Consider the following 209,807-nt stretch of genomic DNA (forward strand, 5'->3'; position numbering starts at 1 on the left):
CTTCACGATCCTGGTATGGTTGAAACGAGATTTTTGGTCGCTGTACAGCGACTGGTGTATTATCGCGCGTACCTTCAAGGCTCCGAGCATGCTGTGATAGCGTCACGTAGGTGGAAGATGTTTCGACAGCGGGTGTAGGGCGTAAGCCGTGTAACTTCAATTTTAATTGTAAAATACTTTCTTCCGTTGCGTGGCGCTGTTCGATTTCAGCTTCTATATTGTCTGTTCGCGATTCTATTTCGTTTTGAATATTGTCGAATTTTTTCTCATAGTTTTCAAGGCTTGTCAGCCGTTGACATATTTCGAAATCTGATGTAACGTGTAAGTGTTGTAATTGTTGGTCTAATTTTGTAAGTTGACCACGTACCGATGCCCGTAGGCGCGTAAAGCGTTCTAGTTCCTCCGTCATCGTCGCCAGTTTTGTGTATTCATTCTTCTATATAAATAATAACATACTTAATGTTTACAATATTTTAATTGAATGACAAGTGTGACAATTCTGACATGACATACAATACTTTCTCTACCGGCCGTAGAGGTTTCATAGTACGAAATAGGTAACATAACGAAATTGGTATAACAGTCGTGACCTTGAATATTGTGTCTCGGTGATGAAAAATTATCGAGTTTTCAGTATAAAGATTATAAACATTGGTTATCAAATAGTTAACCTAACGATTAAAGTGTTTTTTTAGGTTATTAGTACTAGATATATCTAAATAAACGCCCAATTCCTCGGGCCAAACCTATTCATCACTCGATTATTTGAAATAAAATGCCAAATCAATAAGTAAAAACAATCAAATTTACGATTAAACTATTGTAAACTGTTTAGTACTTACCCAGGCACATTATATTTAAATCCGTATACAATTTTGTATAGAAATACACACATAAAAACACAATTTGTTTAACATCAAATTTTTAGCAAAGGCCCTGTTGCCTGGCGCTTTTAAAATAAGGATTTTCTAATAATATTTATATTACAGGTAATTATTTTTGATGCGACAATTAATTATTGTGTTTTCCGCTATCTATTGTTAAAGTTTTTGTAGCTTAGGTGCGCGCGCAAACGTTTAATTTTCCCGCCAAATACGCAATGACCATTCGTGGTCGACTCCCGGCGCCATGGCACTTGCGGACATTTCAAATCGGCCGGGAGTCGACCGCTCAGCACTCGGGGACTTTTGAAATCGGCCGGGAGTCGACCGCTCAGCACTCCAGTGTTTAATACAAACACGAAAGTCGCCGAGCAACTTTGTCGCCCGTGGGCGCGCACCCTTAAACAGTGTGATGGTAGGAAATGTAATGCAAGAGCTAGTAGTGAATTAAAATACAGTGAAGTTTTATTAAATTAATACTTTAATTAAACGAATATTTACTTAAGGGTTATCTTTTTATACAAATAAAATATCCAAGGCCTGTAATAATGGCAGCACTTTAAATTAATGTTGCCATTCATTAGAAAATGTCGGTGAACGGAGCTCCGCTACCACCGCTTCCTGTGCGTTTTGTTATTTCACTTGTACACCAAGAATAAGTTTCGCAAAAATCCGTTTTATAAATTGCTAACTTACTATATAGCATATTTTTACAAACAGAAGTTAATTTTTTAAGTATTTGTTTTCATTATTATATTGAAATGTGTTAAAAGCGATAAGTTTTTATCTTAGAAATTGTTTGTAGGTTTTGTTTCACAGTCCTGTGGCTGTTAGGATGATTTGGTTATGCGTATGTAGCTTGCTTCGATATTAAAATGGCGGATGTCTCAAGTAATGACCGCAAAATAAAGCTTACTAAAAACGGAAAAGTTGTAAAACGGCGATCTCGGAACCCAGAAGGTAAGTACAAAGATAACACATTTAGTAAATGTACTATCTTATTAGCAGTATCGTGATTAACTTAAATATGACTTTATTTGATTTTTCCTTTGCGAAATGGTCTAATTTTGCCTCTTATTACTTTCTTGACACGTAAGACCAAGACTTACAATAGTTTCTCTTAAAGTTTTTGGAGCTAATGTTTTAGATATACCGATCAATCATTATTTTTCAATATGTAACTGATTTGGATATCGCGTACAAAGACTAACAAAGACGCCATCCCATGTACGTACAACTGTCGATGTCGGATATACATAATATGATACATTGTATATTTATTTATGAACACGGGTTGCTCCTTTATTGAAACATGCTATATTGTTAATGCAATACTTCGTTTTCAGAATGGCACAAACAAAAACAAAAACGTCTCCGTATAGCTGGGCTCGAGTACATAAATGCAAATGGCAAGATAGTTCCTCCAAAGCAGCCTGGCCCCGACTGCAATTGCCGCCGTAAATGTTTCCAGAAAGTGCCTGAAGATATCAGATTGAGAACATTCCACGGTTTTTATTCCATGAAAACACATGATGAGCAAAATGCTTACTTGTTTGGCCTCATGCGCCAAGTGGATGTTAAGCGCAAGAGAGTCAAGGCTAGCAGCAGGCGTACTTGCACCTTCGAATATTTCATCCGCGTTAAGGGACGTGAGACCCAGGTCTGCCAGACTGCTTTTAAAAATATTCATGCTATTACCGAACGAAAAGTTCGAGTACTGTGCAAGAAAATGGATGATGGAGTTATGTTTCCTAGTGACAACCGCGGGAAAAACAGCCATCGTCGCTCTGGAGAAGTACGGCTACCAAATACAGTCATTGAGCAAATTAAAAATCACATTTACTCCATTGTTCATACCCACCGTCTCAAGGACTTCATAAGGCTGGATAAAATAGCAGGTTTGGAGATCAATATCTCCAAGATGTGGAAAGATTACATTAAGACATATGATCCAGAAAACATAACAGCCACCATGCCCAAGTCTAAAAGAGGCTCTGAAATTGCTCTGCCAAATGAAATGCCCACACAACCTCCACAACCACCTGTCACTCAAGAACCATTTGCCCCACTTACTTATCCAGGCAGTGGACATCTTGTCAACTTGGCAGAAAACTATTTCCAGAATCAGTATCAGTCGGCAGCACTGGCCTCTACTGGCACTCAAACAAACTTCTATCAGACCCAAAATGGAGCCCAGAGTATGGGCATTCTACTTCACTCCTCTGCTGCAGCACGCCCTGCCCCACCAACAACTGCTTACATTGTGCTACAGACAAAACCAGAGCCATCATCATCTCAGAATCCTGCTATTGCTTACAATCAACAAAATCCAGGTCAAGAGAGGGAGGAACCAGCAAAAGAGAAAAAAGTAAAGAAAGAGAGAAGGAGGGGTCCCCTGGTAAAGCAGTGGAGATACACTAACATCTTCCACTATGAGATTAATGGAGCAGCTCTAGCAGCAATTAAAACAAGATTGGGCATGTACTATGCTGAGAGTGATGCTGCAAGGAAAAAGGCCAAGCAGGGTCGTCCTGTAGAAGGTCCATCTACTGCCCAGACACCAGTTGAACAAATACGGCCTACTCACACTGTTACTATTTACACCTAAAAATTATTGCTGAGTCTACTGCTATAGGTGACAACTTGTGCATGTTTAGCAGGACTAACAAACAGCAGAATTTAAAGATGATAAACATGACATGCTGTCACATCTGTTAGAGTAACTAGGATTAGCCTGATATATTTAAGACATAATTATGAAAATAATGACTTGAAGTTGTTATCTATTAATATTTGGATAATGGTTTGCCTTAACATATAAAATTCCTACAAGGCAAATAGTAAGTTTAATTTGATTTTTTCTGAGTAGTTACCTACTGCTAGATGACAGTCAGCTTTCGACTTTGTTTACTGTATGGATTTAGTGACTACTGAGAAAAACTTATAAGTATGTAAAATTGCAGCTAACAGATATTTGCTTGTAAGCTTTTTTTATTACTACTAGACACCTGCATTATTGAACTAGGAACCAAGCTATCTGTGTCATTTAGATTACATAATTTTATTTGTACTTGTAGTGCAATTTCGCATTTCATAAATCAAGATCATGTATCTATCTATGGCACATAAAGTTGAGTCCCAGGAATTTACTAATTCATGATTATACTGCCCTAGGCTAAGTATCGAACTACATTATTATAGGAAATAATCTCAGTAATACTAATAATCATGTGCATCTGTGCAACGTATCTTATGCAATTAAATATATGATATTATTTATAAACACTTTGTTTCATTTTTCCCTTTTGTAAGTAGAATGGTGCACCCATACTGACTGTTATAAAACATTGTGTGGCAGGGACAGCGCGATGGCATTGACATTACGCTATCCTTGTCAGTGTTATCATCTCAGTGTGGGAGCACCATTAGAATGTGAATTTAACCCTTACATGCATGGTGATGTATATGCATCATATATTTTTGACTCTGACAAAATTCAAATTTGAATAAATCATTGTCAACGTCATGCATTTAAGTATGGAGATTGGGTTAACATATCATTGTCACGCAGCAGAGGCACAGATTAATAATAAGTTACTAAGCAGAGGTCTATGGAACTTCCCATATAATAAAATTTAACAATCGCTTTAACGGTGACAGAAGTTTGGTGCAACCGACCCTGTCTTTTGTTTTCAACGCCAACAACACCTAAAAGGAAAGAACCATAGGAGTTAGAGGACGTTGTCCTAGCTTGGCATTTAGTAAGGTCACTCGTTCGCTACTATTGCCCGGAACCTTCGTGTTGTTTATGTTATGACAAAACATTCCTAGGGAAAGGGACGTCTATGCAAAGATCCTTTTCTCAAACATGCAATAAAATATCGCTTTTTTGAGCGGAACAACTCGAGAGGCCTGAAAAGGGATTGCATACGACTTTTTCGTTTCGACAACATTATCATTTATACAGCTGGCTGGTTTGACAAAAAGCAGGTTTTGTTTTTAATGGTTGGTTAATTTCTTTAGAGCATTATTTTATTTCATTGCATGTTTAGAAAAACATTAATTAATATGCCTCGGCGTGAAAACGGATTCTCGGCCTTGTAAACCCACTTGGCCGGAAATCCTCCTTTTCCGGACCTCTGATGTAATGTTTAGCTATCCTAAAAGTTGACTGTCTTCACGCTCGACCGTTTGGAACTTGAGATATGAAGAAAAATTGCGTCAAACTCTCTAGTCAAAGGTCTGCGTCTCCTGCCATAGGAAATTTACTTGTATCTTTATTACGAGTAAGCCAACACAAACAACAAAATAGGATTATTCAATCAGTTTTCGAAAGTGGCAGATACTTTTCTAAGTTTTAATGCATTTGTTTTGATCGGTGCTATTACTGATGACTGTACCTCAGAATACAATTCAGTAAGTTCCAGAACAGTTCAAAATACAGAGGTTTCAACTATTCCAAATCGGCTAGTACAAGACAGGTAACTAATTGGAAAGAGAAGTCAGTCGCTTGTGCTCGACACGTTCTTGAATAATAAAAACAAATTCGTTTTTTATGGAATTTTATTGTATACTTAAATTACGCCGACAAGACGCAAGCGCCTCCAACCTCCTTGATCTTCTTTTCTGCCGTTTTCGAGAAGAACTTAGCCTTGACGATCACGGGCTGCTTGGGGAGCTTGCCTTTGCCGAGGAGCTTGTAGTAACCCTGTGACAAAAAAATTGAAAATGTTAGTTACTTCATTGAATAAAAGCTGCCTGCATGTGGATATAGAGATAGGGTCACTGACAAACCCTAGCAAAGTTGCGATGCCTGTATCCAGAGTAAAATGTGCAAGAGTATGTTGTATGTATAAACCACAGAGAACCTCCTATAGAGTAGCAGTCTTGTATATTTTGTTCGCGATACGAGTCACCAGTGCCAGGGGTGCGAGGAGCGGGCGGGGAATGTGTTAAGCGCGTTGTGATTGGCCGTTTCAAGGACGGCGGGCAGTCGCGCCAGATGAAAGGGACTGTCCCTTTACTGACGCGTAAGTGGCCAATGTAAGTTGACCTATGCCGGCTCTGAATAAATTATAAATATGACTTTTATGTGGAATGTAATGACGTCTGTTTTTAAATTTGAGCTTCTTGTTACCTTTCCACACCATTTCACACTACAGGTGGACATCTTTAAGACATCAAAATACCCTTTTTCAATTTTTTTACTGCGAAAAACACGCGCTGCTTTCGGGTCTGTTACTTGGTCGCTACTGATCGGGCACGGCGAGCGCCTGCGCTTATATCAGTGCAAATACTAGGAAGGCTGGCGACCGCGAGTCGTCTTGTAATGGATGTCTATAGGGGTTGGTCTGTGGTATAAACTCAGCATTCCATAACATACATCATAGCTAATTTAGGGTAAGTTCAGATCACAGATGTTCAACGCCCGTTAACAACTAAGCTGCATATAGCGTAATTCTGAAAGTCGTCTAATTACGAAAGTCGCACAAAAATCACCATTATATCCATCATATCAAGATTCTCCTTTCGGAATTATCGGAGCATTTAGGTCATTGGGAATTACCCTAATGCACCTTAAATAAGTTTATACTCAGGCCATACACATGCTAACGCGCGTGTCATCTGAACGCAAGGCATACACGACGCAACAGTGAGGGCAGTCACGATTTATAGCTGCTCCTCACATTTAGCTAACATACCAATTTGTTGAACTAAGCTATTTTTGTACAAAAAACCAACACCCAAAACAGTCTTGTTATTGTTTGTTTAGTATTTGCCTTTCTTAATTTAGAAGTGCCATAAAATTATATGATTAATATGAAGAGTCACACTAATTTCCATGCCACTTGTATGCAGTGTACACCCCTGCAAGCCTTAACTTAATGTATCAGTTATGTTATTTATTACAGGCATTATTATTGACAGGCTAGGAATAAGAAATATCATGATAATCTAACCACAAAATTAAAATTTTGAAAAAAAAACCCTCGACTGCAGCATAATGAAACGATCTTCATGAAACATGGCTAAGAACACTCCCGACTAACTCAGCTTTCAGACAAAAAAAAACAAATCTAAATCGGTTCATCCGTTCGGGAGCTACGATGCCACAGACAGACAGACACGTCAAACTTATAACACCCCGTTGTTTTTGCGTCGGGGGTTAAAACAAAGGAAATTTATACTCCTTTACACTCCAAATTTCATATCTGCTTGATAAGCAATATTATTATTATTATATATATATTATATAATTATTAATTGATTAATAATCAATTAACTTGTAGAAATAATTGAACTTTAATCTGTAAACAACTCAAATATAGCAGTTTTATGATATTATTGATGAATTATATTTTATCAAACAGCCTGTTTACTTTGTTTAAACAAAAGTTTGATTGGAGGGTTGGTAAGGTAACAGAAGTTTGCAAAAGGATGTCCAATTTAACAAGTCCTGGTTATGGCTATAGCCCCATTTGCCATCTGAATGTAAACATCCAGTTTTAGCAGTAAAGCCATCATCAAACCTCGCCCAAATATAAAATATTCTTGATGTACTTACAGCTTTGACAATGTTGATGACGGGCACTTTGCCGTCAGTGGCATTGGCGTACTTTAGTCGTGACTGCTCTGACACCAGGGTCCACAGCTTGTCCAGGTTAAGGACAGGGCAGAAGATCTTGTTCCGTCTAAGATGGTAGTTTCTCATGCCCAACTGGAAATAGAAATAAGTTTTTTAGAACAACCACAAGCCAAGATTATTTTATTTTAAGTGTTTTTATAAAACCACACAGACATTTAATTATGCAGAGTTTATTATAATCAATATTTTTAAATTAATTTTTCCTACTAAGACTTTTCAATTACAAAATAATGAACCCAAAATACTAGAATGATGGTCCAATTGCTTCAATGTCAATATAACTGCATAACAATACAATAATTATTAGGTACAGTCAACCAATTGGACATAGTTCTACAGTGGGTTCCTATTGGTTGACTGTACTTGATATTTTACATTTTTCAAAATATACTAGTTCTGATCCCTGCTTGATAGAGGACATAGAGGTGTAGGAGGATCTTTATACATTAATTGTGTGAGTTCTTACTTCTTAGATTTACATAAAATATATGCAAATAAAAAATGAAGTTGCTTGTGTACCCCCTAAAATTATCATAGCTTAAATAGGTTGAACACAGAAGACAAAACCAACAATTCACAAAAGCTACTTCCGTTAACAATATTAACATGCAAATTTGATGGTTAGAAACTAACTAACTACGCTACCCCTCAACCCGGGGCGCTACGGAAGACCAGCGCTGTGGTACTCATATCATAGCATATGCTGAGTGGCGTCCTTTTGTTGCCACTACACAGGCGCCAATGTTTCTTCCACAATCCCTGTTTATTTTTTTTTTGTTCTACTGATGCACCATCTATTTTTGCGTTTATCTTTGTGTAACTGGTTTTAGGTGTAATCAGTATCTAGTACCTTAAATGTTTAGAGAGTAAGTTGTTCTTGTAACGTAGGTTAAGGCGCCATATGTAGAATGGTTTATACAATAAATGATTTTTATCTTTATCTTTTTTTATCTTTATCTAACTATTGTGGCTCAATGATCCAAAGTGAATCTTGGCCTCCGAAACGAGAGATCGCCACCTGTCCCGATCCTGCGCAGCCTCTTGCCAGTCTCTGACTTGAAGCCGACGCAGATCCTCCACCACACTGTCCTCCCAGCGGTACCTGGGTCGACCCGCCGGGCGGCCACCAGCCGGTCGACCCAAGAACGCTCTCTTGACAGCCCGATCGTCTCCCATTCTGAGTAAGTGACCGAACCAGCGAAGTCTGTGGGCTTTCGTTTCGCCGATGATATTGGGTTCGGCCACTAACTCCTCGATCTCAGCATTTTTCCGGACCCTCCAGGTGCCATCGTCTCTCTGAATAGGTCCCAGGATCTTGCGAAAAATCTTTCTCTCCGCTACCAGGAGCTGACTTTCTTCTTTCAGTGTTAGTGACCAGGCCTCACAGCCATACATAAGGATAGGCCGTATGACGGTTTTATATAAGATAAGATAAGATAATCATTTATTTGTTTGCTACAATACACACCAAAGTTAAACAATTAAAACAACAATAAACACTAAAAAGTACTAACACTACAGAAAAAACAACAATAGCATAGATTAAAATATGGGTGGGTTTGCTGTGTGCGTTGCAGCAAAAACAAAAGGGTCCTGGCTCAGTTATATGCTCCACTCTTTCGGGCGAAGCAACTGGTAATTCTGCTAGAACCCAGGTCACTAACAGATCGTTGTACAAAAAAAAAATGTAAAAATATAAATTGCTAAAATTATATATCCGTAGCTTGGTATGTTTGCTGAGAAGCCTGGACACTAATACTTTATGAAGGGCTGCACTACACCGCAAGGAGTTTTGGATACGTATTTGGATTTCCTCCTCTCTGGTGTTAGTGTCAGTTACAGTGCATCCAAGGTACCGAAACTTGTCGACTCTATGATAGACGGTACCTCCTACATGAAGACTATCTCGCCGGATGCGTGTGTTCTTGTAGCGTTTCATGTGTAGGTATTCTGTCTTTTCCTGGTTGATCCTGAGACCTAATCTAGACGCCTCTTGTTCCAGGACACAGGCTGCCTCCGCTACTTGTTCACGGCTTTCCCCTAATAAAGCTAGGTCATCTGCGTACCCTACCACCTTGTGCTTACCGTTCAGCTCTACCCCAATATTCAAAGTCAGAACCTTCCGAACAACATGTTCTAGGGCTAGATTGAAGAGCACAGGTGATAGGGCATCCCCTTGCTTTAGGCCGGTCATAACCGTGAACTCTTCCGACAGTTCATTCCCTACTCTAACTCGCATTCTGCTTTCCCTGGTTGCAGCGGTGATTATGGCTACCAGTTTTTTGGGGATGTTAAAGTTGATCAGAATGGAGTATAGAGTACCTCTATCGATACTGTCGTAGGCCTTTGTGAAGTCCACAAACAATGAGTGCATGCTTTGTGCGTACTCCCATTTCTTCTGCATGAGTTGCTTGAGCAAGAAGATCTGATCCGTCGTGCTGCGGTTTCTTCGGAAACCACATTGATAGTCCCCTAGGATTCTTTCAGCGTGTGGCTCCAGCCTCTTTAGCAGCACGTTGGATAGAATTTTGTACGCCGTTGTAAGTAAAGCAATTCCTCGGTAATTTGCGCACTTCTTTTTTGAGCCTTTCTTGTGGACAGGACAGATAACACCCATGTTCCATTCTTGTGGCTGTTCCTCGAGCTCCCATATTTTTAGCAGAAGCTCGTAGATTTTCGATTGGACAGTGCCACCGCAGTTCTTCCAAATCTCGGATGGTAGCCCATCAATGCCGGGAGCTTTATTGTTTTTTAGACGCTTTATAGTAATTTGATGGTTAGGTATAACATAAAAAATAATCCAGAAATACTCCTCGCCGAGAATACTATTCGCCTGTATATTAACAAATTACCTAGTTGATATTAGGAAATATTTTACCTTGCCGAAGTATCCGGGGTGGTACTTGTCCATATTGATTCTGTGGTGGTGCTCACCACCGGCATTACCGCGACCTCCAGGGTGCTTGCGGTGTTTGCCTAGAATGGAGAAATTTTAACATATTACTCGTAGGGGTACCAGAAACAAACTAGTAAAGAAACGGCATTTTGAGGTTATCTTAGTGAAATATCTAAAGAATAACGAGTAGTAATTGTTAAATTAGAAGAATAACTCACCAATACGACCATGGCCATGGCTCACGTGTCCTCTCAACTTCCTAGTCTTCTTTTTGGAGGTGGCCTGCAGAATAAATCGTAGGTTATGGTAAACATCACTATAGAACCAAAATAATAATTACAACACCAAAAGATTCAGCTTATACACGAAATGCACTATGAAAAGAATGTACTTTTAACACGATTTCATTGATTTATTTGGATAAAACGTTCTGAAATAAACACCAACCATATTTTCGGCTTCAACGTCAAATTCACAAAAGAAAAAGAACGAAAGATGTTCCGATTTGACATATGTCAAATTTTGGAGTTGCCAGAATAAAAATATATATATTAATATTGGTAACAGACTATCGTGCCAGACAAGACTATAACAGTAACTTTAACATTTAAGCTAGGAACACACTACGCGGACGTCCGTCGTAAATCGACCGCGGACGGGAATCTGGACAATGGAAATACACATAACCGTGCAAACTATCGGTCGACGGACGCGGACGTGGCCTTGAGCGCACGGACGCTCGGGAGGACGCACGGACGGGAGCTTTGAAGTTTTGAAGCTCGGAACACACTACGCGGACGTCCGTCGTAAAACGACCGCGACCGCGACCTATCAGTGTGCACGGACAAAACATCCAGAGAGCCAGATTTCGATCGGACGTCCGTGCGCTCAAGGCCACGTCCGCGTCCGTCGACCGATAGTTTGCACGGTTATGTGTATTTCCATTGTCCAGATTCCCGTCCGCGGTCGATTTACGACGGACGTCCGCGTAGTGTGTTCCTAGCTTCAGTAGTTTGTGCCATAGACCGAGCGACGGAGACAAAACAGTTTTGTCTCCCGTCTGTGGGGGCCCTTATGGTATCATGCAATGATTGCAATGCTACCAGGTCAAAAAGAAGTATTTCTATTTGAGTCGTCGCAGCTGGTAACTCGATTCAGTACGTTTCCAGAAAATGGCTCGGGTTGTGTGTCGAAGTGAAGTCTGACACGTATTTTCCTAAAATTCGTAGATGATTTGATAAAAACTTATTATGATTTTGTTATAGTTACGTTCTTGTGTATGATATTCTAACAAATCACCAAAAATGGAGTTCCGGGAGACTTTGCTGGCTGCTCAACGAAATCAACAACAAAAGTCATCTGTGAGTTAATTTCTCAGTTTCTTGAATACATATATTGCTGCGCCCTATTTAAATAAAGTACGAATACGTAAAGTTATAATTATTGTTTAGCTGCTGCAATGCCGTATTGGTTACTATTTTGGATCATGGCTTTTTTACTTTTCTTGTTGTTAATTACCATCATTGACAGATAAATATAAGTTCAAGTACTTTGTTTTTAGCGCAACACATACTACAAAGCGGGATTCGACCCTCCTAAAAAAGAACAACGGCAAAAGGACAAGTTGTCGGAGAATATATTAAAGTTTTTAGCTAAGAAAGATGAAGAAGAAAGGCAGAAACAACTGGAAGCTCAGAAGAAGAAGGAGGAGCTGCTTGCCATGCGCGACCCTAAGGCTTTGCGGAAGATCCAAAAGACTCTGAAGGTCATCAAGTCTGCTAACAAGTCTGCAATAGAGGATGCAGTGGACCACAACAACACAGCAGTCACCAGGGAGGGCCCAGATCAGCCGGACCAGGACGACTATGGATATGAATCTCAGGAGGCTGCTGCATTCTATGGAAAATTGATGCAGAAATATAGCAAGATACCTGATGAACCCAAATTTCCTGTGGGCAGTAAGTTGAATTACATGTTGTAATTAATTATAGAGTAAACCAACTACTGCAAATTATTTATCATATCTTTTTATATAGACAGATAATGCTAATATGTCAAAATCATGATTCACTTTGGAAAACTGGGAAAACATCACTGTTTCATAACATGGGTCCTTCCCCAGTGCTGCCTTGTTAATAAATTTACTCATACCATTATTATAAGGACTGTATCGTTAATTATAGGGACACAACAAACCTCGTCTAAATGTTGACATGTGCATAATTTTGTATTATTATGGTCCGAGAGTATGATCTGAAGGTATTGGTAAGTACTATTTGATATAAGAAGGTCTGATATTTTTTTTATTTTAGGGACTTTATGGTACTTTCATTAAGGTCTAGCAAATACATTTCGGACAACCCCTAATCTGGCTTAATTTGAGAATATCTCAAAGACTTTTTGTACGATTTCGACAAACAAAGGTTAATATGCTGCCAAAATATATTTTTTAAGAGTCCTCTTCATGGTTGTTCAATTGGGTACTTGCAGAATAAATGCGGTGAATTTATATTATTTAAAAAAACGCATTTTTGAGCAACGTTCCGGTTTGCCGTAAATTTTTGATACAAGCAGAATGAGAGAAATAGATAAAAAAAATTAGGCATAGGCCAATGTCTAATAGACATTCATGGTGTTTGAACAGTGCCTAAACCAGATCGATATAAACAGTGTATGATAGTTAAATTCGACATCAAAGTAGGAGTTAGCGTAAGCACCATGCCACATTCTCTAAATGGCCGCCATACACAGATCATGAACTTTATTTTTTTTAAATAACAGTGGCTAGACTATGTCTAGATATTCTGCTTTGTGGATCATGTGTCGTTGAGGTTCGCACTGTACAATTTTTTTTCGCAATTGTGTCGTCTTGTACGCACTTTGTGAATTTTCTAGTAGCATTTGTCCGAAATCGTAAATGGTACTTGGGAGGATTAAGTCAATGCTGTCTAAACCACATGCTTTACGTCGAGTTTCTAGGACAAAATGCGTACCTTATTATGTGCCTTATTAAGCCCATGTCTTGTTATAAGAAAAAAATATAATAGCAAATAAATACGGCTACTCAAAGTTGTCTCCATATTTAACGATACAGTCTTTATTATGTATGACAATCCCTTATTATTTTAAGAATAAGTTCACTGGTTATTTTTACATTAAAATCTGAGCAACAAGGGCCAAACTGCAAGTACTTACTTTCTAGTCCAATGCATATGTTTATTTTGTAAACTTAAAACTAAACACTACTCAGGGGACTAAATATTGTGACTCAATCTTATATACAATAAAATGAAAAATGTTGTAGAAACATAATAATGTTTTATTCTTTCAGAGAAGAGTGTAAAAACAGACTTGAAAGGCACCATGGAACGAGTGAAAAATGCCCTGGCACATGAAGATGACCCTGTCCCCCACAAAAGAAGGCGTAGGACAGAAAATGGAGGTGTGTTTTTTCTGTAGAGATTGAGACGTGTTAATTAAAGTTTAATGTTTATGGTGGTATAAACAAAATAAAAGCTGCCTTTATTTACTGAAGCTTTTTTACAATTCATACATATGTATACTGTTTTACTTATGACCTATTTGTCTTTGTGTGTTGTGTTGTTGTGTGTATAAATGGTGGTATAAATAGAAATACAAAATACAGATAATTCATCATCAAATTATTTATTCAGCAAATAGGCCACAGGGGAACTTTACATGTCACAACATGTTTCAACATAATTAATGAATCTATGGTTGTACTCACGTTATTATATTGCTACTGCTGCAACATGTTTTGGGCCAATTTTAACGTCTCAAAAATTTTTTGGTACATGTTTACAGTCAGAAAACAGTTTGCTTAGCTCCTTTTCATAACTACCTTCCCAAATTTTCCTTTTTTTTTTCAGAAAGAGAATCAAGTCCTCCTCAAAAGTATGAGCCCGAGAAACGGAAAGATGATAAACCTGAGAAGCCTAAGTTCCGAAAACCAGCACCGCCACCTATGGACTTTAACCAGCTATTAAAGCTAGCCGAGGAGAAAAAAGCGCCCCAATCGAAGTGCCCAGGTATAAAAAACCGGCCAAGAGCGTGTCGGGCCACGCTCAGTGTAGGGTTCCGTAGTTTTCCGTGCTTTTCTCAAAAACTACTAAACCTATCAAGTTCAAAACAATTTTCCTAGAAAGTCTTTATAAAGTTCTACTTTTGTGATTTTTTTCATAATTTTTAAACATATGGTTCAAAAGTTAGAGGGGGGACACACTTTTTTTCCCTTTAGGAGCGATTATTTCCGAAAATATTAATATTATCAAAAAACGATCTGAGTAAACCCTTATTCATTTTTAAATACCTATCCAACAATATATCACACGTTGGGGTTGAAATGAAAAAAAATATCAGGCCCCACTTTACGTGTAGGGGGGGTACCCTAATAAAACATTTTTTTCCATTTTTTATTTTTGCACTTTGTTGGCGTGATTGATGTACATATTGGTACCAAATTTCAGCTTTCTAGTGCTAACGGTTACTGAGATTATCCGCGGACGGACGGACGGACAGACAGACATGGCGAAACTATAAGGGTTCCTAGTTGACTACGGAACCCTGAAAATGGGTATTGTCATAAGCACATTAACATGATTTTAAAAACAATATTATACTTTTCCACTCTCTATTCCGGTCTGTCACCATATTTGTCATTTCAACTATATAAGTCAGTGTGAAAGTGATGTATGACGCGACAGGTAATAAAAAGGTAGCCAAATTACTTGCAATAAGAGAGACTGCATACAGATGTATTGTACAGTCAACCAATTGGAACAGGCCACTGTAGAACTATGTCATAGTGACGTTATAAATAAGATTGTAAGAAATCCCTTACTGATTGTCATTTTGACATGGTTGTAGAGTGGCCTAGGGTTCCAATTGGTTGACTATACAACAATCTTGTAATTTTCATGTTTTAACAGTTAGTGTTTTTTAATTCACATTTTCCTTGGAACTAGGCTCTAGAAATCAAACGCATGGTAACTTATAACATATATATTGCCTATATTTACCAAATCGTAGATCAATCGATCTAGCTTTAGGTAAATTAAAATCAACAGCAGAGTTGTGGGTTGTTGCAGGCCGGTGGCCGCCAAGCCGGAGTCGGAGCCGGAGCGGCTGATGACCAAGAAGCAGCGGCGCGAGTACGAGGAGGAGCTCGCGCGCCGCCAGCGCCGCCAGGAGCGCCTCGACGCCGAGAAGAACCCGAGGAAACGTGAGTAGAGATGTGCCGCGGAGAATGTTCTCGCTCTCGGAAATTCCTTCTCCTGAGAATTTCCGCACTTTCTCGGGAATGTTCTCCTAGACGAGAAAGTGCGAGAAAGTTCAATTTTTTTGTTAACATTAAAAAAAATACTAATAGCCTACTTTCTCATGAAATAAACAGGTACCATTATTATTTAAGTGCATGGAGAACACTTTTTCTTAAACAAATACCTATTTAAAGTTACAGTCTATGTATTTTTGATCGTATTGATGCAACGTGCAACTCGTTCAAGATATTTACCATGTTTTCAACAACACTTTAGACAGTAATTAACATTCTTATCTTGCACGTGCAAAGCTAGGTAGCTTAAAGCTAGGTAGATGGTGCAGGTGCACCATCGGGGTGTTTTAGAAATTTTTATAACAATGTAACCCTTTGACCACACGTGTGTTTTTGCGGAATAGATAAGGATAACCACCCACTTCAGCAATTTCCCCACTCTATTTATCTCATAAAAATTAGTTTACTAATTGTTTACTCAGTGTCGTCAAAGCTAATACACCGAGTAGTTGAAGTTTCGCGACAGTGATGTTACATATTCAAAATGAAGAAAAGTAAAGTTTTTGAATATTTCAGAACTATAACGGACGATGGCCGTGTTAAATTTGTGTGTTTGTTTTGCGATGCAATGTATACTTGCAAAAATGCGATGAGATTCGTGCGAACTGTAGCAAATGTCCAGTCGATGTTAAACGAGATTTTGAAAAAAAGGAAGATAAAGAAACGTACCAAAACAACCACCCAGGATTCTCAGGAGGTCCCGAAAAATGTATAGAAGAGAACTGTGTTAACAATGACAGTGCTGAAACTATACTTCGTGCTAAAATTATTGTAGTACTATTTATTTGAACTGTTGATTTTGTTAAATATATATGACATTATAGCCCACTCCGTGCCTATCCATGGATGTCGTAAAAGGCGACTAAAGGTGTGAAACGACAGTCATCTAAGTCAACTAAGGATTCCCAAGGAGGTAGTGATGGGTAGGACATCAAATTAAAATGAGTTTGTATGAGTACCTCATTTTCAAAAATGAGGTGTTACAATGTCTTACTTCAAATGAGGTGAGGTACTGGTATATAAAATTTTGCTATCGGCGATTTGATAGACTCAATCGGGCAACAAATTCTAGTATGTATACTATGTAATAACATCCTTTATACCTATTAAATTTTATTTGCAACTAAATGTTAAGAAGAGAACTTGAACAACAGAAGACTGAAATATTATTTAAGAATTCCAATTGCTGTAATATGAAACTACATAAAAAGCAAATTGACTTGATGGTTCTATGAAACTTTTGTTCTATTTTAGCTGTTGATTATTGTTATTTATCGTATGTTAATATTCTTGATATCATTTTATAATGGTTTCATTTATAATTTACAGTTTAATAATAATATATTTCAATTGAAACTGTAACCTTAAAAACTGCATGTTTTTAACAAACGTGAGTTCATATTGTTTTCTAATTACATACCACTTTTACGTAAAAATAACCAACTTACCGCTGTGGATATTCTAACAGCAATATATAGTAAATTAAATGAACACCAACATTCTCGACGCCGTTCATACTTTTGCTATATTTTTGCACGTAAAAGACACTAAGGCAGAGCCACAAGCATATTAAATCATGTATAAAATGTCACCATTATTATATTTTGGTGTATTTATTAGTAATATCACTGTATGACACAAATAAATTAGCCATAGCCATTGAACTTTGGAAACAACAAACAACTGTCACAACACAAGTAACACAACTGACAACTTCAACTGTCTATGAAATGCGTTTCGTTTCACGACTCACGTTTATTATTTGATAATGTTGTCAAAATGTGTACATATTAATAAACATGTTATTAACTGCATATAATATATACTCCGTGTAATAAATGGATATACATTTTTTTGTGGATAATATTAGCCCATATTGTTGTCTTAAGGAAGGCTATAACTATAACGTAAAAACAAAATAGAAATGTCTCTTCTTTATCCGTTGAACATGCTGCAATGCGATATGATGTTAAATATTATCCACCTAAAAATATTTTCAAACTTTTAACTTAGACGAAACAACCAACGAAAATTTAACTGATATATAGAAATAAGTAAAAACTGCAAAAATAAAATAAATATTTGTCACTAATAAAAAGGTGCGAAATTCAAATTTTGTGAGACGCTAACTCTTCGTTCGTACAAAGTTCATATCTGTGGCATTTAAATATATAACAACTACACCTATAATACCTACATACGAATCTAAATAAAAGTACATAAAATAATTTTAAATAATATTTCGGTCATTAATCCTGTACTGTTGTCAAGCGAACTTCATAAATGCACATTTTGAGTTACTCGTCCTTGGTATTCAAAACGCTTCGAAAATAAATATGTCACGACCAGTATAAGAGAGCTCCCTTATTACAAATGACAACAGTCATACAAATCTGTTGGTCCGATAGGTCACGTTAAACTGGTCAAGTCGGTAGCTCAAGTAATAGCATCGAAACTATCGAATGAGAGCGTTGCGGAATTTGCGCGCCAATTTGAAGAGATGCTTGGATCACAACGACGTAATATGTATGAAAGCTTGCGGCGCTTAAGACTGTTTTATTTCGAGTCACGTGTAACGTATTTTGTCGAGGCAAATTTGAAGCAGCTCGTGTCTGTCTCATTCACTCTTACGGTAAACCTAACTAACTGTTTCACTTTGAAAGGATTTTAGAAGTAATGTTGGTAATGTGATGTGACATTGTCGCGGTGAGGCCTTCCGGTACAAAGCGATTTCCGGTACAAATGTATCGGTGGACCTTTTGTCTCGGCAATAAAGTTTGTAGTTCGGTGACATAGACGATGAGCCGCTTCATTTTGAAGTGTCGACTCTCGCGAGGGAGTTTGAGGACCGCGAGGCGCTCGTGTGACAGATGAGTTTTTGAATGATTTGAAGTTTGTGAATGATTTGTGTGGCATGAGGTGTTTGTGTTGCGAGACTTGCGCGCGAGGTTATGAGTAAAATGAGGTGAGGTGAGTTGAGGTGTGATGTAATACATTTTTTCCGTGTGAAGTGCTGCGACAAATCACCAATATGAGTGGTACAAATGAGGTGCCTCATGAGTGAGGAACTCAACACTACAAGGAGGGTTGACGTCAGGCGGGCGGCCGGTTGTAAAAACTAAATGCCAAAACCTTTTGCAGTATGACTATCGGACTTAATGATATGAGCGACAGGGCTAGGGCGTACCCCGCAGGCGACGCGCAGGGGCAGCACCCGGCTCCTGTGGGAAGTGGACTAGGGTTGTCGCATTTAACGGTGCGGATGCGACGTAAGAAGCTAGCCCGGAGAGAGAGGCATGTCAGAGTGAGGTTTGCTAGTTGGAACTTAGGTACGATGACTGGAAGAGCGAGAGAGTTAGTGGACGTTTTGAAAAGGCGAGGAGTGAATGTAGCGTGTCTGCAAGAAACGAAATGGAAGGGAAATAGAGCAAGAGAGATTGGTGAGGGATATAAGTTTTACTATTGTGGCAGTGACGGAAAGCGGAATGGGGTGGGAATTGTGCTGGATTGTGAAATGAAAGAACGAGTGACGGAAGTGAATAGAATAAATGATAGAATGATTGTTGTAAAATTGATGATTGAGAATAAGCCTGTGAATATTGTGAGTGTGTATGCTCCGCAGGCAGGTTGTGATGAGAGTGTGAAAGAGAGGTTTTGGGAGGAATTTGATAGTATGATAATGGGAATACCAGATAGTGAAGAGATTTATATTGGTGGTGATTTTAATGGACATGTAGGAAGAGTGAATGATGGGTACGAAAGAGTACACGGTGGGTGGGGGTATGGAATGCGGAACAGCGAGGGGGAAACCCTTCTACAAGCGGCAGTTGCATTTGATCTGGCTGTACTAAACACGTGGTTCCAAAAACGTGACCAACATCTTATCACTTATAAAAGTGGTAACCACGCTACACAGATTGATTATTTCCTGATAAGACGGAACAGAATCAACTGTGTCAAAAACTGCAAAGTGCTGCCAGGCGAAGATTTGGTGTCCCAGCACCGAATTCTGCTAGCTGACGTTAGTATTGCTGTTCGCCCCAACAAGAACAAGGTTTGTCCCCCGCCCAAAATAAAGTGGCATCTATTGCAAAAGAATGAGTATGCTAGTGAATTTAGGGAGCAAGTAGTGACCAAAATGTTAGAGATGGGTGAAATGGAAGGAATGAGTGCGAATGAATGTTGGTTAGTAATGGCTGGCTATATTAGAAGTGTGGCAAAGAATGTATTTGGGGAAACAAAAGGGAAGCGTATGATAGATAAAGAAGTATGGTGGTGGAATGAAAGTGTTCAAGAAGTGTTAAGAGAAAAGAAAAAGGCGTTTAAAGAATGGCAGATGGTTGAGGATGAGAATGAAACATTAAAAGAAAGTAAGAAAGAGGTGTATAAAGAGTGTAAGAAAAGAGCCAAGAGGACAGTTGCAATTTGTAGGGCGGAGGCGCAGGACAATCTGTACCGGTCTTTGGAAAGACCTGAAGGTCAGAAACGACTTTACCAAATTGCAAGGGCTCGAGAAAGGAATGGAAGAGATATTTCGCATGTTAAATGTATAAAAGATGATTCTGGGAAGATTCTGACTGATGATGAAAGCATAAAAGAACGATGGAAGAAATATTTTGAAAAGTTGATGAATGAAGAAAATGAATGGAATGGTGTGCTTGAAAATCCACCATTGAATCTGGGCCTTGTTAGGGAGATTAGTGTGGAAGAAGTGAAAATGGCTGTAAGAAATATGAAGAATGGAAAAGCCGTGGGCCCGGATGGAATACCAGTTGTAGTATGGAAGTTGTTGAGTGCGGATGGATGGAAATGGCTGAGTGTATTCTTCGGTAAGTTGTTGCATGAGGAACGCATACCTGACGAGTGGTGCAGTAGTACGCTGGTACCAATATTTAAAAACAAAGGAGACGTCCAAAATTGCAATAATTATCGAGGAATAAAGCTCATGTCACATACCATGAAGGTCTGGGAGAGGATAATAGAGAGAAGAATGAGAGAAGAGTGTGAAATAACGCAAAATCAATTCGGATTTATGCCCGGTCGAGGTACGACAGATGCCATTTTCGCCTTACGCCAACTGTGCGAAAAGTACAGGCGCGCACATAAAAATCTGCACATGGTTTTTGTCGACCTGGAAAAGGCTTACGATCGGGTTCCCCGTGAGGTTTTGTGGTGGGCCTTGAAAGAGAAAGGTATGCCTGGGAAGTATGTAGAGCTAATCCGTGCTATGTACAGATCGTCTTGTACGCGTGTTCGATCCGCTGCTGGAACTACTGACAGCATCGGTGTGGCTGTGGGTTTGCACCAGGGCTCGGCATTGAGCCCATACCTCTTCGTGCTTATAATGGATGCTCTGACGTCGGACATGCAGGAAGAGGCACCCTGGTGCATGCTCTTTGCCGACGACATCGTGCTTGTCGGAGAAGAGGGACTCGAGGTACAAGGCAGGTTAGCGAAGTGGCAACAGAGGCTGGAAAATGTTGGCTTGAAGATCAGTAGATCCAAAACAGAGTATCTTTACTGTGACTTCGGCGGTCTTTCCGCCCCTGTTGCCATGACACTAAATGGCGAAATATTGCCTACCTGCTCGGATTTCAAGTACCTGGGTTCCCTCATTCAGGGAGATGGCGAGATCGACAGAGCAGTTCAGCACAGGATTAATGCAGGATGGATGAAATGGCGACAGGTTACAGGCACAACCTGTGATCCCCGAATGCCTCTCAGGCTGAAGGGGAAAATTTATAAATCAGTTATCCGACCTGTCGTCCTGTATGGAAGTGAGTGCTGGGCCACCAAGACGAATGATGAGAGAAGACTGCATGTGAATGAAATGAGAATGTTGCGATGGATGTGTGGTGTGACAAGACTGGATAGGATTCGGAATGAGTATATAAGTGTCTGAGTACCCACAGCACAAGCCTTCTTGAGCTTACCGTGGGCCTCAGTCAATCTGTGTAAGAATGTCCTATAATATTTATTTATTTATTTATTTATTTTATTTATAAGAGGAAGCCTGAAAGTAGCGCCAGTGACAGAGAAATTGAGAGGAAGTAGATTAGCATGGTATGGGCATGTAATGCGGAGGGATGAAAGCAATGTTATAAAACGAGTGGTAAATATGAAAGTGGATGGATACAATGGTAGTGGAAGGCCTAAGAAAAGATGGATGGAATGTGTGAACAACGATATGAGAGTGAAAGGTATTAGTATGGAAATGACGGCTGATAGAGAGAAATGGAGGAAGATGATCTGCTGCGCCGACCCCAAATAATGGGAAAAGGGCAAGGGAATGATGAGTTGATTTTTGTGTTATATAATTGTATTTTCCTGTGTTTATTCACTTTTTATTTTATTGTTGATTTTTTGAATACTAACTTTGATTGTTTTGTATACCTTCTGTACTTTTTGATGATTAAATTATTAAAAAATATGTATATTGAAAGTTATTTTATTAGTATAAAACACCTTCCCCCACCTTGTTATCGTATAGTATAGTTATAAAAAGTAGGGGAGAATGTTCCCGGGAATATTCTCGTAGACAAGCGGAATTTGATATGGTAACGCTCAGACTATTACTTCAAGACAAAGTTACTTTACTGCAACAAATAATACTATATATAGGCGATAATCATTTATGCAAGAAAAGTCACAAAATGTACTTAGTCAATGTGCATTCTAAATAAAACGGATGAAAGAATATGCGAGCAAGTTCTCGAGAACCGTCTCTTGAGAACGTTCTCAAGAACATGCTTGGAAATTTCCCAAGATAGTAGAAAATTTTACCCTTAGAATATGTTGTTCCCTTTGAAATGTGTGTCAATATATTTTAAAGCCATATAAGAAGAAATACAAATAAACAAATATCAAAATATGTGCAAAATGTATGTACTTTCTCGGATATTCTCGTTGCGGAGAAAGTTCCCGAGAATGTTCTCGCTATATTCTCCCGTTCACGAATGTTCTCGAGAACGGCCCATCTCTAAACGTGAGTGTGCCTGTACTTTTAACAATTCTATGTCCCATATTGCAAAATGTACTATCATACATTTTAAGTGTGTTGTATAACAATTTTTTAACTAAGTTGCTTCCGCAATAATTTTGCTGAAAACTCTTGTATCAATGATGGAAGGGTGGCTTCCCTGCTTTATGCGTACGCGTTCCGGCCAAAAATGTACCAAAGACATTATGTACTCCGTATAGATAGACAGATAAAGTCTAAGAAAAAAAACGTACCTCAGTACCATACAGAAAAAGGCACGGTGGCCTAGATGGCGTTACACCTTTGGGGTACGCTCGGCTAGATGGCGCTACTATTAATATTTGACATTTTAACACATATCATGCTATGAATATGGGCCAAATTGTCAAAACTAAGATGCAAAAGTTTTGAGCCTGTGTCAAGAGATGGCAGTCTATGTAGTATATGTACTGTGATTAGGATTACACATTTTACATTGACAGTTAACTCTCTATAATACTCGATCCTCTTTGATTACTACTTAATATATTATGAACATGAACATTTTATTAAGGAGTTTTATTTTAATTTTAGCTCAAAGAGAAGAAAGGGACAGGCCTGCTGAAAGAGAAAAGAAACCGGAGTCTAGCGGATTTGGACGAATTCCTAAAATCGGCGAGAAATCATCTGCTAACCAGTCCTCTAGTTCCAGCACTAGTTCTCACAAAAATGACAGCTCTAAAACATACGAGCGGAGCAAAGACAAACCATCCAGTGACCGGGACAGGGCAGACAAGCTGCAGAGAGAAAAAGAGAGGGTGAGGCAAAACAGGGACAGGTTGGACAGAGAAAGGGAGCGACAAGACAGAGACAAGATGGATAGAGAAAGGGAGCGACAAGACAGAGACAAGATGTATAGAGAAAGGGAGCGACAAGACAGAGACAAGATGGATAGAGAAAGGGAGCGACAAGACAGAGACAAGATGGATAGAGAAAGGGAGCGACAAGACAGAGACAAGATGGATAGAGAAAGGGAGCGACAAGACAGAGACAAGATGGATAGAGAAAAGGAGCGACTAGACCGGGAAAGGCTGGACAGATTGAAGGCGGAACGAGAAAGGATAGACAGGGAAATGGAAAGACTAAATAGAGATAGGGACAGATTAGAAAAAACAAAGATGAAATTAGAATCTAGTAAACCGTACGACAAACCTAGCAAAGACGTAGACAGAAGTAAATTAGGCTCCAAGGACCAAAACTCCCGGCAGGAAGTCAAGAAGAGTATAGATTTAAAAAGCCAGAATACCTACAGGATAGATAAAAACTCGAACGACAAGAAATTCACTATACCTAACAGAAACGGCGAGAGCAAGTATATGAACGGGCACAGTTCGCAAAGCAAATTGCCGCAGAAGAGCAGAGATGATGCGAGGATGACCGAGAGAGATAGAGCTATAGCCAAGCAGAAGGAAGAGAACGGCAAGCGGCTACCGGAGAGTAAGCCCGCGAGGAGGCCGGACGACAGGGGGGTCGGCAAGGCGGCGGCGGCGAGTAAGCCCCAGATCTCCAACTCGTTCGACTTCGACAAGCACGTGAGCTCGCTCGGCAAGGACAAGCTCGCCAAGCGGCCCGACGCTCGCCTCGACGCGAAGAGGAAGCTGGAAGAAATGAGGAAGAAACAGAAACGTAAGTATCTTAAATAGAGAATGGAATACTAGCGATAACATTTCGTTATTTTGAACAGCTGACTGAGGGCCGCCATCTTGCCGAGCAAACGGCTCGGGCGAGGCGTGAGGCAAACATGCGCGTACGAGCATGGACGTTTTCCGGGCTAGGCAATCGCCTCGTGAGGCTGCTCGGTCAGTATATGTATAATTTGCACCCAGCTAATGTATAATCCATACTAATAATTATAAATGGGAAAGTGTGTGTGTCTGTTTGTTTTTCCGTCTTTCACGGCAAAACGGAGCGACGACATGACGTGATTTTTTTAAGTGAAGATAGTTGAAGCGATGGAGAGTGACATAGGCAACTTTTTGTCTCTTTCTAACGCCTCGAAGCCGCGGTCAAAAGCTAGTCTGATATAAAAAGTAAAAAAAGTTAAAATATTTATTTACCAAAAAGAAACCAAATAACATTAACAGTGTCAGTGACTCCCACACTAGGCTGAGCCTGTATCGTGTAAGTCGTATAACTGGCCTGTTTATTTCCCAAAGTTTTAAATAAATGAATGTCTGCGTGTTTGTGCAGGGCGCGCCATCGATTCGGAGTCGGAGTACGACTCTGAGATGGATGACTTCATCGACGACGGCGACGAGAACCTCGACTACTCCACGCACATTAAGGAGATCTTCGGATACGACAAGTCCAAGTTGGTTGCAGGAATACTTATTACTAACTATTTATTATTTTTAAATGTCTACATTTATTTAGCACATTTGAGAAGACTCGCCAAGGGGTTTGATTACATCGTGGTACAGTCCACCAATTGGAACCCTAGGCCACTCTACAACCATGTCAAAATGGCAATCAGTAAGATATTTCTTACAATTTGATTTAATAACGTTACTATGACATAGTTCTACAGTGGCCTAGATTTCTAATTGGTTGACGAACTAATAGGTATTGTTAAGTGTACAGATGTAGTGCGAAAAGGGTTTCCTTCGGAAACGTTCGTATTTGTCATGCTAGTTCAGTCAATGTCAGTACATCTTGTACTGAGACTGACTGAAATAGCATGACACGTTCGTACGTTTCCGTAACAATTCGAAAGCAAATCTTTTCGCACTACATCTGTACATGTATGTTTGTAACCTCAATAATCCGCAATGTAGCTAAATCGCACGCGAATTGACGCGTCTAAATGCGCCTTTATTGTAATGTTGTGTAGGTATCGGGACATGGACGACGACGACGACCCGATGATGGAGTCCAGCTTCGCGCGCCAGCAGCGCGAGGAATACATCAGCAAAAAGATCGGTGAGTCACATTCCCGGTAGATCGACCGCGGCCTATTGGTCTGTCGCGAGCGAATATAGCCTAGTTTCTTATACTTAAAATAAAATATTTTATGCAGTGCACGAAATAAAGCACCACATGATTAGAAGAAAAATATGGACAGTAGTTGTGTTTAAACATCATTTCTATTTAATAAGTCAAAGAGAAAGATATAAAGTAAATGATTTGACCGTGACGTCACTCCTCAGTATTTCATAGTAATTCTATATTAGCAAATCGTTTTGACAGTTCTTAAAAAGGAGCTGATTTGACCAGTAGGAAAGTAGCCTATTGAGTGGAGTGGACCCTGAAACTACTAGAAAAGTAGACTAGTGCTACCAACTACTAAATATTATCTGGGTCCACACTACGAGGCCCAGGCACATCTACGTTGAACAATTGCCGCGAGAGCATATTGCCTCGCGATACATCGCGAGTACACCTCGAGACACACATATCGAGGTACACCTTGATATGTGTGGACTCAGCTAATGATGTGTAACGGTACTGGTAACTATTCGGTTGCTGCTGACTCCTAGCGGTAGCCAATTAGCCATGCCTTTCGAACTTTGAGCTCTGTCCAATCGGCTTTTGGTATACCTGAACAGGGATTTTGTGAGAGAACCTTCTGTATGTAGTACTATTACGTATTCTGTGTCAGAACTATATTGGATATAATTTTTTGGTACAATTATTAATTTGTTCAGATTTTTACCGACTCTTGTACTGCTATTTAAAATCAATCGCTCTACGTCACATTTTAATGATGACCAATGACCATGTCTCCAGGCATAATGGAGGACCTCGAGGACATGCGCATGGAGGCGATGGAGAAGAAGAAAGCCGCCAAGAAGAAACGCCGCATCAGCGACGACTGACCCCCCTCCCCCTCCCCCTCGCCGCGCCACAGGACACACCCGCCCCGCTTCAACAACAATTTTGAACTAAATAATATATGAACACAATAGAACTATTATTATTAATATTAGGTCTTGCACACCAGTTTGCAGAAAATATTTTAATTTGGCCCCTTTTTCTATTGACATGTAAGAGTTTCCGAGTCGCGTCTCGTCGCTTTGAATTCTTTCGGTTCGTTTTAATTTAAATTAATAATTGAACAAATATATTTTTGTCGTATTTAAATAATACGTGATGTCAAACTAAATTATTGTGCCAAACAACAATCAAACAAAGCCATCAGAAATCTTGTCGTCCCGCTAGGCTAGAGGGTGCCCTTACGAACAAAAAGTCCCTGTTTCCATTGGTTCTCTGATGTTGACACAGCACTTCCATATTCTGCTTTTTTCTTATCATCTTATTATGAAGTACAGCAGTAGGAGATATGGAAGCCTCAACTCTAATTTGTACACAGCATATGTTTAACATATTATATAGTGTGAAAAAGCCGGTTCAGGGTGGGGTAGGAATACATCATCATCATCATCATATCAGTCGAAAGACGTCCACTGCTGGACATAGGCCTCCCCCAAAGGTCGCAGGAGTCCGCTGGATGCGGGTGGCGCAGGACAGGTCATTGTGGCAATCTTTGGGGTAGGAATACGAACATAAATAATACTAATAAGTATTTTCACAATTTATTGTTTTGTAATATTATGTTTTTGTTACCTATAAAATCACAACAAATTGCGGACAATTTTTTTTTTGTGTCTGTAATCCTGTATGACACGAGTGTGAATAATTAAAATATACATATAATATGCATTATTTAGATGTAGTTAGTACATTTTGTACAATATGAATATGGCGAATAAATTAAATCAATGGTTTTAGTTTACTTAAGTTTAGTTGTGGTTGTATTTATTAGCATTGTAAAAAGCTGGCGTGCGTGTGATAACGTTACGCAGCCTAAGTGAACTATGCTGAAATAATCAACACTTTTTTAACACTATGAATTGATTTTCTGGTCATGTTTAACACAAACAGCTCAGTAAAAAGGGTTACTTAACAATCTCGATTCCAGTTACTTTTTTAAAATTATATGTGTTCCCAGTATTTGAACTTTTCGATTCATATCATAATCTGTTTGAAATTAAAGGAGAGGCTATTTGTGTTGAAAAAAGTTTCATTTATCTAATATGATATGTAATATCGATGCACATTCACATACACACATATACATCCCAAAAATACAATAGGTATTTGTTTTAAACGGGGACAAAGTTGATGTTTAACCGCACGTGCGAGGGTTCCAGTGCACGTAGGTAAATTGTATAACAAAATTTGTTTAACCTACGTTCTTATTCAAGCTCGTAAGTCTCATAAGACTCAATTTTATCCTTCTTTGATACGTCTGATATTGTACTTGTCCATTGTGTCTATTTTGACAAAGATCTTAGCCAAGTGGAATACCACACTTAGGCTTTCTTCGTAGTATCATGGATTTAGACCCTGTGTACTCACTCTCCTAGGATCTCGCAACCACAACAGCTCTTTATTTCCAAATGTATTTTATTAAGTCTTAACTGTTGTCTAATTAAGTATAGTAAATTGTAAAACTTGTACAGTTGTATAGCTTCATGACAAGTGAGAAAAAAGAGAAAAAAATATATTATTAAATTTCTATATATTCAGCAAGTTACCTAAAGTGTTTCAGTTTTATCCTTTTCCCAAGTGTACATATGTTGATAGTTACAATGCAATTTAGGCCTCACTAGTAGATTGTGATGTCACAAAGGAGCAACATTACATATTTACGGCGAGGGCGTATAATGAATCCTGAACGAAGCGAATGATTCTTTGATAGAACACGTAAAATTCTTGCGTTTTGTACACATATTTAAAGTTACGGGTTAAAATTAAAAGCGATTAATTAACATTATTTTGAGTTGTTTTTACCTTTATTTATTTGTTTTTTGTAACTGAAACTATTGAGCTATAGGTACAGCCCGACAAAAAAAAAAATATCTTGGATGCGACGTCGTGTGGGTCGTGTGCAAATCAAAGACCTTTACAGGGGACAGCGGCATCATATTTTTTGCCATAATAAATTAAACCTTATCACTAAGACAGAAAGGTGATCGTACCAGACTAGCGAAAACGGTCCACATGAGAGGGCTTTGTTTGGGCTGGTGTCCCTCTCGCACGTGTGGCCAGTGATAATGAGGTTACCATAGTAGTAGTATTTTTATCTGTATATTACCTGAATTTATAACTTCTTATATTATTTTAGGGTTATATTCAAACTAGGGTTTCGATATATTTACAGAATTGGCAAATAATTATAATGTAATTATTTTGATGGCAATAAATCAATGATTTGTGTAATTAAAAATACCTTCAATTGGGTATTAGTAGATTTGGTAGTAACTTTGAAAATTGACTGGTATTCCCAATGTATGACAGTGATGACGTCATTGAATAATGTTGACATTGGCAGTAAGTGCGAGAGGGACACCAGCCCAAACAATGCCCTCTCATGTGGACACACTTTTTGACCTAACTACTCATTCTGGTTTAACTGTAATTCTGTGGTGCAAATTTGGTCGCGTTGCAGCGGATGGATCTATTTAGCCCTCTGCTGTCATGTGTCCCAAAGATAAAGCTAGGAACACACTACGCGGACGTCCGTCGTAAATCGACCGCGGACGGGAATCTGGACAATGGAAATACACATAACCGTGCAAACTATCGGTCGACGGACGCGGACGTGGCCTTGAGCGCACGGACGTCCGATCGAAATCTGGCTCTCTGGATGTTTTGTTCCGTGCACACTGATAGGTCGCGGTCGCGGTCGTTTTACGACGGACGTCCGCGTAGTATGTTCCTAGCTTAATAGAATGTGTGTCTATGATGTGTCCCATATGCGCCTTTTGTCAGTGTACTGTCAGTGCCTGTCCTGTCACTCCTGTCCTGTCAGTACTCAGTTTGCTGAATACGGTGACACACTATATTCAACTATTTTATATTTCTCTGATATTCTATTATTAGTGAATTTTGTAATAAAAGTGCAGTTAATTTTTGTAAAAATTAGACGACATATTTTACTTAAAGTTTTAAGTGCTTGCAATAGCATTTTTAAGGTAGTATAATAAAGACCTTGAATTCGGAATTATAATTTTGTTACAAGATTGAAATTGTTTTTGTGAGTAAAAAACCTTTCTTAGATGATCATCAATCCGTCACTTCGTCAAATAGATATTAAGTAGTAAATAGTGTCTCCCTAAGCAGTATCTAGTATTTGTTTTAAAATGGTATTGTAAAATTCATTTGTTTTCATGATTCAACATAGCTCATAGTAATGCCTCAATTAGATCTCACAAATATCAGAAAATATTATTTAAAAAAATTCTCCAGTGACCACTTCCAAGTACTATAGAAAATCTATCTCCCCCAGGCTTTGGAGTGGAAAATAATTAAATATAGTAGACATATAATATTTTACATTTTCTTACTTGGTGATAAGATAATCATTAACACCAAAATGATATCATACAGGCCCTAGTATTAAGTACCCTAGGGCCTGTATGATATCATTTTGGTGTAGAATGGATTTGTTTTGTGTATTATAATGGAGTGATTTGATATAAGCACAAAAATAATCCTGAATAATTTTAAATATTAAATGTCCATTATTGTATAAAAAATAGTATCAACAAGCTTATTTATCATATAGACATCTATGCCAAATTTTAGATCTAGTCATAATGCCTACCTACCTGCTAATTGCCAAGTTTAATTAGTTATTAAGTTTTGTAATTATTAACTCTAATTAATAACTACATACAGAACAAGCAGCTGTAATTTTCACACTTGAGCACAAGTCAATTATTGTTTATTAAACTTTATCATGAATCTAAGTTACACACAAAACTATTGAAAAAGGCAAAATATTGAAATTTGTATCAAAAACAAATATTTTTTTGACTTGAAATTTTGTAGAATGTGTTTTGTCCCTCCCAACTGCTATTTTTTTTTTTGCTGTAATGCAGAATTCCATTCCATCAGTAAAATCTATAGACCTGAAATTACTGGTGATAGCTAAGTAGTTAATAAAAAACATATTTGAACTTTGACTGAATTAAATTTACTATTGAGCACCATAATGAATTAAATATTAAGTAAATAATAGCAATAGTGTTTTTTTTTACTTACAGTTGTCAAACATGAAGCTACTAGATATATCTGACATAGCCGAGTTGACACGGTCAAATGTACATATTGGCAACAAACCTCTGCTGATTGAGAAGATCAACAAACTTATCAGCGGTGGGCATAAGAAGCTGCAAATTGTGACGGACTTTGACCACACTCTCACTCGCCACAAGATGGACGATGGATCTGTTGTGCTCACCAGCTTTGGTAACTTTTTATTTACTATTTGTATAGTTTTCATAACAAGAGCAAGCTACTCATTTATAGTTTTCACAAACCAATAGAGTGTAGCTCAGATCATCTAGGAGGATTTACTCTGTACATAGCACACACCCATGAGTAAAAATCCCCTGACACCTTGAGTTACTGCCAACACATTGCTGGTGGCTGGTGCATCAGGGAGTCAAGCCTTGGCGATTATCAGAGGATAACCAGACTGGATGATGGATGGAGGATTTCTCTGACAGAGACATATGTAATAACGTAATTTATATGTAAGTTTGACGTCTAATGTAAATTTATGTACATAATTCCAGGTATGTTTCGGGAATGCCCGTCCATTCCCCAGTACTATAAAGATGAAGATACAAGGCTGTCGGGCATCTATAAACCTATCGAAGCCGACCCCCACATGAAGGTTGAAGAGAAGATTAAGCATATGGTTAATTGGTATCATGCGGCTCATGACATACTCAAGTAAGTTAATGTGTCGTATCATAGACAAAATAATATTATAAATATTTTTGGACTGTCTGTACACTGTACGTGTACACTACTTATATAATATAAAACAGTAAAACTGTATAACCCCATACGAAAAATATTACAAAAAATATACAAATGAAGTCGAAGTTTTGCCCCTAGGATACACAAGTGCGAAAAAGAGACAAGAAGTCGTTCTTTCGACATCTGACTTACGATTAAACGAGTAGTAAAATAATTATTTTACGTAATTCTGTTTCAGAGGAGTCAAGTTGCCGCGAGATGAACTTATCGAAAGCGGGAATAAGATGAGAAATTGCTTTAGGTGGGTTACTTTATTTTTTATTATAAATGTACCTATTTTATTTCATAATTTCTCCACTTTCTCAGGTATGTAAGTAGGAGTAAGTTTTTACTGTTGAATTGAAATTATGTGAAATCGAATGCCACGAAGAAAACTTAAAATTTTAAATTGGTTGAGGAATGCAGGAACAGGTTTCAAATTAAAGTAAATTAACTGCTATGTGTTATCAGTAGGTATTTTTGTGTATTTATTTATGATAAGAAGTCCCTCACCTTGGAAAGTAACTGCTCTAAATAATTTGCTACCTACTAAACTGCTTGCGCAAGAAATGTACCTTGGCGTCTCACCTTGAAGGCATTGGTCAGGCAGTCTTGGCATTGCCAAGTTTCTCTCTACAAAACTCCTCAATACAGAAAACAATACAGTACATAGGTATTACACAGCAACAAAAAAAGCTACCGAAGCTGCCCAAGACCGTACCTAGTAAATGTAAATGAAATAAAATAAATGTTTATTCAAACCTAAAACTAAATTATAACTTCTGCCAAACCAGAGTATGGTTTGTTGGCAGACGAGGCTCCTAATACATTAGGTTCCATATCTAAATTATTTACTATTAGCAATGGCAAGCAAGACAATACAGCACTTTATTATCCTAAGGCCTGATTAGGGGCCCATTTAGACGATACTACAACTCGCATACGAGTTTTATTACATTGCGGTATTTGGTGGCTGTGCAGTGTGCAAAACTGTATGTAACCTCAACAGCCCGCAATGTAACTAAAATCGCATGCGAGTTCGCACGCTGTCTAAATCAGGCTTTAGACGGCGTGCGAACTGCGAAGCGGCCCTAAATGTATTAAGATAAAAAAAGTTTATTGCCACAAACTAGAAATCTTAAACTATACTACACATCTAAACAATTCATTATTACTGTAAATGGAGAAATATGATTCGAGATGGGGTGTAGACCTCAGCAGGGGGTAACATGGTTTAAAGAAGAAGAAGATTCACACACGTATATTTGACCGTGTTTCAGGCTGGGAGTGAAGGACATGCTGGCGTGGAGCTCGGAGCGCGGGGTGCCGGTGCTGGTGTTCTCGGCCGGGCTCGGCGAGAGCGTGGTGGCCGCGCTGCAGGCCTCGCAGCTGCTGCTACCCAATGTCAAGGTACTTATACTTTGAGGCCTGACACATTAGCATTTGCGAGGGGGGTGAAAGCGGTGAGCGTACTCCATACGCGGATCCAGCCTGGGCCTTTACCACGTGACCCCCCTTGGGCACGAAGCTGGATCCGCGCTTGGCGTACTCCTCCTGCAGGTCTCGAATCTGCGACCTTTTGGACCACCGGTGCATTCACTCTGGCCGACTGACTGTCAGGAAGTTGCCCAGAGCGATTAGATCGGTGTTCCAAAAGGTCGCAGGTTCGAGTCCTGGCAGAAAGGTGAATATAATAATAATAATATACGGACTAGTAAAGATTTATTTATTTATTTATTCTTTATTGCACATAAAAAAATAAGTACAAATGGTGGACATAATGCCTTAAGGCATTCTCTACCAGTCAACCACTGGGTTAAAAAGAAACATTTGGTACGTGCAGGCATCGTGACAGAAAACAATAATCAGATATCACTTTCTATTCCACTATTTACAAATTAAAACTATTATCATTAAATACTATAATGAGGGGATGAACTTACACATATACTCTATAAGATATACTTACATAAACAGCTACTTATATACATAATACCTACATGTACCTACAACGAAACGTTAATTAAAGATCTAGATGATACACACTCGATCATGTACTGCGGAGCCATCGCGGCGTGCCGTGTTGCTCGAGTCAAGTTTCCGGACGCTGACCGTGCACCTAGGACCGTCGGAGGTGTCCCTGCATGGCAAGTACAGTCTTTGCCTTTGGCTAGTCTGTGGTCAAGATTAAGCCCATTTATAATAAAAAAAAAATAAAAAAAAAGTACGGATCGAGTGTCGTATCAACTCGTTTAGGACTCTCATTGCAAAGCTGATCTGCTTCAGAGGGGGTAATAATCGCCCCCGAGTAATGCGCTTTGTGAACCAGGCGTTCGCGGGGACGGACATCAGGCCCCGCGACTATTTGGCCAATGTCACAGAGCGCATCGACTTCCTGAAGCAGAAAGTCTATGCATGGTCAAGCCGTATTCGCCGCTACAGAAAGCGTGTGGACCGATTTCAGCAGAATCGTCTTTTTCAAAGCGACCAAAGGAAAGTATACCGAAGGTGGGAGGAAACCGACCCTCGTGTGTCTGACGTGCGGCTGCCGGATGCTACTGCCATGTCTGATTTCTGGCGTAGCATCTGGTCGGTGCCCGTCGAACACACGGAGGGTGAGTGGATGACCGTTGTCGAACGCGAGTGCGAGAACATAGAACCTATGGGGGCTATCACCATCAGCCCCGACGACGTAAGTTGTGCTATCCGTACGGCCCAGAACTGGAAAAGTCCTGGACCGGACGGATTACACAACTTCTGGCTAAAATGGTTTCGATGCTCGCATTCGCGGTTGGCAACGCAATTTCAACAAGCCCTCGATCTTGGTTCTCTCCCACCTTCCCTAACACCTGTTACTTTCATGCTCTATAAGTCCGGTAGTACCACGGAAGCAAAAAACTACAGACCCATTACGTGCTTGCCTACACTCTACAAGCTCCTTACATCCATTTTGAGAGCAAAAATTAACGCGCATATTGTCGCTAACAACATTCTGGCTCCCGCTCAAAATGGATGTAGGGTTGGGTCCCGTGGTACTAAAGAGCTCCTCCTCATAGACATGACCATCTGCCAACAAGTTCGGCGGAACAAGGGGGCCATCTCGGCCGCTTGGATTGACTATAAGAAGGCCTATGATTCGGTGCCTCATTCATGGCTGAGAAGGGTATTGGAGCTGTATAAACTTGATGCAGCTTTAATATCCTTCCTGGCTGCATGTATGAGGCAGTGGACCACAGTCCTTCATCAACCAGGAGGCAGGGATGACCCGTGGCCCGCAGGACTTCATAAGGATTGAGCGAGGAATATTCCAGGGTGACAGTTTGAGTCCATTATGGTTCTGCCTGGCTCTGAATCCCCTCAGCACGCTGCTGAAGGATTCTGGGCTAGGTTGCTGGCTTCGGAGAGAGTGTGAAGTCATCTCTCACCTTCTGTACATGGACGATCTCAAACTATTTGCACCGAACACCCAAGAACTGATGGTGCTATTGAAAACCACAGAAGTTTTCAGTACCGCCATCAGAATGGAGTTTGGTGTCGATAAGTGTGCGGTTATGCATGTACAGCGGGGGGAGGTTGTAAATTCAGAAAATTTACAACTTTCTGAGACGATGTCGTTCAGATCTATCTCTGAATCAGAAACCTATAAGTACCTTGGTATGTCACAGTCGTTGGGTATTGAGGATGTTGGCATTAGACGGTCGGTGAAGGAGCGCTTTTTCAGTCGGCTCACAAAAGTCCTTAACAGTCTTTTGTCAGGAGGCAACAAAGTGCGCGCCTTTAACGCCTGGGTAATGCCTCTACTCACATACTCCTTTGGCATACTACGGTGGACCCAGACTGAGCTGGACGCCCTGGATCGGAGGGTCCGCTCACTGCTTACCACACACCGTATGTTACACCCGCGCTCGTCTGTTATGAGATTGTACATCCCACGGAAGTGCGGAGGTCGAGGCTTCCTAAACGCCAAAGATCTCCACAACCGTGAGGTGTACAATCTCAGGAATTACTTCCTTAACAACGAGTGTGGGATGCATCGTGATGTGGTGGCAGTGGACGGAAACCTCACGCCGCTCTCCTTGGCGAAACAGAACTGGCGCAAACCTGTGGTATTAAGAGCGCTTTCAAAAAATCTGCTTGCTCGCATTTCGACGCCGGCGGCGCTGGCGTGCGCCTGTGTGCAGACGCACACTATAACCAGAAGCATAACGATTGTAGCCTGCGGTACAGACATAGCGTGCGATCCTCTTCGAACCAACCTTACGTGCGGCTAGAGCGAAAGGGATAGCATTCATGGTCGGTACCGCCACGCCGTCAGTAGCGTTGCGGACTAACCATTATTGATACTTGCGTAAAAACACCACCATATATATTACATATTTGTATACATGATTTCGTGCATAAATACTTGACCTTTTAGTTTAATTATTAAACTTATTACAGTTTTTTCTATTAAAACGTGTGTAGCCTTAGAAGAAATAAATTAAAAAACTTTTATAATATAATAAATTGTGTATATAATATTGTCTTCTGTCACCGCGATAGTTACTCATGAAATAAATTTATGGAATCAGATTATATCGCGTATAATGAATATAATCCGTTTTCTTAGTTTTATTTCATTTTGTATATGATATGTTTTCTAGGTTCTTACTTCTTTTCGGTGAAGGAAAACATCGTGAGGAAACCGGACTAATTCCAATAAGGTCTAGTTTACTCTTTGGGTTGAAAGGTCAGATGGCAGTCGCTTTCGTAAAAACTAGTGCCTACGCCAAATCTTGGGATTAGTTGTCAAAGCGGACCGCAGGCTCCCATGAGCCGTGGCAAATGCCGGGAAACGCAGAGGATGATGATGTTTTCTAGGTACCTACATATATATAATGGAACTAAGATCGGTTTTCTTTAATTTTAAGTAGTTTTTTTTATATTTAAAATGTGTTTTTAGGGTTTCGTAGTCAACTAGGAACCCTTATAGTTTCGCCATGTCTGTCTGTCTGTCCCTCCGTCCGTCCGTCCCGCGGATAATCTCAGTGACCGTTAGAACTAGAGAGCTGAAATTTGGTACCAATATGTATATCAGTCACGCCGACAAAGTGCAAAAATAAAAAGTGGAAAAAATGTTTTATTAGGGTACCCCCCCCCCCCTACACGTAAAGTAGGGAGTGATTTTTTTTTCATTTTAACCCTAACGTGTTATTTATTGTTGGATAGGTATTTAAAAATGAATTACTGAAATCGTTTTTTGATAATATTAATATTTTCGGGAATAATCGCTCCTAAAGGAAAAAAAAGTGTGTCCCCTCTAACTTTTTAACCATATATTTAAAAAATCACAAAAGTAGAACTTTATAAACTTTCTAGGAAAACTGTTTTGAACTTGATAGGTTCTGTAGTTTTTGAAAAATATGGAAAACTACGGAACCCTACACTGAGCGTGGCCCGACACGCTCTCGGCCGGTTTTTAAATATTATGTTGTTTTAATTGCATGGAGCACAGGAAGGTCCACATCTATGTATTAGTTTTTTGTAAGGAAATACAACTCTACGCTACGCCTACCTGCTTTAATTGACTGTTGACACACTGAGACAGTGGATGCGCCAGAGTATAAAAGAGTGATTACCATCTCTTGTCAAAGATCTTGTTGAGACGAATCAAACGAACCCAAACACGAAGTGGTTTCAAGACCTGGTCGTGGAATACTTTTGACTACCTTCCAGCTTCATCATCAGATCCTGGGTACCATCTCTTGTCAAAGATCTTGTTGAGACGAATCAAACGAGCCCAAACACAGAAGAGTTTCAAGACCTGGTTGTTGAATACTCTTGACTACCTTCCGGCTTCACCATCAGATCCTGGGTACCATCAAGAGATGGACAAGAGTCAAAGATCTTGTTGAGACGAACCAAACGAGCCCAAACACGGAGTGGTTTAAGACCTGGTTGATGAATTCTCTTGACTACCTTCCAGCTTCATCATCAGATCCTGGGTACCATCTCTTGCCAAAGATCTTGTTGAGACGAACCAAACGAGCCCAAGCACGGAGTGGTTTCAAGACCTGGTTGATGAATTCTGTTGACTACCTCCCGGCTTCATCATCAGATCCTGGGTACCTGATGGTACCCAGGATTGAAGGAGGAGGAAGAGGTGATCCTCTTGTCAAAGATCTTGTTGAGGCAAATCAAACGAGCCCAAACACGAAATGGTTTCAAGACCTGGTTGATGAGAACTCATGACTACCTTCCGGCTTCATCATCAGATCCTGGGTACCATCACCTCTTGTCAAAGATCTTGTTGAGGCAAATCAAACGAGCCCAAACACGAAATGGTTTCAAGACCTGGTTGATGAGAACTCATGACTACCATCTGACTTCATCATCAGCTCCTGAGTACCATCTATTGTCAAAGATTTTGTTGAGACGAGTCAGTAACCTAAAATGATATTCAATAATAAATAATACTTACTAAAAATATTAGTCAAGTTAATTAGTTAGTTACCAAAGTCGTCAACCCAAGGATCAAAGTTTTCGGTCGCAGTATACATGCAACAGTACAGCCAAACACGCACACAAGTGCTGTTTTGGACACGGCGGGTGCCGCACACAATGACAAAATAACTTCGCGATCGTGGAGCCGCGTGCGGAGCAGATTGGCAAACGTCCTGCCTCTAGAAGCTCTGCCGCGGTACTGACATCGCAAGCGCGCGTAACCGGTAATAAGGAGGCATTTTTAAAAAATCGTCAAAAATATTAAATTGCAATTAATAGAAAACTTTTGCATAAAATCTGTTTAAGTAAGCGTTGCAGATTATTTTTATATTAAAACTACTTCAAAAACACGTAAATTTTCGAAGAAATTGACACTTATTCTGAGGTGATTTCTGAAACAAATTGGATTCATCATATCCTCATTTACTCTATTCTAAAGCCTTATAACAAAGAAGTAGTCTCAGAAGATTGTAATACAGGATATACATAATACAAATTTACCACTTGAAGCATTCAAAACTATCCAAATTTTACAAATTAGACGGACTAAGTCAGCACTTTTCGCGGGTTTTCCTAAACATGCACCAGAAAAAAAATCATAATTAATTAAGTGAGTTAGTTTTTAAAAATCCAGTCTCACAACATGTAAGTTAAGAAGATGTCCTAATCGAATCCTGAACTTAATAAGTCTTTTAGATGACGGAAAGTGTAGCATTTTGCCGACTAAAACTATCAATTTTACATTATTACGACGTTTTCGTTGAATGCCCTCTTAAGTACTGCGGACCGCAAGGCGGTATGGGAGAGCAAGCAGCTACACGGGCGGTTCTACAAGGCCCTCACGGGACCCGATGTAGATCTGCTCGCATCGGTGAACTGGTTACGATTCGGGGACCTCTTCGGAGAAACCGAGGGTTTTGCCTGTGCAATTGCGGACGAAGTTATGATGACGAACAACTACCGGAAATATATCCTGAGGGACGGTACGGTCGACATTTGTCGGGCATGCCGCCGTCCCGGAGAGTCACTCAGGCATATCATCTCCGGTTGTTCTCATCTAATAGCTAACGGTGAGTACATAATCTCGTAGTCAGGATCATTCACCAGCAACTTGCTCTTCAATACGGCCTTGTGGACTGCGAAGTACCGTACTACAAGTACTTACCTGCGCCAGTTCTCGAAAATGGTCGTGCCACGCTCTATTGGGATCGATCTATTATCACTGACAGGACTATTGTAGCCAATAAGCCTGACATTGTCATAATAGACCGATCGCAACGCCGGGCCGTGCTCGTCGACATCACCATCCCCCATGATGAGAATCTCGTGAAAGCCGAGAAGGACAAGTCCAGTAAGTACCTAGACTTGGCTTACGAGATAACCACCATGTGGGATGTTGATTCGACGATCATTGTCCCGATAGTCGTTTCAGCGAACGGTCTCATAGCGAAGAGTCTCGACCAACATCTCGAGAGACTCTCGCTAGGTGGTTGGATCAAAGGTCAGATGCAGAAGGCGGTGATCTTGGACACGGCGCGGATAGTCCGACGGTTCCTCTCTCTGCAGCCCTAACCACCGGCAGCTTGGGCCCTGCCTCGCTGCTGGCGGCATCCTAGGTTAGGTTTTTTATAATGTGTTTATATATTTTGTATTGTTTTGTATGTAGTTTTGTATTTTACTTTTATAATCATATTATAAAAAAGCCTAGCCTAAGAATTGAAATGAATAAAGAGAATAATAATAAAGTGCGGACAGGGATAATCGCTGGTTTGTGTCACATTACATTTAGATTAAACTTTTCTAAGGGGCCTCTGCGCTGTTGGCTTCGGCCCCACGTATGCCTTACAAAGGTCCGGGACCCCATGGTCCCGAGATATGTAAAGAACAAACATAATAATAATAAATAAATATTGGGGACACCTTACACAGATCAACTTAACCCCAAACTAAGCAAAGCTTGTACTATGGGTGCTAAGCGATGATATACATACTTAAATAGATAAATACATACTTATATACATAGAAAACATCCATGACTCAGGAACAAATATATGTGCTCATCACACAAATAAATGCCCTTACCGGGATTCGAGGTCCTGTCCCCAGGGGAAGGTCACGTGGTCTATTTGTATGGCCAACTTAGGCTCCAGGGGGGGGTCATGACCCCCATGACCCCCCCTGGATCCGCGCATGTCCTTTCTTTTCGTAGCTTTTAGTTTTTACCAAGTCCTTTCTTCGCAGGTGGTCTCAAATTTCCTGTCGACAGACGAGAACGACGCCATAATCGGCATAAAGGGCGAAGTGATCCACACGTACAACAAGAACGAGGCCGCGATCAAGGGCACGGAGTACTACGAGCTGGTGAAGGAGCGGGACAACGTCGTGCTCATGGGGGACAACATCGGCGACGCCGGCATGGCCGAGGGCATGGACCACTGCGACACGGTCATCAAGGTGAGCTCATCTACAGGGGTTATATGTGGGTGAAACAACTTTTTCTTGGTCTTCAACTTGGTCTCATCGGAAGATCAGCGCTGGAAGTCACCAGCAACACGCTGAGATGAGGCCATTTCGTGGTACTTCATTCCTTTCTGTCTTGTTGGTATTATCATAATACACATAATGTGTATTTGTGAGTGTGCACGGGAAAACGTCCTACTTTGTCGATTGCTATAAAGCCGCTTTGTCAGTTTATTCATATAAAGATACAAGTAAATCTCGCCTTAATGGTAACCGACAAAGTGGGACGTTTTACTAAACACACTCACATTTTGTCTTGCCTGTGTTCGCGAATAAATGTTTATGGGTGAATCAACTTTTTCTTGTCTGTTATTGCCATGGTTACGATCTCCTGAGTCACGCTGGTTTTATGCAAATATATGCTACTTAAACTATGAAAACATGCATTTTTCTGGTGTTAACAAGCCTTTTTCTTAATTTGCCACCTACAAACATGGACTGCATGCATGCTTGCATAATTTCAGTAGCATAATTTTTCATAAAACTAGAGTGACTCGGGGGACCGTAACCATGGCAATAACAGACAAGAAAAAGTTGATTCACCCTTATTCTATTCTTGTCTGTTATTGCCATGGTTACGGTCCCCCGAGTCACGCTGGTTTTATGCAAAATTATGGTACTTAAACTATGCAACTGTGACTCAGGACACCGTAACCATGGCAATAATAGACAAGAAAAACTTGATTCACCCATATATTCATTTTGGCGTTGGTTTTAGGGACAACCGGTATATTACCTACTTGCACAAACTATCTAGTGGCCCAGTGCTGAGCAAAAGTCTCCCCTGTTTTACGCCACTCGTCGCGGCTTTGTGCATCCTCCCGCCAGCCGCCACAAAAAGTGTTCAGGTCTTTCCGCCCCCTCTTTTTTGCTCGGGTAAGCGGAGGTTGGCCTAAAATAAGATAAAAAACTATATAGGAACTATACAGGAAGGAGGGTTCGCCTGGATTTATAGCCTCGGTTGCGCCTATACTAGAATTTGATTACGTTTTACGGCATTCGAAGTTTAATTACGACGATGATTAACCCTTCGTATGTGTTTGATAAGGATCCTAACATAAGGCGTTGGACTTTAAAAATGTATATCAAAGTTAATTATTTTATGAAAATCTTTTGACAGACACAGACGACGGGTTAACTCGCCTAAAAGCGTATCAGTATATTCAGTATAACCAGAGAAACTTGTTCCAGGTCGGGTTCCTGGGCCACGGCACCGACAACCTGCCCAACTACCTCAAGCACTTCGACGTGGTGCTCGTCGACGAGCACTCCGTCGATCTAGTCAACGCCATTCTGAAACACCTGCTGTGATTTTGTTATGACGATGATGAGGGACTAGGGAATGTAAGGGTCCATTTATCTCGCGTGCGAGTTTCGATACTTTGTGGTATTTGCTTGGTGTGCTGTGTGCGGTGTGTAACCTCAACACTCCGCGATGTACCATCGGCAACACTGTTAGCTGTACATTTGTAATCCTTATTACACGGACATAAAGTCTACCGATGGTTAGTTAAGGGTGTTGCTGTTAGTAACATGTAACCTCAACACTCCGCGATGTACCATCGGCAATCGGCAACACTTAGCTGTACATTTGTAATCCTTATTACAAGGACATAAAGTCTACCGATGGTTAGTTAAGGGTGTTGCTGTTATGTTAGTAACATGTAACCTCAACACTCCGCGATGTACCATCGGCAACACTGTTAGCTGTACATTTGTAATCCTTATTACAAGGACATAAAGTCTACCGATGGTTAGTTAAGGGTGTTGCTGTTAGTAACTAAAATCGCTAGTTCGCGCGACGTGTAAATGGGCCCTGATGCTGTATTTTTTAAACACAGTTTTTGATTAAGGCAGCAGACTTCTATTGTTCAAAGAACTCAAGCGAGTTCCCTAGTCGAAGTAGATAATTGTTGCATATTTTATTGTCCATTCATTTTTGGCGTTATTCCCGTGTGTTCTCTATTTGTTATTTTGACATTAATTACCATTGTATTAGAACAAACGGGATTAATCTTTATTTTGTTTTTGTTAAAAATATGTAAGAGATATTTTATTATCAATTTTTGTGTACAAATGTTGTTCCTCATTATATTAGAAACATTTCGTTTTAATTTATATAATAATAATATACACTATGATTGAATGTGCAGTAGGGTCATGTACTTAGAACATGCCTATACTCAAACTCATGTTAAGATGCATACTACCTAATATTTTCATAGTGCACTGCACTAAAGATAAAATCGCTTTTTTGTGATACTTGGATAACCGATTAGAAATATTTCACTCAGCATAAGTGTGTTTGGTATATATTTTATTACAATAATAACATCATATGTAACACACAATGCGCAACAATGCAGCCAAGACTCAAATTGTGAGCATAAATACTACGAAATATCTTAAGTCTATGTACGAAACACTTTTTTTCGAATCTGCCGGATTTACTTATTGAATAGAGACCAAAAGATGGGGCCGGTGTTTCCTCTGTTCTATAATATGAAGAATACTGAACGTAATTAACTAATTATTGATTGTTACATTCACCTGCCATAACCGTCCTAATAATTTGGCGTTTTGGACTGCATCAACATTGTAGGTATTTGTTTCACCAAACACACTCCTATACACAGAATGGAGAAATGTATTGACTTATTTTTCTGATCAAATTGTCGATATTTTATGGTATTATTAAAAAAAAAATAGTGTAAGTTTTTGAAAAGTGTACAAAATTTTTTGTATGAATTTATGCAAGACGATTCTAGGACAAAAAGTTTAGAACCTGTTCCGTTATTCCTACGAGTAAAATATAGTTTGATCAATGGCTACAACCCGACAAAAAGTGGGCCACTGAGCTTACGGCATAGTCACAAAATAAGATTGATATTTTTTTTATGATTAGTATCAGTTGATTAGGCTTGTTTTTAGGGATCCAAATAATTTCCATGTATTATTTTAGTATTCAGTGTATTCACATTGTTGTTATGAAGTTCACACTCCTCTCTCACTTTTCTGTGCGCTGTACCAATTTGATTCTTACGAGTAGATACCCTACTAACTATAGAATCTCATCGCTTTTTCTACTTACATGAAATAACTAAACCATACCTAATAACGACGGATCACAACATCAACTTCATATAAAGGTATTTGCCCACTAGACCGTAAAATACCGCGGATCGCTCCGCGCGGTCGGTCCACGTGACACTAACACCAGCCTAACATAGTAGACCTAAGAATCAAATTGGTTGACTGTACCGTTATTATTGCTCATAGTTCTGAAGTTGTAGTATCGATTTATCTTTTCACATACGATGCTAGTTTGTGGCTTTCATTGAATAATTTCTCTTTTATTATATTGAAAATGTCTCCTGTATGTGCCGTTCAATTCCCAAAGGGTCCTTATGCTTTTAGCCTCCAGGGGTTCCCCGTGTACAATTTTTTGTAGATTCAAAAATTTATTTTTAACTTTTATTGAATAACAAAAGGTTCCAAATTAAAAAACAAAACTAATGTTTCGTGTACTCACGAGGGTAGATAAATGAGGGTAATTTCATCTAAAATTCCCACAGAAAATAAAGCATAAGGACCATGCATGGAATACCACATAATAATTGTTCAGACATTGACTTGAAAAGTCCAATAGTTTTGTAATTAGCCAAAAGTCGCACATGTAGGTTATTATATATTGAAATTTATCTAGTGATAATAGTAGAAAAAAAATTGATAAGACGTCTCGAGATTATAGAGATAATATGAAACGATGAATAAAACAACTGGTATATTAAATAATTTGTTATTTTTATTTTAAAAAACAACACATCAATATGTATTTCCAAGTCATCGTGGCGGCTCCGCCATGCGTGGCGCCATCTGGTTTAATTTAGACCGTTATCACAAAAACATAAATGCATTTTAAATACAAGAACTAATATCGTCAAGTTAAAAACTATTAGATAAATTAAGCCCTAAAGGTATAAAAAGACTGCAACTGTTTGAAAGCTGTTAGCGTGCGGCAGTCCGGATGCAGTCCGTCTGTACGGTCACCGGCATAAATAAGTGAGGACTTATTTATGACGGTGACTGTACTGACCTAAAAGACCAGAGCACACCGGATGCGTGTGCGTAAACGTGAGCGTTGTAGTTTTCAGATCCTCATAACGATGCATTCGAACATGTAGGGATTCCACGAATGAATATTCGTGATGCCGCCTCCTACTATAGAAGGGGAATTAACAAGACACGATCACGAATGTTCGTCGATCTCTGTATGTGTGGACGCAGCATAAGAGGTTGCACATCGCACTCTTCATGAGTGTGCGAATCCCAACCTCAACATAGCCGTTGTGCTCTGGCTTTAAATTAACTGTCAGAGTAACAGTGACATGTCGGAAATTAATGGTAATTGTTTGAGAAGAAACATCTGCACCCTATGTATTGTAGGGTACTCTTGACTCTAGACACAAAATATTAAATATGTTTGATGAATCTCCAATTCAAGTTAAAAAAATAATGCTTGTTAATACTATATTTCGTTGACAATGGACTAGTTATACATAATAATTTAACATAAAATCAAAACTTAAAAGTAGTACATAAGTATAAATTTAAATGTTTCGGTCTGGCGTTTCAAATGCACATAAGTCTAGTTTAGAGAAATAAAAATAAACTCATTCTCAATGATCTTTAGTATACGTGGTTTTCTTTTGATTGAATATATTTTCTTCTACTGTACGGTAGCTACAGTATGAGAACAGAAGTAACTTGAAAGCATTACATTTGTCATCTTAAACCATATCTTAGCCATCATTTATTCGGCACCGAATCAGGCTACACTTAAAACGCGCGTGTCAATACAACGTTTATTTATTGCAATCATTTTCTAATAAACTCATTGTGTCTTGAACGTTAACACCAACTCGTTACCTCAAAGGCGCGCCTTATTTGTACTCTTATTACAAACAATCTCATTCCGATCCATATGGCAAGAAACTCAAAAGTTTATGAGAAATTTCGCATCTCACAAAATGACTGGAAAATACATGATTTATTTCTAATACCTATTAGTAATTTAACTGAACAAATTAAAAGCTCTAGATAAACAACAGTCTTAGTACATACAAGTTATTTACACAAAGTTTCTTTTTATATAAAAATATCCTACTGTACACAATATAACAATAACTATTATTGTAGAAATATAAATTGTCTCTATGTACACAACTAGAAACAGTATTAAAAATAGTCAAATCTTCTAGGAATCATTTATGTTTAGAATAGTCGACTCATGTCGGTCGGGAAATACGAGCTCGGAACGTAGACGGGGCAAAGTGCGGTACCAGTTGGAATGTTTATACGTCCCTCGTATATTAATCAGATACGTCCAGAGTGTATTTCCCGCCACATCAGGGTGCTTAGCCAAGGCGACAATCGTTTGCGCTGCAATACCGAAACGGTTTATGTCTCTCTGTCAGAGTTCGCGACAGAGAGCAAACGGCTGACACGTTGGCTACGCACCCAAGTTCGCTAGATAGATTGCAGCACCATCGAGTTTCAGACGCGCTGCTAGAAATGTTCTACCTGAACAAATCCCCCACGCGAGGGGCGCGTAACCGTTGCTTAACCCTTTGAGTCTCAGCGACATCATATGATGTCAGTGTTACAGAAGATAAGTTTCAAATGCTTGGGACTCTAAGGGTTAACTTAGTGATGATTTAGATTCTAAATTTAGAATATATAGCCCTACACTGCATAGTTAAAGTTTAATTTTGCGTGTGAGCGAATTCAAAGTTTGACTACATGCAAATTAAATAATGTGATAATGACCCGGTTGCAGATATCTCTTACGCAAAACGTCTTGAAGATTAAGGAACGTTTTGCAAAAGCAAGACAATTTTGGGTATAAGTAAAAGCAATATAGCGATTTACAACTCGGACAACGAGCGCGATTCGATATTGGAAGGAATATTTTACTACTGTTACTGCTGTAGGGCCTGTAGGCAACATTTCTCTTTTTACACACTAAAATTATAAAATAGAGAATTCCAATACTTGAACTTTCCAAATCTTTAGGAAATGTTCATATAAATCTGAAATTATAAGCTTTAACCATTTTAATTGCCTTAACGGTCACTAAGCCCTCCTATGACACAAATATCAAGCAAAAGTTCATAAGACCCAATAAGGGGACAGTCTGGGGCAAGACAGCGTCTCCGCTAGAATCGAGAGGAAGCCAAGCATCACACACAGGCTACGGAACACGGCCGTAGTCGCATTAAATATCTAATTATGAACACAAATATAGCCACGGGTAACTTTCGCGAGCGGGTTAGCCTCTGGATTTGATATTAACCCTTTAACCGCCGAACTCATATCCAATATACAGCTGTCTGCTGAAGACGATAAATCTTCGTATAACTTCATATTACCGACGGCGACACGAGCAAGCTCGATGAGAAATTCTAAGCAGTTAAAAGGTTGAATGTTGTTCATTAAAATACTATAAGAAAAATAGTTCAAATTTGTATTGATCAATAAAATCTTGCGAAAATTACCCGTCGATATGCTAACGCATCACTTACACCGATCACTTATCTCTCAAGACTACTTTCAAGAGTTACGGAAAGGGGCGACATAGCTACTTACAAACTAGTAATATACTTGGTCAAGCGTATGCAAAATTGCACAATACAACTAATAATAGGTACGAGGATTTCATCATTTATTATAAAAGATGACCAGATACGAATGGTATGAACTAAATGATTTTTAATGCTTCTAGAATATTTATAAATAACAAGATTAAGAAATAATTAAGAGATATCTTAGATAAATCATCAAAAGTACATTTTCAGGTTAAGAAGTGTTGGTATAGATTTTAAGTTAGTTTTTATTTGACGGGACTTGAAAGGATAAATAATCCACCTTCAATCTCATGTGACCATTTTCGGGATGTCTATTTCCGGTATCTAACTCATTGAAATAATTGTTGCGCTAATGAACATAGTTCCTAATATATTTTTCTACTGGTTTTTAGTTCCTAGGAAGATGCTACGGCTCAATGTCGTTATATATCTTAGATGGGATAGATCAAGTATTTCTATCAATATGTTTTTGCGAGCTTGTTTTATTTAACCAAAATACCAAAATAAGGTGCTGTACAGTGTCATATTCTTTATCTTGGAGACTTTGTTCTTCTCCGTCGCATTTGATTTCAAATAGGTAATTTTAATTTTAATACTGAAAAATATCTATATTTAATTACTTAAGCTTAGTAATCAATCGGCAAAAATGATATATACGATCGTAAAGAAAAAAAAAAGTTAACTTCAGCGATATAATTTACATTAGAAACAAGTCTGAAAGTGTGTATACGTACGTCAACAGTTAACGTTGAGAGAGATTCACTACGCCAGCTATCAGCATAAAACGCACTCCACAGAGCCTCAAAGGTCTGCCCAATCCCAATGACTATGAACGCTCAAAGCTATGAAAATTGGTCAGTTTGACTATTGTCAGAATTGTTTCAGTTCACATTATTATAATAATAATAATTCATTATTACCTAGATAAAGAGAACTTAAAGTATTGTATTAGTATCAAAACTATTTGGAATTGTAAGGCTCGTTCAACAAACTACTTCATGTTCGACTTACACTACTCTGATGTTATGCTAAAACTTAGACGCGATGCGACATAGTATTCACATAAAAAGTTTGTGTCATTTTTATGCCTTGCTATTTATTTGTTGTATTTAACATGTAGCATGAATCATTAGTTAGAATGCGACACATTGGTCCCGACATAATAAATACGAAAGCACTATTAGTCTATAAAACTCAGCACGCCGACCCGACTTGGCATCTTATTATAGAAAACGTTTCATCGGCTGCACTCATTTAGTGTAAAAGGTCCAGAACTTTTAAGTTTAGTTCAAGAACACTTACTAAAGTAAAGACGCTAAAACCGAAAAACGTCGACACTGACTCGCCATTTCCTATCTCTATCGCACGCGCATAATTACGTAGCTCTCCTGCTTGCACAGGGGCACTAGTCGCCAGCATCAAGGGTGGGATTGTAATATTTTTACGTGAGTAAAATAAAGATCGTGAAATGATCGTGATTAGCGTTCTCGCTTTATATACTTACTTAATAATTATAAAATCATTACTTATCGGGAAAGGAACTCACAAAATGATCTCAAAAGTTATTACGAATGAGATTCATTCAGGTTGGAATTAATAGTTTTCTGTCGTACATGCATGAGATAAGAGATTCTACTCTAATAAGATAACATGGAGCGTCAGCCGATGCAACGTTTCGTGGTCGTGCCTCGTGGGAGCGGCCGGTACTCTACTTATAGTTAAGACAGATCACAGCCTCGGTGCGGAGCTCGCGCGCGCGTCACGTGATGGCCGCCACGTCCGCCGCCGTCTTCTGCAGGCCCTCCTCGTCCGTCGACCTGCGGGGAACAAAAAACACGCTGTGGAATAATAAACAAAAAATAGGAATGTATAATTTTAAAACCGATGCCAAACACTGGCAAATATCTCTCTACGCGTTCGTCTCTTCTAGCGTGTGAATGTATCATTATATGGTGGCTTATAGCGGTATCGTGTCGGGTCGTTACGAGTTGCGCACCTTGTGGTAGCCATCCTGTGACACACGTATGGTCAATCGGTCACACCTCGGACAATGGCGATTAAATATATGAAAGAGGCGCGTCGTTAGGCACACAGACAAAGGTCGTGTAGGTGAACGCGTACCATGCTTCTATGAGTGGGACATGACAGGTCGACTGGTCGCGTTTTTGTCAGGCGGTAACTGTGAGGTAACCGAGAGCGGACGGGCGGCACTTTTAGCGGGGAGCGGGAATGGGCATACTGTACGACAGTACTCTTTATTCTAGTGTGGTTCGGTGTTACCTGTAGACGTGCGCCTCTGCGCGCGCGGTGTCGCAGTGGTAGTGCGCGGCGTAGGGCAGGCGCGCGCGGCCGCGGCGCCGCGCCAGCACCGCGCGCCCCAGCACGTTGGGCCGCCACGAGTTGCGCACCGCGTGGTACGCCATCCTGCGACAAAATACGACGCATGTGTAATGGCCCCTGTACACACATGGCCAACAGTTCCACCAGCCCCCTTGGCCATGTGTGTAGAGGGCTACTTGGCCGTAAGTTGGCAGTTGGCGCTTGCGCTTGCCGGCCAACCGATTGGTGTCGGTTTTTTGTCCACACATCAAAGGATCTTGGCGCCAATGGCCAACTGCGTTTACACGTTGGCGCTTCATTCAGTTGGTCGTCAGCCGTCAGAGAGGACGGTAGTGAAATATTTACGAAAATAATAAGTTTATCTATGTCAATAATAGTGTAGATTTTAGGAAATGTTTAATGTATTTCCTAAAAAAGATAAATGTTCTTATCATAATATTAAAAAAATTGTTAATATTTCAAATAATTTAATTTTACTACGGGGTTATTATTTTTTAATCAAATTTTTCTGTCAATGTCTATGATCTAGAATTTCCTAGACTTTTCCATTCCACGTCCATCTTTCATGAAGAGCCAATGCCAAGTGATTGGTTCGCCAATGTGTAAACAGCGGCTCTTATCTTGGCCAAGGGGTTTCACAAAGGGCTGGTGGAACCGTTGGCCATATGTGTACAGCGGCCATAAGACATGTGTGAAATAGAAGTATGCAAGTGAACAAAACTTGGACTACATTAACTTTGAGAGGGAGCAGTTATCCGTCCCCTTTCTTCTTAGTATAATAATGTGAGCACTGACCTCGGCACTAGCGCAGCGACGGTGGCCACGACCACGACCAGCCAGTAGGTGGGGTCGGCGATGGCGTGGTGCAGCACGTGGTACGCCATCGGCATGCCCAGGATGGAGAACGGGATGGAGTTGTAGATGAGCGTGCCCACGAAGAACGCGCCCAGCGAGCCCAGTAGCGCGATCGCGTGGATCACCGTCTGTTGTAAAATATACAGGTGCCGTAGCCGAATGGCATTTCGACGCGAAACGATAACGAAACGCCGCGAAAGGTAGTCTGGCTCTGTCTCGCCAATACGCAAGAGCGATAGAGATAGATATCTACGAGCGTTTGTTTCGTGAGCGTTTGTGCCATTCGGCTAAGTACCCAGGTTATACAATTTGTATTAGGTACGTCGGTGGGAAAAAGCATACGGCCCGTAATGGGAAGTGACAACGGGAGAGTTATACGTTGACCATAAAAGTTGTAAGGGGTTTCAAACATCGAGATATAATCTTTTCGAAGTTTTAAACAGTTTGGCTAAAAAGAGAAAAGAGTAGAAATTAACAAGTGGCGACATCGTAGTGTCCCGTTTTCTCACACATATTACATATTGATTTGAAAGGGACGACACTACGACGTTTCCCCTTTTTTAATTTATACTCTTTTTAGCCAGACTGTACCCGAAGACAATATTCTGCTTAAATTCAAATTTTTAGAATTCCGCTGGAAAGTTTTGAGTTTTATAATAAAAACTATAGGCACAGTGTTGGCCATAAACGCCACATAGTGATTGGTTCACAAACAAAAACTGTGCTTACGGCTTGGTGACGGTCCCTAGTCTCAGAAACTTAGTTATTTAAAACAACGCCTGTCTTATACTTTCTAAAAAAAATGTGTAAACTACAACGTCAAAAAATAATCAAACTTCTGAGACTAAGATTGCAGCAGTCGGACAACACATTCTAAAACACTTCAATTCCACACTTTGTTACCACTTACAAGTTTACGATAGAAAAGCTGCATGTAAATAGGTGATAATTTAGTGTGTGTAACATCTAAAAACCGGCCAAGAGCGTGTCGGGCCACGCTCAGTGTAGGGTTCCGTAGTTTTCCGTATTTTTCTCAAAAACTACTGAACCTATCAAGTTCAAAACAATTTTCCTAGAAAGTCTTTATAAAGTTCTACTTTTGTGATTTTTTCATATTTTTTAAACATATGGTTCAAAAGTTAGAGGGGGGGGACGCACTTTTTTTTCCTTTAGGAGCGATTATTTCCGAAAATATTAATAGTATCAAAAAACGATCTTAGTAAACCCTTATTCATTTTTAAATACCTATCCAACAACATATCACACGTTGGGGTTGGAATGAAAAAAAAATATCAGCCCCCACTTTACATGTAGGGGGGGTACCCTAATAAAACATTTTTTTCAATTTTTTATTTTTGCACTTTGTTGGCGTGATTGATATACATATTGGTACCAAATTTCAGCTTTCTAGTGCTAACGGTTACTGAGATTATCCGCGGACGGACGGACGGACGGACGGACGGACGGACGGACGGACGGACAGACAGACATGGCGAAATTATAAGGGTTCCTAGTTGACTACGGAACCCTAAAAATGCACAGGTCCAGTACCTTGTCTTTAAGGTCCTGAATATGTAGGTACGTTGTTTCTGATAAAGTTATAATCATGCTACAATAGAGTGACAAACGTAAAACCAAATATGTAATAATGTCAATAAATATGCATTATTGTTATTTAATAATTCTTTAAACCTTTGTGAAACAAAAAATCTTCAGATCGTGCTCAGTTTTGCGGCGGTCACCTGTCGAGAATGCTTCGCCGATAACGATCGCAAGGAATAGGATTGCAGAGGTTCGCACTTACCCAGCTCCTAGTCTCAATAGCGTCATAAGCGAGCAAGATGACGGGTATAAAACTCCCGTGAGACTCATACATATTTAAACATATTTTAAGCGGGTTACTCACGTATTAAGTCGATATAGCGTTCGACATGTTTCGGTCCAATTTCGACCTTTCTCAAGAGTAGCGACCTCTCGACATGTAAAGGCGGGGTCGCTACTCTTGAGAAAGGTCCTCGAAATTGGACCGAAACATGTCGAACGCTATATCGACTTAATACGTGAGTAACCCGCTTAAAATATTTTTAAAGTTAACGGGTGTTTATAATATAACTTTCAGACATAGGGGAATAAGTAAGGGAAGAGTTGTAACTCCATACATCAGTAAATGCAAGTTATTTGTAGTGACATGTAACGTCATCCACGCGTCAACTAGCGTAAATTATCGGTACTGCTACTAGTCAATAGATGTCGCGACTAACAAAAAGTCTAATGCTCAACAATTTTTAGCTAATATTACAATAGTATTAATCAGTACTCTGTTTTCAATTCTTTCTGCTTGAAATATAAGTTGTAAACTGTTTTTATATTACCTTTTTGGCAGACGCAACACTGTTGGCACCGTGTCGAGTAGTGGTACTGCTAATTTACGCTAGTTGACGCGTGATTGACGCTAGATGTCACTACAAATAACTTGCATTTACTGATATATGGAGTTACAACTCTTCCCTTAGGTACTTATTCTTCTATGCTTTCAGACGAATTCTCTCTCAACATCCGCGTGCCTCATATCCAAGAGTAAACGTGGACTCACCCAGCTCCTAGTCTCGATAGCGACGTAGGCCAGCATGATGACGAGGCAGCCGGTCATGTTGCAGACGCCGAAGGCCCACAGGTCGACGGTGGAGTCCCAGTAGGCGCCGACGGCCGTGAAGAAGATGGCGACGCTGATGTAGAGCGACTCGGCGAGCACGAGCCAGTAGGAGTGCGCCTGGTAGGCCAGCCCGCGCCGCGCCGCGCTGTACAGCCCGGGCCGCTCCGACAGCAGCGCGGCCGGCGCCACGCGGTCGTACGCGCCTGGCGACACCCGCATACTCCAATCAATGCACCGAATATAAATATCTATCTACAATTTTGTACATTTATTAAAATATTTAAATAAATATGTATGTCGACGGCTCCTGCTGAAGTCATCATTAAATAAATAGACCTAAAAATCTTTAAAGGAATGATTGCGATACTTTCGATTCAAATCTAACTGACGATTCTTCACAGGGTGCCAGCTTACTTTGACTGTCATCGATGTCATCACATTATTCACATTGTGATATGAACAATGTCAAAGATGAATGTTGTCAGATGAAGAGGGAGAGGTACTTAAATCTACACAACGATGAATGGATTGTGTGAAAGAGGATATTAGAAAAAAAAAGTGAGTGTTGAGATGACGAAAGATAGAAGCGAATGGAAGACAAACTGATGAAAAAAAACCTTCTTGAAGGACAAACTTGTGAAGTAACACATGTGTGAAGCAGGAACTCACCGATGACGAGAGGCGGGAAGGCCGTGAACACGAGGTTGTAGGTCATCATGTGCAGCTGGTCTATCATCACCGCCGACGAGAACCCGCAGTACAGCTGGTACCAGAACACCAGGAACACGAACGTCTGGAAAACAACAACACATTTGGCGTATTTTATTTTAAGGTCATTTTACCAAATTATGAATGTACACACTTGTGCGGTATTACGTCAGCCGCTCGCGGCACACTGTCCGTGGAGACATCTTTGAGCTAGAGTTAGTAGCCTCATTTCGTTTTTCGATCATATAGTCGGCCATTTCACTCACAGCATTTTTGAGGAAGAAGTAGAGTATCATCCTTGCGAGCCGGTCGTAGCACCAGTGGCCGTGCACCAGCAACAGCCGCTCCACGAACTTGAACCGCGACAGCGCGAAATCCGACGCCATCACGGCTTGCCTGCCTTCTTGCCCGGACAGCCCTGGGAGGATTTTATTACAAATTAATTTACATTTTTATTGCAAGAAATAAAATAGCAAAAATAGTAACTAGGAATAAACGTTAGGCAACTTATTAGTCCATGGGCCAGCTGGTCCAATTTTGCCAAACGGTATAATTTGGGGGTACTAAGTTTCCTTTTTACAGCAGTTAGGTAGGCTTATAGGGATGTTAAAAAACCATGATTGCCATCTCAAAATGGTAGCTAAACAAAATGGCCGCTAATCCAAGATGGCGGATATTGAGTTTTAGAAAATCGACCATAACTCCAGAAGTATTGGACCGATTTCATTTTTATTTTTTTTAAACGAAAGCTCTTTTTGTGTACTCAAATACTTGTCATATTAATTGTTTCGGTAAATTCAACCATTAGTTAGTAATTAACGAAAAATATTAAAAAAATATCTTTTTTTCTTAGACTTTTTGTCAAAAATCATGTTTCTACAAAATATCTTGCATATTCTAATAAATATTTAAATGCAGAAAAATAGTTCCATTAATCACCTTTAATTTGATGTATAAAAGATACAGATTTAATTTAAAAAAAAACACGTGGAGGCTTAAATTTAATTCTGACTTCGTTGAAATTCACCGTTGTGCATACTACAGTACTAAAAGCTTCAGGTCAAAGTTTTAGATTGCTAATACGCTGTTTTTAGTATAATTCTGCAATTGTACTTACAATTAAGAGAAGAACTGAACATGATAGTATCCGACATCCATTAGCTTTAATAATATAATATGTCATAGGTAAACTACAGTTTTAGATATTTAATTATTTGAATAAAATTTTCTTATTGATGCAGGGCCAACCAACCGAGATAATACAAAATAAATAAACTAGACACAGTGAGTATGAGATTCTATCTCAACACATTAACCTTTTGACCGCCATGGACGGATATAGCTGTCGCTGGAAATGATTCCTGAGGACGCCAACGATGACCATCAGTTTTGCCAATGTAATTGGGACCCATGCGAGCCTTTTTAACGCCTAATTTTGCTCAAATAATCGCGATCCACGTCTGGTGCCCGGGCCACGACTTGTCATATCTTTTTCACTGCAGAAACTCTGATCCGTGTTCGAGAAAACTTATATTTAGTTAAAATAATCCTTGCATACACGAGGTGAAGAACACACCCCAAATGACAAATAGTCTTGAGATATGCACTATAATGCATTAATGAGGCATATCTATGAAGTATCCGACTACTAAACGACCTGATATAGGTACCTACCGAATAAACCTTAATTTACGCACAAAAATATAGTACTTATCACCGCTAATGTAGATTGTAGAGCCAATATCACTAATAATCACCTTCAAGACAATCACAGGTAACAGATTAATTTTCTCCTAATTTTTCGAACTTTTATAGCAGGTTTTCTTGAGCTAGGCTTCCACGACTTACGTGCCCGGGCCCGGCCCAAGCCCATTTTAGAGTAGCAATCCGACCTCTATAACTCTGATCCGTCGCCACATCATCTCGTTTCGTTTCCATCGTAGAACGACATACCGAACGTGTTGTGCTCTATATGCAACTTTTAGCCTCTTCATTTGTACATTGCTAGTGTCCAACGTCTCGCAAGCTTATGTCACGGTGTGAAGTACACACTGATCAAACATGTTGGTCTTCAGTGTCTGGTATTCTGGCCCTTAATACGTCCTTCAGCCTACAAAAGACATCCAAGTCCTCTGTGTGATCTCCGCCGGCAGCAAGGCCGATCCAAGTCTCTGTATTGTGTTATAGTTCGACACAACTCGACGTTTTGTGTCTATTTTGCGTGATGTAGGGGATTTAGCTAGTCCTACTAGCTCATCTCCTCGAGAAATCCTATTAAACTTTTAATGTTGAGTAAGAGAACCTCGGAGAAGTCTCTCGGGGATCCGAGATGATTTTTCCTGTATGGAGCCACACTGCTAACTGCAGCACCAGGTGAGAGGCTGTCTGCTCTATTTTCACGCACCCTCGTCACAGGGGAATGTTCATAGCATATTTTATGAAAATATGTTTGTTAAATTGTGGCGTAGGCGAGAGGCTGGCAACCTGTCACTGCAATGCCACAGTTTCGTTTTCTTTCAACCCCTTATTTGCCAAGAGTGGCACTGAAGCTTTAGTAGTTTCATGTGCTCTGCCTACCCCTTTATGGGATACAGGCGTGACTGTATGTATGTATGTATGTATGTTTGTTAAATAGTCTACCACCTGTTCTTACATTGGTTACCATTCTCAGGCGGACTTTCCCTAGTTGAAGGAGCGTCTTTGTGAGTTTTCCATTGATGTTAGGCTTGGCTTGTTTGACCGCAGCATTTGATCTGGGTTTGCCAGTGTGTTGTGTGTAGTTTCCCATTGAGCATACCTTGCTGAAGGGCATCGGAAGAATCGGCAGTCGACCCCTGCCTGGCCAGCTCGTCGGTCGCATCATAACCTCGAGATCCTCTGTGTCCTTTGGTCCATTGAAGGATAATTTTGTTATTATGACTTACCTCCGTTAGTCGTTTATGGCATTCCTTAACCCAAGCTTTATTTGTTGTACAGGATAACTTGTCCTGAAAATTGGAGCTTGGGATAAGCCTGTCCTTGCCATAACTTTCAATTTGTACATATATGTTTAACTGGTTTAACTTAACTATTTTAACCCAACACTCACCGACGGCATACAGTTCCTCCAGCATCTGTTGGGGAACATGTGCTTCTTTGAAGATGCCGATGTTACCCGCAATCCGCATATCGGAGATAATTGAGACATACATTTGTACATCCATCATCCCTATTGAGGCTTTTATAAATGCCTTCCTGTTAAAAAACTTGTCCAGATTGCAAAACCTCGGAGTCCTTCTCTATTAATTGAGATTCGTCGATACGGCTGCTAAATTTTCTTCTAATTCAATGTCAGTTTGCATAGAAATATTCGCATTTTGGTACACCTTTTATGAAAATTCAACTAACGTTAGTAGGTAATTAAAACGTTTCTTATTAACGTCTTCTAACGTTTTCCCTTCGGTAATTACCAACAATAGATGTTAGCATTATTTGGCTCTACTTTAAGCGGTGATAAATGTCTCAAAGTTTGTCCATCCGGTATTTCGTTGTCGTCGTTTCGTTTACGTCTTCGTTGTTTAGTAATCGGTAAAATATAGGTAAGGAAAATCTATTAATGCTGTACTAAAGAACATTTCCAAAGTTTGCCCGACTTCTGGGGGTGCTCTGCTTTAACCCGCTCGTGCGTAGGTTTTTTTTTTCAAATCGAGTCCTTGAATGCCAAACGAAGAAGAATTCGCCAATATATGAGCGAAATTAGGCATTACGGGGTCCCAATTTCATTGCATTTGGCGTCCGTATCGTTGGCGTCCTTGACAAGAATTTCCGGTGACCACCGTGGCCGTCCGTGACGGTCAAAAGGTTAATGGTTCTATCTTGATACTTTCGACACAAAATGTTAGTCATAAATATCTAGTATACTTAATAAATACTTAATTTACATCATCGAGGTGTGTTGCACATATGATATCTAAACAAATTTTATCCTAGTACTATCGAATATCTACAAATTCATGGATACTCTCATGTCCAGAACTATTATTCTAATTTTACAATTGTTAAAATAAACTAAAAACGGCATATTCGTACTCTACAACATCTACCTGAAGCTTTTAGTACTGTATGCGCAACGATGAATTTCAACGAAGGCAGAATTAAATTTAAGCCTGTATGGTTTTTTTTAAATTAAATCTGTATCTTTTATAGATCAAATTAAAGGTGATTAATGGCACTATTTTTCTGCATTTAAATATTTATTATAATGTGCAAGGTATTTTGTAGAAACATGATTTTTGACAAAAAGTTTTAGAAAAAAAAAATTTTTTTACAATTTTCGTTAATTTCTAACTAATGGTTGAATTTACCGAAACAATGAATATGACAAGTATATGAGTACACAAAAAGAGCTTTCGTTTAAAAAAAATAAAAATGAAATCGGACCAATACTTCTGGAGTTATGGTCGATTTTCTAAAACTCAATATCCGCCATCTTGGATTGGCGGCCATTTTGTTTAGCTACCATTTTGAGATGGCAATCATGGTTTTTTAACATCCCTATAAGCCTACCTAACTGCTGTAAAAAGGAAACTTAGTACCCCCAAATTATACCGAATTCTTCACTGGCCCATGGACTATATGGATCAGTGTCAGATGTCTTCGCTATATCAATTGTTTTCCAGGCGTCAGTCCAGAAATCGGACAGTTCATTTCCGGAATGAACCTTTTATGTTCTTAGAATGACGCCCAGTTGTCCGATTTCTGGACATCATAAATATAGTTTCAGCAAGAGACTTTCATAATACTTATTATATTAAACGAAACCAGACCGAGAAAAAGCGAAAACGAGAATTTCGATACAAAAATAGATTCGTAAGTCGTTAAAAAAGTTTTGTTCTTACCAACACCGACGTCCGCGGTCTGTATCATGGACACATCGTTAGCTCCGTCCCCGATCGCGAGCGTCGTCACTCCGAGCTCTTCTTTCACCGCCTGTAAAGGAACAGCAAATTAATACAACTACAGGAATAAGTGTAAAACATAATCAACGGAGCTCTCTACCGGTGGTGCTAGCGGTGATGGTTCCCGTGTAGTTGGGTCTTAAAGCCCTTTTTTTTTCGTTTATACATTAACCCTACCTTCACGATGTACGCCTTCTGCAGCGGCGTGGCGCGGCAGCACAGCACGGCGGAGCAGCGCCGCGCGAGCGACAGGAACGGCGCCACGAGCCCCGAGCGCCGGTCCAGGATGTAGGTCAGCGTGCGCCCGTCCACCACCAGCGCGCGCCCGCCGGGGCCCAGCGGGGCGCTCAGGTACGCCTTGATCGTGGACTCGGCTTGCTCCTGTCAAACGAGGAACGTTTTCAAACTCTTCTGTACCGCAGCTATTACCGACCTACACGAGGCGATAAACAACCGAGTGACTATAATCGATCGACCCGTATCGAAAGCCGATTTAATGCTTTATGGCATTATGTAACAGTAAGAGAAAAGTAGAAATACTGTCTGGGTATCGAGTTCTTTTCGTCTTGTCAAGTCTACCCACTCGTAGTCACTCCTTGTCACCTACCGACTGCGCCACTTATGAGCACATACATTAAGTAAAAGGCTGTATATGAAAAGTGATTTCCTATGATCCGGCTTACCTTATCCCTCGACATGAGATGTAGCAGCCTGTCTCTCTGCGAGAAGAGCGCCGCCGAGTAGGCGATGTTGATGGCGGTCTCGGGCTTGTCGCCCGTGAGCACCCACACCACGATTCCCGCGTCCAACAAGGCCCGCACGGTGCGGGGCACGTCCTCTTGCAAGCGGTCTTCAACGCCAGTGGCTCCGACCAGGGTTAGGGCGCTTTCGAGGCGGGTTAGCGATTCGCGAATGCGCTTATCGCGACCTGAAAATGAACGGAGATATAAATAAATATACATATAAAACGGATCAGACAATAAATATACGCGAGAGTAGCGCGGCCACCTGAGACAAACATATCTTATCCAATCTATGGAGCGCGATTGTGCGAGGCGAGCCGCTGCTCCCACTGCGCGGAATTCATAACGCGCTTGGCTATGACGAGGATGCGGAACCCTGCGCGGGAGTATTCTCAAACATACCTTCACCAATCGCCGTGGCACGGTTGTGCGAGGCGAGCCACTCCTCCCACTGCGCAACGTTCATGACGCGCTTGGCTATGACGAGCATGCGGAGCCCTGCGCGGGAGTAGTCTCAAACATACTAGCGCATGTGGTCAAACACGGGCGACTAAAATAAATTCTTCTTCCCCAATTTCTGAGGCGCGGGTGTGCAAGGCAAGCCACTTCTCCCACTGCGCAGAGTTCATAACGCACTTGACCATGACGAGCATGCGGAGCCCTGCGCGGGAGTAGACGTAGAGCAACGCGCATATGTGGTCAAACACGGCCGCCTAAACTAAACTCACCTTCCCCAATTTCTGAGGCGCGTGTGTGCGAGGCGAGCCACTCCTCCCACTGCGCGACGTTCATAACGCGCTTGGCCATGACGAGCGTGCGGAGCCCTGCGCGGGAGTAATCGGAGAGAAGTGCGCGCGTGCGCTCCAGAGCGGCCGCCTCGGGCGAGCCGGCGCGCGCCGGTGTTAGCGCGCTCAGCACCGTGCTGTCCGCTCCTTTCACGTACAACACCACCTGGAGGATTTGGTTTGATGACATCAGACTTTGTGATGATGAATAGGAGATATCATATTTCAGTGTAAGGGCCAGTTGTACCAACGAGCCTTGACAAAAAGCTGTCATCGAAATCGGCTAGACTAGCAAGAATAAAGCATACCTATGAGATATTTGTTTCATTCACATTTATAACATAGTTAGGTTAGGTTAGGTTAGGTGACTGACCTGTCCCTGGGGGTCGCGCAGCGCGACGCTCATGCACTTGCGCGTGGCGTCGAACTGCTGCACGCGCAGCACGCGCAGGCGCGCCAGCTCGCCGCGCACGCCCACCTCCACCTCGTGCGGCGCGCGCGCGCGCAGCTCGTAGCCGTACGCCAGCGCCGCCTCCGCCAGCGCCAGCTCGTCCGGACTCTCCGCTTCGAAACGCACCGTCTGGGACGGTAAAAAAAACTTCAATTATTTTATTGGGTGCTGCATACTACATGTACCGGAAATGCCACAAACGGTGGATCCGCGAGGAGATACGTGGACACGCATTGAGAAGGTCAATTTTTCGCCGAGCGCCCAAATCAGAAAACGAAGTTTAATTCAGATTTGAACATTTAGAAACAAACATTATTTTCATAAAACAATACAGCCAGAATATAGTGCAGTGAAAAGTGTTGTGTTGTGCGCGATATGATCGTCTGTACCGAATGTACTCGTATGTACATACCGCACCGGACTGTGAGTAACATGAGACTTAATTGATTTATAATTAGTGTTGTTTAGGTATTGTTAAGGCGAATGATATTCTAATTTTAATAATGTTTTAGTATGGCAGAAGAGGCTTTAATTGAACAATTAACTGCTATAAGAAAATATTTGATTACAAAACCGCCTTCAAAAAAAGCATGTTACAAAACACGGAGAAACTAAAACGCCAAAAATAATAAACCTTCGAATTCAGATTTCTTATCGGATTGCAATAATCTAAACATCCAAATTATAAACAAATCAATTATTTTTGTAGTCGGTACCAGACCTGTTCGTCGCCTTGCTATTTCCTGTTTGCCCCACCCAACCATACGCAGGCTGGCCCCGACTCCAAAAATAATTGATTTGTTTATAATTTGGATGTTTAGATTATTGCAATCCGATAAGAAATCTGAATTCGAAGGTTTATTATTTTTGGCTTTTTAGTTTCTCCGTGTTTTGTAACACGCTGTTTTTGAAGGCGGTTTTATTTTTTGTTAAAAAGTTAATTTATTTGTTGATTTTTAGTGGTTCCTAGTGATATTATATGTATCAGTCCGAATATATGTACAGTAGTGAAAGAATTATCCTTTAACTCCTAACCGTTGAGGAGTTGACCTTCCATCATCAGCTCAGCCACATAAAATTATTACCATCAGGCGTAAATACTGGTGTACCTTTGAAAAATACACTAAGAACATTACATGTGCCTATAACATTTGAAGAGTTCCCTCGATTTCTCCAAGATCCCATCATCAGACCCCGACTTGGTGCCAATGGGACCATCTCGGGGTTATACCCGTTCGATCAAAAAAAAATTTTGAAAATCGGTCCACGATCCTCGGAGATATCGAGTAACATACATACCAAAAAAAAAAAAACATTCAGTCGAATTGAGAACCTCCTCCTTTTTTGAAGTCGGTTAAAAATCGGTCCTAAGAGAAGGGAAGGACCAGTTGTTAAAAATAAATTAATCGAGGCACAAACTGTACTTTCTGATTATACTAGTTTTTTGGATAGCTTAGAAGAAATAAAAGATAGCATAACGCAAGATGATCTTATAACTATAAAAGAATTGTGTAGTCAATTTGACAAATTGTATGCGGAGATTATAGAATTGTGTAACGAAAATAACGGGTCCAATAATTCAATCGAAATGGAGAAGTTTAACTTAAAAACGGCTTAAAGTCTATTACCAGTTATGAAAGATGATATTAATGAGATACAAAATTTAATTGACGGTATTGAATATTATCAATCGCTTTTGGATAGTGAGTCGAAAACAAAATTGGTAACCTTCGTCTTGAAAAGTAGACTATCGCCTTCAGCTAAACTTAAGTTGCTACCACAGTATAGTAGTGTTGAAGCGTTACTCTCGGACATGAAAAATGAACTTTTACCGAAAAAATCTATGCCAAGTTTGCAAAAACAACTTTTGAATTTGAAACAAAATGAACTTTCTATTGATGATTATGGTAAACAATTAGCGGAAATGTTTGTCGATCTTACTTTGTGTCAGGCAGGCGACAATGTCGATAACTATAAGGTGCTACGACCCTTAAATGAACGTCAGGCCATTCAGAGCTTTGCGGATGGGCTGCGCAATCGCAGGCTTAGTACTATCATCGCTGCCAGAAATTTTACTACACTAAAAGATGCAGTTCAAGCTGCTATTGATTACGATCGCTCCACTCCAAGCGCGAGTACGTCAGGTGAAGAACTGTTGACCATTGCCCGTCACCATAATTATAATCCAAGGTATTTCAGAGGCCCATTATCCTCACACGCTAGAGGACACCGTGGTAGGTCACACTCTGCATCGACCCGCGGCCAACCATCGGGCATGTACGGGACCAGTAGTCGACAGCGAGGCACGGGACGAGGCTTCCACCCTGCGGCTACTAGAGGACCAACGAGGCCCTACCACCAGAACAGAGGTAGGTCCCAATTTTATTATAACAAAAATATTAGAAACAATGGGATACCTAACCAACAGCAAGTACATGGCATGACGGACTAATAGCGAGAATACATTTTTTCGTGACTAAAGAATACATTTTAATAAATAGTAATTAGAAACATAGTTATGTAGAATTATCTATAGGTAACAATAACGATATCTCTACGCAATTTTTAATAGACACGGGCTCTACTATATGCGCTATAAAATATAAGTATATACGTAACCAGAATATTCCAATCCATAACGATAATGTAGTAGTCAGCGGACTAGGTGGCAAAGTCCAACCTATCGGATATGTTTACTTAAACCTTAATTATGGAGAGCATAGCCTTAATCAAAAGTGTTATGTTTTTAATTCCTTGCCATGTACGGCTGGCGGTATCTTAGGACATGACTTTTTTAGAAAGTACACGTCTACTATAGACTACTATAATTACACTTTGACTTTAAGGAACCGCTTAGATTATAAAATAATACTACCGCTATTTATAGAGGATGACAACCGTTTGATGGTACCGGCTAGGTCGGAAACTATACGTTATATACGGACGAATATGGCAGAGGAATGTGTGGTGTGTGCGAACGAGATTCAACCCGGATTGTTTATGGCTAGTGCGTTAGTGAAACCTAACAATGGCAAGATACCTATTCGTTTGCTTAATACTACTGATAATGATTTGACTATTAACCATTTAAATCCAACTATTCACAGGGCAAGTGACTACGATGTGTGTATGTTTGGCGAAACGCACAAAAATGCAGAACGGGTTAAAAATATGTTTTCTCATTTGAAAATTAGTCACTTAAATAAAGAGGAACAAATTTCTATTGAAAAATTGTGTGCCAAATACTGTGATATTTTTTATTTACCAGGGGACAAGCTAACTACGACCAATATATACAAACATAAAATTACTTTGAAAAAGGATGTACAACCTGTGTATATCAAACCATATAGGCTACCGCACTCGCAACAAGGAGAAATACAAAAACAATTAGATAACATGTTAGAACAGGGTATTATAGAGCCGTGCAGAAGCGAGTGGTCAAGCCCAATATTATTAGTTCCTAAAAATCGGATAACAATGGAAACAAAAAATGGCGATTAGTAGTAGATTACCGTAAACTTAATAATTGTATAACAGACGATAAATTTCCCCTTCCCAACATCACAGAGATATTAGATTCGTTATCCGGTAGTATTTATTTCACTCATTTGGACTTAAATCAGGGATATTGTTGTTGTTGTATGTCCTAAGGCACCCCATAGGTGCATAGGGCCTCCACAAGATCCTTCCACGCCTTTCTATCTTGAGCCACCGCCTTGGCCTCGTTCCAGCTCAGTCCATATTCCCTCAGCTCGTTCTCAACGCTCCGCCTCCAGGTGTGTACGGGGCGTTTGCGGGCCCTCTTTCCTCCTTGAGGCCGCCACTCAAACGCGATACTGGCGCTGTTGGTAGCTCCTCTTCGAAGGGTATGACCGATCCATCTCCATTTCCGCTGAGCCACTTCCTGGGCGATCGGAGGTTGTCGGCACATACTCCACAGATTCTCATTCCTTATAGTTTTCGGCCAGAAGATACGGAGGATCGACCGGAGGGACTTATTGACAAACACTTGAAGTTTGTGCGTCAGCCCCTTTGTCACTCTCCATGTCTCACAGCCGAAGAGAAGCACGGTCTTGACAATAGATTCGAAGAGGGAGATTTTCACGCGGCGAGTAAGCACGTTTGAATCCCAAACAGGCTTGAGTTGAGCAAATGCAGCTTTTGCCTTCTTAATTCTGCTCTCGACGTCATCGTCTGCACCTCCCTGACACGACAGTGTACTGCCGAGGTACACAAACTTGGAGACTGATTCAAGGCGGTCGTTTTTGAGCAACAAAGGTTCCTTACAAGCTGATTGTACTCGCATATTGACAGTCTTCCGTCGGTTGATTCGCAGGCCCACGGCTTCAGCTTCCTCTTGAAGACTCTCAAGTTTCGCTTTTAGGTGGGCTAAAGATGGCGAAATCAGCACGATGTCATCGGCGTAATCAAGATCTTCCAGTACCTTTGTATGCCAGGAAATACCTCTTGGCGTTTTGACCACTCTTCTCATGACGGGGATATAAATCAGGGATATTACAACGTTGAATTAGAACCAGACAGTAGAAAATATACAGCTTTCGGTGGAGGTAGGTGGCAAATGACCAGAATGCCCCAAGGTTGTAAAACCAGTCCAAATTCATTATCTCGGATGATGACAATGGCCATGGCTGGATTAACTTATCAAAAATGCTTTGTTTACTTAGATGATCTCATAATTTTTGGCCGTAATTTAAATGAACACAACAAAAATTTACAGGATGTTTTTGAAAGACTTAGAAGCGTAAATTTAAAATTAAATCCGGAAAAATGCGACTTTTTGCGTAAAGATTTACTATATTTAGGACATGTCGTATCAGGTGACGGAGTGTTGCCAGATCCATCTAAAATAGAAATTATGAAAAATTATCCAGTTCCAAAAAGCAAAGACGAGGTGAAACGATTCGTGGCTTTCGCAAATTATTACCGAAAATTCATCCCCAATTTTGCTGAAAAAGCTTATTACTTAAACTTGTTATGTCGCAAAAATGTTAAGTTTCAATGGGATAATAATTGTCAAAAAGCATTCGATAGTCTTAAAGATTGCATGACGTCACCTCCAGTTTTACATTATCCTGATTTTTCGGAGAAAAATGAATTTCACGTACAAACAGATGCTTCCAAATTTTCAATAGGTGCAATTTTATCAAATTCAAATGGATTACCGGTAGCTTACGCCAGTAGAAGTTTAAATAAAGCGGAAATACAATACCCCACAGTGGAGAAGGAATTACTCGCTGTGGTTTGGGCAGTTAAGCATTTTAGACCGTATTTGTATGGTCGTAAATTTAAAATTTGTACGGATCATAAACCTCTTGTGTACTTATTTAATATGAAGGATCCCTCTAGTAGGTTATTGAAGTTCAGACTAGCATTGGAGGAGTACGATTACGTGGTTGAATATGTGAAAGGGAAGGACAATGTGGCTGCAGACGCGTTGTCCAGGATACGTATTACGTCAGAAGAGTTGAAAGAGATGAATGAACAGGTAATCAACGTGATAACTAGAGCTCAGAGAAGGAGGATGGATGCGGTATCTCCGGTTGATATGGTTTCTACTGACGACAGGTCTGATCAACCAAGAGTTGTAGCAACACATAACAAATTTAAAAATATTTTAAGCGGGTTACTCACGTATTAAGTCGATATAGCGTTCGACATGTTTCGGCTCAATTTCGAGAGCCTTTCTCAAGAGTAGCGACACCCCGCCTTTACATGTCGAGAGCGCGACGCATACTGCGGGCGCTTGCTCGGTGCGCGCGGCTGCTGAGGACAGGCGCAGGGGGGGTCGGCGGCGCGGGCGACGTCACCGTGGCGAGATCGGAGCTACCCACTATGTTACTTTTGTCAAAAGCAGGATTGCACACAACACTTATTACGTCACTTGTTAAGGGTGCGTTTACACTGGGGACCGACGTAGTGCCTAGAACTGTTTTCCAACTCGGTGGCACCGACCAACCACTGTCACGATTGAAATTAGGATGACGACTAATTTCTATAGCTTCCCGTATTTTCCGCTGAACGAAGAACTTTTCTCGCGCCAGTACGGTTACCCTATCAAATCTTACATAGTGCGTCGTGTCCGAATCCAATACGTGTTCTGTCACCGCAGAGCTGTGGGTGTCCCGGCCCTTCATACTACGTATGTGTTCAGAAAGCCTTGTCGAGGTGTTCCGGCCGGTCTCTCCAATGTATGACTTCCCACAGGAACACGGGATCCTGTACACCCCGGGAACATTTAAGGGCTCCTTGTCTTTTGGCGAACGCATCCATTTCCTGAGCTGCGTGTGAGGACGGAAAATCGTCTTGATGCTATATCTTCGGCGTAACAAGTGTCCGATCTTATCCGTCACTCCCTTCCACAGCTCTGCGGTGACAGAACACGTATTGGATTCGGACACGACGCACTATGTAAGATTTGATAGGGTAACCGTACTGGCGCGAGAAAAGTTCTTCGTTCAGCGGAAAATACGGGAAGCTATAGAAATTAGTCGTCATCCTAATTTCAATCGTGACAATGGTTGGTCGGTGCCACCGAGTTGGAAAACAGTTCTAGGCACTACGTCGGTCCCCAGTGTAAACGCACCCTTAACAAGTGACGTAATAAGTGTTGTGTGCAATCCTGCTTTTGACAAAAGTAATATAGTGGGTAGCTCCGATCTCGCCACGGTGACGTCGCCCGCGCCGCCGACCCCCCCTGCGCCTGTCCTCAGCAGCCGCGCGCACCGAGCAAGCGCCCGCAGTATGCGTCGCGCTCTCGACATGTAAAGGCGGGGTGTCGCTACTCTTGAGAAAGGCTCTCGAAATTGAGCCGAAACATGTCGAACGCTATATCGACTTAATACGTGAGTAACCCGCTTAAAATATTTTTAAATATGTATGAGTCTCACGGGAGTTTTATAGTTAAAACACATAACAAACCGAAAGATTCCGTTGAATTGAGATTTTTAGATATAAAAAGTATAGACAAGTTAAAAAGAAAGAAACTAATAAATCGCGAGAGTAAAACATTAAGTTACAGTAAAGAAAACAAGACTATTTATATAAAACAAGTATCTCCATCACAACTGACGCGAGCCGCTTTTGTAAGAGAACTTTGTGACTTTTGTAAGGAAATTAATGTAGATGAGATTTATTTTATTAAAAATGAAAACAATGACATATTTGTCAAAAAGTTAGTAAGTGAAATAAAAAATATGGTAAACTAGTCCGGACCACGACTAACTATATTGAATAAAGTGAAACGAATAAACGACAAGGACGATAAAAGAGTCATACTCAATGATTTTCACCTTTTACCCACGAGTGGCCACGCGGGTGCTAGGAGAATGTATAATAACATCAAAAAGTACTATTACTGGCCTGGACTTCAAAGCGATATAAAGCAGTTCATAAGTAAGTGTGAAAAATGCCAGCGCCAAAAATATACGGTTCACATAAAAGAACCTATGGTAGTGACTACAACAGCGCATACCGCGTTTGAAAAAAATATAGATCTAGATATAGTGGGCCCTCTAGATAAGGATAGTTATAATAATTCATATATTCTTACGATACAATGCGAATTATCTAAATATGTTTGTGCGTATCCCCTTGTCTCTAAAACTTCCACAGCAGTTGCCAAATGTTTTGTAAACAATTTCATTCTTCAACATGGCATACCGAACACCATAGCAACCGACAGAGGCACCGAATTTATTTCCGCAACGATGAAAGAGGTATGTAAAATATTAAAGATTAATAAAATTAACTCTACAGCTTATCATCACCAATCAATTGGATCTTTAGAAAATTCCCACAAACACTTAGGTGCGTTTTTACGCATACAGACCGATAATCACCCCGAAGCTTGGAGCGAATGGCTTCCATTTTGGAGTTTCGCTTACAACACATCAGTACAAACAAAGAAACAAAGTTCACCCCTTTCGAATTGGTCTACGGTAAAAAGTGTAATTTACCATCTAACTTAGTTACATCCATAGACCCATTGTATAACTACGACGATTATCCGAAAGAATTAAAGTATCGATTACAAGTTACACAGCAGGAGGCACGTGACAATTTACTATCAAGTAAATTACAACGTAAACTCAGGTACGACTCCTATATAAACCCAATCATTTATAAACCTAACGATCAAATTTTAATAAAAAATGAAACTGGTAATAAACTCCAAAGCTTATATTCAGGACCATATGTTGTATTAAAAGATATCTCACCCAATGTAAAAATAATGAAAAATGGTAAAATTTATGTAATTCACAAAAACAGGACGAAACTTTTTAAACCATGAAACCCATGATACATTGTTAATATATTATAATATGTACTTACTTACTGTCTGTTAATTTGTTTACTGTGGTTCATACAGAACATACTCGTAAATGTATTAGTAATTAGATATCAGTAATCAGAGCTATGATGTCTGCATTATTGTAAACATACAACTCTAACTAAACATATGCATTCCTATGCACTTAGTTATAGATTAAAAATATATACATGATTGTTGAATTAATTACTGATAAGTTCGAAAAAAAAAATACTTGTACATTTTTTTTTTCTCTTTTCCTCCGTGGGAGATGTAGTGTATAGATGCTTATATTATGATTCATGTAACTCTCTATATATTCCGTAGGTTAAGGCTCATATTCCAGTATTAAATCATACTTCAAAGAGACAAGTTGTTTCCATCAACCAACCTCCTTACACCGTCAATGCCCATAATGTTAGGTAATTGACCCAGGAGAATTGCTATTTCAAGAGGGAGGCACATGTACTGTCCATATTTAAATAACCAAATCAAATCATGCTCTCGTTTCAGTCTAGGTCAGCCCATAGCAGAGTCACAGTATAAACAGTAATAACTCTTCTAACAAACTTCACTCCGCGCGGTGTGTCGAAAACTACTCTCCATATGCACCGAATACATGCGAAACTGGTAAGTATTGGGCTGGACAGTCGGGGCCGCGTTCGCGCGCTGTGTTGACGTGTTGAGTTCGGGAGAAAATGACGTCAGCACCGAAGACATATTTTCGTTACTGTAGTGCTTATGGGTGTATGGAGAACAGTTCTCAAAATGCGGAAATGTCAGAATGTTCTTTAGAATTCCTAGACACCCAGAAAAGTAAGTGGTTGTTATATTTTTGCAGTGTTAGGTACATTTTATTGCTTACGTAAATGGCGTAAAAGTGAGATTTAAAGCTAGAATGACACATTTAAATCAATAAGGATTTATCTGTAACGACATTTAGGTAGATGCTGCGATCTATCTAGCTCGAAAGTTTGGTACCTACTTAAATATTGTGCAAACATCTATTCAAACATTTTATGTAAATACGATTTCGTCAGTATTTAAGAAACAAACACGTACTTGAATCTTTATTAGAAAATTACTTTTGTGTTATGATAAAAAGGTAGAAAGAGCGTTGGTACTAGCATAGCGCCATACACAGTTACTACGAGTAGGACAGTAGCACAGGTACAACCCTGCGTGACCTTGCGCAGTAGTAACGACCGCGTCGCCGCTGCCGGAGATTAACTACTGATTTATCCTTATACTGTGGCAGAGTTGAACACGTCATAAGACATTCGATTTTGTCAGCGGCGCGAATCTGTTGCACGTGCATGCAACTATTAGTTCAACACCTACATATAAATTCATACACCGGTTTCGCGGGGGCAAATCTGTACTGACGTTTAATAGTGCGAGGACACATTAAACTAATTTTATTATTTGATATCGATAAAAATGTCGCACAACCGTTGTGTAATTTCAAGAATTTGAATAAAGAAGAAAACTGCGTACACAAAAATAAACTTTTTGAGGAATTAACTTTCTTTAATATTTAATATAATTTTCATAATATACAATCAAATTTTTTTCCACATTTTCGTGACATATGAATTTTACATTTCTTGCAAAAGTAAGTCGTACCTTTATCATCTATATCTGAATGGTCAGGTTTCCAGGAAGATGAATGATCTTTTTTCTTGCGTGGCATTTTTAGCCGCCTTAACAAACAAAAAGGTAGATTTAATTGATCGGAATGCAAAATAATATTGTTGTAGGTACTAGATGAATTATTCAACGATTCAATGGTTGTCAAAAGTGACTCGACACAGTCAATGTCAGATATCGGTTGTTTATAGTTGCGATAAGTATAAATGAAAGAGGTTTGCACATAGTTAAACGTATTCAAACTTAGCCATTAGTTTAGTTATGATAATGATGGTTAAAAATTTATTTTTATGGATGTCGATAAACTAAGTCGATATTTAATGAATCACTAGCACTGGTACATTTTTGCCCCCGCGAAACCGGTGTTTGCATATAATACATATTTATTATATATTTGTGTTTTGTAAAACTTATCGAGTGACCGACATAATTTGATATATTTAAGAACCTGTTGGTCGGCGTTGGTGCTGGGCTGCGCACGAAGGGCACGCGGGCCACTCGCACCAGCTTGAAGCGACTCCGTGAGCCGCGTGTACCTACCTATACCATGTTCGTGCAACTTGTCTAAACAGATAGAGTAACACAAGCACCTGTTGGTCGGCGTTGATGCTAGGCTCGCTGGCGCTGTCATCTCCGCGCACGAAGGGCAGGCGCACCACTCGCGCCAGCTTGAAGCGACTCCGTTAACCGCGCGTACCAATACCATGTTCGTGTCACTTGTCAAACAGTTATAGTAATACAAGCACCTGTTGGTCCGCGTTGGTGCTAGGCTCGCTGGCGCTGTCATCTCCGCGCACGAAGGGCAGGCGCGCCAGCTTCAAGCGCAGCGGCGATGTCGTGGACGGCGGCGGCGACGGCGTGGTCGAACGAGATTCGGTGAGCCGCGCGTATCTGTGACACGTAAATACTTAATGTAATTATAATCATTTCAATTACCAATTATAATAAAAAGGGACCCTTAATGTCGACAAAACAATAAAAATGCGACGCCAAACAGTGTATTTAATATCGTCTAAAGTGCCGGACGGTCCCCTTTCATAAATAACGTTACACATAGACAACAAGACATAAACGGAGATGGACTTCACAATAAAGCGTAAACCTATACATACTAAAAAGCCTATGAAACACTCAGTGAATGTGTTTATGGGTATTTTATCATCGTTATTTAAGTAAAAGAAAATCATTGACATTTTTCCTGATTCTAACTTTTTTTTGCTAAGGATAAATTTAATTATCAACAATCATGGTCACAACATTAATGAAGATTATGTACCTATAATTAAGGTTAAAATATAAATTATTCTCAGCGGACCCCAGGCTCCCATGAACCGTGGCAAATGCCGGGATAATGCAAGGAGGATGATGATGATGACACATAAGAATTCTAATTTTAGAAACAACTCTGAAAGGTTGTGAACGATCACAATACTAGTAGATATAATAAATACGATTATTAAGAAACATTTAAAGATTCATTAAATAATCCTGCTCACGTCTCCTGAATCCTACTGTGTTTTTTTTTTTCTGTACAACAACTGAACAGAATAAAACGTAAGCACGTATTTTTAATGGCTAAATATATTGTTTGAATCACAAAATAAAACGAATCAATTAGAAACACGAAACGTCTAATGTCGAGTAAAGCAACATCTATGTGAAGTTGCAAGCATGAGGCCGACAACCCTTACAGCAAAAAGTTGCAAGCATGATGCCGAGAACCCTTACGGCAAAACATTTGCCGTCAGACAACTCATACATTTTTTTACTATCAACGTGTTGTGTTGTGATGTGATGTTACTTAAAATAAGTACCTATAGTCGGCAATTGAGATTCAAATTATCAGGCGCGTTAGTTTTTGATTTGACTTACCTATATAGGACTGCGAAATTTTACATGTGATCACTGATCACCCACAATACCCCAAAGGATATTGCCATTTCCTAACGAAAATGTCGACGAATAAGGTCAAATATATTCATCGCATCACAGTATAGTTAGGTATAAAAATATATGGCTAATCAATTGGCCAGTGGTCGGCTCAAGATTGTTACAAAATATTGGAGCACAATGTAGAAAGCGAGTAACAGGACGTGTTGTGCTATGGGTATGTATGGGAAAACACTATTTGTGGCCTTCCTGTATCAAATACCGGATTTGGTGGACGGGTAATCTTATGTACTTGTTATACATACCCAATGCCATTGTATAACTAAAAATTCCAATAAAATAACTAGTTGCTTTAACCTTAATTAATATTCTTAATTGAGGAAAACTAAGGACATTTGGTATATGATATGTACCAAAAACAAACAATTAATTTCAGCTCCGGATAATACTATTTTTATTTCTTGATATTAAAAAATACAGGTTTCTAATTGACAGGTTGATAATTTCGGGGCACTTCAATACGACAGAAAGAAGCATACTTTGGTATAAACATTGAGGTAGGTACATACTAGGTACATGGACCGTATGAGCAGTGTAAGCAATTAAACATTTTTAAGGCAATTTAGCATAATGTAACTATCAATTTAGGAACTGAAAAATAATGTCTTGAAGTAGGAATGACACTAAACAATGCTTATGCCAATTATTGAGATACCGGCAAGGGCGGCAAGTTTTCCTCTACAAGCCGTCCTCAGTTTATTTTGCTAATTGTGGCCCTTCCCTAGTCCCTGTAGCTCGTATGGAAAGTTAGGTATCTAATTCAATTTTTCAATAGTAATCGTGAACAAATAACGAGCAAGCGATTATCCATACTAATATTATAAATAGGAAAGCGACGAATTGACGTGATTTTTTAAGTGGAGATAGTTGAAGGGATGGAGCACAGTGACATAGGCTACTTTTAGTCACTTTCTAACGCGAGCGAAGCCACGGGCAAAAGCTAGTTCCATATAAATACTTACAGCACGTAGACGCAAGTGAGCGAAATGGGAAAGCCTACATTCTTCAAAAAGGAGTGTGTAGGGTTTTTAAACGGTAGGCAAAGCGCGTATTACCCGCTAGCTATATTGACACTGATGTGGTTAAAATAAATCTTTTAGACCAAACACCACAGAAAGCATTTGGTGATGTTATATGACTACAGTGTTTTGTTTTCTATAATGGGCCAGCTTACCTGGCCCTGAGCATGGCCACCCAGCGGGGCAATGTTGCCAGCTTTTTGGACACCATACGCCCTCGCTGCGATCTATGACAAGCATGTAATAGTTTGTTTAATAGTTATATTCATTAACATTAATGCCCAAGTGCATGTGCATAGGTGCAATATAAATTTTATAATCTGTCTTTAAAGTAAGAGATTAAAATCATATGTGTCTATATGATACTAAGCATGATACATGGCATACATGCAGCTTAGAAATAAACAATATTATAGTTAAGTGACTATAAAAACTATGAACAATGCAGTTCCGTTTCATTTATCTATTTCCATATATGGATATATATAGATAGATATTTCCATTATTAGTAACTCATAACTGCTTATGTTTGTAAATAATATTCAAAAAGTAAGGGTGCAATTGTGTTAGGTGATTGGTAAGTAAAAGCTCTTAAAAATAATATCAAACTTAAAGTAAAATCGTTGCATGTCAGTGATGAATAAAGAGGATTACGCCTTATTGGCACAACACAGGACAAAAAACAATGAGTGGTTCACGAAAAACAATTACTTGAATATTTATATCAGAACATTACTGTTCTTACAACCGTATAATCCCGTATTCGGTGCTGTTTTGAAAAACAAAAATGTATTCCATGAATAGGAAAGGTAACAGTTAGTTTTCTTACGTCGCCGACTAGCGTGCTCCAATCAGAATTTCAATCATGAATTCACTCACGCGAGCCACAGCCACTTCGTAATCCACGAGCGCTCTATTTATTACTCACACTCGCAACAGACAGCCGATGATCTTGAAGATCCGGCCTGATTTGATCGGACTATTAAATAATGTAAAATAGAGCTAGGTAATCATCGAATCGAATCTTGGAGCTTTGTAATAACGATGCGGTTTTACTCGTTTTATTTTGACTGGGTATTTTATTTTTACGACCCTTGAGACGAGGTACCATGGATTTTGGGGCAGCTAGAGAATTGAGGGTGTGGAAAAGCGTTGTTTAATGTGTATTATTCATTATCTTTGTGCATTTGACGCTAACAACTAAGTAGTTCTGAGGGATTGCCGACTCTCAGCGAACGGTCGTATGGGCTCAAGTCCCTATGTTTATGGGGATGGTATCTTGTCAGTAGACCGGGAGGTGAAATGAAGCGTGCGGCTTCAGGTCACTGGGAAAAGTACCGCGCACACGCATGGCCTCCACGTTCGGATACGGCCCTCCTTCTCTCGCCAATTGGGGGTTGCATCAATTTACTTGTCGGAGGAGCGAGGGGCGCTGCCAAGTCAAGGCGCGCGGGCTCCTAGCTCTAAGTCACTGGGCTGGAGCCGCTCAAGTGTATGGTATCCACGTCCGGCTATGACCTACCCTATCTCGCTATAGGACCTGCATCAACTCACTTGTCAGAGGAGCGAGCGGCGCCGTTGGGGCGCGCGGGCTCGGAGTCTCCGGGGCTGGAGCCGCTCATGTGCATGGCGTCCACGTGAGGCTGCGACACCACCACCGTGTTGCACACCGCTAGGATCAGCATGAACTCGCGCACCTGAAAAATACAAATTTGTCTATAGCGTCCTCATGCCATGGATCCAATCAGAATTAGTAATTGTATTAAACTGCGCATCAAGTGAATATAGTTTGGCAAGTGGAGTTTAAACAACGAAAAGTAGACTTTTAGTCTATGTCAACTCTAAGATAACTTCAGGGCTGCAAATAGCTGTCAATATGATTGTCTCCTATTAAAACATTCGACAGTCGTTGTGTATTATTTAACAAATTCACAGAAGGTAATCTGATAATGACTGAAATTTGAACAGTTGACTCGTGCCAAAAGTTATTTTGACATATTTAGTCACTGCTATAATTATTTCCATAGTAAAAATGAAATGAATTTCACCTTTTGAGTATGTTCATTTCCATTATTGTCGAGCAAATGTTGCAGCATCCTGGGGTTGGGCGAGATGTGCGTGACGGGCGTGACGATGGGCGGCAGCTCGAGCGACGGCTCGGCCGGCGGGCCCGGCGGGTGGTCGTAGTCCACGCCCGCCACCGCGCACCGCCGAAACAACATCTTGTTCTCCGTCAGCGTACCCGTCTTGTCACTGAACAGATAGTTGATTTGCCCCAACTCCTCTGTGATGTTTAACGCTCTACACTGTATGCGAGTGTTCGTCATCGGATCGTACATTTCCACGTCCTGGTGTATGTGGTAAACTTGCAACAGCTTCGTCATCTCTATCGTCACGTATAACGACACTGGTATCATAACTTGTAAGACGATAATGTACGTCCAAAATATTATCAGTCCTTCGTAGGCGGGTGAGTTTGTAGTGTTGATGAAATAAGGAAAGTTAGGGAGGCTGTAGTAGTTGTCGAGAAAGATCTTGCAGCCGACGGCGCCCGTACAGCAAAGGAATAATAGTACCAAGATGCACCAGATAACGTCGGTGTTCATTTTCTTTTCGAGCTTGGAGCACTTGTAGCGGGGGCCCCCGTTGTTGAGCATGGCCTTGGTCTCGTGGCCGGCGTACACGACGATGCCCTCCACGAAGTCGGTGTTCTTGAGCGTGCACTCGCGGAGCAGCAGGTGGTCGGAGTTGAGCGGCACGCGCTCCTTGTTCGGGTGTGAGATGGTTCCGGTGAACCGGTTGATCTTGGTTGACGGCCGCTCCACTTCTACTGTGCTTTTGAACTTCGATGGACGAAATGTTAAATGCTGAAACGAATAAAAAATATGTATGTAGATTGTAGGTATATTTTATTAGTTTTCACATTACTGCTGTCAAGTTATATGATCTTTTTAATGTTTATTTGTGTGTTTTTGAATAAAAGCCCGAAGACGTGAAGACCATTACCTATTACTGTATTATGTTGTTCGACTTATTCGGTACTACTTATTTTATAGGCACTATGAATAATTAGAATGCCAACAAAGTCATAAATCTGTAATTTGAGGACTTTGATAGATGTTCGGTTTCGTGAATTCCTATCCTAATATGTCATAGAGTCTATGGTTAGTAAGTCGGACGAAAAATACAACATCAACATACAATTCACGATGAAATATCACGTTGTGCCAAACAGTTAAGTAGGTACGCATTCATTCTGTGTGTGTCGTGCATGACACCTGTCGTTAATCTCGTTTTAATTGCATAGAACTTTAATAGTTCGTAATTCACGTTGATGCAACCCACAGGCGGCCATCATTTCCGATTTTTCTTTGTGTTGCTAATATCGGAGAAAGTGTTCCCACGCTTCATCTCTTTTGAACTTCACAGAGGGCATATAATGCCATCTGCATTGAAAGATGAAAATTATGTTTATATCTTTGTCTAACCTAGCTATGTCGGCTGTTTATTTTGAGCAGTTAGGCTAATGAGCCAGTTAAAATCAAGAAAAACAGTCATAATCACGTAATGAAAGCGACATGAATGTCAGCTTACAACGAGGCTAAACGTGGAAGCCCGGTGAGCTGGAACGGTGACACCGTTTGGAAGGTAACAAGTATCCGCTATGGACGCAGACCAAGTGGAGGAAATTATTAATGATCAAAGTAATGACGCCTCCAAATTTATAGGACATTATTTATATGTAATACACGCATGAAAACCACGTGCGGCCTTGACCGGATGTCGCTAGATGACAAAATTCGTCCTCCATTTTTTTGTGATTAAAATTCCGAATATATATCTCTCCCGGCCGTATCCGACCATGGTGACTGTCTTCAACTCCTTTGTTGATTACGTTGATGTGCTCGCATGTGGCTCACGTAGCCGATTTTATTTGCGAAAACCCGTGCACACGACGAGCATGACAGCACACCGTTAATATAATTATATGTTATGGCCGCAGGTGGGCGGGCCTTCAGCTCATCCCGTCGGATATCCAGTTCTAAAAGTCGACGGGACTCAAAGTCATTTGTTTTCTTAGCGACAAAAGATCTCCACACAGGGCGGTCGGCGGCTTGCTTCTCCCAGAGAAACGGGTCAATGTCACAGCTCTTCATGTGGCGTTTAAGCACATCTTTATACCTGAGGAGTTGCCCGCCATGCTTTCGCTTGCCCTCCTCTAGCTCCGAGTAAAAGATGCGCTTAGCCACCCGACCCTCAGCCATTCTTGAAACGTGGCCGCCCCAACGAAGTTGTCGTCGCATAATATAAACTTCGATCCCACCTACTTTGGCTCTCCGCAAAACTTCGGTGTTCCGTACACGATCGGACCAGCTGATCTTCAAGATTTTGCGAAGGCATTTAAGGTGGAATCGGTCTAATGCGCGGATGTGGCGACGATATACGGTCCACGTTTCAGAAGAATACAAGATATTAGGAAGCACAATCGCCATGTATATGGAGATCTTTGTCGCTAACGTTAAGTCATGTGAACGGAAGACCTTTGCATCCAGCTTACCAAATGCTGCAGCAGCGGCACCGATTCGGTTGTTTATTTCAGTGTCGAGGTCACACGTAGAAGTAACTGTGCTCCCCAGGTAACGGAACCTATCTACCTGTTTCAACACGTCCTCCCCAAGCCGGACAGTCAGTGTCTCGCGACCGCGGATGTCTAGTGACATAACTTCTGTCTTCTTAACACTGATTTTCAGTCCAAACTTGTTGCAGGACTCGTGAAAGTCAGTGACAAGTTCCTGCAGGTCACCAGGAGATTCCGCAATAAAGCACAAGTCATCCGCGTACATGATCTCTGTGATCACAGCGTACGAGACTTTAGTGCGAGCTTTGAATCTAGCCAAGTTAAAAAGACCAGCGTCAGTACGGAAACGGATGCGAATTCCATTCGACGAGCTCTGCCTCTGCAAGACTTCCGAATAGTATTTAGGTCAAATAGGGAACTTGGACGACGGACGACTCGCCACTTTCCTATATTAATCATTAATTCTTAAGATTAAGTGTGCTCAATGAATATTCAAAACGAATCCCATCCCATAAAGGGGCAGGCAGAGCACATGAAACTACTCAAGTTTTAATAATAAGGGGTTGAAAGAAAACGAAACTGTGACATTACAGTGACAGAGGTTGCCAGCCTCTCGTCTACGCCACAATTTAACACTTATCCCACAGTCGACTTCTACGACACCCACTGGAAGGAAGGGGGTGGTGAAATTCTTAACTCCTCACTACTCTGACTTATGATATGATATTTAACTCGCATGAAAGCAACGATTTCAATATTTATTTATAGTTGGAAATGAAATATACCTCAATTAATCGCGTTAATTAGTATATATCATCATCATCATCATCATCATCATCATCATCATCATCATCAGTTAATCGACCCGTTATTGACTTCATATAACCCACTACTTCTAGGCTCCTAACTCCTAACCTAAGAGACCTAAAATATACATGGAAGATTAAGATTACCATTTCTAAAAACCCGGGCGGTAACATCCTCTGCTTGAGGTTGGTCTCGCCGTCGAGGTTGCAGGTGTCGAGGTAGCAGATGCCCAGCGGGTTGGACGTGTGCAGCAGCACCATGTCCGCCGGCACCGCCTCGTTGTTGGACAGGTGCACCAGGTCGCCCACGCGCACGTCGCACCATTTCACTCGCACGTACCGGTCCACGTTCCTGCAGGAAAGAGATGGCTTGTTTATTTCATTCGGTCTCAATCACAATGAAAAACAGTCACATTATAGCGATCATAAAAATGACTAGATAATCTTATTACTTACTATGATAATTTAGCATTCATTGTTCTAATCTCTGTTAATACACACTTTGCTATTTGTATTACAATTAGAGAGGTAAAGGATATATACCTGGCGTGGTTAATCTTGGAGTTGAAGAGTAGGTATTTGAGTATTATTTCCTTATTAAATACCTAGTTCATTGAGGCCAGGGTGTTCATTGGAAACGACATTAATGGAGTAGATGCTGTTACTACACGGAAACTAACACTATTAAAGTACTTTTACATTCAAATTGATTCGAATTTTATGCATCAAACCAATTTGAAACAGTAGTATCTATACTCGTATATTGGGATTCAATCAATCAATCAATCAATCAATCAAAATATTCTTTATTCAAATAGGCTTACAATAAGCACTTTTAAATTGTCAACAGTGTACAATATTCATCTTATTCTAAATATCAGAGCAATTTATTGGTGCAATAAACAATATTGTTTTAAAACTACATTGATTTAATAAAATGATATCAATCTAAATTGTATAAAAAAATACTAGTATAAAAACTTCTAGAATAAATTCTAAATGTCAAAAAAATTGTGTAAAAATACATTGAATTATCAATATCATCATTAATAAGCTATATAATTAATGGTTTTCAGCAATACTTGTATCCCACAGTGTTTCATCATTCATGTAGTCTTGTGTGCTATAGTAGGCTTTAGAGATCAGTATACGCTTTACATAATGTTTAAATCGATTAAAAGACAGTTCAGTGATGGCATTAGGAAGTTTGTTATAAAATCTTACACAATTACCCATGAATGATTTTTTAATTTTATGGAGCCGAGTGAAGGGCACTGCAAGCTTATGCTTATTTCTAGTGTTTATATTATGTACATCACAGTTTTTCTTAAATTTACAAATGTTTTTATGTACATACATAATATTCTCATAAATATATTGACAATGCACTGTCATTATATTAATGTCCTTAAACTTATCTCTAAGTGAGTCTCTATGGTTCATTTTGTATATTGCTCGAATAGCCCTCTTCTGCAGAACAAATATGGTATTTATCTCTGAAGCACTGCCCCATAGTAAAATACCATATGACATAATGCTGTGAAAGTAACTAAAATAAACTAATCGAGCTGTTTCCACGTCTGTTAACTGACGGATCTTGCTCACTGCAAATGCTGCAGAGCTCAGTCTATTCGAGAGGGTAGCAATATGGGGACCCCACTGAAGTTTAGAATCTAAAGTTATGCCAAGAAAAACTGTACTATCTACCAGTTCCAATTCCTCATCCTTCACAACGACACTTGCTTGTTCATTTTTAGCATTACTCGTTACAAACTTAATACATTTAGTCTTTTTCTCATTTAACAATAAGTTATTAACACTAAACCAATTAACTACTTCGGAAATAGCATTGTTTACATTTTCACAAGTTTGTTGCTGACGTTTGACTTTGAAAATAAGGGAAGTATCATCTGCAAACAATACTATATCATGGTGGGTCTTTACAAGATATGGCAGGTCATTAATGTAGATAAGGAACAGGAAAGGCCCCAATATTGATCCCTGCGGTACACCCATAGAGACTAGTGACCCCGGTGAGCGCTGTCCATTCACGTCGACCCTTTGTATTCTATCGTGTAAGTAAGATTTGACTAAATTCAGTGCCGATCCTCTCACTCCATAGTAGTGCAATTTCCTGATCAGTGTTTCATGACAGACGCAATCGAAAGCCTTAGATAAATCACAGAAGATACCCAAGGCATCCAAGATACCCAAGATACGCAAGGATTGATTTGCGAAGACCGAGAATTCCAGGGATAATTTATATCGATAAGAATGCGGTTAAGATAGCATTTAGTGTTAAGGTGTCACAACAGTGCAATTATACATATTGCTTAGTCATAGTTATCTACAGTCAGCCATGAAGATTACAATGTGTTGTAATAATAGTTTTTCTCAGGGGACATACCCACAATCGTGATCGTGACTAGATATTTCTAGTGCATATTGATAACTTGGAGATATTAACGATGTACATAATAGTCATGTTGAATATATGAATTATATGAATATTGACAACTTGGTGGCTGTATGTGATATGTATTAAAGGAGTCAGGGTCGTGTTTTAAAATATTACAATTTATTATAAAATAAGTATGTACATACTTCCGTTTTATAATTAATATATTGTCCAAGTCTTTATCTATGTTCATAAAATATTTAGTTGGTAGGTATCTTCCATAGTTAAAATACAACGTGTTTCCGGTATCACTCAAAACCTCAGACACCCCAACTGATTTTTATTTTTTTAAACTCATCTAGAGTATTCATCTTTTAATCTGATGGTTACTTTTTTTAATTTAATTTTTAGATTTATGTACAGCTCTACTTGACTTTTAGCTCTACATTCAATAAAATAATTGCTAACTACCATCATAAACCATAAAACTATTTATTTGTGTACGTTACTGCAACGACATAAGGTTTACCAATAGACAGCTAAGATGTCACTGTAAAACACTTTAAAGCTTTGTCACAGTAAACTTCAAATTGGACAGGTAATCGCAGTAAGCAAATTTAAACCCAATATTCAAAATGACAAGGTTGTAATTAGGTACGAGTTCAATTTGTTATGACTTTTGATAAACATTAAGATTAAACTGACAAACAACCTCAAACTCGTAGCGGAAAAAATAATCGCCCAAGTAACCAGCCAGTATTAATACCCCTAAATACTGAAAAAGGTAAACAACCTCTAGCAATGCGATATACACAATGTTGTATTACGAGTGCAATAGAATAGGCACATAAAAAATAACTAATAATACAAATTTAAATAAAAATATTACCCCCATCAAGATATAGCCCAATCGATTCTACTCTCGATTCTGAACAAACTGTTTTCAGGTTTTTAGTGTTAAGTGAAACACGGTGTATAAAAAAAATCAATGACTAATTATAATTAACTACAGAGTTAGTGGACAGTCAGCTGGCGAGATGGCTGCCTGATAAAGTCCATCACGTCAGGCCGTTCTTTTCGCCTGAACAATGGCTGCTGAACATAGCTGGGCGCCGGCCTTCACCACTGGTGGTGCTCGTCATTTTTTCTTTAATATATGACATCTTATTTCGATTTTTACATACATACATACATACAATCACGCCTGTATCCCATAACGGGGTAGGCAGAACACATGAAACTACTAAAGCTTCAGTGCCACTCTTAGCAAATAATTCGATTCGATTTCGATTTTTAATCTATTTTATATTATTTATTACTGTCCGAAAAAAATACTACCATATTTTATTACGACATGAAAACCACAAAAAACATTTATAAAGTTTATTTTAACTTAATTAGGCAAAAACATCATTAGATTCATTAGCCATGTTAATCTATAGATTGTCTGCGCATGACGTAAATCGAATTGAGCACAAAATTTTCTGACATTTAAGTTATGAGGCATAAAGAGAGGATACGGTAGAGAAAATGCTAAAATGGAAAGGAGCCCCCCTTTCAACTTAGGAATTTTAGTTAAATATACAAGTGTTATTAACTAGATTAATCGAAAAAAAAATTCCATTCAGAAGTCCATTAAGAACAACTCAGTCAAAAGATATTTCAAAAAAATCTTTATAATCGAGGTTCCGCTCTCGACTCTTTCCTCCTTCAAACCAAAGAAAAGAGACTAACCTTCAAACATAATCAATCTGAACGAAATTTGAGAATCTGAATAACAATGAAATAATCTATGTCGGACAGTTTAGTTTTTTTGGTTAATTGTTACCAATCTTGAGTATCATACCTTTTTTTGCGCCACAATGAAAAAGGCCGTTTTTGGAAATTTATTGGCTCTAGAATCTTTAAAAAGCAGAATATCAAAAAAATCAAAACGGTCCGACACAGATAAAAATAATAACAATCTGTGTTTTCTCGCGTTAGAAAGAGAATTAATATTTTGAAAAAAAAACCCCGACTGCGACATAGTAGACCGATTTTCATGAAACATGGAAACTAAGAACGCTCCCGACTAACTCAGCTTTCAGACAAAAAAAACTAAATCTAAATCGGTTCATCCGTTCGGGAGCTACGATGCCACAGACAGACACACACACACACAGACAGACAAACAGACAGACAGACAGCCCATATAACCATAATCGGTCGCCGTTCCTACGCAAATCCTCCTATTTTGTGTACACACAGGTCTTCGGGTCTCAATGCTTAGTCGCAGTACGGTCGACGTTTAGTCGCGGCGACCCAAATGGGGACGATTGGTAACAGGCACAAATGGTCACAGAAGTGACAGAAGTGTGCACTACGAGTGCACACATTGTTACCGTTTAGCGACTACTTTCCCAAAATCATTCGTTCATTTCATTCTTTTCAAATGGCGACTGTCAGAGACGTCAAAGTAAAAAAGAAATAGAATCATTTGACATTAAAATGTAATGGCGTAAGAATTTGTTAAAGATAAAATATTGTTTGCATTTGTAATATAATGTGGGCTAATTACCATGGCCAATTAAATTGCTCGAGTGATTTCATAAAATAAGTCTAAATTTATCAACGCGCCATCAATTTACCTCAGTTTAACCAGTAATAATATTATTGACTACTCGGTGTTTGCGTGTTATGTATATTGATTGGTGAAGTTTTAGTGCTCCGGTGCATATACTATACTGAAATAATAAAAATAATGCCTAGAAAACCAATAAAGTTGTTAAAATATGGATTAAGACGGTAATATTCCATGTAAAAAACAGTCGCCAAACGGTCACCAAACGGTCGACAAACGGTCGCAAAATGGTCGCAGCGTACACGCGTGACCGAAAGCAGTGAATATTTATTATATTTTCAAAATGGCTTCATGTATTAATTTTTTCCAGGTATCCTCAAACTTTATAAACAATTAAATATGCCGTCGTACTCAGTTGCCCTCACTAAAGAAGATTAAAAAAAAATTGTAACGTGCGTACCGAGCTGCTGGGTTGTAAAGGATCGGGGATCATATTATTATGGTCTTCTATAGAGCAACTAGTATTTCACAATTGACACTTGTTGAAGTAGTCGTCATTAATATTACTATCAACATTAATTTCAGCGATCTGTACTTCTTAACACTTTCGCTACCAAGAACCCGACTGTCGGGCACACCGCTCGTAGAAGCGTAGCCGATTACATGGGGAAACCCGTATGTAGCGAAAATGTCGTAGCGCCGCGTAGAGCCCGGTTTCGAAAGTGTTAAGTCAAGATTTATGTATAGATAAGTGTCTACAAATTTGTAATGTTAAAGAGACATAAATAAAACGTAGTAGAGTAAATAATGTGTTTTTTTTGTAACCCAAACAAAATACTTGAAGTGTAATAACAGTAGATACGAGTGCGGAAAAGAGGAAAATCGATACGAGTAGCGATAAATTAATACACGAACGAAGGGAGTGTTTTACTTCGACACGAGTTGTGAATGTCCTTTTCGCACGTGTATCGTACGACGATTTTCAGTACCTAAATCTAAGCTAAGAGTTTCGACCAGACAAGAAATGAATCATTGCTTGATTTGCTCGCACTACTGCGTTAGAAAAAGCAGCATCTGTACTGAAAAAAAAAACTATCATTGCGCAACAGAAATTCTATTAATATCACAGTAAATACTCTATTTCATTTGATTCCTACTTTTATTGTGTAAAGCAACACTACACTTCATTTTTATCAATAAGAATTAAAAATTATATATTTAATACATTAAGTAACTATAAAGTGCTTATCTATTTGTATTATCATTCTGCACTTTTCTTAACTTTCCCACATTTCTATAAAATGTCGAAGAGTGCTTAAATGGTCGTCGTCGTTTATTATTATTTAATTCGCTTATATTTAAATGATTCAAAGCAACCAGTCCACAACTTCACAAGACAGTTTGAGAAACCTTCGTATTTCAGATTGTCATTTGCGGATACAGTGGTTTAGGAGCAGTTCGGTAATCAGACCTACACATGTGTGTACAAATTCTGTCAATGTCACTGTCAGAAACCGTTCTGACAGTGACAATGACAGCCACAAATTTGTCCACATGTTGTTACCGTTATGTGTGCAAACGTCGACTAATAAAGTGTCGTTAAAAGTCATTCTGACAGTGACATTGACAGCCACAAATTCGTACACATTTTGTTACCGTAACGAGTGCACACGACGACTACATTTTGTTATTGTATCAATACGGTCGCATTGTTTGCACGACGTTACCACGCGTTATGTCACATTTGACAGTTAGTTACTGATTTGAAGATTTTGCGACTGAAATGGTTGTATGGGAGACACGTTAAACTTATAACACCCAGTCGTTTTTGCGTCGGGGGTTAAAAAGTAGCCTATGTCACTACTTATTGTCACTCTCCATCCCTTCAACTATCTCCACTTAAAAAATCACGACAATTCTTCGCTCCGTTTTGCCGTGAAAGGCGGACAAACTAACATACACACACACTTTCCCATTTATAATATTGGTATGGATAATGAATATAGTATTGTGGACTTATTGGATAACATTTATCACTGTACTCTAGGTAATCTAGGTATAAATGACAATACTACATTACAATAACAATAGTCTAGATAGTAAATGTTCCTGTTACTATCGGTCGTAATCTTTATTGTAAAAGACATGTGGTTGATTCCGTCTTATGGACCGATTCCGTTTACGAGTATCTATTGGAACTATGTAGGTTACATTTTTAACCCTCGACGCAAAAACGACGGGGTGTTATAAGTTTGACGTGTCTGTCTGTCTGTGTGTGTGTCTGTCTGTGGCATCGTAGCTCCCGAACGGATGAACCGATTTAGATGTAGTTTTTTTTTGTTTGAAAGCTGAGTTAGTCGGGAGTGTTCTTAGCCATGTTTCATGAAAATCGGCCCACTAAATATGTCGCGGTCGAAGTGTTTTTCAAAATTTAAATTTTGTGGTTATTTATTCTTCTATGTTCTTCAACAAACTATTAGCGATTGCTTCTAGTTTCATTCAGGCATCAAAAGCACACGTGACTATTACCTGCAGTTAAAAACAAAAAAAAATAGTATACGCTCGTGGACTGAATAGCCGTAGTCCCTACGACTGAATTATCCATTGAACTTGAATTTATCCCTAAATCTATATCAAATATAAATGAGACTTATTTTAATTATCAGCCTGTAAGGAATGTCCCGGTAGCTTTTATTGTTTCAAATTCAATACTTGTAGTTCTGTGGGGATGAAGGCTAACAAAATATGTTTGTGAGCGGGGCTGCAGATTTCGCTGATTTGAATTTTAAAATCTCATATAAGTCTGATATAACTCATATTCCTCCCCGGATATTTTGAAGTATTTTAAATATAGCTATATATCCCTACAATTCATTTTACCTAATTATTTATTTCTTTTCTTGCACAGTAATTCTTTGTCTAAGTGCATGAAGTAATCGATATGGTCCTATTTAGGGCCGGCGTTAGCGTCTCGGTTTTCGTTTCATGGTAAACAAACGGCTCGACAAAGCAACAGGTGACGCAACGAGCCATTAAGATCGACCGACTTTAAGCCTTCTATTACAGAAGGATTCCGCACATCCACTAAACTTTTACATCTAGGCTAGGAAACTGACCAGCTCTATGTACCGATTAGATATTTCTGGTATGCTGTTTCCAACGAATTTCCCGTTAGATATGTTAAAAACTGTGCAGTACCTACGGTTTTCGTTATCAAGCGAGCAGAATTCAATTTGCTACTCAAGGTTAGCGCCATTAGCGGAAATTCTAACGTTTAAAAAATCAGCAGTCACCACTGTCGTCATTGGGTTTGGCCTGCGAAACGAAAGCGATCCTGTCCCGATCCTGATCCTGCGCAAGTTCCAGACAGTTACTTTCACGTGAAGCTGAAGCCGATTGATCGCTCGTCGTAACCAAGAACGCCCGCTTGACAGCCAGATAGTCTCCCATTCTCAGTAGGTAGTCAAACCAAGTACTCATTTTTTTTTTTTTGGGGTAAAAAACCTAAAATGTATCTGATATCTGTTTAATCTTACAAATTCTGGATATAAGAGGTACGCAGGCGCAGTCGGATATAAAAATAACTTATGAATACATGCAAGTCATGACAATTTGTATCATATTTAATCCTATAGCGAACATAAAGGGTTTGTTTAAAAAAATATATTCACAAAACTTTAATTATAAATCGATATAACCAACCATCGCACCGATCACACACAGGGTAAAACATGTCACCTAAAAACTACTCGTCATAACAAAGCATACTCATAAGAGAACGAGCCACAATGTAAGTAAATAATGGCCACACAACGGTGGGAACAACATTGACCCAGTCCGGCGTTAATAACAAAACGACTTTTAAGCAGTAACAACAATGAGTCCTTAAGTCTTTCACTCTTAGCCAGTGGTGGTAAGGTCCGCGATAACTGCGCCGCGGAACCTTAATAAACATCGTCGCAGACAATGGGCCGCGATCGCGACCCGTTCAGTACAACGAAAGTGATTTGAGAGCTGATAACCCACTCTTTGCTGTTTGCGTACTGGCTTTCTAACGTTTTCCTTCAATTCATTTCTAGCTGTGACGTCAGACGTTTTAGTCACGGCACTGTATCCTTTGTTGTGGTACTTGTGATACAGTGAAAAAGGGAGTGTCAAAAGTACCCATAGGTATGGGAACAAGAGAGAACGGGCTCAGCCAATCATGTGAAATTTATCTAAGGGTTCACGCGTCATGTGGTAAATGTATGTGTCAACACTCAACACTATGAGTATTAGCTACTTGTATTACTCATAACATATTTACCACTAAACACAGATCAATACAACAAGATGGCCCTTACAGGGCGACTCGCGGTCACCAAGCATACGACAAATCAGGTTTATAAAAGTTTGAACGCGTGCGACACCGATCAGTAGCGCCCAAGTATACGACCCGCTAACAGTGTCCGTGTCCGCTCGGGAAAAAATCTTAAATAATCAATTTTGGTTGCAAACAATGGTCTCTTACAGCACAAAGTGGTGTGGCAAGTCTTCTAACACTTCTACATGTAAAAAAGATGGAACAACATTCCACAGTTAAGTCAAATTAATTATTTTGTTGAATATTGTTTATTGTCCGCGGAGTTCATTTATACTGGTCAATATGGTTGTGCTGAGCGGCGCCGAGGCGCGTCCATCCCTCTTTACCGAGTTAACAATGTGATATGCTATCCCTTTCACTTAACGACTAGGCATGGGGCCATGTTAGTTTATGTCTGTTGCGGGAACTTCGTACTGCCGTTCGTACCATGTGCTACCATTTTATGAAATATAAAAGAAAGCAGATTTGTAATAGTGAATAATTATCTAGAATCTGTAGAGTCTGTAGTGGTATTTAGTTCATTGATTAGTTTAGAATATTTAGTTGGTTATTTAACTTAGTAAACGTAAGTAAAAATGCACAGTTTAGTTATTAGTTACTAGAATGATTTTTATTGAGATGCTATCACAATTATCATCCTCCTTGCGTTATCCCGGCATCGGCATTCGCCACGGCTCATGGGAGCCTGGGGTCCGCTTTGGAAACTACTACCAAGATTTGGCGTAGGCACTAGTTTTATGAAAGCGACTGCCATCTGACCTTCCAACCCGAAGGGTAACTAGGCCTTATTATAATTTAATTATAATATTATAATTTGTTGCAAAACAAATTCACCACAGTACTGGTACCGGTACCATTGTCTATAATAGACATGTCCCATTCCCATCCCTACTGCTAATCATAAAGGCGCGCCATTATTTGAAACGACCAATGGCAGCACCGTGCGCGCCCGCCTCACCCCGCAAGGATTGGTGATTTGCGTCTCGAACAATATCGCTTGCATTTGGCTTCTAGTGGGGTGTTCTGTGCCACTAAATAATGGAATAAGTTGCCCTGTAAATAATGCACATCCTTTTATCCTCTACCTGGTTTGTATGATCAGTAAAAATTCCGTGGTTTTTAAGATGACGTAGCGTGAACCTTTCTTTTTTTTTACAATTCGCTGGTAACTTGTGTTCCTTGTAGATCTGATTAGACTCTGATTTTTGCGTCAATAATATTTTGTCACTGTTCTATTATAGTGGGCATTGGTATTTTGATACCTACAGATCACGTCGGGCTTCCCCTGAGAGTCTAGTCGCTCAGTTCTATTTGCAGTTGGCGCTGCTAGGGTTTGCAATCCGGATATTCGAATATCCGAATTATTCGAATATCCGCCAATATTTTTATCCGAAAATATTCGAATAATCCAAGTGAAATTATCCGGATAAACGGATAATTTCTATAAACATTATTTTTTACTTATAAGTAATATATTTAATAGATAGACGTCACTGAAACCAATTTCGATCAATTCTTAATACGGACAATGTTATTGCTAACAAGTTAACACCTATTTATCTTCAAAATCAAACTAATATTTACAAAACAAAGAAAGCATTCGTGGACAAGAAGTAAGCAGAATGCCTCACCCCACGCACTCAGTTCTTATCAAATATTCGATTAATTGGATGATTTAAAAAAACAGAAAAACGTTCAAGTATTATTTTTTAATATGAAAACGTTACCCCAACCTACTTTCATTACTGCTAATAGCTAACCTGAAGTTATCTGTAAAACCGTACTTAATAAGGGAGATTTATACCTAGATTTCCTGGTCCCTTGTTTTTTTGAAATTGAAATTTAGCGCCTCACTCCGAATTTAGCTGTTATCAGTTCCATGGCAATTTAGTACGCCAGAATTCCCTCCACTTCACTTAGAAATATAAGGCATTTTCCTTTTAAGTCCTTAGTTACTTACATTCATACACAAAAATCGGTCTAATTACTACTTATACTTTGAAATCTTAGTCGATCTACTGATCAGCTTGGAAACTAAAACCCATCAAATTGCTGCCGAGCAATTTGAGGCGTTTTGGATTTGAATATTTAAATAAGTTCGCCTTTGTACCTCCTCCTTCTTCATTTTTTTAAATTTTATGTCTTGTATATTTTATGTTGGTGGTACAATACTTATTTATCGCCTCTCCCCTTCCATTGGTACTTTGGTACCAGCCACTGTGCAACTAAGGTCTAAAATGATCCACACCTGGATAGGAAGTGTCTTCGACTAATTGGTCTTCTCTTTTTTTGGTTATTCTGTTTTGAACGAGTACCTATGCTCAGTTGCTCATTCCTGTTCTAAGACCCTAACCAGGACGCTTTTGTTTAGAGCCTACGAAAAGAGTTTTCAACTTTTTATATTAAGTATCCGATCCGGTCCAAGATGGCATCTGGTACGGGCGTAGGCATTTATGCAAATGACTAGTGACTACAGTGGTAGTATCAGCATGGGCAATTATGCCACTGTCTTTTAAGCCGAGACATACGCAATAATTACCTGTGTACATAAGAATATAGTTAGACAAATCCAAGGAAAGAATATCTATATACTCAGCGACAGTCAGGCGGCACTCAAAGCCTTCACATCGCCCAGAGGTGACTCTTGACTGGTATTAAACGGCATCCAAGCTCTTAACAAGCTTGGAAGGCAAAACAAGATGCAACTGGTATGGATACCGGGGCACGAAGGCTTCATTGGCAATGAAAATGCTGATGAACTTGCCAAGGCCAGGTCTGAAGACAACGTCACAAGGAACCATTAAAACGGCTATGAAGGACCATACAAAGGCTAATCACCAAAAAGAGTGGGATGCCCTGGTAGGTCTGAAGCATTCAAAGCTCTTTATGCGGAGGGTAGAATCTGGATGGAGCAAAAAGCTAGGAAAGCTAGGCAAAAGACAACTCCAAATTATAACGGGGGTGTTCACATGCCATTACGGGATCAAAGGAATGTTGGCCAAGATGGGACACGCTGACTACACAGATTGTCGCATGTGCGGCGAAGAGGAAGAGACCGTCAGACATCTAATGTGTGAATGTCACGCCCTCGCCAGACAAAGAATGAAGAACTTTGGAGCAGGCTACCTAGTACCAAAGGACATCAGAGAGCTACCCATGAGCCTCATCATCCGATACGTGGAGATGGTCGAGAAGCTCCTGAATAGCTAAAGGATCTTAAGATCTAAGGGGGTAATTGCACAAAAGATCCCGATGGGTCGAAGTGTATCCGGAAGGGCCCCGCAGATTTAAGATGAGTATCCGATCCGATCGAGCGAAGGACCGACTCCTATACATTCTCGAAATCATTCAAGGCGCCATCTTTGATTTTTGCCTTTGACATCCTTCCTATATCCGATATCGGAACGGATAATATGACAACGCTGTATCGCCTATAACCATCATCATATCCAATGTTGTTGTCTCACCTTCCACTCTACACAAGCCATCCTCTCTACCATCCATTTCCAAGGTAAAGGTGTTGTCAGAAAAACTTCTCGTTATACGTAACACCTAACTAATCACTACTACTAACTGTCTTATATCGACAGCTCACTATCTGATTGCAAGATTCTAGTCATAGAACTAAAGATAGAGAGCTAGGTGTGTTTTAATTTCTACAGTTTGCTGATTTACGCAAAAAATAAATAAAAATGTAGGTAAATTTCGCATTATGGCGCTCATCTATCTCAGCCGTTATCAATTCCACGCTTTTACGCACCTGTAACATTAATTTTGTTCCATTTAATAAATTATCCGAAATTATCCGAATTATTCGAATATTCGAATAATAAAAATTGTATTATCCGAATTATTCGAATTTTAAAAATCCGTCGGATAATGCAAACTCTACCAACACATGTGACGTCACGAAGCTGCGTCTTGACGTTTGTAACTTACGCTCTTTCTGCTCGAAGTAGTAATAAGAAGGGATTTTCTCATTAAAATAGCAGTTTTTGGAAAAATAAAAAAATACGTGTATCTTTTAGTATTAAGTTCTTTCAAACCAAACAATAAAAAGTAGTACTCAAAAATATGAAATGTTGTCAATTTCGTCTGCCATAATATTCACTAAATCAATTAGTAAGTAGTTCAACAATTAGTAGTGGTGGTAACGTAACGTACAATTCGCTGTACGTAAATAAATGTCTTTGTGATAGATAATGTTTACACTGGCGACCGAGGCGTATGAAGAAATATTGGAAAGCGTGTCAAGAGTGGACGTGACCAATGGATGAGTAAAGAGACAAAACCTAGGCTCCTCGTGGCAAATCTGAGCTGATGCAATAGACGGTAATTATCCCACTGATCAATACAATACTACCGCAGAGGGTTGAGACAATCTAATTAAGATGAATACACACAGATACAAATATCTGGAGTAGAGTTTGTACAAAACAAGGTTAACTCGGTTAATGTCAACATTGTCAACGTAGGTCTTTCCCGGGAAAGCCCCGCCGGCGCCAATGTTCCAATAACTGTATTAAGTCACCCGTTGCCCCGTCGCACGGAAATTACCCTAATTTTTAGAAACTATAGAAATAGGGCATGCCGATTCCTGAACCCGATGACTGCCGTACTATTCTGTACCAATTTATTTTATGAATGTAGGCAATAAAGGTACATACACACAAAGGAGATATCTGAATGAAGCCTTCTATTATTTTCTTACCAGCAAGAGCGGATCCAATTTTGTCAGGATGACCCCCGTCATGTGGTCAATTTTTTTTTTCTCCATGAGTACTTTTGTTTAGTAATATTATTTAAAATCTTATTAGCCTGTTCTACCAACCATCGCAATTTATTTAGCATCAGAATATTTTTGAAGACGCAATCAGCCATGTACCTTGTAGATTGAATGACGGAATCGTTAAAGTTACTTGTTAGTTCGGCTTGGTAAACGCCATCAAGCCTATCTTAATCAGCTGTTACGTCACCACCATAAATACGTCCTTTAAACGTTACTTTGCGGCAATTTAAGGACAATAATGAAGTCAGCATTACTAAAAATTATCTATGACTATACTTCTAATGTAAAAATAGGTAAGGTACAGCGGGGCAAATCTCGACTGGGGGCAATTGTAACTAATGCATTTTTTCCATTATTACACTACCTCTATTATGTTGAGTTCTACATGTATCCACTGAACACGCCTACCATATATAACCGGTGGACACTATATTTAATAATAAAAACATTGCAAAACATGGAAGAAATGGACCAGTTACATTTGCCCCCAGTCGAGATTTGCCCCGCTGTACCTTATTTCAAATTCTAATTTAATTGAAGTTTTACGAGTGGTAGTCTGAAGGTGTAATCATGTAGTCGGCATCGTCCGTGATCGATGAATTCGATGATGCAAGCTGGTCATCAAACATTCGAGTAAACTGGAGGGTGGGGGGAGGGGCGTGACTCACGGCCCGTGTTAACCACTCGTGGAAAAGCACTAAAAGATTTACTGGCCTAATAAAGGAAAATTTTCGAACAGTCATTTTGAAAATTTACCAACAAAATAGGTACCCTGAATCGGATGATCGGTTATACTTAATATACAATATAATATATTATAATACTATAATACTTATTTATAAGTATTAAACCTAACTGTCAGTTTTATAAATAACATTAATTTACTTTTGTATTATAGCGAGGAAACTACAACGCAACAAAAGCGTTTATCACTGCTTCCAGTAGTTCCACAGACCGGTGGTAAATCATCTTTATTACTAGATTCACCTACTTTTATCAATTTTAAACCAGTTAATTTGACTTTATTCAAGGTCAAACTACTTTACCCACTAGTGGATAAAATGCGTTTTTACCCGCTGGTATTAAAGGACAAAACACGTGTTTCCGAGCTAGTGAGGGGAAAATACGTTACATACCATTATACCAGCGGCTCTGTGAACTGTAGCATGCAGACCTTCGCGATATGCTTAGTAAACTTAGATGTCTTAGATCTTCAAGCCATTATCACAGTCAAGTCTCATTGGTCTTAAGCGGCATAGGTATTATACAATATATTGGCGCTTATAAGTTATTTATGGCAATTTCTGAATTTTGGAAAATTTCTAAAAACTGACTCGACAAAAAAAAGAGTAATGCTATGCATGTCAGTGCCAAGAAGATAACATTGTGAGTTACTTTGGTGTCAGTCTAAACACTACTTAGTAGTAAAAACAAATGTTGTCCAAGTACCTATACATGACCAGTTTCTAAAGCAACTGAATTAAAATATTTTTAGGCAGATTACAGGCACGACTATTTACGCACTTCGAGTCACGTGAAGTGTATTAGGTACTCTTATTGCCAATGTGTATAACCACAATTTGCAACGCTACCAATTGAACTTATTACAATCTGATGATGTCGATACAAATACCGTTGGAAGGACGACGCACGCGGTCCGCACGGCGGCGAGCTAAGTGACGATGACGGGCAATTATTCCGCCAGTCTGTCGGTGTTTTACAGGTTGCACTTCGGGGAGTGCGCTCAAGAGCTACAGGAGCTTATTCCACCGTCCCCATTCTACCATCGGACTCTTAGACGCACGGTCGGTTTCCATCCTTACTTGGTAGATATTCCGCGAATTCGCACGAAGCGCTTTGCTTCTTCTTTTCTTATGCGCACTGCCAAGGAGTGGAATTCCTTGCCGGCGGCTATATTTCCGAGCTCATATAACCCGGCAACCTTCAAATCAAGAGTGAACAGACATCTTCTGGGCGAGCTCACTCCATCGTAAGCCACGACTTTGCGTTTGGCTAGTCTGTGGCCAAGAGTAAGCCCATCTATAATTTAAAAAAAAACTTGTGATAGCAATTCGTAACGTACTTCTAGATAGGTATACTATTTTCAAACGTTATGCCTGGATTTAATGTAATTGTGTAGGTTAAATGGCCTACTTAAACCACCACACCCAATTTGATTAATTAGTATGTCCTTACTGAAATGCCAACAAGTTGTCGATTTGCGCCTAAAGGTCACAGGATCTCTTCCTGACGTGTTAATTTAGGTTGAAATGAAAACGACTAACCGGCGTAGTTAAATAAAACATAAATACTAACGTAATCCTGCTATGGTTTATTCATATGGGCAAGGTGACCGGTGAACACAAGACCTGCCTTATGTTATGTTTGGGTTTTATACGGCCAAACATTCATTTTGGTCAATTTATGACAGAATGACGAAGTCGTAGATAAAGATAAATACAACGTAACTGGTGTTTTCCGTAAACAAAGAGTGCAACTGAATGGATGTAGCCGATGTAGGTATTCCGGTGCGTCTGGCCTGGCCTGGCGTCCATACAAGTAGGTATCGCTATATGGCGCTTCACTTTCTCCGATCGGGTATGTAGGTGAAGCGAGGCTAAATCTGTGGAAGTGTACCTATGTCATCGTTACGTGGCGGATCTCGCGGACTCACAGGCAATGTGAAGGTCGGGACATTCACTGGCCTCACTGCTCGACCCGCTGACAATGCGACCAGGTACTCGTTAATGTGATTTATCACGCGTGATGGCAAATACTGTGTGCTACTAAATTTACTAACTGCCGAGTGCCGGCTATTCCAATTATTGCAACGAAAAGACCGTAAAGAACTAAAATGGAGATCTTTAGTTTCATGTATAAAGTCCATGAGAGCATGAAATAATGTTCTTAGGTATCGGAAGATAAAATTATAGTCGAATAATGTACAACATCCCAACTAGCAAAAGTCGCGCTTACAACGATCTCAAGACTACATTTTTTTGGTTTTATATTGATTCTATATCATCGTATAATCCTGGATTTGCGCTGGGCACAATTATAAGCGTATTTATTTTAATATCGTTCTAATGTCACTTTTATTGCATACTGTTTGCTTTTACAGTAATCATGCCAAAACTAATTTAAGCCTCCTTAGGCTAATATCGCTTTCAGGTAAGTATTTTATAAGCCTGCATAGGCTTATTTTAGTCCAACGTTAGACTCTTATGAGCCTAAACAAGCTTATTTTGATTTTTGTACGACAACACGGTACGCTTGGTCTGTAGCGTGATAATATAAAAAAAATGTTGTGACAAAATAAACACTGAAGGTACGAATTACCATTTAGTAATACTTATAAACTTATAATAGCGTGTTTATTATCCTTGGTGCTTCTTCATATTGCGCAGTAAGTATTTGGAAAATATTATTTACTGTAAAATGGACCCTTATTTACACTTCAAATTTCATGCGCCCACTCAAATAATAGTATTTTGTATCCTCGTTAATTATTTTATTTCTATATTTGCAGTAAAAAGACGCCATTGTTATAGTTGCATTTTCTCAGTGCGCTATTAGACTATTATAAGATCATTTACATAATATTAGTATTCTTGAATACCAATGATACGGCCATGTTTAATTAATTTAGGGTTCCTTGCTTTACCTATATAAAACCTCATTTTCTTTATCTTGACCTGATTTTATATCACTTGACCCTATAAAAACAAATATACTTATTGTTTTTACTTTTTATTTAAATGGCAATGTTGGTGATGTGAAATGGTTGTATACTTACAATTGTGTTCCCAAAATCGATTTAAGGTCTAATCACTTTATATTGATCTCATCTATTGTTTATTTAAGTATGTTTATTCTATATCACGCTAATATCGAACTAAATTACTGCTATTGATCTCATAATAGCTTTAAATAAGGTCACAAAAAGATGCACTATTGTATTTTTATGTTATGCTGATATTAGTCTGAAGTTCTTACAAAAGCATTTATTAAGGCTATTATAACATCAAATGATCCAATATCGCTCTAATATCTTACTAAACTACTGCTATTGATCTTATAATAGTTTTGAATAAGATGAAAAAGGCATGTACTTATAGTGTTTTTATGTTATGCAGATATTAGCCTGACATTCTTACAAGAGCATTTATTAGGACCATTATAAAATCAAATAAACTTAGAGAAGGGGACTATAAGAACATTTACTCTCAAGAACAATGAATCTACGTGAATGTTATTGTAGAAGTAAGAGGCTTATAATAGTATTATAAAATGCGCTTATATACACATATGAGACTAAGTAATGAGACAGAGAGTTCTAGAGTGCGTACTAACTTGTCTAAGGCTAATATAAGAGCATAACATTTTCTAAAACAAATATTAGAGTGCTATAAGCCCACTACCCTTATAAAGTGCGCAATCCAAGACTATTTTGCTAGTTGGGATATCATTGAAAAGCTGCACTTTATGATCTCATCCAAGCTTGCGGCTATAGATCCATGTTATTTATATCTGTGGGTTAATGGGGAGATGTACCTATCATTTATAGTGCATCGATAAGCGTTCCGTGGCATTGGCAGTCTGTTGTCTTGTCTGTTTACTGATCTAAATTCAAATCAAAATTGTTATCAACTAATAACGCTACAACATAAAAACAAATTCAAGTAGACTTTATGCAATTTAGCTGCAAGTTTTTTGGAAGTCTAGCCGCAAATACGTGGGCGGTCGATCGAACCGAAGCTTATCAATAATTCCTGAATTGTCGACAAGTTACCGTGTTGCTTTGCAAGCGATGACATTGCTCGTCTATAGAAAATAAACATGGGAACCTTATGAAGCACTTTCAACATATGAAATGCTTTTGATGCTGTTGTGTTATTTTGCTAAATATTTTTGTTTAGCTTTCGGACACTACACTACAAATACTGTAATTATTAACGAAATCAGTTATAACAATAAAAGTATACACTTATTCAGGTAAACAATCAAGTATAGATCAATATCAGGTTTGAGCGTGGGTGGTGCATCATCAAACATGACGTTCTTCCGCCTACGTCGCGTTGCTTAGTCCACTCGGAGGACAATTAGGTACATTAAGAGCTAAGAGTATAAGATGGAAAAAGCAGTTCAGTATTCTATACATATTACTAAGTATACACTGCACGAATCTGTTACTAAATATTTCTCGTTCGGTCAAAGATCGATCCATTTGCAGCTATAATTACACTAGTGATGATAGACCGTTTACTAAAACGATTTAATTCACTAATCCACGGCGAACAATTGAGTAGGCTATCGCCACCGCTCCGATAGTGATTTAACGACAATTTGACGACTTACGTTAATTTACGAACCTATAGTAATTACAGTGGACTTTTTCGTATACATAGAGATTAGACTATTCGAGTAAATACACAAAATTGAAACACGCGTAGGTCATTATTGTCATTAACAATATTTATTTTTATGCAGTTAAATATTTAGCTACTGAAAATACAAATGTGTTTTAAATTTTTCAATAAGACCACGATTTCATATTAAAATAACGATTTTTTATTTTAGGATCGAGGTCGTTGTTTAAATTATAATTAAAATTTTAAAAAAACCGCCGACCGCGACATAGTGGGCCGATTTTCATGAAACATGGCTAAGAACACTCCCGACTAACTCAGCTTTCAGACAAAAAAAACTAAATTTAAATCGGTTCATCCGTTTGGGAGCTACGATGCCACAGACAGACACACACACAGACAGACAAACAGACAGACAGACAGACAGACAGACAGACGGACAGACAGACAGACAGACAGACACGTCAAACTTATAACACCCCTTCGTTTTTGCGTCGGGGGTTAAAAAATGGTCATTATCATTTCTCAAAAACCGGCCAAGAGCGTGTCGGGCCACGCTCAGTGTAGGGTTCCGTAGTTTTCCGTATTTTTCTCAAAAACTACTGAACCTATCAAGTTCAAAACAATTTTCCTAGAAAGTCTTTATAAAGTTCTACTAATGTGATTTTTTTCATATTTTTTAAACATATGGTTCAAAAGTTAGAGGGGGGGGGACGCACTTTTTTTTCCTTTAGGAGCGGTTATTTCCGAAAATATTAATATTATCAAAAAACGGTCTTAGTAAACCCTTATTCATTTTTAAATACCTATCCAACAATATATCACACGTTGGGGTTGGAATGAAAAAAAAAATCAGCCCCCACTTTACATGTAGGGGGGGTACCAAAATAAAACATTTTTTTTTCATTTTTTATTTTTGCACTTTGTTGGCGTGATTAATATACATATTGGTACCAAATTTCAGCTTTCTAGTGCTTACGGTTACTGAGATTATCCGCGGACGGACGGACGGACGGACGGACGGACGGACGGACGGACAGACAGACATGGCGAAACTATAAGGGTTCCTAGTTGACTACGGAACCCTAAAAATGGCTGTGACATAGGGACATCGCTAAACGACGGTGGCAAGCAATAATAGGGCCCGCCTAATGGTAAGTAGGAAATAAACGTAGCTTAGGGGCAGCTTAATTTAATTTAGTTATTATAATAAATTTTGGAAAAAAAAACTTAATCGTATATTTAGTTTATTTTTATATACAAAATATATACTATTAAAGTGGCTTACTCCCTCACGAAGGACTAAACGAAAACATGGGACATTATTTATTGGACTAACTACTATACGAACTTATTTTTTAACCGACTTCAAAAAAGGAGGAGGTTCTCAATTCGACTGAATGTTTTTTTTTTTATTTTTTTTTTGTATGTATGTTACTCGATATCTCCGAGAATCGTGGACCGATTTTCAAAATTTTTTTTTTGATCGAACCGGTATAACCCCGAGATGGTCCCATTGGCACCAAGTCAGGGTCTGATGATGGGATCCTGGAGAAATCGAGGGAACTCTTCAAATGTTATAGGCACATGTAATGTTTTTAGTCTATTTTTCAAAGGTACACCAGTATTTACGTCTGATGGTAATAATTTTATGTGGCTGAGCTGATGATGGAAGGTCAACTCCTCAATGGTTAGGAGTTAAAGGATAATTCTTTCACTACTGTACATGTATTCGGACTGATGCATATAATATCACTAGGAACCACTAAAAATCAACTGAGCTGATGATGGAAGGTCAACTCCTCAATGGTTAGGAGTTAAAGGATAATTCTTTCACTACTGTACATGTATTCGGACTGATACATATAATATCACTAGGAACCACTAAAAATCAACAAATAAATAAACTTTTTAACAAAAAATAAAACCGCCTTCAAAAATAAGCGCGTTACAAAACACGGAGAAACTAAAAGCCAAAAATAATAAACCTTTCAATTCAGATTTCTTATCGTATTGCAATAAGCTAAACATCCAAATTATAAACAAATCAATTATTTTTGGAGTCGGTACCAGCCTGTGTATGGTTGGGTGGGGCAAACAGGCAATAGCAAGGCGACGAACAGGTCTGGTACCGACTACAAAAATAATTGATTTGTTTATAATTTGGATGTTTAGCTTATTGCAATACGATAAGAAATCTGAATTGAAAGGTTTATTATTTTTGGCTTTTTAGTTTCTCCGTGTTTTGTAACGCGCTTATTTTTGAAGGCGGTTTTTTACAATTATGTACCTCGAAGTAAATTCGAATAATACGTGTATGCTCATATTATGCAATCATAAGGTTAAATATATAATAAATATGTGTGCCGTTCGCTGTACATTACATTTTTACCACTTGATTTCTACAAGCTGCTTATAATATTTAAAAAAAAAAACCGGCCAAGAGCGTGTCGGGCCACGCTCAGTGTACGGTTCCGTAGTTTTCCGTATTTTTCTCAAAAACTACTGAACCTATCAAGTTCAAAACAATTTTCCTAGAAAGTCTTTATAAAGTTCTACTTTTGTGATTTTTTTCATATTTTTTTAAACGTATAGTTCAAAAGTTAGAGGGGGGGACACTTTTTTTTCCTTTAGGAGCGATTATTTCCGAAAATATTAATATTATCAAAAAACGATTTTAGTAAACCCTTATTCATTTTTAAATACCTATCCAACAATATATCACACGTTGGGGTTGGAATGAAAAAAAAAATCAGTCCCCACTTTACATGTAGGGGGGGTACCCTAACAAAACATTTTTTTCCACTTTTTATTTTACCACTTTGTCGGCGTGATTGATATACATATTGGTACCAAATTTCAGCTTTCTAGTGCTAACGGTTACTGAGATTATCCGCGGACGGACGGACGGACGGACGGACGGACAGACAGGGTTCCTGGTTGACTACGGAACCTAATAAAATACATAACATTATTTGTCTTTTGCGGTGTTTGTACATAGCTACAGAGAGTAATTCCAATTTATATACCTCCCTATCTATTATTATAATGATTTATGAGCTTAAATAAGTGGCAGTTCGAAGCAATGTTCTATTACTTCTATTATATTGCCGTAGTAAACAAAATTTCCATTAGCCTGTTTGATTAGATGAGTGTTTTACAACAGTACAGTAAAGAGAGTAAACATGTCTTACCTAAACTATGAGTAAGCTTATGTATTGTATATAATACATACATAAATAAATCCTTTTGAAAAGCCACTCCTCAACTATGATTCTAATAACAATGGGAATTTATAAAAGCGCAGATTTGCTTACACACGTTTGTCATGAACTTCTAGCGAATAAATACATGAATACAATACTCGTACATTCCTTGTATACCAGATAGTAAAATAAAAAATTCAATTAGCCCTTTTGCTCTGCCCGGTCGTTCTGTTTTTATCAACATCATATCGTTATTTCGTTATATATAATTGTAGTCGTTTAATTGAACTGAATGAAGACAATGTAAAAAGTCTATGTCTTTATTAATTACAAAAACAGACATATTAAATCCCTGTTGGATTAAATACAATTGCCTTTTATGCCCCGTATGAAGGTTTACCGTCTCCTTTATAAACAACGCGTGCTTTATCGTCCGCTGTATTGTATGACTCTTTGGTTACCATGTCAAACCGGGCAGACATATTCGAATCGACCAAAGTCGTTCGTAGTATTTGATGTAAACACAGAGTCCCGTTAGTATGGCTTTCTTTTCGCTCGCGCGTGCGCGGCGGGAGAAATTAGCTTTGCGTGCGCTTGCACTACGACTACTACGAGTATAGGTCGAGTCGAGGAAGGTAAATAACGCATTCGTACACTCGGCTCACACAAGGTGTACGCAGTGGTGTAGTACCGTGAATACTCTCTCAGCACAGATTTAAAAGGATCAAAGAGGGGGAGTACGTCTTATGTCTTATAGAAATTTTAATATACATATAATGAAGCAGGACACTGTAATGACAAAGTTTCTTGATGTCTTATATAAAGTTTCATAAGTTTGCATGCTGGGTTAGCTTGATTACACTCCAAAAACAGCACTGGGCTTGTCGAATCGTCTTGATTTAAAATAATTACCCAAGCTTTCCAAGTTTCAAACGCGCAAATTATCCAAAAAAAGCTATGTGGGTGGACCTTAGGCAAACCTTGAACAAGTTCAAGTTATTTTGCTGATTTTATATCTAAACTTTATGTGTTTGAACTTGAAGCCGCGGGACACGCGCAGAGGCCGAACACTTCCGGAACCGCCTGAACCGATTCCGGTGAACAGATCAAGGTTGTGACTTCGTCGGCAGCGCAAAAGTGACACAAAGTTCACTGCATGAGAATATGTTACGAACATTCAAGGGCAAACATGCTAGTATCAAAACGCACACAGATTTCGAAATTGGAGAACTGACGATCATATTTAACTGAACGCTAGTACCTACGTAGTTATTGCGTGAAGTGACGAATTCCCACTATGAAATTTAATAGTAAGTTAAAATTATTAAAGATCAAAAATGAGAACATCAGCTCACCAGAAAAGTTTTTTTTAAGAATGTATATCCGAAGTAAGTATCATTTGACAATTTTAATTATATACTTATTTTATTGCAATATTGCCAAAAGTGCAACTCAGCAATTCCCGTCAACTTTGTACAATGCCACGTCAGCAAATTTTAATTGATCCTATTTTGTTACCAACATTTAGTAATATAATTCGACTTTCGTAAGATATAAATAATTAAGAAAATATAGATACTAGAGAACCTTAATGACGAAATAAAACTTAATAAAATCTCAATTCATCAACAAAATCTTGGTAACAAAATAGGAATTAATAAAAACAAATTTAACTTTTCCCTTAATTTTTGTACAAAGTTGACGGGAATTGCTGAACTAGCAGACTCCTATAGAATGTAACTGGGAAAACAATAAGTAAGACAACTTGATTAGCAATCATTGTGAACTGTTTTGCTTATAGTAATGTTATAAGCGAGACAGTTCACAATGAAGTTTAGTCTTCAGATCCATAGCATATTAATAAAAAATATATCTAGGCAACATCAATTGTTTTAGACTACCTAGTTCTGGAATTTCACTTAACAATAACATTATGAGTACGTCAAGGTTTCCAGGTTAGCGATCTTGAACGTTTCAACTCGGTGAGTCACTGATATTGGATGTGTAGTAAGGACGTTTCCGACCGATAAGCGGAGATAACGGTGTCATCCAATAGCACCCCGACCTCATCTGACGGATTTCACAATCATGAGGCTCGACAGTTGCGAGAAAATGCGATATTTGGTAAACAGCTAAAACTTAAAATGTTACCTTAGCGATTTCATCAAAAGGAAATTATGGCCCTTCCGAACCGCTCAAGTCGCTCATGTGTAAGAAGTAACACATGTATTCTTTACTCAGTTTTTTACTCAGTACCCAGTTGCAAAAAACCGGCCAAGAGCGTGTCGGGCCACGCTCAGTGTAGGGTTCCGTAGTTTTCCGTATTTTTCTCAAAAATGACTAAACCTATCAAGTTGAAAACAATTTTCCTAGAAAGTCTTCATAAAGTTCTACTGTTGTGATTTTTTCATATTTTTTAAACATATGGTTCATAACCGGCGTGAAGTTAGCAGCCAAAGTTAGCAGCCGCCGATAACCCGACCAAATTAAGAAGTAAATTTTTTTTTTCACAATTTGGTGCATAAAAGCTACTAATTTGTTCCAAATATGATATTTATGAAGTAAATATAAAAGAATACACTGAAAATCAGAAAATCATAACATTTGAGCTCGGCTGCTAACTTTTATTATCAGCGGCCAAACAAGTTATATTAACTCATATATTGTAACCTTAGGACTACCTTAAGGGGAAATAACGTGTAATCCGTAAGAAAGACTATACCTACGACAAAAACAAATCTTAAGTGATACCGATTTTCAAGGTGCCAGAAATTAACATAATCAATAAATACCTAGTATGAAACTTTTCCTCATTAAATAATTATCATCTCCATTTAATACGAATAAATAAACCTTTTCTAAATATAAACCGTATATCCAGTGAGTCACACTATACGACAAAATAAGCCTAAAATAGTACATGATTAGTAGTAGACAGAAAAATAAAATGAAAAGAAATAACGAGTTTTTGGAATGAATTCGGCTGCCAAGTGATAGCGTTCAAAGTAAACAAGGTACAGCACTACTAAAAACAGATTCAAATAGCCAGTTAGAAGTCAAATAAAACATATGTATATTATAATGTTGCGAAACCAATCATACACCTAGACCTAAAAATTAAAAGATTAATGAAATAAATTCGGCCACTGAGTGAAAGCGTAACTGAATGAGGTAGAGTTTCGGCATAAATGAACTATTCTAGACGCAAATCGTATATATTATTATTAGGACTATACGACAACAGAAAACCTGAAGTGAGACCAAATTTGTAGTAACCAGAAAATGTACATGAAAAACATTGAATTGAAACTATTCCAAATCCCCATTCAAAAATTATTATCTCCAAGTTAAACGGCAAAACTGAACATTTTTAGGCATGAAACATATAGCCTATTGGCCAAGCTACACGACACTACTAAGCCTGATGTGATACCGAATTTGTAGTAGCCACAAAATGTACATGAAAAACATGGAATTGAAACTATTCCAAATCGCCATTCAAAAATTATTATCTCCAAGCTAAACGGCAAAAGTGAACTTTTTAAGGCATGAAACATATAGCCTATTAACCAACCTATACGACACTACTAAGCCTGAAGTGATACCGAATTTGTAGTAGCCAGAAAATATACATGAAGGAAATGAAATTTAAACTATTCCAAATCCCCATTCAAAAATTATTATCTCCAAGTTAAACGGCAAAACTGAACTTTTTCAGGAATGTAACATATAGCCTATTAGCCAAGCATAACGACACTACTAAGCCTAACGTGATACCGAATTTGTAGTAGCCAGAAAATGTACATGAAGGAAATGTAATTGTCTCTATTCCAAATCCCCATTTAAAAATTATTATCTCCAAATTAAACGGCAAAAATGAACTTTTTCAGGAATGTAACATATAGCCTATTAGCCAAGCTACACGACACTACTAAGCCTTACGTGATACCGAATTTGTAGTAGCCAGAAAATGTACTTAAAGGAAATGGAATTGAAACTATTCCAAATCCCCATTAAAAAATTAGTATCTCTAAGTTAAACGGCAAAAGTGAACGTTTTTAGGCACGTAATATATAGCCTATTAGCCAAGCTACATGATACTATTAAGCCTTACTTGATACCGAATTTGTAGTAGCCAGAAAATGTACTTGAAGGAAATGGAATTGAAGCTAGTCCAAATCCCCATTCAAAAATTATTATCTCCAAGTCAAACGGCAAAAATGAACTTTTTCAGGCATGTGACATATAGCCTACTAGCCAAGCTACATGACACTACTAAGCCTTACGTGATACCGAATTTGTAGTAGCCAGAAAATGTACTTGAAGGAAATGGAATTGAAACTATTCCAAATCCCCATTCAAAAATTACTACCTCCAAGCTAAACGGCAAAAGAGAACATTTTAAGGCATGAAGCATATAGCATATTAGCCAAGCTATATGACACTACTAAGTCTGATGTGATACCGAATTTGTAGTAGCCAGAAAATGTACATGTAGGAAATGGAATTGAAACAATTCCAAATCCCCATTCAAAAATTATTATCTCCAAGTCAGACGGCAAAAATGAACTATTTCAGGCATGTAACATATAGCCTATTAGCCAAGCTACACGACACTACTAAGCCTTACGTGATACCGAATTTGTAGTAGCCAGAAAATATACATGAAGGAAATGGAATTGAAACTATTCCAAATCCCCATTCAAAAATTACTACCTCCAAGTTATTTAAACGGCAAAAGTGAACTTTTTTAGGCATGACTCCTCTAGCCTATTAGCTAAGCTACAATACAATACTAAGCCTGATGTGATACCGAATTTGTAGTAGCCAGAAAATGTACATGAAGGAAATGTAATTGACTCTATTCCAAATCCCCATTCAAAAATTATTATCTCCAAGTTAAACGGCAAAAATAAACTTTTTCAGGAATGGAACATATAGCCTATTAGCTAAGCTACACGACACTACTAAGCCTTACGTGATACCGAATTTGTAGTAGCCAGAATATGTACTTGAAGGAAATGGAATTGAAACTATTCCAAATCCCCATTAAAAAATTATTATCTCTAAGTTAAACGGCAAAAGTCAACGTTTTTAGGCACGTAATATAAAGCTTATTAGCCAAGCTACATGATACTATTAAGCCTTACTTGATACCGAATTTGTAGTAGCCAGAAAATGTACTTAAAGGAAATGGAATTGAAGCTATTCCAAATCCCCATTCAAAAATTATTATCTCCAAGTAAAACGGCAAAAATGAACTTTTTCAGGCATGTGAAATATAGCCAACTAGCCAAGCTACACGACACTACTAAGCCTTACGTGATACCAAATTTGTAGTAGCCAGAAAATGTACTTGAAGGAAATGGAATTGAAACTATTCCAAATCCCCATTCAAAAATTACTACCTCCAAGTTAAACGGCAAAAGTGAACATTTTTAGGCATGAAACATATAGCATATTAGCCAAGCTATATGACACTACTAAGTCTGATGTGATACCGAATTTGTAGTAGACAGAAAATGTACATGAAGGAAATGGAATTGAAACAATTCTTAATCCCCATTCAGAAATTATTATCTCGTAGTTAAACGGCAAAAATGAACTTTTTCAGCGATGTAACATATAGCCTATTAGCCAAGCTACACGACACTACTAAGCCTTACGTGATACCGAATTTGTAGTAGCCAGAAAATGTACTTGAAGGAAATGGAATTGAAGCTATTCCAAATCCCATTCAAAAATTATTATCTCCAAGTCAAACGGCAAAAATGAACTTTTTCAGGCATGTGACATATAGCCTACTAGCCAAGCTACACGACACTACTAAGCCTTACGTGATACCTAATTTGTAGTAGCCAGAAAATGTACTTGAAGGAAATGGAATTGAAACTATTCCAAATCCCCATTCAAAAATTACTACCTCCAAGTTAAACGGCAAAAGTGAACATTTTTAGGCATGAAACATATAGCATATTAGCCAAGCTATATGACACTACTAAGTCTGATGTGATACCCAATTTGTAGTAGCCAGAAAATGTGCATGAAGGAAATGGAATTGAAACAATTCCAAATCCCCATTCAAAAATTATTTTCTCCAAGTTAAACGGCAAAAATGAACTTTTTCAGGCATGTAACATATAGCCTATGAGCCAAGCTACACGACACTACTAAGCCTTACGTGATACCGAATTTGTAGTAGCCAGAAAATGTACTTAAAGGAAATGGAATTGAAACTATTCCAAATCCCCATTCAAAAATCATTATCTCCAAGTCAAACGGCAAAAATGAACTTTTTCAGGCATGTGACATATAGCCTATTAGCCAAGCTACACGACACTATTAAGCCTTACGTGATACCGAATTTGTAGTAGCCAGAAAATAAACATGAAGGAAATGGAATTGAAACAATTCCTAATCCCCATTCAAAAATTCTTATCGCCAGGTCACACGGCAAAAATAAACTTTTTCAGGCATGTAACATATAGCCTATTAGCCAAGCTACACGACACTACTAAGCCTTACGTGATACCGAATTTGTAGTAGCCAGAAAATGTACATGAAGGAAATGGAATTGAAACAATTCCTAATCCCCATTCAAAAATTATTATCTCCAATTCAAACGGCAAAAATGAACTTTTTCAGGCATTAGTCATATAGCCTATTAGCCAAGCTACACGACACTACTAAACCTGACGTGATACTGAATTTGTAGTAGCCAGAAAATGTACATGAAAGAAAATAGAATTGAAACTATTCCAAATCTCCATTTGGAATGAATTCGGCTGCTAAGTGATTGCGTTCAAAGTAAACAAGGTACAGCTGTACTAAAAACAGATTTAAATAGCCAGTTAGAAGCTTAATAAAACTTATAGTATAAAGTTGTGATAACGAATTTGTAGTAGCCACAAAATGTACATAAAAACATGGAATTGAAAACATTCCAAATCGCCATTCAAAAATTATTATCTCCAAGATAAACGGCAAAAGTGAACTTTTTTAGGCATGAAACATATAGCCTATTAGCCAAGCTATACGACACTGCTAAGTCTATTGTGATACCGAATTTGTAGTAGCCAGAAAATGTACATGAAGTAAATGAAATTGAAACGATTCCAAATCCCCATTCAAAAATTATTATCTCCAAGTTAAACGGAAAAACTGAACTTTTTCAGGCATGAAACATATAGCTTATTAGCCAAGCTATACGACCCTACTAAGCCCGTTGTGATACCGAATTTGTAGTAGCCATAAAATGTACATGAAGGAAATGGAATTGAAGCTATTCCAAATCCCCATTCAAAAATTACTACCTCCAAATTAAACGGCAAAAGTGAACTATTTTAGGAATGAAACCTCTAGCCTATTAGCTAAGCTACAATACAATACTAATCCTGATGTGATATCGAATTTGTAGTAGCCAGAAAATGTACTTGAAGGAAATGAAATTGAAAGTATTCCAAATCCCCATTCAAAAATTATTATCTCCAAGTCAAACGGCAAAAATGAATTTTTCAGGCATGTGACATATAGCCTATTAGCCAAGCTACACGACACTACTAAGCCTTACGTGATATCAAATTTGTAGTAGCCAGAAAATGTACTTGAAGGAAATGGAATTGAAACTATTCCAAATCCCCATTCAAAAATTACTACCTCCAAGTTAAACGGCAAAAGTGAACATTTTTAGGCATGAAACATATAGCATATTAGCCAAGCTATATGACACTACTAAGGCTGATGTGATACCCAATTTCTAGTAGCCAGAAAATGTGCATGAAGGAAATGGAATTGAAACAATTCCAAATCCCCATTCAAAAATTATTTTCTCCAAGTTAAACGGCAAAAATGAACTTTTTCAGCGATGTAACATATAGCCTATTAGCTAAGCTACACGACACTACTAAGCCTTACGTGATACCGAATTTGTAGTAGCCAGAAAATGTACTTGAAGGAAATGGAATTGAAGCTATTCCAAATCCCCATTCAAAAATTATTATCTCCAAGTCAAACGGCAAAAATGAACTTTTTCAGGCATGTGACATATAGCCTACTAGCCAAGCTACACGACACTACTAAGCCTTACGTGATACCTAATTTGTAGTAGCCAGAATATGTACTTGAAGGAAATGGAATTGAAACTATTCCAAATCCCCATTCAAAAATTACTACCTCCAAGTTAAACGGCAAAAGTGAACATTTTTAGGCATGAAACATATAGCATATTAGCCAAGCTATATGACACTACTAAGTCTGATGTGATACCCAATTTGTAGTAGCCAGAAAATGTGCATGAAGGAAATGGAATTGAAACTATTCCAAATCCCCATTCAAAAATCATTATCTCCAAGTCAAACGGCAAAAATGAACTTTTCAGGCATGTGACATATAGCCTATTAGCCAAGCTACACGACACTATTAAGCCTTACGTGATACCGAATTTGTAGTAGCCAGAAAATATACATGAAGGAAATGGAATTGAAACAATTCCTAATCCAAAAATTCTTATCGCCAGGTCACACGACAAAAATAAGCTTTTTCAGGCATGTAACATATAGCCTATTAGCCAAGCTACACGACACTACTAAGCCTTACGTGATACCGAATTTGTAGTAGCCAGAAAATGTACATGAAGGAAATGGAATTGAAACAATTCCTAATCCCCATTCAAAAATTATTATCTCCAATTCAAACGGCAGAAATGAACTTTTTCAGGCATTAGTCATATAGCCTATTAGCCAAGCTACACGATACTACTAAACCTGACGTGATACTGAATTTGTAGTAGCCAGAAAATGTACATGAAAGAAAATGGAATTGAAACTATTCCAAATCCCCATTTGGAATGAATTCGGCTGCTAAGTGATTGCGTTCAAAGTAAACAAGGTACAGCTGTACTAAAAACAGATTTAAATAGCCAGTTAGAAGCTTAATAAAACTTATAGTATAAAGTTGTGATAACGAATTTGTAGTAGCCACAAAATGTACATGAAAAACATGGAATTGAAACCATTCCAAATCGCCATTCAAAAATTATTATCTCCAAGATAAACGGCAAAAGTGAACTTTTTTAGGCATGAAACATATAGCCTATTAGCCAAGCTATTTAACACTACTAAGCCCGTTGTGATACCGAAATTTTAGTAGCCATAAAATGTTCATGAAGGAAATGGAATTGAAGCTATTCCAAATCCCCATTCAAAAATTACTACCTCCAAGTTAAACGGCAAAAGTGAACTATTTTAGGAATGAAACCTCTAGCCTATTAGCTAAGCTACAATACAATACTAAGCCTGATGTGATACCGAATTTGTAGTAGCCAGAAAATGTACTTGAAAGAAATGAAATTGAAACGATTCCAAATCCCCATTCAAAAATTATTATCTCCAAGTCAAACGGCAAAAATGAATTTTTTCAGGCATGTGACATATAGCCTATTAGCCAAGCTACACGACACTACTAAGCCTTACGTGATACCGAATTTGTAGTAGCCAGAATATGTACTTGAAGGAAATGGAATTGAAACTATTCCAAATCCCCATTCAAAAATTATTATCTCTACGTTAAACGGCAAAAGTGAACTTTTTTTGGAATGAAACCTCTAGCCTATTAGCTAAGCTACAATACAATACTAAGCCTGATGTGATACCGAATTTGTAGTAGCCAGAAAATGTACTTGAAAGAAATGAAATTGAAACGATTCCAAATCCCCATTCAAAAATCATTATCTCCAAGTCAAACGGCAAAAATGAACTTTTTCAGGCATGTGACATATAGCCTATTAGCCAAGCTACACGACACTATTAAGCCTTACGTGATACCGAATTTGTAGTAGCCAGAAAATATACATGAAGGAAATGGAATTGAAACAATTCCTAATCCCCATTCAAAAATTCTTATCGCCAGGTCACACGGCAAAAATAAACTTTTTCAGGCATGTAACATATAGCCTATTAGCCAAGCTACACGACACTACTAAGCCTTACGTGATACCGAATTTGTAGTAGCCAGAAAATGTACATGAAGGAAATGGAATTGAAACAATTCCTAATCCCCATTCAAAAATTATTATCTCCAATTCAAACGGCAAAAATGAACTTTATATTGATTTAAACTAACACGATCGAATAAAAATGAACTTTTTCAGGCATTAGTCATATAGCCTATTAGCCAAGCTACACGACACTACTAAACCTGACGTGATACTGAATTTGTAGTAGCCAGAAAATGTACATGAAAGAAAATGGAATTGAAACTATTCCAAATCCCCATTTGGAATGAATTCGGCTGCTAAGTGATTGCGTTCAAAGTAAACAAGGTACAGCTGTACTAAAAACAGATTTAAATAGCCAGTTGGAAGCTTAATAAAACGTATAGTATAAAGTTGTGACAACGAATTTGTAGTAGCCACAAAATGTACATGAAAAACATGGAATTGAAACCATTCCAAATCGCCATTCAAAAATTATTATCTCCAAGATAAACGGCAAAAGTGAACTTTTTTAGGCATGAAACATATAGCCTATTAGCCAAGCTATACGACACTGCTAAGTCTATTGTGATACCGAATTTGTAGTAGCCAGAAAATGTACATGAAGTAAATGAAATTGAAACGATTCCAAATCCCCATTCAAAAATTATTATCTCCAAGTTAAACGGAAAAACTGAACTTTTTCAGGCATGAAACATATAGCTTATTAGCCAAGCTATACGACACTACTAAGCCCGTTGTGATACCGAATTTGTAGTAGCCATAAAATGTACATGAAGGAAATGGAATTGAAGCTATTCCAAATCCCCATTCAAAAATTACTACCTCCAAGTTAAACGGCAAAAATGAACTATTTTAGGAATGAAACCTCTTGCCTATTAGCTAAGCTACAATACAATACTAAGCCTGATGTGATACCGAATTTGTAGTAGCCAGAAAATGTACTTGAAGGAAATGAAATGATTCCAAATCCCCATTCAAAAATTATTATCTCCAAGTCAAACGGCAAAAATGAATTTTTCAGGCATGTGACATATAGCTTATTAGCCAAGCTACACGACACTACTAAGCCTTACGTGATATCGAATTTGTAGTAGCCAGAATATGTACTTGAAGGAAATGGAATTGAAACTATTCCAAATCCCCATTCAAAAATTATTATCTCTAAGTTAAACGGCAAAAGTTAACTTTTTTAGGAATGAAACCTCTAGCCTATTAGCTAAGCTATTATACAATACTAAGCCTGATGTCATACCGAATTTGTAGTAGCCAGAAAATGTACTTAAAAGAAATGGAATTAAAGCTATTCCAAATCCCCATTCAAAAATTATTATCTCCAAGTCAAACGGCAAAAATGAATATTTTCAGGCATGCGACATATAGACTATTAGCCAAGATACACGACACTCCTAAGCCTTACGTGATACCGAATTTGTAGTAGCCAGAAAATGTACATGAAGGAAATGGAATTGACTCTATTCCAAATCCCCATTCAAAAATTATTATCTCCAAGTTAAACGGCAAAACTGAACTTTTTCAGGAATGTAACGTATAGCCTATTAGCCAAGCTATACGACACTACTAAGCCTTACGTGATACCGAATTTGTAGTAGCCAGAAAATATACATGAAGGAAATGGAATTGAAACAATTCCTAATCCCCATTCAAAAATTCTTATCGCCAGGTCACACGGCAAAAATAAACTTTTTCAGGCATGTAACATATAGCCTATTAGCCAAGCTACACGACACTACTAAGCCTTACGTGATACCGAATTTGTAGTAGCCAGAAAATGTACATGAAGGAAATGGAATTGAAACAATTCCTAATCCCCATTCAAAAATTATTATCTCCAAGTCAAACGGCAAAAATGAACTTTTTCAGGCATTAGTCATATAGCCTATTAGCCAAGCTACACGACATTACTAAACCTGACGTGATACTGAATTTGTAGTAGCCAGAAAATGTACATGAAAGAAAATGGAATTGAAACTATTCCAAATCCCCATTTGGAATGAATTCGGCTGCTAAGTGATTGCGTTCAAAGTAAACAAGGTACAGCTGTACTAAAAACAGATTTAAATAGCCAGTTACAAGCTTAATAAAAGTTATAGTATAAAGTTGTGATAACGAATTTGTAGTAGCCACAAAATGTACATGAAAAACATGGAATTGAAACCATTCCAAATCGCCATTAAAAAATTATTATCTCCTAGCTAAACGGCAACAGTGAACTTTTTAGGCATGAAACATATAGCCTATTAGCCAAGCTATACGACACTACTAAGCCTATTGTGATACCGAATTTGTAGTAGCCAGAAAATGTACATGAAGGAAATGAAATTGAAACGATTCCAAATCCCCATTCAAAAATTATTATCTCCAAGTTAAACGGCAAAACTGAACTTTTTCAGGCATGAAACATATAGCCTATTAGCCAAGCTATACGATACTACTAAGCCCGTTGTGATACCGAATTTGTAGTAGCCATAAAATGTACATGAAGGAAATGGAATTGAAGCTATTCCAAATCCCCATTCAAAAATTACTACCTCCAAGTTAAACGGCAAAAGTGAATTATTTTAGGAATGAAACCTCTAGCCTATTAGCTAAGCTACAATACAGTACTAAGCCTGATGTGATACCGAATTTGTAGTAGCCAGAAAATGTACATGAAGGAAATGTAATTGACTCTATTCCAAATCCCCATTCAAAAATTATTATCTCCAAGTTAAACGGCAAAAATAAACTTTTTCAGGAATGGAACATATAGCCTATTAGCTAAGCTACACGACACTACTAAGCCTTACGTGATACCGAATTTGAAGTAGCCAGAATATGTACTTGAAGGAAATGGAATTGAAACTATTCCAAATCCCCATTTAAAATTATTATCTCTAAGTTAAACGGCAAAAGTCAACGTTTTTAGGCACGTAATATAAAGCTTATTAGCCAAACTACATGATACTATTAAGCCTTACTTGATACCGAATTTGTAGTAGCCAGAAAATGTACTTAAAGGAAATGGAATTGAAGCTATTCCAAATCCCCATTCAAAAATTATTATCTCCAAGTAAAACGGCAAAAATGAACTTTTTCAGGCATGTGAAATATAGCTTACTAGCCAAGCTACACGACACTACTAAGCCTTACGTGATACCAAATTTGTAGTAGCCAGAAAATGTACTTGAAGGAAATGGAATTGAAACTATTCCAAATCCCCATTCAAAAATTACTACCTCCAAGTTAAACGGCAAAAGTGAACATTTTTAGGCATGAAACATATAGCATATTAGCCAAGCTATATGACACTACTAAGTCTGATGTGATACCGAATTTGTAGTAGACAGAAAATGTACATGAAGGAAATGGAATTGAAACAATTCTTAATCCCCATTCAGAAATTATTATCTCGAAGTTAAACGGCAAAAATGAACTTTTTCAGCGATGTAACATATAGCCTATTAGCCAAGCTACACGACACTACTAAGCCTTACGTGATACCTAGTTTGTAGTAGCCAGAAAATGTACTTGAAGGAAATGGAATTGAAACTATTCCAAATCCCCATTCAAAAATTACTACCTCCAAGTTAAAAGGCAAAAGTGAACATTTTTAGGCATGAAACATATAGCATATTAGCCAAGCTATATGACACTACTAAGTCTGATGTGATACCGAATTCGTAGTAGCCAGAAAATGTACTTAAAAGAAATGGAATTAAAGCTATTCCAAATCCCCATTCAAAAATTATTATCTCCAAGTCAAACGGCAAAAATGAATATTTTCAGGAATGTAACGTATAGCCTATTAGCCAAGCTACACGACACTACTAAGCCTTACGTGATACAGAATTTGTAGTAGCCAGAATATGTACTTGAAGGAAATGGAATTGAAACTATTCCAAATCCCCATTCAAAAATTACTACCTCCAAGTTAAACGGCAAAAGTGAACATTTTTAGGCATGAAACATATAGCATATTAGCCAAGCTATATGACACTACTAAGTCTGATGTGATACCCAATTTGTAGTAGCCAGAAAATGTGCATGAAGGAAATGGAATTGAAACAATTCCAAATCCCCATTCAAAAATTATTTTCTCTAAGTTAAACGGCAAAAATGAAATTTTTCAGGCATGTGACATATAGCCTATGAGCCAAGCTACACGACACTACTAAGCCTTACGTGATACCGAATTTGTAGTAGCCAGAAAATGTACTTAAAGGAAATGGAATTGAAACTATTCCAAATCCCCATTCAAAAATCATTATCTCCAAGTCAAACGGCAAAAATGAACTTTTTCAGGCATGTGACATATAGCCTATTAGCCAAGCTACACGACACTATTAAGCCTTACGTGATACCGAATTTGTAGTAGCCAGAAAATATACATGAAGGAAATGGAATTGAAACAATTCCTAATCCCCATTCAAAAATTCTTATCGCCAGGTCACACGGCAAAAATAAACTTTTTCAGGCATGTAACATATAGCCTAGTAGCCAAGCTACACGACACTACTAAGCCTTACGTGATACCGAATTTGTAGTAGCCAGAAAATGTACATGAAGGAAATGGAATTGAAACAATTCCTAATCCCCATTCAAAAATTATTATCTCCAATTCAAACGGCAAAAATGAACTTTATATTGATTTAAACTAACACGATCGAATAAAAATGAACTTTTTCAGGCATTAGTCATATAGCCTATTAGCCAAGCTACACGACACTACTAAACCTGACGTGATACTGAATTTGTAGTAGCCAGAAAATGTACATGAAAGAAAATGGAATTGAAACTATTCCAAATCCCCATTTGGAATGAATTCGGCTGCTAAGTGATTGCGTTCAAAGTAAACAAGGTACAGCTGTACTAAAAACAGATTTAAATAGCCAGTTGGAAGCTTAATAAAACGTATAGTATAAAGTTGTGATAACGAATTTGTAGTAGCCACAAAATGTACATGAAAAACATGGAATTGAAACCATTCCAAATCGCCATTCAAAAATTATTATCTCCAAGATAAACGGCAAAAGTGAACTTTTTTAGGCATGAAACATATAGCCTATTAGCCAAGCTATACGACACTGCTAAGTCTTACGTGATACCGAATTTGTAGTAGCCAGAATATGTACTTGAAGGAAATGGAATTGAAACTATTCCAAATCCCCATTCAAAAATTATTATCTCTACGTTAAACGGCAAAAGTGAACTTTTTTAGGAATGAAACCTCTAGCCTATTAGATAAGCTACAATACAGTACTAAGCCTGATGTGATACCGAATTTGTAGTAGCCAGAAAATGTACTTAAAAGAAATGGAATTAAAGCTATTCCAAATCCCCATTCAAAAATTACTACCTCCAAGTTAAACGGCAAAAGTGAACATTTTTAGGCATGAAACATATAGCATATTAGCCAAGCTATATGACACTACTAAGTCTGATGTGATACCCAGTTTGTAGTAGCCAGAAAATGTGCATGAAGGAAATGGAATTGAAACAATTCCAAATCCCCATTCAAAAATTATTTTCTCTAAGTTAAACGGCAAAAATGAAATTTTTCAGGCATGTGACATATAGCCTATGAGCCAAGCTACACGACACTACTAAGCCTTACGTGATACCGAATTTGTAGTAGCCAGAAAATGTACTTAAAGGAAATGGAATTGAAACTATTCCAAATCCCCATTCAAAAATCATTATCTCCAAGTCAAACGGAAAAAGTGAACTTTTTTAGTAATGAAACCTCTAGCCTATTAGCTAAGCTACAATACAATACTAAGCCTGATGTGATACCGAATTTGTAGTAGCCAGAAAATGTACTTAAAAAAATGGAATTAAAGCTATTCCAAATCCCCATTCAAAAATTATTATCTCCAAGTCAAACGGCAAAAATGAATATTTTTAGGCATGTGACATAATGCCTATTAGCCAAGATACACGACACTACTAAGCCTTACGTGATACCGAATTTGTAGTAGCCAGAAAATGTACATGAAGGAAATGGAATTGACTCTATTCCAAATCCCCATTCAAAAATTATTATCTCCAAGTTAAACGGCAAAACTGAACTTTTTCAGGAATGTAACATATAGCCTATTAGCCAAGCTACACGACACTACTAAGCCTTACGTGATACCGAATTTGTAGTAGCCAGAATATGTACTTGAAGGAAATGGAATTGAAACTATTCCAAATCCCCATTCAAAAATTACTACCTCCAAGTTAAACGGCAAAAGTGAACATTTTTAGGCATAAAACATATAGCATATTAGCCAAGCTATATGACACTACTAACTCTGATGTGATACCCAATTTGTAGTAGCCAGAAAATGTGCATGAAGGAAATGGAATTGTAACAATTCCAAATCCCCATTCAAAAATTATTTTCTCCAAGTTAAACGGCAAAAATGAACTTTTTCAGGCATGTAACATATAGCCTATGAGCCAAGATACACGACACTACTAAGCCTTACGTGATACCGAATTTGTAGTAGCCAGAAAATGTACTTAAAGGAAATGGAATTGAAACTATTCCAAATCCCCATTCAAAAATCATTATCTCCAAGTCAAACGGCAAAAATGAACTTTTTCAGGCATGTGACATATAGCCTATTAGCCAAGCTACACGACACTATTAAGCCTTACGTGATACCGAATTTGTAGTAGCCAGAAAATATACATGAAGGAAATGGAATTGAAACAATTCCTAATCCCCATTCAAAAATTCTTATCGCCAGGTCACACGGCAAAAATAAACTTTTTCAGGCATGTAACATATAGCCTATTAGCCAAGCTACACGACACTACTAAGCCTTACGTGATACCGAATTTGTAGTAGCCAGAAAATGTACATGAAGGAAATGGAATTGAAACAATTCCTAATCCCCATTCAAAAATTATTATCTCCAATTCAAACGGCAAAAATGAACTTTATATTGATTTAAACTAACACGATCGAATAAAAATGAACTTTTTCAGGCATTAGTCATATAGCCTATTAGCCAAGCTACACGACACTACTAAACCTGACGTGATACTGAATTTGTAGTAGCCAGAAAATGTACATGAAAGAAAATGGAATTGAAACTATTCCAAATCCCCATTTGGAATGAATTCGGCTGCTAAGTGATTGCGTTCAAAGTAAACAAGGTACAGCTGTACTAAAAACAGATTTAAATAGCCAGTTGGAAGCTTAATAAAACGTATAGTATAAAGTTGTGACAACGAATTTGTAGTAGCCACAAAATGTACATGAAAAACATGGAATTGAAACCATTCCAAATCGCCATTCAAAAATTATTATCTCCAAGATAAACGGCAAAAGTGAACTTTTTTAGGCATGAAACATATAGCCTATTAGCCAAGCTATACGACACTGCTAAGTCTATTGTGATACCGAATTTGTAGTAGCCAGAAAATGTACATGAAGTAAATGAAATTGAAACGATTCCAAATCCCCATTCAAAAATTATTATCTCCAAGTTAAACGGAAAAACTGAACTTTTTCAGGCATGAAACATATAGCTTATTAGCCAAGCTATACGACACTACTAAGCCCGTTGTGATACCGAATTTGTAGTAGCCATAAAATGTACATGAAGGAAATGGAATTGAAGCTATTCCAAATCCCCATTCAAAAATTACTACCTCCAAGTTAAACGGCAAAAATGAACTATTTTAGGAATGAAACCTCTTGCCTATTAGCTAAGCTACAATACAATACTAAGCCTGATGTGATACCGAATTTGTAGTAGCCAGAAAATGTACTTGAAGGAAATGAAATGATTCCAAATCCCCATTCAAAAATTATTATCTCCAAGTCAAACGGCAAAAATGAATTTTTTCAGGCATGTGACATATAGCTTATTAGCCAAGCTACACGACACTACTAAGCCTTACGTGATATCGAATTTGTAGTAGCCAGAATATGTACTTGAAGGAAATGGAATTGAAACTATTCCAAATCCCCATTCAAAAATTATTATCTCTAAGTTAAACGGCAAAAGTTAACTTTTTTAGGAATGAAACCTCTAGCCTATTACCTAAGCTATTATACAATACTAAGCCTGATGTCATACCGAATTTGTAGTAGCCAGAAAATGTACTTAAAAGAAATGGAATTAAAGCTATTCCAAATCCCCATTCAAAAATTATTATCTCCAAGTCAAACGGCAAAAATGAATATTTTCAGGCATGCGACATATAGCCTATTAGCCAAGATACACGACACTCCTAAGCCTTACGTGATACCGAATTTGTAGTAGCCAGAAAATGTACATGAAGGAAATGGAATTGACTCTATTCCAAATCCCCATTCAAAAATTATTATCTCCAAGTTAAACGGCAAAACTGAACTTTTTCAGGAATGTAACGTATAGCCTATTAGCCAAGCTATACGACACTACTAAGCCTTACGTGATACCGAATTTGTAGTAGCCAGAAAATATACATGAAGGAAATGGAATTGAAACAATTCCTAATCCCCATTCAAAAATTCTTATCGCCAGGTCACACGGCAAAAATAAACTTTTTCAGGCATGTAACATATAGCCTATTAGCCAAGCTACACGACACTACTAAGCCTTACGTGATACCGAATTTGTAGTAGCCAGAAAATGTACATGAAGGAAATGGAATTGAAACAATTCCTAATCCCCATTCAAAAATTATTATCTCCAAGTCAAACGGCAAAAATGAACTTTTTCAGGCATTAGTCATATAGCCTATTAGCCAAGCTACACGACATTACTAAACCTGACGTGATACTGAATTTGTAGTAGCCAGAAAATGTACATGAAAGAAAATGGAATTGAAACTATTCCAAATCCCCATTTGGAATGAATTCGGCTGCTAAGTGATTGCGTTCAAAGTAAACAAGGTACAGCTGTACTAAAAACAGATTTAAATAGCCAGTTACAAGCTTAATAAAAGTTATAGTATAAAGTTGTGATAACGAATTTGTAGTAGCCACAAAATGTACATGAAAAACATGGAATTGAAACCATTCCAAATCGCCATTAAAAAATTATTATCTCCTAGCTAAACGGCAACAGTGAACTTTTTTAGGCATGAAACATATAGCCTATTAGCCAAGCTATACGACACTACTAAGCCTATTGTGATACCGAATTTGTAGTAGCCAGAAAATGTACATGAAGGAAATGAAATTGAAACGATTCCAAATCCCCATTCAAAAATTATTATCTCCAAGTTAAACGGCAAAACTGAACTTTTTCAGTCATGAAACATATAGCCTATTAGCCAAGCTATACGATACTACTAAGCCCGTTGTGATACCGAATTTGTAGTAGCCATAAAATGTACATGAAGGAAATGGAATTGAAGCTATTCCAAATCCCCATTCAAAAATTACTACCTCCAAGTTAAACGGCAAAAGTGAATTATTTTAGGAATGAAACCTCTAGCCTATTAGCTAAGCTACAATACAGTACTAAGCCTGATGTGATACCGAATTTGTAGTAGCCAGAAAATGTACATGAAGGAAATGTAATTGACTCTATTCCAAATCCCCATTCAAAAATTATTATCTCCAAGTTAAACGGCAAAAATAAACTTTTTCAGGAATGGAACATATAGCCTATTAGCTAAGCTACACGACACTACTAAGCCTTACGTGATACCGAATTTGAAGTAGCCAGAATATGTACTTGAAGGAAATGGAATTGAAACTATTCCAAATCCCCATTTAAAATTATTATCTCTAAGTTAAACGGCAAAAGTCAACGTTTTTAGGCACGTAATATAAAGCTTATTAGCCAAGCTACATGATACTATTAAGCCTTACTTGATACCGAATTTGTAGTAGCCAGAAAATGTACTTAAAGGAAATGGAATTGAAGCTATTCCAAATCCCCATTCAAAAATTATTATCTCCAAGTAAAACGGCAAAAATGAACTTTTTCAGGCATGTGAAATATAGCTTACTAGCCTAGCTACACGACACTACTAAGCCTTACGTGATACCAAATTTGTAGTAGCCAGAAAATGTACTTGAAGGAAATGGAATTGAAACTATTCCAAATCCCCATTCAAAAATTACTACCTCCAAGTTAAACGGCAAAAGTGAACATTTTTAGGCATGAAACATATAGCATATTAGCCAAGCTATATGACACTACTAAGTCTGATGTGATACCGAATTTGTAGTAGACAGAAAATGTACATGAAGGAAATGGAATTGAAACAATTCTTAATCCCCATTCAGAAATTATTATCTCGAAGTTAAACGGCAAAAATGAACTTTTTCAGCGATGTAACATATAGCCTATTAGCCAAGCTACACGACACTACTAAGCCTTACGTGATACCTAATTTGTAGTAGCCAGAAAATGTACTTGAAGGAAATGGAATTGAAACTATTCCAAATCCCCATTCAAAAATTACTACCTCCAAGTTAAAAGGCAAAAGTGAACATTTTTAGGCATGAAACATATAGCATATTAGCCAAGCTATATGACACTACTAAGTCTGATGTGATACCCAATTTGTAGTAGCCAGAAAATGTGCATGAAGGAAATGGAATTGAAACAATTCCAAATCCCCATTCAAAAATTATTTTCTCCAAGTTAAACGGCAAAAATGAACTTTTTCAGGCATGTAACATATAGCCTATGAGCCAAGCTACACGACACTACTAAGCCTTACGTGATACCGAATTTGTAGTAGCCAGAAAATGTACATGAAGGAAATGGAATTGAAACAATTCCTAATCCCCATTCAAAAATTATTATCTCCAATTCAAACGGCAGAAATGAACTTTTTCAGGCATTAGTCATATAGCCTATTAGCCAAGCTACACGACACTACTAAACCTGACGTGATACTGAATTTGTAGTAGCCAGAAAATGTACATGAAAGAAAATGGAATTGAAACTATTCCAAATCCCCATTTGGAATGAATTCGGCTGCTAAGTGATTGCGTTCAAAGTAAACAAGGTACAGCTGTACTAAAAACAGATTTAAATAGCCAGTTAGAAGCTTAATAAAACTTATAGTATAAAGTTGTGATAACGAATTTGTAGTAGCCACAAAATGTACATGAAAAACATGGAATTGAAACCATTCCAAATCGCCATTCAAAAATTATTATCTCCAAGATAAACGGCAAAAGTGAACTTTTTTAGGCATGAAACATATAGCCTATTAGCCAAGCTATACAACACTACTAAGCCCGTTGTGATACCGAATTTTTAGTAGCCATAAAATGTTCATGAAGGAAATGGAATTGAAGCTATTCCAAATCCCCATTCAAAAATTACTACCTCCAAGTTAAACGGCAAAAGTGAACTATTTTAGGAATGAAACCTCTAGCCTATTAGCTAAGCTACAATACAATACTAAGCCTGATGTGATACCGAATTTGTAGTAGCCAGAAAATGTACTTGAAAGAAATGAAATTGAAACGATTCCAAATCCCCATTCAAAAATTATTATCTCCAAGTCAAACGGCAAAAATGAATTTTTTCAGGCATGTGACATATAGCCTATTAGCCAAGCTACACGACACTACTAAGCCTTACGTGATACCGAATTTGTAGTAGCCCGAATATGTACTTGAAGGAAATGGAATTGAAACTATTCCAAATCCCCATTCAAAAATTATTATCTCTACGTTAAACGGCAAAAATGAACTTTTTCAGGCATTAGTCATATAGCCTATTAGCCAAGCTACACGACATTACTAAACCTGACGTGATACTGAATTTGTAGTAGCCAGAAAATGTACATGAAAGAAAATGGAATTGAAACTATTCCAAATCCCCATTTGGAATGAATTCGGCTGCTAAGTGATTGCGTTCAAAGTAAACAAGGTACAGCTGTACTAAAAACAGATTTAAATAGCCAGTTACAAGCTTAATAAAACTTATAGTATAAAGTTGTGATAACGAATTTGTAGTAGCCACAAAATGTACATGAAAAACATGGAATTGAAACCATTCCAAATCGCCATTAAAAAATTATTATCTCCAAGCTAAACGGCAAAAGTGAACTTTTTTAGGCATGAAACATATAGCCTATTAGCCAAGCTATATGACACTACTAAGTCTGATGTGATACCGAATTTGTAGTAGACAGAAAATGTACATGAAGGAAATGGAATTGAAACAATTCTTAATCCCCATTCAGAAATTATTATCTCGAAGTTAAACGGCAAAAATGAACTTTTTCAGCAATGTAACATATAGCCTATTAGCCAAGCTACACGACACTACTAAGCCTTACGTGATACCGAATTTGTAGTAGCCAGAAAATGTACTTGAAGTAAATGGAATTGAAGCTATTCCAAATCCCCATTCAAAAATTATTATCTCCAAGTCAAACGGCAAAAATGAACTTTTTCAGGCATGTGACATATAGCCTACTAGCCAACCTACACGACACTACTAAGCCTTACGTGATACCTAATTTGTAGTAGCCAGAAAATGTACTTGAAGGAAATGGAATTGAAACTATTCCAAATCCCCATTCAAAAATTACTACCTCCAAGTTAAACGGCAAAAGTGAACATTTTTAGGCATGAAACATATAGCATATTAGCCAAGCTATATGACACTACTAAGTCTGATGTGATACCCAATTTGTAGTAGCCAGAAAATGTGCATGAAGGAAATGGAATTGAAACAATTCCAAATCCCCATTCAAAAATTATTTTCTCCAAGTTAAACGGCAAAAATGAACTTTTTCAGGAATGAAACCTCTAGCTTATTAGCTAAGCTACAAAACAATACTAAGCCTGATGTGATACCGAATTTGTAGTAGCCAGAAAATGTACTTAAAAGAAATGGAATTGAAGCTATTCCAAATCTTCATTCAAAAGTTATTATCTCCAAGTTAAACGGCAAAAATGAATATTTTCAGGCATGTGACATATAGCCTATTAGCCAAGATACACGACACTACTAAGCCTTACGTGATACCGAATTTGTAGTAGCCAGAAAATGTACTTGAAGGAAATGGAATTGAAGCTATTCCAAATCCCCATTCAAAAATTATTATCTCCAAGACAAACGTCAAAAATGAACTTTTTCAGGCATGTGACATATAGCCTACTAGCCAAGCTACACGACACTACTAAACCTTACGTGATACCTAATTTGTAGTAGCCAGAAAATGTACTTGAAGGAAATGGAAATGAAACTATTCCAAATCCCCATTCAAAAATTACTACCTCCAAGTTAAACGGCAAAAGTGAACATTTTTAGGCATGAAACATATAGCATATTAGCCAAGCTATATGACACTATTACGTTTGATGTGATACCCAATTTGTAGTAGCCAGAAAATGTGCATGAAGTAAATGGAATTGAAACAATTCCAAATCCCCATTCAAAAATTATTTTCTCCAAGTTAAACGGCAAAAATGAACTTTTTCAGGAACGAAACCTCTAGCTTATTAGCTAAGCTACAATACAATACTAAGCGTGATGTGATACCGAATTTGTAGTAGCCAGAAAATGTACTTAAAAGAAATGGAATTGAAGCTATTCCAAATCTTCATTCAAAAATTATTATCTCCAAGTCAAACGGCAAAAATGAATATTTTCAGGCATGTGACATATAGCCTATTAGACAAGATACACGACACTACTAAGCCTTACGTGATACCGAATTTGTAGTAACCAGAAAATGTACATGAAGGAAATGGAATTGACTCTATTCCAAATCCCCATTCAAAAATTATTATCTCCAAGTTAAACGGCAAAACTGAACTTTTCCAGGAATGTAACGTATAGCCTTTTAGCCAAGCTACACGACACTACTAAGCCTTACGTGATACCGAATTTGTAGTAACCAGAAAATGTACATGAAAGAAATGGAATTGACTCTATTCCAAATCCCCATTCAAAATTTATTATCTCCAAATCAAACGTCAAAAATGAACTTTTTCAGCGATGTGACATATAGCCTACTAGCCAAGCTACACGACACTACTAAGCCTTACGTGATACCTAATTTGTAGTAGCCAGAAAATGTACTTAAAAGAATTCTGGCTACTACAAATTCGGTATCACGTAAGGCTTAGTAGTGTCGTGTAGCTTGGCTAATAAGCTATATGTCACAAGCCTGAAAAAATTCATTTTTGCCGTTTGACTTGGAGATAATAATTTTTGAATGGGGATTTGGAATCATTTCATTTCCTTCAAGTACATTTTCTGGCTACTACAAATTCGGTATCACATCAGGCTTAGTATTGTATTGTAGCTTAGCTAATAGGCAAGAGGTTTCATTCCTAAAATAGTTCACTTTTGCCGTTTAACTTGGAGGTAGTAATTTTTGAATGGGGATTTGGAATAGCTTCAATTCCATTTCCTTCATGTACATTTTATGGCTACTACAAATTCGGTATCACAACGGGCTTAGTAGTGTCGTATAGCTTGGCTAATAAGCTATATGTTTCATGCTTGAAAAAGTTCAGTTTTTCCGTTTAACTTGGAGATAATAATTTTTGAATGGGGATTTGGAATCGTTTCAATTTCATTTACTTCATGTACATTTTCTGGCTACTACAAATTCGGTATCACAATAGACTTAGCAGTGTCGTATAGCTTGGCTAATAGGCTATATGTTTCATGCCTAAAAAAGTTCACTTTTGCCGTTTATCTTGGAGATAATAATTTTTGAATGGCGATTTGGAATGGTTTCAATTCCATGTTTTTCATGTACATTTTGTGGCTACTACAAATTCGTTATCACAACTTTATACTATACGTTTTATTAAGCTTCCAACTGGCTATTTAAATCTGTTTTTAGTACAGCTGTACCTTGTTTACTTTGAACGCAATCACTTAGCAGCCAAATTCATTCCAAATGGGGATTTGGAATAGTTTCAATTCCATTTTCTTTCATGTACATTTTCTGGCTACTACAAATTCAGTATCACGTCAGGTTTAGTAGTGTCGTGTAGCTTGGCTAATAGGCTATATGACCAATTCCTGAAAAAGTTCATTTTTATTCGATCGTGTTAGTTTAAATCAATATAAAGTTCATTTTTGCCGTTTGAATTGGAGATAATAATTTTTGAATGGGGATTAGGAATTGTTTCAATTCCATTTCCTTCATGTACATTTTCTGGCTACTACAAATTCGGTATCACGTAAGGCTTAGTAGTGTCGTGTAGCTTGGCTAATAGGCTATATGTTACATGCCTGAAAAAGTTTATTTTTGCCGTGTGACCTGGCGATAAGAATTTTTGAATGGGGATTAGGAATTGTTTCAATACCATTTCCTTCATGTATATTTTCTGGCAACTACAAATTCGGTATCACGTAAGGCTTAATAGTGTCGTGTAGCTTGGCTAATAGGCTATATGTCACATGCCTGAAAAAGTTCATTTTTACCGTTTGACTTGGAGATAATGATTTTTGAATGGGGATTTGGAATAGTTTCAATTCCATTTCCTTTAAGTACATTTTCTGGCTACTACAAATTCGGTATCACGTAAGGCTTAGTAGTGTCGTGTAGCTTGGCTCATAGGCTATATGTTACATGCCTGAAAAAGTTCATTTTTGCCGTTTAACTTGGAGAAAATAATTTTTGAATGGGGATTTGGAATTGTTTCAATTCCCTTTCCTTCATGCACATTTTCTGGCTACTACAAATTGGGTATCACATCAGAGTTAGTAGTGTCATATAGCTTGGCTAATATGCTATATGTTTTATGCCTAAAAATGTTCACTTTTGCCGTTTAACTTGGAGGTAGTAATTTTTGAATGGGGATTTGGAATAGTTTCAATTCCATTTCCTTCAAGTACATATTCTGGCTACTACAAATTCGGTATCACGTAAGGCTTAGTAGTGTCGTGTAGCTTGGCTAATAGGCTATATGTTACATTCCTGAAAAAGTTCAGTTTTGCCGTTTAACTTGGAGATAATAATTTTTGAATGGGGATTTGGAATAGAGTCAATTCCATTTCCTTCATGTACATTTTCTGGCTACTAAAAATTCGGTATCACGTAAGGCTTAGTAGTGTCGTGTATCTTGGCTAATAGGCATTATGTCACATCCCTAAAAATATTCATTTTTGCCGTTTGACTTGGAGATAATAATTTTTGAATGGGGATTTGGAATAGCTTTAATTCCATTTCTTTTAAGTACATTTTCTGGCTACTACAAATTCGGTATCACATCAGGCTTAGTATTGTATTGTAGCTTAGCTAATAGGCTAGAGGTTTCATTACTAAAAAAGTTCACTTTTGCCGTTTGACTTGGAGATAATGATTTTTGAATGGGGATTTGGAATAGTTTCAATTCCATTTCCTTTAAGTACATTTTCTGGCTACTACAAATTCGGTATCACGTAAGGCTTAGTAGTGTCGTGTAGCTTGGCTCATAGGCTATATGTCACATGCCTGAAAAATTTCATTTTTGCCGTTTAACTTAGAGAAAATAATTTTTGAATGGGGATTTGGAATTGTTTCAATTCCATTTCCTTCATGCACATTTTCTGGCTACTACAAATTGGGTATCACATCAGACTTAGTAGTGTCATATAGCTTGGCTAATATGCTATATGTTTCATGCCTAAAAATGTTCACTTTTGCCGTTTAACTTGGAGGTAGTAATTTTTGAATGGGGATTTGGAATAGTTTCAATTCGATTTCCTTCAAGTACATATTCTGGCTACTACAAATTCTGTATCACGTAAGGCTTAGTAGTGTTGTGTAGCTTGGCTAATAGGCTATACGTTACATTCCTGAAAATATTCATTTTTGCCGTTTGACTTGGAGATAATAATTTTTGAATGGGGATTTGGAATAGCTTTAATTCCATTTCTTTTAAGTACATTTTCTGGCTACTACAAATTCGGTATCACATCAGGCTTAGTACTGTATTGTAGCTTAGCTAATAGGCTAGAGGTTTCATTCCTAAAAAAGTTCACTTTTGCCGTTTAACGTAGAGATAATAATTTTTGAATGGGGATTTGGAATAGTTTCAATTCCATTTCCTTCAAGTACATATTCTGGCTACTACAAATTCGGTATCACGTAAGGCTTAGTAGTGTCGTGTAGCTTGGCTAATAGGCTATATGTCACATGCCTGAAAAAATTCATTTTTGCCGTTTGACTTGGAGATAATAATTATTGAATGGGGATTTGGAATCGTTTCAATTTCATTTCTTTCAAGTACATTTTCTGGCTACTACAAATTCGGTATCACATCAGGCTTAGTATTGTATTGTAGGTTAGCTAATAGGCTAGAGGTTTCATTCCTAAAATAGTTCACTTTTGCCGTTTAACTTGGAGGTAGTAATTTTTGAATGGGGATTTGGAATAGCTTCAATTCCATTTCCTTCATGAACATTTTATGGCTACTAAAAATTCGGTATCACAACGGGCTTAGTAGTGTTGTATAGCTTGGCTAATAGGCTATATGTTTCATGCCTAAAAAACTTCACTTTTGCCGTTTATCTTGGAGATAATAATTTTTGAATGGCGATTTGGAATGGTTTCAATTCCATGTTTTTCATGTACATTTTGTGGCTACTACAAATTCGTTATCACAACTTTATACTATAAGTTTTATTAAGCTTCTAACTGGCTATTTAAATCTGTTTTTAGTACAGCTGTACCTTGTTTACTTTGAACGCAATCACTTAGCAGCCGAATTCATTCCAAATGGGGATTTGGAATAGTTTCAATTCCATTTTCTTTCATGTACATTTTCTGGCTACTACAAATTCAGTATCACGTCAGGTTTAGTAGTGTCGTGTAGCTTGGCTAATAGGCTATATGACTAATGCCTGAAAAAGTTCATTTCTGCCGTTTGAATTGCAGATAATAATTTTTGAATGGGGATTAGGAATTGTTTCAATTCCATTTCCTTCATGTACATTTTCTGGCTACTACAAATTCGGTATCACGTAAGGCTTAGTAGTGTCGTGTAGCTTGGCTAATAGGCTATATGTTACATGCCTGAAAAAGCTTATTTTTGTCGTGTGACCTGGCGATAAGAATTTTTGGATTAGGAATTGTTTCAATTTCATTTCCTTCATGTATATTTTCTGGCTACTACAAATTCGGTATCACGTAAGGCTTAATAGTGTCGTGTAGCTTGGCTAATAGGCTATATGTCACATGCCTGAAAAAGTTCATTTTTGCCGTTTGACTTGGAGATAATGATTTTTGAATGGGGATTTGGAATAGTTTCAATTCCATTTCCTTCATGCACATTTTCTGGCTACTACAAATTCGGTATCACGTAAGGCTTAGTAGTGTCGTGTAGCTTGGCTAATAGGCTATATGTTACATGCCTGAAAAAGCTTATTTTTGTCGTGTGACCTGGCGATAAGAATTTTTGGATTAGGAATTGTTTCAATTTCATTTCCTTCATGTATATTTTCTGGCTACTACAAATTCGGTATCACGTAAGGCTTAATAGTGTCGTGTAGCTTGGCTAATAGGCTATATGTCACATGCCTGAAAAAGTTCATTTTTGCCGTTTGACTTGGAGATAATGATTTTTGAATGGGGATTTGGAATAGTTTCAATTCCATTTCCTTCATGCACATTTTCTGGCTACTACAAATTCGGTATCACGTAAGGCTTAATAGTGTCGTGTAGCTTGGCTAATAGGCTATATGTCACATGCCTGAAAAAGTTCATTTTTGCCGTTTGACTTGGAGATAATGATTTTTGAATGGGGATTTGGAATAGTTTCAATTCCATTTCCTTCATGCACATTTTCTGGCTACTACAAATTGGGTATCACATCAGACTTAGTAGTGTCATATAGCTTGGCTAATATGCTATATGTTTCAAGCCTAAAAATGTTCACTTTTGCCGTTTAACTTGGAGGTAGTAATTTTTGAATGGGGATTTGGAATAGTTTGAATTCCATTTCCTTCAGGTACATATTCTGGCTACTACAAATTAGGTATCACGTAAGGCTTAGTAGTGTCGTGTAGCTTGGCTAGTAGGCTATATGTCACATGCCTGAAAAAGTTCATTTTTGCCGTTTGACTTGGAGATAATAATTTTTGAATGGGGATTTGGAATAGCTTCAATTCCATTTCCTTCAAGTACATTTTCTGGCTACTACAAATTCGGTATCACGTAAGGCTTAGTAGTGTCGTGTAGCTTAGCTAATAGGCTATATGTTACATCGCTGAAAAAGTTCATTTTTGCCGTTTAACTTGGAGAAAATAATTTTTGAATGGGGATTTGGAATTGTTTCAATTCCATTTACTTCATGCACATTTTCTGGCTACTACAAATTGGGTATCACATCAGCCTTAGTATTGTCATATAGCTTGGCTAATATGCTATATGTTTCATGCCTAAAAATGTTCACTTTTGCCGTTTAACTTGGAGGTAGTAATTTCTGAATGGGGTTTTGGAATAGTTTCAATTCCATTTCTTTCAAGTACATATTCTGGCTACTACAAATTCTGTATCACGTAAGGCTTAGTAGTGTCGTGTAGCTTGGCTAATAGGCTATACGTTACATTCCTGAAAATATTCATTTTTGCCGTTTGACTTGGAGATAATAATTTTTGAATGGGGATTTGGAATAGCTTTAATTCCATTTCTTTTAAGTACATTTCTGGCTACTACAAATTCGGTATCACATCAGGCTTAGTACTGTATTGTACATACACATACATACATACAATCACGCCTGTATCCCATAAAGGGGTAGGCAGAACACATGAAACTACTAAAGCTTCAGTGCCACTCTTGGAAAACAAAGGGGTTGAAAGAAAACGAAACTGAACGGAACTGTATTGTAGCTTAGCTAATAGGCTAGAGGTTTCATTCCTAAAAAAGTTCACTTTTGCCGTTTAACGTAGAGATAATAATTTTTGAATGGGGATTTGGAATAGTTTCAATTCCATTTCCTTCAAGTACATATTCTGGCTACTACAAATTCGGTATCACGTAAGACTTAGCAGTGTCGTATAGCTTGGCTAATAGGCTATATGTTTCATGCCTAAAAAAGTTCACTTTTGCCGTTTATCTTGGAGATAATAATTTTTGAATGGCGATTTGGAATGGTTTCAATTCCATGTTTTTCATGTACATTTTGTGGCTACTACAAATTCGTTATCACAACTTTATACTATACGTTTTATTAAGCTTCCAACTGGCTATTTAAATCTGTTTTTAGTACAGCTGTACCTTGTTTACTTTGAACGCAATCACTTAGCAGCCGAATTCATTCCAAATGGGGATTTGGAATAGTTTCAATTCCATTTTCTTTCATGTACATTTTCTGGCTACTACAAATTCAGTATCACGTCAGGTTTAGTAGTGTCGTGTAGCTTGGCTAATAGGCTATATGACTAATGCCTGAAAAAGTTCATTTTTATTCGATCGTGTTAGTTTAAATCAATATAAAGTTCATTTTTGCCGTTTGAATTGGAGATAATAATTTTTGAATGGGGATTAGGAATTGTTTCAATTCCATTTCCTTCATGTACATTTTCTGGCTACTACAAATTCGGTATCACGTAAGGCTTAGTAGTTTCGTGTAGCTTGGCTAATAGGCTATATGTTACATGCCTGAAAAAGTTTATTTTTGCCGTGTGACCTGGCGATAAGAATTTTTGAATGGGGATTAGGAATTGTTTCAATTCCATTTCCTTCATGTATATTTTCTGGCTACTACAAATTCGGTATCACGTAAGGCTTAATTGTGTCGTGTAGCTTGGCTAATAGGCTATATGTCACATGCCTGAAAAAGTTCATTTTTGCCGTTTGACTTGGAGATAATGATTTTTGAATGGGGATTTGGAATAGTTTCAATTCCATTTCCTTTAAGTACATTTTCTGGCTACTACAAATTCGGTATCACGTAAGGCTTAGTAGTGTCGTGTAGCTTGGCTCATAGGCTATATGGTACATGCCTGAAAAAGTTCATTTTTGCCGTTTAACTTGGAGAAAATAATTTTTGAATGGGGATTTGGAATTGTTTCAATTCCATTTCCTTCATGCACATTTTCTGGCTACTACAAATTGGGTATCACATCAGAGTTAGCAGTGTCATATAGCTTGGCTAATATGCTATATGTTTTATGCCTAAAAATGTTCACTTTTGCCGTTTAACTTGGAGGTAGTAATTTTTGAATGGGGATTTGGAATAGTTTCAATTCCATTTCCTTCAAGTACATATTCTGGCTACTACAAATTCGGTATCACGTAAGGCTTAGTAGTGTCGTGTAGCTTGGCTAATAGGCTATATGTTACATTCCTGAAAAAGTTCAGTTTTGCCGTTTAACTTGGAGATAATAATTTTTGAATGGGGATTTGGAATAGAGTCAATTCCATTTCCTTCATGTACATTTTCTGGCTACTACAAATTCGGTATCACGTAAGGCTTAGTAGTGTCGTGTATCTTAGCTAATAGGCATTATGTCACATGCCTAAAAATATTCATTTTTGCCGTTTGACTTGGAGATAATAATTTTTGAATGGGGATTTGGAATAGCTTTAATTCCATTTCTTTTAAGTACATTTTCTGGCTACTACAAATTCGGTATCACATCAGGCTTAGTATTGTATTGTAGCTTAGCTAATAGGCTAGAGGTTTCATTACTAAAAAAGTTCACTTTTGCCGTTTGACTTGGAGATAATGATTTTTGAATGGGGATTTGGAATAGTTTCAATTCCATTTCCTTTAAGTACATTTTCTGGCTACTACAAATTCGGTATCACGTAAGGCTTAGTAGTGTCGTGTAGCTTGGCTCATAGGCTATATGTCACATGCCTGAAAAATTTCATTTTTGCCGTTTAACTTAGAGAAAATAATTTTTGAATGGGGATTTGGAATTGTTTCAATTCCATTTCCTTCATGCACATTTTCTGGCTACTACAAATTGGGTATCACATCAGACTTAGTAGTGTCATATAGCTTGGCTAATATGCTATATGTTTCATGCCTAAAAATGTTCACTTTTGCCGTTTAACTTGGAGGTAGTAATTTTTGAATGGGGATTTGGAATAGTTTCAATTCCATTTCCTTCAAGTACATATTCTGGCTACTACAAATTCTGTATCACGTAAGGCTTAGTAGTGTCGTGTAGCTTTGCTAATAGGCTATACGTTACATTCCTGAAAATATTCATTTTTGCCGTTTGACTTGGAGATAATAATTTTTGAATGGGGATTTGGAATAGCTTTAATTCCATTTCTTTTAAGTACATTTTCTGGCTACTACAAATTCGGTATCACATCAGGCTTAGTACTGTATTGTAGCTTAGCTAATAGGCTAGAGGTTTCATTCCAAAAAAAGTTCACTTTTGCCGTTTAACGTAGAGATAATAATTTTTGAATGGGGATTTGGAATAGTTTCAATTCCATTTCCTTCAAGTACATATTCTGGCTACTACAAATTCGGTATCACGTAAGGCTTAGTAGTGTCGTGTAGCTTGGCTAATAGGCTATATGTCACATGCCTGAAAAAATTCATTTTTGCCGTTTGACTTGGAGATAATAATTTTTGAATGGGGATTTGGAATCGTTTCAATTTCATTTCTTTCAAGTACATTTTCTGGCTACTACAAATTCGGTATCACATCAGGCTTAGTATTGTATTGTAGCTTAGCTAATAGGCTAGAGGTTTCATTCCTAAAATAGTTCACTTTTGCCGTTTAACTTGGAGGTAGTAATTTTTGAATGGGGATTTGGAATAGCTTCAATTCAATTTCCTTCATGAACATTTTATGGCTACTAAAAATTCGGTATCACAACGGGCTTAGTAGTGTTAAATAGCTTGGCTAATAGGCTATATGTTTCATTCCTAAAAAAGTTCACTTTTACCGTTTATCTTGGAGATAATAATTTTTGAATGGCGATTTGGAATGGTTTCAATTCCATGTTTTTCATGTACATTTTGTGGCTACTACAAATTCGTTATCACAACTTTATACTATAAGTTTTATTAAGCTTCTAACTGGCTATTTAAATCTGTTTTTAGTACAGCTGTACCTTGTTTACTTTGAACGCAATCACTTAGCAGCCGAATTCATTCCAAATGGGGATTTGGAATAGTTTCAATTCCATTTTCTTTCATGTACATTTTCTGGCTACTACAAATTCAGTATCACGTCAGGTTTAGTAGTATCGTGTAGCTTGGCTAATAGGCTATATGACTAATGCCTGAAAAAGTTCATTTCTGCCGTTTGAATTGGAGATAATAATTTTTGAATGGGGATTAGGAATTGTTTCAATTCCATTTCCTTCATGTACATTTTCTGGCTACTACAAATTCGGTATCACGTAAGGCTTAGTAGTGTCGTGTAGCTTGGCTAATAGGCTATATGTTACATGCCTGAAAAAGCTTATTTTTGTCGTGTGACCTGGCGATAAGAATTTTTGGATTAGGAATTGTTTCAATTCCATTTCCTTCAAGTACATATTCTGGCTACTACAAATTAGGTATCACGTAAGGCTTAGTAGTGTCGTGTAGCTTGGCTAGTAGGCTATATGTCACATGCCTGAAAAAGTTCATTTTTGCCGTTTGACTTGGAGATAATAATTTTTGAATGGGGATTTGGAATAGCTTCAATTCCATTTCCTTCAAGTACATTTTCTGGCTACTACAAATTCGGTATCACGTAAGGCTTAGTAGTGTCGTGTAGCTTAGCTAATAGGCTATATGTTACATCGCTGAAAAAGTTCATTTTTGCCGTTTAACTTGGAGAAAATAATTTTTGAATGGGGATTTGGAATTGTTTCAATTCCATTTCCTTCATGCACATTTTCTGGCTACTACAAATTGGGTATCACATCAGCCTTAGTAGTGTCATATAGCTTGGCTAATATGCTATATGTTTCATGCCTAAAAATGTTCACTTTTGCCGTTTAACTTGGAGGTAGTAATTTTTGAATGGGGATTTGGAATAGTTTCAATTCCATTTCCTTCAAGTACATTTTCTGGCTACTACAAATTTGATATCACGTAAGGCTTAGTAGTGTCGTGTAGCTTGGCTAATAGGCTATATGTCACATGCCTGAAAAAATTCATTTTTGCCGTTTGACTTGGAGATAATAATTTTTGAATGGGGATTTGGAATACTTTCAATTTCATTTCCTTCAAGTACATTTTCTGGCTACTACAAATTCGATATCACATCAGGATTAGTATTGTATTGTAGCTTAGCTAATAGGCTAGAGGTTTCATTCCTAAAATAGTTCACTTTTGCCGTTTAATTTGGAGGTAGTAATTTTTGAATGGGGATTTGGAATAGCTTCAATTGCATTTCCTTCATGTACATTTTATGGCTACTACAAATTCGGTATCACAACGGGCTTAGTAGGGTCGTATAGCTTGGCTAATAAGCTATATGTTTCATGCCTGAAAAAGTTCAGTTTTTCCGTTTAACTTGGAGATAATAATTTTTGAATGGGGATTTGGAATCGTTTCAATTTCATTTACTTCATGTACATTTTCTGGCTACTACAAATTCGGTATCACAATAGACTTAGCAGTGTCGTATAGCTTGGCTAATAGGCTATATCGTCCCATTAATGCAAATACCGACTAAGTGACTTTTTGACGAAATCGAGTTTTTAGCACCTATAGAATAAGGTTTTCAAGGGCTACAATATGTTAAAACCCATGTATTGATACGACGCTGCATTCAAAAGATAGCTTTCGCATAAAGTTACTTAATGGTCAATTTGTTGCATTATAAACTGCCAGAATGTGATATGAATATTTAATATAAACTTTTATGCTTTATCCGCCAAGTAGAACCTTTTAATGGTGTATAGTGTTTTTTTGCATTTAAACATTTTGTTAAAGTAGCCATCTTATGTTCTACAAAAAAGTTTAATGTGTACATATTTGATTCTTGCAAATAAAACTATCAACAAAATTCTTTATTTTAAGTCAGGCTAAATACACCAAATGTCTTTAAGATGTTTTTCCAGAAGATGTTTGTTTACAAACATCAGCAATGTCATTCTACCAAAAAGTTGTATAGGGACTATAATTGGTTTTGCATGTGATGTGACGAAGGAAAGGATAACGGTCTATTACTGCAAATACCGACTATGTGTAAATAGGCGATTTTGAGATAATGCGGTTTTAAAGTTTGTAGGCACGTTTTATATAAAAACATGAAGAAATGTACGTTATGTGTATGGCATTTTAAAACCTATATTTTTTTGTTTACTACTTTGTCGTATATATATTCAGAATGTATTTAGTTGGCGATCAAATACGATTTAATGAAATAGTCGAATACCTACTTAGTTGGTTTTTCCTGTAGAAATAAATGTTTGCATATTTCTCTTCTTTATACATATAAACCATTGTTTGTCTTAAATTAAGCTTTGTTTTTCATATGATGTTCTCGTGATTAGCAAAAAGTACGTTGAGAACCTCCTCCTTTTTTTGAAATCGGTTAAAAATACAATAACACAAACGGTTTAAGCTGAAGGAATTTATACGAGTAGACTTCAGATGTCACAACTGTGTACTACTTCACCAACTGCAGTATTAACGCCGTGGCTTGCGTGGGCGACGGTCGCGCGATGGTCGCGTGACGGCGATGCGGTGCATATGAAATCAAACCTTATCGATATGGAAGTAGACGATGCGATGAGATGCGACGGCGACGGTCGCGAGACCGTCGCCCACGCAAGACACGGCGTAAGTGATTAAAACCACCCATGGTACTCTTTAGGTATGAAATCTCTGTCACAAAGGCTGCATAAAGCCTTGAGGACACTTAGGTGGAGTCGAGCAGCGTCGAATCGAGCCCTGCATACATTTACAATGAACGATGAATCCGATTCGACGCGTCGCTAATGGACGTAGTTTCATAAGAAATGCAGAAGGCGAATTAATGAGATTCGACTCGGCGAGCTTAGTGGGCACCAGGCTTAAGTCATGTTGAGATCTAGATTTAGCACAAGGCAAGGAAATCAACGCCACAAATTGAACTCCAGTTCAATAGAACCACCTCAAACCTCTTAACGTATCATACCATATTTCTATCTTAGTCTAAAGCTCGATAAACAACTAGCTATCTCTGCGTTCAAGAAAATGGACTTACGCAGACTTTTTGACAAAGGTATCATAATTAAATAGTACCATGAGTGCTTCCAATCACTTAATACCTAGTTAGTCTAGCATTGTCTGCCGTGTTACGGATGTGTTTGTATCGAATTCCACCAGCGATGAAGATTTTGTTTAATAACTTTTTATCACTCTTGCGCAGTAAGTGTGCAATCGCACGCAGGCGTATCAGAAGTAAAAGAAAAACTTTTGTTTAAAGTGTTTAAATTTGTATTTTGGACTACCATAAATACTTTTTTATCTTTTTATTGCAAGTGTGATGAAAAACAATGCGTGTAACTGGGGGCGTAAGAATATTGCAAACATGATTGCTTTAAATCGCCCCAGAAACCTATGTAGTTACCGTTACACATTACTTTTTCTTACTTATTACCTCATCTACGCCTACATTTTAGTGACTTTGGCGTAAATGATTACTACAAAACTTTAAATAAACTATTACTTCAGGTTATTGAGCGTACAAAAACTATTTACCTATATTAAATGTAAAAGTGTAGATAGTGAAATTTTGGACATAAATTATGGCGGACTTCAGATTGCCGAGACAGTGAACTAGTATGTAGTAAGTACCTATGCATATTATGTTATTACCCAAAAACGCATTAACCGATTTGTAAAATTCTTTTTGTTATTTCAAGAGAATGCTATTGCGTTACTTCTTATTAAATTTTACTGAAATCGGTTAAAGTATTTTGTGAAAAATCTCCTAAAACCGATTCAAGAGGATTTTTTTCAAAATTTTTTTTTTGAGAATAACCCTTCAAAACCTCAAATAAAGTATTACTAATGGTTAGTAATGTTAAAAAACTTTTTGTTACGAATGTACCACTTTAATTAACAATGATAAGTGAAGTTTTGTAACATAAAATTAGAGCAGCTATATTTCCTGCAGCTAAAACCGCCTATGTCATTGAGAATATTTAATAGATTTTGAAATAAGTTCAAAACTTTTGTATATTTTTTCTTTTTTTGCAAATCATAAGTAAAGTGTATGAAAAGCAAAGCTTAATCAAAGGGAAACACTGCTTTATATGTATTAATAAGAGAAATATACAAATTTTTATTTCTACAGGAAAAACCAACTAAGTTTGCTACTATTTTTTTTAAATCGTAGTTTTATCGGCAATCAAATACAGCCTGGATATTTTTTACGATTAAATATTAAACAAGACAATACGGGCTGTAGAATGCTGTATACAAATAGTAATTTTTTTCATGTTTTCATATGAAATCGTACCTTCAAACATTAAAATCGCATTATCTCAAAATCACTTTTTTGCACATAGTCGGTATTTGCAGTAATGGGACGATATGTTTCATGCCTAAAAAAGTTCACTTTTGCCGTTTATCTTGGAGATAATAATTTTTGAATGGCGATTTGGAATGGTTTCAATTCCATGTTTTTATGTACGTTTTGTGGCTACTACAAATTCGTTATCACAACTTTATACTATAATTCAAATTCAAAATATCTTTATTCATGTAGGCCTAGTTACAAGCTCTTATGAATAGTTCATTACATATATATTATGATCTTAATCTAACCTAATTATCAGAGCAATTTATTGTTGTAAATTATTGTTCATAATAATATTGAGTCTATAACATACAATTTCATATAAAAATAATCGTTAAACAAAAAATATATAATTAGGTATATGTATATATAAAAATACATGTCTAGAATATTTCTAGGAAAAATCCAATGTCCAAAAAAAATACAATATTAATTTCATCAACAATAATAATAATAATAAACGTAAAAATAAGAAACCATTTCGAATAACAATTAATCCCACGTTGTTTTATCATTCATGTAGTCTTGTGTTGTATAATAAGCTTTGGAAATGAGTACACGCTTTACATGATTCTTAAATTTATTAATTGACAAGTCAGTAATATGATTCGGAAGTTTATTATAGAATCGAACACAATTACCCATGAATGATTTTTTAATTTTACAGAGCCGTGTGAAGGGCACCGCGAGTTTATGTTTATTTCTAGTATTTATATTATGTACATCACAGTTTTTCTTAAAATTACAAATGTTTTTATGTACATACATAATATTCTCATAAATATATTGACAATGCACTGTCATTATATTAATGTCCTTAAATTTATCTCTAAGTGAGTCTCTATGGTTCATTTTATATATTGCTCGAATAGCCCTCTTCTGCAGAATAAATATGGTATTTATCTCTGAAGCACTGCCCCAAAGTAAAATACCATATGACATAATGCTGTGAAAGTAACTAAAATAAACTAATCGAGCTGTTTTCACGTCTGTTAACTGACGGATCTTGCTCACTGCAAAAGCTGCAGAACTAAGTCTATTCGAGAGGTTAACAATATGGGGACCCCACTGAAGTTTAGAATCTAAAGTTATACCAAGAAAAACTGTACTATCTACCAGTTCTAATTCCTCATCCTTCACAACGACACTTGTTTGCTCATTCCTTACGTTACTATTAGTGACAAACTTAATACATTTAGTCTTTTTTTCATTTAATAATAAATTATTAGCATTGAACCAGTTCACTACTTTAGAGATAGCATTGTTTACATCACTGTGAGCTTGTTGCTGTCGTTTGAGTTTGAAAATAAGTGAGGTGTCGTCTGCAAACAATACTATATCATGGTGGGTCTTTACAAGGAATGGCAAGTCATTTATGTAGATAAGGAACAGAAAAGGCCCCAATATTGATCCCTGTGGTACACCCATAGAGACCAATGACCCAGTTGATCTCTGTCCATTGACATCTACCCTTTGTATTCTACCATTTAAGTAGGACTTGAGTAAATCTAGTGCTGATCCTCTGACTCCATAATAATGTAGTTTCCTGATCAATGTTTCATGACAAACACAGTCGAAGGCCTTAGATAAATCACAAAAGATACCTAAAGCATCTTGTGACTCCTCCCAGGCATCGAAAATATGCTTAATTAGCTCAACACCAGCATCGGTTGTCGAGCGACCCCGTGTGAAGCCAAATTGCTTATTATGCATTAAATTATTAACGTTAAAATGTCGTACTAATTGAGAAAGAACTAATTTTTCAAATATTTTACTGAAAGTTGGCAGCACAGATATTGGTCTAAAGTTAGTGGGGTCAGAGTGGCTGCCGGATTTAAATAAAGGAGTTATTTTGCTATGTTTCATTAGATCAGGAAACTCGCCGCAGTCAACACTGTTGTTGAATATAACTGCTAAGTCAGGCGCTACAATCTCAACTAAGGATTTTACGGCATGGACGGAGACCCCCCAGAGGTCACTAGTTTTTTTGACATTAATTGATTTAAATGCCTTTAATATATCTGAGGTACAAACATGTTCAAAATAAAGGACTCTACAACACTCAGGAACGTTTTCCTCTAATAATGTGACGGCAGATAAGGGTGATGAATTTAAATCCTTAGTTGTGAATGCTGGTATCTCGGTGAAAAATTTTTCGAACTCTGTTGCTACTTCAAAATTGGAATCTATAATTTTGTTATCAATATTCAGTTTAATATCTTTTACTGCGTGTTTCGAGCGACCAGTTTCCACATTAATTACTTTCCACGTTGCTTTAATAATGTCAGAGCTATTTTTTATTTTATTACTAAGATAATTTCGCTTAGCGATATGACAATCTATCTTGAACTTCTTCGAATATTGCTTAACTATAAGTTTTATTAAGCTTCTAACTGGCTATTTAAATCTGTTTTTAGTACAGCTGTACCTTGTTTACTTTGAACGCAATCACTTAGCAGCCGAATTCATTCCAAATGGAGATTTGGAATAGTTTCAATTCTATTTTCTTTCATGTACATTTTCTGGCTACTACAAATTCAGTATCACGTCAGGTTTAGTAGTGTCGTGTAGCTTTGCTAATAGGCTATATGACTAATGCCTGAAAAAGTTCATTTTTGCCGTTTGAATTGGAGATAATAATTTTTGAATGGGGATTAGGAATTGTTTCAATTTCATTTCCTTCATGTACATTTTCTGGCTACTACAAATTCGGTATCACGTAAGGCTTAGTAGTGTCGTGTAGCTTGGCTAATAGGCTATATGTTACATGCCTGAAAAAGTTTATTTTTGCCGTGTGACCTGGCGATAAGAATTTTTGAATGGGGATTAGGAATTGTTTCAATTCCATTTCCTTCATGTATATTTTCTGGCTACTACAAATTCGGTATCACGTAAGGCTTAATAGTGTCGTGTAGCTTGGCTAATAGGCTATATGTCACATGCCTGAAAAAGTTCATTTTTGCCGTTTGACTTGGAGATAATGATTTTTGAATGGGGATTTGGAATAGTTTCAATTCCATTTCCTTTAAGTACATTTTCTGGCTACTACAAATTCGGTATCACGTAAGGCTTAGTAGTGTCGTGTAGCTTGGCTCATAGGCTATATGTTACATGCCTGAAAAAGTTCATTTTTGCCGTTTAACTTGGAGAAAATAATTTTTGAATGGGGATTTGGAATTGTTTCAATTCCATTTCCTTCATGCACATTTTCTGGCTACTACAAATTGGGTATCACATCAGACTTAGTAGTGTCATATAGCTTGGCTAATATGCTATATGTTTCATGCCTAAAAATGTTCACTTTTGCCGTTTAACTTGGAGGTAGTAATTTTTGAATGGGGATTTGGAATAGTTTCAATTCCATTTCCTTCAAGTACATTTTCTGGCTACTACAAATTAGGTATCACGTAAGGCTTAGTAGTGTCGTGTAGCTTGGCTAGTAGGCTATATGTCACATGCCTGAAAAAGTTCATTTTTGCCGTTTGACTTGGAGATAATAATTTTTGAATGGGGATTTGGAATAGCTTCAATTCCATTTCCTTCAAGTACATTTTCTGGCTACTACAAATTCGGTATCACGTAAGGCTTAGTAGTGTCGTGTAGCTTGGCTAATAGGCTATATGTTACATCGCTGAAAAAGTTCATTTTTGCCGTTTAACTACGAGATAATAATTTCTGAATGGGGATTAAGAATTGGTTCAATTCCATTTCCTTCATGTACATTTTCTGTCTACTACAAATTCGGTATCACATCAGACTTAGTAGTGTCATATAGCTTGGCTAATATGCTATATGTTTCATGCCTAAAAATGTTCACTTTTGCCGTTTAACTTGGAGGTAGTAATTTTTGAATGGGGATTTGGAATAGTTTCAATTCCATTTCCTTCAAGTACATTTTCTGGCTACTACAAATTTGGTATCACGTAAGGCTTAGTAGTGTCGTGTAGCTTGGCTAGTAGGCTATATTTCACATGCCTGAAAAAGTTCATTTTTGCCGTTTTACTTGGAGATAATAATTTTTGAATGGGGATTTGGAATAGCTTCAATTCCATTTCCTTTAAGTACATTTTCTGGCTACTACAAATTCGGTATCAAGTAAGGCTTAATAGTATCATGTAGCTTGGCTAATAAGCTTTATATTACGTGCCTAAAAACGTTGACTTTTGCCGTTTAACTTAGAGATAATAATTTTTTAATGGGGATTTGGAATAGTTTCAATTCCATTTCCTTCAAGTACATATTCTGGCTACTACAAATTCGGTATCACGTAAGGCTTAGTAGTGTCGTGTAGCTTAGCTAATAGGCTATATGTTCCATTCCTGAAAAAGTTTATTTTTGCCGTTTAACTTGGAGATAATAATTTTTGAATGGGGATTTGGAATAGAGTCAATTACATTTCCTTCATGTACATTTTCTGGCTACTACAAATTCGGTATCACATCAGGCTTAGTATTGTATTGTAGCTTAGCTAATAGGCTAGAGGAGTCATGCCTAAAAAAGTTCACTTTTGCCGTTTAAATAACTTGGAGGTAGTAATTTTTGAATGGGGATTTGGAATAGTTTCAATTCCATTTTCTTTCATGTACATTTTCTGGCTACTACAAATTCAGTATCACGTCAGGTTTAGTAGTATCGTGTAGCTTGGCTAATAGGCTATATGACTAATGCCTGAAAAAGTTCATTTCTGCCGTTTGAATTGGAGATAATAATTTTTGAATGGGGATTAGGAATTGTTTCAATTCCATTTCCTTCATGTACATTTTCTGGCTACTACAAATTCGGTATCACGTAAGGCTTAGTAGTGTCGTGTAGCTTGGCTAATAGGCTATATGTTACATGCCTGAAAAAGCTTATTTTTGTCGTGTGACCTGGCGATAAGAATTTTTGGATTAGGAATTGTTTCAATTCCATTTCCTTCATGTATATTTTCTGGCTGCTACAAATTCGGTATCACGTAAGGCTTAATAGTGTCGTGTAGCTTGGCTAATAGGCTATATGTCACATGCCTGAAAAAGTTCATTTTTGCCGTTTGACTTGGAGATAATGATTTTTGAATGGGGATTTGGAATAGTTTCAATTCCATTTCCTTCATGCACATTTTCTGGCTACTACAAATTGGGTATCACATCAGACTTAGTAGTGTCATATAGCTTGGCTAATATGCTATATGTTTCATGCCTAAAAATGTTCACTTTTGCCGTTTAACTTGGAGGTAGTAATTTTTGAATGGGGATTTGGAATAGTTTCAATTCAATTTCCTTCAAGTACATATTCTGGCTACTACAAATTAGGTATCACGTAAGGCTTAGTAGTATCGTGTAGCTTGGCTAGTAGGCTATATGTCACATGCCTGAAAAAGTTCATTTTTGCCGTTTGACTTGGAGATAATAATTTTTGAATGGGGATTTGGAATAGCTTCAATTCCATTTCCTTCAAGTACATTTTCTGGCTACTACAAATTCGGTATCACGTAAGGCTTAGTAGTGTCGTGTAGCTTAGCTAATAGGCTATATGTTACATCGCTGAAAAAGTTCATTTTTGCCGTTTAACTTGGAGAAAATAATTTTTGAATGGGGATTTGGAATTGTTTCAATTCCATTTCCTTCATGCACATTTTCTGGCTACTACAAATTGGGTATCACATCAGCCTTAGTAGTGTCATATAGCATGGCTAATATGCTATATGTTTCATGCCTAAAAATGTTCACTTTTGCCGTTTAACTTGGAGGTAGTAATTTTTGAATGGGGATTTGGAATAGTTTCAATTCCATTTCCTTCAAGTACATTTTCTGGCTACTACAAATTTGATATCACGTAAGGCTTAGTAGTGTCGTGTAGCTTGGCTAATAGGCTATATGTCACATGCCTGAAAAAATTCATTTTTGCCGTTTGACTTGGAGATAATAATTTTTGAATGGGGATTTGGAATACTTTCAATTTCATTTCCTTCAAGTACATTTTCTGGCTACTACAAATTCGATATCACATCAGGATTAGTATTGTATTGTAGCTTAGCTAATAGGCTAGAGGTTTCATTCCTAAAATAGTTCACTTTTGCCGTTTAATTTGGAGGTAGTAATTTTTGAATGGGGATTTGGAATAGCTTCAATTCCATTTCCTTCATGTACATTTTATGGCTACTACAAATTCGGTATCACAACGGGCTTAGTAGGGTCGTATAGCTTGGCTAATAAGCTATATGTTTGATGCCTGAAAAAGTTCAGTTTTTCCGTTTAACTTGGAGATAATAATTTTTGAATGGGGATTTGGAATCGTTTCAATTTCATTTACTTCATGTACATTTTCTGGCTACTACAAATTCGGTATCACAATAGACTTAGCAGTGTCGTATAGCTTGGCTAATAGGCTATATGTTTCATGCCTAAAAAAGTTCACTTTTGCCGTTTATCTTGGAGATAATAATTTTTGAATGGCGATTTGGAATGGTTTCAATTCCATGTTTTTATGTACATTTTGTGGCTACTACAAATTCGTTATCACAACTTTATACTATAAGTTTTATTAAGCTTCTAACTGGCTATTTAAATCTGTTTTTAGTACAGCTGTACCTTGTTTACTTTGAACGCAATCACTTAGCAGCCGAATTCATTCCAAATGGAGATTTGGAATAGTTTCAATTCTATTTTCTTTCATGTACATTTTCTGGCTACTACAAATTCAGTATCACGTCAGGTTTAGTAGTGTCGTGTAGCTTGGCTAATAGGCTATATGACTAATGCCTGAAAAAGTTCATTTTTGCCGTTTGAATTGGAGATAATAATTTTTGAATGGGGATTAGGAATTGTTTCAATTCCATTTCCTTCATGTACATTTTCTGGCTACTACAAATTCGGTATCACGTAAGGCTTAGTAGTGTCGTGTAGCTTGGCTAATAGGCTATATGTTACATGCCTGAAAAAGTTTATTTTTGCCGTGTGACCTGGCGATAAGAATTTTTGAATGGGGATTAGGAATTGTTTCAATTCCATTTCCTTCATGTATATTTTCTGGCTACTACAAATTCGGTATCACGTAATGCTTAATAGTGTCGTGTAGCTTGGCTAATAGGCTATATGTCACATGTCTGAAAAAGTTCATTTTTGCCGTTTGACTTGGAGATAATGATTTTTGAATGGGGATTTGGAATAGTTTCAATTCCATTTCCTTTAAGTACATTTTCTGGCTACTACAAATTCGGTATCACGTAAGGCTTAGTAGTGTCGTGTAGCTTGGCTCATAGGCTATATGTTACATGCCTGAAAAAGTTCATTTTTGCCGTTTAACTTGGAGAAAATTATTTTTGAATGGGGATTTGGAATTGTTTCAATTCCATTTCCTTCATGCACATTTTCTGGCTACTACAAATTGGGTATCACATCAGACTTAGTAGTGTCATATAGCTTGGCTAATATGCTATATGTTTCATGCCTAAAAATGTTCACTTTTGCCGTTTAACTTGGAGGTAGTAATTTTTGAATGGGGATTTGGAATAGTTTCAATTCCATTTCCTTCAAGTACATTTTCTGGCTACTACAAATTAGGTATCACGTAAGGCTTAGTAGTGTCGTGTAGCTTGGCTAGTAGGCTATATGTCACATGCCTGAAAAAGTTCATTTTTGCCGTTTGACTTGGAGATAATAATTTTTGAATGGGGATTTGGAATAGCTTCAATTCCATTTCCTTCAAGTACATTTTCTGGCTACTACAAATTCGGTATCACGTAAGGCTTAGTAGTGTCGTGTAGCTTGGCTAATAGGCTATATGTTACATCGCTGAAAAAGTTCATTTTTGCCGTTTAACTACGAGATAATAATTTCTGAATGGGGATTAAGAATTGTTTCAATTCCATTTCCTTCATGTACATTTTCTGTCTACTACAAATTCGGTATCACATCAGACTTAGTAGTGTCATATAGCTTGGCTAATATGCTATATGTTTCATGCCTAAAAATGTTCACTTTTGCCGTTTAACTTGGAGGTAGTAATTTTTGAATGGGGATTTGGAATAGTTTCAATTCCATTTCCTTCAAGTACATTTTCTGGCTACTACAAATTTGGTATCACGTAAGGCTTAGTAGTGTCGTGTAGCTTGGCTAGTTGGCTATATTTCACATGCCTGAAAAAGTTCATTTTTGCCGTTTTACTTGGAGATAATAATTTTTGAATGGGGATTTGGAATAGCTTCAATTCCATTTCCTTTAAGTACATTTTCTGGCTACTACAAATTCGGTATCAAGTAAGGCTTAATAGTATCATGTAGCTTGGCTAATAAGCTTTATATTACGTGCCTAAAAACGTTGACTTTTGCCGTTTAACTTAGAGATAATAATTTTTTAATGGGGATTTGGAATAGTTTCAATTCCATTTCCTTCAAGTACATATTCTGGCTACTACAAATTCGGTATCACGTAAGGCTTAGTAGTGTCGTGTAGCTTAGCTAATAGGCTATATGTTCCATTCCTGAAAAAGTTTATTTTTGCCGTTTAACTTGGAGATAATAATTTTTGAATGGGGATTTGGAATAGAGTCAATTACATTTCCTTCATGTACATTTTCTGGCTACTACAAATTCGATATCACATCAGGCTTAGTATTGTATTGTAGCTTAGCTAATAGGCTAGAGGAGTCATGCCTAAAAAAGTTCACTTTTGCCGTTTAAATAACTTGGAGGTAGTAATTTTTGAATGGGGATTTGGAATAGTTTCAATTCCATTTCCTTCATGTATATTTTCTGGCTACTACAAATTCGGTATCACGTAAGGCTTAGTAGTGTCGTGTAGCTTGGCTAATAGGCTATATGTTACATGCCTGAAATAGTTCATTTTTGCCGTCTGACTTGGAGATAATAATTTTTGAATGGGGATTTGGAATTGTTTCAATTCCATTTCCTACATGTACATTTTCTGGCTACTACAAATTCGGTATCACATCAGACTTAGTAGTGTCATATAGCTTGGCTAATATGCTATATGCTTCATGCCTTAAAATGTTCTCTTTTGCCGTTTAGCTTGGAGGTAGTAATTTTTGAATGGGGATTTGGAATAGTTTCAATTCCATTTCCTTCAAGTACATTTTCTGGCTACTACAAATTCGGTATCACGTAAGGCTTAGTAGTGTCGTGTAGCTTGGCTAGTAGGCTATATGTCACATGCCTGAAAAAGTTCATTTTTGCCGTTTGACTTGGAGATAATAATTTTTGAATGGGGATTTGGACTAGCTTCAATTCCATTTCCTTCAAGTACATTTTCTGGCTACTACAAATTCGGTATCAAGTAAGGCTTAATAGTATCATGTAGCTTGGCTAATAGGCTATATATTACGTGCCTAAAAACGTTCACTTTTGCCGTTTAACTTAGAGATACTAATTTTTTAATGGGGATTTGGAATAGTTTCAATTCCATTTCCTTTAAGTACATATTCTGGCTACTACAAATTCGGTATCACGTAAGGCTTAGTAGTGTCGTGTAGCTTGGCTAATAGGCTATATGTTACATTCCTGAAAAAGTTCATTTTTGCCGTTTAATTTGGAGATAATTATTTTTAAATGGGGATTTGGAATAGAGACAATTACATTTCCTTCATGTACATTTTCTGGCTACTACAAATTCGGTATCACGTTAGGCTTAGTAGTGTCGTTATGCTTGGCTAATAGGCTATATGTTACATTCCTAAAAAAGTTCAGTTTTGCCGTTTAACTTGGAGATAATAATTTTTGAATGGGGATTTGGAATAGTTTAAATTTCATTTCCTTCATGTATATTTTCTGGCTACTACAAATTCGGTATCACGTAAGGCTTAGTAGTGTCGTATAGGTTGGTTAATAGGCTATATGTTTCATGCCTTAAAAAGTTCACTTTTGCCGTTTAGCTTGGAGATAATAATTTTTGAATGGCGATTTGGAATAGTTTCAATTCCATGTTTTTCATGTACATTTTGTGGCTACTACAAATTCGGTATCACATCAGGCTTAGTAGTGTCGTGTAGCTTGGCCAATAGGCTATATGTTTCATGCCTAAAAATGTTCAGTTTTGCCGTTTAACTTGGAGATAATAATTTTTGAATGGGGATTTGGAATAGTTTCAATTCAATGTTTTTCATGTACATTTTCTGGTTACTACAAATTTGGTCTCACTTCAGGTTTTCTGTTGTCGTATAGTCCTAATAATAATATATACGATTTGCGTCTAGAATAGTTCATTTATGCCGAAACTCTACCTCATTCAGTTTACGCTTTCACTCAGTGGCCGAATTTATTTCATTAATCTTTTAATTTTTAGGTCTAGGTGTATGATTGGTTTCGCAACATTATAATATATGTTTTATTTGACTTCTAACTGGCTATTTGAATCTGTTTTTAGTAGTGCTGTACCTTGTTTACTTTGAACGCTATCACTTGGCAGCCGAATTCATTCCAAAAACTCGTTATTTCTTTTCATTTTATTTTTCTGTCTACTACTAATCATGTACTATTTTAGGCTTATTTTTGTCGTATAGTGTGACTCACTGGATATACGGTTTATATTTAGAAAAGGTTTATTTATTCGTATTAAATGGAGATGATAATTATTTAATGAGGAAAAGTTTCATACTAGGTATTTATTGATTATGTTAATTTCTGGCACCTTGAAAATCGGTATCACTTAAGATTTGTTTTTGTCGTAGGTATAGTCTTTCTTACGGATTACACGTTATTTCCCCTTAAGGTAGTCCTAAGGTTACAATATATGAGTTAATATAACTTGTTTGGCCGCTGATAATAAAAGTTAGCAGCCGAGCTCAAATGTTATGATTTTCTGATTTTCAGTGTATTCTTTTATATTTACTTCATAAATATCATATTTGGAACAAATTAGTAGCTTTTATGCACCAAATTGTGAAAAAAAAAATTTACTTCTTAATTTGGTCGGGTTATCGGCGGCTGCTAACTTTGGCTGCTAACTTCACGCCGGTTGGTTCATATGGTACATATGGTGGTTGGTTTATGGGGGGGGGGGGGACGCACTTTTTTTTTCTTTAGGAGCGATTATTTCCGAATATATTAATATTATCAAAAAACAATTTCAGTAAACCCTCATTCATTTTTAAATACCTATCCAACAATATATCACACGTTGGGGTTGGAATGAAAAAAAAAAATCAGTCCCCACTTCACATGTAAGGGGGGTACCCTAAGAAAACATTTTTTTTCACATTTTATTTTACCACTTTGTCAGCGTGATTGAGATACATATTGGTACCAAATTTCAGCTTTCTAGTGCTAACGGTCACTGAGATTATCTGCGGACGGACGGACGGACGGAAGGACGGACGGACGGACGGAAGGACGGACGGACGGACGGACAGACAGACATGGCGAAACTATAAGGGTTCCTAGTTGACTACGGAACCCTAAAAAGATCTCTGCAAAACACGAGGAGATTGTTCTAATTTAGATGCAAACGTCTATGCCAATTTATTGCACATTATTCAAGGTTTTTAACGGAGAGATAAGGTACTGAAATGCTATTAGGCTAATAGGCTAGTCCGGTTATCGGTATAGCTACGCCCAGTAACCTTTAGAATTTGAGACAGTTCAGTCTTATTTCAGTATGGTAGGTGTATTTTATCAGTAGGAAGTGAGAGGAGCGTGTCGAGCGATATCGCGGCCTCGAGGAGACAAGACAACGCGCATCGAGCAAAAAGCGGCCTGCCCAGCGAGACTCATTGTGTCAGCTGAGCCTAGACACCGGACGCGGCGCAACCTTCGTGTGCTTCAGGGATTTCAACTAGTTCTAGCTTTAAAACTTTATTCAATCAAAGGTCGGATCAGTATATTATAAACTTGGGTCTGATAACAATTTTAATTGATTAGGTATAGCGAATAATATCGCATCTCTCTCAGTTTGATATATGACAGTTAATTTAGTAATCAAACCATGATTGTCAAATTTGTAAATAACATTTGTGCTTATAATTATTAATAAGGTTATAAAAGGAACACAGTTCGATTTAGATGAGTGTATGTAAGTAATAGTCCTGAGGAAGTAGGACAGGTCAGGTTATATTAATCATAATATTCATCATCATCATTATACCATGCCAATGCCGACGAAGTCACCGCGGGTACCTGTATATATTATAATGGGCACATTGGAGACACGCTAAAAAAGCTGTTATCTGCATAATTGGTGACAAATTAAACATGAAACGTTTTGTGTCCTTGGATCGTTGCCATTTTAAAGTATAAGTATAATATGTATAATAAAATTATAGGTACGAGTTCGCGTTAATTATTTGTAGTGAGGCGCAAAACTACATTAAGTTTGATTATGACATGGTAGTACTAGTAGTACTACCCAATTTTTTTTTAAATATGTCAGTATGAGATGCGAATTGACGAATTCCTCTCTTACAATAACGGCGTTTACTTCCCAATCATAGCAAAAATGATAATAATCCATTAAGTAGTTGCACACGAAACCGTGAACGATTTCTGTTTCAGACAAAATTTTGTTAATTTCATCAAACCATATTTTTATCGTCTTTCGGGTTATTAATATACCATGATGCCAGAAAGTAAGCTCCCTCATACATAGCTTGTGCAATCAAATACACATCGTGATTCTAAATCGATAATGATCAGTAACGATACCCGAAACAGAATTTAATTACTCCGACAAGTGCCGCATGTCAAATGACAACTAACGGAGGATCGTGAGCATACACACAAGTTTACTGCAGAAACGTGCCCAGGGGTAAAGGTGATAATTATGTAGCTGCACTTATGATTGCTCAAACCATAGGGGTAATTTAATTACATATTATTTTTAGCTGTAAATATTTCAATATACCAGAATGTTCTAAGAACTTTTTAAATTTCAGCATACTCATTTTAGTAGAAGCTCATTCATTTGTTAGCTACAAGTAGTACAATACAGTGATTTGAAATGGCTGGGTTCAAATCATAATATGTCTTTATGGGATTGTTGCTCCCGCTGTCATTGGCTGTATGGCCTGTATGTAAGGGTATCCTCGGATCCGGAATCACCCGCATTGGAGTGGCGCCAGCAGTTTATCTACTCATGTCACGTAATGCATTTCAGGTTTTTCTATTCTGAAATAAACGCCAAATATTCAAGGTCGGATGACTCGCAGTAGTTTTATTTTTATTACGCATTTTACCCTTGAACGTGGAATCAGATAACGCGCAAAAATTGAATGTAAACGTATCTCCTCTAACTGCTACCAGCAAGGCTTTTGATACGTGTTTCTCTGACTAAATTGCTTTACTGTCACAGTTTTGAGAGTAGTAAAAAATATTCCCAAATCTAGTGATCAATTCTTAACACCACCTAGTTGCCATTCGCCTTATTGACGCCATTTTCTCCTCATATAACTTTACATCTTATAGATTATTGGGCTCCATCGCCGGGTCAACTGGTCTGTTAACCCGAATATGCGAGGTGCAATTGATTGAGTTCATTTATGTCTCCACGTCATTTAGTTTCAAGATCACGGTTGAGGTATGTTTATATTGTTATTTTAATTCATATTGGTGATATATCTTGCTTAAGGTATTATATACATCAGAGATGGCGGGGGGCGCCATAAGCCTTCAGTAATTGTGTCACATACTTGAAAATTTCGACCCTTGCTTTCGTGATCCGATGGCCGAGTGGTTTTACAGGCATCCGTCCGGTTAACAGAGTACGCTGGTTCGATTCCAGCTCGGAACACTTGGAGGCCGTGGTCACTTTTTCTTTGTATATGACATTTATTTAATGTTTAAGGTATAATAAATCAAACTAAGCGTCAATTACAAATAAGTTTGCAGCTAGTGTACCTAAGACGGTATCTCACAGATGAAAATATGCCTTGGAAAGTCCTTTATTAAGTGTATAAAAGGTGGAGAAATATAAATAAGATCACATTAACACGTACAAAAATGCAACTTTCGCAGCCCAAAAGTTGCGAATCATGCAGCTGTCAATTTCATGTCGATATTCCACCTCGGGATGGCATTGCGGAGTGATGGTATCGCACAGAGAACCTCCTATAGAGTAGAAATCTTGTAAATTTTGTTCGCGATACGAATCACCAGTGTTTGGGGTGCGAGGAGCGGGCGGGGAATGTGTTAAGCGCGCTGTGATTGGCCGTTTCAAGGACGGCGGGCAGTCGCGCCAGATGAAAAGGGACAGAAGTATGACTGTCCCTCTACTGACGCGTAAGTGGCCAATGTAAGTTGACCTATGCCGGCTCTGAATAAATTATAAATATGACTTATTTGTGGAATGTAATGCCGTCTGTTTTTAAATTTGAGCTTCTTGTTACCTTTCCACACCATTTCACACTACAGGTGGACATCTTTAAGGCATCAAAATACCCTTTTCCAATTTTTTAGTGCGAAAAACACGCGCTGCTTTCGGGTCTGTTACTTGGTCGATACTGATCGGGCACGGCGAGCGCCCGCGCTTATATCAGTGCAAATACTAGGAAGGCTGGCGACCGCGAGTCGTCTTGTAATGGATGTCTATAGGGGTTGGTCTGTGTGGTATCGGCAGCAGCCGACAGCTGTATCGGCACTAGTCAACTGCATCGACTACATCGATTGGCATTGACATGGCATTGACCGTGCACTGAGTTGCTGTACACTGTACGGTGAGGCCTGGATTTCGAGCAATTTATAATGTACATTGCCCGGCCGTTATAGTGTTCGCTGTTTGCTGAGATGGGACCACGGGACTTGACAGGGGCTAACGGCTGTTTGTGTGAGCCGCTATAAGCAAGATTAGAAAGATGGATATACATATAATTAGTATAAGTACCTGCAGGAATTGGCTTATTTGCAAATCTATTAAAGCGTAATCAGTTGCAAATAATTGACATGCACACTGCAGTTTACCTTGACCTTAGTCGGTCCTTAACACCTCTAATAAATCTTATAAATCTAAAGTATCCACTTTTTATGATGCAATTAGTAGGTGGTGTAGGTCGGGGTTCAGGCAGACTGAAAAGGAGATGGTGTGAAGACTTGGAAATTTTTTATCCGAACTGGTGGGAAAGACGGAAAGTGCGACTGAGTGGAAGACGAGAGGGGAGGCCTTTACCCAGCAGTGGGACACTAATGCAGGTTAATAAAAAAAATTGTACATATGTTTGTTAAAACGAAATAGTCAACATGAGCTGACAGACCTATTTTGTGAACTTATTCGCACTGATGGTATTATATAGACCGCGAGCGCTAAATTAGGGAGAATGGCGATGTGATTGTAGTGGTATTGAAATGAAGTTATATTGGTACCGATTGAATATTCGTTTCAAAACATGTTCCGAGTTCTCGGAATGGGTATGTTGTGCTCCCGAACACGAGTGCGGTCGGGCGTTCAGCACAGACACGGTAGTAGCTAAAGTTGGCTCCAAAATAAGGTATTATTATATACAACTAAATTGACAGGTCATGCATTATGCACAAATGTTACCACATTTCGCACAGTGCTGTTCATATCATATCGATAGTCTCAAAAAAGGTTGAATTAAGGTATATTGATAAATTAGCCGCGAGTGGCGCTGCTATTACGTTAGTTCAAACGTATAATAAATACAATAAGTAATTTAAATATTTTAATGAAATTTTATTAATTCGTTGGTAATTTTAGCAATAAAGACTCGCGGATAATGGACTATTTTATTGTAGAAAAACCACTATTCTTGTGACTATTATATGCCCAAATTGTTTAAATCCTCCTTTATAATTATCATATGGATTGTACTTCTTGTAATTGCATATTATTTGTCAAACTTATATTAATTTCGTTCGTTTAATCCTGAACGCAACTGTAGTAGCTACACTCGCTACGCCCGCCACGCCACCAAAGCGTTTACTACAAATGGGACCAATGATCGCTGCTAATGACTGTCTGCAACTTCCTCGAGTCTGTTCTGACACTTGTGACGTATTTTCTAGTTCTTATTTCTGTAGGCATTATATACCTACGTATCCAGACATCAATTATCTTAGGTGGAAAGGAACTTTCCTTACTGCCCATTAGCTGTAGCTGTAGGTAAACTGCAATATATTTTTCGAAATAATATATTTCCGCAAATAGGCAACTCATCATACCTACTTACATATTAAAATATCATATTTAACTAATAGGTACGACCGCGAAATCACTATTTCTGATGACGATAGGTCGAATTAATAAAGGAAGGCGTTCGCGCTTCGCGCCACAAGTGCCACCTTGCCGAAGCCGAACACTGATTTCATGAAGTAGCGGCGGTTTCCACTGAATCTACATTCTGTTTTTTTTTCAAGAGGAATAATGAATAGCGAAGTCGACTTGCTGCAGTGTCGGATAAAGTAAAATAAACCCTGTCAAAAATTGGTCATTTACACAGCATCATACAATTACACGTCTATGTTGAAAACATAAATTATGAAGCAAATCTGCTCCTAAGCACGCGTTTATATTTTTTGATAACCGGATTGATTTGGTGACTACTGGTATCACTTGTATGTATAAATTATGATGATGATCAGATAACCACTATAATTTCGCCGCAAATATAGCAGTTGCTTTTAACATTTTAGTTTAGTTAATTCAAAATACGTGTGATGTTTTGACAAGTGCTGAAAGTGTAAATAAATAAATAACTCTACACTAAACTAAAAGTAAAAAAAATATTTCTTGATTTGAAGCATTTAGCCTAGTGGATGTACCTACCTATATCAAAAATGTTTGTCATCTATTATGGGTTTCTAAGACTATAACCGGAGTGTCCGTCGGGTCCGCGACAGCTATTTCTGGTGTTGTGTGCGTTCGATCCAGCGCGAAGTGGACCACGCTCCAGTTACGTCAACGCCGCCGCCGCCGTAAAGTTACGGATACAGGTATTTCATGCTCTCGGTTACACCTATACTGGCGTCCATCTCACCTCTAATATGTTTATGTCATGAGTCATGAGCTTTATGACCGGGAAATGACATTCGTAACTGTAAACAACTTTCTATACGTAATTCACATATACTAAATGTGGTGTATTATTTATTTAAAGTTGTCTTGAAATAACATTTTTTAATTCTACAAGTATTAAACAACTGATGTTTAAAGCAAGAGTATATTCATGGGCATACATAAAAAAAAACAGTTTAGGTTAAGGAAGAACTCCTATTATATTTGTCTTCAACGTAAACGAGCGAGACGTTATAATATATAAATATGATATTTTTTAGCTATACGCTCGTTAACATGTGTTGTTTATACATACCTATGCATTGATGTATCTATGTAATTCTATACACATGCACTTATTTGTTGTGCGACTTCAAAACATGATGCGTGTTTAACAAACTCAAACGTAGATAAGCCTTTTTCGAGCGGCCTGGCCATAACCGTGGAAGATATTAAGAGAATGCGAAGTGATTAGCAGAAGTCAGCGAGTAACCAACAATTAGCGCTGTAAGCCAGCTTCCATTATCAATACGTACATAGTTTACATATGAATTACGCGGCATCACTTCATATAAGGAAATGGCAGCACTTCTCTAACAAACCTATTTGTGTTCTGGTCGAATATTTGCAATGTGTAATTCTTGTTTGTTTGATAGATCGTTAATGATTCAAGGACTTTATGGGGGCATTGTAAATCTACTTGTATAAATTTAGCAGTACTTATGCAGCAGTATCACCTCGATGTTCAAGGGCCTCAATATTCCAAAATATATCTTGAAATTAGTTGAAAATGAGGGATTTACGGATTTTTAAAAAATCAAAAGTGTAGTACTATAACTTTATAAAAAACCGGCCAAGAGCGTGTCGGGCCACGCTCAGTGTAGGGTTCCGTAGTTTTCCGTATTTTTCTCAAAAACTACTTAACCTATCAAGTTCAAAACAATTTTCCTAGAAAGTCTTTATAAAGTTCTACTTTTGTGATTTTTTTCATATTTTTTAAACATATGGTTCAAAAGTTAGAGGGGGGGGACGCACTTTTTTTAGGGTTCCGTAGTCAACTAGGAACCCTTATAGTTTCGCCATGTCTGTCTGTCCGTCCGTCCGTCCGTCCGCGGATAATCTCAGTAACCGTTAGCACTAGAAAGCTGAAATTTGGTACCAATATGTATATCAATCACGCCAACAAAGTGCAAAAATAAAAAAACCGGCCAAGAGCGTGTCGGGCCACGCTCAGTGTAGGGTTCCGTAGTTTTTCGTATTTTTCTCAAAAACTACTGAACCTATCAAGTTCAAAACAATTTTCCTAGAAAGTCTTTATAAAGTTCTACTTTTGTGATTTTTTTCATATTTTTTAAACATATGGTTCAAAAGTTAGAGGGGGGGACGCACTTTTTTTTCCTTTAGGAGCGATTATTTCCGAAAATATAAATATTATCAAAAAATGATCTTAGTAAACCCTTATTCATTTTTAAATACCTATCCAACAATATATCACACGTTGGGGTTGGAATGAAAAAAAATATCAGCCCCCACTTTACATGTAGGGGGGTACCCTAACAAAACATTTTTTTCCATTTTTTATTTTTGCACTTTGTTGGCGTGATTGATATACATATTGGTACCAAATTTCAGCTTTCTAGTGCTTACGGTTACTGAGATTATCCGCGGACGGACGGACGGACGGACGGACAGACAGACATGGCGAAACTATAAGGGTTCCTAGTTGACTACGGAACCCTAAAAATGGAAAAAAATGTTTTATTAGGGTACCCCCCCTACATGTAAAGTGGGGGCTGATATTTTTTTTCATTCCAACCCCAACGTGTGATATATTTTTGGATAGGTATTTAAAAATGAATAAGGGTTTACTAAGATCGTTTTTTGATAATATTAATATTTTCGGAAATAATCGCTCCTAAAGAAAAAAAAGTGCGTCCCCCCCCCCTAACTTTTGAACCATATGTTTAAAAAATATGAAAAAAATCACAAAAGTAGAACTTTATAAAGACTTTTTAGGAAAATTGTTTTGAACTTGACAGATTTAATAGTTTTTGAGAAAAATACGGAAAACTACGGAACCCTACCCTGAGCGTGGCCCGACACGCTCTTGGCCGGTTTTTCCTTTAGGGGCGATTATTTCCGATAATATTAATATTATCAAAAAACGATCTTAGTAAACCTTTATTCATTTTTAAATACCTATCCAACAATATATCACCCCCAACCCCAACGGGGTTGGAATAAAAAAAAATATCAGCCCCCACTTTACATGTAGGGGGGTACCCTAATAAAACATTTTTTTCCATTTTTTATTTTTGCACTTTGTTGGCGTGATTAATATACATGTTGGTACCAAATTTCAGCTTTCTAGTGCTAACGGTTACTGAGATTATCCGCGGACGGACGGACGGAAAGACGGACGGACGGACGGACGGACGGACGGACGGACGGACGGACGGACGGACGGACGGACGGACGGACGGACGGACGGACGGACGGACGGACGGACGGACAGACAGACATGGCGAAACTATAAGGGTTCCTAGTTGACTACGGAACCCTAAAAACGGTATGAGCAGGAGGCTGTTTGCAGCGAACACAACGAGACCAATTATTTAGTCGGTGGAACGTCGCGAGTTCGCGACGCGACGCTCGGAATTAAAGTTTTACATTGTTTGTGCCGCTGAAGAGTTCCCGGGAAAAGTGACGTCTGTTGAATAAATATATTCTAAATGCCAATGTCCTTCGAACGGTTTGCCGGCTTTGCCGCATAAGGTCGTTCCACCAAGGCCAATGTGAAACACGCAATTAGTAGTTTCATTAGTAGGGCTTCGGGCAAACGCCAATCACCTGCCGTTAACACTTGTATATTCTGCGAGTCACTTAGCTTTTATTCAAAAATCGATTTGGGATGAGAATGTTTTGATTGGAATTACTCATAGCTTACTCTAGGTGGTAAATACATGGTTTGTATTAAATTACAGGCCTTTTCGTCAAATGTTCCTACTGAAACTAAATGGACGGTATTACGGTTCTTGTATTCCTACGATTAATCTTACTGTCTTTCGATTAAAATATAAATTTTAATCATTGTTACTTTTAACGCGTATGTGTAGTTTACCAGGCACAAGAAATAATGCTTGATTTGATGTAAAGAGAGAAGCAATAAGTATGTGAGGTAAACGAAGGATGTTCGCTAAATCATTCTTTAACCACTTTGGGATCATAATCTTGTTCACCAAGTAAAAACTGGAGAAGCAATGCTATGCTAGCTATGTTAGCTCGCTCACTGTTACTGCCGTTACTCGACTAAATGCGATGCTGTGAACCTCGACATGTCGGAAGATCTTTTAAATAAGTTAGAGCGCTTGCAAAATGTTTGCATACGGTACATTTTCGGTCTGCGGAAGTACGACCATGTGTCTTACTACCGTCAAAAACTTAACTGGCTTCCTATCCGCCGCCGTAGGGATCTCCACGCTGTTTCTCTTCTCTTTAATACTCTTTTTACACCTTCTTCTCCTTTATACCTCTCTGAAAAATTTACTTTTCTGGCTGATGGCAGTGGCCACCGTCTGCGTTCTAGCTCGAATTTATCTCTTGCCATTCCCCTCACAAATCTCGTGGATACCACAAGTCTTTTGCTGTCCGTGCAGTGAAACTATGGAATGAACTGCCCGTCTCGTTTAGGCAGGCACAATCGGTCGCGTCGCTCAAGGAGAGGTTAAAGAAGCTATGGTTATCTGACTAATTTGCCTTGTTGCTTTGTATATATTTTGTGTTCCTTGTCAACTCTTTAGTGTATCTTTCACATTCCTTTTTAACCCCCGACGCAAAAACGACGGGGTGTTATAAGTTTGACGTGTCTGTCTGTCTGTCTGTCTGTCCGTCTGTCTGTCTGTTTGTCTGTCTGTGTGTGTGTCTATCTGTGGCATCGTAGCTCCCGAACGGATGAACCGATTTCGATTTAGTTTTTTTTATTTGAAAGCTGTGTTAGTCGGGAGTGTTCTTAGCCATGTTTCATGAAAATCGGTCCACTAGGTCGCGGTCGGGGGATTTTGTGTGATATAGTTAGGTTTATCCTATTACTGTATGTGTATTTATTTATTTATTAATTATTTATATAATATTTGCCCATTGTCTTTATGGTACCATGTTGTACAAATTGCGGAATTTGTTACCCTCTTCAAGTTTTCTCTCTCATTTACTCAAAGGCTAACTGGAAGAGATCCCTCAAAGGGATAAGTTCGCCTTTGTACTTCACATCTCAATGTATGCTTTTTTTTAATGTGTTTTTGTACAATAAAGAGTTACTACTACTACTAAAACTGGAGAAGCAATCGAACAGTTTGCACAAGTGTAATAGCAAGCAAGGCTGGCGTATTCCGCTAATCATGGGGCACCTAGGTATGTATTTTACATATGTTTGTAGTAAAATATAACATTGGATTTTTAAAGTCCAATTTAATACAACTTTTTGCAGTAAATATTATGGGATCAAGCCATGTGGGATCGCTGTCTTTTGACACTCATAAAACTGCGATTTGATTCCGGAAATAGGTTATTATTGCGTTGGTACAAAAGTAATGAGCAGTGATCGGTTTTTTGGATTCGACATGGGGTGAACGACCTCAATCATTATGTTAGTATGGATATGCCCCGGGAATCCGGGCTTAATGTGGTTAGAAAAGGCAAAAAAATATGTACAATGTCCACAATGCCAAATGGTTTTATTGCTCAACCAAAAATATAAAGCAACAACATTAACATTATAAGATGTAAGGTAATACTTTGTGGAGGTTCTAATATATTTTGCTTAATAGAGTGTAGAGATTAGGAAAAGAATAGAAGTTTTTGTCTCAACTGGTTGCCATGTAAGAGTAAAAAGTTCCTTAGAGATAATTTCGTCGTATCAATATTAACTTTTCTACTTGATATCCCGCGAGGGTGAATCCAAAAAACCGATCACTGGTAATGAGACACTTGGTTTACGTTTTATATTTTTTATTATTATTACAACACAAAAAGCTTAGTCGATGATGTAATCACCATTAGCATCTATGACTTCTTGCCAACGATCCGGCAAAGTTTGGATGCCTTTCGCCCAGAACTCTGACGGCTGTGCCTCGAAAAAGTTGTTCAACTCCACGTGTACATCATGGAAATCATTGAATTGTTTACCCCGCAATTTTTTTGAATTGTTTGCCTGTGTGGTGACGGGTTAAGAATTTCACCACCCCCTTTCTTCCTGTGGGTGTCGTAGAAGGCGACTGTGGGATATGGGTTAAATTGTGGCGTAGGCGAGAGGCTGGCAACCTGTCACTGCAATGTCACAGTTTCATTTTCTTTCAACCCCTTACTTGCCAAGAGTGGCACTGAAGCTTTAGTAGTTTCATGTGCTCTGCCTACCGCTTTATGGGATACAGGCGTGATTGTATATGATTGTATGTTTACCCCGCAAATGTCGTTTCAGGGCTCTAAACAAATGAAAGTCTGATGGTGCGAGGTCTGGAGAATAAGGTGGGTGGGGTATCGTCTCCCAGCCCAAGTTCTGCAGCTGTTGGCGAACGGTAGATGCGACATGAGGTCGAGCGTTATCATGTAGTAAAATTACAGTGGCTCGTCTTCGTCGTTTTTTCTTGATAGGAGAAGATAGTTCGGTGAGCTGTGTTGAATATTTGTTGGCGAGTGGCGTTTGTTGGCGTTTCATTGTGTAATAGTTCATGAGACAGCATGCCTTGCGAGTCCCAGAAACAACAAAGCAAAACTTTTAAGCGGTTCTTTTGACTCAGCTTCGGTTGAGTTGGCGGCGTTTCTTCTCGAGGCAGCCAAAAAGCACGACGTGTATCGTTCTCATAATAAATCCATAATTCATCTCCCGTAACCAGATCAGTCAAAAACTCTTTACGTCGGGGTCGCAGCAAAAGTGATTGACAGATGGCGACACGGACTGCACGACTGGCGTCGGTAAGGATGTGCGCCATCGAGCCAAAACTTTTCGATACCCAAGCTTATGCAGATGGTATTCCACAGCGTGGTGACTGCAGTTAAGTGCTTCCGCTAATTCACGAGTAGTAGCATCAGGATTCGACTGTAGTTCGCGGCGTAAATCGTCATCATTGAATGCAGATGGTCGCCCTGAGCGTGACTGACTTTCAAGACTCCTGGCTCCTGATTTAAAACGGTTAAACCATCTGGACACCGTGGCATGGCTTGTACTTCCAGCGCCCAATGCAGTGTTGATATTGTCAGCCGCAGCCCGCGCACTGTGGCCTAACAAGTACTCGTATAAGTAAAGTGTTCGAACTTGTCGCTCGTCCATTTTATTTCAATCTAACTAAACCAATCACGAGGGCGGCTTTATATCTCACATTAGAAGTACCTAGAATGTTCTACAACATACTAGAATATTATCGAAAACAATTAACTTAAGAAAGGAAATGTATAGAGTTTCGTAGAGTGTGTCATTACTTTTGTGCCAACCCAATATATTAGAATTGAGAAAAAAAAGTCAGATACATGACCGGACAACACGCCTTGCATTTCTTGGCCAAGTTTTATTGACTATGTAGATATGCAGTGTAGCTATGGCTGTGTAGATGTGTAGGTGTATTATCAAAGCTTATATGGAAACTAGTTGGACATCAGGGTAAATTATAGCTAAGAGTGCTGAGACCTTCGTTTTTCACCTAGACTAACGCAAAAGGCTACTTTTATGTTTTGTATTTCGATTAGGGTTACCAGATCGAGTTACCCCAATATCTGTACAAAAATTAATTTTCCAGGATCCTTTTTGGTAAAAGATTTTTCCAAGTCATATTTAAAACAATAACATGCATTAAAGACTAAGCTATAAGGTATTATCAACGGGTGCGCCAAAGTTCATATAAAATTGTTATATAGATTATTGGTAGCGTGAGCGTAGCGAGGAGGAGTGTGTTAGGTTGACCGTGAGCGAACCAGAAACGAATTTTTAATGTAAATTGTATATGTCACTGTAAAAGCTTCAAGCGCGCTTCTATAAATAGCACAAGTTTTTCATAGAACTTCCCCAAAACTTTTTAAATAATTTTATGATGAATGATTTTCTTAAACACAAATTATGAATGTTATTAAATATTTGTATACACCGTGTTTCCGGTATCACTCAAAACCTCAGACACCCCAACTGATTTTTATTTTTTTAAACGTATCTAGAATGTTCATTTTTTAATCTGATGATTATTATTTTTTTTAATTGAATTTTTAATTTTCTGTGCAGCTCTACTCGGCTTTTAACTCTACACTCAATAAAATAATTGCTAGCTACCATAATAAACCCTTAAACTGTTTAATTGTGTACATTACTGCAACGACACAAGGTTTACCAATAGACAGCTATGTCACTGTAAAGCACTTTAACCTGTGTCACAGTAAACTTCAAATTGGATAGGTGACGCAGTAAGCAAATTTAAACCTAACATTCAAAATGACAAGGTTGTAATTAGGTACGAGTTCAATTTGTTATGACTTATGATAAACTTTAAAATCAAACTGACGCACAACGTCTATCTCGGAGCGGAAAAAATAATCGTCCAAGTAACCAGCCAGTATTAATACCCTTAAACACTGAAAAAGGTATACAACCTCTAACAATATGATATGCACAATGTTGTATTGCGAATTTTTAGAATGGGCACGTAAACTATAACTAATAATACAAATTAAAACAAAAAATATTACCCCCATCAAGATATAGCTCAATCGATTCTACTCTCGATTCTGAACAAACAGTTTTCAGGTTTTTAGTGTTAAGTGAAACACGGTGTAGAATTTATGATTAAAAATTTTCGACTGAATGATTATTATGAACAGTGATAGTAGTACTATTTTGATAATAATGAAACAAAATTATGATAAGTAAAATTATGAGAAATGATCATTCGGAGCACAAATCGGTATAAACAATAATTTTATAACAAATCTAAATATATAAAAGAAGAAGCTGACTGACTGACTGACTGACTGACTGACTGACTGACATATCAACGCACAGCCGAAACCGCTGGTCCTAGAGATTTCAAATTTGGCACGTAGGTTCCTTATATAGTGTAGAGGAGCACTAAGAAAGGATTTTCCAAAATTCACCTCCTAAGGGGGTCAAATGGGGGTTCAAAGTTTGTATGGGGAAACAAGATTAGTTTGACTATTTTATTCGAAACTTCACAGGAAGATCCCTTAAGACATATGACTGAATACGTGTTTCAGGTTTTTTGAAAATTTAACCCCTAAAAGGGTGAAAAGGGGGTGATAAAGTCAAAAAATCAATATGGATATCGTTTTTATGGTTTATCGGGTCGCTGATCACGATAAATACAACGTTTTTAAAATCTAACGAGGCGGAAGTGAAATACCATTTACCCTGTTGGGGTGCAATGGGGTTTAAATATCAAAAAAATATATAAAAGAAGATATTGACTGACTGACTGACATATCAACACACAGCCGAAACCGCTGGTCCTAGAGATTTAAAATTTGGCACGTAGGTTCCTTATATAGTGTAGAGGAGCACTAAGAAAGGATTTTCCAAAATTCACCTCCTAAGGGGGTCAAATGGGGGTTCAAAGTTTGTATGGGGAAACAAGATTAGTTTGACTATTTTATTCGAAACTTCACAGGAAGATTCCTTAAGACATATGACTGAATACGTGTTTCAGGTTTTTTGAAAATTTAACCCCTAAAAGGGTGAAAAGGGGGTGATAAAGTCAAAAAAACAATATGGGTATCGTTTTTATGGTTTATCGGGTCGCTGATCACGATAAATACAACGTTTTTAAAATCTAACGAGGCGGAAGTGAAATACCTTCTCCCCTGTTGTGGTGAAATGGGGTTTAAATATATAAAAGAAGATATTGACTGACTGATTGACATATCAACACACAGCCGAAACTGCTGGTCCTAGAGATTTCAAATTTGGCACATAGATTCCTTATATGGCTTAGAGGAGCACTAAGAAAGGATTTTTCAAAATTCTCCTCTTAGGGTGAAATGGGGGTTCAAAGTTTGTATGGGGAAACAAGATTAGTTTGACTATTTTATTCAAAACTTCACAGGAGGATGCCTAAAGACATATGACTAAATACATGTTTCAGGTTTTTTGAAAATTTGACCCCTAAAGGGCTGCAAAGGGGGTAAAGTCAAAAACACAATAATGGGTATCGTTTTTATGGTTTATCGGGTCGCTGATCACGATAAATACAACGATTTTAAAATCTAATGAGGTGGAAAAGAAATTTTCTCCCCTGTTGTTGTGCAATGGGGTTAAAATATCCAAAATAGCCATAAGTATAGCTTTAGTTTTTATCTTTACTTCTGGTTAGGGTTTGCAATCCGGATATTCGAATATCCGAATTATTCGAATATCCGCCAATATTTTTATCCGAAAATATTCGAATAATCCAAGTGAAATTATCCGGATAAACGGATAATTTCTATAAACATATTTTTTTATTTATAAGTAATATATTTAACAGATAGACGTTACTGAAACCAATTTCGATCAATTCTCAATACGGACAATGTTATGGCTAACAAGTTAACACCTATTTATTTTCAAAATCAAACTAATATTTACAAAACAAAGAAAGCATTCGTGGACAAGAAGTAAGCAGAATGCCTCACCCCACGCACTCAGTTCTTATCAAATATTCGATTAATTGGATGATTAAAAAAAACAGAAAAACGTTCAAGCATTATTTTTTAATATGAAAACGTTACCCCAACCTACTTTCATTACTGCTAATAGCTAACGTGAAGTTATCTGTAAAACCGTACTTAATTAGGGAGATTTAATTATACCTAGATTTCCTGGTCCTTTTTTGAAATTGTAATTTAGCGCCTCACTCCGAATTTAGCTGTTATCAGTTCCATGGCAATTTAGTACGCCAGAATTTCCTCCACTTCACTAAGAAATATAAGGCATTTTCCTTTTAAGTCCTTAGTTACATGCATACACACCAATCAGTCTAATTACTACTTATACTTTGAAATCTTAGTCGATCTACTGATCAGCTTGGAAACTAAAACCCATAAAATCGCTGCCAAGCAATTTGAGGCGTTTTGGATTTGAATATTTAACTAATAATAAGTTCGCCTTTGTACCTCTTCCTTCTTCATTCTTTGAAATGTTATGTCTTGTATATTTTAGGTTGGTGGTACAATAAAGAATTTACTTACTTACTTATTTATCACCCCTTCCATTGGTACTTTGGTACCAGCCACTGTGCAACTAAGGTCTAAAATGATCCACACCTGGATAGGAAGTGTCTTCGACTAATTGGTCTTCTCTATCCTACCTACCTATATCTTTCCTCATTCCTGTTCTAAGACCCTAACTAGGACGCTTTTGTTTAGAGCCTACGAAAAGAGTTTTCAACTTTTTATATTAAGTATCCGATCCGGTCCAAGATGGCATCTGGTACGGGCGTAGGCATTTATGCAAATGACTAGTGACTACAGTGGTAGTATCAGCATGGGCAATTATGCGACTGTCTTTCAAGCCGAGACTTACGCAATAATTACCTGTGTACATAATAATATAGTTAGACAAACCCAAGAAAAGAATATTTATATACTCAGCGACTGTCAGGCGGCACTCAAAGCCTTCACATCGCCCAGAGTTGACTCTAGACTGGTATTAAACGGCATCCAAGCTCTTAACAAGCTTGGAAGGCAAAACAAGGTGCAACTGGTATGGATACCGCGGGGCACGAAGGCTTCATTGGCAATGAAAATGCTGATGAACTTGCCAAGGCCAGGTCTGAAGACAACGTCACAAGGAACCATTAAAACGGCTATGAAAGACCATACAAAGGCTAATCACCAAAAAGAGTGGGATGCCCTGGTAGGTCTGAAGCATTCAAAGCTCTTTATGCGGAGGGTAGAATTTGGATGGAGCAAAAAGCTAGGAAAGCTAGGCAAAAGACAACTCCAAATTATAACGGGGGTGTTCACAGGCCATTACGGGATCAAAGGAATTTTGGCCAAGATGGGATACACGCTGACTACACAGATTGTCGCTTGTACGGCGAAGAGGAAGAGACCGTCAGACATCTAATGTGTGAATCTCACGCCCTCGCCAGACAAAGAATGAAGAACTTTGGAGCAGGCTACCTAGCTCCTTTGGGACATCAGAGAGCTAGCCATGAGCCTCATCATCCGATACGTGGACTGGAGATGGTCGAGAAGCTCCTGAATAGCTAAAGGATCTTAAGATCGAAGGGAGTAATTGCACAAAAGATCCCGATGGGTCGAAGTGTATCCGGAAGGGCCCCCGCAGATATTCTAGTCATAGAACTAAAGATAGAGACCTAGGCGTCTTTTAATTTCTACAGTTTGCTGATTTACGCAAAAAATAAATAAAAATGTAGGTAAATTTCGCATTATGGCGCTCATCTATCTCAGCCGTTATCAATTCCACGCTTATACGCACCTGTAACATTAATTTTGTTCCCTTTAATAAATTATCCGAAATTATCCGAATTATTCGAATATTCGAATAATAAAAATTGTATTATCCGAATTATTCGAATATTAAAAATCCGTCGGATAATGCAAACTCTACTCTGGTTCAAGAGATTTCAAATTGACACGGAAGTTCCTTAGAGGAGCACTAAGAAAGGATTTTTCAAAGTTCACCTCCTAGCATGATAATTTGACAGGGGCAAGGACAGGGACAGGGCCAGGGACAGGGACAGGAACAGGAACAGGGACAGGGACAGGGACAGGGTCAGGGACAGGGACAGGAACGGGATAGGGATAGGGATAGGGATAGTGATAGGGATAGGGATAGGGATAGGGATAGGGATAGGGATAGGGATAGGGATAGAGATAGGGACGGGGATAAGAATAGGGATTGGGGTCGGAATAATCGGTCGGCAATCGATATCTAGGCAGTGTAAAATGCAGGTGGCTCAGTGGGAAGGGATTAGTAAGTAGGCATCGGCGAGTATCCTGCATCCGTAATAACTATTACATTCAATGTGCTGTAAGAAGATCGTTGTTTTCCTTGCCTTTTATATGTTTACGTTTGCAATAAGTATAAGCAAAATGGAAAAAATTTTAAGCGATAATGCAAGGAAATACTTTTTACCCTACCGACCATAGCGTCGAGATACTGGCTATGTGGGTCGTATGAAGTTTCCCCAGTATAAATATTTATATAGGTAAAATACATACATATTCGTACCTACTACCTACGCTGTGGTCGCTGTGTAACAATTCTACAATCATTGCAAGAATTTCTTTAAAAACAATAGTAATATGTGTAACCTACAGTCAGCCAAAACCGGACCGTACAGCAAATAGATCAGTTACAATGGCCCCCAGTCGAAAATTGCCCCGCTTTACCTTAATCGAAATAATCGCGGACAGATGTACCTACAAAGAAACCTACGGATCTAAATGAAAATCTTATTTTTTGTAAACGTTTCAATAAGAATACTTTTATTACGCGGGCGAAGCCGCGGGTAAACGCTAGTAATTTTATATGAGCCAATATGGACCCATTATCAACAGATATAAGGTAAGTACCGACACGGTTTTTTTCGGGAAATGTAAAATAAAATCAAATCAAAAAAAAATTATGATATTTACCTTCACGTGTTTTCGGGATAAAATTTGGTATTTTTATTTTATTACCTATATCAAACCTATATTTTAATAATTTCATAATGATCAACAGATTGTAATAAAGATATTAAAAAGCTACTGTTACACATGCTCATTACTAGCACGAAAGCATGCCACTATTGAGCAATTGCTACTTAGTAGCATGTGTGTCGAAACATTGCTAATAATGGGCATGCGATTTTCAAGTATGCTCAAAAATCAACGACCCTTTGATTTTTGAGCGTGCTACCTGCAGCGCGGGTGGAGGGGGGCGTGCTTTTGAGCGCGTGTGAACAGGTTTGCTTTTTAAGCATGCTAGCAAATACTATGTAAACTCCACAAGTTAATGCGTGCTACGAGCTTGGTGCTAAAGCTGGCAACACGCTATACTAGCGCCTCTAGCGGCATGAGTTGATCAAAATAGTTTAGTTCATACAGTTTAAAATTAAAAAAAGTCACACACTTATTTCTTGGTTTTATTCCATCTAAAAATGTTAAAGTAGATCAAGTAATCGCATTTTGTGTTGTTTTACGTACTACACCTATACTGCCCTCCTAAGCTGAAAAGCGCTAGCCGCTATCTCAAATGAAAATCCATAGCTAAGTTATATCCCATTTTCAAAATCATTTTGTTTTGAGATAGCGCCACTCGGCTTAGCAGGGCAGTATACTGACAAACTACTTTGATCAACTCATACCGCTAGATGGCGCTGCTAAAATCGTTGCCGCCGTTTCATTGTATGGGAAACGTCACAATCTGCACGTATTGTTTGTATAGTTTTTGATGCTAGTATCGATTAGTTGGTCATGGCGGGTGCGCGTGCTTCCTTTCGCTATGTCACGTTGGGGCGACGATAAAACACTAAAATTTGTTACGTTATACCATAACCATGAATGCCTATGGAATCCGCGTATACCGCAATATAAAAACAAAATGCAGCATTCATTCAGCAAAATGATTATCTTGTTCAGTTCCATACGGATTCCTTCGTTTTCCATGTTAGAACTAGCAAAGAGCACGCTAGCGAATGGCATGTGTATTGGAGTGTTTGCTTTGAGCATGCTTATTCGAAAGCATACTCAAAACTAGCCTGCTTATTCATAGCAAATGTAAACTGCTCGTGAGCATGCTCATATTGAGCATACTCAATAGCATGCTTTTTAGCATACTATTTTAGAGCATGTGTAACAGTAGCTTAGAGTACATTTTGACGGGAATCGGGAGGACATGCAAAAAATCGGGATAATCCCGTCAAATCCCGACTACCTGGCAACCCTAATTTCGATGCCTAAGTTCACCTTCAAAGTTCCTTGTCTAATCTCGATAAATAAGTCTCCGAAAAACAACGCAATGAATGTTTCCGATTTTTTAATATTTGAAACAAGCCCACACAAGCAGACTAATTAGTCTTTTATGATCTTCAGTGGCTCTTCAATAACAGGCGGGGTTTTGTATTTGTACCTACCTAAAGGCCACAAAAAATCTTTTGAGAATATGTTGGAGGAAGTAAGATTTTTTTAAATGTTTTATTATATTATTATATTTTGAGATACCTAAGTGTAATCTATAACACACGAAGACAATTACACGAAGACTATTACCACGTAATTAAATCGAAGGAGACCCTTTCGAAGATATCGCACATAACAAGTCACAGCATACAAAAATACCGTCCGTATATAACTATTGTGACTGATATGTTATCAGTAATTCGTAAAATTCTTGCGCCTACTAATCGGCCATTAATTACAATATCCCAGACAGGTCACCATAAATATTTGGTACCTAATAAAATCTGTGACACTGACGGGCTGAACAACCTCTCGCCATCTCGCATAATCCCTCTAATACCCAGGCTTTAGTTCATCAGTCATCACATAATTGTCTCATTGTATCCGTGCCGCTTTTAATTGCGATCATTAAAGCAATCGTTTAATTAACCGTTGAATATAACGCGATAACGACACGATGCGTACTAAACTAAATGTTAATTGACAGTCAGTGGAATAGTTATAATGATTGGTCAAGCTGAGAACGAATTGTTACAGACAAGGTGTCTGTCTAAAGTTAGTTTCAAAAGTGAGTAGAAAATTTTACTTTCACTACTTCCTTAATAATCGTCAATATTATTATAGCAGAATGTGGCTTTAAGTTATTTCATTCTAAATAAAATTAATCTAAATTGCAAACTATTATGAAAACCGCTTTTCTAACCTGAAGAGTAAAATACATATTGTAACGAAGAATATTTTACTATAACACTTTGGAATAGTTTTTAATAAATAAAAAAAAAACTAAATTCAGTCAGTGCATGCAAGTAACAATAACCACCAATAACTTACAATAGGCAACGTTAGCATTTTGCATTCACGAAGAGACCATGGAATTCCTGCAATCGTGTTCCACAAACGTGAGTGGATTGTTGAGAGACCCAAGTTCTTAAAAATACCTAATGGTCACATACTGCATCAAAACATCATCTAAGCTCCAGCTCCAATGACTTCTAACAGTGTTAACTAGCTAATAAAGAGCATCACGTTTTCACTCACTACGAAGTGAATAACTTAACCACAAAATTAAAATTTTGAAAAAAAAAACCCGACATAGTGGACCGATTTTCATGAAACATGGCTAAGAACACTCCGACTAATTCAGCTTACAAACAAAAATAAAACCGCCTTCAAAAATAAGCGCGTTACAAAACACGGAGAAACTAAAAAGCAAAAAATAATAAACCTTTGAATTCAGATTTCTTATCGTATTGCAATAATCTAAACACCAAATTATAAACAAATCAATTATTTTTGTAGTCGGTACCAGAACTACCAGACCTGTTCGTCGCCTTGCTATTGCCTGTTTGCCCCACCCAACCATACGCAGGCTGGTACCGACTCCAAAAATAATTGATTTGTTTTTGAAGGCGGTTTTATTTTTTGTTAAAAAGTTATTTATTTGTTGATTTTTAGTGGTTTCTATTGATATTATATGTATCAGTCCGAATATATGCACACTAGTGAAAGAATTATCCTTTAACTCCTAACCATTGAGGAGTTGACTTTCCATCATCAGCTCTGCCATATAAAATTATTACCACCAGGCGTAAATACTGGTGTACCTTTGAAAAATACACTAAAAACATTACATGTACCTATAACATTTGAAGAGTTCCCTCGATTTCTCCAGGATCCCATCATCAGACCCCGACTTGGTGCCAATGGGACCATCTAGAGGTTATACCCGTTCGATCAAAAAAAAAATTTTGAAAATCGGTCCACAATTCTCGGAGATATCGAGTAACATACATACAAAAAAAAAAAACATTCAGTCGAATTGAGAACCTCCTCCTTTTTTGAAGTCGGTTAAAAACTAAATCTAAATGGTTCATCCGTTCGGGAGCAACGATGCCACAGACAGCCACACACACAAACAGACAGACACGTCAAACTTATAACACCGCGTCATTTTTGCGTCGGGGTTTAAAAACAGAAGACCCTATTATGTTTTTCAAAAACATGCCACATCACATCCCCTCCTCCTCTGATCCAATCTCGCAACCGGCTAAAATAGATGACAGTGAAATAAAATTGTCAATAAAACTAAGGATTTACTCGGTATACTCTTCAAAATTGTAACCACCTCAATACATAAACCCACGCCTGTATTCCCAAAAGGAGTAGACAGCTACTCTTACGCCGCGTCTTGTGTGGGCGACGGTCGCGCGACCGTCGCCGTCGCGTCTCATACTTCCATATCGATAAGGTTTGATTTCGTATGCGTAGTATCGCCGTCGCGCGACCATCGCGCGACCGTCGCCCACGCAAGCCACGGCGTTAAGGGGTTCAATGAAAACGAAATTGTGTTAATGCGGAGACAAGTTCTGGGGCTCTCGCCACACCACATCAACCACGACTGAACGGATATGGATTCAGTCTACTTCTAATACGACACCCATGGTAGAAAGGGGGGTAGTGCTAGTGAACGTCTTAAGCCGTCACCACACTGTGGAATGATACGTATTTACGTAGTAATAAAATTATCCTGTAATTTTTACATCATCTAGATTACATACATTAATAAATAAATACTCTTGCGAAAAGTATAAACGTAACGTAACGATAAGCGTATTAAATAGTTCCTCGCCAGAGACTAGTGTTTGATCGCAGCGATAAGAGAGAGATATATCATAACGTCATAAGCACGCATTCTGGTTTTGATGGTGGAGTTAACTACGGTTAATAATTAAGTTATTAACAAAGCTTATAACATCATTTTTTATTAAGTTTTGTAACGTAGTAAAAACATACTTATTTGAAAAAGATTGACATGCTGATTCTTTCAATCACCATATAACATAGAATAAATTATTATATATGTATCTTCTTTTTTATTATACGGTGACCATTAAGAAACCCGAAAGACTTTAACCACGCAACTCACCTTGACAGAATCCCTACAGAATGACTTTAATAATCTTTAAAGGTCTGAACAGACCCCAATCAACTCCGTTCTAAAAGTGTTGTAGATGATTCGCAGAAAAATACGAAGAGAATCCAAAACAGGCCTTCGTCTTTAGTTTCTCCATCGATTAACTACTGCTTTGCTTTAGCTAACTATCGATTAAAAAAAAGCCTGGATAGTTCAGAAAAAATAATAAATATAGAACAATAAGCTATAAAAATCTTTTAAAAAAGTCTTAGTTCTCGTACTCAATAGGCGTGATGTTACGATGTTGATAAATTCTTACATGTCTGTTTAGTTATTAAAAAAAATTCAACGCATGCGATCAATCCTAATAAGCCTTTAGCAAAGTACCAACCACATTAAAGGTTTAATTCCTATTGTCATGTCAGTCCCTAGCCCAGGACCTTGACCGGGGGTTGACCCACTTCATGGTTGCTGCACCCATCGCTTACAGACCATTCGTAAACAATCCAGTACAACGCTGATCTGTACGTACCAGTAGAATATTACTCATTTCGAGGTCTACTAACAATGGGCATGATCAGCAATCGAAAGTTCTGTGAATAGACAGCACCATCATTCAATATTCATGGCTCCGCAATCACTGATCGCCGCTGTAATAGATTTTGTAACACAGTGCATTAGATTTCCGTTCAATAGGCACAGACAAAGACTTAATTTTTAGTCATGAAGGCTTAAGGAGGTTTAGATCATAAGCTCTAATAGATCCTAGGTACAAATTTAATGGGCAAGCCTACTATTATCTACTAAGACAAAAGGCTTTATAAAAAAAACGAGAGTTGTGGGGAATATTGTCAAGTCACGAGATAATCACTGACAACTTTTATAGCTATGCAAACACGTGACGTGACAATGCCAATACATTAAGTGAAGCGCGGTTTCCAGCAATTACCTGTTAGATGTTTGTAACAGTGAAACACACATCTATACTGCAACTTTAAATTGTTTTACTCTAATTGTCTATCGTAATCTAAGACCCCCCTTTATGGGACACAGGTGTGATTATATGTATGTACATGTATTATGTATGTAATCTAGTGTCTAAGACTCCGCAAGCCAGTCGCGGTGTGTCAGCCGCATGTAGCTCTTTCGGGAGTCGATAACTTCTCTTAGTTACCTAAAAAGAATCATTTACGCAGAACAATTCTTCTTCTTCAACACTTCTTCTACAACAAGTCTTCATTGTTATTTAAAATATTCAGCAATGTTAAGGCTGGTCCATTTGTTTTTGAAAGTCCCGCAAATCAATCCGTTAAGATTAAAAAAAAATTATATTTTAAAGTCATTTTTGAAAACAGTCTACTTGAACTCAAATAATGCTTATAAAGATAACTTCCGAGTAAAAATACTGAGATCAACCGGGATAAATGCGACTTGTGGTGCTGTAAATACGATTTTAAAGTAATCTTATAATTCTTATAAACGAAACATATAGCCGTAGGTATATTACAGGCTGCAGTCAGTTAAAGTATTTCTGAAATGTTCCGTTTATAATATACTAGTTTTTGCCAGCGGCTTCGCTCGCGTTAGAAAGAGACAAAAAGTAGCCTATGTCACTCTCTATCCCTTCAACTATCTCCGCTTAAAAAATCACGTCAATTCGTCGCTCCTGTTTGCCGTGAAAGACGGACAAATAAACAGACACACACACTTTCCCATTTATAATATAAGTATGGATCTTTAAAATACGCATTTATCCCACCAGGCGCAATCGTTCCACTTGACCTTAATTAAAATATGTTTTCGGTAGTAGTAGAATTATACATATACGGTCTACGTGTAAATTATTAAGGGAGTTTCAATTTAACGTGTCTGATAAACGAGGAGAGCCTTCAGAACCTTGGAACTTGACACTGACATTTGGGAGCCGCCTTGATTTTCTAACGTGTAAACAAATATAGATACTTTGTATATGCGCCTATAAGCCGACGTTGGTACCTACGCACGCTAACGCGATTAAGGATTCCCACGTGGCTTACAAGCGGCTGAAAGGTTGAAGCAAACAACATAAGAAATTCAACGGTATTCTCAGCAGCATACCGACGAGTCACATGATAAATTCATAATTCATGGAGCATTGTTTATGGGGCGTGCCACTGGCGGGGAAGGCAAGTGCCAGAAGCTAATCTGAGGAAATTACCTTCATGTCGAACTGTCTGCGTCACGTCATCAGAGCTCTTCTAATAGCAAACGCCTTAGTACGAGAGAAGCCTTGTACAACGCAAATCTGCAGTGCCTATGCAAAAATTATTACCGCATTGTGACTGCTAAGTAGCTAGTTGTTAGCTAAGTACCTACATTGACCTACTTATATAATGCTATTTCAATTATAGGCATTTGGCAGAGGCCAAAACTAAAATTTGAAAATAATGTGTATACTTAACATGGAGTCATGTTGTTTTGTTGCATTTTGCATTAATGCTATTTGGCATTATTAAGCCATTGACACCCCAGTATCTATCGAAAAGTTGAAATTTTCTCAGCGGCAAGTTAGGGAAGCTACTCGTCTCATCTGTCCACGGCACAACACAGCTGCATTTCGTGGCAGCTTTATATATGCCGCCACGAGATGCTGGAATAACATACCGCCGCCCATAGAAATCTCCCATGCAATGTTGTCTTTTAAAGTTAAATACAATAATTACATCTTAAATTTGCAGAAATCTGTTCAATAGATCACTTGCTAGTGCCAATGCCATTCTTGCCTTATTATTTTCGTTCCATGCAACCAGTAGGTAAAACCTAATTAGTCTCACACATAGGTTAAATTAAAATAATAAATTAATGCTCAATTTTAAAGTAATATATCTAGTTTTGATATTTGTAAACCCTTTCCATATCTCGTTTAACTTAAATTTTTGTTTAAATACCTACTGACACGATCGCTTGGACAGGTCTCCACGTCTCCACAAGGCCAGCATCAAGATGTACATTTCTTTCTTTCTTTCAAAATTAAATTTGCTACTTAAAATGAAATTAAAATAAATTTCATTTGCTTTATAAGTACATGAGTAAACAACAAAACAAAAAAGTCTAAAATATATTGTTCACGCGCAATTCTTGTTATGGTATGAGAATTGAGATGTGTAGAATTTCCTTATACCAAATCTCCTACACTACTCAGCACAAAGAAAAATGTGATTTTTAAAGATCTATTACTGAGAATGCTGAATTTTGATTGTGTGGTGGCTAGAATGATTAGCTACCAAGTACGTCGTTTACAATTTGCCACAATATTTGATAGCTATTTAACTTGGTAAAAAAAAAATTGTGTGACTAAATACACTAAGGTACAGTGGGTACACTAAGGTACACTACCTTATAGAACAAAATTGCCCGCCAGGTCGCCACATCTGTCTGTCTGAATGTTCATGATAAACTCATAAACTATAGTATAGTTTTACAGTTTCAACCAATGCAAGCATAATTATTGAGGAAGGTGTAGTAGAGATATATTTTTTCATTAATTATTTTATTTGTTCTATGCATGCAAAGCCAGAGCACTGCTAGTGCTAGTCTAACTTTAAGTACAGTAAAAAAAATATTGCCTTACATGTTCCATCAAGAATGATGTCATTACATGTACTGAAGTACCCACAAAATGGTGTAGGTGTGAATTTTCTTGTTTACATTAATGGGGTTCACTGTCCTAGAGAATAAGCGAGATTTGGTCAAGTGTGTAAAACATGTAAGTGGGCAAACATTACGTCAGTCTCATTATAAACTAAGTACACTTGGAACACAGAAAAAAGTGTTCCAAGTCTTTTCTGATGCAGAGGCTGTCTATCGCAATTCAGCATGGAAATGCATCAAGTGTGATGGGAACCTTTGCGTCTGGAAGGGCCCGGGACAAGTATTGTACATAGATTTTAGTTTATTGGTTTTTAAGTATTAGGTAAGGTATTAATTTATTGTGATGTCAATGTAATTTAAAAATGAACAACTTAAATCAATATATAGTCACTACTTTAGAAAAAACTTGTATCTTCATCTGTCAATGAAAAGAAAATTGTAGTAAGTATGTATGGAATGCATATAGACTTACTGCGTTTTAACTTTGAGGAGAAGCATGAGATACGACATTTTTTCAAAGTAGTGACGATATGTTGCTTTCAAATCACTTCCTAAAAAACGATCACTAGCCTAGCCTAACTACTAACTAGCAACAAAACAAAATTAACAGTTTATGTTATGCATTAATTATTAGTTTGTCTGTCAACATTTAATAGCATTGACAGTTAATTACAACAATTACTAGTGGTAAAAGTGAGTGTTTAACTATTTGTACTTTAAAATGTTAGAGTGGCCATCATTAGCTAATTGATTTGTTCAATACAGACAAAAATACCTACACATCACTGCTCTTTTAGGTAGGTGAAATAGGTCAGTCTTATACAGGGTGCCCGGTAATTAATGGACAACCTTTTAACCACCAAGAGGGCACCTACTGGTTCAGAAAATCGACTTTAAGGTTTAGTAAAAGTTGCCTGGTTTTCGAGATTTTCACACTTTTTAAAATTTTAATTGATATTAATGGACAACCTTTTAACCATCAAGAGCGCACTTTATACTGGTCCAGAAAATCGACATTAAGGTTTAGTAAAAGTCGCCTGGTTTTCGAGATTTTCATACTTTTTAAAATTTTAGGTAGTATTAAAATTTTAAAAAGTGTGAAAATTTCGAAAACCAGGCGACTTTTACTAAAACTTAGTCGATTTTCTGAACCAGTATAAGGTGCCCTCTTGGTGGTTAAAAGGTTGTCCATTAATTACCGGGCACCCGGTATGTAAATAGAAGAAATATATTAAGTTAGGGGTTCAAGAACTGTGCTCTTTGGTACCCTGGGGCATGGTAGACAGAAGTCAGGACAGTAAAAATAAATCCTCCTCATGATGTCACTTATCTAATATAATATCAGATAACTATGCTAGAGCACCATGACAAAATTTAAAAAACTAGCAAGTGCACCAAATTATATAATAGAGACATACATCCAACATTAAAATTAGTATCACAACAAAATGAGGGATATCCTAAGTTTGTACTATACTATGTAAGAGCACCAGTGGTGGCACACTGTCCTAATTGGGCATTTCTGGATGTCTGTTTGTATGCATTACCACAGATAAGGTAAGGTCAATATGGGTAAGAGTGTTATAAGGTTAATAATTATATTATTAAAGGTAAATAATAACTACCCTGAACTGCTATCACTATCAATCTTTGAGGTGAAAATATGTATCCAAGTTTTTGATTTACATACTAACAAAGAACAGTATTTGCACTTTTCAATCAATATAATTACCCCCTTAACATTAAATAAGAAAGAGATTTAAATATACTCACACTTTATAAACTCTGCAATAGGAGTTGTTGATTCTTTTGTCAGAGAGGTGTCTCCGTCGATCTTCAAATAAGTCTTTGATGGCAGTCACAGTTAGCACAAACACTACCGGACACATGGCAATCTCTTTGCCAAAAGCATTCAGGGTCGGCACCCAATTTAACAGCACTATAAATATGAAGTACACATTGGCAACTCTATGAAACTGTTCAAACAAATTTTTAGGAAGGAATGACAACAGTGTGTACTTAGTAGTCCTGATTTTGTTATTACAACGCTGGCCATTTGGGTGCTCTTTAGGAGGGGTTTTCTCAGGCACAAGATGGTTGGGAACAACGGTAATGTGGCGCGCGTCCACTTGAGGGGCCTGCCGGCGCATAAGCCAGAACAGCGTCCGTCGCCATGGGCTCACAACCGAGTTGCGGCGCAGGGTGTAAATGGAGTCGGAACGCGAGGCCTGCCGCGAGTGAGCGCGCACGGAGCCTGTGCGTGGCGCCGCCGGCGCATCCGCACGGTGCCCAGGTGGCAGGATGAAGTCCGTGCGCGACCCAGTGCGGCTGTGGCCCGGCGCACCCGATCCAGCACGCCCGTCGCCGATTTGGCCTTGCGAAAAGGCGCGCTGGTGGCCGCGCAGGGCCGATTTGAGCGGCCGCGGCGCTGGTGCGCCCGCCAGCATCGGCGTGCCTCCATGGCTGATGGACCTCGAATGGCCTTTCGCCTTTGGGAATAGGTACGTTTGCTCCGGAGCCCCTGGAAGGCTCGGACCACTCGATGGAGTCTCTCCGCTTCCTTCTGTTGACATTTTTATTCATCTGAAATGGGGTCCGCGTTATCTTGCTGCTCATTAAAATCCACTATTCACGGCGTTTCGTCGGCTGTTCCGGCGCTCTCGATAAGATTGGGCCGAAACACTGCAGGTATCGAAACATATGGTTTGATTGAAGTCATCTGTTTACAATTTCACACATTGCTCTAGTTTTCATTCGAAGGAACTAAACAAACACAGAACACTACAACCGCTCTTGAGTGAGTGTTTTTCATTCTCAATAGCACATAATGTTTGTTTGAATATGAAATCACACAATAATAATCGCCACGGTGCAACGGAACGAAACAGAACTCGAAAACTGGCAAAACTCGAATCAGCCGTCTGACTGACAGCCAAGCAACTGACGACAACGACAACAGCGAGTAGCAAACGGGTATGCGGCTGCGCGCAGATGACAGAGGCTAGTGTAGCATCATTATCGATAGATTTTACGTTTTTCAAATTGAGTAAAATTATATTTAAGGGTGCGCGCCCACAGGCGACAAAGTTGCTCGGCGACTTAGGTATTTGCATAGCTGGGCACCGTTAATCAAATAGTTAACTTCGATAATCGTTAATCCGTTACTTAAAAAGTTAACTTCGTTAATCGTTAAAGCGATACATTTCGGTAGATTTAACGGAAGTTAAAGTTAATCGATAATCCGTTAACACGTCATAAAAATAGGACTCCACTGTAGGTATTATGTATTTCTATTTACTAAGTATCCACCAAAAACTATTAAAACCTGTGACGCCAATCGGCAAAAAACCGAAATGTAACAATTAAATACGGTCTCTTCGGGCTTTTACCGCCGTTGGTTGGCTAAATCCTAGGTTTTACTTCGGATTGGTAATTATTGGGTCATTCATGCGGTCGCGATCGTGGTGCGTTGGTTCTTCGGATTGAGATAACAACTCGATGCTGTGGGCCACGATAACTTGGTAGAGTAATCTAAGGCCCGCGCCGGACTCTAACTCGATGCGTCGGTTGCGCGATTTGTCTGTCATGCCTGATGATTGCACTCTATTCAAAGGTTAGTGATCGATCTAGCATGCCTAATAAGATTTAGGAGATCTCGAATAGGTAAGTGATCCAAAGTCACCAATTGGTCTTTAGACTGTTTATAACCGACGGATCTGCTTTTACCGATAAAACCTAGGTTTTGCCGTACTATGGGCTTTTACAGCTGCAGTAAGAACGTGGTTTTCGCGGCGCAGCAAGCCGCTTGGGGTGCTGGATTAACGATTAACGGACTCGATGAAATTTAACGGAAGTTAACGAATCCGTTAACATTTTTTAAGTTAACTTAAAAGTTAATCCGTTAATCGAAATGTTAACTTCGTTAATTAACGATTAACGGATTAACGAGTTAATGCCCAGCTATGGGTATTTGTATGAAAAGTTGCGTCGCTTCGTGAGCGCACTTTCATACTAACTGAAACAGATTATTCCCTTTCATACAAAAAAGTCGCTTCAAAAAGTACGTACGGCGCAACACGCGCAAAGGCGCACCCTCTAAGAATTTAATGTACTTAAGTTAATATAGTCGGACAAACAAATCTGGCCACTAAAAAGGCACGAAATCCAAACTTTCTGTGAGAACTTTCTTGATAGTAAATCTCATAAATACATTTGATTTTTTAAACAGTTTTACGACGCAGTTAGGCTTTATAAAATTGGACATGATATTATTTAAAGTTTTTACTACTGTGCAAGTCGCTACATGACTGAGCGCGAGTGGTGATATTCGTAAGCTCTTTTAGCATGTTCTTACGAATTAAGTCACAAAACGTTGTCATGTAAAATTTCTTCTCCTTCCACTGATAGAAGTTGCTGGACAAGCTTTATATATTCATATTAACCGATGTATGCAGTTTTCCTAACGATGTGTTCCTTCCCGATAAGCTATTGGCAAATATCTACTGATATTTGTAAGTATATATAACTATCGAGAAACTCATTGGCACGTGCCTGGATTTCAACCTAAGACCTCCGGATTGAAAGTCGGCGTCATTATTATAGGGAAGTGCACGTAGCTCCAAAATGGTCAAAATATTTTTATACCATCAGGTGACCTGTCTGCTCGTTTGCCTCCTATCCCATGTAAAAATGTAATCTTTATTGCTAAAAAACATACTTTTACAAAATTATTTTGAAGAGATTTAATTTTCAAAAAGTGGCGTCATATACTCATGTTAAAGTTGTCGTCTGTAAGTGGGAGCGAGAAAGAGTTATTCTTTTGCTCGCACCCACTCGTGTGTACGGCCCGCGGTGGGCTGGATGGCTCGAAAAGAGGACATTCGCACTTTTTTTAGAAAAACATTTTTTGAAAAATGCTATCCAATAGAGCAGCCATACTCAAAGTGTGCTGCGCGGAGCCCTAGGGCTCCGCGAACCTCTCTGGGGGCTCCGTCGTGTGAATTCTGGTTGACTGATATGCGACTTCAACTCTCTTCCATAAAACCAAAGATTCACCAATTGTAAAAATAAAAACAGTTCCATGTAATACCTCACATTAGAATCTAGTGATTACATTTTACTATTATGATTAAGACTTTTTTTTATTTATTTAATTTAAGGGTTCCGTCAGATATTTTGCTTTCCAAAAGGGTTCCATGGGAAAATAAGTTTGAGAACCGCTGCAATAGAGAATTATATAAGGAACAATAAATGTAGAATAATTTTTTTCGAAATATGGCGAATTAACAGCAGAAAAAAAAGAAAGTCTGTTTTTTTTTGTATGGGACCCAAAAATTAGTGGTCTTTTATAGAGTAGGAAACGATAAGCAGATGTTTTATACAGGTGCTGTTTTTTTTTAGTCCAGTAAAAAGTCCACACATTTTCGATTTTTTCGTTTATGTCTTTTTTTGAATTCCACAATATTTTTCGATGGTTTAATTCTACAATAATAATAAAAAGTTACAGATGCGACGATTTTTGACATTTTTTTTTGGGAAAGAGTTGATTTTGGTTCAAATTTGTTGTTAGTTATTTATTTACAACTCAATCATTTTTAGAAATGTTATGTTATCCTATTGTTATTATTATGCCATAACCATATTTTTTAAATTGTTTATTGTTTATTTTAAGTGACATGTGTCTATTTTAAAACATTAGTTGTATGAAAAATGTAAAAAATATACTTAATATTTTTTTTATAACTCAATAAACGTGACATATATTTTGTGTTACTATCATTTTTCCTTTTAACTATCGAAATATAATGTAAAAACCCAAAAAAGACATAGACGAAAAAAATTAAAATGTGTGGACTTTTTACTGGACTAAAAAAAACAGCACCTGTACATAAAATCTACTTATCGTTTCCTACTCTATAAAAGTAGAAAAACAAAGTCTTGAAAGGTAGAAGACGGGACCTCTAATAGTTTCTGAGAAACAAGATACCTATTGTTAGGTCCCATACAAAAAAAAAACAGACTTTATTTTTTTCTGCTGTCAATATGCCTTATTTCGAAAAAAATTGTTCCACATTTCGAAAAAAAATTGTTCCGGATAGCATTTTTCAAAAAATGATTTTCTGAAAAAAGTGTGAATGTCCTCTTTTCGAGCCATCCAGTCCCGGTGGACTGCGGCCAGACGTGTGACGTCAGATTACTCTCGATCGAGCGCTCCAAAATGGCCGCATTTAAATTGCCCGTAAATGATAGTGGTTTTATTTTCTTTTTCTAGAATAGAATCGTATAAAAACATTAAAAAAAGTCATGCATATTCCCTATTCGCCTACCCCTACACACATCGATAAATGAAAATACTGTACTTCACTACGCCTGCCATGTGTCAAAACTTCAATGCTACCAACCCACCAACTCTATGTCAACATGAGTGTTTTTTTTTACAACTGTAATTATACTCAAAATATTTAAAACAACCGTTTTCACGAGGCAAAATATTTCTAGACATAATCACTACATAGTATAAAACAAAGTCGCTTTCTCTGTCCCTATGTATGCTTAAATCTTTAAAACTACGCAACTGATTTTGATGCGGTTTTTTTTAATAGATAGAGTGATTCCAGAGGAAGGTTTACATGTAGGTATAGTACCCGTACGAAGCCGGGGCGGGTCGCTAGTAGATAATAAGTAATTTCGTTTTAAACCATAAACAAATGTTTTGTTTTTATTGGCTACATCGATATTTTCTCTGCGCAAGTTGGAATTGTTACGTTGGCATATGTCTCGTCGACGTCATCGCTGGCGGACATTTTCGTTCCGACATTTTGACATTTATCGCCTCCCGATCAGAGCTTTCATATTGGAGAAATTTTGGCTATCTAGAATTCATCATGGATGAAGAATACGACGCAATTGTCCTCGGAACTGGTTTAAAGGAATGCATTCTAAGTGGGATGCTTTCCGTGTCCGGCAAGAAGGTATTGCACATTGATCGAAACAAGTACTATGGAGGTGAATCTGCGTCAATTACCCCGTTAGAGGAATTGTTCTCAAAGTTCAACGCACCGGCGCCGGATGAAACTTACGGACGAGGCCGCGACTGGAATGTGGACTTGATTCCTAAATTCTTGATGGCCAATGGGCTGCTAGTCAAGTTGCTCATTCACACGGGCGTCACCCGCTACTTGGAGTTCAAGTCAGTGGAAGGAAGCTACGTGTACAAGGGTGGTAAGATCTCCAAAGTACCCGTGGATCAAAAGGAGGCGCTTGCTTCAGACCTAATGGGCATGTTTGAGAAACGTCGTTTCCGCAATTTCCTCATCTATGTCCAAGATTTCCAGGAAGAAGACGCCAAGACGTGGAAAGACTTCGACCCCAGCCAGGCCAACATGCAGTCACTATACGAAAAGTTTGGTCTTGACAGAAACACTCAGGACTTCACTGGTCACGCCCTGGCCCTCTACTTGGATGATGATTACCTCCAGCGGCCAGCTATAGAGACAATTCGTCGCATCAAGTTGTACTCAGATTCTCTTGCTCGATATGGCAAGTCTCCATACCTATATCCCATGTATGGTCTTGGAGAGCTCCCTCAAGGCTTTGCTCGTCTTTCAGCCATTTATGGAGGCACATATATGCTGGATAAACCTATTGATGAGATTGTACTTGGAGAAGGTGGAAAAGTGGTAGGTGTCCGTTCTGGAAATGAGATTGCTAAGTGCAAGCAGGTGTATTGTGACCCTAGTTATGTTCTGGATAGGGTCCGCAAGAAGGCTCAGGTGATCCGTTGCATCTGCCTCTTAGATCACCCTATTGCTAATACCAAGGATGCTTTGTCTACCCAGATTATTATACCTCAGAAGCAAGTGGGCAGGAATTCTGACATCTATGTGTCGCTGGTGTCTTACACACACCAGGTAGCAGCCAAGGGGTGGTTTATTGCAATGGTGTCTACAACTGTTGAAACTAATGATCCAGAGTCTGAAATTAAACCTGGTCTGGACCTTCTTGGAGCCATCAGGCAGAAGTTTGTGTCTGTGTCTGACTACTATGAGCCTACAGATGATGGTAGTCAGAGCCAGATTTTCATATCCGAGTCTTATGATGCCACATCTCACTTTGATTCTACTTGTGTGGATGTGCTCAAAATTTACAAGCGTGGTACAGGGGAGGACTTTGATTTCTCTAAGGTGAAGGTAGAGCTAGGTGAGGAGGATCAGTGAGTGGGTGGATAGGTTGTATTATGTACATTTACACAGCTTGTTAATTATCGTATTTGTTTATGAACTGCTCTGGCAGCGATGTAATGTTCATTAGGGTGTTTTGGGTAAAGATTTATAAAGAGCTTTGATGTATTTGCAGTAGAAGTATATGTGCAAGTTATTCCCATTAAGTGGTCAGCATCTTCATTATTTTATTTATCAAAAATATTTTCAAAAATATAAGATTGTTATACAAAGCATTTTATTCAGTTTTAAGATTGCTTTTATTAATTTTTAAGATAAAAATGAGAGTGATCTGCACAATTCAAGTGATAGGATTATCTCAAAGGAATGCATTCCATTGTGGTACATTAATTTGATCCTGTAACCATATCATATTGTAATGTCAAAATTGTGAATGCTCATTATACCTATATGTCCTGTGTAAGATCATGAATAAAGTTTCATTATACAAGGCATTTTGTTTAATTATTTGAATATTAGCATTTACAAGTAATATCACAAATATATTTCATTCAGGTACACGAAAGTCATGGGGAGTAGTCAAGTCACGAGTGTATTTCAGGCAGTACACATTATCATTCCTACAACCAATGAAAATATAATCACCATACACAGCGGGTGATGAAAACACTTCGCCAGGAAGCATGTAATCTGACTCTATGCTCCCATTACGAGAATCCATGATGCAAATTCTTCCATTATTGGAAACTGCAACTATCTTGTCCCCTATACTGCATGGAGTGGAGTACACTTGGGAATCCAACTGCACCTTCCAATGCAAACTTGGCTGGAAGTTCTTTATATTGATGCTGTAGACCTTTTCATCGTGACACCCAAACACAACTTGCCATTTCAAGTGGTCTGTTTCTTTTATGTAAAGTGACGAGAAGATGTTTCCTTTTGCGCCTTGATATTTCCATATCTGTAAGAACAATATTTTCTTGTTTTATAATTAAGACAACTATGGCATGTCAGCAGGGCTAGCACATGATTGTATGTCACCCGACAAAAATTATACTTATTTTTCTAATTTTATTGTATTATGACAAGGATTTATTTAACTGACAACGAGTCCTCGACAGCGCTGTGCGGGGGTGGCAGAGGGTCGGAACGAACATTGATGTCCATTTGCATGGACTACGGATAAGGGGCAGTAATTACTGGACTGTTGACAACCCTAAAAACTTATTTTCTGTACGGTCCCTGTCTATCTATTCTAAAGTAACTGATAGTGATAGCAGTTAAGCAACTTTGCAACAAATGACTTACGACTCTAGTAATTAAAAGGGTAAATAATTATATATTAATTTAATCTTAAGACAGATTCACGATGCTAGTCGCATGCTGATATTATCCGTGACGTTAGGAGACCACCAAATCACATAACAGGCGATCCTCACCTTGATTCCCTTTTCCACTGTGCGGCAGTGTATCTCGCCGCTCACCTCCGCGAACACCACGTACTTGTCCCCGTCGTACAGCACCGGGCTCGCGAACACGGGGCTACCGAGCGAGCCGCGCCACACCACCGCGTTGGTCTCCGTGTGAACGCAAGCGCAGACCCCGGACAGCGTGCCTACGAGAACGAACTGATTCTTGGCTAGGACGAGGTCCGCCGAAATTCCTTCCTGGGTTATTGTGATTGTCTGCTTGATACTGCCCGTCTGTAATTCAACGAGATAAGTGTCAGCACTATAAATAGGTAGATATATGCAGTCAACTAAGTAGTTGGTGTTGTGACACCTACCAGTGTGACATGTAACTATATTAATGACAATATCTGGGCAACCGAGCTTCGCTCGGTTCTGTTTCGTATCCTTGACATGTGTCGCCATCTAGTTCAAAAATGAATAGTACCTACATCGAGCGAAAGAATTCTCAGCCTTAACAACACAACTACTCCACACGAGATGGCGCGCATTTCGCCACAAAAACTCAAATAGTGTATTTTTCTATTCGTTTTAGCCTTGACCTGTGTCGCCATCTAGTGTTTGTAATAAATAGTACTTACATCAACCGAAAGAATCTGTCTTAACAGTACAACTACTGCACACGAGATGGCGCGCGAAGAAAAACGCATGAAAACTCGAAAATTCGCGTTTTCCGGGACCTAAGGATAAGTTAGGCCGATTTTTCACCCCAAAAACCCCCACATAACAAATTTCTGCGAAATCGTTAGAGCGGTTTCCGAGATCGTCAGTGTAAATAAATATATATATAAATAAATAAATAAATATACAAGAATTGCTCGTTTAAAAGTATAAGATAAGGACGGGTAGTCTATCTCGCGGCGACATACTCTCCTCTCCTCTCACGACAATCATGTGCTAGGCCTACTGGTATGATTTACGAAATATAAAGTGAGCCGACCACACAAACAACTTGTATACTGTCGTCAAGTAGCCTGGATTCAATTTAACTGTCTATATCAATTTACGCTCTTGCATTATCTGAGGTGTATTTTTAAAGCATAACCGAAATCCGAATACGTTTTCAATATCTAAGAGATACTATGAAACTACCCCTTAGGTATCATCAGGCGGGCCGTATGCTTGTTTGCACCATCTGACGCCTGTAGTCTATACTTAACCAGTCTTTAAAACATCTATGGAACAAAAGGTCTTAATTTTATTCCAAACGTAACTGCTCTTATTGGTAAATATTTGTTGAGTTGATGTCTCCCTTTATGTGACACAATGCGTTTGGTAGGTAGGTAATTAGGTATAGGGATCGCCTTACAGCAGATAAGTTTTTCTTCCTTATAGGATTTTGCACTTTTTGCGGCACAACATTAGGTTGAGTTTAATTTCCTGGTGAGATTGAATACATCATTATTAAAACAATTTAGTATTACTCATAATCATACGATTATTTTTATCATCTCATCACTATTGTATGTTCAAGTTTAGTAAGATAAATGTGTTGTTTCCGAGCAATACGTCCTACTTTGTCGCATGCCACGGCCCATGAGTACCTATGCTTTGACAGGACAGGCTATTTGTACCTACCTACAAAGACGAACACAAATCTCCCCTTTATCACAGTATAAAGACAACTCTTTATGGTAAGCGATAAAGTGGGAAATTTACTAAACTTCAATACAAATGCAAAGTTATATGATATTATATATCGTCGGGTGACAAGCGAAAGTCACTAGTCCAGACTTCAGAGTTATTGTGAACCGAAGTAGCATCAAAACAAGGTTGAGTTTTGCTTATTTTTTTTTGTAATTAGTAGAGATCGTTATCAAGGTGCACTTTTCGTGGCAAATGGTACGGTTGGCAAAAAAAAACAAATACTCACATTAAAATATTCATTTTGTTCTTAACTACAAAATAAATACTTACCTTCTTAGGATTACACCTCTATGGTACAAAGCCTTTTCCAACCAACTATATATTTTTAAAACAATATACGTCAAATGACATTAATTATGTCATAAAAATACATTACGCGATTTTAATCCAAATAATCAAATGCACTCTAGATACGACTATCTAGAATTGTTATTCAAGTACCTAGTTAGAGTCCAAAGTAATGCACGACGTAAGACGAGCACGGGGGAGTGTAATAAAGTGCACGAATAATCCTAGTATCTTCATTCACAGTATGGATTTGACACAATACCCAGATTTTATAACAACCTTCCTGGTAATTTAGTTATTTAAAAGGTTTTTTTTCTAATCGACGTGAACGACTGACAGCCAAATGTGTTGAACAAATTTTAGTTATTTATTCAATGTAATTTGGATAAGTAATTATAAATATGTATATATTTCTTAATTGGTTAAGTATATAATGTTTTAAATACTTGTGTATTTGTTTTTTTGCCAACCATACTTTGCCACCAATACAGTACGCTGATAACGATCTTTAGTAATTAGTGACGTTTGCTTGAGACCTATCTAAAATCGCGACACAATTAAGTCTTATCTTGTACTTTAACCGTTGTTCGGGCACAGAACTATAAATCACAGTAGAATTTCAACCTTAGTAGTAGTCTGGTTTAAAAAATAATTCTATTGGGGTTTGGGAAAATTTCATCAAATCATCAAAGCTATGAAATGTGTCGCGGCCTGGAAAAGATCTTAAAAACCTTTTTAGGGTTCCGTAGTCAACTAGGAACCCTTATAGTTTCGCCATGTCTGTCTGTCCGTCCGTCCGTCCGCGGATAATCTCAGTAACCGTTAACCGTTAGCACTAGAAAGCTGAAATTTGGCACCAATATGCATAGCTGGGCACCGTTAATCAAATAGTTAACTTCGATAATTGTTAATCCGTTACTATAAAAGTTAACTTCGTTAATCGTTAAAGCGATAAATTTCAACAAATTTAACGGAAGTTAAAGTTAATCGATAATCCGTTAATCGTGATAAAAAAATACGAGCCCCAATGCAAATGATATCGTCTAGTATGAAAAAAATATTATGTCCTAAATTCGACCTCAAAATTCAGGATGAATTAGATGATTAGTAGAACATGTAACATAAAAACAAGAGAGCTTATAATGCATATTTTATTTATTCAAAACATAAATTAACAATTTTCCTCACTAGTAAACAAAAAAACATAATTTCACCAAATGTAACACTCGCAAAAATGTTCGTCTTCAGCGTAGCCGATGCAGAAAAGAACAACTACCACTTGGTGGCGTCACCTTTTGCATCTAAAACGGCCTTAATTCTGAGCGGCATTGTATCTAGCAACTGTCTATACTCCTCAGGGGTTATTCCATTCCAGACACCCACAAGTTTCTCCTTAAAATCAGCTTTGGATTTAGAAGGATCTTTTCGCAACTTTTTCTTCATTTACCACTACAAAGTTTTTATGGGAGACAAGTCTGGACTGCTGGATGGCCATGATATGGTAGGAATTTGTTTTTGTTTCAGCCACTCCATCGTTGTCTTGCCAGTATGACATAAGGCACCATCTCGTTGAAAAGTAAATCCATTTATATACTTGAACTTTCTTATAGACGGTAATAGTGAACTCTATTCCAAGATGCTTTTGTATTTCTCTGCATTGACGGTTCCATCTATAAATTGCAGACATCCCACACCCTGTGCCGACATACAGCCCCAAATCATTTAAAGATGCTGGAAACTACACCTTGCGTTCAAGACAGTCTTTGTGAAATGCATCTCCTTTATCTTGAATGACTTTACTTCGTTCATCGCCAACTATGACCTCAAATTTGGATTTGTCGCTCCATATTATTTTTCGCCACTGATCGGCAGTCCAGTTTCTGTACTTTTGTGCAAATTTCAACCTGTTAGTTTTCTGCTTTTGAGTAAGTAATGGTTTCTGTTTAGCGGTGTGAAAACCGAAGCCCATTATTATCATTACTGTCTTTCAGGTATCGACTGAAATGTTTATTTTGATCGCGTCATGCCATAGTTAGGTAAGTTCTCCTGCTCTTGCATGACGATTTTTCCTGATGATGCTCCTCAAAATCCTGTTTTCTCTTTGGCAGTTATTCTTCGACGGCCAGATTTATTTAAACAGGAGACGGTTCCGTGTTTTAGTTGATGCTGGATGATTGTATGCGCCGTAGATCTTGGCAAAAAAGGTCTTTGGATATTTTGGAACGTAGATTTGCCGCTATTGTTACTGGAAATTATAATTTTCCTCACTGATTCAGGCACCGACTTACCTCTTGCTATTTTGGTATAAAAATGTTGTAGAATAATTATATTTTTTACAGAATTTACCTTTTTATGTAGCCGTATATCATATCAGACGACTTATAATATTATTAATTCAATATAAAATATTATTGTATAATATTAATCTTACTAAACTATTTTTATTTAAAATAGACGACCTATTATGCCTCAAATATGAACTAGGCGTATTTTTTTGCTTTAGATATGTTATTTTTATGATATGATTATATTAAAACATATAACATTAGGGCATTTTGTACGGCGCAAGATTAAACTAGTTTTAATGGCTTAGTGTGTCGTGTATTCCATTTATCATCAAAGTCAATCTGGGTTTAAATACCAGTTTCGGAAATAAATATCGCACGTTGAAGTGTGACTAGACGATATCATTTGCATTGGGGCTCGTATTTTACTGTAGCTAGTTGCATCAGTTATCAACTATTAAGTTTTTGGGTAAGTTTATTATGTTACTGTAAAAGACCGAAGATCGCCAAAATCTCTTGAAAAATCCCAGCTGCCAATTGGTAAAAGCGAAATGTTAATAAATAGGTGTTGTTCTCTTTGGACTTATAGTATATACGTTGTTTCGGTAAGTCCTAGGTTTTACCTTGGACCCGTAGGTATTGGGTCATTCAAGCGGTCGTAGTCATGGTGCGTAGGTTCCTCGGATTGAGACACCTCTAATCGAAGTTGTGATCCACGGTAACTTGGTAGATAGCATTGCCCGCCGAACTCTGGCTTGATACGTCGGTTGCGCGATTTATGTGCCATGCGTCGTGCCTGATGATTTACATTCTGTTTTGCAGTTAATGGTGGGTGCAGTAGGACTAATAAACTTTAGCAGGTCTCGAACAAGTGATCCAAAGGCACCAATTGATATGTAGACTGAATTTTCGGGAAAATCCTAGGTTTCGCCGTACTCCGGGCTTTTACAGTAGCGGTCAGAGCAAGTTTTACTCGGCGCGTGCGGAACTGGATTAACGGACTCGAAGAAATTTAACGGAAGTTAACGAATCCGTTAACATTTTTTAAAGTTAACTTAAAAGTTAATCCGTTAACCAAAATGTTAACTTCGTTAATTAACGATTAACGGATTAACGAGTTAATGCCCAGCTATGCCAATATGTATATCAATCACGCCAACAAAGTGCAAAAATAAAAAATGGAAAAAAATGTTTTATTAGGGTACCCCCCCCCTACATGTAAAGTGACTGATATAAGTTCAAGTCTCACCCAAGGCAGACATTTTCCACTTTTAAATTTATTTTGAACCATATGTTTAAAAAATATAAAAAAAATCACAAAAGTAGAACTTTATAAAGACTTTCTAGGAAAATTGTTTTGAACTTGATAGGTTCAGTAGTTTTTGAGAAAAATACGGAAAACTACGGAACCCTACACTGAGCGTGGCCCGACACGCTCTTGGCCAGTTTTTCTACTTGTCGACTGTAATCTGTCAATTAGGACACCATAGACTAAACTATAAGTGCTAATTTTTCAGTGTTGGATACTCTATGGCAGTTCCGACTCAATTATAATAAGCCCATTATAGTTGACTTTAGTTAACTGTAATAATTTCAAAAATAGAACTTCATACAATTTCTATACTAATTTGCGATACCTGGCAAATTTTCCTGCATCTGAAACACATTTCTTTTTATCTGTCGCGTTATCGGCCAATCAGAGACGGTTATTACAAACAATTGGTTGCTAGGTAATTCGATGTTGATACAACGGTGAACGACTCTATTAAATAATTTGCACTCAAAATTTTGTTTTTGATATCAGCATTGGAGTACTGGAAAAATTTAGAGGGTGTAGTTTGCCAGACAGTTATAGAATTTTGCTTGTTTGAAGGGAATAATACTTCAGCTTTTTCTGGTGCAATGAGAAGTGAAGCCCCATTCATGCAAGCTAGGAGTATTTCAATCATTGATGGATCAAAAGTGAGTGGTGTGGAAAAGTAAATGATGTCATCTTCAGTAATGTTAAACATTTTGGTAAGATCATTAACATTTGGCTGTATGCTCTGAACTGGGACTTCAATGTGCTTAGGTTGTCCAGTGCTACCAGAAGTCTGTGCGATAAATGAATGTTCTGCCACAAAGGAATTGTTTTGTAAACTATGTTCTTGATTAAAGAAATCCACAACCATGTCAAACACCTCAATAGTTTTATCTGGCTTCTTTCCAAAAAGCTCAGATGTTGAGCCTGTTTCTGCATCTTTGATGATGATAAAAATTGTGAATTTGACATTTTGAATTACATTATCTATATCTTGCATAGGATCAAGAAACATGAATGTTGTACAGCATTTGTGGGCTCTAAAACAAATAATTATTAATTAAAATTATGATAATCCACGCTGTAAAGAGTTCGAAACGTCGGGATGAATTTTAAATTCATTATACGCGATTTAATCCGTTTCCATAGTTTTATTTTATGATAATCCAGTCAATAGTAAGTAAAGACTTATAATGAAACGTCCCCAATATTTATTTATTTATTTATGGCAGTTCCGACTCAATTATAATAAGCCCATTATAGTTGACTTTAGTTAACTGTAATAATTTCAAAAATAGAACTTCATACAATTTCTATACTAATTTGCGATACCTGGCAAATTTTCCTGCATCTGAAACACATTTTTTTTTATCTGTCGCGTTATCGGCCAATCAGAGACGGTTATTACAAACAATTGGTTGCTAGGTAATTCGATGTTGATACAACGGTGAACGACTCTATTAACATTAATTTTAACTTGCATGAATGATGATATTTCCGTCCATTGATGATGAAGATGATGACTCGTAGAAAAAGTATTGTATACAATAGTGATATAATTAAGCTTTTCACTCTCGTACCGTTCTATTAGGCCACTCAGCAAGCTTCGTGGCCTAAACATGGTACTCGACTGAAAAGCTTTGTATTATATCACGATTGTATAAAATACTATTAATAACTATAATGTTATATGAAAAAAATGCACATGAAATTATAAACAAAACGCCTAACGGTAACGTCGGTAACATAGTAGCAAATTCAACTCACCGTGACATTAATGCATCGTATGTTTCCATCGTAGGCAGCGACGTACACGAATCCATTGCAGCACACAGCTTTACTTTTTATCATCGATGGAAGTTTGACCATCCATATCTCTTTGCAATTTTCGAGAGTGAAACAGACGAGAGTTCCATCGTGGGCCCCGACGACGCCCAGAGGCGGGATGGGCGGCTGGCTGTAGCACAACACTGAGGCTTCGACGCGCGACTTTATCTGCATCTGCCCTTGTAAGATGCCGGTTACAGCGTCGGCTACAATGATCTTGCCGGAGTGGCTGCCGACTGTTACGAACATTTTGCTGGAAAAGATATTAGAGATCAGTGCTGATCAGCGAACTTATGTAGGTATGAATTCGAATTACCTCTTTTCGCACTTGTAAATAACTATTTTAGACAACCTAAGTACCTCTACCTATGCAGTATGGTACCTGAAAAAGTAAATGAATTGAGATGCCATCTGTTATCGTACTCAAGCTGCTGGATACGGGTAAAGGTGCTGTTACACGGGCAAGACAATTGCCAGCAATTCACATACCATTGTCGCGTTTGCTCCATAGTTCGTTGGTGCGTATTGAAAAAACGCGACAATAGTATGTGTAATGCAATGAAGGTTAAAAATTGAAAATATTTAGCAATCTTACTGTCCACTCAGAAACAAAGATGGCGATGCATCGACACACTTGCCGGTGTCGTGAGTCCACAGCACGATGAAGTCGTCCACGTGCGAGGGGCACACACTCGCACGTTTGGAGCTGTACGTCCCGGTATTCGATCTGGCTCGTTTGCCCTTTCTACTTGATACCTTCTTATCCATTTTAAATTCCTTGTTAGATAATTCCAATATCTCATCAATTGATTTAGTATCTGTTAGCAAATGCGGCAGAATGAACTTACTTAGCTTTGGAAAACTTAAAGAAATTTTGTTACACATTGAGACAGCGAGAAATGATGTTCCACCTAGTGAAAAGAAATCTTTGTTTTTAATAGAATCATAACTAAAGTTCTTGTTAAATGTTTCATTCAGTTCTTTTAAGAATATAGACTTCACTCCGGGCAATAAATTTGATGAGCTTTCTAACATTCTGGAGAGGATTAATTTGGAAACTTTTCCATGTGGGTTAGTGGGAAGGTTGTCCACGCGTACGATCTTGTCTGGCCAATGCTTGTCGTCTAGTTTGCATTTAAGGAAGTCTGAGAGTTCCCGACTGCTGAGCATCTCTGAGGAGAAGTAAACCACTAGTAGCATAGGTTTAGGTAGCCATAGGCAGGAGCAGGTCTTAACTCGTGGACACAGCATGATTGTAGATTCAATCAATTGTAAATTTACTTTGTTTCCAAATCTCTTTATGACGTCATCTTTTCGGCCCCGATAATATATGGTGCCATGCTTCACTTCTCCCAAATCACCTGTGTCAATTTTTATAGGACTCTCTCTATTATGTTTATTTAATATAACACACCGTCTTGTTTTACTCACTGTAAATAAAATAAATTGATTGTAAGTACTTTTAGCCTAAGACCGGTACGATATTTTTGAAAATAATTCTATAACAGCAGTTTTATTTCATATACAGCGCTTAATCGCAATTTAAAAAGCCTATATTACCGAATCCACCAATAGTTTGGAATGGAAGATATTAGAAAAAACTACGCCCAGAAAATAAGCGTTTTCTTTCAGCAAAATACCTCACAGTAATTTAATGGTGGAAACATGTAGAAAAAAATCAGTTTTAAGGTTTACAACCCGAAGCCACCTAAACATATGACGGGAAATAAGACTATTTTTATTGATATAGACTTTTTGAATTTTGTCTAACGTGCTCTAGAGCTGATATAATAACAGATATTTTTAAGCAGAAATGAATAGCACATAATTTTTCAGATATTTAACATATAAAAACCACCAACATATTTATATGGAAATAAAAAAATCTAAATATTTGACCGGGCAAATTCGAAACAGATAATAGTACGAGGTTGACTTTTATTGTCCCTATTTAACAATATTAACAGCATGATAATCCACCCAATAAGTTTGACCTTTATTTAATACTTGAATTTAATAATTTATTTACATTTTTGCGTGGTTTGGTTTGGACCTTAGTGTCTTACATTTAGGAATCCATATGGCAAACCACCACGCCAGTGGAGCTGGGCCGAGAGTAGGTGATGAGCCGTGTTGCATGCTTTTTATTCTGTTCTTCTATTACACATTAACGTAAATGAGGTGGCACACTGACACTTTACCCCGCCAGGTGGCGCCTATGCAAGAGTCTAGGCATGTCACTGTCGTTCATATGTGAGAGAGAGAAAAAACATAATCATCAGCTTCTCGCTCTCACGTCTCACGGACTAATAGGGTGGCGCCATCTGTCATATCCTTTGAGTGTTCCTCCTCATTAAATGCCTGTTTCTACATAAGTAATATTTTAGGTAGATTAAAAACAGACGTTTCCCATTGATAATAAAGTCCAAAGGAATTAAAAAAATTACATATTTATTTTAGGCATGCGATTTGACAGTCGTCGAAAAGAGTATATACTTGTCAGTACATACATCTATCTCACGTTTTTCTCTTCTACCATTTGACAGATCTCCGTCATCTTGTGAAATGTATTCTTCCATTCTTCAGAATCGTTGAAGCAACGCTTGTTACAAACACGCGAAAGCTATGCTAAGTCTAATTTCGACCCATATGTCACAGCCAGGTATAGCCCCGGCGATTATCGTTAGACTTACAAGCGACAGGTCACGGGTTCAAATCTTAGTGTCGCATACGTAGATATTACAGCTTTTTTAATTCATTTTTTTTAATGTTTTATTTATATTATAAGTTGATGAGTACAAGCTACTGCAATGACATTAAATACAAGGACGCACAATTCCTAACAAAAATGTTTTAAAAATCTGGGTCTAAATTACATTTATAACATTCTTGTTGATGCTAATAACGTTAACTTCTTATCTGCTTAGGAAAAAAATCGTTCATGCCATAACCAACTTAGTGTATAAAGACCTAACCTAAGTATCAAAATTGCAAATGGAACTGCGACACACTAAAAACTCTTTATCAAAATACCTTTTGTCATAATATGCTCAAATGACTTATATGTCAAAATGAATTGCGAACGAATATTGAACGAATGGAGCCGCTACCAATATATAATAAGTATGTAGGTATTAGATATTTCCAATTTATTCCATAAATAGAAATACCTAAAAAAGGCCACATTTTACTTCTTCATTACATAAACTTTAAAAATACCCTACTGTATCATATTTATCTTGGGCACTTGTACTCCGTTTATTACAATAAATGTATGTAATGTATGTATGTGTAAATTTCCTGAAATAAATGTCATATCTTGTTGTCACAAAGAAAAATTTACAGGGCTTCCAAGAATCTCGAGCTGGAAGAAAAATATTTTCTATGAAAATAATTAAATTCGACAGCAGACAACCCAAAGGTTAATCGGATTTATTTATTATAGGCATTTGTTTTAAATTAAATACCAGTGGCTCTGATCTGATAGTGGGATATTCTTTAAAATTTCTTTTCAAAAGGAGATTTAATGTTGGTAATGCCATTCAAATTATATTAGAAGTGTCTACGCGAGTGTTTGAATTTATTTATAGGATAGCAAATATTGAAAGTACTGTAATATGGGTACAAAAGCCTGCCTATTGAAATATAAAATACATAGCAAATAGTATAGAAAGGACCTACGACCTTTCGACTTTTTATTTACACTACATACCGACCATACAACTCACTCTAATTAATCTTGGTTTTAAAAAGTGCGTTTTCACATTATCCGATCCGATATCGGATGTCGGACCGATATCCCATACATTACAGGCGGAATCTTGGATTCTTCTATTGATATCCTTCCGACATCCGTTATCGGATCGGATAATCTGAAAACGGTCTAATAGCGACTCAATAGTTTTTGTTCCTTGACGGTCATTAATTTGAACTAATAAAATTACTTATTTAAATCTATACAATTACGAGTATTAGAATGTATAATACATTCATTTTGTAATGTAATCCAAAGAAATAACTTATAGAAATATATTCTACCCTTTTTTTCCGATCACTATTTAGCCAATTTTTCATTGAGTCATACCATGGACTTTCAATAGGGACTGAGCTCACACTTTTTTTGCCATACTAAATTGAACTTTATCACCAGTGCAGAAAGGCGTTATTATTAGACTAGTAAAAGTGTGTCCATATGAGAGGGTCAAAGTTGGGGCTGGTGTCCCTCTCGCACGTGTGACCAGTGTTAAAGAGATTACTATAGTAGTAGTATTTTTACCTGTATGATAACTAAGTTCATAAACTTCTTAAATGATTTTTGTATTATATCGAGGCAAGGATATTAATACCTTGTAACGAATTGGTAAGTCATTATTATGAAGCCATAAAACCAAAGATTTGCGCAATTAAAAAAAACCTTTAATTCGGTATTAGTAGATTTGGTAGTAACTTTGAATATTGACTGGTAAATTAATTTTTATTAAGCAGAAACGTCTGCTAACGATTCTAAACATTTTTATATTAAAGGAAAAAATGGAAAAATTTACGCTTCCGGCGGGACTTGAACCCGCATCATTTTTGCAATCCGTGCAATGCTCTTACCAATTGAGCTACGGAAGCCACGCCGGACTTCGCAAATTTTTCCATGCCTTTCCTTTTGTACACACGTCTTGGGGTGACGTCTAGCGCCTAGATGCGGGTTCAAGTCCCGCCGGAAGCGTAAATTTTTCCATTTTTTCCTTTAATATAAAAATATTGACTGGTATCCCCAAATAATGACAGTGATGACGTTATTAAAATAATTTTGACAGTGGCAATAAGTGCGAGAGGGACACCAGCCTCAACAGAACTTTACCCTCTCGCGTGGACACACTTTTTGGCCTAACAACTCAATCTAGCTTAATAATATATAAATCTATGAGTCATACCGGACAACTGTCACTGTACATTTGTAATCCTTATTACAAGGGCATATCGTCTAGCGATGGTTAGCTAAGACAGAGTATTGCGGTTAGTAGGAACGATGTTGAACCTTAGGTTACCTTCAATCAATACTAATACTGAAAGACAATTTTTAAACTTATTGCATTAAGTACATGTGTCTAACAAAATTTCAATGAAATGGGCTGTAAATCTAATACTAAAAAAATCTATATTTAAAAAGAGAGGGTTGAAAAGGGTATAAAAGATAAAAAAATAATAACAAGAAAAAAAGGTTTCTACTGCCGAGGATCGAACCCACGACGTCAGGTCAGGAGCGCGCCCATTGTCTTACGCTACTATAACTGAGCTATTTAAGCGATAGTAAAGGTGGCGAAATATATTACTATACCGCGATGTAATGAAAATACGAATGAATAACTAACTTTTGAAATAATGCAGAAAATGACATCGTCAATAGCAGAGTTTGTAGGTAAATGAAAATTATGAAAATACTTCTTTCAGTACAGGTTTTAGCGGTTCTTGGCGTGCATTTAAAGGTGGCTTATTTTTTATACTTCTTTATTATGATCTTAACGAAAAGTCTGTTCCAATTTTTTTGCTGATATAATTTTTGCCGTGAATGTTCTTCCGAGCTAGTAAAAAATTGAACTTCCGTTTTGTTTTTAGGGTGGTTTCAGTAGAAATAGTGTTTCAACACATAATGTATGTACAAAACAACCATAACTTCACTTGTCCTATTATTGCTTGTGTCATAACTAATTTATTTAGTTCGCTTTTTGTTACTACGCAGTATCATTCACAAAAAGAGGTGGTTTCTTAGTGTGTTATAAAGGTCGTAAATTAAAGTAGTCGAATTTAAAACAAAAGTCCTGATACCATTTTCGCCTGATTTTTAGTGAATTAAAATAATCTTTTTTTTATTATATCATACGTTTCTTGCCACAAATTTTGGTGGCTTCACTAAAAGAACTATACCAAATTACCAAACTTAATTTTTGGTGACATAAAAAGTACTGTTATAGAATTAAGTTATTTTCCCAGTAGTAGCAAGACCGGATAGCTCTTGGGGTATTTAAAATGTAGTCAACTTGCGAATGCTTTGGAATGAAAATAATGGTTTTTATTTATATTGTAAAATTATAGACAATTTTAAGTAGTGAAGAAATCTAAAAATTACAGCCACAACCACTAACTAACCTAACCACAAAATTAAAATGTTGAATAATCACCCGATATAGTGGACCGATTTTCATGAAACATGGCTAAGAACACTCCCGACTAACTCAGCTTTCAAACAAAAAAACTAAATCCAAATTAGTTCATCCGTTCGGGAGCTACGATGCCACAGACAGACAGACACACACACACAGATAAACAGACAGACAGACAGACACGTCATACTTATAACACCCCATCTTTTTTGCGTCTGGGGTTAAAAAGGATAAAAATGCCTGCCTCGTAAAACAGTAGTATTTTTATTTTGATGATGGTCTCTAAACAGGAATCCTCTCAATAATTAATCATTTAATTCTGAGATGGCTCAAGGGCAACTTCAGTGCAGAGGGCTGGTAGTAGGGTCCGGGCCCATATTTCAAGAACAACATATCTCTCTACTACTAATTGCTTAGTTATTATAAGAGTATAACTCACCTAATATAATTTCTCCAACTTTGTTGGCCTTATCAATGGGTTCTACCACAATTTGTGTCTCTGACAGACAATTACCAAGTGGAATCTCCCTATCAGTCTGGATTTTCTCCAGGTCTAATTCTGCCATGCTGGCCCAGCAGGACATTTCAGTCACTCCATACAGGGTGAATATTCTTGTTTTATTGTTCTTATCTTTCAGTTCCTTCAACCTTTTCATTCCATTCAGTGGCTCTCCCCCTAAAGCTAGTATTTTTAGAGTCGAGTTTGCACTCAAAATTTTGTTTTTGATATCAGCATTGGAGTACTGGAAAAATTTAGAGGGTGTAGTTTGCCAGACAGTTATAGAATTTTGCTTGTTTGAAGGGAATAATACTTCAGCTTTTTCTGGTGCAATGAGAAGTGAAGCCCCATTCATGCAAGCTAGGAGTATTTCAATCATTGATGGATCAAAAGTGAGTGGTGTGGAAAAGTAAATGATGTCATCTTCAGTAATGTTAAACATTTTGGTAAGATCATTAACATTTGGCTGTATGCTCTGAACTGGGACTTCAATGTGCTTAGGTTGTCCAGTGCTACCAGAAGTCTGTGCGATAAATGAATGTTCTGCCACAAAGGAATTGTTTTGTAAACTATGTTCTTGATTAAAGAAATCCACAACCATGTCAAACACCTCAATAGTTTTATCTGGCTTCTTTCCAAAAAGCTCAGATGTTGAGCCTGTTTCTGCATCTTTGACGATGATAAAAATTGTGAATTTGACATTTTGAATTACATTATCTATATCTTGCATAGGATCAAGAAACATGAATGTTGTACAGCATTTGTGGGCTCTAAAACAAATAATTATTAATTAAAATTATGATAATCCACGCTGTAAAGAGTTCGAAACGTCAGGATGAATTCTAAATTCATTATACGCGATTTAATCCGTTTCCATAGTTTTATTTTATGATAATCCAGTCAATAGTAAGTAAAGACTTATAAATCTTATAATGAAACCTTATTTTAAAATCAAGTATCTAAAGTTCAGGAAATTTGGTGATGAAGTATTACGGTGAAAGAATTCATCAAAAATACTAAAGAATGTTGAAAATCCAGTCTGATATATAGATAGGAGGAAACTCGACAAGTTACATACATATAAAAAAATATTATCAACAGATAAAAAATATCATACAAAAACATTAAGATATGAGATATTGTTATTGAAGCGATATTTTCATATTTTAATGATTATTTGGGCACAATCGCTACATGTTGCTAAATAATTAAGAATATTTAAATGGACAGGCTAAGTTAATTCAATTAAGTCATCAAACTCAAGAAGGCCTCTGGTGTGGGTACTCAGACTACAAATATACATATCTATTTATTAAATGATATTTACAATAAGATCTCAATATAGCCCGTAAATTCAATGAACTATAGCACTGTGTACAGTGCAGAATGGACAAGTTGACATATATTTAACTGGTACAGAATTACTGAGCTCTGCCTTGCCGGTTGACATAAGATTAAGATACTTACGCGGCTACAACGCATGGGATCAGAATGTTCCTCTTCGATATAAGACCGATTACACCTCTCTTGTTCTGAAATTGCTGAATGTTCTGGGTGATACATTCGCACACGCCGTACAACTCAGAGTACGTGTAATTCTTGTACGTGCCATCCTTGTACAGAGTTACGGCAACTCTTGAGGGGTGTTTAGCACAAGTTCGTACAAAGATGTCGTAATATCCGCGCTTATGTTTCATTTGTTTACAAGTAGTTTACCCTCAGCACAAGGTAATTTATTCGGAGGAATGCATTATTTAAGCTTGGAATAAACGTGAACCTATCTTTCATAATAATATTAGATGCTATTTTTGTTTAGAATTGGAAAGCGCGGAGAAGAAAACAACAATCCAGATTGAATTTTGTAAATAGCTGTCACTGTCAGGCAGGCTGTCAGCAGTATCAGCTGTCAACGTCAGTGTCCATTTTTTTTTATGTCCTTAATGCCGCAATAGACGACCATACCGGACTGGTACGAATTTTCAGAATCGGATATTGGAGCGCGATACCCCCTATCAAAAAATATAATACTCGCTAGGAAAAGAACGCCAACTTCATACAAAAAAATGCCCCCTTCCCATCACCCTTCACACGTTTATACTAGTGGCGGTCTCAAATAAATTCCAACGGGCATTAATGGAACTAAAATTGACAACACCCGGTTTAGCGGAGATGGGACGGATGGGACGTTTGTGGATGGGACAGACACGGGTTAGGAGTGGATCATGTCAAGACGTGTCCTGACGGTACGTCCACTACGTCCCTCGCAATTATTGGAAGGAAGAATAACAATCGCGGGTGCCACGCCACGCATCAGTCTAGTCCGCCACCATGTCAGCACAACCTAGATCGTCCACATTTAGAGAGCGCGCACACGGGCAACTTTTGGCAGCGACCATGGCCTAGTATGAAAGTGCGCACACGAAGCGACGCAACTTTTCATACAAATACGAAAGTCGCCGAGCAACTTTGTCGTCCGTGGGCGCGCACCCTTAGTGTAACATGTCCTGTCCGATAGTAGTCCGGTCTGTCGCCATGACAAGTGTGGACCATACGTAGTATCTACTTAGTAGTTTGTGTGTGGACCCATCTTAACTTGCGCGCGCTTTCAGGATGCGCACAGAAAAAAATAACGCGCCTATTTTTATATTTGTTTGTTACGAACGTTACGAATTTTATTATTGTGCGAGTAAAAATCGCTAAAAATGTAAATTTCAAATGTTTCAAATGAAAAACACATTAATTTGATTAAGTAAAGTAAAATATAAACAGAGATGAAACTTGTTAATTTTAGTCATTTTCCATCGAAATTGAGTGAATAATATTTGGCGGTTTACTACATAAGAAACTTATAATAGTTATAATACAATGGAAAATCTGTAAGTAAAGCCTCCATTTTCAAAATGTACCTACTAGCAGTTAAAAGTTTATTTATTCATAGGTACGTTTCGTTTTTTTTCTCTCACAAGTGTGTTGAATTTAAAGACGTCGTATGAAACACATGTGCAATTCTGCATTGATTATATATTACACACTTCGGCTCTTTTATGCGTGCTCACTTAGCTCGTACGCACAATACCGCCTTAAGACGATGCAGGAGGGGTCAATTCTCCATACAATTAAACGCTCTCGACTATTAACTCCCTGGTTTTTTTTAAAAAAGAGGAATGATTTTTTCAACACAGATTATTATTATTTTTATCTGTGTCGGACCGTTTTGATTTTTTTGATATTCTTATTTTTAAAGACGCTAGAGCCCATCAAAATTTTCCAAAACAAGCGTTATTGATTGTGGCGTAAAAAAGGTGTGGTATTCAAAATTCAATTCAATTCAATTCAAAAACTTGAATGTCAAAAACAACACATGTCAAAAATAATCATAAATACCAACCGTAAACATATTAAAAAAAACACAAGAAATTAAAACAAAATGTCAAAAGAAAAAACACGCATTCATCATTTTAAATTAAACTTACCGTAGACCGTACCGTCACGGACCGTAAAAAATGCCTTGTCAATTAAAAAGTCCTTTAACTTTTTAACAAACAACTCATAAGAAGCCGCCTCTTTAATGTCTCGGCTGAAACTATTATAAGTTCGATGATTTCGCGAGCCTGACTAATACAGATCAGTATCAATACCACGATCAGTCTTTCTCTGGTGAGGTCGACGTAGGACATATTCATACTTGTGTCGATACATATACTTTTATATAGTCGGAGTAAATGGCGGCACCCCGGCCAACATCCTAACAGCTCTTTTCTGCAGTAAGATGACCCAGTCCCTATAAGACGCTAGCCCCCACAGGTCAATGCCATAAGCAAGGATTGAATTTACGTATGCGTAATATGCCGCACGAAGGTTTTCACATGAAAGGAGCAAGTCGGGACAATGCAAATGACGCTTTGGAAAGCCGACCGGTCAGTGCATCGATTTGCTTATTCCACTTCAATCCGCAGTCAAAAATAAACCCGAGGAAACGCATGTCATGGACCTGGGGGGTTACCATGACGTACCAAAGACGTTCAGTTTAGGTTGAGAGAAAGGGACACAGCTATAGCAGTTACATAGCTCCGTCCCTCTCTCTCAACCTAAACTGAACGGCTTTAGCACGTCATGGTAACCCCCCTGTTGGTGACAATTAACCGAAAAAACTAAACGTTCCGACACAGATTATTTCATTGTTAATCAGATTCTCAAATTTCGTTACGATTGATTAAGTTTTGAAGGAGAGGAGAGAAGTCGAGAGCCGATCGTCGATTTTATAGATTTTTTCGCAATATCTTTTAACTGAGTTGTTCTTAATGGACAATTTTTTTTGATAAATTATCTAGTTAATGCCACTAATTGTGGCGTAGGCGAGAGGCTGGCAACCTGTCACTGCAATGTCACAGTTTCGTTTCCTTTCGACCCCTTATTTGCCAAGAGAGGCACTGAAGCTTTAGTAGTTTCATGTGCTCTGCTACCCCTTATGGGATACAGGCGTGATTGTATGTATGTAATGCCACTAGTATATTGAACTAGAATTCCCAAATTGACAGGGGGGCCCTTTCCATTTTAGAATTTTCGCTCCTTTATCGTCTTAAGACGCAACCGGAGCGAAAATGCTAAAAAGGAAAGGACCCCCCCTTTCAATTTAGAAATTTTAGTTAAATGTAGGTAGTAGGTACTCGTGTTACTGACTACATTTATAGAAAATAAAATGGTGCTTTAAGGACAACTCAGGTAAAAGATATTACAAAAAAATCTTTAAAATCGAGGTACCGCTCTCAAATGTTTCCTCCTCCAATACGGTAGCGAAAATGCTAAAATGGAAAGGAGCCCCCTTTTCAAGTTGGGAATTTTAGTTGAATATACAAGTGTTATTAACTAGATTTATCGAAAAAAAATTGTCCATTAAGAACAACTCAGTCAAAAGATATTTCAAAAAAATCTTTAAAATCGAGGTTCCGCTCTCGACTCTTTCCTCCTTCAAAACTTAATCAATCGGAACAAAATTTGAGAATCTGAATAACAATGAAATAATCTATGTCGGACCGTTTAGATTTTTTGGTTAATTGTTACCAATCTTGAGTATCACACCTTTTTTTGCGCCACAATGAAAAAGGCCGTTTTTGGAAATTTAATTGGCTCTAGAGTCTTTAAAAAGCAGAATATCAAAAAAGTCAAAACGGTCCGACACAGATAAAAATAATAACAATCTGTGTTGAAAAAATCATTGCTCTATCTTCAAAAACCAGGGAGGAAATAGTCAAGAGCCTTTGTATGGAGAATTGACCCCTACCGTATCGTCTTAACCAATCGGAACGAATTTGAGAATCTGAATAACAATGAAATAATCTGTGTCAGACCGTTTGGTTTTTTTAGCTACTTAATTGTTATGAATTTTGAACATCACACCTTTTTTTGCGGCATAATTTGGCTGTTTTTTTGGAAAATTTTGATGGGCCCTAGCGCCTTTAAAAATAAGAATATAAAAAAAGCATAACGGTCCGACACAGATAAAAATTATAATAATGTCTTGAAAAAATCATTGCTCTGGCCTAGCTTCAAAAACCAGGGAGGAAATAGTCGAGAGCGTTTGTATGGAGAATTGACCGCTCCTGTTGCGTCTTAAATCTTATCTAGTTTTGTACTAACAAATTCAGTTGAATAGTTAGATTCTTAGCGTCTAGTTTTTTCAATTGAACTGTATCTGAGACAAAAACAATAAGTGTGCTACAGGTACCTAAACTCTGGTAATTAGTTAGGTTCGTGAAAACTAGAGTGTTCAGAAAGAGAAGAGTCGCGGAATGTATTGGACCCCATACATTTCACGACTCTTCTCTTTGAACAGGGACGGGGCCTGGCCCCGTAGCCGAATCGCATTTCTACGACGCGAAACGAAACGCCGCGAAAGGTAGTGTGGGTCTGTCGTGCCAATACGCCAATACGATAGAGATATATTTGTACGAGCGTTTCGTTTCGTGAGCGTTTGTGCATTCGGCTACGCACACTGACTCTAGTGCCGTTAGGTTGCAGAGCTGAAGAATTGAAGATTGGTTGTTGGACTTGTTGGATTAGGCTCTATTAAGGGCCAGTTGCATCAACCACATTTGACAGACACATCATCGTCACGCAGCACAGGTCTATGGAACTTCCCATACAATAATATTTAACGAATGCTTTAACGGTCACAGACGGTTTGGTGCAAGCGACCCTTAGTAAGCCGTCGTAAATGTCGGAACTAAGTGATTCAAGTATCTTTTCAGCGCAGATGGGACTTTTTTACGCACTAGTGCGAGAAGCGGTTGTACTGAAAAACGTCGTACGATACACGTGCGAAAAGGAAATTCATAACTCGTGTCGATTTAAAACACTACCTTCGGTCGTGTTTTAATGTATCGTCACTCGTTTCGAACTTACTTTTTTCCGCACTTGTATTGTAATATAACTATTATTGTCGTACCATAATAATAGTTATTTGTTATACAAGGGGGCAAAGTTGTATTTTAATGCCGAGTGTGGAATTGAAAAACGAGCAAGTGAAAGGATTTTATAGTTGAACCACGAGCGAAGCGAGTGGTTCGAGAATAGAATCCTGAACTTGCGAGTTTTTTAACACACGAGAAGTAAAATACATTTGCACCCGAGTGTAACACAAAACTTTTCCCCTCACTATAGCGAGGAAACTACAACGCATAAAAATGCGTTTATCACTGCTTCCAGTAGTTCCACAGGTGGTAAATCATCTTAATTACTAGATTCACCTACTTTTATCAATTTTAAACCAGTTAGTTTGACTTTATTTAAGGTCAAATTACTTTACCCACTAGTGGATAAAATGCGTTCTTACCCGCTGGTATTAAAGGACAAAACACGTGTTTCCGAGCTAGTGAGGGGAAAAATTAATTACGGAACGATGTCAGAACAGAATAGGTAGGTAGCAAAAAAAAAACGACTAACAACGCACTTCATTGTTGTCTGTCGTTGTCTGAGAGCTGAGAGTAAGATTTCAGAGTCAGAACCAAACAACTGTTGGTATTGAACGCTTACTATTATTCAATTCACCACTCTCGTAAATATTTAGCAATTGCAGACTTAAGCCAGCGTTCCCACTTAAGCGTCGCGTGTCTGATGCGGCCGGTCCCTAGATCTCACGTCCAATATGATAAGTTCTACAAATGTAATAAACTGAATTACATAACAAATAGGTAATCCCAATAAAATAAATAATAAATCCACAGCAGCGAAGGCTTCGTCATAGAATGTTAACTATGTTAGTGAAGGATGTTATTAATACAAAAAAACCGGCCAAGAGCGTGTCGGGCCACGCTCAGTGTAGGGTTCCGTAGTTTTCCGTATTTTTCTCAAAAACTACTGAACCTATCAAGTTCAAAACAATTTTCCTAGAGTCTTTATAAAGTTCTACTTTTGTGATTTTTTTCATATATTTTAAACATATGGTTCAAAAGTTAGAGGGGGGGGACGCACTTTTTTTTCCTTTAGGAGCGATTATTTCCGAAAATATTAATATTATCAAAAAACGATCTTAGTAAACCCTTATTCATTTTTAAATACCTATCCAACAATATATCACACGTGGGGTTGGAATAAAAAAAAAATTCAGTCCCCACTTTACATGTAGGGGGGGTACCCCAATAAAACATTTTTTTTCAATTTTTTAGTTTTGCACTTTGTTGGCGTGATTGATATACATATTGGTACCAAATTTCAGCTGTCTAGTGCTAACGGTTACTGAGATTATCCGCGGACGGACGGACGGACGGACAGACAGACATGGCGAAACTATAAGGGTTCCTAGTTAAAATATAAAATATAAATATAATATAAATATTATAGGACATTCTTACACAGATTGACTGAGGCCCACGGTAAGCTCAAGAAGGCTTGTGTTGTGGGTACTCAGGCAACGATATATATAATATATAAATACTTATATACATAGAAAACATCCATGACTCAGGAACAAATATCAGTGCTCATCACACAAATAAATGCCCTTACCGGGATTCGAACCCGGGACCGCGGCGCAGCAGGCAGGGTCACTACCGACTGCGCCAGACTGGTCGCCGAGGGTCCCGTACAAACTTTCTTTCTAACTACCTAGTTAAAATAATCTCATGTTGCTCATATAACTCTAATGACTTGACTAGAAGACAAAAGTATAGGTACTAATGAGCATTATTGTGTATAGCGCCATCTTTTGGTGAATTCGCTAACTAATTTGCGCGACCTGTATAGTTCGTTGGTTTTTCAGGGATAATTCTTTATAATTTTAACCGATTTTAACAGTTTTTACTTTATTTGAGAAAATATGCTTTAGGGTCATTCCAGCGAAACCGACACCACAGGCATAAAAATTAAATAACTTAATTTACATTTAAATCTACATCTAGAGAATAGAACATTATGCCTAATTTTATGAATCAATGAGTTTTTCCTTTTTATGACATTTTTTTGCATTTTATATGTGTCCAAACGTACCCCTAGCACCAGTTGTCTAAGGTGGCATATATATACCCTAAGTTGGCAGCGCTATTTCGCGCTTTTAATAAACATTATGGAGAAAGTGATATGTGTAAAAGAAAATATATTTTCCCCTCACTAGCTCGGAAACACGTGTTTTGTCCTTTAATACCAGCGGGTAAAAACGCATTTTATCCACTAGTGGGTAAAGTAATTTGACCTTGAATAAAGTCAAATTAACTGCTTTAAAACTGATAAAATTTGGTGAATCTAGTAATAAAGATGATTTACCACCTGTGGAACTACTTGGAAGCAGTGATAAACGCATTTTTGCGTTGTAGTTTCCTCGCTATAGTGAGGGGAAAAGTTTTGTGTTACACTCGGGTGCAAATGTATTTTACTTCTCGTGTGTTAAAACACTCGCAAGTTCAGGATTCTATTCTCGAACCACTCGCTTCGCTCGTGGTTCAACTATAGAATCCTTTCACTTGCTCGTTTTTCAATTCCACACTCGGCGTTAAAATACAACTTTGCACCCTTGTATAACAAATAACTATTAAAGCTGTTTAAACCAGTGGCAAGTAAATTTAAATTAAGTTTCATGGTTAGGATTTATTGGGCGTCTACACAATGCGTAACTCACGTCCCGCCCGTCACAATAAAACAAAGTTTTTTCTTGTTTACCCTAAAAGTATCTAAACTCTTGATGTCTTACTTTGTGAAAGTAACAATTAGGTTGAGGTTGGTTATTTTAGCTAAAAAACGCGTTGCTTTTGTGAATAAAAGTATACTTTTAACGCTTTTCAAAGTAGGTCCCACCCGTCACAGTGACGGGTGAGCAAAATGGGTTATCTGATAAAACTTGAGTTAATGAGTATAAAATCCTTCTTTTAAGTTTAGTTAAACCTAACTGGGTTATATTAAAGCAAATTATATGTCTAATATTGCTTAATTCGGTTGTGGTATTACT

The 209,807-nt window shown here is 37.8% G+C and overlaps 7 protein-coding genes across 11 annotated transcripts; 4 read left to right on the forward strand and 3 right to left on the reverse strand.

Moving 5' to 3' along the window:
* The first annotated feature begins 1,654 nt into the window (after window positions 1-1,654).
* LOC125228639 lies at window positions 1,655-4,164 on the forward strand. 2 transcript variants are annotated; one of them, XM_048133295.1, is made up of 2 exons: window positions 1,655-1,841; window positions 2,228-4,164. In XM_048133295.1, the coding sequence occupies exons 1-2, from the start codon at window positions 1,757-1,759 to the stop codon at window positions 3,487-3,489; spliced, it is 1,347 nt and encodes a 448-aa protein (XP_047989252.1). In that variant the 5' UTR covers window positions 1,655-1,756; the 3' UTR covers window positions 3,490-4,164. The 2 variants fall into 2 exon arrangements, with proteins under 2 accessions (XP_047989252.1, XP_047989253.1); XM_048133296.1 differs by lacking the exon at window positions 1,655-1,841 and adding an exon at window positions 1,940-2,108.
* A 1,242-nt stretch (window positions 4,165-5,406) lies between these two features.
* Window positions 5,407-10,944, reverse strand: LOC125229183 (60S ribosomal protein L27a). Its single transcript, XM_048133976.1, has 5 exons — window positions 10,871-10,944; window positions 10,642-10,705; window positions 10,406-10,503; window positions 7,447-7,599; window positions 5,407-5,589 (listed from the first exon to the last, which is right to left on the reverse strand). Exons 1-5 carry the CDS (start codon window positions 10,871-10,873, stop codon window positions 5,461-5,463), a joined length of 447 nt encoding a protein of 148 aa, XP_047989933.1. The 5' UTR covers window positions 10,874-10,944; the 3' UTR covers window positions 5,407-5,460.
* A 627-nt stretch (window positions 10,945-11,571) lies between these two features.
* Window positions 11,572-28,330, forward strand: LOC125228728 (protein SPT2 homolog). Its single transcript, XM_048133389.1, has 10 exons — window positions 11,572-11,784; window positions 11,985-12,381; window positions 13,755-13,865; window positions 14,314-14,464; window positions 15,532-15,665; window positions 20,072-20,096; window positions 23,336-24,420; window positions 24,985-25,105; window positions 25,625-25,713; window positions 26,521-28,330. Exons 1-10 carry the CDS (start codon window positions 11,728-11,730, stop codon window positions 26,607-26,609), a joined length of 2,259 nt encoding a protein of 752 aa, XP_047989346.1. The 5' UTR covers window positions 11,572-11,727; the 3' UTR covers window positions 26,610-28,330.
* Window positions 28,331-29,610: 1,280 nt separating this feature from the next.
* Window positions 29,611-44,403, forward strand: LOC125229178 (7-methylguanosine phosphate-specific 5'-nucleotidase). Of its 3 annotated transcripts, none has more exons than XM_048133969.1 (7): window positions 29,611-29,628; window positions 30,846-31,050; window positions 31,380-31,539; window positions 31,808-31,870; window positions 32,889-33,018; window positions 40,333-40,545; window positions 41,803-44,403. In XM_048133969.1, exons 2-7 carry the CDS (start codon window positions 30,855-30,857, stop codon window positions 41,920-41,922), a joined length of 882 nt encoding a protein of 293 aa, XP_047989926.1. In that variant the 5' UTR covers window positions 29,611-29,628; window positions 30,846-30,854; the 3' UTR covers window positions 41,923-44,403. The 3 variants fall into 3 exon arrangements, with proteins under 3 accessions (XP_047989926.1, XP_047989925.1, XP_047989924.1); XM_048133968.1 differs by lacking the exon at window positions 29,611-29,628 and adding an exon at window positions 29,635-29,771; XM_048133967.1 differs by lacking the exon at window positions 29,611-29,628 and adding an exon at window positions 29,639-29,833.
* Window positions 44,404-48,175: 3,772 nt separating this feature from the next.
* Window positions 48,176-179,669, reverse strand: LOC125229179 (phospholipid-transporting ATPase VA). Of its 2 annotated transcripts, XM_048133970.1 has the most exons (17): window positions 178,498-179,669; window positions 79,214-79,418; window positions 75,730-76,548; window positions 75,236-75,378; window positions 73,837-73,908; window positions 71,459-71,603; window positions 60,653-60,859; window positions 60,223-60,445; window positions 59,435-59,679; window positions 58,929-59,132; window positions 58,692-58,782; window positions 54,081-54,232; window positions 53,776-53,899; window positions 53,047-53,309; window positions 50,394-50,581; window positions 49,539-49,682; window positions 48,176-49,075 (listed from the first exon to the last, which is right to left on the reverse strand). In XM_048133970.1, the coding sequence occupies exons 1-17, from the start codon at window positions 179,295-179,297 to the stop codon at window positions 49,018-49,020; spliced, it is 4,083 nt and encodes a 1,360-aa protein (XP_047989927.1). In that variant the 5' UTR covers window positions 179,298-179,669; the 3' UTR covers window positions 48,176-49,017. The 2 variants fall into 2 exon arrangements, with proteins under 2 accessions (XP_047989927.1, XP_047989929.1); XM_048133972.1 differs by lacking the exon at window positions 73,837-73,908.
* Window positions 179,670-183,500: 3,831 nt separating this feature from the next.
* On the forward strand, window positions 183,501-185,398 carry LOC125228699 (rab GDP dissociation inhibitor alpha). Its single transcript, XM_048133356.1, has one exon. The coding sequence runs from the start codon at window positions 183,609-183,611 to the stop codon at window positions 184,938-184,940; it is 1,332 nt and encodes a 443-aa protein (XP_047989313.1). The 5' UTR covers window positions 183,501-183,608; the 3' UTR covers window positions 184,941-185,398.
* Window positions 185,390-202,232, reverse strand: LOC125228698 (beta-alanine-activating enzyme). The gene is made up of 6 exons (XM_048133355.1): window positions 201,839-202,232; window positions 200,312-201,141; window positions 194,316-195,150; window positions 193,661-193,973; window positions 186,344-186,607; window positions 185,390-185,865 (listed from the first exon to the last, which is right to left on the reverse strand). The coding sequence occupies exons 1-6, from the start codon at window positions 202,066-202,068 to the stop codon at window positions 185,452-185,454; spliced, it is 2,886 nt and encodes a 961-aa protein (XP_047989312.1). The 5' UTR covers window positions 202,069-202,232; the 3' UTR covers window positions 185,390-185,451.
* Between the last annotated feature and the right edge of the window lie 7,575 nt (window positions 202,233-209,807).

The sequence above is a fragment of the Leguminivora glycinivorella genome, chromosome 8, assembly GCF_023078275.1.
Source record: "Leguminivora glycinivorella isolate SPB_JAAS2020 chromosome 8, LegGlyc_1.1, whole genome shotgun sequence".
NCBI classification, from domain to species: Eukaryota; Metazoa; Arthropoda; class Insecta; order Lepidoptera; family Tortricidae; genus Leguminivora; species Leguminivora glycinivorella.

What these genes read in the sequence shown, in the direction of transcription:
- LOC125228639 (XM_048133295.1), top strand. Translation starts at nt 1,757, where the DNA reads ATGGCGGATGTCTCAAGTAATGACCGCAAAATAAAGCTTACTAAAAAC. An exon ending in GCGATCTCGGAACCCAGAAG is followed by an intron (nt 1,842 to 2,227) that starts GTAAGTACAAAG and finishes CTTCGTTTTCAG; the next exon opens with AATGGCACAAACAAAAACAA.
- LOC125229183 (XM_048133976.1), bottom strand. An exon ending in CCATGGCCATGGTCGTATTG is followed by an intron (nt 10,504 to 10,641) that starts GTGAGTTATTCT and finishes TCTCCATTCTAG; the next exon opens with GCAAACACCGCAAGCACCCT. An exon ending in TCATCAACATTGTCAAAGCT is followed by an intron (nt 5,590 to 7,446) that starts GTAAGTACATCA and finishes TTTTTGTCACAG; the next exon opens with GGTTACTACAAGCTCCTCGG.
- LOC125228728 (XM_048133389.1), top strand. Translation starts at nt 11,728, where the DNA reads ATGGAGTTCCGGGAGACTTTGCTGGCTGCTCAACGAAATCAACAACAA. An exon ending in TTAAGAGAAAAGAAAAAGGC is followed by an intron (nt 20,097 to 23,335) that starts GTTTAAAGAATG and finishes TTTAGCTCAAAG; the next exon opens with AGAAGAAAGGGACAGGCCTG. An exon ending in TTCGGATACGACAAGTCCAA is followed by an intron (nt 25,106 to 25,624) that starts GTTGGTTGCAGG and finishes AATGTTGTGTAG; the next exon opens with GTATCGGGACATGGACGACG.
- LOC125229178 (XM_048133969.1), top strand. Translation starts at nt 30,855, where the DNA reads ATGAAGCTACTAGATATATCTGACATAGCCGAGTTGACACGGTCAAAT. An exon ending in TGTTGTGCTCACCAGCTTTG is followed by an intron (nt 31,051 to 31,379) that starts GTAACTTTTTAT and finishes ACATAATTCCAG; the next exon opens with GTATGTTTCGGGAATGCCCG. An exon ending in GCGGCTCATGACATACTCAA is followed by an intron (nt 31,540 to 31,807) that starts GTAAGTTAATGT and finishes ATTCTGTTTCAG; the next exon opens with AGGAGTCAAGTTGCCGCGAG.
- LOC125229179 (XM_048133970.1), bottom strand. Translation starts at nt 179,297, where the DNA reads ATGTCAACAGAAGGAAGCGGAGAGACTCCATCGAGTGGTCCGAGCCTT. An exon ending in CGCCCGGGTTTTTAGAAATG is followed by an intron (nt 76,549 to 79,213) that starts GTAATCTTAATC and finishes TATTCGTTTCAG; the next exon opens with CATTTAACATTTCGTCCATC. An exon ending in ACTTCTTCCTCAAAAATGCT is followed by an intron (nt 53,900 to 54,080) that starts GTGAGTGAAATG and finishes GTTGTTTTCCAG; the next exon opens with ACGTTCGTGTTCCTGGTGTT.
- LOC125228699 (XM_048133356.1), top strand. Translation starts at nt 183,609, where the DNA reads ATGGATGAAGAATACGACGCAATTGTCCTCGGAACTGGTTTAAAGGAA.
- LOC125228698 (XM_048133355.1), bottom strand. Translation starts at nt 202,068, where the DNA reads ATGAAACATAAGCGCGGATATTACGACATCTTTGTACGAACTTGTGCT. An exon ending in TACGATGCATTAATGTCACG is followed by an intron (nt 186,608 to 193,660) that starts GTGAGTTGAATT and finishes GTTGAATTACAG; the next exon opens with ACGGGCAGTATCAAGCAGAC. An exon ending in CAGTGGAAAAGGGAATCAAG is followed by an intron (nt 185,866 to 186,343) that starts GTGAGGATCGCC and finishes TTGTTCTTACAG; the next exon opens with ATATGGAAATATCAAGGCGC.